Below are 288,358 nucleotides of genomic sequence, written 5' to 3' on the forward strand. Positions count from 1 at the left end.
AAAAAGGCAAAAATAGGAAAGTGCAGAAGAAAGAGAAAGATCTTACCACTAACTGGGCTTGGATTTAGATGCCTGATAGTCACCTAAAATACAGCTCACTTGTTCATTAGCTCATTCAATCAATATTTACTGGGTTCTTAGAAACAGTAGTCATAATAATAACAGTAGTAATAAAAATGATAATGATAACAGTCAACACTTATCAAAAACTTACTACTTGCCAGACACAGTATGATGCACTTTATGCACCTTATCTGTCACATTTACACCTTAGGGATAGGTATTATCCTTATCCCCATTTGACTGATGTGGATTTTGAGGCACAGAGAGATTAAGTGCCTTGCCCAAAGTCATGAGCAGTAAATAGCAGAGTCAGGATTTGTATCAAGCCATTTGTTCTTCTTAACCACTATGTATGTGCCATTCACTGTGCTAGCCTGTAAGAGATTTATAAGTAAATATAATCAGAGTCCCTGTCCTCGAGGAGTTCACAGTCTGTCAGGAGAAAGAAAGTGCAAATAATTGCAGTGCAGTGTGATAAATACTACAATAAAGATATATAGAGTGCAGTAATTATACCAAGGAGAGGATGATTAATTCTGCTTAGATGGGAGTGGAGAGTTGATGAAATTTCAAAGAGGAGACTTGTGAGCTAGGATTTAAGGAATAAGGTATTTTTAGGCAGGCAGAGTGATTGAAAGGTAGAGGGAGCAGCATGTGCAAACACCAAGGGGACTTCAGGGTGTGGTGAGGTAGTGGGTAGGGAGAGCCAGGAGGAGGACTACAAGAATATACCAGGCAAGTGGCAGAAGTATGTGGAATTTTAAACATTTTTAATGTGTTTGCTAACTTTCAGAGAGCATGTCTCTTTTAGCAACTTATTAAAAGACAAAATAACCTATTCATTAAATGGAATTTGCCATAAAATATAACAACTTAAAATTTTGTTTGTTTGTTTATTTATTTATTTATTTTAGAGAGACAGAGAGGAGGAGGGGTAAAGGGAGAGGGAGAGAATCTCAAGCAGACTCCCTATTGTGTGCAGAGCCCAACGTGGGGCTCGATCCCACAGCTCTGAGATTATGACCTGAGCTGAAACCAAGTCAGATGCTCAATTGACTGAGCCACCCAGGGATCCCTAAAATATAACAACTTAAAAAAAACTTAAAATTTAAAGGATCTACCCAACCATTATTTTCCCTCTGTGGATATCACTTTTAGGGCATTGTATACACAGATATTAAAAAAGCCCATAGTTTCCATTTTATATTGTATTAAAATATATTGTATTAAAATACCTTTTAGGTATTTTGACAAAGATATTTGGTTCACGTAGTTACTATCTGGCTACCAGAATGAAAATTCTAGTGTTCAGGGAGGAAAAAACAAGGTTAGCAACATATATTACAGAATGACATCTTATGGCTTCTATCTTTGAGATATATGAGAGAAAATCTCTACTTGGGAAGGGTGTCTAGCTTAAAAGGACTTCTCACTTGGCTCTTCTAAGTTTTATAGGCTATCATAAATAAATAAAAATTAAAAAAAAAAACTAAAATCTTGGGATACCTGGGTGGCGCAGTAGTTTAGCGCCTGCCTTTGGCCCAGGGCGTGATCCTGGAAACCCAGTATCGAATCCCACGTCGGGCTCCCGGTGCATGGAGCCTGCTTCTCCCTCTGCCTGTGTCTCTGCCTCTCTCTCTCTCTCTGTGACTATCATAAATAAATAAAAATTAAAAAAAAACACACACAAAAAAACAAAAAAACTAAGTTTTATAGGCCTTTTCATAAAGATTCCTGGGGTAGGGTCAGATGGGTAGAGTAGAGCCCTCCTTTAGGATTTTTCTCTTTTAGTCTTTAGACTCTCCTTTTCCCCACATAATTGACTTAACCCATGAATTAGATCATTGGCAGATACTAAGGGGTAGGTAGCATTGTTCTATTATGAGTCCATTAAGTAATCATATGATAGTAATGCAATTAACAAATCATGATAATCATATGATAAATAAAAATTCTATATAATAACAATGTTATGATCACAATAAAAAGGGGTTCTGTTCCTTCACAATAATTTTCTTATTTTGTGTAATCTTTGAAATACTATTTCAGTGCACTGTAATTTACTCAATCATTCTTGTATTTTGATATTTAGGTTATTTTCAATTTCAGTCTGTTATAGATAATGTTATAATAAACATCTTTGCACACATATTTTTCCCCATGTTATTTTCTTAAATTCCTAGGCGTGAGAGAAAAAAAACTTTTTTTTCCTAACTCTTCTTGTTAGGAAAGACCATTTGCTTTCCAAAAAGATTGTGACATTTATAGACACCAAAAAATATAAGTGACCGATTTAATCACATATTTCATCAGCAATGGGTATTATGATTTGATAACAATAAAAATTGCTAATAGAAGTAAATTAATATCTCATTTACTTTGACTTAAAATTCTTTGAGGAACCACAGGGTGATCATTTCATTGTTTCTTTTCCTTTATTTTTTTTTAAGATTATTTATTTATTTATTTATTCAAGAGAGACACACACAGAGAGAGAGAGAGAGAGAGAGAGAGAGAGAGAGAGGCAGAGACACAGGCAGAGGGAGAAGCAGGCTCCATGCAGGGAGCCTGACGCAGGACTCGATCCTGAGACTCTAGGATCACGCCCTGGGCTGAAGGCGGCGCTAAACTGCTGAACCACCCAAGGATCCCATTTCATCGTTTCTATCGCTGTGTGTAAAAGAAAATTTCTACTACAGCTTAAAGCAAGTCTACATAGTTGTAACTTGAAATAAGTCTTTAGAATTTATCAAGTTTCGTTAAGTACTTTAACAATTAAAAAAAATTCATGAATTTAAATGATGAGTTATGTTGTACTAAAGTCTTCTCTCATCCTTCTCAGAATTCACAGATAGATAGAGATATAAAGATTTGTAGCTTTAATCATGCTACCTATTGCTGGGTTCTGCCTTTTATACTTGAGTTCTCTTACATTTTTGTGCATTGAAATCTATTTTTTTATAGATTATGAAGGATCTGAATGTATTGATATACCATGTAGCTTCTAAAAATATCTAGCTATTTCAGAATTATTATTTCAAAATTTTCACTACTATAAATAGCTCAGTTACAAACACCTTTGTAAAAATTGTTATTCTTCCTTCTCCCATCTCTAGTTGATTATTTCTCTGGGAATGTTATCTCCAAAGTGGGATTACTGGGTCAAAAGATACATTTAGTATTATTGTTCTTGTTAACATAATGATGAGGTTATTTTTACATGATTAACGAAATTCTTATTTTAAAATTGGCACGTTAGTTGAAACCAGGATATTTTCCATTGAGCCAGATATGTCTATAATGAATATTTTAGTAAAAGAGATATAACAAAAAAATTCTAAAAATTATTTTTTTTAAAGATTTTATTTTATTATTTTAATTTTTTAAAGATTTTATTTATTTATTCATAGAGACACAGAGAGAGAGAGAAGCAGAGGCACAGGCAGAGGGAGAAGCAGGCTCCATTCAGGGAGCCTGACATGGGACTTGATCCAGGGTCCCCAGGATCAAACCCCAGGCTGCAGGCAGCGCTAAACCGCTGGGCCACCGGGCTGCCCTAAAAATTATTTTCAATTTCTCTTCTAGGAACAAGTTATATTTTATACTTACCAGTCATTGGAAAATTTGCATAGAATTAGAAGGGGATCAGAGGTCTTTAAATTCTACACCACTGTTGCCTAATGTGCAAAAAGTATAATAATAAAATATAATAATAATATTGTATACAGTATGATAATATAATAGGGTTGTTGTAGATACTAAAAGGAGATAATCTACGTAAATCATTTAGCTCACTGTCTGACACAGTAAATAGTAAATATTTGTCATTGTTAGAGTATAGCTGTTACAGTTAGCATATGCCAAATTGAAAGGTTATATTTATTGGCATTTATTATGCCACCTTGTGCTAGGATTTTGCATGCAAAAATGAAAAAAAAAAGTAGTTTCTGTTTTCATGGAGCTTATGTTCTAGAAAACAGATAAACAGATACTGTGTTAGATGGTGATTGTGCTACAGAGAATACAGCAAGGCCAGGGTCAAGTATGTTGCATGGGTGTTACTTCTTTCTATAGAGTACTCAAGGGGAATTCTAATAGGGTGACATCTGGGCAAAGACCCGAAGGGAGGGAGCCAAGAAAAAGAGTTCCAGACAGAAATGTACTTGGATATATGGTTAAAATTTTGAGGGCAGGGATCATTTCTTTCAGATTTTGATAGCACAGCAAAAACTATGCAGGAGGCCTGAAATATATTCCATTCTGTATTAGGTCCTGGGGTAGGTGTAATCATCAGTATGTGTGTTTATTTATTTTGATCCTCAGTATGCTTAGAGCTATAGTTTTTCTCTTAATTTTTTCACTTCAAAAAAAAAAATCAACACTTAATTTTTTTGTGCCATAACGCTTTCATATGATTCAACATAAGAAAGTATAGAAAAAGTGTGTTCAGTGAGGTCTTCTTCCTGTCTTTCCCATCCCCACCCACACGCTTCCTCTTGCTCCCAACAGGTAGAACTTTCGATTTTTCTTCATCTTTACAAATATATTTTTTCAATACAATAGATAAACCAATAAGTAGGTTTATTTTTTAAAAAATCTTATTTATTTATTCATGAGGCAGAGACACAGGCAGAGGGAGAAGCAGGCTCTGTGCAGGGAGCCTGATGTGGGATTCGATCCCGAGTCTCCAGGATCACGCCCTGGGCCAAGGGCAGGGGCTCAACCGCTGAGCCACCCAGGGATCCCCCAATAAGTAGTTTACTTAGAGCCCACAGAGAAAAAGCTCGAACAATCAGAGAAACTTTCCAGGAGCTAGTTTTTCTGTCGTTGTGGTTTTTTTGTTTTGTGTTTTCAGTCAAAGCCACTTGGCCCCAGGGCCCGTTTAGCTGGTCGGGAGACCGGAAGTTCCGCGGGGTGGGGCGGGCGGGGCGGGAAGGTGAACCGGAAGCTGGGGGAGTGAGCCGCCGCCGCGCGGACCGCTGAGGTAACTTGCCGCGGTGTCTAGCTTGCAGGTGGGCTCTCAGAGGCCGCTCTGATCTTTCCATCCAGCCGTCCGTTTAAGGGGTTGGCCTGTATTTCTGGCCGCCTGACCTTTCCTTCTTCTGCCCGGCCGTCCAGGGTTGACTTCCCCGGAAGCCTCCTGACTTGGCATCGGCGGTGTCTGGAATCTTCGACGCTCACGCCGACCGGGGAGAGGCCTTCACCCCTGGGCCTCGCTGTCTTTGCTTCTTGGGCTTCTCATGGCGTTTCCTGAAGCGGCGTCAAGGCTGCCGGTTAGTAATGTGAGTCTTGTCTGCTCCTTATAGAGACGCGCGGGAGCGTCCTATACGTATGCTTTAGGTTTTGCTTATTTTAAAAAAATATTTATTTATTCATGAGAGACGCAGAGAGAGAGGCAGAGACACAGGCAGAGGGAGAAGCAGTTCCCATTCAGGGAGCCCGACGTGGGACTCGATCCGGGGTCTCCCAAGGTCACGGCCTGGGTCAAAGGCTGCGCTAAACCGCTGGGCCCCCCAGGGATCCCCTGTTTATTTGGTTTTAAACCTCATGTTTGCGTTATGAATAAATAAGGTTGGTGAAAAAATTTCAGACAGGCTCACGGTTTGCAGCGTTTTCAACCGTTAGCAGTGAATCTCGACTTTCTTCGGTGGATGTCACTTTGCAGAAAGTTTGAAGCGTGGTGCCGAGTTCCGCCAGTACTAAGCAGTTGCCGAAGTGTGTAAACCTCCAAGGGAAATTTCTCCGGTGTCCTTTATCCGCAGAGTGATGTTGTTCTTTCTGAAGTGCCTTGCACAAGCAAACTGAAGTGGAATTGCCCTGGGAATAAAATGACTGGCTTGCCAGTCTCCCTGATGCTGAATTACAGATTTACATTATTCATGGCATTGTTTTATCTTCCAATTACCTTTGCTTTTGGAAGTAGTGACAACTCTCAAGGCGTTTATGGGAACGTTTACAATCAGTACACTCATTTAGAAAGTATATGTGGGGGGCGCCTGGGGGGCTCAGCGGTTGAGCATCTGCCTTCGGCTCAGGGTGTGACCCCGGGGTCCCGGGATTGAGTCCCACATCGGGCTCCCCGCAGGGACCTTGCTTTTCCCTCTGCCTGTGTCTCTGCCTCTCTCTCTGTATCTCTCATGAATAAATAAATAAAATCTCAAAAAAAAAAAAAAAAGAAAGAAAGGATACGTGAAGGTTCCATTAAGCATCTTCCACTTAGACTAATGAGATCCCTTTACTTTTGGTTATTTGCTGTTTTGCCTTAGTTGTGATAAATGCCAATGGCTCTTTGTTTTGAACCTCGAAGGAAAAACCCTTATGGGATATTACAACCTGAAAATCAGCAAACATTATTTGGGTGGGATTTATTCTACAGTCCTCCACAATTGTCTTTTCGAAAACCAGTTTTTGCGTTCATAACCCTCCCTGGTTTCAGGGTTGACTTGAAGTAGTTTTTCAATTCCTCTTTCTTTTTTTTTTTTTTTTTAATTATCTATCTACTTGAGAGAGAACGCGAGTGCAAGCGGGGGTGGGGGCAGGGACAGAGGGGGAGAGAGAGAATCTCAAGCTGACTGTTCACTCAGGCAGAGCCTTAAGGGGGCTTGATCCCTGAACCCTGAGATGATGACCGGAGATGAAATCCTGAGTCCCACGCTCAACTGAGTGCGCCACCCAGGCGCCCCAGTAGGTCTTGAATTCATAAGAATTATATTGAGTGTTTTAATTTTTTTTTCTAGAGCATATGTTTTTTTTTTTTTTAAGATTTTATTTATTCATGACAGACACAGAGAGAGAGAGGCAGAGACACAGGCAGAGGCAGAGGGAGAAGCAGGCAGAGGGAGAAGCCGGCTCCATGCAGGGAGCCTGATGTGGGACTCGATCCTGGGTCTCCAGGATCACACTAGGGGCTGAGGGCGGGGCTGCCCGAGTGTTTTAATTTTTATACTGCTTCGTACCATAGTATCCGGAAGAAACCTGGTTATCACTTTCTGTATAATAATGCCCACTGGGTGGCAGCATAGCGTTTTTAGTTTCTTTAGCTTTGACTATGGGTTTCATAACTACTGGGGCTCTAATAGTGTTTTTCTGATAGTAATAGACATCTTTAATATGTTGAAAGTTTATTACATGCCAGGCACAGGACTAAATGCTTTATGAACACTATCTTATTTAAAACTAAAAACAAAACAAAAGGGGATCCCTGGGTGGCGCAGGGGTTTGGCACATGCCTTTGGCCCAGGTTGCGATCTTGGAGACCGGGGATCGAATCCCACGTCGGGCTCCCGGTGCTTGGAGCCTGTGTCTGCCTCTCTGCCTCTGCCCCTCTCTCTCTCTCTCTCTCTCTCTCTCTCTCTCTCTCTCTCTGTATGCCTATCATAAAAAAACAAAAAAACAAAAACAAAAAACCCTAAAGAAAATCAGTCTTATACTTGGTGACCTAAGTGTTTTTTTTTTTTTTTAATACTGAAACCCATTTTATCTTTTTTTTTTTTTTAAGATTTTATTTATTCATGAGAGACACACACACACAGGCAGAGACACAGGCAGAGGGAGAAGCAGGCTCCATGCAGGGAGCCCGACATGGGACTCCATCCCCGGTCCCCAGGACCACACCCCGGGCCGAAGGTGGCGCCAAACCGCTGAGCCACCCAGGCTGCCCCTGACCTAAGTGTTTTCATTAGCATTTTTGGAACCCGTAGCATTCTTAAACATTCTAATTATAGCTCACATTAAGAAATACATTTTACATTCAGGTCAGTATAAGTGTGTATATACACCTGAAATACTAAGGCAGACGAAGCAACTACTTTAGTATGAGCAATTTATGCTTTTTTCTATTTTATTTTTTTCTAGTCTATTTTTTTAAGATTTTATTTTTTTTTATTTTTTAATTTTTTATTCATGAGACACATAGAGAGAAAGAGAGGCAGAGACACAGGCAGAGGGAGAAGCAGGCTCCATGCAGGGAGGCTCACGTGGGACTCGATCTCAGGACCTCAGGATCGCGCCCTGGGCTGAAGGCGGCGCTAAACCGCTGAGCCACCCAGGCTGCCCTTCTAGTCTATTTTTAAGTGATAAATGTCTTTGTTGAAGATAATATTCTTCTTTTTTTTTTTAATAAATTAATTTTTATTGGTGTTCAATTTACCAACATACAGAATAACACCCAGTGCTTGAAGATAATATTCTTCTATTAGTCCTGGTAACAGTTGAATGAACACATTTTTTTTATTGGGAATAAGAATTCTTAATTCTTTATAATCAATTCAAGCTTCCATCCATAAATCTCTCCACCTCTGTACCGTCTCCTGCTCTCGATTATTGAGAGGACTGAAGAACCTTACCTATTTGTCTGGTCCCCTCCAACCTATTACCCTAGGGCTCACCTCCTGTATCTTTATCTTCACCTTCTCAAAATGTCACATAGCCTTTGGTTTCTAACAAGTAAACATGCCCAGATCTTTCCCATCTTTAAATAAAAGGCACTTTTTCTGTCAAAAAAAAAAAAAAAAAAAAAAAGCCACTAGCAAAGGAAGACCATGAGAATGATTTCATGTGAGAATTGTTAGAATTTCCCCAAATACATTCCTTGGAACACATGTTCCCCAGAATATTAGTTTGCAGTTTGAGTTATCTAAAAAGAAAAATGTTCCATGGTTAAGATAAACTTGAGAAATTGGGGTGGGTTAAACTTAAACAGGTTCTAACTATGCTAATGGTGCTGTTAATCTCTAAAATGGGAAGTTAGTATACAGCATTTCCCAGATTTATTTGACAGTGGAACCTATTTTTAGAGCTCTGTTTTATGGACCTCGTGCCCTCTCGACTTTGGAAAATGATCATGTAGATAATTAAGGAAAAATATTTTTGTTGTATGTATTTTGGGTGAGAATTTTTACTGTAATTTATTCATGCAATTTTCATAATTTATTCTGTTTGCTAATATGGATGTTACAAAAGTTATGTCAGGAAGCTGTTCAGCTTTCTTAGTTTTCTTATGATCCATGGAAACTCTCTGTTAATAAGAAAAGCCTTTATGGAATTCTCTGGCACTGATTAATATAAACTACAACTTTTATTTTCAGTTTATTTTTTTTTATTTTTTTAATTTTTATTTATTTATGATAGGCACACAGTGAGAGAGAGAGAGGCAGAGGCAGAGACACAGGCAGAGGGAGAAGCAGGCCCCATGCACCGGGAGCCCGACGTGGGACTCGATCCCGGGCCTCCAGGATCGCTCCCTGGGCCAAAGGCAGACGCCAAACCGCTGCGCCACCCAGGGATCCCTTTATTTTCAGTTTAAATTCAATAAGCAATAAATTTCCAGCTATATTAGAATCCCTCTTTTAGGATATTTTGGAAATTTACTCTTGTTTTTTCATATTTGGTAAAATTTGGAGTTTAGTATAATTAAAGATTTTTAAGTGGTTAAGAAATATTTAAAGGATTTTCTTAGATTTTATTTATAAGGTGGCCAAAATTAGTGTTTATATATTTAATACAAAGATCTCTGTTATATTGCTTTAGATTAGTTGAATTTATAGTATTTTTAATAGCATATTTTATGTTTGGTTTCATATAATGACTTTATGGAGAGAATTTCCAATTCTTTCATTTCCTTCATATATTTCAGACTGTTCATTTTTAGAATTTAAGCATTACATTTCTAAAATTTATATATGGAATCCCTATTCTTTTTCTTAAAACAAGGAGCAATATGGCAAAGATTTTACTGCAAATAGAGAAAATTTTACTTTTAATAGTGTAAAACATTTTCTTTCAAGAAACTCAAAGTGTTTTAATAATTATACATGATTTATAGTAATTTAAGATATTATTTATCAGGTATTCCCAAAGTGCATTTCCCTCTAGGGCTTAATAAACCTACAAAATTGAATACTTAATGAAAAAAAACATTTATGGCAGCATTATAAATTGACATAATAAAGTGAAAAATTATGTGTAACAGACAGTAAGAATGGGGCAATAAATACAATAATCACGTGATACGGGCAACAAGTACAGTTCAGGAAAGGAGAAATGGTATAAACTGGATTCACAAGAAAAGTTTCACAGAGGAGATGAAATGTGATCTGATTTTTGATTTGCATTTAAACAGAAAAGATAGAGGAAGGCATCCTCTGTGAGAGAGCAGAGGTGTGAAAGTATTAATTAGTTCAAGCTCCTTAACATGGAACAGAAGACCTAAAACCTGTGTGTTTCTCAAGCCTCATCTCTTCTTCCAGCCTTACATGTTAAACTATAATCTTAATCCGTTTTTAGTTCCTCATTTAAAATGATGATGTGTCCATCTGTGCCTTTGCTTATGCTGTTTTTCCCCTCTAAAATACCCTTACCTCATTTTTTATTTTGCTAACTTCTTAACTTTTAAGATTTTTAAGCCTCAGTCCAGAGGTCACCCAGGAAGTCTCACACCTTTTCAATTGTTTGATTTTTTTCCCTTGCTAGATTAGAAGCCCTTTCTTTCTACTATCATAGTGTTTTCTAAGGATCTCTACCATTGCACATGACCATATTGTATTATAATTATATGCATATATCTGTATCTCCCTACTAGAGTTCTTCAGGACAAGGGCTCTGCATGTTTTGTTTGTTTATATTTTATTTATTTATTTATTCATTCATTCATGAGAGTTATAGAGAGAGGCAGAGACCTAGTAGAGGGAGAAGCAGGCTCCCTGTGGGGAGCCTGATTCAGAACTCGATCCCAGGACCCTGGGATAATGACCTGAGCCAAAGGCAGTTGCTCAACCGCTGAGCCTCCCAGGTGCCCCTATATTTTTGTTTTGTTTTGTTTTGTTTTAATAATTATATTTTGAATATAGAAGGGGTTCAATAAATGTTAAATGAATGAATCTTTTTCCTTTGTTTACATTAATATTTTCAGACTTCAAGATTCTCCTTAGGTTCTGATATTTTGAAATTCATTAAATAAGATCAGGTTTATGCCTAATTTTATAATGTCCTGTTCCTTTCTGGAACCTCAGTAGTCTTTGTATTTTGCCCCTTTCACTTTATTTTTCACTTTGCTTTCTAAGAAAGAAAGGAATGTTCTTCCCCCACCCAGCTAAGGCTAATCATTCATCATATTATTTCCCCTCTGCTCAACTCCTAGACATCACTCCTTCAATTATCCCCTCTGTTTTCTCATTTAATTCCTTGTCTTTACTGACTTCTTTCTGTAAAATGTAAAATGTTCCAATTTTTCTCCTTCCCCTACCTTTACTTGATTACTTATGACCTTAAACTGTGTAATATCTCACTTCCCACTTCATTTTGTGAAAATTGCTCAGTGACTTCTACTTTCTAAATCAGTTTGTGTAAGACCTACCCTCCTATCTTTCAGCCAGATTTGATTTTCCTTTGCTCAGGGTCTGTCTCAAAATTCTTTTTTGCGAACTATTTCTTGAATTCTTCAATAGCCTAAAATCTCTTCTTCATAGATTAATTAAATCTGATTTTTACTGCTAGAAGTGTTGCAGTACATCATGTACTCCAATTTGCTGTTGTACTTATAACTAGTTTAGTGTCTTTATTTTCTAGATTAAATAATTAAGGCTTGGGCACTATGTACTTTGAATTTTTTGAACACTTTACCCTTTTTTTATCTGTGTCTTATGTCATGCCTAGTATTATCATGTTTGGGCTTACACTTACTTGAATGAATGCTTTATCTATCTACCTTTCTAGACTTTGAAGGTAAAGATCATTAACTCAGATTTGTATCATTTGCAGTTTCTTAATCAGATGTGTTAAATTATATTAGTCTTGGTTCTTTATTGTTTCTATATTAAAGTCTACTTAAAATCCATCTGTGGACATTTTCCATTTTCCTTCATTACACAATTATTCTTCAATAGGTCTTTTCTAGAGTTGTGATATATTTCTTTTAAAATTTATCACAGTTACAGGAGATACTGATTGTACATCCTAACTTATTTGACTCATGGTTTCCAAATATTATCCTCCCCACCTTTTCCAAAGGGTAGGAGTTAGTAGTCAATTCATTGCAACATGCAGTGCAACACATATTGAGTGCCTGAGTTTTGTAAATCATTGTATTAGTCAATGTGAGGATACAGAAATGAGAGAGACTTGGCCACTAGTTGAGGAATTTATAATGGTTAACATAACCATTGCTAATACAAGATAGAATATGAGTGCAAATGTACTCACTTCTACTTGGCACTGTCCTATACATAAAAGACCCTTTGGTCCTTCACTTTTAGAGGGATACACTCTAGGAAGTGTAATATAATAAAGGGTTTTGATGGAGTTAGGTGGTTTCCCAATAAGTGTCTCAATCCATGATCAGATAATTAAATAGTGTTTATATATTTTTAGATCATGTTATGGCATTTTTTTTCTGAATCTTTTCCAATCCACACACACACCACTGTATGTATAATTAATGAATACAGTTTTTCACACATTCACTTTTTGTAACAAATGTCACCCATATTTTACATTTAAATATTAATAATTACTTATGAAGGAGATAGGCTTTTGAGACTGATTTAGCACTCAGTTCAAGTCATAAGAGTGTTCCTAAGAATAAAAGGCAATATGATGAAACCAATTTAAGTGCTATTTAAGGAAGAAAAGGAAACTTGGAAGTTCTGCCTCTTTAACAAAGAATTTTGGAGGAAAAATTCTTTCTGTTACTGAGAAATTAAATTGTTTCTTATATTTGTAAAGCTCTTGTTGATGATTTTGCTTATACTTTTTGAATGTTTTAGCTAATGTCAAAGCCTACCAATTGTTATTATGTGAAATGATAGTGTGAAATTGATGCTGTTATAGTATAACAATAAGGACGTGACTCATGTATTTTATGTACACATGCATTCAACTGTAGTGACAAATGGCTTCATGCTGTGTGATTAAATGCATATTAGCGTTTGCCCTAGGCATTTGATTATTACCATCTTTACTTCATTACATTACCACACTGTATGGCCATATAATTTATAAGATAATACACACATCACTTTGTTGCTGATAGGAATTATTCTGTTTTATGGATGGTGTCCTTTAATTTTGCCTTTCATGGATTATAAAATTGGTTAATATCTGCTGAAGTGAATCACTGGAGAAGCAAATAAAGATGTTGGCCTCAGGTCACAGTGTCATTTGTGATACTGGCAAAATCTTACAGGCTCATTTATCCCTGTACATGATTGATAACAGCATGGGTTAAATGGAGAAAGCTTTGCTTCTATTAAAGGATCATCATGAATGAAGACCTCCCACTTAAAAGTCAGGCATGATGAGAAGACAAGAGACTATCTACAGGTCAAATTAAATAACTTAAATAATTTAAGTAGAATGACAGTGTAATTTGTCCATTTTGTGTTATTACCCTGACCCCTATCAGGATTATAGGCTAACTTCCTTTTCCTCTGTAGAGTATTTAAGATGTAATTTTTAATAAATACTTTCAAAGATATAAAAGCCTTTAGAACTCCTAAATTGTGGTAAAATACAGATTTTTATTATGTAGTTTTGAAAACTCTTTTAAAAAATGGCAGTACTTGCAAAATATAAAATCAGTAATATGGTGAATGTGGAGGTAATGCTTCAAATATTTTATTCTATTGGTGCTATTTTTAAGACTTTTAAATAATGTAGTATAACTAATATATTTATAAGTATATTTATTATACATACTTAAGTATTATAAATAATAAACTTATAAATTACTATAAATAAATGAACTATTTGTAAGAGTTTGTTATTAACACTATGGAGCCAAATGTTAAAGATATAGTCAGCCTTTTTTACTGACTTCTTTCCTGTATGGAATCATTATTTGAATTTATTCAAGTTATGTTTCAAAATAGGGAAAACCATATGTATTTTTGGAGATTGCTGTAATAAAAGCAATATTGAAATATGAAAGTATTTTGATTTACAGAGTGAAAAGTAAATGAAGCCTCAAATTAAATATTTCCTGTCTCCTTTATAAATGACCAAAAAGGCATGTTTTTTCCATATTAGCATTATTGTTTCTTGTTCACTAGCAGTTGAATCTCTTTATGTCAGGACTTTAATAAATTGCCTAATTTTTAAAAAAGATTTTATCTATCTATTTATTCATGAGAGACACAGAGAGAGAGGCAGAGAGAGAAGCAGGCTCCTTTCAGGGAGCCCAATGTGGGACTCGATCCTGGAACTCTGGGATCATGCCCTGAGCTGAAGGCAGACGCTCAACCACTGAGCCACCCAGGCGTCCCTAAAATAAATCTTTAAAAAAAACAAAACTATTTTTGGACTCTGGCCCACAGTAAGAAATACATTTTATATTGTGTCCAGTATACATGCATATGTTTGTATTTACATAAAATTAATATGAAAGTTTAATGAAACTTGCTACATGTGAAGATTGCGGATAAAGTCTAATCTAGGGCCACCTGGGTGGCTCAGTTGGTTGAGTAGCTGAGTCTTGGTTTCAGCTCAGGTCATGATCTCAGGGGTCATGGGATTGAGCCTATGTCATCTGACTCCATGTTTAGCAGGGAGTCTGCTTGAGGATTCTCTCCCTCTGTCCTTCCCCTAACTCTCTCTCATGCACTTGATCTCTCTCTAAAATAAATAAATCTTAAAAGAAAGTCTAATCTATCCTATTCTTTTCTTTCATAATAAATGCTGCTTGCAACTAAACTGATTTCATATCTCTCCAAGAAATATCAACTGAAGTAATTCTATAACAACTTAAAACAAATTTTTTTCCTCCCTTATGGATATTTTTTATAGAAAGCAGGATGGAGAAAAATCACTCGTGCTTTGATCACTGAAAGATAACTGCAATTATCATTTTGATGTATTCCCTTTCAATATTTTTTTGATGAAATTTATATGGGTATGGTTGGTTTTAACCAAGATACTTATGTAATTTTGAATCCCCAATTTATTTTTTTTTTAAGTAGGCTTCATGCTGGGCATGGAGCCCAACATGGAGTTTGAACTCACAACCCTGAGATCAAGAACTGAGCTGAGATCAAGAGTCAGACTGACTGAATCACTTAAATCCTGATTTTTAAGAATTTAGTTTGTACTTTTATCAGTCATATGAGTACATAATGTAATTAGTTTAAAAATTTCAAGGTTTAGAAAAACAGTAATTAAAAAAAAAAAGAAAAACAGTAATTTACCCTGCAGTTTTCTCCTCCACAGCAACTACTTTAAGCTATTTCAGCTTATTCTTTAGCCATTTACTTCCACATATCTAAATAATATATTTCTTGTTGCTGATTCTTGATTTTCCAGTTTTAGGCATTATCTAGTGACTATCCATGATTGGAGGTGAGGATTTAACTTTGTTTCATCTTGTACCTCACCCTTTCCCCCGTCACATGCTATCCATCTTATGATAGTTATATCATAATCTTGACTATATCAGTGTTTAGAGTTATATGATTATTACTGCATAAATGCTATTCATAACTGAATCATTGTAGTATGCTATGATTATTTTTCCTTTCCTGTACAACATCCCCCCAACGATTGTCTTGTTTCTTCCATTGCTTACTTTTTTATGTGTTCATTATGAATTAACCTCAGTAAATGAGACTTTTCTCCTTTATGTACAACTCTTACTAGTGATTTAAAACAGTAATCTGTTCATTTCATCTTATTGAGGAGCTTTTTTCCAGAGCCTACTAAATTACCAATCTGGACTGGTTGCTGTACAAGCTCCCTTCCCCATCCCAGGGGTTTGTTTCCTTTCTCTCTCACTTAGAGACCCTTGTTTCCTGGATTTCATATCTTTCTCTTCCTTGAAGAAATCCTTAAGTAGCTTCCTGAGAAAGGATGCATGGAAGGTAAATTGTCTTGAGCACTGCATGCCTGAAAATATCTTTTACCTTCACACTTGGCATAGCAATAAAATTCCAGTTTGGTAATAACTTTCCCTTATGTTTGAAGACTTAGCTTCTTTATTCTACATTTTATTGTAAATATTGAAAGCTCTAATGTGTTATCATTTGTATGGATTTTTTTTTCCTTTTTGGAAGCTCTCAGGACCCCCTATTTTCTCCGGTGTTCTATTATTTCACCATGATATGTCTTGGTGTCGATACCTAATGAGCTCTTTGCAAACTCATATTTTTTAGTTCTGAGAAAATCAGTCTTGAAGATTTATCATGATTTATTCTCTAATTTCTCTATTTGCTTTTTTGGAACTTCTAGGGTATAATTATTGGACTTTCTGAATTAATCCTCTAATACTTTTTTCTTCAATTCTGTATTTTTGGGGGTTTTTGTTTTTTTTGTAAGATTTTTTCAATTTTGTCTTTATTTCCACTAAATTAAAAAAAACCTGTTTATTTCTGTGACTCTTTTATCATAGCATCTTTCTTTTTTCTTTTTCTTTTCTTTTTTAAAGATTTTATTTATTTATTCATGAGAGACAGAGAGAGAGAGAGAGAGGCAGAGACACAGGTAGAGGGAGAAGCAGGCTCATGTGGGGAGCCTGATGTGGGACTTGATCCCAGGACTCCAGGATCATGCCCTAGGCTGAAGGTAGGCGCTAAACTGCTGAGCCACCCAGGGATCCCTGCATCTTTCTTTTTTAATAAATGCAATCTGTGGTCTTATCTTTTAGTGAAAATATTAAAGATGTTTCTTTTGAAAGCGTTCCCTCTGTTTAATCTTTGCTTCTTCTAAATTGCATTTAAAAATTTTATTGTTTGTTTTGGTCTTTGTGTTTGAAATTAGACATTTACCCTCAAGTCTATTGTTCTTTAGCTCTCTGCTGTTGTTTAAGAATTAGGCACCAGCAAAGTGGATTGGAAGCTCTAAATGTATGGGTATAGTTTATGGACTATGGTCTTTATTTTAGGATAATCCGACTAAAATATTTTGTGAGTAAGCTCCCACTGTCATATTACTTATGTCTTTTCTCTTGGCCCAGATTCCCTTAAAAACACACTTCCAGTCTTGCTTGGAGAACTGGCTGGCTGTCAGTAGCTTTGGGAGCCCTGTTAGAGGAGGAATGCTGGTCAGGCAGGGTTGTCTCAACATTTGGTATGTACACTTTTCAGTATAGTAGGTCCCCCCAACCCCTGAGGTGTTATCTCTTATTGTAGACTCTCTGCTTTTATCACCTTTAGAACTTCTAATCTGTCCAGATGAGGAAAGTGTAGCCATCTGGTTAACCAGAAAGAGAAAGGAAATCTTGGGTCTAACTTCTTCTTTTATATATATATATATATATATATATATATATATTTATTTATTTATTTTATTTTATTTTATTTTATTTTATTATTTATTTATTTATTTATTTATTTATTTATTTATTTATTTATTTATTTATTTATTTATGATAGTCACAGAGAGAGAGAGAGAGAGAGAGGTAGAGACACAGGCAGAGGGAGAAGCAGTCTCCATGCACCGGGAGCCCGACGTGGGATTCGATCCCGGGTCTCCAGGATCACGCCCTGGGCCAAAGGCAGGCGCCAAACCACTGCGCCACCCAAGGATCCCCTAACAACTTCTTAAATAGACATTCAAGGAATTGTCCTGTTTTTGGCCTCACCTTTGCCTTCTCTTTGAGAGGTTCTGGTATCTCTAGACCTTTGCAGGGGTGAGGAGGAGGGTTCAGGGAAGTGGTGTGGCGAAGGGGTGTGAGTAATGTAAGTCAATTGCTTCCCAGTTTTTTGTTTACTCGCTTTGCTTTCTTAGGTCTTGTAAATACTACTACTCTGTCTCCTTCCCAAAAAACTATGGGTTTTGTTTTTGTCACATTTCTCATTTGCTTTGCCCAAGATTTCTGCCTTAAGTTGCTTGCTGTTGTTTTAGTGGGGCTAAACTATATACTTGTGTTCAACCCACTATTTTTTTAAATTTTTTTTATTGATTTATTTGAGAGAGAGCAAGAGCACGAGAGGGAGGAGGGACAAAGGGTAGTGAAGGGGAAGTAGACTCCCTGCTAAGGCTTGATCTCAGGACCCTGGGATCATGACCTGACCCGAAGATAGACACTTAACCAGTTGAGCTACCTAAGCACCCCTAATCCACTATCTTTAACTGGAAGACTCTAAATTCTGTTTTTGTTGTTGATTGTTAGCTTTTTATAAAACATTATAACGTAACATTTTGTTATAAACTACACAAACACAGTATTGAGAGGCAATATAATGTAGTTGTTAAGAATACAGGCTTGGGACTAGATTATTGGGTTCATATCTTGGTTCCATCCCTTATGTGTAACCTTGGGCAGATTACTTAATCTCTTTATGCCTCAGTTTTTTCATTTCTGAAAGGGAAATACTAATAGTAAATATCTCAGAGTTGTTTGGAGAACTAAATATATGTTAAGAATGTCTTGCGTATGGTAAGAGCTCAACACATATTAGCTATTTTCATTTTAAGTGGCTGCATATATTGTACCAGGTAGTGATACCGTAATTGACTATTTTCTTATTCCTGGACATTTAGGTTGTCTCTAATTATTTTTTCTTGTTTTACTACTACTTACCAGTAAATGTCTGTGAATGTGAAAATTTTTCTACATTTAAGATTTTTTTCTTTTGAGTAGATTCTCAGAAGTAAAATGAGTATACATCTGTATAGTTTATGATTCTTGAGACATTCTCAACTTTTTTCCGAAGGATTGTTTCCATTTATGTTTCTACCAGAACTGATTGAATGCCAGTTTCACTATCCCTTTACTAGTACTGGATGGTAATTTTTATTTTTATTTCTTTTACATTTTTTAAATTTTAACTCAATTTGCCAACATATAGTATTAGATAGTCATTTTAAAAGATTTCTTTATTTTTAGAGAGAGAGGGAGAGCATGCGTGTGAGAGGTGGGATGGGCAGAAGGAGAGGGAGAGAATCTCTCTCTTTTTTTTTTTTTTACAGGGGAAAGCACGAACGCAGTCCCCCACTACCACAAATTATGCAGTCGAGTTTCCCACATTTGGGGAAATCGCAGGGGTCAGCACATCCGGAGTGCAATGGATAAGCAGAGGGAGAGAATCTCAAGCAGACTCCCTGCTGAGTGTGGAGCCCACTGCAGGGCTTGATCTCACCACCCTGGGATCATGACCTGTACTGAAATCCAGAGTTGGATGCTTAATCAACTGAGCCACCCAGGCGCCCTTTGGTACTAATTAAAAAAAAAAAAAAAACTGTTCTAATATGATAGGTAAAAATGTTATTTTAATATAGTTGTGTTTTTTTTTTTTTTTTTTTTTAGACAACTAGAGTGGCACTTGCCTTTAATCCAAAGAAAAAAAGCAGTCAGTTTAATTTTGTATTTAACTCATTTAGAGATATGTGGTAAGCTATTATGGAAAGCTGTTTTTGTTGACTCCCATACATTCTTCCTTTTTCCTCCTAACAGTATCTGACGTTTCCCTAAATAGTCCTCACTTTCTCAGGCATAGTGATGTTTGTGAGATTAACCTGGATTGACTTTACCTTTAGCTCCAGAGGTTGAACTTGTTGAGCTGTGCTTGCATCAGTCCTGAGCTCAGTAATTGGTTCCTTTAAAAGACCTATGCAGGGATCCCTGGGTGGCGCAGCAGTTTGGTGCCTGCCTTTGGCCCTGGGCGCGATCCTGGAGACCCGGGATCGAATCCCACGTCGGGCTCTCTGCATGGAGCCTGCTTCTCCCTCTGTCTGTGTCTCTGCTTCTCTGTCTCTCTCTCTGTGACTATCATGAATAAATAAATAAAATTAAAAAAAAAAAAAGACCTATGCAGCCCCAAATAGGTAACCTTAGGACTTTTATCAGGATGAAGACTCTCTTTTCCTTGTGGGAAGAATGAACAAGGAAATACATAACTCTGCTAACTGCTTACAGCCATTTTGTCATTATAAAATGATAGCCTATTGAGAATGTAGCCAGTATCAGGGTAATATAGGCAAAAATTCAAAGAATAACAATCCAGGTGCTGGTTACATTGCTTGTCTGAAGGCACACTTAATTCTAGAGTATTAAATCAGACAAGCCAGTAAATTTCCTTTTCTTTTTAAACCCAGTTTGAGTTGTATTTTGTGTAACTGCAACTGTTATTCTAGTCATTGAATTAGCAGAAATGGTTGGAAGAGTGCTTCCTACTTTTTTCAGCTCATGTCATGGTACAGTTGGAAAATGATAACACAGTATTTGTACAGTGGAGAAGGGCATCTGGACAAAGTTAATCATGTCCAATTGCAACCAGTTCTGGGTGTTTTGGTTTTTTTTTCCCAGGCTGTCCATAGCCTTTTGTATAACTAAGAGGAATAATAATTATTCTCAAACCTAGTAACTTATTCATAGCACACTGTCCTACCACACCAGTTGGAAATCTCTGGGTTAGAACAGAATATTTAGGGGATCCCTGGGTGGCTCAGCGGTTTGGCGCCTGCCTATGGCCCAGGGGCGTGATCCTGGAGTCCCGAGATCAAGTCCAGTCCAGGATCGAGTCCAGTCTGGGATGGAGTCCCACGTCAGGCTCCCTGCATGGAGCCTGCTTCTCCCTCTGCCTATATCTCTGCCTCTCTCTCTCTCTCGCTTGGTGTCTCTCATGAATAAATCTTAAAAAACAAAAAAAAAAAAACAATATTTATAAACTTAAGACCCTGGGATTGATTCTCTTTTGCTTTGCTTTTTTTGCTGCTTCTACAACATTCCTGATTCTGATCATAAATTTTAAAAGTGTACTGAATGCAGAAACAGTTAAGTCTTCTTAATCATATTCCCTGGTACAGATTTTGGAAATATTTCAAATTTGGGGTATTTAGCATTAATTTTCTCTGATTTTTTTTTTAAGATTTTATTTATTTATTCATGAGAATATACAGAGAGGAGAGAGAAGCAGAGACACAGGCAGAAGGAGAAGCAGGCTCCACGCAGGGAACCCGATGTGGGACTTGATCCTGGGTCTCCAGGATCATGCTCTGGGCTGAAGGCAGCGCTAAACCTCTGAGCCACCCAGGCTGCCCGTTTTTCTCTGATTCTTAATAAAAGTTTAGAGTTATCACCAAGTTTCTCATTTCCATTTTTGAGGCCTGATTATAGCACTCATCAGTATTTGTATAGTACTTTAAATCAGCATTTGGTAAATTAAAACAAGGAAGCCAAAAAATCTTTTCCTAGGCAGGACCTAAACTTCCTATATATTTAGAAAATATTCAGTGACTGAGTAATAATGGCATGCCCAGTTTAATTTGCATCATGGGTTTTGATACTTTAGTAGACTTGTTAAAGCAGGATTGTTGGGCCCTATCTGCAGTTCTTCATTCAGTAGACCTGAAGCCCTGGAATTTGTATTTTTAAAAGTCCTTTAGGTGTTGCTCCAGGAACCACACTTTGAGAACCACCAATTTATTTCATTGCTCTGTTTAACACTGTTATTAAACAGATAATATAATTTTCTGCTTTTAACGTAGAGATATTATCCCCAAATTTGTAGATACTTGGCTAATGATTTTGAACTATGAGTATGTAAGATAAGTAATGCTATGGGGTGCCTAGGTGGCTCAGGTTGGTTAAGTGTCTGTCTCTTGATCTCAGCTCTGGTCATGATCTCAGGGTTGTGAGATTGAGCTCCATGTGGGGCTCTGCACTGGGTATAGAGCCTGCTTAGGATTCTCTCTCCCTCTCTCTCCGCCCTCCCCCTAACCCACTACCCTTCCCCTTGCATGTATGCATGTGCTCTCTCTCTCTCTCTTAAAAAAAAAAACAGTAATGTTATATAGCAAGAAACAAATACTGAGTCACTAAAAAATGTACTTAAAGTGTATTTTTTTTTAGATTTATTTTTTGAGAGAGAGAATGCATGAGCAAGAAAGGCAGAGGGAGATGGAAATTGAATCTCAAGCAGACTCAGTGCTTAGCATGGAGCCCCATGGGAGGCTTGATCTCATGACCCTGAGATCATGACCTGAGCTGAAACCAACAATTGGATGCTTAACTCAGAGCCCCTAATACACTCAGGCACCCCAAAGTATATTTCTGATAAATGAATAACATTTTGACATTGACTCCCCATATAAAATAGCAGCATCTGATGGAAATAATACAGTCTTCTCTAGTAATCAAAATCACAAATGAAAATGTAGCAAGCTTCTTAAAGAAATCAGTATCTTAACTCTCATTTGAGATATATTTGGATGTAAGTAATAGATAAGATCTATTTAATAATTTTTTTAAAATTTTTTTTTAATTTTTATTTATTTATGATAGTCAGAGAGAGAGAAAGAGAGAGAGGCACAGACATAGGCAGAGGGAGAAGCAGGCTCCATGCACCGGGAACCCGATGTGGGATTTGATCCCGGATCTCCAGGATCGCGCCCTGGGCCAAAGGCAGGCGCCAAACCGCTGCGCCACCCAGGGATCCCGATAAGATCTATTTAAAGAAGTATAGCCTTCTGGTAAAATAGTAATAATACTTAGAACATTTGTATTATTACATATAATATTTTTTAAAGTTTCAGTAGTGTAAAAATTAAAATCAGACATAGTTACAGATTTTTCCTATATTCCCTTCACATTTCTTAATTTAACTCACTGGGTTATTAATCCATTTAAAAAATGCTTCAGTCTTTCAACAGTGCTGATCTCATAAAATATGAGCCTATCGTTTTGGGTTAAACTTGAAATTTATTATCAGATTAGGAAACTGGGTCTCAGAAAAATTAGTCTTTTGCCCCAAGGTTTTATAGTTGTCAGAGCAGTCAAGTTTGTTTTGTATTTTTAAAAGATTTTATGTATTTATTTAAGAGGGAGAAAGGATACAGTTGGGGGGAGGGGCAGAGGGACAAGCAGACTCCCTGCTGAGTGGGGAACTGACTCAGTCAATCTCAGGAACTGGAAATCATGACCTGAGCTGAAGTCAGACACTTAACCTACTATGTCACCCCAGTCTCCCAGAGCAGTAAAGTTTTTACTTAAGTATAGGCCTGAACATGTCAGAGATGCAATTTAAGGATAAAGTGGAAAATTGAAATTGCTTTGTAATATGTAAGGAGTTACATAAAAATGTCTCTCCTAAGAGCACCTGACTGGCTCAGTGGTAGAGCGTCCAACTCTTGATTTGATCCTGGGTCATGAGTTCAAGCCTCATGTTGGACATGGAGTCTACTTAAAAAATAAAAACTCTTCTAATTGCCATTTAATTCACTGAGTTCTTACTTTGTGCTTAGCACTGTATTAAATCCTGCAGAATTGTAAATGAAAGAAGTGTAGAATAGTTCTTGCATTTAAAAAACATCCCATTTGAAGAAGTAGATTGAACATAAATAGAAAAACTGGGAAATTATATTAAGTCTTGTGTTGAATTTAAGAACACCAGAAATTTAGAGAATGGAGGGGTCTGTATGGGTTAGAGTGGTCAGGGAAGTATTCTTGGAGAAAAGGGGCCTTGAATTGGATGTAAAATGTGGATAGAATTTAGGTAAGGGAGGAGTTGAAAATTCTAGGTATAGAGGTGGGAATGAGCATGGATTAGATAGGAGACAATAAGGAAATTATAGTAGAGGGTATCTTGGTCCCTTGTTGGGACCTCTACTGTGTGCAGAAAATGATGAAAATTGAAAAGGAGGATGAAACTAGAAAGTGGAGAGCCATTAAAAGTCACGCAGATGTGTTTGGACTTGGTTTGTAGATAAGTGGAAGCCTCTTGAATTTGGAGATTGATGAGATTTAGGTGGTATTTTGAAAAATAATTTTGGAGAAATATGCAGATTAAATTAAATTGGGGAAGAAGATTAAATAAAAGGATAACAGGAAAAGATGATTATATTTCATATCTGAAGGAATAAAGGTCTGACTTGATTCATAGCAGTGAGAGTAGTGATGCTGAATGAATCTAAGGGGGATGCCTGGGTGGCATAGTGGTTGAGTGTCTGTCTTTGGCTCAGGGCATAATCCTGGAGTCCTGGTATTGAGTCCCACATTGGACTCCCTGTGGGGAGCCCACTTCTGCTTCTGCCTGTGTCACTGCCTCTCTCTCTCTGTGTGTCTCTCATGAATAAGTAAAATTTAAAACAATCTGGAAAGATTAATAAAGTGGAATCCCTGCTTTTAAAAAAAAAGGATGAATCTAAGGGCCAATTAAAAGGAAGAACAAACAGGTCTATTTAGATATTAGATTTAGGGGATAAGGAGGAGTAAAAGAGGGAGAGAGATGGAAGATTTTGTGAATGTTCATCTTGGAGATTTAAATAAAATATGTGGTACTACTGACAATTGGAATTTAAAAGATTTGAGGATGAAAAAGTGCAAATTTTGATTTGTTAAATTGGAGGTTAAAGAAATGTATTTTTGAGATGACTGAAGATGCATTAGGAATTGTTCACATGGTAGTCACTAGATAGAACTGTGTAGCTGGAAATAAATTTAGAGATAAAAGTAGATCCAGAAAGGTCAAGAGTTTGTTTGCCATCACATGACTACCTATTAAGAGATCTATTAATATCAACTGATTCTCAATCTGTTACTCTTTGAATGATTATATGCCTATAGCAAGAGTTACTAATAAATACCTTTGAGAACTAGGGAAATAAAGTAAATTAATTCAATATTCAATAAAGATTTATGTAATTTTGGATATTATTCTGTTATCAGGCTCTGTCCTAGGTGCTGAAGACATATCATGGTCAGTACAGATGAGATTGTATTCTCACAAAGCTTATTTTTTAAAGATTTTATTTATTTGAGAGAGAGAGAGACAACTAGCATGTGTGTGTGTGTGTGTACATGTATGTGTGCAAAGGGGGAAGGAGAAGAAGGAGGAAAGAGAAGGAGAGGGAGAGAATCTCGACTCTGCAGGGAGCATAGAGCTTGTGGCAGGCTCAATCCTGTAATTATGAGATCATGACCTGAACCAAAACCAAAAGTAGGATGCCTAACCGACTGAGCCACCTAGGCACCCCTCAGAGCTTTTTTTTTTTTTTTAAAGATTTTACTTATTCATGAGAGACACACACACAGAGAGAGAGAGAGAGAGAGAGGCAGAGACACAGGCAGAGGGAGAAGCAGGCTCCATGCAGGGAGCCTGACATGGGACTCGATTCCGGGTCTCCAGGATCAGGCCCTGGGCTGAAGGCAGCACTAAACCGCTGAGCCACCCGGGCTGCCCCAAAGCTTATTTTTTAAACAAGGAGATATAATGAAGTTAGATGGATAATTAACAGATAGTTTTGGTTAATGGTAAATGCAATGAAGAAAATAAAACAGAATGATATCCTGAAGAGTAATGAGGTGTGGTGCATATTGAAGAGGTAATATATTTTTTAAAGATAGATAGATTTGGGATCCCTGGGTGGCGCAGCGGTTTGGCGCCTGCCTTTGGCCCAGGGCGCGATCCTGGAGACCCGGGATCGAATCCCACGTCAGGCTCCCGGTGCATGGGGCCTGCTTCTCCCTCTGCCTGTGTCTCTGCCTCTCTCTCTCTCTCTCATTCTGTGTGACTATCATAAATAAATAAAAATTAAAAAAAAAAAAATAAAAAATAAAAAAAAAAAAAAGATAGATTTATTTATTTATTTATTTATTTATTTATTTATTTTTTAATATTATTTTATTTTTTTTTATTTTTTTTATTTTTTAAAGATTTTATTTAATTATTCATGATAGTCACACAGAGAGAGACAGAGTCACAGGCAGAGAGAGAAGCAGGCTCCATGCACCGGTAGCCTGATGTGGGATTCGATCCCGGGTCTCCAGGATCGCGCCCTGGGCCAAAGGCAGGCGCCAAACCGCTGCGCCACCCAGGGATCCCATATTATTTTATTTTTTAAAGAATTTGCGTATCCATTCATAGAGACACACACACTCACACAGAGGCAGAGACACAGGCAGAGGGAGCAGCAGGCTCCATGCAGGGAGCCCAACGTGGGACTCGATCCCAGATCTCCAGAATCATACCCCAGGCTGCAATCGGTGCTAAACCACTGCACCACCAGGGCTGCCCTATTTATTTATTTTAGAGAGAGTGTGCAAGTGGGGTGAGGGGCAGAGGGAGAGAGAGCATCTCAAGTAGACTCTGCACTGAGTGCAGAGCCGAACATGGGGCTCGATCTCACAACCCTGAGATCATGACCTGAGGTGAAACCAAGAGTTGGATACTTAGTGGACTAAGCCACCCAGGCGCCCTTGATGGAGGTAACATTTGACCTGAGACCTAAAAAACATGAAGGAAATTCTGTGCAAATGTTGAGATAGAGCCTTCCTTAAAGAAGGAAAAACAAGTACATAGGCATGGAATAAATTTGCTGTGTTTTGGACCGGTAGGAGATTTATTTAGTACCATTGTGTGCCAGACATAATGCTAGGCTCTGGGGGACAAGAATGAATAAAATAGCAGTAGTGGCTCTCAGAACTGAGTGACACATCATCTAGACTTGCACTGTGTGATACACATTTCTGTTGGTAAATTGATAAAGTTTGTAAACATATAGTTATCATCTTGTTTATGTTATTCTCCCCCCCAGCCAATATTTAAAGTCTAGCACAGATACTATCTTTTCTATAACATTCCTTTTAAGTCCTGTTGATAGAATCGTTTTCGTTTCTTTTTTTAAAAGATTTTACTTATTTATTATTTTTTTTTGTATATTTTCTTATTGGAGTTTGATTTGCCAGCATATAACACCCAGTGCTCATCCCGTCAAGATTTTATTTATTTATTCATGAGAGACAGAGAGAGAGAGAGGCAGAGACACAGGCAGGCTTCCCACAAGGAACCCGATGTGGGACTCGATCCCGGATCCCGGCATCACGCCCTGAGCTGAAGACAGACAGATTCTCAACTGCTAAGCCACCCAGGCATCCCAGAATCAATTGTTTTCTTATATGTATTTTCATAGGTATTTTGTATATGCTTCTATGTTTCTGTGTCTGTCTTTCCAACTAGGTTGTGAGCTTATATCCTCAGAAACTAGCATAGTGCTCTGGGGTATGCTAGGAACTGAACTATAAAGCGTTTTAATCACCTCTGTGCCATTCATCATTTTTTTTAGGAGTAACATTGTTCAATATGTTCTATGCACAGCAGAATTTATATAATTATAAAGGAGTTGGGTTTTGAAATCCTGTTTGAGACTTCTAAACATGCTGGATTAACTGCATATATTTGTTTTTTCACTGTCATTAAAATGCATAAAAAGAGTTATTGACTCGCAGAGACAGGAGAGATAATTCAGCAGTACCTGTCAGAAAGAAAATAGAGGAGTTAGTGACTGACTTAAAAGTTTGGAAGTTTGCTTAGTACTTGGGGAATACCAAATAACCTGAAAGGCAAGAATAAGGTTTGGGCATAAAAAGAAAGATTTGTTGAAAATCTATGTGTAGAATACTTGAACCTTCCCAGGTCTTCTTCCCCACAGAAGATGGGAAATTTAAAAATTTCTGAAAAACATTGAACCATTGCAGTTCCAGTCAGGAGTATACCAGCCACAATGGACAGAGATGAGTCATAGGCTTGCAAGTAAATACTAAGTAAAAATCTCCCCACTGAACTTGGAACCCTTACCTCCTATCTGTCACACTTCTATCAGAATCGATGTGCCAGATAGAATCCTCTATCCTCTTCTCTTCCACTCCAAGATAGGAGAATGGAGAGTTTTTCTCTGGAGAAAATGAAAGGCCTGAGAAAAAAGATGTCTACATATTGATGTTGGGGAGGCAGTCTCCTGATGAAAAGATTGTCTTGCCATTTCTTCACCTGTATGAAGGCTGTAGTCAGTAAGCCCTCCCCCAGAGCTTCCCACAGCTTTCTCACATATTATTCCATTTTGAAAAGTGACAGCTTTATGAAGATCTAGTTCACATACCAAACCATTCATTCATTCAAAATGTATAATTCAGTGGTTTTTAGTGTATTCTGAGTTGTGCAACCATCACCCCAGTCAATTTTAGAATATTTTCATCACCTGAAAAAGGAACCCCACATTTATTAGCATCACTCCCCTTTCCTCTCTAGTCTTCCTAACCCACAGCATTCAGCAACCACCAATCTATTTTCTGTTTCTATGGATTTGCCTGTTCTGGACATTTCATATAAACGAAATAATACAATATGTGACCTTTTGTGACTGCCTTCTTTCTCTTAGTATAATGTTTTCAAGGTTCATCCGTACTGTTACATGTGTATCAGTATTTCATTCTTTTTTATTGCTGACTGACCTACCATTTTATGGATAAACCACATTTTGTTTATCCATTCATCAGTTAATGGATATTTTGATTATTTCTACTTTTTGGCTATTATGAATAATGCTCCTATGAACTTTCATGTATCTCTTAAGTATCTAAGAGTGGAGTTGCTGGGTCATGTGGTAACTGTATGGTTAATCTTTTGAGGGACTTGCCAGATGTTTTCCAAAATGGCTGTACTATTTGTATTCCCACCAGGAGTTTATGAGAATTCCAGTTTTTTACATCCTTGCTAACACTTGTTAATTATCTGTCTTTTTTGATTATAGCATCATTCTATTTTTCCCTAATATTTTATCTTAACAAATTTCAAACTTTAGAAGAATTCAAATAATAGAGCAATCAACACCTTCTTACCCTTTACCTAGATTCACCAGTTACTAAAAATTTGCTGCAAAAGCTGTATCTTCATCTCTATATACTTCTTTTTCCTGAAGTAGTTGAAAGTAATTTTCAAGCTTCATGATACTTTTGAAATGCTTAGCATGTATTTCCTTAGAAACAAGAATAAGGACATTCTCTTTCATAGCTATCCAGGAAATCTAATATTGACCTACGAATGTTATCTACTACACTCAACATTCCAATTTCCCTAGTTGTCCCCCAGATGTCCTTTTATATAGGTATTCTGTTATTCACTCTAGGAACCAAAGTTCACACTTTATTTGGTAGTCTTTTTGTTGTCCTTTAATCTAGAGCAGTCTCTTTGTGTTTTTCTTTTCTGATACTGACTAAAGTAGTACTTTTATTTTTATTAAAAATATTTGCATTAATTTTTAAAATTGTTTTATTTGTTTTATTATTTTTTAAGTTGGCTCCACACCCACAATGAACTCACAACTCTGAGATCAAGACCTGAGTTGAAATCAAGGGTTGGATGCTTAGCTAACTGAACCATCCAGGTGCCCCAGAAATTTGCATTACTTTTAAATATGAGCAGATAGCCAGGGATGAGCAGATATTTGAGAATAGCATGAAAGAGTTGAAAACTAAATAGGGAAAAAAAAGGAACTTGTAGAAAAGAGACAATGCAGAATTAAAATGTTAAAATAAAAATTTTTGAATATATGGCTGCATAGGAAATCACCCCCAAACTTAATGTCTTAAAACAATGACTATTTTTCATAACTTTGCAGGTTGGATGGTATTTTTTTTTTTTTTCTGGTCTTGCTTAGGCCTACTCTTACACCTGCATTCAGTTCAGCTTGTAGATTGGTGGAGGGCTGTGCCTCTCCTTGTCCATGTAGTTTTGTTCTTCACGGCATGACAAGACAAGGCAAGGCAGGTTCAGAGCAGCATTTTAAGAGATCTCAAACTTCAGGGCCTATTGGTCAAAGTGAATCCTAAGGCATTCCCTTGTAGAGAAATAGATTCTGCCTCTGGAAGGGAGAAGTGATCATATCACATTTCAAATGGGCATAATGGGAAGAATTTTTGGCCATTACACAATTTAGCACAATTTACCTGGTTTATATTTTTCTCATAAGCAAAATATGCTCATTCCCTCCCAAGATCTCACTCCAAAACAGTATCAGGCTCAATATCTAGAATCACTTGACCTTTACTAGACATAAATGTGGTTGAGGCTCCTGGGCTGCAGCTTCTCAGGTATAGCTCCTCTTGATCCAGAGACCTGCCAACTAAATAAATCATTCACCTACCAATCCAATATTCAGTGATGAGACAGGGACAGGATAACCACACTAGACACTTTCATTTAAAAAGAGGAGAAAGAACATTTAGTAGTCATTAGTACATAGTAATTCTGTAATGCAGGTGGGTATGTGCTATCATGGGCATGGAATATTCCCTGAGAGGTCTCTGATATTGTGGGTTTATAATAAGAATGTATTGATGAAATTTGCTCTTCATTTTATTTCTGGCATAGAACTGTTAAAACCTTTGGAATTTTCTAAGATAAGAACAGTGAGAACATCTTTTGTTGGTATATAGTATTTTGTCTTCTGTTCTTGAAAATAGCTCTAGAGTTACAAAGGTGAAAGAAATGTCTTGTTATTCATAACAGGCCCTTTCACCCACATCTGAGTTTATGTTAATAAAATGACTTTTGGAAAGCTATTAAGGATGGGGGCTGCTTGCTAGGGGAACCAATCATGTGATGAGAGAGTTGGAACTTTCAGGTTCCCCCTTCCCACCAGACCTAGTTTAGGAAGGGAGAGGGACTAGAGATTGACTTGGTTGCTAATGGCCAATGATGTAATCAGTATGTCTATGTAATGAAACCTCCATAAAAATCCCTGAACTGCAGGGAATTGGAGAACTACTGGGTTAGTGAAGTAAGAATGCACCTCCAGGGGTGATTTCAGTTGGTTAAGCATCCAATTTGATTTTGGCTCAGTTTCTGATATCAGGGTTGTGAGATCGAGCCCCGTGTCGGGTTCCAGGCTGGGCATGGAGTCTGCTTAAGATTCTTTCTCTCCTGCCTCTTCCCCCACTCCCAAAAGAATGCATCTCTGAACCAAGAGGGTGGTGTATAGGAACAGAAGCTCTTGTGCTTAGAATCCTTCTAGATTTCTCCCTGTTATCTTTTCTTCTGGCTGTTCATTTGTAACTTTTAATATCCTTAGTAATGTACTGGTAATCTGGTAAGTAAAGTCTTTTCCTGAGTTTTGTGAGCTGCTTTAGCAAATTAATTGAACCTGAGGAGGGGAGGGTTGAGGAAACCTCCAATTTGTAGCCAGTTGGTTTGAAGTATAGGTGGCAACCTGGATGTGCAATTGACATTTGAGGTGGTGATGGGGGGCAAGTCTTGTAGCTCTCAACCCTTAACATCTGATCTGATGTTATCTCCACTTAGGTAGGGTCAGAATTGACTTAAATTGTAGTTCACCCAACTGGTGTCACAGAAATGGTGGATTTAGTCGCCATTTATTTGGTGACCAGAAGTATAAGTGAGGTATTGTGTGTAATGTAAAGGAAGACAGTAGAGCTGTTCTTTACAGTCTCCATTCTGTCCCTTGGGGGTGTTCATTCTAATCCATTATTTTCTTTTTGGCTTTACCTCCAGATTCTTGGCCCAGCTCTCTTTGAGAGGCTCTTTATTTTTCATAAGAAATCATGTCTGCAACTGAGTAGTTGTTTCAGTCTTGCCTCCTACAGGTAGAACTTTGGTGGCCCAGAAACCTCTTCATTTTGAATTGTTTCAGTCCTTTTAGTTTAAGCTGGCAGTGCTTCTACCAGTACTGTTAGAACAAACAGAAATGAACAAACAAACGAAAAAGCAGAAACAGACATAATATAAAGAACAAACTGGTGATTGCTAGAGGGAAGAATCATAGGGAGAATACACAAAATGAGTAAAGGGGAGTAGGAGGTACAGGCTTCCAGTTATGGAATGAATAATAAGTCCCTGCGATGAAAGGTATAGTATAGGGATTAGAATCAGTGGTGTAATATTGTATGGTGACAGATGGTAATAACTACACTTGTGGTGAGCATAGCATAACAAATAGAACTGTTGAATCACTATGTTGTATACTTGAAATGAATATAACAGTGTGTGTCAACTATACTTCAGTAAAAAATACTCCACAAAATTTTCTGGATTTCCTATAAATTTTTCTCTCCAAAGTCACATATAAAATTCTTTTCAATCCTGACCTCTCTCTACCTTGGGCATATCAGGCTGCTGTGAGATAATTCTCTCGAGATTCTTTTTTTTTTTTTTTTAAGATTTTATTTATTTATTCATGAGACCCAGAGAGAGAGAGAGGCAGAGACACAGGCAGAGGGAGAAGCAGGCTCCATGCAGGGAGCCCGATGTGGGACTCCATCCTGTGTCTCCAGGATCATACCCTGTGCTGAAGGTGGCGCTCAACTGCTGAGCCCCGGGGCTGCCTGAGATTCTTATATAGTAGTGTTGCCTTGTATTTTTCTGAGGCATTGAATGGTTTTATACCCATGCCCTTGGTTTGATATTTATTTTGAACTATTTCTTAGTGTGAGAATTTTGGTTGATTAGAGATACTAGAAATGTGAGTTAGCATTAATTTACTACCCTAGCACATCTTGGGTTCTTCATATTTTCCACATATTAGACTTAATGAACCAGAACAGTTTTTTTTTCTTTAATTCATCTCTCTTCTCATATCTTTCATATTCAACTAAAAAAAAAAAAAGGGCCACTTGACACTTCAGCATTCTGCCCAGAAATCTCCTCAGACTCATGTTTTTTCAGCAGAGAGTCTGCTTGAGATTCCCCTCTCCCTTTGCCCCTCCTCCTATGTGCATTCTCTCCCTCTCTCTAAAATACATAAATGAATAACATTTAAAAAAGAATTACAGTGAATCCAAAATGGATTTTAAAAAGCCATTTCTGGGATCCCTGGGTGGCACAGCGGTTTGGCGCCTGCCTTTGGCCCAGGGCGCGATCCTGGAGACCTAGGATCGAATCCCACGTCGGGCTCCCGGTGCATGGAGCCTGCTTCTCCCTCTGCCTGTGTCTCTGCCTCTCTCTCTCTCTCTGTGACTATCATAAATAAAAAAAAAAATCCATTTCTACAGATAGCACAGTAAAAAATAAGAAAAAAAAATCTTAACAGAATACAACTAAATCTCAAAGGACTTAAACTATGTGATTTTGAAGGAATCAGAAAATATGGGATTGAAAAATTACAGGCCAGTATAACTAATGAAAGTAGATCCTGATTCTAAAGAAAATAATAGCATAGTGAAATTGACAATAGACAAAATGATACAAGCAAGTTGGGTTTATCACAGAAATCTAAGGTTTAATATTAAAAATCAATTACTGTAATTCTCTACATTTTTGTAGATTCTGCTGATCAAATTAAGAAAGTTCTCTTTTGCTTATTGTTTTCTAAGAGTTTCTGTTTGTTTTAGAGAGAGAGAGTACGCACACAAGCAGAGAGGGCCAGAGGGAGGAGACAGAATCTTAAGTAGGCTCCATGGTCAGCACAGTGCTCAACTTTATTGCAGTATTCACTTTCTAGTGATGGTCTGGAATTGAACCCACAATATCTCCAAGGTATGTCTGCAATGCTGTTGGAAGATAATACAGAATATATTAGTCGCTTTTGGTCTAGGAAAGGATATTTTAAATAAGACATAAAAAAGCACTGGTAATGAAGCAAAAGACCAATAACATTCATTATTAAAATTACAAACTTCTATTCACCAAAAGACATCTGAAAGAGAATAAAAAGATAAATCACAAAGCAGGAAAAGATAACACATATAGCCAAAAAAGGAGTAATATCAGAGAATATATTTTAAATATAATAAAAAGAAAATAACAGATAAACCAATAGAAAAAATGTGCAAGATATTTAAACAGATATTTAATAAAAGAGGATATCCAAATAGACAATATGCACAGGAAATTATGCTCAGTCTCATAAGTAATCAAGACTATGAGAATTAAAATTCTCAAGACTTCACATCATACACCCCAGATTGGCAAAAATTTTAAAGTTTGACAATGCCAAGTATTATTGAAAAAATGAAGCGGGATCCCTGGGTGGCGCAGCGGTTTGGCGCCTGCCTTTGGCCCAGGGTGCGATCCTGGAGACCCGGGATCGAATCCCACATCGGGCTTCCGGTGCATGGAGCCTGCTTCTCCCTCTGCCTGTGTCTGTGCCTCTCTCTCTCTCTGTGACTATCATAAAAAAAATAAAAAAAATAAAAAAATAAAAAAATTTAAAAAAAAAGAAAAAATGAAGTTATGCGGACTTCCAGACACTGTCAGTGTGTAAGTTGGCAAAACCACTTTGGAGAACAGTTTGGTAGTATATTGAAGATGTAAACCCTTTATCAATATAACACCCCAAAGAAAAAAGAAAGAAAGAAAAAAACATCAACAGCTGAAAATAACAACAATTAAAACATAAAACAAGTACCTCAACAGGATTAAAGCCATATATGAAAAGCCCATAGGTAACATCACACTGAAGGGCGAAAAGCTGAAAGCTTTTCCTCCAAGATTAGGAAAGAGACAAAGTTCCACTCTCACCTTTTATTCAACATAGTACTGAAAGTCCTAACCAGACCAATTAGGTAAGAGAAAGAAATAAAAGAAAGAAATCCAGATGGGAAAGGAAGAAGTAAAACTGTCACTGTTTGCAGATGATGTATATACAGAAAACCCTAAAGGCCCCACCAAAAATGATTAGATTAAATTAATTCAGTAAAGCTTCAGGATAGAAAATCTATATAAAAAAATCTGTTGCATTTCTATATACTAATAACCAACTATTAGAGGAATTAAGAAAACAAAAAAAACTAATTTATATTTCATCAAAAAGAATAAAATACTTATGAATAAATTTAGTCAAGGAGGTGAAAGACCTGTACACTGAAAACTGTGACCTTGATTAAAGAAACTGAGGAAGACACAAATAAATGAAAAAATAATTCCATGCTCATGGATTGGAAGAATTATTATTAAAATGTCTGTGCTACCCAAAACAATCTACAGATTTAATGCAATCTCTTATCAAAATTTCAATAGCATTTTTCACAGAAGTAGAACAAACAATCCTAAAACTGTATGGAACCACAAAAGACCCCAAATAGTCAAGGGAAAGAAAAGAAAGAAAAACAAAACTAGAGGTATCATACTTCCGATTTCAAACTATATTACAAAGCTATAATAAAGCAGTATGGCATTGGCATAAAAAAGACATATAGATCAATAGAACATAATAGAGTTCACTCTTTTTGGTCAATCAATTTATGACAAAGGAGCCAAGAATATAAAATAGGAATTGTACTAAATGGTATTGGAAAATTGGACAGCCACATGCAAAAGAATAAAACTGGAGCGCTATCTTATACCACACACAAAAATTAACAAAATGGATTAAAGACTTGAACATAAGACCTGAAACCAAAAAACTCTTAAAAGAAAACAGGCAGTAAGCACCTTGATGTCAGTCTTGGTGAACAGTTTTTGTATTTAACACCAAAAGCAAAAATAAACAAATGGGACTACATCAGAATAAAAAGCACAGCGAAGAAAACCATCAACAAAATGAAAAGGCAACCTACCAAATGAGAGAAAATATTTATAGTCATATCCAATAAGAGGTTACTATCCAAAATACATATTTAAAAAATTGGGCAGCCCGGATGGCTCGGCAGTTTAGCACCTCCTTCAGCCCAGGGCCTGATCCTGGAGACCCGGGATGGAGTCTCACTTCGGGCTCCCTGCGTGGAGCCTGCTTCTCCCTCTGCCTGTGTCTCTTTGTGTGTGTCTCTCTCTGTGTGTCTCTCATGAATAAATAAATAAAATCTTAAAAAAAATTCATACAATTCACTAGCAAAAAACAGACAATCTAATTTTTTTTAATTTTTATTTATTTATTTATGATAGTCACACAGAGAGAGAGAGAGAGAAAGAGGCAGAGACATAGGCAGAGGGAGAAGCAGGTTCCATGCACCGGGAGCCCGACATGGGATTCGATCCCGGGTCTCCAGGATCACGCCCTGGGCCAAAGGCAGGCGCCAAACCGCTGCGCCACCCGGGATCCCCCAGACAATCTAATTTTTAAAAACAGGTAGAGGACTTGAATAGACAGTCTTCCAAAGAAGACAATACAGATAGCTAGCAGGTACATGAAAAGGTGTTCAACATCACTAATCACCAGAGAAATGCAAATTAAAATCACAGTGATATCACCTCACATGTGTTAGAATGGCCAACATCAAGAAGATAAGAAATAACAAGTGTTGATGAAGATGTAGAGAAAAGGGAACTTTTGGGCATTGTTGGTGGGAATGTAAACTTGTTGCAGCCACTATGGAAAAGAGTATGGAGGTTCCTCAAAAACTAAAAATAGAACTAACACATGATCCAATAATTTCACTTCTGAGTATTTATCCAAAGAAAATGAAAACACTAACTCAAAAAGATATATGCATCCCATATTCACTACGGCATTATATACAGTAGCTAAGACATGAAAACAAGTATCAAGCAATGGATGAACCGATAAAGAAAACAGTAAAAAAAGAAAACCTTGCCGTTTGCAACAACATGGATGGACCTTGAGGGCATTAAGCTAATTTGAAATCAATTAGACTGAGACAAATACCGTATGATCTCACTTGTATGTGGAATCTAAACAACAACAAGCAACAAAAAGCAAACTCAGATACAGGTGTGCATTCTCACCAACAGTGCACAAGGGTTCCTTTTTTCCACATCCTTGTCAACACCTATTGTTTCTTGTGTGACATGATATCTCTTGTTTTGTACCTACCACTTATTTTTTCCAGATGCTCCAAAAAAAGGTCAGTCATATAAAAGTAATTTTTCTAGATTTTTCAAACACAAATTTTAGTTATCACTCTCCCACATCCATCTATTCTGCTGCTCCATCCTGGCTGGGTTAGCCAGATGTATAACCATTCTTTAGTTTTCCACTGACATTTTCTTGTAGTAGAACCTCTGTTTCTTGGCTCCTATGCCTTCTCTTTTTTCCCCTTTTTTTTAAAGGATTTTATTTATTTGTTTAGAGAGAGAGCACAAGTGGGGGGGGGGCTGAGGGAGAGGGAGAGAATCTCAAGCAGACTCCATGCTGAGTGTCAAGCCTGATGCAGGGCTCAATCCCACAACCCTGAGATCATGACCTGAGTGGAAACCAAGAGTTTCCACTGAGCCACCCAGGTGCCCAGCAATTCTTTTTTTCTTTTTTTTCTGTATAGCATGATAGAATTTATGTGAATTAAATGTACACACACATAATACTATGTATGTTAAAAGGATAACTATAGATTCAGGAAGGCATATCAAATGTATCAGGGATGGCCTGTAAAGATTTGGACTGGAATCAAAAAACAAGCACAAAAAAGAATAAAACCATATTAAAAGGTGGAGACTTGCATGGACCAAAGATGTTTGTAAGCCATGAACGAAATACAATTAATTCAACATGAAATTAAAACAAAAAATTTTTTTTCTCTTCAGTTTCTCAGTGTAACCCACACGCTTCTTTCTTTTCAGTCAGAATTAAATGAAGCATTTTTGGATTCACTGGGCTTCTTGATTTGAAGCTTGGTGTTTTCTTTAGTTCTGAAAAATTCTCAGCTGTTACTTCTTCAGAAGATAGTTTATGTCTCTTTATTTCTCTCTTCTTCTTTCTGGAACTGATGTAGCCTCTCACTTTATATTCCATGTTTTAAAACATTACTTCTGTACTTTCTATTTTTATATTTCCTACTGCATCCTTGATGTACCTAATCTGTTTTGCAGTACACTAAATCTCTCTTTACCTATGTATGGTCTTTGCCAAACATTTTGAGTTATCAGTTGATTATGTACTCTTCCTATCTAGAAATTAAAAGAATATTTTAAAAATCTCCTTTGCAGATAGTTTCTACCTTTATTTAGTTTCTTTAAACATAGTAAGCATAGTTTAATTTTTTTGTGTGTGATAATGGCAAAATCTATACATGTATGTTTGTATCCATTATCTATTGTTTTCCTGCTTGTTCTCATAATGCAATATTGTGTTCCATGCCTGATTATGTGCTACTTATTGTTCTTCAAAGATAATTTGTGAATATTTCTTGAGTGCCTACAATAATACAGTTACATTTCTCCAGAAAGAATTTTTATTTCCTTCTGCCAGGTTCATATGGGCACTACCAGTCTAGAAACATTTGAAATCCTATTCATAAGTTGAAGTTTCTTTCACCATCCTATGAAACAACCTTTGTTAATAAACTCACCTGAAATTAAGTTGTTTACAATTTTCTGGGATGTGACATTTTTTTATTTTCTCTCTCCTTATCTCTCATTCCCTTTCTTTTAGGTTTCATCTGCTTTGCATGTAGGCAATTATATAGGAGGTGGGTTATTTTTGCTTCATCTTTTCTTGAGTTTAGCTTTTCTTAATTCTACTTAATATAGTAGGTATCTTATTGGACTTCCTACTTTGACAGGTGCTAGGTTTGCAGTTCCTATCTCTCAAACCAGAGGTCATCAATGCTGTTATTTAATTTTACTCAATTTGGCAAATGCCCACAAGATAAAAACAGTTTTCTATGTTTAGTTTATTTCTTGGTTCATAATCTTTTTATTTTTTTTAAGATTTTATTTTTTCATTCATGAGAGACAGAGAGAGAGAGGCAGAAACACAGGCAGAGGGAGAAGCAGGCTCCATGCAAAGAGCCTGGAGTGGGACTTGATCCTGGGATCACACAGTGAGCCAAAGGCAAATGTTCAACCGTTGAGCCACCCAGGTGTCCCATGATCTTTTTAGAATTTAGAATTTTGCTTGATAATTTTTTTATTATCTTGCTAGGTCTTTGATACTTTTAAGAAAGTTTATTTATTTATTTTTTGAAATTTTACTTTTTTATTCATGAGAAACAGAGAGAGAGGCAAAGACACAAGCAGAGGGAGAAGCAGGCTCCATGCAGGGAGCCTGACATGGGACTTGATCCCAGGTCTCCAGGATCATGCGCTGGAGTGCCCTGAAGGTGGCGCTAAACTGCTGAGCCACCCAGGCTGCCCAAGAAAGTTTAAAAATATTTTACTCAAATTTATTAATTGTTTGTAGTTGGAGAATTCATCCAAATAGCATAGTCCATCGTTTGCAGGAATGGAAATTTCCCTTTTAGAGTTTCTTGCATACATACCTGTGATGGTTAATTTATGGGTCAAGTTGGCTAGGCTATGAAAGGGTAAACTCATTAAAAAAAATACAGAAAATATATTGACCAAATGTATTTGCCCAAACACCTGTCTAGATATTGCTGTGAAGGTAATTTTTAGATGAGAGTAATATTTAAATCAATAGACTTTGAATAAAGCACATTACCCTTCAAAATGTGAGTGGTCCTCATCCAAACAGTTAAAAGCCTTAGAGGAAAAGACTCAAGTTCCCCAAGGAAAAAGGAATTCTGCTTCAGGACTGTGTTTGGTCAAGTGTCAGTATCAATTAATTCTTCACTGAGTCTCCAGCCTGCTAACTTGCCCTGAACATTTCAGGTTTGCCAGATTCCCAATCACATGAGCCAAGTCCTTAAAATAAATTTCTCTCTGGATATATACATCCAATTAGCTCTGTTTCTTTGGGTAATGCTTACTAATTAAACACCTGTCAAAATGACTAGAATAAAAAATAGTGGTAACACTGAATGTTGGTGGGGATTTGGAGAATCTGGATCACTCATACATTGCCAATGAGAATGGATAATGGTATTAACATTCTGGAAAATAGTTTGGCAGTTTCTTTCACAAGCTAAAGTGGACTCTATTCATTCATCTCAGCAGTTGTACTCTTGGACATTATCTCTAAGAAATGAAAGCTTACCTTATGTAGAAATGTTCATTCATAGTGTCTTTATTCATAAAAACAAACCTAAAACAACTCAGATGTCCTTCAATGAGTGCATGTTAAACAAACCATAATACATTGGACGTACCATGGACTATTACTCAGCAATAGAAAGGAATAAACTATTGGTGCTTAGATAAACCTTAAGGTGATTATTATGAATGAAAAAAAAGATTGGACTTTTTTATTAGGGGAGATTAGTGTATTAGTTAAGTGATCTCTATACCCAGTGTGGGGCTCAAACTCACAACCCTGAGATCATGAGTCACACGCCATACCAACTGAGCCAGCCAGGCACCCCTGAAAAAAATCCAGTCTTAATAGGTTATATATGATTCCATTTATATAACACTGTTGAAATAACAATTACAGAAATTGAGAACAAATTAGTGTAGTGGGTATGGAAACAAAGAAGCTGCTTTGTTGTTACGATTCTGTATTTTGTTGATGGTCAATTCTGTATTTTGATTACAGTGGTAGTTACATGAAGCTATACATGTAATAAACTTGCACAGAATTATGCACACACCCACACACATGAGTGAAAGTATAACTTGGTAGAATTATTATATAGTATAAACTCTGTGGATTATACAAATGTCAGATACACAGTTTTTGTATTGTACTATTATTCTGCAAGATATTAAAGTTGGGAGAGGGGATCCCTGGGTGGCTCAGTGGTTTAGCGCCTGCCTTCGGCCCAGGGCGTGATCATGAAGTCCCGGGATTGAGTCCCACATCAGGCTCCCTACATGGAGCCTGCTTCTCCCTCTCTCTCTGCCTCTCTCTCTCTCTGTCTCTCATGAGTAAATAAATAAAAATAAAGTCTTTAAAAAAAAAAAGTTGGGAGAGGCTGAGTGAATGGTATATAGGACTCCCTGCACATTTCTTTCCAACTATCTATGAATTGATAATTATTTTTATGAAAAGTTGAAAAGAGAAGTGCCTTGGTTTTTAACAAAGACAGTTACTCCTTTCTTCCTCTTTCAACTTTGTTGTGTTTAAAGATTGTCTTACTATTAGTATTCATACCATCCTTGCAGAATGCTTTATATCAAGGCAAAGTTAGGAAGCACAGTGTCTGGCAGCCTTGGTACGAAGCATTTACGAAAGGTCAACCTTGCCTGAAGCTTTTAGAACATGGTGTCTAGGGACATGCCAAAAATTTAGCCCTTGGAGGTACTAAGGTAACAGAAAAAGCTTCATTTACAGAGAAATTGGATGGATCATTGTTGCGAAGTGTTGTGTGTATCAAGATCCAGAATAGGAGTGATGACAAAAATTCAGTGTTAAACCTGGAGGATTATGGGATACAGGTTGTTATATTTTTGTGGTAATTCTGCTGTTACTGAAAAACCTAGATAAATGATTTTTTTCATTTAAAACCTTTTTATATTATAGGAAATAAATGTTAATATGGAGAATGATTTTAAGAGTGATTCATCGTCCTCTACTTTTGCTCTTCAAAGTTCTTCGGAGACCATGTTTTCTATTCAGCTATTGGATTTCAAAACAAGTTTACTGGAAGCATTAGAAGAGTTACGTATGAGAAGGGTAAGCTCACTTTTAAAATCCTTTTTTAAGTTAGGGAACTTGATCTTGTCCAGCCATTTGGTTTAAGGAAAAAAAAGATACAACAAAATAACTTCTTATTTTGAAAGTAGAAATATAGAAGTATAGTCCAGATAATGAAGTAAAAGAGAAAAGGACAGATTTAGTCATTATCACAGAAGGGAAAAGAAGAATTTATAAAGCAGAAAGTAAAATGGATTTTTAGATTGTTAAATACTCTGTAAGTCAAATAGTATTTACTGAGTGCCTCGGAGTGCATAGGTATTACTATAGCTGACACTCTGGCTTATTTAAAAAAGAGCTGCTCTTCAGGAGGTTATATTTTTGTTAAAGGCTATGAGATAAGTGTCTATGAATGATTAAGTAATGAAACAGGACAATACATTAAATGACAAAATAAATTTATGTAGTGAGTATTCTGATTCAAAGAATAAACTAAAAACAAAAACAAAGAATAAACTAATAACTCTTGAGGTATTTAGAAAGGAAATAGCCTGGGGCAGCCCAGGTGGCTCAGTGGCTTAGTGCCTGCCTTCAGCCTGGGACATGATCCTGGACTTCTGGGATTGAGTCCCACGTCAGGCTCCCTGCATGGAGCCTGCTTCTCCCTCTGCCTGTGTCTCTGCCTCTCTCTCCCTCTCTCTGTGTCTCTCATGAATAAATAAATAAAATCTTTAACAAAAAACACTGCAGAATTATAAACAGTTCTATTTAAAAAAAAAGGAAATAGCTCTATAAAATTGTTTTTTTAATTTATTTTTTAAGGTTTTATTTATTTATTTGAGAGAGACACAAAGAGTGAGAGAGAGAGAGAGAGATGGAGTGAGGTGATGGGTAGAGAGTGAAGCAGACTCCCGCTGAGCAGGGATCAAGCAGGGAGTGAGACTTGATCCTGGAACTCTGGGATCATGACCTGAGTCACGGGCAGACACCCAACCGACTGAGCCACCCAGACACACTAAATTTATTTTTTTTTAAGATTTCATTTATTTGAGAGAGAGAGAAGAGGGAAAGAGAGAGAGAGCAAGTGAGAGGAGGAGCAGAGAGGGACAAGCAGGGAACGTGATATGGAGCTCAATCCAATGACCCGGGCTGAAATCAAGAGTCAGATACTTGGGGCAGCCCAGGTGGCTCAGAGGTTTAGTACCGCCTTCAGCCTGGGGCATTGATCCTAGAGACCTGGGATCAAGTCCCATGTTGGGCTCCCTGCATGGAGCCTGCTACTCCCTCTGCCTGTGTCTCTGCCTCTCTCTCTGTGTGTCTCTCATGAATAAATAAAATCTTTAAAAAAAAAAAAAAAGGACCTGAGGTAGATGCTTAACTGAGCTACCCAGACACCCCCTGCTTTAAAAAAAAAAAAAAAAAGTCAGACACTTAACTGACTGAGCCACCCATGTGCCCCTATATAAAATTATAAAAGTTGTTTCAGCAGAACTCTATTGTTCAAAATCCCTTAAAAACATTTCATTTCTGAGATTGTGGGTCTAAATTTGAAGTGTATATTGTCAGTTCTTTGTAAGATAGATAGATTGGGGTTGGTATGATTATGCGGAGAAGAAAATAAACTATAAAACTCCTGCAATGATGGAGATGGGATCATTAGGATTTATATATAACTGTGAAGACAACAGAAGAGACAAGAAGGAAATCAGTAGAATTTGGTGATTTCCTGAAAATGAGCTGTGAGGAAAAAAGATCTGAAACCACATTTTTATTATGTGAATCTTGTTCTAGGATTTAAAAATATTGAAATTTGTTATAATAGGAACATTTAATTACTGCAGTGTTCATCCTATATAAAGGTATTTATTATCTGTATATTAAAAGCATATTTAATAAAGAAATCCTGCTAAAAAAGGATATGTTGGATAAGCATTAAAAAATAATTTTTGTAAGAATAGCTTAAGGTGGTATCTTTTCTAAGTTAAATCAAGTCTAGGTAACTATTTAGAATTTCATATTCTCTATGTTCTAAGCATTATATTTAATCTGTTTATATTTCCAACTTAAAAAATACATTTCCTTTGAAAATCTTTTGAAAGTTTCAGGGTAGCAAGAGGAAATGTGTTTTTAATAATTAAATGCAGATACATATATACTACTTTTAATAATAATCTTTACTGAAAGAAGACTTTATTCTTAAGGGGAAAAATTCTTCCCTTTTATTGGAAAAAGAGATGTATTGATTTTCACATTTACTGTGGTGGTAACACTGTATCCATATTGTGGGATTTTAATTTTTCCCCCATATTTTATTAGGAAAAATGAAAAAATACGCAGTTGTTGAAAAAATTTCACGGTAAACATGTATATACCCACTGTGGTGAGTAGAAAAAATGGCATCCCAGTGATCTCCAAATCTTAATTCTGCATCTTTGAATATGTTACCTTACATGGCAAAAGGGATTTTGCTGTGGTGTCTGGATGGCTCAGTTTAAAGAAACTCTTGGCTTTGGCCCAGGTCATGATCTCAGGGTTGTGGGATCGATTCCCACCTTAGGCTCTGTAGTGGGCATGGAGCCTGCTTGGTATTCTCTCCTTCTCCTTTGTCCTTCCCCCACTCACTCTCCCTCTCTTAAATAAATACATCTTTTTTTTAAAAAAGGGATTTTGCAGATGTGATAAAGTTATGAATTTTGAGAAGAGGAATTGTGCTGGATTATTCAGAGGGCCCAACGTATTTATGAGGGTTTAGAGTTAGAAGGAAGCAGGATAATATCAGAGAAAAAGATGTGATGACAGAAGTAGGGGGCATGGTGAGAGAGATTTGAAGATGTTGTGTTGCTGCCTTTGAAGATAGCAGAAGCAAGTCACAAGTCAAGGAATGCAGGTGGAAGCTGAAAGAGGCAAGGAATTTTTCTCTGGAGACTTCAGAGGGTATACAGCCCAGACAACATCTTGATTTTAGTTAAGAACATATCAGACTTCTGACCTCCCAAACTGTAATAGAATAAATTTGAGTTTTAAGCCAACAAATTGGTTATAATTTTTTACAGCAGCAATGGAAACTAATATACCCACCACCCAGATTCTATACTTGATCTCGTATATATCCATATAACATTGGTCCTATTTCTTTGATACATGTCCATGCTGGTTTGAAATTAGTATACTTCAGTATGCATATCATTAACTAAAGTTCAATATTTATGTATTTTTCTTTTAATAGAAAATGTCCATACAGTTGACCTTTGAACAACATGGGCTTGAACTGCCTAAGTACACTTATATGAGGATTTTTTGGGGTAAATATAGAATAATAGTGTAAACACATCTTCTCTTATGATTTTCTTAACATTTTCTTTTCTCTAGCTAATTTTATTGTAAAAATACTATATAAAATACATGTGACATACAATATATGTATTAATCAACTGTTTATGTTACTGGTAAGGCTTCTGGTCAACAGTAAGCTATTAGTGGTTAAGTTTTTGGAGAGTCAAAAGTTATATACAGATTTTTGACTGTGCTGGGAGTTGGTGCCCCTAACCTTCAGGTTGTTCAGAGGTCAACTATACAATGAAATGTATAGTTCCTAAGTGCACCATTTCATGAGTTTTAACAAATGCCTGTAACTGTCTCATCCAAATCCTTGTCAAGATATAGAACATTACTAACTCCCCCAGAAAGTTCCTTCATGTCCTTACTCACTTATTCCTCATCCTTAAGTATCCAGAGGTAACCATTGTTGCAGTTTTTTTCACTAGGGATTAGTGTATTGCTGTTCTGGAAATTCATATAAATAGAATCATTAAACTATATGTTCTTTGTATAAGTTTTCTTTTACTCAGCATGATATTTTTGAGATTAATTTGTTATTTTACATATCAGTAGTTTTTTTCCTTTTTATGATTGAATTCTAGTCTGTTACATAAATCTGTAACACAATTTGTCCATCCTAGTGATGGACGCCTTGCTGGTTTCCACTTGGTGGCTCTTATGAATAAAGCTGCATGAATATTTTTGTACAAAATGTTGGGCAGACATGTAGGACACGGCTAAGCAGGAAAAGATCTTATTTGGGAACTATTTAAGAGATACTGATTACCTCACATGCCCTTCCTGCTCTCCTGAGTCTTCATTGAAAATTTTTAATATTTCCCTTTGGTAGTCTGTGAAGAGATATTTTTACTTAGCATTTTTTTTTAAAAGAAAAAGGTAAAAAAAAATAAAAAGGAAAAAAGAAAAAAGAAAAAGGTTGAGATCCAATCAAAAGTAATAATTATATTTAATTTATAAAGTTAAAAATGTAGAACTAAAATACTGGACTACAATTACTGATATGCTGGGATGGAATTGATTCTTAGGTCCTTGTATTGTTCAGGAGGTAACATATTGACCAACTATAGACTTTGTTTAGTTATGTAGGCATATTAAAATTTTCAGAGTAATCAGTAAGTGAATAGAAATAGGTTTGTATCATTCCAAATAGTGGAGAGAAAATATGCAATCATAATAAAGTATCTTTGATTTGATGTTGCAAATAGCCATAAAGAAAGAGTAATTTTAGATTTTAGCTGTCTCTGAAGTTTTATCCTGATAAAAAATACTGATGCTGTCTTCTTTGTATTCCAGAAGTTGGCCCAGCTAATCTCCATTTTTCTAACAAGTTTTAACCCTGAAAGTTCTGTTCATGGTAAACTCAAGACTTTCTTTTCTCTTTTATTTGTCCCCTCCCCTTGCCTCACCAGAAAATGTCTTTGTTTTGCCATGGATTTGTAGGTTACCATTTTTGTTCTGTCAGAATTTTGAAGAGATTTTGTTGAATTCTTTTGTTGCAGTTGAGAAGTTTGATATTCATTTAATTGTCCCTCTGTAGGTAATCCATCATTTCTTTCTATTTGATCGCTGGAGTTTCTTTTTATCTTTAATGGTTTGTAGTTTTAATGAGTCTGTATGAGAATTTATTTACATTTCTTGAGACTAATTTTGGTTCCTGAATCTTAGGAAAATTTTCAGCTGTCATCTTTTTGAGTATTGCCTCTCTCTTATTTCTTCTATTATCGTCTATCTAGAATTCCCATTAGATAGCATATTAGACCATGTCATTTTATCTTTTATGATTCTTTTTTTTAAATATTTTATTTATTTATTCATGAGAGACACACACAGGGAGAGAGGCAGAGACACAGGCAGAGGGAGAAGCAGGCTCCATGCAAGGAGCCCGACGTGGGACTCGATCCTGGGTCTCCAGAATCATGCCCTGGGCTGAAGGCGGTGCTAAACCACTGAGCCACCCGGGCTGCCCATCTTTTATGATTCTTAACTCTTTTCTAAGAGTTTTTTTTTGCTTCTCTATTGCACTCTGGGTGTTTCGTTTTGTTGTTTCCTAATTGTCTCTTCAAATGTTTTTACTTGCTACCTAACTTGCTTAGAGCTTTAAATTTCAGTGATTAAATTTTTCATTTCTGTAGTTTCTTCAAAGAATCTGCTATGGTCTGAATGTGTCCCTCCAAAATTCAAATGTTGAAACCTGATATCCAGGGTGATGATATTAGGAGGTTGGGTCTTTGGGAGCTGATTAAGTCATGAGGGATAGAGCCCTCATAAATGGGATTAGCACCGTAACAGAACTTCCTAGCCCCATATGCAATGTGAGGTTATGAACTGGGGAGCATTTGTCACCAGAAATAGAATCTGACCATGTGGGCACCCTGATCTTAGACTTCCGGTCTCTAAAACTGAGAAATTAATTTCTGTTATTTGTAGGCTGCCTAGTGTGTGGTATTTTGTTATAGAAGACTGAACAGATTAAGACAGTATCTAAAAATTTAATGAAATATCAATCAAAACCCAGGAGGATGTTTTTCAGAATTTTGCAGGATGATTCTAAGGTTATATCTATAAGAAAAATGTATAGGGGCGCCCAACACAGTATTTGATCTCATGAGCCTGAGATCATGACCGAGTGAAAAATCAAGAGTTGGATGCTTAATTGACTGAGCTACCCAGGCTCTTTTTAGTATACTATAATTTATTTATTTTTATTTTTTAAAGATTTATTTATTTATTTATGATAGATGTAGAGAGAGATAGAGGGGCAGAGACACAGGAGGAGGGAGAAGCAGGCTCCATGCCAGGAGCCCGACGCGGGACTCCATCCTGGGACTCTAGGATCGCCCTGGGCCAAAGGCAGGTGCCAAACCGCTGAGCCACTCAGGGATCCCCAGTATACTATAATTTAAAACATCAGATACATTGGGAATTAAAGTGTTATTTTTTTTTTTTGTGAAAAATCTATTCAGATTATTTGAACAGTGCTTGTCTCATTCTTGCAAGTCACTTACAATATGGAGTTAGCATTATTTCTCTGCCATTACAACTATAATACTCTTGTTCAAGTTTGGATAAGCTTCCCACCGTTTATCCATTGCATTTTCAATGTTGTCAGATAACTTTGAGAACTCCTTCAGTGTGCTATTTTTGCTAGCATTACTAATTCTGGGACATCTTCATCCTTTTGATCACAATCATTTTACTTCTGTAATCACTTTTTGTTAAATTGACGTTTATCTTCTTTCTATTCTTCTGGCTGCATTTCCAGTCTCTCAAATGACAGCAGTGTAAATATTCTTATGGTCACCTTTTTTTTTTTTTTAAATAATCTGATTTTTATTCTAATATTTGGAAAACTGCTATATAATTTAGATGAATTTACAATGATGTATGAAATAATAATAACAAAGGCTTTCTAAAGAAGCACATTTATTTATTTTATTTTTAAATATTTTATTTTAAAATATTTTATTTATTTATTCATGATAGACATAGGGAGAAAGAGAGAGGCAGAGACTTAGGCAGAGGGAGAAGCAGGTTCCATGCCGGGAGCCCAACGCGGGACTCGATCCCGGGACTCCAGGATCGTGCCCTGCCTGGGCAAAAGGCAGGCGCTAAACCACTGAGCCACCCAGGGATCCCCTAGAGAAGCACATTTAAGCTTAAGAAAAATTCCACAGATTGTTGACATGTTTTCTACATTCAAATTTGAATATTTTTCACATGAAATACTTATAATTGATTATAAAATGAAATTTAGAAGCACAAAAATGGGAATCAGCTCAAGTATCAGGTAGTCTTTATTAATCAGACTCAAGTCAGGGCAGCCCAGGTGGCTCAGCGCTTTAGCACTGCTTCAGCCCAGGGCGTGGTCCTGGAGATCAAGTCCCACGTTGGGCTCCCTGTGTGGAGCCTGCTTCTCCCTCTGCCTGTGTCTCTGCCTGTCTTTCTCTGTGTCTCTCATGAATAAATAAATAAAATCTTAAAAAAAATAAGACGTCAAAATAAAAAATAGATATATTGAATTTTGTGTCTACTAAAATTAAAGGAGCATGAAAATATGTATTGCAAACTGGCCAGTTGACCAGAGGAATTTTCTAAAGAAACCTCTTCATGGTGAATTAAAAGATAAATAAAATGTTAATTTTTAAAAGGTTTACAACTGTCTTCTTTTGGAGAATAAATTACATTAATTTAAATTTTTATTGTATGAACTGGATTGACAAATCTAGCTTTATTTAAAAAAATTATTGGGCAGCCCTGGTGGCTTAGCGGTTTAGCGCTAAATTTGTGCAATTACTCATGATACTGTACCATAGTAACTGAAATTTGAACCATGTCGTTAGGTGACTGGTGGTGTTTATCCAAAGAAGGTAACTGAAATTCGTGTTTATTGAAATCGTGAGGACTGCTTGTATATTGTTAAATGAAAAACGCAAGTTTTTTAAAGAATTAAAGTATCACTTGCCATGAAGGAAATACAAATCAAAACCACAATGAGATACCACTTCACACCAGTGAGAATGGGGAAAATTAACAAGGCAGGAAACCACAAATCTTGTAGAGGATGCAGACAAAAGGGAACCCTCTTACACTGTTGGTGGGAATGTGAACTGGTGCAGCCACTCTGGAAAACTGTGTGGAGGTTCCTCAAAGAGTTAAAAATAGACCTGCCCTACGACTCAGCAATTGCACTGTTGGGGATTTACCCCAAAGATACAGATGCAATGAAATGCCGGGACACCTGCACCCCGATGTTTATAGCAGCAATGTCCACAATAGCCAAACTGTGGAAGGAGTCTTGGTGTCCATCGAAAGATGAATGGATAAAGAAGATGTGGTTTATGTATACAATGGAATATTCCTCAGCCATTAGAAATGACAAATACCCACCATTTGCTTCAACATGGATGGAACTGGAGGGTATTATGCTGAGTGAAATGAGTCAATAGGAGAAGGACAAACATTATATGTTTTCATTCATTTAGGGAATATAAATAATAGTGAAAGGGAATAGAGGGAAGGGAGCAGAAATGGGTAGGAAATATCAGAAAGGGAGACAGAACATAAAGACTCCTAACTCTGGGAAACGAACTAGGTGTGGTGGAAGGGGAGGAGGGTGGGGGTGGGGGTGAATGGGTGACGGGCACTGAGGGGGGCACTTGATGGGATGAGCACTGGGTGTTATTCTGTATGTTGGCAAATTGAACACCAATAAAAAATAAATTTATTATTAAAAAAAGAATTAAAGTAAATGTATAGTCAAAAAAAGCAGTTCTGGAAGGATATATATTACATCATTAGCTATGGTTATTTCAGAAGAGTAAAGTTCTTTGTAGTATTCTTGTACCTGTTCTGTAAATTTGAGGATGTTTTATAGTCAAATATTTAACATAAAGTATTTGGTATACCAAGAAATACTATATAAATCAACACCAATATAAAAACCAGACAATAGAAACAGTATATGATTTGGATATTGGATTTTAAACAGAAAGGGGGCACACCCCGGGTGGCTCAGTGGTTTAGCGCCGCCTTCAGCCCAGGGCCTGATCCTGGAGACCCAGGATCGAGTCCCACATCAGGCTCCCTGCATGGAGCCTGCTTCTCCCTCTGCCTGTGTCTCTGCCTCTCTCTCTCTCTCTCTCTCTCTCTCTGTGTATCTCATGAATGAATAAATAAAATCTTAAAAAAAAATAAACGGGGCATTTTAAATAGAAAATGATATTTAATATTATAATTAATACATTGAAGAAATTAGAAAATTGAGAAAATAGGGGAAGAGATGGAAAATTTTCTCTGAGACTTCAAATCTTAAAATAATCAAGTGGAAATTCTGGAAGTAAAATATACAGTACCCCCCCTCCCCATTAAGAACTCCCTAGATGTAACAGCTGCTTAAACACAGCAGAAGACAGAATTAGAGAACTAACAATAGAAAATATCCAAATGATAAAGTGCCACCTACAGATTAAAGGAAGTCTGCAAAATCCAAGTGTGATGAATACAAAGGAAATCACACTGAGATGCATCAGAGAAGGACTACTGAAAAACCAAATGGAAAGTCCTAAAAGCAGCTAGAGTGGAAAAGATCCATCAAAGGCACATACAATTGATGGTGGAGTTCTCAGTAATAATTATTCAGCCCCAAAGACAATGCAGTGACACTTTAAAGTACTAAAAGAATAACTACTGGTCTAGAATTCTATTCTCTTAAAATACCCTCAAAAATAAAGGTGTGAATCTTAATTAATTTTTAAATGAATTTTTTAAGAAAGAAAGAAAGAAAGAAAGAAAGAAAGAAAGAAAGAAAGAAAGAAAGAAAAAGAAAGAAAGAAAGGGGATCCTGGGTGGCTCAGCGGTTTGGCGCCTGCCTTTGGCCCAGGGCACGATCCTGGAGTCCCGGGATCAAGTCCCGCGTCGGGCTCCCGGCATGGAACCTGCTTCTCCCTCTGCCTGAGTCTCTGCCTCTCTCTCCCTCTCTATGTCTATTATGAATAAATACATCTTTAAAAAAACAAAACAAAACAAAAAAAACAAAAACAGAAAGAAAGAAATAAGGCAGGGCAGCCCGGTGGCTCAGCGGTTTAGCGCCTGCCTTCAGCCCAGGGTGATCCTGGAGACCCGAGATTAAGTCCCACGTCGGGCTCCCTGCATGGAGCCTGCTTCTCCTTCTGCCTGTGTCTCTGCCTCTCTCTCTCGCTCTCTCTCTCTGTCTATCATGAATAAATAAATAAATAAATCTTTAAAAAAATAATAAGATCTAAAAAAAAAAAAAAAGCCAGATCCAGGTATGTTTATATGACCTTCTGGAAGAGACAAAGCTATAGGGATGGAAAACAAATCAGTAATTGCCAGGTCTGATAGGCATTGACTATAAATGGAATGTGTAAGAAAATTTTTGGGAGTGATAGACCATTCTGTATGGTAAAGTAGTTGGAACATTACTCCACATGTTTGTCAAAGCCCATAAAACTACACCACAAACAGTGAACTATGAAGTATGTAAAAATTCAGTCGGGATTCAGAAGAATTCCAAAATGGAATACAGACTGTGAAAATATACGTAACTGTTTCACTAACATAATGACATCACTTCAGTGAAAGAAATGAGTAGGACGAGAAGTTGACTTAAGTAACTTTGGAAAACAGCATTTAACAAGATACTGTAAGGATAACACCAAAAAGGTGCATAAGCACTCTCTAGTTGGTGAATTTGTTTCTCGTGGGAATAAGGCTGAAACTATATGTATGCTAGGGTTGAACAAATAAGCAAAAATTGTGGATAATGAGAGCTAGGTAGAATGTTTTTCTCTGTTGAAGGAAGTTACAAATAAGCTAGACTGAGCTCTGTGGTCCTAGATTTGAGTTGGAGATACCACTATGAACTCATGATTTCATTATATGCATATAAACATATAAAAATACAGATGTGTGTATGTACATGAATTAGTATATTCTAGCTGCCGAAAAGGCCTAGAAATAGTGACACCACAGTATCAGCAACCATTTATAGTGCCCAGATCTTGGTTCTAAATATCTTATCTAAAAAGAAAAAAAAAATCTTATTTAATAAAAGAAACCAGGACTTCTTGGAGAAATCGCTTATTCCAGGGTTGGACATCTTATAGTCCTGGATAGTAAGGAGGAACAACATGTAAAAGGATACAGAAGCCAGCCTGAAAGAGCTCTTCATGGACAAAGCTGCAAAAATTTGAGCAACAAAATAAGTAACGACAGTATTGGATTATAACCCAAAGAATATTGGATCCATTATTTCCTACTGATAGAAATAAATGATTGGGGGAGACAGAACGAAGAAGAGAACTAGAAAATTACCCTTAGAACATTCGAGTAATAATTGCTGCAGGCAAGATCCACTGCTGATTGCTAACATTAGTGGAAGAAACTTATAGGTGAAACAGAATAGTTGTATAGCAGTTCCTCCTCAAATTATTTGGTAAGTTACTGTGTTTTGTTTTTTAAATTGAACTATAATTAACATACAGTGTTATATTAGTTTCAAGTATACAACATATTGATTCAACAGTCTTACACATTACCCATTGCTCACCATAATCAATGTAGTTCATGTTTGTCACCATACTATGTTTTTACAATATTATTGACTGTCTTCCTTATGCTGTAATTTTCAGGTGCATGATGACTTATTTTATAACTGGAAGTTTAATACTTCTTAATTCCTTTTATCTATTTTACCTATCCCTCCCCACTTTCCCTCTGGCAAACACCAGTTTGTTTTGTGTATTCAAGAGTCTGTTCTTTGTTCAAAGAATTTTTGTTTTTAGATTCCACAAGTAAATGAAATTGTATAGCATTTGTCTTTTTGTATCTGAATTATTTGACTTAGCATAATACCCATCCATGTTGTCCCAAATGGCAAGATCTCATTCTTTTGTATGGCTGAGTAATATCCCATTGTAAATACATATTACATCTTCATGATCCATGTATTAGTGGGCATTTGGGTTGCTTCTATATCTTGGCTGTTATGAATAATGATGCAATAAAAATAGTGGTGCATCATCTTTTTGAATTAATGTTTTAGTTTCCTTTAGGTAAATGTCCAGTAGTGGAATTACTAGATCTTACAGCATTACTATTTTTAATTTTTTGAGGAATCTCCTTACTGTTTACGATAGTGGCTTCACCACCACCACCATTTCCACCAGTGGTGCACAAGTGTTCTTTTTCTCCATATCCTCACCAAAATTTGTTATTTCTTGTCTTTTTGATTCTAGACATTCTGACAAGTGTAAAGTGATACCTCATTGTGGTTTGGGTTTGTATTTCTCTGATGATTAATGATGTTGCGCATCTTCTCATGTATTCATGTATCTGTTGGTCATCTCCCTGTTGTCTTTTTTTTAATTAATTAATTTATTTATGATAGTCACAGAGAGAGAGAGAGAGAGAGAGAGAGAGAGAGAGAGGCAGAGACACAGGCAGAGGGAGAAGCAGGCTTCATGCACCGGGAGCCCGACGTGGGATTCCATCCCGGCTCTCCAGGATCGCGCCCTGGGCCAAAGGCAGGCGCTAAACCGCTGCGCCACCCAGGGATCCCTCCCTGTTGTCTTTGAAAAGATGTCTGTTCAGGTCTTCTGTTCATTTTCAATTAAATTATTTTTTTTTGGTGTTGAGGTATATACTTACTTTTTTTTTTAATTGAAGCATAGTTGACACACAGTGTTGTGTTAGTTTCAGGGGTACAACATAGTGATTTGACAAGTTTACCTTATGCTGTGCTCATCACAAATGTATTATGCATTTGTCACCATGGAACATTGTATAAGTTCTTTATTTCAGATATTATCTCCTCGTCAGATATATCATTTGCAGATATCTTCTCTCATTCAGGAGGTTACCTTTAGTATTGTTGATTGTTTCCTTCACTATGCAAAAGCTTTTTTATTTTATTATAGTCCCAGTAATTTATTTTGTTTTATTCCTTTGCCTGAGGAGACATATCTAGAAAAATGTTGCTAAAGCCAAAATCGAAGGCCAATTACTGTTTGTATTTTCTTGTTTCAAGTCTCACGTTTAGATCTTTAATCCATTTGAGTTAATTTTTGTGTATGGTATTAGAAAGTGGTCCAGTTTCATTCTTTTGTATGTAGCTGTCCAATTTTCTCAACACCATTTGTAGAAGAGACTGTCTTTTCCCCATTGTACATTCTTTCCTCCTCTGTTGTAGATTAATTGACCATAAATATCCCTAGATTTATTTCTAGGCTCTCTGTTCTGTTGTATTGGACTGTGTATCTGTTTTTGTGCCAGTACCATACTATTTTGATTCCTACAGCTTTGTAGTATATCTTGAAACCTGGGATTGCAATACTACTGCCAGCTTTGTTCTTTCTCAAGATTGCTTTGGCTATTCATAGGTTTTTGTGGTTCCATAAAAATTTTAGTATTATTTTTTCTAGTTCTATGAAAAATGCTATTGGTATTTTGATAGGGATTGCATTGAATCTGTAGGTTCCTTTGAGTACTGTGGACATTTTATCAGTTTTAATTCTTCCAGTCCATGAGCACCTAGTATCTCTCCATTTATTTTTGTTGTATTCAGTTTTTTTCATTAACATTTTATAGTTTTCTTAGTATAGGCCTTTTACTTCCTTGGTTAAATTTATTTTTCACTGTTTATGATTTTTGGTGCAATTGTAAATGGGGTTGTTTTCTTAATTTCTCTTTCTGCTGCTTCATTATTAGTATACAGAAGTGCAATGGATTTCTGTAGATTTATTTTGTATCCTGTAGCCTTACTGAATTCATGTATCAGTTCTAGTAGTTTTTTTGGTGGAGTCTTTCAGGTTTTCTGTAAATGTATCATGTCATATACAAATAATGAGAGTTTTACTTCTTCTTTACCAATTTGGATGCCTTTTATTCCTTTTCATATCTAATTGCTATGGCTAGGACTTCCAGTACTATGTAGAATAAAAGTTGTGACAGTGGACATTTTTGTCTTGTTTCTGATCTTGGAGGAAAAGCTCTCAGTTTTTCACCATGGAGTATGATGTTAGCTGTGGGTTTTTCATATATGGCCTTTATTATGTTGAGGTACGTTCCTTCTAAACTCACTGTTGAGAATTTTATCATGAATGGATGTTGTACATTGTTGAATGCTTTGCATCTATTAAGATGATTGTATAGTTTTTATCCTTTCTCTTGTTAATGTGTTGTATTGCATTGATTGTTTTGTGAGTATTGAACCACCCTTGCATCTCTGGAATAAATTCTACTTGATCATGGTGAATGATTTTTTAAATGTGTTGTTGGATTTGATTTGTTATTATGTTGTTGAGGATTTTTTGTATCTATATTCATCAGAGATACTGGCTTCTAGTTTTCTTTTTTTGTAGTGTCTTTGTCTAGTTTTGGTATCAGGGTAATGCTGACTTTGTATCATGAATTTAGAAGTTTTCCCTCCTATTTTTTGGAATAGAGAAGAATTAAGTTTTTTTTAATTAATTAATTTTAGAGACACTAGAGAGAGCAGGAGTGGAAGGGGCAGTGGAAGAGGAAGAGAGAATCCCAAGCAGACTCTGTGTGGAGCATGGAGCACAACAGAGGGCTTGATCTCACAACCCTGAGATCATGACCTGAGCTGAAGTCAGATGCTTAACAGACTGAGCTATGCAGGTACCCCAGAGTTGTATTCTTTTTTTTTTTTTTTTAAGATTTTATTTATTTATTCATCATAGTCACAGAGAGAGAGAGAGAGAGAGAGAGGCAGAGACACAGGCAGAGGGAGAAGCAGGCTCCATGTAGGGAGCCCGACGCGGTATTTGATCCCGGGTCTCCAGGATCGCGCCCTGGGCTAAAGGCAGGCGCCAAACCACTGCGCCACCCAGGGATCCCCCAGAGTTGTATTCTTAATGATCAGTATTTTTTTCAGGATCATGAAATTGTAGAATTTTAGGGGTATAAGTGCTGAGATAGTTTGTAGTCCAGCCTAAAGCCCAGAGCTTTTAAGAGACTAGTACTCTGATGTCTCTAATCCTTGTCTAAAGCTCTTCCACTGGACTGACTAATGCGGTCAATATAAAATTTGGCCATAATATAAAGGGTTAGATAGTAAAGTTTTTTTAAAGAAGCAAAACACAATAGACAATAAAATAAAGTCAAAGAAACTTTAATTCCACTGAACTACAGATTTAATATACTTAACTATGCTGTAATAAACAAAGTTACTCATTTTTTTCTGTATGGACCTAAATTGGTGATGATATTTTAAAGACATTTGTTTAAAATTAATGATCTTTGAATAAACAATCTGAGTCAACAGATAAATTTATATTGAATCCATAATATATGTTTTTTAGAAGTTAGACAACATTTCCGGTGATTCCCTTATCAGATTATATAATAACTGATTAGTAGGGATGAACCAATGGCAGAGGGGTCACAAATTCAATTTCCTTCAGGATTCAGGTAAGTTGGCATGTGATATGAATAGGGTAGGAATTGTGTTGAACTGGAGAGCCTTTGTCTTCAGTTCAACTTACATTTGCCAGTCAGCTTCAAAAACTTGTTGCCATTTAGAACAGTGAGTTCTGTATTATCAGTCCTTCCAGTTACTGAAGAGAAAATAGAAATCCAGACTTTAATATAAAATCTATTAGATTCTAAAAATAGGAAGTGGGTTGAAAGTTTTTAAACAAACAATATTTCTCAGCCAAATCATCTATACAGTGAGGATAAAAGAGCTCTACCACAAAACTTTCACTCTTAAAATATGTATTCATTTGATAACCTTTGAAAAACCACTACTCAGTCTAACCCTAAGAGAATTTGAAAATCAGTCATCACCTAATACTATATAAATTAATTACTATATTCTTACATATATATATTATGTATGATAAAATTATGAAGAAAAGTAGTATGGGAGTTCAGAAAAAAGATGCATTAATTTATTAACTATGTGAAGAGAAGGGAATTTTAGAATTTTAAATTAGCAATATATAAAAGCCAGGAAATTTGAGTATTCTAAAATAGCAATGATTTGCTAAGGAAATTATGAAGGAAATATGTGGTAAATAACATTAAGCCTCATTTCAGTGCCCTATAAAATTAGTTATGCTATGAGTAGAATTATACCCCTTTATAATTATAATGATTTATAGAATATATGCCTCTATACCACACGGAAAACTGATAAAATGGGTGTTATCTGCAATGCTGAAAGGTAACATTATAACATATCTTTACTATTAGGATTTTAATTTAACTTCATGCTTTTATATTAAACATTACTATTTTTCTATTGGAACTTTTCATTTCTATCTTTCATTAGTTCTTCAAGCAGCTTTCATAAGTTATTAATATAAATCCTTACTGTCAATGAGAAAAATATATTAAATTTGGTAAGAAAATCCCATCTGTAACTTCAATAAAGTATCCAAGAATATAGAACCTTAGAAGTGTTCATTTTTTATTATCTGCCTTAGGACTACAAGGATTTAAGTGTTTTTATAAAAACAATAAAAGAAGAGTAATTTGATGGTTTATTTACTCTTTATAACCTTTAGAAAGTGTCATGCTTTTTTTAAAGTGCTTGCTTCAGGCTGTAGTTTTACAAGATGTGCTGTGTATTGGTCAGGCCTCTTCAATTCTTGACCCTGAACAGATTTAGGGACATAGTACATATAGCAGGCACATGTCCAAGCAGCCAAAACTGTAACTGGGTACTTTTATTCTCCTTTTCAAATTCAAATCCACCTCCTACGAAATTGCCCAATTTCTCGTGTTGTCTAATAAAATACTAATCATTCTTTCAGATAGTTTCTTAGTTTGATTAGGTACAAAGTATTCAAGATAAATATCAGTAATATACATGAAATAGCCTAAAAGTTTGTATTTTTAAAAACCTCTTTTCTAATTAGTATTTAAACTGTTTTCACATTTTTCAACTTAGTCTATTACGAAGATTTCTGAAATAGAAAAATATTCTAAGAAATTTTGTAGCAATTCTTTTTTTTTTTTTTTGTAGCAATTCTTAATTTGTTTTTCTATTCAAGAAATATTTCTAGGGATCCCTGGGTGGCGCAGCGGTTTGGCGCCTGCCTTTGGCCCAGGGCGCGATCCTGGAGGCCCGGGATCGAATCCCACGTCGGGCTCCCAGTGCATGGAGCCTGCTTCTCCCTCTGCCTATGTCTCTGCCTCTCTCTCTCTCTCTCTCTCTCTCTCTCTCTCTCTCTCTCTCTCTGTGTGTGACTATCATAAATAAAATATATATATATATATATATATATATATATATATATATATTTCTAGTTGTTATTTTGAAATGTACCAAATATTCAGAATGTACTCGTATACTTAAAATAGGTAATATAATTTTGAATGTCTTTCTATCTTTTGTGGGATATGAAGATTAAATTCTGAGTTTTTTTTTTTTTTAATTCTGAGGGTTTTGAAGGAAAGGAGTGTATCATAGCAATCCATACTGTCCAACAGCACCCACAGTCTCCTAAAGATAATGAAATGATGTGTTTAAGAGACTCTAGAGACAGATCATCTAGGTTCAAGTATTAGCTCTGCTGTTTAGTTGCTATGTGAGTTTAGGCAAGTTACTTATTCTCTTGCTAACTTAGTTTCCTCATCTGTATAATAGTGATAATAAAAGTACTTACCTCAAAAAATTACACCTAGGATTAAGTTAATCAATACAGGAAAAGTACTTAGAAGAGTTTCTAAATCACAGTAAGATCTCAGAACCCATTTAAAAGAGAAGTGTATAACCAGGCCCACATGAAGAAAGCAGTGTCTTGCACATTTTCAATCCAACTGCTTTGGGAAGATATGTGTGTAATATGTACCCCTCTTCCAAGCAAATGTGTATATTTTTATTATGTTTTTCAGTATGTTTTGACCATAGTTATGTATTTTGGAAGAGCTTATATTTTCTCCTCACTTTGTTAATTGCATAGCATACCCTGTTGGTATACATTCTCTTCCTTATTCCATATTAGAAGAACTCTGACTGTGCCTAGGATCCACTTCTCACCAATGTGATTCAGGTAGATCCTTACGGATCTTAACTACACATAAAGGTCCAGTGTATTCCCCTTGCCAATGACTGACTTAGGAGTGGGCATGTGGCCTGGTTATGGCCAATGAGAGATTACATGTGTTGGGAAGCTTCTGGAAAAAGTTTTGTTATTCTTTTATTAAGATATTATACTTTTTTTACCACAGTGTATTGCCCTTCCTGACCATAATGCCTGCAATTTAGGCAGCCAAGTGGTGAGAAGCCTAAAGAAAATAACTTAGATAATGGGAAAATGAAAAGATGGGCAGAACCATAGTCCTTGATGATACTGTTGAGCCACTGAAAATCAATGTTAGAAGTCATTGTCATGTGAGATAAATCCCATAAGCCATTGTGAGTTGGGGTTAGTTGCTGCTTGCTGCTGAAAGCATTTTAAGTGAGACAACTTTCATGAAAACCTATCTTTGAATACGTATTTGTGTATAAGTCAAAGAACATGTAAGAGAGGCATAAAGAAAATATTTCAGAACAAAAACATGTATTTTATCTGTTAACATTCACTTTTTGATCTCTTCAAAACATTTCATTGTGAAAATTGTCAAACATACAGCAAAACTGAAAGAATTTGACAGTGAACACTCATGCACCATTAACATATTCCTGTACTTGCTTTATCACATATCCGTCGATTTATCCCTCTTTCAGCTTCATTTTTGGTCATTTCAGAGTAAATTTCAGGCATTGATGTACTTCCTTCTGAGTACCTCAGACTACAAATCATTAAGTAGAGTTCAACATTTGTTTACAGCTTTTTATCTCTTAAATTAATATACAGTAAAAGGTACAAATCTTAGCTGTACATTTGATGAGAATCATAGATCCATAAGATATAAAGCCTTATCAAGATATAAAATGTTTCTGTCTATCCAGGCCAGTTCTACTCCTACTCCCTCCCCAAGAGGCAACCACTCTTTTGATTTTTTTCCCATTGTCAATTAGTTTTTTTCTAACATTTCATATAAATGGAATCATGCAGTATGTACTCTTTTAGGTAAGGTTTCTATCACTCAGCATACAGATCCATGTCTATCACTCAGCATACAGATCCATGTCTGTTAAGTGTATACCTATGTATTTCATTTTCTCTGGAGTGATTATAAATTATGTTGTGTATTAAATTTTGTTTTCTGCATTTTTATTGTTAGTATATAGAAACATGATTATTTTGAGTGTTGATCTTGTATCCTGAGACTTTGCTGAACTCAATTATTAGGTTTGGGAAATTTTTTATAGATTCCTTGGGGTTTTCTATGTAAACAATCATGTCCTGTACAAATAGAGACAATTTTCTTCTGATTTGTTTCCTTCCTTCTTTTTTTTCCCCCTTGTCTTTCTCTTTACTTTTCCTCTTTCCTTTTCTGTCTGTTCATCCATCCATCTATCCACTCAGGCTTTTATCTCCAAATATGGTATTTAAGTATAGTGTTTTTATGAATGTTCTTTATCAAATTGAGATATTTCTCTTTATTCCAAAATGGCTGAGAGTTTTTATCATGAAAGAGTGTTGGGTTTTGTCAGTTGCCTTTCTGTGTCAATTAGTATGGTCATGTGATTTTTCTTCTTTAGCATATTGATATGTTGAGATACATCAACTTATCGACATTGAATCACCCTTGTATATCTGGAATAAATTCTAGTTGGTCAAGATGTAGAACGTTTCATACGTTGTTGGATTCTATTAGCTAATATGTTGTTGAGGATTTTTACATCAAAACTTGTGAGGGGTATTGGTCTTAGTTTCCTTTTTTTGTACTGTCTGTCTAATTTTGGTGTCATAGTAAACAGGTCTTACGAGTTGGGATGTGTTCCTCCTTCTTTTACTTATCTGGAAGAGAGTGTAAAAGTTATGTTAATTCTTTATATGTTTGGTAGAATTTCCTAGAGATGAAACCATTTGGGCCTGGACATTTATTTTTGGGGAGCTTTTTAAACCAGTGGCCATAGGGCTATTTAGATTGTCTATATTATCTCCCGTGAGCTTTGGTAGTTTGTAGTTTTGAAGAATTGGTCCTTTTCTGTAAGTGGTCAAATTTATGAGCATAAACTTGTTTTTAGCATTCTCTTATTGACTTTTTAATGGCTGTGGTATCTTTGTACATGATTTCTTTTAGTTCTTAGAGCATATTTAAATTGTTTATGTAAAGTTTTTGTCTAGTAAGCCCATTGTCTGCACTTGCTCAGGGACAGTTCTTTTTAATTTTTTTTGCTTGTGGAAGGATCACACTTTGTTTCTTTGTATGCATTGTGTTTTCTGTTGGGAACTGGACATGGACATTTTGAATATGTGGCAACTCTGGAAATAATATTTTTCCTTTTTTGGGTTGCTGCTTGTTGTCATTGTTTAGTGACTTTTCCTAAATTTGTGAAGTCTGCTGTTTCTGTCATGTGTGGCCACTGAAGTCATTGTGTTCTTAACTTAATGATTAGCTTAGTACTTTGTTTGTCAGAGATTTCCTTAAATACCTGGAGCCAAAAGAAACTAAAACAACTCCCAGGCTTTGCAGATGGGCTCTTTTTATGCATGTTGGGGCATACCTTTAACACTACAGGGTCTTTTCAAGTCTACCTGTTAAATTTTTAAACAGAAGGTTCAGATTTCCCTAGTGATACCTTGTATTTATGGTATAGGCTGATTCAGGAGTGTTACATGATTTTAAACAAAATCAGAGGATTTTTCTAAATAACTGCTTCCTGCGTGGCTTTGGACCTTGTTCCTTGACTGTGAGTCTTCCCTTTGTGCTATCTCTGAGAGTCTTCGCAGCCCTCCCAGCCGATCTCCCTATTCTTTTTATTCAATACTAATTTGTCAGGTGGTGGCTGCAGGTGGAGGGAATAAGGGCATTCTCTGACTTTGTTAAATTTCGGTACTTACATGAAACTGTCTCAGGGTGAGGTCTTCACAAGAGTTCTAATCCCTCTTTTGTTTTTAATGCTATGCCTACTGTATTCCTGCTGTTTTTCTGCTTCTTCCCCAGTGGTAGAGCTGTTATTTTAATTTCCTAGCTTGCTTCCAGTGCAGTGGCTTTCCACAGGAGCTCTCCTGCTGTAATTTTTATTGCTCCTTCCCCTATTGATGAGGCCCTTATTCAATAACTTAGGGGAGGTAAGGAAGACCAGTCTGTCTTGGTAGAGTTTTCAGTGGTGACTCGTGGTCCCCTTTCCCAGCTGTAGAGGGTTTCCACTAGTGTTCTTAAATACAGTTTTTTGTTGCCCTTTCCCTTACAGAGTAAGATTCTTGAGCGTAAAGGAAATAGAGAAGATGGGTTGTGACTGCTCTTCTTTTCCCCAGCCAGTCACGCAGGGGAAAGCTCAGATTGCTGAATTCTTCCTATCCTTCCTTGTAAGCACCCGATGGGCATCTGGAGGAAAAACCTGGTAAAAAGTATAAAGCCTCCTTATTTCTGCTGCCCCTGGGAATTCATATTCTTATACTAGTCCACGTTCTGCGTTTAGCGATTAAGAACTTCCAGCTGAGTTCATCAGCACTCAGTGGTTTATGTACCAGGTAAGCAAATGCTGTGGTTCTCTTCTCCCTTCAGGAGAGAGTTATCCAGAGTTTGGATTACTTGAATGATCTGATCTCAGTTCTCTGATGGGTTTGTCTATTTAATTTGCAGTTTGTTCAGATTTTTTCTTGTTGTAAGCATGAGGGAATGCTTTTTTAATCTCTCTAGAAAGAGCCGAAATGGAAAGTTTCAAAATCTGTGCTCGCTTCGGCAGCACGTATAGTGGAAAGTTTTAAAATCCTGATTTTCCTAGCATTTTTCTTTTTGATTTAGGAAGCAGAAACTCAATATGAAGAGCAGATTGGTAAAATTATTATGGAGATCCAAGAACTTAGATGGCAAAAGGTGAGTTTTTAAAAAAGATTTATTTATGAGAGAGAGAGAGAGAGAAAGAGAGAGAGAGAGAGAGAGAGAGAACGCTCGAGAGCGCGCGAGTGCATGGGAAAGCACACTTGAGGGGTGGGGGAGGGGTAGAGGGAAGAGAAACTCAAGCGGACCTTGCTGAGCATGGAGCTGATGTGTGGCTTGTCTCACCACTCTGATATTATGACCTGAGCCAAAATCAAAGTCGGATGCTTTATGTACTGAGCCACTCAGGCACTTCAAAAGATGTGTATATTAATTTTTATTTCAGGTTAGACTTTTTAGCATCTATTTAAAGAAGTATTCTAACTTAATTGAAATTTGAATTTTTAAATTTCCTAAACATATTTGGGGATTGTATATTATTTTAAGCGAAGTACTAAGAGAATTCTGACTAAAACTGTTTTTAATAACATTTGAGCCTCCAGAACCTTGAGAATGAAAAATTTCTTTCAGGCTTTTTGATAATAGTGCTGCAGACTACTATGATGTATTTAATACTTTAGAAACACAATATGTGTTATAATGGAGTAAGAATATCTTTTAAGAAGTAAAACCTCTTTATTTTCCCAGGCTGTTATTATATACCATAACCAAATATTTTAAAAAAAACTCAGTAGCAGAGGGACATCTGGTTGGCTTTGTCAGTAAACCTGTGACTCTTGATCCTGGTGTCATGAGTTCAAGCCCCATGTTGGGTGTGGAGCCCACTTAAAACCCAAAAACAAAGACATAACCACCAGTATCATCGGATCTGAGTCTCTCTAGCCTTATTTATATGGAAGCATTTTTTGATAGTGCTTCACATACCTTTCCACCAAAGTATCTTAATAGCTAAAAATTGAGATCTTAATTATTACGACCCCCCCTTCACTATTTGGCAGTATTTAAACGGGAACTTGGAGGTAACATGTCAGAATTCACGTGACAGTGAATAGCTCAAACTAGAAATGATGGGAATTTTGAGACCAGACAGGCCCACAAGGTTGTGTAGAATATGGGAGTTAAGCTAGAGCAGGATTTTATGAGGCAGAGATCTCAAACCTCTCTGCACAAGGAAAAACCAGATAAATGCCAAGTACAAGCAGAGACTCCAAGCAAGTTAAAAATGTAAAGCCATATCTGTTTTTGGATAGAGAGTCAACAGTATAAAGTTATCCAAATCCTTAAGTTAATCAGTATGTTTAATATAATCCAGTCCCAAGATGGTGTTTGCTGTTCCTAGACTGATTATAAGGTTTATGTGGAAATAAACATATCAGAGTGGGAAATTTTTGAAAAAGAACAGGATGAAATAGCTACACTAGATTCTTAAATATATTATTATAAACCATAGTAATTAAGGTAGCTTAGTATAGCATACATGGATAGGTATTCCTTGAAACATAATAGAGTCTAGAAATAGATCCAAATCATAAGCTAAATTAATGAATGATAAAGGTGGGATTTTATTCTGATAAAATTCTAAAATTCTTTAACTTATTTGGAATTTTCATGTCCTTTTTGTGCTAAAGCAGTAAGTAGTTAAATGGAGTCAGTCTTAGAGCTCTCCTCATCTTTAGAACAATAAAAATTTGCCCATGTATTGAATAAAAGTAGAGTTACAGAGAAATTTAAGTTCTTTAAGGTTCCTCATTAAACCCCTGAGGCATAGCTGTCTAGGTAAATTGACTTTCCCAGGACTAAACAAACAGGTTACACCATCTTGATTTGAAGGGACACTATAGAAAGCAGAATATATATATATGTGTGTGTGTATATATATATATATATATATATATAGTATATGTAGAGTCAGAAAGCATTGAAGATAAAATAGTATTTGGGCTCAGTACCACAAAGAATTAGGGCCATGCTTATTTTATTTATTTTTCTTGAACAGATCTTTATCTTCACCCATTGGGTTTCTTGACTGGGAAACAACAGTATTCAAAGACTGGTATAAAATGTGTTTCATCCTTTCTCTATTATAGGCTTTTAGACTACTGGCTTTAGTTTTTAACTTCTGGTTTTAAAGATTTTATGTAAAGTTAGATAGAAGTTTGCTGCTAATATCAGTAAGACATTTTGTCCATGAAGAATGCACTTCATAGAGATCTTTATTTGGTTTGATTATACACAAAGGTAACAGTCAATATCTAAATTAGCTGTGATATGATTATAATAGAAAAATCCTCAGGGATCTAAAAAGAAAAAATCAGGGAAGAATTTAATTTTGCAGTTCTGTTTACATAGTAGATTCCTTTATCTTATGTTAATGGGTATCGTGTCATAAAGGAGAAAATAATATCTAACTTGAGGATCCAAGGATAACAACTGGAGGCTGAAACAGTGGAGGAATATCTCTGGGTTATTAGAGATATTCATTATCTGAGTAGCTCATTGACTCTGAGCAAGAGGTTATGTGATGATGGCAGGATATATGGTATAAAAATATTTACAAAGTTCCTTTTAATATTTAGAGAAATTTCTCTTTGCAAGTGTGAGGATAAAATGGGAAGTTGGGTGCATGATTAGCCCTCAGAACATTATCATTGATTTGCCCACTTGGTTTTTTTTTCCCTTCACTTTTTTAGCTAGTTCAGGAAAGGTTTTTCCCCAGTGCCTTTTCTGTTTATGATAAATATCTACAGGTATTTACCAAGAGGCTCACTCCTTCAGTGCTTGATGACTGGGGTGGGAGCATTAAGTTGTTTTATCTGTAAGGCCTCCAGTTTATTCTGCTTTTGTTCTAAAGCTTTTTGAACATCTGCCTTTGGAGATCTAGCGATGGGGCTATTTCCCATTCCAGTTTTTGTTGCATATTACATCTATTTCCAGACTTAAGGCGTTTCACAAAAAGTGAGGAGAAAGCTAGAGGTCACATGTACATCAGAATGTACTCCTCAAAGAATCTATCCTGGAGGACTTCAATAAATTCTTTCCTTGCTTGCAGGCGTGGATTAGAAGTCTAATTTATTTTCACAGAAAACTGGACAATAACCTCTGAAAGGTTTTGTCCAACATTTCTAGCTTTTCTAAACTTGTCTGGTTTCCTGGGCATTTTGTGATTTCCTAAGCATTTTTGGGATTTTCTCACTTTACTTTTTCCATTCAATTTTTTTTTCATTTGGGAATGTGAACCATTGGTACAGATCTAGGAACTGGCAGTATTATTTTTTTTTTAATTAGCTGTAGGAAATAAATATTTTTTAAGTTTAATTTCTTTTTTAGTAATCTCTGTGCTTAGCACAGGGCTCAAACTCAGATCCTTAAGACCAAGAATCACATGCTCTTCTGACTGAGCCAGCCAGGTGCCCCAAGAATTTTTTTAAAGTAATTGCTAACTTCAGAAAAAATAAAAAGCTGTGTTAGGTAGAATGTAATTATGGTATATTATATGGCTGAACATTGAATAAAAATTGCATAGTCATGATAGTATAAATGCTGAAGATTGATTTAAGTCACAATTTTTATGTAACTCAGATTGTTAGATGATGGTTGTACAAGAAAGCCAAACTCCCAACTATCATAATAGGAAGTCAGATAAAATTTTTAAGTTGGTAAATCAGCACATATTTAGAAACATGGAGTCAAATAACAGAAACATTCAAAGTGGTTCCCACTTTTAGATCTAATTTTTTTAATTGTGAGAATTATTCAATAAACATAGAAAAAAAAGTTTGAAGTCCTCTTGAATCTGAAGAACAGAACACACAACTTTTATCAAAAAAGGAGGGAGAGAAGAAAAAAAAGTCACATGTGGATTTTTAAAAAATGCCCCGTGGTCATTTTGATATTAAAAAATTACTTCAGTAAATCTAAAGAATTGTGTCTCAGGTGAACATTTGTGTTTAGATTATAAAATGGGTTTCTTTGGGAACTCTAAAAGACTATATAGGCTTCTTGTGTACTATTAATTTTAATAACTTTTGATGAAATATTTTCTTGAAAGCTTTGGGATCAACCATGTTTAGAGGTGTGTGTGTGTGTTTCCGTGTTTTAAAGGTTTATTTATTTGAGAGAGAGAGAGAGAGAGCAGGGTGGGGAGAGAGGTAAGGAGAGAGAGGGAGACAGAATCTCAAGCAGACTCACCACTGAGCATGGAGCCCCATGTGGGGCTCCATCCCATGACCCTGAGATCACGACCTGAGCCGAAATTAAGACTTGGATGCTTACTCTCAACTGAGCTACCCAGGCACCCTGAGCCATGTTTACAGCTTAAAAATTTTAAGGAAATGTGTTTTAATGTGAAGATGCAACTGAAAGCATAATTATTGTATGCTGATTCGTTGACAGGTAAAAAAAAAATCGTAGGATTGCTTTAAAGTTGCATTTAAGAGCATACAGTAATATATGCAATAAATGTTTAACTTTTATTTAAATTGTGAACCTAAGTAAAAGTTAAAATTGCTCAAATTTATAAGTTGCTCAAATTTATGTTTTAACTTTTCATAATTTTTAAAATAGGAAACTCTTCAGAATCAAAAGGAAACATTAGCAAAGCAACATAAAGAAGCTTTGGCAGTTTTTAAAAAGCAGGTAATTTTATAAGGATAGGTGAACACTACAGTTTCAAATATCTCACCCCCTGCCCCCATATGAATATTATGGCATATCACTTTGAAAATCAAAAGAGTATTAATGGAAGCAGGAGTTAGAGTTCTTTGAATCACAAGTGATATGTAGTAGGAGTTAAGGAGGGAAATTGGGAAAACTAGTTTTTTTTGAGATGTATTTTCATCTCTCCTAAATAAATTAGGTCAGTGATGTGTCTGTGCTCTTGTTCCTTCTCTCCCTTCTCCCCTCTCTGATGAGAGGATCTTAGGCTCTTACCTTTTCTGCTTTCCTCCTTTACCCAAGCCAGAACACTAGAACACTGATAAAAAACTGAGATACAAGGAGGGAGATGTGAAGAATGAGGAGATGCGATCATCATGCACTGAAGCCTCCATAAATATTAACTATCAGCAACTAAGAGCAGAGAAAAACATATATGTATGTTATTTAAAAAATGAACAGAACCTCATAAAGTTATTTTGAGTTGTATAGCTCTTCTTTCTAACTTCAGATTTCTCTTCAGCCCCTCGTTAGAAAATCTAAGTGTAAGAGATGTGCTCGTGAGAAATCCTGTCAACTTTTTTCTTTCTTTTTTTTGAAGATTTTATTTATTTAATCATGAGAGACACAGAGAGAGGCAGAGGCACAGGCAGAGGGAGAAGCAGGATCGGTACATGGAGCCTGACGTGGGACTCGATCCTGGGTCTCCAGGATCACACCCTGGGCCGAAGGTGGCCTAAACCTCTGAGCCACTCGGGCTGCCCAACTGTTTTCTTATAGTCATTCCAGCATCACCATTATTTCTTTCTTTTTCCTTCCCTCTTTTTTGTGTTCCCACGAGTGTGTGTGTTTAGAAAGTGAAATGCATAAAAAGAAATATACCTACATAAGATAAATTACTAGTTGGTTGAGGTCAATTGTAATGCACACTGTAGTATAGGGTTGTTGAAGCAAATGAACTTTTCTTCCTTTTAGTCTGAGATTGGCCTCACCAAAGTTATGGGAATTTTAATTGAAAACTTAGGAAGCAGAAGTCAAATATACCATATAGTATTTTCTAGGAGAGGGCAAGTTTACGTCTCTCTTATCACAAGGGACTTTATTTATTTATTTATTTATTTTTTTTATAAATTAATTTTTATTGGTGTTCAATTTACCAACATACAGAATAACACCCAGTGCTCATCCCGTCAAGTGTCCCCCTCCGTGCCCGTCACCCATTCACCCCCACCCCCCGCCCTCCTCCCCTTCCACCACCCCTAGTTCATTTCCCAGAGTTAGAAGTCTTTATGTTCTGTGTCCCTTTCTGATATCTCCCACACATTTCTTCTCCCTTCCCTTATATTCCCCTTCACTATTATTCATATTCTCACAAGGGACTTTAGGCAAAATAACAATGTCTGGGTATCTGAAGGGTAGTGGAGAAAGTGCTCTTGGGCTCTTTTTTTCTCCTTGTTTTTGTTTATTTCCTTTCCTCCCCTCGCCTGCCCACCCTTCTCCTCTTCTTGATTCTTGAATGTAAGTGAGGGATGTGGAAAATGAGATGGAGAAGTTCCAAAGAAAAATTTTTTGTCAGTTTTGCCTAGTATCCTGTGTTGCTTGAAATATTTATTTTTCTTTGGCATGTTGACCCTAGTTACTCTGTTTTAAAATATCACTATTTATTTATTAGACAGCTACATGCATCTTTTAAAAAATTTCAGAAAATACTGCCAATGCTAATACAAATGATACAGATTTCATAAAATAAATTTATTTTGTGTCTTCAAAGTAAAATTTTAAAAAAATTTAAAAAGTGTGCCTTCAGAAAATGTTACATGTTATTATTTAAGAGTAGATGGCAAACTATTGAAACGTTTAAGAAAACAAACTTGTGGAAGGAAAAATTAAATTTTCAAGGATGATGGCATCCCTAATCATGTGATTAAATTGTTCATTTTTTTGGTGACTGGCTTTTTGCCTCCTTTTATGTCTTTTATTTTCTCAGTGTAAAGGCAGCATGTTCATATTGTATTAAGTTCAAACAGTATAGATACGTAAAATCTTTTTATAATCTCATTGACCAGTGTAAATCACTGTTAACAATTTCCTTACCAGTATTTTAATTTTTAAAATTGCTTATCAGTTGCAAATGAAGATGTGTGCCTTGGAAGAAGAAAAGGTATTTATTAATTTTTTAATAATTTAAAGCATAGTTAAGTGCATTTAATGATCAGTTCACCACAATGAAAAGGAGTATTAGCAATAGGTAAATGGAGACTGTGAATTGCTTAAAACCTTAGATATTGTAAAGACCCAAGGAAATCATGTTACCTCTGTCATTTTATGGTTGATAATAGTGAATCATAGCAAGATTAAATGACTTGCTAAAGCCCTTATTCTGAAGTGGCAAAGTTGGGACTAGAACTTAGATCTCTTCAGCCTCCAAATTAATGCTCTTTCTGTTTTACTGCAGTGTTTCTAGTAATGTAATTACTAGATGTAATTACCTGTTTAAAAAAACATTAAAATGATTTGCATCTGGATGCAGACCAATGGGAAAAGAAGATACAACTCTGAACTAGAAATTCACCTGTAATTAAATATTTTCTCTGATTATTTAATAGTTAATACATGTTTTATTATATCAGTGATCATACTGTTTATAAAGGCCTTTAAAAAATTCTTCCATATCTTTATAAGACAAATATACTTGTAACTAATTAGAATATATTTATTCTAGCTCTATGAATTAAATAATTATATAGCGTCCATAAATTCTGTGGAATGTTCTTCTAATAAAATCATCATACACCGAGGCCTCCATAAATGTTATAAATATTTGTTTAATACTGATAAAGTGATTTGCTATAATCTTTTATTCCATGATATTTGTAATCTTATAAAGGCCTTATTGTAAGTTCATGGTATTTTGAAGTCATTAGAGATGTAAATTGTGGTGCAGATCCAAGTTTGAAGCTGTGAAGTGTTAGTTTTAAAGCAGAGGTTTTTTTTCTTGAACTTTTCTATTTTCCCCATTTACACTGGAAAGTACTGAAATATAGGTTTTTTTTTTTTTTAACCTAAAGGGAAAATATCAACTTGCTACAGAAATAAAAGAAAAAGAAATAGAAGGATTGAAGGAAACATTAAAAGCATTACAGGTAAAACGACTTAGTACTGCTTTAAAAATAATTTGATATTTTAACATTGTATTAGTAAAATGTCCAATAAATATGTGGGTTAGCAAAACAAAGCTGAGAAAAATTCATATAGTATACAATTTAGGAGTTCTTCCCTGAAAGCGTTGAGTTTCAAATTAGTAGGATTTTTCCTCATCTTTTATTTTAAAAAGAAATATTAAAATTAGCTTCATTATTTCTTACTGTAGTATAATTAAATATGTTATTTTTAACAGTTTATAGATGAAAAAGCCAAGTCAGGCGTATATATTATAACTGATTAACTGTGGTCTTTAAAAAAGTTAAAATAGCATTAAGCAAGTCATGATTATTTGCTAAGAACTGCAAATACAGAAATGACAAAATCATCACATTTGCCTGTAAGTTGTTCACAGTCTCATATAGAAAGAATACAGAGGTATACAACAAGGATTGTTTAATAAGTATATTTTTTGAAGGTCTGTAATATGCCAAGCACTGTTCTAAGCTCTGGAGATACAGCAATGAATAAAAAGGACGAAAGTCTTTACTTTTATGGAGCTTCCATTCAAGGGTAGAGGGGGAGAAGACAAGCAATAAAATGAGATACAAAGTAAAATAAAGATTGTTAGGGGAGAAAATACATCATTTTGAACTATCTATAGATAACATTGATTACAAAGGCCAAAATATATTTTTAATGGAAGGATCCTGATGGATCCTTAATTAGGTAACTCACATCATAGTGTCAATTTGTTTAAGCATATGATAAACTTTCTTTAGTTGATTAAGGTAGTAAGAAGGTTCCTTTTTCTTCAGATCCTTACCAATTTTGTTATCTCTGGTCTTTTTGGTCATTGCCATTCTAATAGGTGTAAGGAGATACCTCTTTGGGTTTGATTTGCATTTCCCTGATAATTAGTGATGTTGAGCATCTTTTCATATACCTGTTGGCCATTTGTATGTCTTCTTTCTAGAAAAGTCTATCCAGGTCTTCAGTCCAGTGTTTATATTGGTTTTGTTTTGTTGCTAGGAATGTATGAGCTTCTGATACATTTTGGATTTTTTTTTTATTTTGGATATTAACCCCAATCAGATACATGGTTTGCAAATGTTTCTCCCAATTCTATAGATTGCCTTTTCACTCTGTTGATTATTTTGTTTGCAGAAGATTTTTAGTTTTATGTAGTTCTAGTAGACTATTTTTAATTTCATTGCCTGTGCTTTTTGGTGTCATATCCAAAAAATCACTGCCTATACGTCAAGAAGCTTTTTCCCTGTGTTTTTTCTTCTGGTAGTTTTATGGTTTCAGGCCTTATGTTTTAAGTCTTTAACCCATTTTGAGTTGATTTTTGTATATAGTATGAGATTTTGTATAAGGTGTGAGATGAGAATCTAATTTGCCTTCTGCATGTGGATATCCAGTTTTTCTAACACCATTTACTGAAGATTATCTTTTCCCCATTGTATATTCTAGGTACCCTTGTTAAAGATCAGTTAGCTGTTGGGATACCTGGGTGGCTTAGTGGTCAAGTGTCTGCCTTCAGCTCAGGATGTGGTCACAGAGTCTCAGGATTAAGTCCCACATCAGGCTCCCCATGAGGAGCCGGCTTCTCCCTCTGCCTATGTCTCTGCCTCTCTCTGTGTGTGTCTCATGAATGAATAAATAAAATCTTAAAAAAAAAAAAAGTTCAGTTAGCTGTAGTTGCATGGATTTCTGGTCTCTTTATTCTGATCCATTAACCAGTATGTCTGTTTTTATACTAGTATCATACTGTTTTTGTCACTGTAATTTTGAAATATATTTTGAAATCAGGAAGCATGATACCTCTAGCTTTGTTCATCTTGCTCAAGTTTGCTTTGGCTATTATTTTCTGGTTTTAGGGGCTTTTGTGGTTCTGTATGAATTTTAGGATTTTTTTTTCTATTTCTGTAGAGATTAACATTCTGATTTTCATAGATTACATTGAAGTGGTGGATCACTTTCAGTAATATGGACATTTTCACAATAGTAATCCTTCCATCCATGAGCACAGGATATCTTTCCACTTACCTGTCTTTTTAAATTTCCTTCATCAATGTTTTATAATATTCAGTGTACAAATATTTTATCTCTTTGGTTAAATTTATTTCTAAATATATTTTTAGTTGTGAATGGGACTGTTTTCTTAATTTCCTTTTTGGATAGTTTGTATATAGACATAAGGCTGATTTTTATATGTTGGTTTTGTATCCTACAACTTTACTGTATTCATTTTTTAGTTCTAACACTGTTTTTGTTGAGTATTTAGGATTTTCTACATATCTGATCATGTCATCTCCAAACAGAAAATTGTACTTCTTGCTGATTTGGAAGCCTTTTATTTATTTTTTCTTGTCTAATTGCTCTGGCTAGGACTTTCAGCACTGTTTTGAAAAAAGTGGTAAGAATGAGTATCCATGCCTTCTACTGAAATGATGGTGATGTTTACTGTGGGCTTTTTATATATGGCCTTTATTGTGTTGAGGTAAGTTACCTTGTATACTCATTTTGTTGAGAGTTTTTATCATAGATGGGTGTTAAATTTTGTCAAATGCATTTCTACATCTATTGAGATGAACATGTGAATTTTTAAAATTCTGTATGTAGTCTATCAAATTGATTGGTTTGCATATGCCAGACCATCTTGCATCCCAGGGTTAAATCCCACTTGGTCATGGTGTATGAACCTTTAACATGCGTTGAATTTGGTTTGCTGGAATTTTATTGAAGATTTTTGCATCTGTGTTCATCAGGGATATTGGCCTGTAGTTTTCTTCTGTTGGCTTTTTCTGACTTTGTTATCAGAGTGATGCCAGCCTCATAAAATGACTTTGGGAGTGTTTCTTCTTCTTCTTCTGCATTTTGGAAGAATTTAAGAAGGACTGGGATATTTTAATTCTTCAAATGTTTAGTAGAATTTGTCCATGAAGCTATCCGGTCAGGGATTTTCTTTCTTGAGAGTTTTTAAATTATTGATTCAATTTCCTTATTTGTGATCAGTATGGTCAAGCTTTCTATTTCATCTTTCTTCAGTTTTGACAGATTGTGTGTTTCTAAGAATTTATCCATTTTTTCCAGGTTATCCAATATGTTGGTGTGTAGTTGTTTCTTTTTTATTTCTGAGGCATCCATTGTAATGTCTCCTTCCATTTCTGATTTTATTGATTTGAATTTGTTCTTTTTTTGTTAGTCTAGCTAAGGGTTAGAAGAGTTCATTTATCCTTGCAAACAATAACTTAGTTGTGTTGATTTTTTTCCTATTGTTTTCCTATTTATTAATTTCTGTTCTAACTTTTATTATTCCCTTTTGCTGACATTGGGGTTAGTTCTCTTTTTTCCTAGTTCTTTGAGATGTAAAATTAGATTGTTATTTGAAATATTTCTCTCTCTCTCTTTTTTAAATGTAGGCATTTATCATTATAAAAATACCCACTAGTACTGCTTTTGCCACATCCCATAAGTTTTGTTATGTTGTGTTATTGGTTTTATGTGTTTCGAGATGCTTTTTAAATTCTCCCTTTTTAAAAAATAAAAATAAATAAATTCTCCCTTTTTGGACACAATAATTGTCCAAGAATGTTGTTTAGTTTCCACATACTTGTGAATTTTCCTGTTTTCTTACTGTTCTTGATTCTTGTATCATGCCACTATAGATGGAAAGATACTTGGAATGATTTTGATCTTCTTTTTTTTTTTAAGATTTTATTTATTTATTCCTAGAGATGCAGAGAGAGAGAGAGAGAGGCAGAGACACAGGCAGAGGGAGAAGCAGGCTCCTTGCAGAGAGCCTGACGTGGGACTCGATCCCGGGACTCCAGGATCATGCCCTGGGCTGCAGGTGGTGCTAAACTGCTGCGCCACCGGGGCTGCCCTCATTTTGATCTTCTTAAGTTTGTAAAGACTCATTTTGTGACCTAATGTGATCTATCCTGGAGAATGTTTCACATGCACTTGAGAAGAATGTATTCTGCTGCTGTAGGGTGAGAACTTCTGTGTGTATGTCTGTTATGTCCATATGATCCATAGTGAGGTTTAAATCAGCTGTTGCTTGGTAGATTTTCTCTCTGGATGTTTTGTACATTATTGTAAGTGAGGTATTAAAGTTTCCTATAATTACTGTATTTCTGTCCATTTCTCCCTGTAGATCTGTTGATATTTGCTGTATATATTTATATATATTTTATATTTATTATCTCTGATGTTGGGTACATATATAGTTGTTATAGCTGCCTGTTGAACTGACTCCTTAACATCATATAATGATCTTTTTTTTGTCTCCAAAGACAGAATTTAACCTGAAGTTTATTTTATCTGCTATAAATATAGCCACCCCTGCTTTATTTTTGGTTACTATCTGGTGTATTTCATTTATCTCTGTACTTCAGCCTATTTGTGTCCTTAAATCTAAAGTGACTCTCTTGTAGATAGTACAGTAGTCCCCCTTTATCAATGTGGAGTATGTTTCAAGACCCCTAGTGGATGCCTGAAACCATGGATGGTATTGAACCCTAAATATACTGTTTTTTTCCCTATACATAAATACTTATAAATAAACTTATAAAATAAATTAAGCACAGTAAGAGTTTAATAATAACTAATAATAAAATCAAACAATTATAATAATATATTGTAATGAATGTTATGTGAATATGATCTCTTTTTCCCTTTTTTCTCTCTTTCTTTTTTTTTTTTTTTTTTTTTTTAAATTTTTTTTGTTTTATTTATTTATGATAGGCACACAGTGAGAGAGAGAGAGGCAGAGACACAGGCAGAGGGAGAAGCAGGCTCCATACACCGGGAGCCTGACGTGGGATTCGATCCCGGGTCTCCAGGATCGCGCCCTGGGCCAAAGGCAGGCGCTAAACCGCTGCGCCACCCAGGGATCCCTCTTTCTTAAAATATCTTGTAGTATCGTATACTAACCTCACCCTTTGGGGGACTTGGGGGGCTCAATCCATTAAGTGTCTGACTCTTGATTTCAGCTCAGTTCATGATCTGAGATTGATGGGATTGAGCCTTGTGTCAGGCTTCATGCTCAGCAGGGAGTCTGCTTGAAGATTCTCTCTCTCCCTCTTCCTCTCCCCCTTCCCCTACTCTTCTCTCTTTCAAATAAATAAATCTTAAAAAACAACTCACCCTTCTCTTCTTGTGATGCTGTATGATGATCAAATGCCTGTGTGATGAGATGAAATGTAGTGACTGATGTAGGCATCATGACATAGTATTAGGCTCCTATTAACCTTCTGATAATACATTAGAAGGAGAGTCATCTGATTCCTAATTGCATTTGACCATGGGTAATTGAAACCATGGAAAGGGAAACCACAGATAAATGGGAATAGCTATATATCATTAGATCTTTTTTTTTTTTATCCTGTCACTCTATTCCTTTTGGTTGAAAAGTTTAATATTTACATTTAAAACAATTATTGATAGGTGTGGAATTACTGTTGTCATTTTGTAAATTGTTTTCCATCTCTTTCACAATTGTTTTGTATATCTCTTTTCATGGTATTTTTGTAATGTAAATGTAATGTAAAAAACTTGATGTTTTTGTAATGATTTTCTTTGATTTTTTTCTCTTTATCTTTGTGTATGTATTATAGTTTTTTATCTTATGGTTATCTGAAGTCTCACATAAAATATCTTGTAGTTATAACTGTTTTAAGTTGATAACAACTTGAATTGCATACAACAGCACTACACTGTAATTGTCCCCTTAATTTTGTGTTCTTATAGCCAGGGTTTGCATCTTTTTATATTGTGTATTCACTAATAAATTTTTATTTTTAATTTTCATATAAGGGTTAAAAGTAATTTACTACTGATTCAGTCTTGAGTTACTCTGTATTTGTCTATATACTTACCTTTACACATGAGAATTATACTTTCATATGTTTTTACATTGCTGTTGAGCATGTTTCAATTTGAAGAATTTCCTTAAGTATTTTTTATAAGGAAGTCAAGTGGTAATTGATTCCCTTAGTTTTTGTTTGTCTGGGAAACACTATATCTCTCTCCTTCATTTTTTAAATGATACTTTTGCTTATGTATAGTATTCTTAGTTGGCACATTTTTCTTTTGTTACTTAGAATATATCATCCCACTCTCTTCTGGCCTTCAAGGTTTCTGCTGAGAAATCTACAGATAATCTTATTAGAGTTCTGTTATACATGACAAGTTGTTTTTCTCTTGCTACTATCAGAATTCTGTCTTTGTTCTTGACAACTTGATTATAAAGTGTTTCAGTGTATTCTTTTGGTTCATTCTCTTTGTAGTCCTCTGAGTCTCATTAATCTGGATGTTCACTTACCTCCCAAGATTTGGGAAGTTTTCAACCATTAGTTTTTTTTTTGTTTTTGTTTTTGTTTTTTCAACCATTAGTTTTTAAATAAGCTTCCTTCTGTCCCTTACTCTTTTCTCCATCTGGGACTCCCATAATGCTTGTATTGATTCCATTGATGTTGTTTTATAACTCTTGTAGGCTTTCTTCACTCTCTAACCTTCTTTTTTCTTCTCTTATTAAATAATTTCAGATGATCTGTTTTCAAGTTCACTGATTCTTCAATTCATTGTGGCCATAAAGCTCTCTCTTTTGCATTTTTTCATTTCATTCATTGCATTATTCAGCTCTACATTTTTTTGGTTCTTTGTAAAATGATTTCTATTTCTGTTTTGAATTTATTTTCATACAGATATTTTCCTGATTTTATTGAGTTTCCTATCTGTAGATTTTAAGTAAATTATTTTTTCCTACTAATGATTTATTACATGATCCTGTGATAAGATACTTTGTCTTCCTGAGCCTCATTTTCCTTTATGTAAAGTGAAGAAATTGAAATATGTCAATTTCCCAAACAAACAGAATTTCCCGAACAAGATCACTTCATGAACCACTAACATATCTACATTCCTTACTCTCAATGTCAGGAATAAGGAATTTGGGAGAGGTCTTCATTTACCCACCCAGAAGAGGCATAAATATGAGAGCATAGATAGAAGATGGTAAAAGCTGGATTGGGAGATTTTCAGCTTTATAGCTCTATTATGTCATGTTATTTCATTAAATTTTAAACTTACTGAATTTATAAATTAAGATAGTAATTACTTCCACAGAACTGAAGGCATACTTAATACAATAATGTATTGTTTGTACCATTGAAACACAATTTTATTAAGCCTTCACTAACCACAGTGACAAGGGAAATTAAATTCCTGTAGTGTGTACATTTATCCAGAAGGAATTGGTAGACATTTGGATACTTTTTAGTTTGGAGAATCATAAACTTACAGAGATATTAGAAGTACAATATAAAGAACTTACGTTTTCCTGAATGATTTAAGAGTAGTGTGCCATCTTATACCCTACTATCCCCAAAACTATAATTTATCTTTCCTACAATCAAGGACATTCTCTTATAAAACCATAACAACACCATCAAAATCAGTGAGTTAATGTTAACATATAATTAAAATCTAATTATCATACCCCAGTGAGGTTTTACTAGTTGTCCTAATAAGGTGTTGTAGAGCAAAAAGATCCAGCTTAGGATCTTGGGTTGCATTTGTTTGTCATATCTCTTTAATTTCTTTTATCTAGACTAGTTCGTCAGTCATTGTGTAATTTTTATGGCTTTGACACTCTTAAAGAATACAGATCAGTTATTTTGTAGATGTCCTTCAATGTCTGTTTATAATGACGTTTCCTCATGATTAGAATTAGCTGTATGGACTGCCTAGGTGGCTCAGTGGTTTAGCGCTGCCTTTGGCCCAGGGTGTGATCCTGGAGACCCAGGATTGAGTCCCACGTCAGGCTCCCTGCATGGAGCGTGCTTCTCCCTCTGCCTGTGTCTCTGCCTTTCTCTGTCTCTCTCATGAATGAATAAATAAAATCTTAAAAAAAAAAAAAGAATTAGTTGTATGTCTTTGGCAGTAATATTACAGAAGAAATTTCTTGTTCTTATAATTGAATCCTATCAGACAGTTCATGATTTCATTTTCACTATTGGTGATGTTCACTTTGATTAAGGTAGTATCTGATAACTTTCTCCATTGAAAAGGAACTCTTTTCCCCTTTGTAATCAGAGTATTTTGTAGGGAGATACTTTGAAATTATGTAAATATTGTTTCTAATAAAAATTTTATTATAGTTGTATATTTGTTTATATCAGTATAGATTCATTGTTTTTTTCAATGGATTAAAATCTATGACTGTAATTTATTTTGTTGCTCAACTCACCCTTGATTTGGTGAGTGGAAGTCCATAAAGCCAATTACTGAGTTCTTTGGATATGTCTTCATTCTTTCAGCATTTTCCTGCTTTTAGATAAAAGCAAAATATGCCAGGATCATTTTGTAATTTATCTGACCCTGCACTGGAATGAATCATTTCTCCATGTTGCCTTGGTTCCTTTTAATGGCAAATGGTATGTAGAAGCAAAGATCTGGGCACTGTTGTACTCATTACTATGGGTATGTCACTGCTCTCAGACTTTCTTGGTAGACTGAGATCTATGTATGTATTATATACACACAAATATAATTTATGTTTATGTATAATTTATAATGTTTATTTTCCTAACCTGTGTATATCAAAACTATAAATTCACATACCTCCAATTTTATTTTATTTTATTTATTATTTTAAAGATTATTTACCTCCAATTTTAATACAAAACCACAAGGTTAATTGTAGTTTATTTCCTTTCTGTACTTATACATTTTTTTTCTATTACAGTGAGAAATGTGACATTCTTTTTCCTTAATATTTTTACTTCTTTGATAAACTACCTTGTATACAACCAGTTTGGCATTTTGCCATGCCTTCTTCCTAATCTGGATGCCCTTTTTTTTTTCCTGCTTTGAGTCTGGCACTATGAGCTGGGTTGCCCTTTTACAGGAATTTTACTGGAATAAATTTTATTTTAATTCCAGTATAGTTAACATACAGTGTTATATTAATTAGTTTCAGGTGTACAATATGGTGATTCCAACAATTCCATACATCACTCAGTGCTGTTTATGACAGATACATTCCTTAACCACTATCACCTATTTTAACCTTCTCCCCATCCACCTCCCCTCTGGTAACCATCAGTTTATTCTCTATAGTTAAGAGTCTATTTCTTTGTTTGCCTTTCTCTTTTCTCTCTCCTTCTCTCTAAACTTTGCTTATTTGTTTCTTAAATTTTACATGTAAGTGAGATGATACGGTATTTGTCTTTCTCTGACTTATTCTGCTTAGCATTATACACTCTAGCTCCAACTATGTTGTTGCAAATGGGAATATTTCATTATTTTTTATAGCTGAATAATATTCCATTGTATATATTGTATACACACACACCACATCTTTATCCGTTCATCTATCGATGGACACTTGGGGTGCTTCCGTATCTTGGTTATTGTTAACATAGCTGTAAACATAGGGGTGCATTTATCCCTTTGAATTAGTGCATTTCGAGGGTAAATACCGAATAGTGCAATTACTAGATTGTACAGTAGTTCTCTCTTTAACTCTTGGGGAACCTCCATAATGTTTTCCACAGTGGCTGTACCAGTTTGCATTCCCACCAACACTACATGAATGTTCTCTTTTCTCCACATCCTTGCCAACACTTGTTATTTCTCAAATTTTAGCATTTGAACAGGTGTGAGGTGATATCTCATTTTAGTTTCGATGGGCATTTCCTTGATAATCAGTGGTGCTGAAGATCTTTTCATGCGTCTGTTGGCCATATAAATGTCCTCTTTGGAAAACCATCTGTTCATTTTTAATTGGATTGTTTTTGGGGTGTTGAGTTTTTTAAGTTCTTTATATATATTGGAAACTAACTCTATCGGATATGTCATTTGCAAATATCTTCTCCCATTCCAAAGGTTGTCTTTTAGTTTTGTTGATTGTTTCCTTTGCTGTGCAGAAGCTTCTTAAATTCGTGATGTAGTTCCAATAGTTTATTTTTGCTTTAATTTCCCTTGCCTTGAGAGACATATCTAGAAAAGTGTTGCTACAGCTAATGTCAGAGACATTATGGCCTGTGGTCTCTTCCAGGATTTTAATGGTTTCAGGTCTCACAGTTAGGTCTTTAATCCATTTTAAGTTTATTTTTGTGCATGGTATAAGGAAGTGGTCCAGTTTTCCAGTAGCATATTTTGAAGGGACTGTCAACAGTTGGATATTCTTTCCTGCTCTGTCAAAGATTAATTAACCATTTATTTCTGGGTTTTCTGAGTTTATTTCTGGGTTTTCTGTTCTATTCCATTGATCTATGTGTCTATTTTTGTGCCAGAACCACACTGTTTTCGTTACTACAGCTTTGTAATATAACTTGAAGTCCAGAATTGTGATGCCTCCAGGAATTTGCTTTTCTTTTTAAAAATTGCTTTGGCTATTCAGGGTCTTTTGTGGTTCCATACAAATTTTAGAATTGTTGGTTCTAGTTCTGTGAAAAATGCTGTTGGTATTTTGATAGGGATTGCAATTAAATGTGTGGATTCCACAGACATTTTTAATAATATTTGTTCTTCCAATCCATGAGAATGGTATGTCTTTATATTTCTTTGTGTCCTCTTCAGTTTCATTCATCAGTGTTTTATAGCTTTCAGAATATTGGTCTTTCACCTTTTTGGTTAGGTTTGTTCCTAGATATCTTTTTATTTTTTGTGCAATTATAGATGGGATTTGTTTTCTTTTTTTTAATATTTTATTTATTTATTCATGAGAGACAGAGACAGAGAGAGAGAGGCAGAGAGACACAGGCAGAGGGAGAAGCAGGCTCCATACAGGGAGCCCGACGTGGGACTCGATCCTGGGTCTCCAGGATCAGGCCCTGGGCTGAAGGCGGCGCTAAACCACTGAGCCGCTAGGGCTACCCGGATTTGTTTTCTTAATTTCTCTCTCTGCTGCTTCATTACTGGTGTATAGAAATATAACAGATTTTTCCACATCAATTTTGTATCCTGCAACTTCCCTGAATTCGTTTATCAGTTCTGGTAGTTTTTTGGTGGAATCTCTTTTGGGCTTTTTCTTTTCTTTAGTAATTTTTACAGCCAACATGGGGCTTTACCTTTTGACCCTGAGATCAAGAGTCACATGGTCTTCCAACTGAGCAAGCCAGGTGTCTCTCACGTTTTCTGTATATAGTATCCTGTCATCTGTAAATAATACCTTACTCAGCTTCTCACTCCTCACAGTAGTTGAGGAAACTACTTGGATCTTGAAGAAATCCTCACAGATTTCCCTCTCTCTCATTGGGATCCTCTTTTCCCCATTCAGGCCTGACACCCTGTTCTGGAATGCTGCCACCATGACCCCTTCATCCCTTCCCTGTGAACACTAACCTTGCCCTATTCCACCCCATGGACTTAGGACTGAATTGTTCAGGAAGGGGAAAAGGTTAAATATTTTTAAATATAATTTTGAAGGATTTTATTACCAAGTAACATAAAGCTTGCTAATGGAAAAATAGTGGGAAAATAAGGTTTGCTCTAAAGAAATGCATTTTATAGTAGCTTTTTATGAAACTATCCATAAAGTGAGGGATAACCATAATAGGAAAACATTTGTGCTTTATCTTTGAAACTGTCTTTTGTAGTTAATAAGTTTATTAGTGTTAGTATAGTTTTGTTCCTGTATTAGAAAGATGTCTGTATCTCATACTATAATCCACTTATATTTAATTTTAAAATGAAAAAAAGTCATATATAATAGCCTCTGTAAAAAGATTTTATGTCAGTCTAGTTATATTACGGTCAAATTCTACTTATGTTTCATAGGAATGCAACTATGTGGTAGGTTGTTGGGAAGTGCTCTAGAAATGTTGATAAGATATAGCTGTGAATCATAATTCAGAAAGAACTAAATGCAGAAGTGTTAATGTCTGAAAAACAATGAATTAAAATAATTCTGTAAATATGCTCTAGGTGTATGAGTTTTACCTTTAGCAAATGGTAGCTGTGTTAGTGAAGATTCTTCAGTGAAACAGAACCAGTAGGATATACATATAGAAAGAGATTTATTATGAGGAATTGGGTTACTACCCTTTATGGAAGCAGAGAAGTACCACAATCTACTTCACTGATTCTGATTCAAATGCTGATCTCTTCCAGAAACACCCTCACTGACACACTCAGAAATAATGTTTATTCTAGGCACCTTTTGTTCCAATAAAGTTGCCATGTAAAATTAACTATTACAGTAGTGAATAATGATTTCAGAATTAGAATGAAAGTGTTCTGAAGTTTGTTTTCCTCTTATTTTTCTAGATAATTTCTACCCTTTTACTTTTCTTTTGTCCTTATGCCTTAAAAAATACTCTGATCTCATCCCATCTCATGTCTTTCAGAAGGGATTTATGTGTGAAGCACTTTCAAATATATATCTTTAGCCCCAAATCCCACCTGGATTGACTTGAAATTTGATATATTCAAAGTCATGAACATGATTTTTTTTTTGTTTTAGAAAATGTCCCCCTCCTCAAAACGTTTTTTGTCTTTTCTTTCCTTATTAATTATAGCTCCCCCCTTTTTTTTTTCACTTGTTGCAGCTTTTTTTCCTCAGCATTTCCCTCAGAGTATATCCAGAATCTGACCATATCTCACTACATTCATTATTAAAACCTGAGTCCTCTTTCATTGTCCTTTTTCATCTGGATAGTGGTTTTACCTGCTTACACCTGTATACTCTGTTACTGTTAACATAACAGTGTGATTCTTCCAAAAATTAAGTCAGGCTATGTTACACTTGTGCTTGGAACTTTTGAATGTCTTCCTGTCTCAGTCAGTATATAAACCTGAATCTGTATTGTGCATTACAAGACTGACAATGATTTGCCCCTCTTGCCTCCTACTCTTCTCTCAGCTGTTGCTGTTCTTCCCCATGCTTGTTCCCTTCCAGTCACACTGGCCCTCTTGTTCTTCTGTGAGTTCACATTTAGTTTTATTGTAACAAAGCAACTTGTTCACTTTTAATGTTTAAAACTGAGCATCAATTGCTTCTCGGCCTTTTGGCTAAGATCAAGTGTGTAAAACTGAGCATCATCTTATTTTCCAGTGAAACAAAAGGAAAATTTAAAAATATATAGGAACAAAATTACAATAGAGAATGTCAGTTCCAAATAAAGTCCAAGTTCTGCTGATTCTTCCATTGAGTGGGAGGCTCAAGTCATTTGGAGAGAATTTTATTTAAAAAGTATCAACTTAAACCATAAGGATGTCCATTAAAAATCACAATTAAACATGCCAAAGGAGAAGCCATATTGTCAAAATGCCCACTTAACCTACTCAGACATCTCAATTTCAAATTTTTCTGATATTCTATAACCTCATTTAAAAATTTTCTTTCTTTCCTTTTTTTTTTTTTTGACAAGATAAAGTAGACAGATACATGTTGGTAAGTGCTAGCTTAGCTGTCCATATTCACATAGAGGTGCAATATAATCTCTGAGCCCAATATACAGAGAAAGGGGGAAGAAAGCTAGAATTCTGTGTACCACTACACCGGGGCCTAGCACCCTCCAGCTTCCAGCAGAGCTAAGGTAGCAGAAGGTTTTTCTTTTTTTCCAGAGGGCACGGGGGTGTTGATTCTGTAAAATTTTTGTTGAAACAGGAAGGGATAAAAATGAATTTGGAACAGAAAGGAGTAGAGCTTCTTTTCCCACTGTATTCTGCTCAAGGTATTTCCCCCCAAAATAAGTCAAGAACCATGGTATAAAGGGAGAGAAAAGAGATTTCAAAAAACAGGGTGAATAAGCACAAGAGGTGGGGGCGGAGAGATTGCAGCTTGCTCCCAGGGACTGTAAAAAATTCACAAAGGAAGGTTGGAATCTATCAGTATTTCATTAGTCATCCTCTCCTTCATCCTCTTCTTCCCCCTCATCATCACCATCATCTTCTTCACTCTTAATCCTCATCTCCTTTTCAATCTCTTCTAATCCTTTTTCATCACCTTATCTTCTTCTCCTTCCCCTTCTTCATCATCCATATTGGGAACCAAGTAGTGCTGTGATGGATTTGGCTAAATATCATCTTTGATGACCTCTCCTAACTCGTCTGCACCTGTATGAGGATGGTCTGTAAACCATCTTGAAGCTCTTCAGTGAAGAAGCTCTTCGGTTCCTCAGGCCATCTCTTCCTGCTGGCTTGCTTGCTTGCTTGCTTGCTTGCTTGCTTGCTTTATTTATTTATTTATTTATTTATTTATTTATTTATTTATTAAAAGATTTTATTTATTCATGAGAGACACAGAGGGGGGGGGCAGAGACACAGGCAGAGGGAGAAGCAGGCTCCATGCAGGGAGCCCGATGTGGGACTCGATCCCGGGTCTCCAGGATCAGGCCCTGAGCTGAAGGCGGCGCTAAACCGCTGAGCCACCCGGGCTGCCCTTCCTGCTGGCTTTATTGTGTGTTTGACTTGAACGTTTCATCAGATCCTTCCCAAGTTTCCATTTAATTTCAGTGGACTTTGAAGATGGATCAGATGAAATTCTTTAGAGAGAACTTTATTTTCGAAGTAAGGGTTTTCATCAAGATAAAAATCTGTTCTGTAACCTGATTTAGTATCTTCAAATTCTGTCACTTCAACTCTTGTCAGATAATGCAGCACCTCTTCATCTTCCTTCTCAAGCAGTAAAGATGCTTGTAGATTGTTGACAAATGTTGTTACCCCAAAATTTGGGATTTTGGCAATCAATTCCAACCTCTTCTGAAAAAAATGGTGGGTGGAGTTTGTTATATTTCTGTTCTACTTTAAAAATCTCCTCACTGGCTTGTTCATTATCTATTTCATTCTGTACTTCATCAGTATGTTCAATTGCTTCTTGCAGTTTTGTTTCTCCCTTTGGCAAGTGCTGAGAGGTTGAAGTCTTCTCTGCCTTGAGGGTAGGAGGCAGTCTCAGTTTCTTTGAGGCAGAGTGAGGACTGGCATTTGGGGGCCATGCTGTTAGGAGAGCTCACGAAATAAGGGCAGATGCATTTTTGCAAGAAGCTCCAATTTCTCTTTCTTGTTGTTCTTTGAACATGCCATATGTTCTCCTACCTTAGGGCCTTTGCGGTTGCTGAATTCTCTTCCTTGCTCCTATCAAGTCTTGACTCAAAAGATGCCATCTCAGGAAGGAAGGATTTTCTTGGGTATCTTACACATCCCCTTCCTTGATTTATTTTTCTTTAGTTCTTCTCAATATTTAATAGACTATATATTTTAACTTATTTATAGTGTTATTTTCTATAATCCCCAGATTTTAAGCTGGACAAGATTTTTTATTAAGATTTTATTTATTCATGACACACACACACACACACACACACAGAAAGAGAGAGAGAGAGAGAGAGACAGGCAGAGGGAGAAAGCAGTCTCCATGTGGGGAACCTGATGTGGCACTCGATCCCGGGACTCCAGGATCATGCCCTGAGCTGAGGGCAGACGCTTAACTGCTGAGCCACCCAGGTGTCCCAAAATTATCAGCTTACTTAAGGCAGTATGCTAGAGTGATTTCATAGGAAATGTGAAGTAATTATTTTTGCTTAAGATTTAGCAAATAAGAGATTTAGGAAAATGAGCACTTACACAGCTGGTTGGAGTTTAAGTTGATCAGCCACTCTAGAGGACTTCATAAGAATTGCTAAGAGTCTATGAAAGGGAACAGAAAATAGGAATTCTGCTTCTTGGAATTTATTCTCCTAAGATGAGTATACTTCCTGGTACAAGCATGTTTATTTCACAGTAGTGTTAGAAAACTGCAAACTGGGCAGCCCCAGGTGGCCCACAGCTGTTTAGCATTGCCTGTGGCCCGGGGTGTGATCCTGGAGACCCCGGATCGAGTCCCACGTCAGGCTCCCTGCATGGAGCCTGCTTCTCCCTCTGCCTGTGTGTCTCTGCCTCTCTCTCTCTCTCTCTCTCTCAGTGTCTGTCATGAATAAATAAATAAAATCTTAAAAAAAAAAAAAAAGAAAACTGCATACTGGGCAAATCTACAAAAATGAGTAATTTGGTAAACTATGGTATTAAGTTAAACAGTAGAATACTATGTAACCATTAAAAAGTTGCATTGTAGATTAATTTGTTATAGAAAGGTGTTCCTTCTATATTAAGTAAAAATGGGTTATAAAGTAGTACATATATTATTATCCCACTTCCTACTGGCTCTCTCTTAAAGTATAAATGCATAGAAAAATAGCTGGAAGTACCAGAGTATTAATGATTATTACTTCTGGGTTGTGAGATCATCTGTTTAAAATTTTTTTCCCTATGTTTTTCCATTTTATTAGATTATCTTCAATGAAGAGCTGATACTACGTAGGAAATTCTCCTGGGCTGTTCTTGCTATTTTGCTTGCTTTATTTTCCTTCATAGTAGTTGTCATTCTCTAACCTCTACTTTATACCTATATTTTATTGTCTGTCTACCACTACCCCTACTAGACCGCTTCTAAAAAAGGGCAGGGATCTGTTTTGTTCAGTGCTGTATCCCAGACTCGTAAGAAAGTGGCTGGTATATGGTAGGTACTCCATAAGTATGTGTTGAATAATTAATGAATGTATTGTTTTTATTATATGGAAGAAAGTTATGGTAAATAACGTCTTGAAAAAAATAGTGCATGGGAAATAAACACCACATTTTATAGCATACAATTTTAATATCAGGAGGAATTTGTAACAGATAAGTGCAGAATTATAATGAACTTTCTCCTTGTTTTTTCAAGGTTTCTAAATATTCTTTACAGAAGAAAGTAAGTGAAATGGTAAGAAAATTACAAAATATACACCCACTCCCCAGATTAGAATATAATGTGTGTGGTATCTTGTCAATATAAATGACTTTTATATATTAAAAAAATTGAAACTGGATATTATAATATCCCTTTTAAAAGACTGAGTTATAATTTCAAATATAGATTAAATGAATTTATTTCACAAATTTATTTCTGGATTACATAGTATTTACATATTATAAAATAAATTTAACCCAGTTCCCAGATTATTGATAGAGGTCTTATGTTAATGTCAAACAACAAGGAAATAAGAACAATAAATCTAATATTTTATTATCTTTTCTAGGTATTTATACAAACAAGTAGTTATTAATGATTGCCTGAAAAATTAAAGTAATATGAAGTTGCATTTGAATACGACACTTGGGATATGGTCTTTATTTTTTACCATTCAACAAGTGTTTGCTGTGCCTTCCTCTTCTATAGGATATTAAAATTAATATTTGCATTTTTACAGCATAGTGTTTTATGGAATATTTACTTGGATATTCTCTTTTCCTATCCTTATTTGATTCAGAAGGATTTTTTTCCCTGTAGTTTTTTGATTGAGCAAAATTCTCTCATATCCACTTAAATCTCCTTTTTTTTTTTTTTCTCCACTTAAATCTTCTGAGGGCTTTTTGGGTGGGCTTATGCTATCAGTCTTCCTTCTTTGGAGCATACTGTAAGACGAGTAAATTTTGGTGAGGTTTGTATATTATACATATGAGAAATAAGAAATGAGGGGTCACTTTTTATTAAATACAGGAAAATAAAGTAACTGTTTTGCTTCTTGAAATTGTTTTTGGTGTGTTAGAAAATAAAAGAGCCTTAGAAAGATTGCTAAGCTTGATTGAATAAAAGATGTGAAAATTCTGTCGCTGTTCAACTGGAAAGAATAAAGATAATATTGTCAGACTATTTTAAACTATGATTTTAATTAAGAAGCTGAAAAACTAGATTCTGGTTTAGCTTTAAGTACCATGACATTTGTACTGAAAGTCATCTTCAACGCTACAGCGGTTTTACACAAAATACAGTGAAATTGAATAATGTGCCCTCTGACCTGGGCGATAAGGCTACAAGTTAAAGATCAAAAGCAACATAAAATGTGTTTTATTTTATTCCACTTTAAAATTTCATCAGATACTTACAATATTAGAAAAAATGAAAACAAGTTTTTAGTCACTTCTGTATATTTTGTTAATATGAATGACAGCCTCTTATTCACTAAAATGATATTGGAGTTAGAGCAACAGTATTTTTCTGATAATTCAAAGCATTAAATAATTTTGCATTAAAATGATTTTATATATCAGTATGTACAATTAATATTTTATGCCCATTCTGGCAGAATATTAAATGTATTTTAGATAATTGATTTAAGAGTTAAAAATCTTTTTTTGTAAACATTCTTATTCTTTTTACATTATTCCTATATAATTCAGATGACCTTTATTCAAAGTACTGTATTCAGTACTTAAGTTAATCTTATTTTATTCAAATCATTTTTCTTTCATGTAACTTTATGGGCAAGACAGAAAATGGTCACTTTTGTCAAGGCAGAATTTTGGGAAGCAATTGATAAAGCTAAGTGTTTAAAAAGAAATAATTTTAAAAATAGTATTAAGAAAATTGTAAAGACATTCATGATCTCCTATAACTGAGCCCTTCATTACTAGTAAATTTCTGTCTCTTGGGAATTCAATAAGCTAGTTTTTGTGTAGAGGTGGTAATATGTCTCTAGATAAATTAATACAATTATGAATTGAAGGAATCACCTATCTCTAAAGTACCCTAACCTTCTGTTGAACAAATGATCATATTGATCATTGCCAATAGAAAGAATGCAACAAAATAATGATAAACTATAGAACATAAAATTGTTATTGTGATTTGATGATTGATGAAAATCTTTCCTGTTGTGTTCTCATCATTACTATATTAGGTGACTTTGTTTTGTATGAGTAGCTGATAGGACTTAACAAATGAAGTAAAAACATATCCAACCATCTCTTACATTTTGTTTTTTTATATATCACTTTCCTCTAAAGAAAAGACTTTTAAGAAAGATTCATTTTTCTTAATTAAATTAAAAAAAGGTTGAGTACTGAAGGTTTCATATGATTTAAAATCACCACCTTTTTTCCTTTCATAGAATGTTTTTAGAATGAAGACTTGTCTGGAAATAATCTTCATAATTGTAAATATTAGTTTTATCTGTACACAAAACGTGTTAGTATAACTAAGTTAGTTTTTAAGTATTATATGCCTTATCTTTGTGATTAAAAAAGGTAAAGTATCTTAAGATGCCATAGTTTGTTTAAAAAGTGAGAAATTATTTTGAGTTCATTTTGAGAAATTGAAAAGTAGGTTGCATAATAGATTTTGAAGAATGTATGAAGTTTCTTTTTGAGTTTTTATCTTTTTCTCTAAAATTTACTTTAATGAATTATTTTAACGGAAATTAGTTTTATTCTTAAAGGTTTTCAAATTGGTGTCTATAAGGAAATAAGAAAACGGGGAAATTAGCAGCTATTCCTTTTATTAGTCAATGTAGTTGTAAAAAGTTGTGTGTAAATACTATTTTAAAAAATTATTCCTAAAAAAATAAAAATAAAATTATTCCTATTTAAATGACTTGAAGCTTTAAAGTAATCTTTTAGACTACACACGTGCACACACCTGCACACTTCTCTTTTAATTATGCAGATACTGTCTTTATTTCCTTTAATCTTGTTTTTCGGTGATTAACCTTGTTAAATTTTAATTTGTATTAGGAAAGCAGTGAATCCTAACATTCACTCTCTACTCTGTGGACAGAGTCTTTGCATTTAGTAGTAAAATTGTGTAAAAGAAAATAGCTTGAACAAATTCAGAGGTAAAAAGAACAAAAACAGTATGTACCTATTTCTTAGTCATCATAATAAAATTATCTTTACTATGGTATAGTATGTAATATTAAAGTTTTAATAACACACTAAAGTTATTTATATTATTCTTTAAAATGTTCTTGGGTTTCTCAAGCAAGGGGTGTTACCATTCGGTTTTTGTTGTTGCTTCCCAAAGAATTTAAGCTATTTGCTGACATGCAATTAGTGGCAGACTTGACAACTGGCCACTTCATCTCATTATCAAAACCATATCAGAGCAGCCAAGTAGGTTCATATACGAACAGTCCCATATGGGCCTCTATAGGCTAATGAGTTATGGGTGTCCATGTAATTTAAAAGTTTTTATAAAAGTATAATGGCCATTGAATAGGTTAATGTATTTGAAAATCGGAATTATGTCATACAAATGAAATTGCATTTTAATTGACTTTAAACAAGAACATTGGAATAGAGTATATCACAAAGTATTCTAGTGTATATAGAGTTCTATGTATATAGAGAAAACCGACTAAATTACTTTAATCTTTGCTGTAGTTTTAGTTACAGAATTATTATTCTTTGCAGGCATTGACAGCCTATTATACTTACCTTTTTAACTGAAAGGTTAAAGAAGCCTATATTAATATGTAGTGGACAATATTCTCATAAAGACTATGAAAATTGATATGAACTGAATTTTTGAAAAATTCCTTGACCACTAGAAGTCAACCATAAGAAAACATCTGGAGACCACAAATATGTGGAGGTTAAATATCATGGTACTAAACAATGAGTAGGTCAACCAGGAAATAAAGAAATTATGAAAAACTATATGCCAACAAATTGTACAATCTAGGAGAAATGGATAAATTCCTAGAAACATATAACCTACCAAGAAACATATAACCTACCAAAACTAAAGCAGGAAGAAATAGAAAATTTGAACAGACTGATCACCAGCAGAAATTAAATAAGTAATAGAAAAACTCCCAACAAAGTTCAGCACCAGCTGGCTTCACAGATGAATTCTACCAAACATTTAAAGAAGAGTTAATACCTGTTTTCACACAGTATTCTAAAAAATAGAAAAAAGAAGGAAATTTTTAAAAAATATTTTTTATTGATTCATGAGACACACAGAGGCAGAGACGTAGGTGAGGGGGAAGCAGGCCCCCCTGGATCACGACCTGAGCCAAAGGCAGAGTTTCAACCTCTGAGCCACCTAGGCATCCCAGAAGGAAAACTTTAAAATTCATTCTGAGGCCAGCATTATCCTGATACCCAAACTGGATAAAGACCCCAGTAAAAAAGAGAACAACTGGTTAGTATCCCTGGTGAACATAGATGCAAATATCCTCAGTAAATTACTAGCAAACCAAATTCAACATTACATTAAAATCATTCACCATGATCAAGTGGGATTTATTCCAGGGATGCAAGGGCAGTTCAGTATTTCCAAATCAATCAGCATGATACATCATATCAATAAGAGAAAGATGAGGACCATAGGGTTTTTCAGTAGATGCAGAAAGAGCATTTGACAAAGTACAATATCCATTCATGATTTAAAAAAAAAAACCCTCTTAAAGTAGATTTAAAGGTAACAAACCTCAACATAATAAACATCATGAAAAACTCACAGCTAACATCATCCTCAATGAAGAAAAACTGGGAGCTTTTCCCCTAAAGTCCAGAACAAGACAAAGATGTCCACTCCACTCTTACCACATTTATTCAACATGGTACTGGAAGTTCTAGCCACAACAATTAGACCACAAAATAAAAGGCATCCAAAACAGTAAGGAAGAAGTAAAACTTTCACTATTTGCAGATGACATGATACTATGTAATGAAAACCAGAAACAATTAAAAACTACTAGAACTGATAAATGAATTCAGGAAAGTCGCAGGATACAAAATGTACAGAAATCTGTTGAATTTCTATGCATCAATTATGAAGCAGCAGAGAAATTAAGAAAACAAATCCCATTTATAATTGCACAAAAAATAATAAGATATCTAGGAACAAACCTAACCAAAAAGGTGAAAAACCTACATATACTCTGAAAACTATAAAACACTGATGAATGAAGTTAAGGCCACAAAGAAATAGACATACCATTCTGATGGATGAGAAGAACAAATATCATTAAAATGTCTGTGCTACCCAAAACAATCTACACATCTAATGCAATCCCTATCAGAATACCAACAGCATTTTTCACAGAACTAAAACCAGCAATTCTAAAATTTATATGGAACCACAAAAGACCCTGAATAGCCAAAGCAATTTTAAAAAAGAAAAGTAGGGCGCCCCGGTGGCGCGGTGGTTTAACACTGCCTGCATCCTGGGGTGTGATCCTAGAGACCCGGGATTGAGTCCCGCATCGGGCTTCCTGCGTGGAGCCTGCTTCTCTCTCTGCCTGTGTCTCTGCCTCTCTCTGTGTGTCTCTATGAATAAATAAACAAAATCTTTAAAAAGAAAAAAAAATTCCTGGAGGCATCACGACTCTGGACTTCAAGTTATATTACAAAGCTGTAGGAATGAAAATAGTGTGGTTCTGGCACAAAATAGACACATAGATCAATGGAATAAAATAGAAAACCCAGAAATAAAACCACAATTATACAGAGCAGGAAAGAATATCCAGCAGTTGACAGTCTCTTCAAAAAATGCTGTTGGAAAACTGGACCACTTTCTTACACCATGCACAAAAATAAACTTAAAATGATTAAAGACCTAACTGTGAGACCTGAAACCATTAAAATCCTGAAGAGACCACAGGCAGAAATGTCTCTGACATCAGTTATAGCAACATTTTTCTAGATAGGTCTTCCAAGGCAAGGGAAATCAAAGCAAAAATAAACTATTGGAACTACATCAAAATTTTTAAAAAGCAGGGCACCTGGGTGGCTCAGTGGTTCAGCATCTGCCTTCAGCTCAGGTCGTGATCCTGGGGTCCTGGGATTAAGTACCACATCAGGCTCCCCATGGGGATCCTGCATCTCCCTCAGCCTATGTCTCTGCCTCTCTCTCTCTGTCTCATGAATAAATAAATAAAATCTTTTAAAAAACTTTTTTAAAAAGCTTCTGCACAGCAAGGGAAACAACAAAACTAAAAGACAACCTTTGGAATGGAATGGCATATCCAGTAAAGGGTTAGTTTCTTTTTTTTTTTTTTTTTTATTTATGATAGGCACACAGTGAGAGAGAGAGAGAGGCAGAGACACAGGCAGAGGGAGAAGCAGGCTCCATGCACCGGGAGCCCGACGTGGGATTCGATCCCGGGTCTCCAGGATCGGGCCCTGGGCCAAAGGCAGGCACTAAACCGCTGCGCCACCCAGGGATCCCGGGTTAGTTTCTATGATATATAAAGAACTTAAAAAACTCACCCCCAAAACAATCCAATTAAAAATGAGCAGAAAACATGAACAAACCTCCAAAGAGGACATTTATATGGCCAACAGATGCATGATAAGATCCTCAGCACCACTGGTTATCAAGGAAATGCCCATCAAAACTACAATGAGCTATCACCTCATATCTGTTCAAATGGCTAAAAATCAAAAACTCAAGAAACAAGTGTTGGCAAGGATGTGGAGAAAAGAGAACACTCGTGCACTGTTGGTGGGAATGCAAACTGGTACAGCCATTGTGGAAAACAGTATGGTCCTCAAGAGTTAAAAAGAGAACTGTGCAATCTAGTAATTGCACTATTGGGTATTTACCCGCAAAATGCAAAAATACTAATCCAAAGGGATACATGTACCTCTATGTTTATAGCAGCATTATTTACAGTTAATAGCATTAATTACAATAGCCAAACTATGGAAGCAGCCTATGGATAAAGAAGATGTGATATATATGATATGTGTATATATATGTAGTATATATGTGTATACTATAAACATATATCAATCTATATCAAATATTCCACATACAATGGAATAATATTAAGCTATAAAAATGCAACCTTGCCATTTGCAATGACCTGGATGGAGCTAATAAAATAAGTCAGAGAAAGACAAATACCGTATCATCTCACTTCTATGTGGAATTCAAGAAACAAATAAAGTTCTGAAAAGAGACAAACCAAAAAACCGACTTTTAAGTATAGAGAACTGATGGTTTTCAGAGGGAAGGTAGGTAGGGGAATGAGTGAAATAGGTGATGAGGATTAAGGAATGTACTTGTGATGAGTATCAGTTGTATGGAATTTTTTTTTAAGATTTTATTTATTTATTCATGAGAGAGAGAGAGAGAGGCAGAGACAAAGGCCAAGGGAGAAGCAGGCTCCATGCAGGGAGCCCGACGTGGCACTCGATCCCAGGTCTCCAGGATCACGCCCTGGACTGAAGGCGGCGCTAAACCACTGAGCCACCCGGGCTGCCCTGTATGGAATTCTTGAATCACTATTTTGTACACCTAAAACTAATATTAGACTGTATGTTAGCTAACTGGAATTAAAATAAAAACTTAAAAAAATTCCTTGAGTTGAAATAATGCCTTTAGACTAATTTTAGTGAAATTCTGTTAGTTTTCTACACATCTGCTGAAAACAAATCTAATTCTCTAGGTTAGAGAATTAAGTGGTATTTTAGAGGAATGGAAGGAATATAGTTCATTATTTTTCATTGTTTAGTTATTGATAATAGTGACTACTTAGGTAGACATAAGGTATCCAGGGTAAGTACAGTTGTCAGCTTGTTTGTGGATATAACTGTTGCATGAGTAATTTGTATGACTAAGTAGTAAATTTGAAAAGCCCATAAAAGTGCATGGGAAACTTGTATTGATCCATCATGATCATTACCAATGATATTATCACTTTGCTTAAAATCATTAGAAAGTATCTTTGAAAAAATTACGACTATCATCAAATTTTCCAAGATGATATAGTTAGGTACAACTTAAATTGTAAAATGTATTCTTTATTATTAATATTAGGACTATTATTCCAAATAAAATTAATTAAAAATATTGAAAGCAGTTTTATCATTTAAGGAACACACTAACGTACTGTATTTATTCAGTGGCAGGCTCTGTTCTTTGTGTTTTATATATATTAATTCATTTTACCTCAGAGCAAACCTGCAAGGGATATACTTTTAGAATCTCTGTATTTTTAGAGATCCCTGGCTGGCTCAGCGGTTTATTTATATATATATATAAATATATATATGTGGCTCAGAGGTTTAGTGCCACCTTCAGCCCAGGGCATGATCCTGGAGACCCTGGATGAAGTCCCCCATGGGGCTCCCTGCATGGAGTTGGCTTCTCCCTCTGCCTGTGTCTCTGCCTCTCTCTCTCTCTCTCTCTGTCTCTCATTAATAAATAAAATATTTTTTAAAAATAAAATCTTTGTTTTAAAGTTAGGGTGGATAATTTTCCCAAGCACACAGCAACTAAATTAGAGGCAATATTTAAACACAGGCTCACTAGCTTTCAACTGGTTTGCTATACTGCCTGTACTTTGGTTTTTAAGCAGTAGAAAATGGCTGTTTAATTTATGCAAAAGGAAATTTAGTGGTGGCACTCATAATTAATCAGAGTGAAGAATGGGCTTGAGAATGAACAGGAACCAGGGTAATTCCAGACAAGACAGCAGGATGTAGGAACCCAGGACCGAAATCTCATCAGTCTGGATAGGATCACTGTTGAACTTATTTAGCTTTCTAGTCGTTTTGCTCAAGTTTCAAATTCCAAAAAGGTAGAAATCAGTTGGTTTATTTTGAGTAATATGCCCTTCACTTGACTAGGGGAGAATCCAGCCTATGAATTTCAATTCTACTAAATTGTAATGAGGAGGAAATACTTGAAGTATATATTTGAAATTGTGATAATATCGGAGAAGGGAAACAGGTACAGGCCAGGTAAATCTAACAGATTTGCACTAATGGAACTCCATGGGACAACACCAGTTCATTCAGGAAACAACTCCCAAGTGCTGGCCGGTGGGCTCCCACTGTCCTTCATTACTGCTTATCACAGGTGCTGCAGCATGTGGCCCAATGAATGCAAGTTGTGAAACCAGTCATTGATTCTACCAATGCCAAGTCAAGATCAAGACCTTTAAAAAATATTTATTCTATTAACATAATATTTCTTTTTAAAATTTAAAGTCCTATTTCTAATTACAACAAAGCAAGCTTCTTTAGCTGAAAGCAGTGAAGGCCCATATTAAAATGTACATTGGCTCCAATTTTTACCAATTCTGGTTCTCAGCTTAAGTAGACTTTCTACTATATTGTATTGCCCCCGTCTCTGATAAAGATTATCCTTATCCAATTTTTTAATGCAATGAGAAGGGGCCATACTCATTAAAATTAAATCATCCATATTACTTGAAAATTACTTGAGTTTTGACCCTGCACTCATAATTGTGCCCCCAAATTTAGAGAAAAAATTCCTTTCCTAAATTATCGAGTATTGCTTTAACATTCCAGTGATTTTACTTAGTGCTGGCATGGACTAATCAACTTTTCTATAAATGATGCTAGTTGGTTTTTGAAAAATTATAAAGGGCAGTATAAATTTAAATGACTATTTTGCTACCAGAAAAAAAGGGCTTTAATTTTACACAGGTTTAGAAATATCTCCTAACATTTCCTCCCTATGGTGCACTCAGCACTTTTTCGTGGCTTGTTTCATAACAGTTACTAAAAACCATTTTTATGTAAGTTTAAATATATGTGTGTATATAGGTATGATATATTTATAACATTTTAAATAACTTCAAAATAGGAACAAAAAGTCCAGTTACATCTTCTGGCTAAAGAAGATCATCAGAAGCAACTCAATGAAATTGAGAAATATTATGGCACAATAACAGGTCAATTTGGATCGGTAAAAGAGAACCATGAAAAGTTAGAACGAAATGGTAAGTGCTATCTTATTTAAACATATATTTAAAAAAAAAACATATATTTAATAGGGAGTGATAAAATGAGCTCATTTACAATGAATAAATTGAACTTCTGTCCTGATAATACTAAATGGCATTTTAGTAAATATTTAAATTCAATAATAATTATATACATTGCATTGAGGCTATTTTCTCTGTCCATTTTAGTGATACTTTCCTTAAAATGTTGAATATAATATTTTTATAAATGTTTTTCATGTTGCAGTACAGGAAGCAATACAGTTAAACAAAAGACTTTCGACTTTAAATAAAAACCAAGAATCTGAAATATGCAGTTTAAAGAAGGTATGATTAATATAGTTTTATAGTATTAGGTAAATTTATAGTCTAATTATTTTTATGAAATTTTTCTAGAAAAAGTGGGGTAGAAATTTTTGGTATAAAGAAAAGTAAAAAAAAAGCAAAGCAAAATGTTTTACATACAGATTCATAAACTGAGTTATGATTCCAATAAATGTGATGAATCAGTTCTAACTCAGTTTAACTCATTATTTTATGTCAATCTCATTAGCACCATTTATTCATTCATACTTCAGTACTTGAATGTATGTGTCAGGTACTGTGTGGCACTGAGGATACAGATCTGAAGAAAATAAAACATTTTCCTGCTTTTTTGAAGTTTATAGTCCAATGGAGGACTTAGACACAAAATATATAATCACACAGATCAAATAATTTAAAAATGTTATAAATGGTATGAAGAAAAGGTAAAGACTGATATAATAGGTGAATTTCTTATATTGGAGGTTAAGGGATAGGGGAGAGAAGAGAATAAGGTTTCAGGCAATAGATTTGTCCCCAAACTGGACCCAAAAAGCAGAAAGAAGGTGTTACTGGAACCCAGAAAGAGAGCATCACACAATAGGTAATACTCCAGCACAGAGAACAACATGTGCAAAAGCCTTGAGGCAGAAGAGTTTTGGTAATCACTTCTCAGACTTTTGGCTAAGATTAAGTATAGGAAAGAGTTTATTTATTTTTTAAAAGATTCTTTCATTCATTCATTCATGATAGACACACACAGAGAGAGAGAGAGAGAGGGGGGCAGAGATACAGGCAGAGGGAGAAGCAGGCTCCATGCAGGGAGCCTGATGCTAGACTCCATCCCGGGATTCCAGGATCGCACCCCGGGCCAAAGGCAGGCGCCAAACCGCTGAGCCACCCAGGGATCCCTAGGAAAGAGTGTAGTGTATATGTAAGGAACTGGAGACAGTCTGATATGGCTGGAGCATTGTGAGTGAAAGAGTACATTGACATTGAGATCTAAATTGGAGGAGGCCATAAACATTTTATTCCTCATGTCACAGTCATTAGTTGAGAAGTGGACAAATGGCCTTAGCTAGTGGTCATAAACAAGGAAGACTGTAACCCCGACTGTGGTTGTCCGTTATTTCTCTACATGAGAAACCAGACAGGAGGAACCTGACAATGAGGATGCCGGATTGGTGTGAAGTGAAGAAAGCTGTTCTTTGAGGACATTATGAGTTCCTGGATCCACCAAATCTACCATTCCTCTATCTCTAGACTTCTCAGTTATACAAGTCAGTAAATTCCCATTATTATTTGCAACTAAAAACATCTTCACTGATATAAGGTGAGAGTGGTATGAGAGGAAGGAGAAGTAGCAAGGCCTTGTTCTTTTCTCAGAGAATGACCTCTTGTTTCCTTTCCCTGCTCCCTTCAAACCCCCATCTGAAACAATTCCACTTTGGACCATCTGCCTATTCCTGAGAGAAGTAAGTATCTATCCTTACCGACACTCAATAAATGCTTTTAACTAACGTTTACTGAGTGCCACTTAAATATTTACTAGTAAATTATACTCTGTAGTTAATTTATCAAGGTGCAAAATACCTTCCATTTGTCCCTCCAGATTCAGATGTATGCATCCTCTTCTCCACGTAAGGCTTTCCTATATGGATTCCATCAGTGCCCCCATATCTTCTGGCTTCCTGTTGAATCGGGCCAGTGGGGAGCAGTCTGGACAGGAGAGAGGAGGAAAGAAATACTGAATCGGTATATTTTCCCCTCATCCCCTCCATTTGAGATCACTTCAGGGTGGCCTTATCTCAGCATATCACTAGCTTTCTCAAATTGACTTACTTTGTGTGATGCTCTCCTTTTGGGTTTCAGTACTTACCTTCTTATTATTTTGGGGGCTCCCCAAGGGGACATCTCTATTGCTGCTAGCCCCTGGAACTTGCACCATATTTTATGGTTCCTTTATATTGTGTCCACAGTTTTACAAATAAATCATCTTCAAAGTGTCCTAATTTATATGTACCATCTGTTTCTTGTTGGGATTCTGATTATGCACTTGGTTAGAGTGTTAATATTAGTGAGGCCAAGCTTCTCAATTCAGTTTTTGCATAAGCTGGTTGGTTCATTCAGTACATTCTTTTTTACAAGAATTATACCCCAAATCTCAACAAGTCATGTTTGCAATACGTATTTTAGAGACAATAAATAAATGAATATGGATGATATTGTTCAGATACATCATAAGTTCTGAGGAAAATTTAAATTTTGGGTCAGTATCTTCCTCTTGATTTTAAATGGAGTCTGCTTTTAAAATGGAAGGAAAAACACTCCAGGCATTTATAGCTGTAGGTATACATTGAATTTAACTATTTTTATTTATTTAAATTAATTTTTAGAGCATTTTTAGCTCCACAGCAAAATTGAGTGAAAAGTATAGAGCGTTCCCATATACTACCTGACCCACTGTTAATATCCTATACCAGAGTGGTGCATTTGTTATAATTGATGAACATACATTGAAACATCAGTATCATCCAAATTCCATTGTTTACACTAGGATTCACTCTTGGTTTTATACTTTATCTGGTTTGGGCAAATGTTTAGTGACATGTCTCCACCATTATAGAGTCCTACAGAATAGTTTTACTGCCCTAAAAATCGCCTGTGCTCTGCCCTTTCATTTGTCCTTTTCCTCAACCCTTGGCAATCCCTACCCTTTCTATCTCCACAATTTTGTCTTTTCCACAATGTTACAGGTTTGGAATCATATAGAATGTTTCCTTTTCAGATTGGCTTTTTTAGTAATATATGTTGTTTTGTCTAATGTCTTTTCATGGCTTGGTAGCTCGTGGAAACGGATCATTGGTTATATCCATTTTTTTCATTTCTGACATTAGTAATTTGTGTCCCCCCCCCCCCTTTTTTTTTCTTCTTAGCCTGGCTAGAGGCTTATTGATTTTATTGATTGTTTAAAGAATCAGCTTTTGGTTTCCTTGATTTTCTCTTTAATTTATTGTTTTCATTTTCATTAATTTCTGCTCTAATTTTTTATTATTTCTTCTGCTTTGAATTTACTTTGGTCTTCTTTTTCTAGTTTCATAAGTTTGAAGTTCAGATGTTTAATTTTAGATTTTCAAAAAACTTAAGTTGAAGTGTAGTTGACATATAACATAACATTAGTTTCAGGTGTACACACGGGGATTTGATAAGTCTATACATTATGCTGTGCATACCACAACTATAACTACTATCTATCACCATAAAATGCTACTATGGTACCAATGACTATATTCCCTATGCTGTATCTTTTATCCCTGTGACTTATTTGTTCCATAACTGGAAGCCTACTCCTATCCCCTACTCCCTTTCATCTGTTTTACCCATACCACTACCTTACCCTTCTGGTGACCATTAGTTTGTTCTCTGTATTTATGGGTCTGTTTTTGTTTTTTATTTGTTTTGTATTTTAGATTCCAGATGTAAGTGAAATCTTACGGTATTTGTCTTTCTCTGTCTGACTTATTTCTCTTAGCATGATACCCTTTAGGTCCATTGTGGTTTGCACATGGCAAGATCTTATCCTTTTTTATGGCTAATATTCCATTGTGTATACATACCACATCTTCTTTATCCATTCTCCTATCATTGTCACTTGGGTTGCTTCTATATTTTTGTGTTTTTTTCTTTTCTAATATCTTCATTCAATGCTATACGTTCTCTTGTAAGCATTGCTTTCATTGCATCCCACAGATTTTTGATGTTATATTTTCATTTTGCCCAAAATATTTTAAAATCTCTCCTGAGATTTGTTTTTTAACCCATGTGTTGTTTAGAAGTGTGCTGTTTAGTCTCTGAGTATTTTGTTTTTTTTTCAAGCTACTTTTATTGATTTCTAGTTTAATTTTATTGTGGTCTCAGAGCAGACAATGTATGATTTTTATTCCTTTAAATTTGTTAAAATTCTTTTAAACACATAAAATGTGGTTTCTGGTCCAGAACATGGTCTATCTTGGGAAATCCTCCATATGAGCTTGAGAAAAATTTGTAATCTGCTTTTGGGTGAAGTAGTTTATACATGTCAGTTATATCCATTTGATTGATGATGCTAAGTTCAACTCTGACCCTTCTGATTTTCTGCCTACTAGATCTGTCCATTTTTGATAAAGGAATAATAAAGTCTCCAAATAGATTCTTTATTTCTTTTTTGCAGTTATTAGTGTCTGCCTCCTGTATTTTGGTACTCTCTATTGTTAGGCACATAATACAGGTACTCTTTGTTATGTCATCTTGGGGTATTCACTCCTTTCTCATTATATATGTTCCTCTTTGTCTTTGATAACTTTCCTTGCTCTGAAATCTACTATGGTTGAAATTTATATAGCAATTCCTAATTTTGATAAGTGTTAGCATGGTATATCCTTCTCCATCCCTTTACTTTTAATCAATATGTGGTTTTATATTTATTTATTTTTAAATATTTTATTTATTTATTCATGAGAGATACACACACAGAGAGAAGCAGAGGGAGAAGCAGGCTCCATGCCAGGAATCTGATGTGGGACTTGATCCTGGAACTCCGGGATCAACACCCTGAGCCGAAGGCAGGCACTCAACCACTGAGCCACCCAGGCATCCCTGTATTTTTATATTTATTTTATTTTTTTCCCTGTATTTTTATATTTAAAGTGGATTTCTTATAGACAACATATGATTTAGTCTTGTTTTTGGATCCACTCTGATAATTGTTGCATTTTACACTACTGATGTTTGAAGTGATTATTGATACAATCGGATTAATATATGCCTGTGTGTGTGTGTGTGTGTGTGTGTGTGTGTGTGTGTGTGTGTTTTCCATTTGTTGTCCTTGGTTGTTCCTCTTTTTTGTCTTCCATTCTTTTTCTGCTATTTGTGGTTTTAACTGAGGGTTTTATGACTCCATTTTCTCCCTTTCTTAGTCTTTAAATCATACTTTAAACATTTTTTTTAGTGCAAGCCCTAGAGTTGACAGTATATCTGCAGTAAGCCAAGTCCACTTTCAAATAATATATCCCTTCAGGGGTAATGCATGTACCTTATAATGACTAAATAATCCTGATTCTTCCTTCCCATCACTGTGTCATTGCTGTCATTCATTTTACTAATACCTAAGCATACATAATCATATATATTGTTGCTATTATTTTTTTGAACAAATGGTTATTTTATCAATTTCAAATAAAGGAAATAAAATACTTAACTATCACTTATTCCTTCTCTGATGCTCTTCCTTTTATTTGGTATATCAGAGTTTCTGACCTATATCACTTTCTTTCTCTCTGAAAAACTTCTTTTAATATTTCTTGCAAGGCAGGCCTATTGGCAACAAATTCTTTCAATTTTTGTCTTAAAAAAAGTCTTTATTTCTCCTTCACTTTTTTTTTAAAGATTTTATTTATTTATTCATGAGAGACACACACAGAGAGAGAGGCAGAGACACAGGCAGAGAGAGGAGAAGCAGACTCCATGCAGGGAGCCCAATGTGGGACTCAAGCCCAGGACTCCAGGATCACTCCCCGAGCCAAAGGCAGACGCTCAACCACTGAGCCACCCAGGTGTCCCTCTCCTTCACTTTTGAAGGATAATTTCAGAGGATACAGAATTCTAGGTTAATAATTTTTTCTCTCAACCTATTAATATTTCACATCACTCTCATTGCTTGTATTTTTCTGAGAAGTCAGGTATAATTCTTATCTTTGCTCTTCTGTAGATGAAGTGTTCCCCCGCTCCTCTGGTTTCTTTCAGTATTTTTGTTTGTTTTACTTTTGATTTTCTGAAGTTTTAATATGATATGCCTAGGTAATACATTTTTTGGTCATTTATCCTTATTAGTGTTCTCTGTGCTTCCTGGGTCTGGGGTTTGGTATTTGACACTAATTTAGGAAAGATCTCAGTCGTTACTGCTTCAAATATTGCTTCTCTCCTTGCTCTCTTTTCCTTCTGATATTTCTATTATGCATATGTTACATTTTGTTTGGCTGTCCCACAGTTGGTGGATATTCTGTTCTGCTTTCCTTGCAGAAAGACCTTGGTGGTCTTTCTCTTTGTTTTCTGTTTTTGAATTTTTGCCATCATATCCTCAAGTTCACAAACACTCCTCAATCTTGTCCATACTACTGTTGAGCCCACCAAAGGCACTCTTCATTTCTTTTTTTTTTTAATTTTTATTTATTTATGATAGTCACACAGGGAGAGAGAGAGAGAGAGAGAGAGAGAGGCAGAGACACAGGCAGAGGGAGAAGCAGGCTCCATGCACCGGGATCCCGACGTGGGATTTGATCCTGGATCTCCAGGATCGCGCCCTGGGCCAAAGGCAGGCGCCAAACCGCTGAGCCACCCAGGGATCCCAGCACTCTTCATTTCTGTTGCAGTGTTTTTGATCTGTAGCATTTCTTTTTGATTCTTTCATAGAATTTCTCTCTCTTTCCTTACATTATCCATTTGTTTTCCTATGTTTTGTCTATTTTTTCCATTAAGGCATTTAGGATATTAGTTTTTTTAATTCCAGATTTGATAATTCTAATATTTTGCCATACTGAGACAGGTTCTTTTTTTTTGGACACAGGTTCTGATGCTTGTTCATTCTCTTCAAATTGTTTTTCTTGCCTTTTAGTATGCCCTGTAATTTTTTTGTTAAAAGGTGGACATGATATACACGTGAAAGTACTTGCATTGAATAGCCGTTAGTAATGTAATGGTAAGGTTGGGGGAGGGTGGCAGTGCAAAGTGTCCTATGATTAGGTCTCTGTCTTTTGGTAAGCCTGTGTCACTGGACTGTGAACTTCACAGTACTTCTTAGTTTTTTTCCCTCTGTTGGTTGTGCAACATGGTTGGAGGGGGCTGGATTTAAGTATTACCCTTTCCCCAGGTAGTTTAGGCTCAGGTCCAATCATTTTTCCTGAGTTCAAGCCCTCTTAAGAACAGAATTCCCTGGCATATTTCAAAAATGATTCCTTTTCCTCTCTCCTCCTGAAAGCAGGAGGGAATTTTTTTCTTCTGATATTCACGGTGAGAGGACTTGGAAGTGAAATTCACAAAAGTATGTGTGGCAGTGTTCCCCCTAGGACTGTGTCCTCTTGAAATTTTTTAGCTCTCTAAGTTTTCTACACTGAGCCTCTGGTAGTTGGTCAATTATAGTTCAGGTCTTTTCTACAGTGGCACTAGTTCCTGCAGAGGTTTCTGTTTGTGGGCTTCTACTCCGGTAATTTATAATTCTCTATATTCGCCAGTCTACCTCTCCAATTATTGAGGCAGCTATTTGCCTTATGACCTCATTTCTCTAACAGATCTAAGAAGAGTTGTTAATTTTCAGTTTGTTCAGCTTTTACTTGTCAGGACAAAGTTTAAGCTCCTTTATTGGCTAGACTGGAAATAAGTCCCCCTGTTTTTATATTTAGCTATAATTTTACTAAAATTTTAATTTTACTTTTAAAATTTAGTAATTTTAAAATTACTAATTTTACTAAGATTAAAATTTTATTAAGGCTCTAGAGTAACATTTAAGTATTGAACAGAAGTGTTTTTTTTGCATTATGAGATAAATAACATACTTTAATGCATAATTCAAGAAATCAGGAAATTTTACTACTTTCTGTTTTAGCGTATTTCAAGGAAAACAGGATTACTTAGAATAAAGATTGAAGTGGCTTCTAAATGTTAAGCCAGAGTCCAAAGTCCTTTAATATTTGCAATGTTAATCTATCTAATTCTTTGGTCTTATGACTGCCAATAAGTTGGTTTTATATTCTGAAGGATCAGAAAGGAAGAGCATAGGAGTAGCTCAGTATAAAACATACGAATGGGTGGTAATAGGCATATGTTCCTCACCCTTAAAAGTCTTAAGTCTGTTTAGTAAACTAGACCATTTTTATGTAGAAAACATTTATTTTCAGTCACAATCTAGAATATTAAGGATGGCTTTTTTAATATAAAGAGAGAAGCTGTAATTTAAAATTTGCCTGTAGTCTCAAATTGGAGGATTGTTAAAAGGACCATTCATTTTTTTATCAATGTAAACTTCAAATGCAAATATAAATAGCTAAATACTGGGGATCCCTGGGTGGTTCAGTGGTTTGGCACCTGCCTTCAGCCCAGGGCCTGATCCTGGAGTCCTGGGATCGAGTCCCACATAGGGCTTCCTGCATTGAGCTTGCTTTTCCCTCTGCCTGTGTCTCTGCCTCTCTCTCTATCTGTGTCTCTCATGAATAAATAAATAAATCTTTTAAAAAAATAAAAAAATAAAAAATAAATAAAATTAAGAATAAAAATTTAAAAAATAGCTAAATACTGACCGAATAATTTTGAATAAGCACGTATTTCAGTGATGTCTATTTGATTCATTTATTTTTTTAATATTTTTATCCATGAGTTAACTGATTAATCATATTTAGTGGTTATATTAAAATATTCATATGCTTTTTTCAGTTTTTGCATTATTATGAAAGGATTATACCTCATAAGTTTCTAAGTTATGTGGTTCTTTTCATTAAATACGGACAAATGTTTCATTATAATATTATATTTCTGATATATAGACTGACCTGTAGATGGAGACGAGGCTCATGTAAATCCATGGAGAGACACCATTAGCAGATTAGGGTAAAAGAATGTTTCCTTCTTTGCACAAGTAGTTTAGTGTTGCTCAGGAGCACACTTACCCTTTTCTCCCCCCAGGTCTTGGAGCCCTGCAAGGGCTAACTAAATGTACTGATATGTCATGCAGTAGTGGCCTGTGTCTCTAAAGAGCATTACAGTCAGTGACTGTGCTACCAAACTGTTTCTGGAAGAGAGAGTGTATGAAAGGGTAAAGCAAGAGAATTTTATTACCTTGAGAGTTCCAAGTGGCTAAAGGAGTGAAAATTTAAAAATATATTTTAATAGCCATTTTTAATATTTCAGACATCCTACGTATAAGTATTTTTTTCGTGTATTTTGTATTTTGTATGTAGTCTTAATTTTTAACTTTAAGAAAGTTTTTTCATTTTCTATTGTTTGTTTATTTATTTATTTATTTTTAAAGGTTTTATTTATTCATGAGAGACACACAGAGAGGGAAAGGCAGAGACACAGGCAGAGGGAGAATCTTTTTTTAGAAGCTAATCAAAAGTAGTAACATTGGTTCTATCACTCATTTAAAACTATTAATCATTCATTTTCCCAAAGATAATTTTTATTTTGTTTTATGATTTTGTTCAAAACAATTAAGCTAGTGGTTTGTGATAAGATGGATTTTGGGGGTGGAGTGGGGGGAGCAAAGTTAAACAGACCAAACTTAGTTGTTAGATTGGACTAGATATTAAAGTTCTGAATGCTGGGTTCACCATTATGGCAATCATGAAGAATTCCTGATACTATCTGTGAGCAGCATTCATAACCTCTGCTATTTGTCTGAGTAAACGTCAGGGCACTCAAGGAGATAGTGATATTTAACAGACTACCCTGTACCAGAAAAGGGGGGGTAAAGGAAAAAAGAGCACAGTATTTATGACTCTAGGAACTATAAGTTGTAATTTAATGAGATCAAAGCATGTGCTGTTTACTTGCTGCACTAACAGCTTTGAATAAAATGGTTAGAAAACAGACAATGTACTAAAAGTTCAGGATATTTAAAAGCTATATAAGGGCTATAAAATCAAAAGCATATTTTCAGTGGAAAATCATTTCATGGAGGTCTCTGATTTTAATTTATTATGTTCTTAAGATTAAGTAATTAATATAAAAGAGAAAGACATAAATGATTAGTTTTTACTTTTGTCAGCCACATGCTAAATTTTTGCTCTTACCCTCCTTTCCCACTTCTGTTGTTTCAAAACAGTTATTGTAATAGGAATCGATGCATTTTAGAGTATCTCCTAGAAAACTTAGCAGATTACAACAGCTCCAGGTTTTCAGTTGTTGAAAAGTGTAGAAAGCGATAGAAGTTTGTTGTACTTTGTAACCTTGACAGAAAAAATAACTTGTATTTATTTTTTAAAGATTTTATTTATTTATTTATGAGAGACACAGAGAGAGGGGCAGAGACATAGGCAGAGGGAGAAGCAGGCTCCCTGCGGGAAGCCTGATATGGTACTTGATCCCTGGACCCTGCCTGTGATCATGGCCTGAGCCAAAGGCAGAGGCTTGACCACTGAGCTACCCGGATGCCCTGATTTTTCATGCTTCAGAAAAAATAACTTTTAGAAAAATGAATCTTTTTTTTTTTTATGATAGAGAGAGAGAGAGAGAGAGAGAGAGAGAGAGAGAGAGAGGCAGAGACATAGGCAGAGGGAGAAGCAGGCTCCATGCACCGGGAGCCCGACGTGGGATTCGATCCCGGGTCTCCAGGATCGCGCCCTGGGCCAAAGGCAGGCGCCAAACTGCTGCGCCACCCAGGGATCCCCTGAATCATTTTTTAATTGAGAGAATTATAAGCCACTTTATATAAATATAAGCTTTAGCAACATATACTTCAGTTTGATTGTACTTTTATCAGTAGAACATTGTGTGTTAGGATTGAACCTAGAATTGATCACTAGCATAAAACCAGTATAAAAGGCATCTAACTTACTTTATAAGTTGTTTGAATGTTTATTTCTTGCAGGTATATCTTGCTTAGGAAAATGCAATATAAAAAAAATAAAAGTTCAAAATTGTTATTTTTAAAAAATTTCATGAGAAATTTAAATTCATGAGAGACACAGGCAGAGGGAGAAGCAGACTCCCTTTGGAAAGCCCGATGTAGGACTCGATCCCAGGATCCTGGGATCACAACTTGAGCCAGAGGTTCAGCCACTGAGCCACCCAGGTGCCCCTATGTTTTAAAACTACCATTTTAGTGCACACAAAAAGCAGCTTGAAAGCAAGTTTTTGGAAACACTTAAAGAAAGATGTACCTTATTTTAAGCCCAGTATTATTGGTGGCTTTTTTAAAAAGTAGGATCAATTGAGCACAAAAGATTTTTTTTAATACTCAGATGATATTTGACTAAATACTGAGTAACAATATAAAAATTAGCCAAACATCCTATAAATATGAACTGAGATTAAAACTTTGATGTTGGGCAGCCCGGGTGCCTCAGCGGTTTAGCGCCACCTTCGGCCCAGGGCCTGATCCTGGAGACCTGGGATCGAGTCCCACATCAGGCTCCCTGCATGGAGCCTGCTTCTCTCTCTACTTCTCTCTCTGTGTGTGTGTGTGTGTCTCTCATGAATAAATAAATGAAATCTTTAAAGAAAAAATACTCTTTAAGAAAAATAAAAAAATAAAACTTTGATGTCCTCTAACAGATATTTTTCCTTTGAATTAATCTCCTAAAATTTTAAGAAGTTAAAGTGCTAAAATTACTAGATTATTTTTATATCCTTCAGTATTCATAGTCAGTTTAACTACCATCACATGTTTTCACATGTTTATGCAGGGGGGAAATAATGTCAATACATTCTTTTGTTCAATAAGTTTGTTAAGTCAAAGACCCTCTAGTTCTAGAGTAATGTTTTATTATACTGTCTTATTTCTGTAATTGTTGTTTTCTAGCATATTCTTGGATCTTTACTTAAAATGAAGAATTAACCTATTTTAAATTCACAAATTTAGGGCTGTTTGTTACAACAGTCAAGGTTATTTTCTAGCCCCCCAAAGACATAACTTCTAGCCAAAAAATATAACTTTCTAGCCAAAAAAAAAAAAAAAACCCTTTCTTTTAAAGTTAACATAATGTTAGTGACTCACCATCTATTAAGCTTTATTTTTCCATTATTGTACTGGTCTGTTCACATTTAAACGAGGAGCATCTGTCTATAACATGGTGATCTGTGGGTCTGTAGTTTGACATTGAATGGAGTAAAACCAGCTGTTTTAATCAGTGATTAAACCCTCAGCACTATACTTAAACCTACCACTCTCTATCCAGTCTTGCTAATGGACTATGAACTATTGTTTCATTAATAATACTACTGTTCCTGGCTGACGTTGACTGCTCTCACCAAATTTTTAATGCCGTTTGTTTTATCCTGAATAAATCAACCTTTGATCTCATCAAATCTTATTTTAGGTAAAGATAAGTCACATTTTTTTCCATAATTGTGTTAATTACTTTTCTTCTTACAGTCTTTATAATGTTTAGTTCCTTTTTAGATTTCTTGAATGTATTAAGCTTCTGAGGGTTAAGTATAAAACATGGCCCCTGACTTTGAGGAGCTCTTGGTCTACAGAAAAATTCGTACTGTTTTTAGCTCTAAAAGAATGAATCTTAATTCTTTAAATAAACAAAAGATTATTTAATTATAAAATGTAGTCTACTTTAATAATAGAGAAAACAAACCTAGAATCCTTGGATAGACCTTAGTAGTAATAATAGGGAACAGTGAGTAGATGTTCAACAACTACTTGTTACATGGAGTATTACATGCCAGACACTTTGTTTTTTAAAAATTGTATTTCCAATTTGCAGATGAGGAACTTGAGGCAGAAGGAATTATCTGAAGTTACATAACAAGGAAAATAAAGCCAGAATTGGAACCTAGACAAATTTGGCTCTAGAACCTACAGTCTTAACCATGCTGATAGTAATAGCAGCATAAGCAATTTATCCACACAAGTTTCTTCCCTTTCTTATTCCCCATTAGAAAGGAGGTTATTAAACAGGGGAATTGTTAACTACTCATACTCCTGAAATACCAGCTCCTTATATGTCTTGACTCTAAAGATTTGTAGACTAGTATGTCCCTACCTTGAAGTCTTATCATTAAAACACTGCTTCCTTTGGGCTCTTTCATTCGGTCCTTCTCTTTCTTCAGCCAGAGCATCCTTTTCTATCATCTGTACCATTACACTCTCAAATCTGTTCTCTTTACCTCTAGTCCTTCAGTTCCCATTCCTTCACCCAGTCCTTTAGTTTCTTCCTGCCCCCACATAATTCCATGCAATATTTCTAATTTATTCTGTTTATCTTAATTCATCACTTTACCTTTTTCTTTAAAACTAAACCTTTCAACTATAATCCTCTCAAAGAGCTGCTTGACTCAGACCTATACAGATGTTGTTTTTCTTTTTTCCCTTTTGTTTTCTTCTTTTTAATATAAGTAGAATGATCCCTACCTTTCTTGGTTTACATATGTATAATAAATATAAAACAATAAATGCACGAAAAAGCACTTCAGAAAGTCAAACATGCCATAGAAATTTATAGGATTATTGTTACTTGCAAGTAATATTAGGTTAAGATTAGGATTAAGGCAGTTTTGTTAGATTCAGCTTTTCTGCACCATAGACTAAGTGCTTTATTTGTATAGCCTTTCAAGACAATTGAAACAGAGACTCATTTACTTTTAAATTCCTTTATCAGATAGGAAAGTCAGAAATTTCTTGTGACTCAACTGTTCTTTCTCCCTTCACGCTTGAACTATTTTTCTATTTCTACAGGATCTAGTTCTCTGTAAACTGTCTTCTTCAGGTCATCTCTAAATTTCATGGAATCATTAGGGATCATCTAATCTGGCTTTTGTCTGTCTTTGAGCTCCAGAAACCTCAGTTCAAGATGGTGGAAGTTCAGTATTTAATAAGGTAGAGTGGGATCCCTGGGTGGCTCAGCAGTTTAGTGCCGCCTTCAACCCAGGGTGTGATCCTGTAGACCCAGGATTAAGTCCCACGTTGGGGTCCCTGCATGGAGCCTGCTTCTCCCTCTGCCTGTGTCTCTGCCCTTCTCTCTCTCTGTGTGTCTCATGAATAAATAAATAAAATCTTTAAAAAAAAAAAAAAGTAGAACTGCTTTTACTTGAAGAGAGTTGGAGGAACACTAGAGCTATATATATCTAGGGGCTCTTTCTATTCTGTTAGCAGCTATGAATGGTCTTCATGGAACCTATAGTACTTCTCAGAGCACAATTTAAAAACCATTAACTGGATCTCCTTTTTTTTGTAAAGGGAACTAAAACCTAAAGAGTCAATGAGGGGCGCCTGGGTGGCTGAGTGAGTTAAGTGTCAAACTTGGTTTTGGCTCATTTCTGATCTCGCAATTGTGGGATCGAGCCCTGTTTTGGGCTCTGTGCTCAGTGTGGAATCTGTTTCAGATTCTTTCTCCTTCTTACCCCTCCCCCTCATGCACACGTGCTCACTCGCTCTCTCAAGTAAATAAAATCTTTTTAAAAAGTAGGTTAATTATTCAATTGTCAATCAGGTAGTAAAAAATGTTCTCCATTTATCTTCTATTATACTGTATACTATATGTAGTCAGTAATATTCTAAATAACCTGTATATTTTACAGTGTTGCTGAAATTTTTCTTGTAGTGGCATTGTGATAATTCCCCCATCATTCAGTCCACCTTTTATGATCAGTCTATTTTTCATGCCAGTGTTTGGTTCAGGAATGAGCCTGTGATCTGGTTCTGGCCAGTAGGAAGTGATTCAAAGAAAAGTTTTCTTACTCTTTTTTAAACACTTTTTTTTTTAAATTTTCTTATTTATTTATGATAGTCACACACAGAGAGAGAGAGAGGCAGAGACACAGGCAGAGGGAGAAGCAGGCTCCATGCACCGGGAGCCCGACGTGGGATTCGATCCCGGGTCCCCAGGATCGCGCCCTGGGCCAAAGGCAGGCGCCAAACCGCTGCGCCACCCAGGGATCCCGTTTTCTTACTCTTTAAAAGGAATTGCAGGAAGAGAGAAGTGCTATGAAGTGCCTAAATTGGCCTCTTGTTATAGTCTCAATAATGGAAGAAAGAGGTCAGTCCCAAGAATGGAAAGTGAAGAAATGAAAATATCCTAGTCTTTGAGAATACCTAGCCTTTAATAAATGTCCCAGTTATTGAGTGCCTGAATCAATCAACACAAGAAGCTCCCCAGCTTTTTGTTTTCTAATTTTTATTTTACTATTAATTTTTAAATTCTGTTATAGTTAACATACAGTGTTACATTATTTTTAGGTGTACAATATAGTGATTCAACAATTCTATACATAACTCAATGCTCATCATGATAAATGTACTCTTAAAACCCTTCACTTGTTTCACCCATCCCCCCACCCAACTCCCTTCTTGTAACCAGTTCTCTAATACTTGAGTTTGTTTCTTGGTTTCTTTCTTTTCTTTTTCTTTTCTTTTCTTTTCTTTTCTTTTCTTTTCTTTTCTTTTCTTTTCTTTTCTTTTCTTTTCTTCTTTTCTTTTCTTTTCTTTTCTTTCTTTTCTTTTCCTTTCTCTTCCTTCCTTCCTTTCTTTCCTTTCTCCCCTGCCGTCTCTTTTTTTGCCTTTGTTTCTTAAATTCCACCTGAGTAAAATCACAAGGTGTCTTTCTGTGACTCATTTTGCTTAGCATTATACTGTCTAGCTCCATCTATGTTATTCCAAATGGCAAGATTTCATTCTTTTTTTATGGCTGAATAATATCCCATTGTGTGTGTGCTTGTGTGTGTATTCCATTCATCTGTTAGTGGCCACTTGGGCTGCTTCCATATCTTGGCTATTGTAAATAATTCTGCATAAACATAGAGGTGCATTATCCCATTCTCTTTGAATTAGTGTTTTTTTATTTTGGGGGTAAATATACATCAGTGCAATTACTAAATTATAGAGTAGTTCTCTTTTTAACTTTTGAGGAACCTTCATACTGTCTTCAAAGTGGCTGCACCAGCTTCCATTCTTACCAATAGTGCACGAATGTTCCATTTTCTCTACATCCTTGCCAACATTTGGTTGTTTCTTGAGTTTTCTATTTTAGCCTTTCTAGCAGGTGTGAGGTAACAGCTCATTGTAATTTTGATTGGCATTTCCCTAATGCTGAGTGATATTGAGCATCTTTTCATATGTCTGTGGGCCATCTGTATGTCTTCTTTGGAGAAATATGTATTCATGTCTTCTGCTCATTTTTAAAATGGATTATTTGTTTTTAGGGTGTTGAGTTTTATAAGTTCTTTATATATTTTGGTTACTATCCTTTTATTGGATATGTCATTTGCAAATATCTTCTATTCTTTAGGTTGCCCTTTAGTTTTGTTGGTTGTTTCCTTTGCTGTGCAGAAGCTTTTTATTTTGATGTAGTTCCAATAGTTTATTTTTGCTTTTATTTCCTTTGCCTCAGGAAACATATCTAAAAAAATGTTGCTATAGCTGATGTCAGAGACATTACTGCCTGTGATCTCTTCCAGGATTTTAATGGTTTTGGCTTTCACATTTAGATCTTTAATACATTTTGAGCTTATTTTTGTGTGTGGTGTAAGAAAGTGGTCCAGTTTCTTTCTTTCTTTCTTTCTTTCTTTCTTTCTTTCTTTCTTTCTTTCTTTCTTTCTTTCTTTCTTTCTTTCTTTCTTTCTTTCTTTGTGGTCCACTTTCAAAGTTGTTTTGCATGTAGCTGTACACTTTTCCCAACACCATTTGTTGAAGAGACTGTTCTTTTCCTATTGTAAATTCTTATCTCCTTTGTCAAAGAGTAATTGACAATATAATTTTAGATTTATTTCTGGGTTTCCTATTCTGTTCCTTTGATCTGTGTCTGTTCTTATCCCAGTGCCATACTGTTTTGCTTACACAGAATATAACTTGAAATCTGAAATTGTGACACTTCTAATTTTGTTTTTCTTTTTCAAGATTGCTTTGGCTATTCAGAGTTTTTTGTGGTTCCATATAAATTTTAGAATTGTTGGTTCTTGTTCTGTGAAAAATGCTATCTATATTTTCATAGGGATTGCATTAAATCTGTAGATTGCTTTCGGTAGTATAGACAATTTAACAATATTTGTTCTTCCTATTCATGAGCATGAAATGTCTTTCCATTTCTTTGCATCCTCTTCACTTTCTTTCATCAGTGTTTTATAGTTTTCAGAATATAGGTCTTTTACTTCTTTGGTTAAGTTTATTCCGAGATATTTTATTGTTTTTGGTATAATCATAAATGGAATTGTTTTCTTAATTTCACTTTTTCTGCTTCATTATTAGTGTATACAAATGCAACAGATTTCTGTACATTGGTTTTGTATCCTGTGACTTTACTGGATACAAATTCATTTATCAGTTCTAGTGGTGTTTTGGTAATGTTTCAGGTTTTCTGTATATAGTACCGCGTCATCTGCAAATAGTGAAAGTTTTATTTCTTCCTTACCAATTTGGAAGCCTTTTATTTCTTTTCGTTGTCTAATTGCTGGAGTCTGCTAGTACTATGTTGAATAAAAGTGAAGAACTTTGGACTCCCTGTTATATGGAAGAACAAATATTATTATTATTTATATTGTTTTCTGATATTGTGACCAAAGGATCCTAACTGATACCCTTTGTGTTTTTAATTACAGAATATTATGTTTTGTACAAAATAATAGATGTTTAAAATATAAAATGTGTTCATTTTATAACATGTATGTGATAGTTCACTTTTTAAGGGTCTTTTGATAAAAATTCCTTTGGCTCCCTGATTATCCTTGTCCTTTCATTCCTCCAAAACTCTTCGTCTCTTTCAGTGAGCTCTTACATTCTGTGATTCATTCACTTCATGTAGATGACTTTATATTTCCAGCCTCACATTTCCCTTAATCTTAGTTCTATATTTTCAACTGCCTTGAACTGGTCGTCTCCTTTTATAACTTACTGTGATTTCAGGGTCACATGGATTGATTCTTCATTCTCCATATCCTTCTTCTGTCCCCCACACCTCCCCAAATTCATGGAACTCTCCTTTCAAAGGAAATCCTCTTGCTGACTGTGAAGATGAACCATTGCTGGGACATTGAAACTTCATTTGAGAGAATTCATCATGTGTAACCTTTTGTAATTTGAAAAGAACATGAATGAAGGACTTTTTAAATATAATAACAACCTGTGGCTCAGGCATAGTAATTTGTGCTTTTTTGCTTTCTTAATAGTCTCAGAACATTGTTCATCGCTTGTTTCTTGTCTTAAATACATTTTCATGTATTTCATCAGTGAAGCAGACCTTTCATTTCCTTTCCTTTGTCATGCTTTCTTTTTCAGATTTCATGGTTTTTCTTTTCATTTCTTTTAGCTTCACATAGACATTCTGGAATAATCTTTGTCTTTCATTCCCTTTGTCTAGTCAATTATTTATCCTCCTCTAGAATATCTCATATTTGCCATTTTTCATTTCTTTTTTTTTTTAAGATTTTATTTATTTATTCATGAGAGACACAGAGGGAGAGAGGAGCAGAGACACAGGCAGAGGGAGAAGCAGGCTCCATGCAAGGAGCCCGATGTGGGACTCGATCCCAGGTCTCCAGTATCACACCCTGGGCTGCAGGCGGCGCCAAACCGCTGTGCCACCGGGGCTGCCCCCATTTTTCATTTCTTTTTTTTTAAAAATTTTTTAAATTTTTATTTATGAGAGAGAGAGAGAGAGAGAGAGAGAGAGAGGCAGGCAGAGACACAGGCAGAGGGAGAAGCAGGCTCCATGCACCGGGAGCCCGATGTGGGATTTGATCCTGGGTCTCCAGGATCGCGCCCTGGGCCAAAGGCAGGCTCCAAACCACTGCGCCACCCAGGGATCCCCCATTTTTCATTTCTTAATGGTATAGACATTCATCATTTCATGCTTAGATTAATAAAGTAGCCCTTTAGCCAGTATTCTTTTATCTGGTTTTTATTTATTCCTTTTTTTTAAGATTTTATTTATTTGAGAGATAAGGTAGGCAAGAGAGAGAGCTCACGTACAAGCATGAGCAGGGGGAGATGAAATGGGGGAAGCAGACTCCCTACTGAGTGGGAAGCCTGATGTGAGGCTTGATTCCAGACTCTGCCACACGATCTGAACAGAAGGCAGACACTTGACTGAGTCACACAGGCACCCCTGGTTTTTATTCATTCTTGTTGCCAAACTAACTTTGCTAGGTAACTAGTTTAATGCATTGCTTCTGTGTGTCTGACATGCTAGATACTTAGTACATATATAGGGAATGGTAGATTGAGTAGTTCTCTTTTGCCTACCAAATCAAGTCCTAATTTTTCTCCAGCTTTATTAAGATATAGACATATAATATTGTGTAAGTTTGGGTGTATTAACACATTGATTTAGTCCCACACTTCTTTAATTGGCTTTTTAGAGCTTCCACGGCCTGGCCACATTCTACATTTTCTTTTTTTTTTTTTTTTATTTATTTAAAAGGTTTTATTTATTTATTCTTGAGAGAGAGAGAGGCAGAGACACAGGCAGAGGGAGAACCAGGCTCCATTCAGGGAGCCCGATGTGGGACTCAATCTCAGGACTCCAGGATCATGCCCTGGGCCGAAGGCAGCGCTAAACCGCTGAGCCACCCAGGCTTCCCACATTCTACATTTTCAACGTTGTTTCCTACTACTTCTGAAGCATCTTCTGTTCTATTTAATGCAAGATCCTTTTGCAATCGTCATAGTTTGTCATTATTCCTACCTTTTTGCCTTTGCTCTCCTCATTTCCTCCCCACAGTTAAAATCCCTTCTCTCAATTTACTTGTATTAAACAGGATTGAGTCAGGAAACAGAGGACACATTCGAATAGGTAAAAGAAAAGTTTGATGAAGAAGTTGCTTACAAGGTTGTGGGCAGAGTTCAGGGAAACCAGCAGGGACCCCGAAGCACCAAAGGGAGAGAAGCAGTTGGGGGATGATTATACCATGGGAACCTGCGGGGGAGCCAAGGAAGGAAGCAGCTTCCAGGAACCTGGAGAGAGCTGGAGGCACAGCTATAGAAAAAAGCAGAATTCAGAAGCTATGACTTATGGTAAAGGTGGAGAGCTTTTGTCATTTTGTGGCCATGTGGGGAGGAAACAGAGAAATATCTCACTCTGTCCTGCCGGCATACTGATTTGCTGGTTCCTTCCAAAGAGTGCCCCCAACCGGGAGCCAGAGTGCACAAAAAGCTGTTTGCCTTATCCTCAGATAGCAGCACAGGGGGACAGAGCAGTTGCAGAAAGGGTGGGGAGTGAGTGCATCAGGTCAGAGGCTAGCCAGTATGCTACTTACTCAGCAAGGCCTACTTGTTCAGACTCCTTTTGTTATTCAGTATGTGCTGGTTGTTCTCTTTGTCCTGCCTATTAGTCTATTAGTTTGCCTTCTTTTCTTTTCTTTTCTTTTCTTTTCTTTTCTTTTCTTTTCTTTTCTTTTCTTTTCTTTTCTTTTCTTTTCTTTTCTTTTCTTTTCTTTTCTTTTCTTTTCTTTTCTTTTCTTTTCTTTTCTTTCTTTTCTTTTCTTTCTTTTCTTTTTTCTTTTCTTTTCTTTTCTTTCTTTCTTTCTTTTCTTTTCTTTTTTGTTTTTAGTTTGCCTGCTTTTCTAAAAGTCAAATCCTGTCTCTTGACCCACACGTGGTTACCTTAGCAGTGTTCTCTGCAGTGCGCATATGGCAAAGGGACGGGTGAACAAACTCCTTTGTCTTGGATTTGGAACTAGGTATTGAGTTATAATTGGGTGTCTTTGTGGGCAGCTGAAGCTACATTATGTAGAACTCTAGAGGTATTGGCAGCCCTATTTTTTGCTGTTCCTCCTTCAGCTTCCTGCATGTTACACTCTTAATTTTCCCCCTACCTCAGTTGACTGTACTTCTCAGCCTTCTCTTTTAGCTTCTTCTGTAATCCGTGAGGTGGGAATTCTTTAGGACTCAGTCATTTGCCGTCTTCTTTCTTCTTTATCTAACTAATAACTAGAAGTGATTGCCCCTGTTTCCATAGCTGTATATGTATATGTATATCTTATACACTGAGAAATACATGTCTACTTTAGGAAAAAAGAAAATAACAATTTCCTGTAATGTCACCACCCTAATGAACTTTTTTCCTACAAAAGAGTTGTTTGTTGTTATTATTCAGTTCTTACATACAGTCTTTTAAAAACTAAAGTATATTAGGAAAGATTCTTAACTCTAAGATGATATTTGTCAACAAAGGAATTTGGGTGTTGGTCATCTCAGACTTGGAAAATGGTCAGAAACAGGGGAAGCTGTGCAGTATCCAAGACCACACCATAAAGCCAGCTTCCACTCCTGAGTATTATACATTGTAGGTTGTACTGTCACTGTTGACTATAGTGGATGCTGCTCCTGCTACAGTGGTACCATTGTTGTCCATGGAAAGGTGATAGCACTAGCATTGCCCCTAAAGCTTACCAACAGATGGATTTGCAGCAATTCCTGTTCTTTGTAATACTACTTCCTGATCCAGTATCCAGGATGGGTACATCTGATTAGCAGTCTGGCCTCATGCTATAGAAAGGTAGTATCTGGCATTTCTGGTTTCTCTGGTGGACTCTTATAATGTAGAATTCTTCCAAAAGTCAAAGGGAGTTCAGATACTGTGTAATTAAGAATGTGAAAATTGGATTCTTGAGTATTTAAGATAGTGTGTACAGAACAGGAGAATAATAAATTACACACCAACTCAGAAATTGGTATTTCAGAATTATGTGTTTGGATGATATCTGTTCAGCTCAGTGGACGTCTGACTTCACAAATGAAGACTTTTTTTTATATCCTCTTCAATTCTAATAACCTAATGATGCTAGAGTTATTTTCTGAATTATAAATCTTCTATTTTTCATATATCCTTCAATTATTAAATTAGAATCCTTCAATTATTAATTCCTCATTACCCATAGGATAGGATAAAGTTAAAGCTCTTTTTAGCTTGGCCTACAAATCCTTTTCAATATGAGTCCTGTCAAGTTTCTAGCCACAATCATGAATACTCTACTCCTCTCTCTCACTCGTAATGTGTTCACTCCAGCCATATCCTATTCTGTTTCCCTGAATAGTGCCATACTCTTCCATGTTTCTGTACATTTGTGCATGTAGAATCTTTTTGTCTGGGCTGTCTACTTTTTTGTCCTCTTTGCAGATTTATCTTTAAAGACTCAGTACAGGGCAGCCTTGGTGGTGCAGCGGTTTAGCGCCGCCTGCAGCCTGGGGTGTGTAATCCTGGAGACCGAGTCCTGCTTCCTGCATGGAGCCTGCTTCTTCCTCTGCCTGTGTCTCTGCCTCTCTCTCTCTCTCTCTCTGAATAAATAAATAAATAAATCTTAAAAAAAAAATAAATACTCCGTTCAGAAACCACTTTTCCTGGTGATGCTTTCTTGATGCCATTCTCTTTCTTTCTGTATGCTTCAAAACATTCCTGTAATATAGCACTCATTACATTAGATTATGATTATTTCTCACATAAATTTTTCTTATTAGATGCTAATGAACTTAGAAACCTATAATCTTTTATTATTTTTTATCTCAGAAGATTTTTGTTAAATGAGTGAAAACACCCTACTTCTGATTGGTTAGTTCATTTGGTTAGTGTGCTCTTTTTAAGAGAAAAAAAACATTGGAGAACCTGGGTGGCTCAGTGGTTGAGCGTCTGCCTTTGGCTCAGGTCATGATCCTGGGGTTCTGGGATCAAGTCTCACATCAGGCTTCCTGTAGGGAGCCTGCTTTTCCTTCTGCCTATGTCTCTGCCCCTCTCTATGTCTCTCATGAATAAATAAATAAAATCTTTTTTTTTTTAATCATACATTCTATCCTGGTAGCATTCCCACCTTGGCTAATTATTTCACAAGGGAACTGGGAGAAATAGACCTTGATGGACCATTAGTATTATCTTGATATGTGAAATACAGTAAATTATAATGATAGGTTTAAAATGGACTTTAAAACTGTCAGAAAAGTACCTTGGTTTGATGAAATGTTTATACTGAATTTAGTGTTTATATTTCTTATGTTAAGGAACTAAAAAAAGTTACCTCAGACTTGATAAAGTCCAAGGTCACATGTCAACATAAGATGGGAGAAGAAAACATCCATTTAACAGTTAAAGAACAAAAATTTCAAGAACTTCAAGAAAGACTCAACATGGTATTTAATTAAATGTCTTCATGTTTATATAGATGCTTTTGTAAAAAGAGAATTTCAGGATTATAATATAAAAATGTCCCTCTCTTGTAAAGTTAATATACTGTAATAGTAAAAAACAATATTGTGAATTATTTTTCACCTATTAGGTAATTTTTGCCATTTTCAGCAAGAATTTAAGACAATAAAATTTGTGTATAACCATTTTATTTCCACTTTAATATAATGTCAGATAATCTTAGGATACAGTGGTGTCTCCAGAATAGCTTTTGGAGATGAGAAATTTTGTAACTTTTTAATGTGAATATTTATAAATTTGCACATCAGCCTGTTATGGGTATCTCATACCACCTTTATTTTGCTAGAGCCACTGCTTTACCAGCAAACAGATGTTGGTACTCTGGGGTCATAAGGGGTCATGACTTTCCTAAATGTGTTGAGCACTGAATTAAATGTAGAATTTGCTGAATTTTATAACTTTAAAATTACTCAATTTTTAAAAGGAGTTGGAATTAAATAAGAAGATTAATGAAGAAATCACACATATTCAAGAAGAAAAACAGGCAAGCGGTCATAAGATATTTTGGGAACCAGGAAATATTTTTAAAACCAGGTATAATGTGGGAAATAAAGTAAGTTAAATAATAAATGGAATCATGTCTAGATCAATTCCTGGCACATAGTAAGTACTCAGTTGGGATTTCTTGAATGGATATATGTGTACCTTTTTTTTAAATATTTATTTATTTATTTATTTATTTATTTATTTATTTATTTATTTATTTATTTATGATAGTCACAGAGAGAGAGAGAGAGAGAGAGAGAGAGAGAGAGAGAGGCAGAGACACAGGCAGAGGGAGAAGCAGGCTCCATGCACTGGGAGCCCGACGTGGGATTCGATCCCGGGTCTCCAGGATCACGCCCTGGGCCAAAGGCAGGCGCCAAACCGCTGCGCCACCCAGGGATTCCCCCCTCCTTTTTTTTTTAACCAGCTCTCACATATGTTCCATTAAAAAATCTGAGAAATGGGGAGATGCTAGTCAAAGGGTACAAACCAGTTATAAGTAAGTTCTTAGGGTTTAATTTACAGCATGATGGTTTTAACACTATGTTATATATTTGAAAGTTGTTAAGAGAGTAGATCATTAAATGTTCTCACTACACACACAAAAATGGTAATTATGTGAAGTGATAGTGATGTTAATTAATCTTATGGTAATCATTTAGCACTATATATGTGTATCAAATCATCATGTTGAACAATTTAAGTTTGCAGAATGTTATTTGTCAATTATATCTTAATAAAGTTGGAAAAATATATATTAAAATATTTAACGAGTAAATAAGAATAAAAATAAATCAGTTTTTTCATTGATAGTTTAGACCATTGGTACCCTAACAATTAAATTAGAAGATGTAGTTTATTAAGATTGCAGGTATGTTTCTAAATTCATTCTTAAATGACATTTTCTAATGGATTCAGAAACACACCTAAGATGTATTTAGAAACACATCTTAAAATTCTTTCAACTGATATATCATATTTATACTTTTTTTAAAAGGATATTATCATTTCTTTCCAACGTATGCAGCAGTTACTTCAGCATCAAACTCAAGTTAACACTGAACTGGAAGCAGAATTGAAGGTGTTAAAAGAAAATAATCAGGTTGTATATAGAGATATAGATAGTATATTTCCATTTAATGAGCTTTACCTGTCTAGTTGCATTTATTTGCCAACTTTATCTGAGACCATTTTGAATTTCAGGGGTAAGATAATGGCCCTCTTCGTCAACTTGGTATCAATGTCTAAAATAATAAACATATATATTTTTTTTAACATTTAAGTCACTAGTTAAATGTTCAATTTTATCAAGTGACTTAATTTTGTAACAGATTGGATGGGATTTTTTTTTCTTTGTCTTAGAATTGTGGCTAAGACCAAAACTGAAAATAGAAGAGAGCAGTTAGTGAACTCCCAGAAATTGAAGGCAGATCCAAAAAAAAAAAAAAAAAAAAAAGATTCGAAAGGTGAGGAAGTTATGGTCACTGATGCCTTGGGAGTGAGAGTTCAATAAGAGAGGCTTTTCTGTTACATCCCTAATTGGGAAGGGAGTACATTTCCTCATAAGCTAAGTGAAGGAGTCTAGTGAAAATCATGTTAAAGACTGGGCTACAAAAAGGAGAAGGTGCCATCTCGTTTTGTAGATGGATGCTTGAGATGCTCTAGAAACTTGCAGGTCCATTCTCGTGTTGCCAGTGGAATAAAATGTGGTAAATTCAGTGGAAGAACTTGGCATATGTTTCTTGAAGTTTGGGATTATACCCAAAAACATACAGACTAATGCACAGTTTTGGTCCAGAAATTTCAAGGAGGAAAGTTTTTGGAGTGATATGTACCAATGGGCTTGTAGTGTATTATGCTTGTTACAATACTATATGGAACAAGAAGGGTGCAGAAGAGAGAACTTTGTGATTCCTTGGCTCCACATGAAGGAACATGAAGGTTAGTGGAATGACAGAAATTGCCTTGTGCGCCACTGGCCAAATGACAGGATGTTCAGTTCAAGGAAAGGAGCTGGGGACATGTTCCATTGGGGTGACCAGTGGAAGATATTTGTGCTCCTCTGAAGGGATTCTTGGTAATGATGGTGAAGCTGAACATGTTCTCAAGAAAATTACAGTTACCTCCCATGTAAAGACCACAAATTATGCTGAATTCATCATCATTGAATGGGACCAAACAACCTGAACAATGCAAGCTTTGTCTCCTCACCATTGATGTTCTGTGACTAATGATGTAAAGAGAGTTTTGCCCTCTTCATTTCTCTTGCCTGTCCCCAATATTGTAAAACATAGACCTGGAAAGAGGGAGAGGGAAGAATTATGCTGGAGTCAATTCTTCCTTCCTCTTTCTTTTTTTTTAATTTTCTAAAGATTTTATTTATTCATGAGAGACATAGAGAGAGGCAGAGAGAGAAGCAGGCTCCATGCAGGGAGCCCAATGTGGGACTCTATCCCAGGACTCGGACTCCAGGATCACACTGGGCCAAAGGCAGGCACTCAACCGCTAAGCCACCCAGGCATCCCACTTCCTTCCTCTTTTAACCTCTTCACCTCCTCCACTAAGACAAGTGAAAAAAATTTCTCTGAAAGTCCAGTTACAAGCAAGTATTCCCTCACCTTTTTTTACCTACCCTACAGATAGACGACTGGGGCTTTCTCTAATATTTTTGAATTTTCTCCAAAGAAACGTAGAATAGAATTTACCCAAATTCTTTATAAAGAGTAGCAGTTATCAGGATTGTTTTCTTACCCATTTAAAGGAGTTCAAACAGCTTTGTTAGGATGAACAAAATATTAGTGGTCAGCCAACCCAATTATTTCATTTCTTGGTAAACTAAAGATAAAGAAAGTGAAAGCAGTAGAGTTCAAGGCTTCTTAATTAGTGGCAAATCCCAAATTAAATTTTTGTCGTATTCTACTCCAGCATTATTTCTATAATATTACATTGTTAATGTACTCTTCCTAGATCAGTGAGACCTGCCACTTTTGTTAGATAACTTACTCAGAAACTATGACTTAAATTACCCTTCATGAGGTCTAAATGCAATGTTTATGTGTTGTTGAATTCTGTGGAGCGTACAGTAGTCAGAGACTTACAGTCATGTGTTTCTTTAAGGTAACAAGGACTGTAACTATGGTTCCAGGATCTTTTACCTCTGAGTGCCAATATCTTAGATAATCCAGATGCCTCTTTAACTAGTACTATTATTATTTGAGCTTGATGGAACATCGAGAAACTAGATTCCATATGGAAATTTTGTTGCAAAGTATTGGCAAGAACAGGATAGAATTGTCACCTTTTTACTTTGATAAGGACATTAAAAATAAGACCATCTGTCATCACTTTCATTTTATAAAAAAGAATATTTTAACACTACATATTAAGGATATAATCTCAGAATAGATACAGTCCTTTACAAGAAAAAGACATCTGATGGCTCTTATAGACTTTGTTTGCCATTAACTAGTGAAATTTTGTCATGGATCAGTACTTGTTTGCAGACAGTGTTGGAGAACCACTGATATATAGTATAAGAAAATGTTAACATTGAACTATTGCTGAGGATTATGTTGTATAGATATCTCAAGTGTTTTCTCGAGGAGCTTTCTAATTCCACCTATATTAAAAGGGATCATTACTCTTCATAATGGCCTTTCTTTTTTCCAGTGCTCTGCAGTCACACTGTCATCTGTCTCATTTTTTTAATAGTACAGTGTGGAGCATAGAGACCTGAATTCCCATGATAGAGAATATTTTCTGCTATGATTTTATTATAGTTTAGTCTAAATGTAAGTGTAGTTATGCTGCTGTAGTCATAGTGTTAACATGAATAATTTACTTAGTTTGCTCCTATAGTCACTAACCAGAATATATTACTTAGTTTTTGGTATATTAAAACATTAACAGATCATTTTACTTTGATTTTCTGCAATATCCATTTTTTTCAGAATGGTTTTTAGATTTGTTAATCCAGATGCAAATAATATCAAATAATTTTCTGATAGATACTGAATTCCATGAGAATAGTAATAGTTTCATTCATGTAGTGTAAGAGCTTAAAAGAGTATCTGGCATACAGTTAGAGCTTACCAGATTTTATTAAATTAATGAATGATTAACAATGAATAAATTTAGAATCTTTGTAAGTTCAGATAGTACAAGGTATGGGCTTCTGGTTAAACATGTTGAATTGAACCTACACATTAACTTCTATTTCCTTCTGAAACTGCAATAAAATGTTGTTAATAAATTCTCAAGGACAAATGAAATACTTAGCAAATGAAAGAACATAGAAACCCAAATCAAAGATGCAGAGATGCTTAGGAATTGGAAGCATCATGTGCCTCTAGAAGCTGAATGTGCAACTGAAGCCAAGAAGAGAAGGTCTATATAAGAAGCTAGAAGCTACTATACCTCCAAATTCTTTTCCCTATCCTGTACAAAAAGGCACTGCCTGTCTTCTACTTGGCAGAAGATTGGAGATTTATGTTGAAGAGTTTGAGGGACAACTGAAGTTGGAAAATCCAGTAATGTTCTAGAGGCAGCTTATACCAGGAAGAGCTAGTTGTTAGAGCTGTTGTCATTTTGCTAGCTGGTTGTGAAACTAGTGGTGGCTTGAAATTGCCTATGGTTGGAATGTTTAAAATTGGCAAATGCTACAAAAAATTGTTTACCAATATGTTACTGAGAGTATTATATTGAAAACAGGGTGGAATTTGCTTCAACGTGGATGGAACTGGAGGGTATTATGCTGAGTGAAGTAAGTCAATCGGAGAAGGACAATGTATGTTCTCATTCATTTGGGGAATATGAAGAATAGTGAAAGGGAATATAAGGGAAGGGAGAAGAAATGTGTGGGAAATATCAGAAAGGGAGACAGAACATAAAGACTTCTAACTCTGGGAAATGAACTAGGGGTGGTGGAGGGGGAGGAGGGCGGGGGGTGGGGGTGAATGGGTGACGGGCACTGAGGGGGACACTTGACGGGATGAGCACTGGGTGTTATTCTGTATGTTGGTAAATCGAACACCAATAAAAATTAATTTATTAAAAAAATAAAATAAAAAAAAGAAAACAGGGTGGAAAGTCTAAATACTGAAATCTGAGACCTTCCTGTTTTGTTTCCCCATTTAGAGGACATCTAGCCTTATCACTTCCAGGCAGGAGACTGAAGATTCCTTTGTAGGGAAACTAACTTGCTCAAGTTATTCCAGTTACACTCTCCCAGGGAAATTGCTCAGCCAGGTCAACCTACAGTGAAGTCCATTATTTGACATAACTTGTGACCAGCTTTTTAATACTTCATTCTTAATATGAACATACAGTTAAGGATCAGTGGGCACCTGAAGAATGTCTCTACCATGCAAATTAGACAAAACAGGGTAATGAAAAAAAAAGGGAAACTAAGAAAATATACTCAGTTAAGAGAAACATTTATTAATCCACAAAAACAGGAATTAGGAGTCTTTAGAGAAAGAAACACTCAGAATAAAAGAGAACCTTTAAATATTTTAGACATAAAATATACAGTAAAAGGTTTGGAGGGTAATATTGAGATAGTCTTCTAGAAAGTTGACTCAAAAGACAAGAAGATGGATAACAGAGGGGAAAGAACACTAGGAGTTCAATCCAAGAAGTTTAGTGAGTTTCAGAAAGAACAGAGAAAATGGAGAGATGACCAAAGAAATAATACTAGAAGGTAACCTAGAACTGAAGAATTAGAGTTTGTTTTGCTCAATACCAGTGCATATTATTATGGAGTTTCATACAAAAAGGGAAGATTCTAAAACTCTCTGTGGAAAAAAGAATTAGTTCACATACAAATGATTAGAATAAAAATGGCAACATAATAACTTCAGACTTCTCATTGGCAGTGCTGGAAGATGGAAGATAATGGAACCATGCCATCAGTGGTTGGAAAGAAACTGATTTTTTAAAAATATTTTGTTTATTTGAGAGAGAGAGAAGGGGGAGGAGGAGCAGAGGGGAAGGGAGATGGATAAGGATGCTCTGTGCAGAGTATAGAGCCCTACACAGGGTTCAGTCTCACAAGCCTGAGGTCCTGCCCTGAGCCAAAATCAAGATTTGCAAGTTCAACTGACCAAGCCACTCAAGCGCCCCTGAGAAATTGATTTCTAAAGCAGAATTGTACTGCATTCAGCCAAACAAATCATTATGTATTGGTAGAAAAAAAATATTTTTAGACATGCAGGGCCTCAAAAGTACCATCTGTGCCTCCTTTATCAAGAAGTAATGGAAGGTTTGCTCTACCAAGACAAGGGAATAAACCAGGAAAGAAGAAACAGTAGAATCTAGGAAACAAGAGACCAATCCCAGAAAGAGAAGGCAGTCCTCAGAGATCACCCGATCTGTGTAGCAGATTGAAAGAGCAAGGGGTCCAAATTGTAATGGAAGGATGGAAGGTCTCCAGAAAGTGGAAACAAAGAATATCTTTTAGATGAGAGTATGGGTCAGGACAGGAAATGGTTGACATATCTACTACAGTTTTAAGAACGTAATGCTCTTGGTCATTTATTATTACTAGGATAGATACTGTAGTGCATTCTCTCTTATCTCCTAAACTTTGATTTGTTTATCTTCCAAAATATGGTGTTATCAGTATAAATACATACTGTATTTGGTAGAATGTTAAAATAGTAAGCATCTATTAAATATATACATTGTAAATATTCAGAAACTACTCTATTGTTTACCTGTAAATTAAGAACTTATGACTTCTATAAAAATATTTACATTATCTTGAAGTAGAGGCAGTCAAAATAGGTATTCATTGAAGGCTATCAAAGTGCAATAATCTTCATTGTGTGGTAGAGGAGAATTTTAATGTTAGAACAAATGCTTTTTATTACACATTTCCATAATTTTGCATAATTGTGTCATTGTGTATTGATATTCTAGATATAATTGAGAAGTCTTTAAATAGAATACTGTGAAGCCTTTAAAATTAGATCTGTACTTGATGGTATGGAAAGTAAGCAAGAAATATTAACTTTTTTTAGAAAAACAGATTGTGGAAGAACACGATATATATGGTATGGTCTCCTGTGTATTTAAAAAGATGTATTTTATAAACTTGTATGCTTAGAGACAATTTCTCGAAGACTATGCAAGAAACTGCTAGAGTGGTTACCTCTGGTGGAGGAGACCTGGAGAGCTGATAGAGGGACACTTTTTCTTTCTTTCTCTATCCTTTGTGTGGCTTGAAATGTTAACCCTGAATGTAAATAGCTTTACTGATGATAAACAAATGGGCTTAAAAATTCCCGATGTATTAGGCATGTGGGTAGAGTTCTTAACTATTTCTCTTTTTACGGAAATTAACTTGGACTATCAGCAGACATTGAGAAACCTAATAAATATTGGTGATAATAATTTAATAGCTTTAAAACCCTTGCCTTAGAAAACAGTAGTATTTTTACTCTTTAAAGGTTTTTTGGGGGGAGAGGGTGGTGTAGTGGTGATTATATTATGTTAATTTATGAAGTAATAAGTTAATACGGTAAATACTGAAGCTCTACTAAAAAAGTGTTAATTTGAAATTAAAAATTAAAATTGTATTTAAGGGTTTTCTAAGCCAGTTAATTTCTAAAATAAACAGATATGGAAAATGTTCTGTGGTAGTTAAAATTTTGTAGTAGAGTTAGGCTGTATTATGCTACATTTCATATTTTTCAATGCTGTACTTTATATTACTTTTTCAGTACATTAAAACTTATGCAGTGAAACTGAATAATGGCAATGTTTTTATACCCTTTTATAGCCATTTCTTTTTCATAACCTCCCCCTATTTCCTGTTAACTAAACTATAAGCACCTTTCTGTTAATTTATGAAAATTATTGTTGAGATAGCATATTATCACTGATCTGTATGGCACTTTCAGCATGTTAGAAGCAAAGGTCCAAGCAACATAAAACACATCAAAATTCATTAATGTGGTATTGATTATTTTTTGGATAATTAATTTTATTGCAGACCCTTGAAAGAGATAATGAGCTGCAAAGGGAGAAGATAAAAGAAAATGAAGAAAAGTTCCTTAATCTTCAAAATGAGCATGAGAAAGCACTGGGAACTTGGAAAAAACATGTAGGTTTATTAAGTAATAAAATAGTAAAATATTTTAAGAAGTTATAGACATTTAAAATAACTATTAAATGCTAAGAAAATACTGCAAAAATAATATAAGAATAAAATCAGACACATATTCTTCTTGCACTTGTATTTCCAAGAAGTGAATGCTGTTGAAAAGCTAAATTTAATAAAATTGCCTGTAATGCTTTCATGCATGAAAAATCACACATATACATGTGTGGATATTTATATAACTATTGAACTATATATATGTATATATATAATTTGAATGACTTCCCATATGTGACAAAGAAGAATTAATTTACCTTTTCATAAAACAATTACATAGTATTTTAGTAAATGATTGAATAATTATATAGGTAGTGTTATTAGTTGACCTATTTAGCTTTCCTCAGCAGTTTTGTTGAAATGTATTAAAGTCATGTTTAGGACATGTGTACAGTAGTTGAGTTCTGTAGTGTTAACATTTTATCATAAACAGTTGATATGTTATAAACATAGCTATTTCCTTAAACCACATCCATTTATTTTACACTAAATTTTCATTTTAGTAAAGTAGATAATAAAAGTATGAAATGGCATAAATTAAAGTTGTTAAATATAAAGGTTTGCCTTAAAGATTGATGGACTCCAAAATTGATTATTCTATTTTAATATGTGTTTTCATTTCCTTTCAGTTTTTAAAGGAATTAACACAATAGAAAGTCACTATGAGTTTATGAAAACTATATTTTGGGAAAGAAAGATTGTATTTTGCACTATTATACTAAGTATACTATATTTTTCTAATATTAATGCAATATATTTTATACTAATATGTATCCAAATACCAGTTTGATAAACATTTTCTTGTAGGTGAGTTTGATATAAATTGTTATATAAGTAATTTTTGAGTTTTCACTTCATTTGTAGCTAATATGTTCCTTTAATTTATCTTTTGGAGAGATCAAATCTTCACTGATAAATTTAATAAGATTTATCCAAATATCAAGAAGTATTTTGTAGTTAGTTGTATCAATACTAAAAACGCTTACTCTCATAGTTTACCATTAAGCAGCATGCGTAGTAATATTTATTTTAGCTTCAGAAAATTCACATTGCATCTTAACTCTTCCTTCCCATTGCTAATGTTTAAAAACCATGGAAATGGTATTGTCAGGTTAGAGAAAAGTGTAAACTGTAAAGATAATATACCTAAATAAATTATCCGTGCCAAAAAAAGATTAATTGCGCTCAGAAAATTAAACATTCATTTTCCTTGAGACCATAACGATGCCCCTCTCACAAGGAGAAATCAGTTGAATTAAGAAAAATAAGCATTCAATTTTACTGGGGAGGCCTCAGTCTATAAATTTGTATGAAATTGGTCTTGTCTTAGGATTGTTTAGCTACTACAATCATTTCATTTCCATATGCTTTAGTACTAAATAGAACATAGTTAAATAAGAGAATGCTGTGTAGAACCATGTAAAAGTTTTCTTGAATGGGAGGTCAGATCTACTTTTTAGTTGTATTTCTGTCTCTATGCAGCTTTTTCACCACTCTTGAGTGAGGAACAAGAGTATTGCTATTGAGATTGGATCAAGATGGGTTTTTAAAAATTTTAAAGATTATTGGCAAAAATAAGATGGAAATCTTAAAAACTGCTGTTTTCCAAAAAAAATAAAACCAAAAAACAGTGAAAGAGATACTGTACAAATAAAACTTTGTAATTATTTTTAGACAGTGTAGTTAAAATTCATTGAAATATTATAAAGAACAGTGTTCTGTGTATTTTCATTTGGCTAGTTAAATAGCTAATGGGTATATATAGACAAAAAGACAATAAACGAGGATGTTCAGAAATTATTTAGGGGAAGGATAGTTCACAAAAGGAATTCAGTTCACACTATTTGTTGAGCATCTATGTGTTAGGCACTATTCTAGGTACTGGATTTTCAGAGATGCTTAAAATACAAAGATCGATAAGATCTCACACTCAAATGAACAGGTAATTATGAAATTGACCACAATACCATGGAGAGGTTTTAGCAGTATTAAAAAATTACTATGAAAGTACAAAATCATATCATTTAGCCAGGTTAGAGAAAGTTTTAGAGAAAAGGTGACACTAGGTTGGCCTTGAAAGATAAATAAGGTTTCACCACACAACATGTGCCCTTTTCCTGCACTTCTCTTTCCATCTTGTTAGCATTCCATTTAGTAAAGAATGAGAAGAATCATGGAGGCACGACAACTGCACTTTCAAGGGTGATAAGCGGTCTGATTTGAATAAAGCATACAGTATGGAATGTGACATTGGAAAATAAGTTGAACTTTGTTGCATAAGTAACAGAAAGCCTGTATGTCTTATTTGCAACAAGAAAATAAAACTTCAAGAAAGTAATGAGGATATAGCTTTGAGAGAATTGTTATGATTGAAAATAACAATTTTTCATTTTTAACAAGAGGTTGTTTAATGTGGTAGTTAAGACTACAACGCCTAGATTTAGCTTTGGGTTTGGATCCTGCCTATGTCCACCTAATCTTGGCAAATTACTTGAACATCTGTGAGTCACATTTCTCACCTATAAATTGGGGATTTTTAGGAGTATGAAATTATATTAAGTACTCAGCACTGTTCAATAAATAGTAGCTCTCAGTATTAGTAATTACTTTGGGATCATTTTTATTTTTTACCATTTCCAAAAGCTTATGTTAATAAAATATTTTCATATGAAACACATTTTTAAAAAGATTTATTTAGAGACAGAGCATGCAAATAGGGGGAGGGACAGAGGGAAAGGAAGAGAATCTCAGGCAGACTCCCTGCTGAGTGTGTGTGGAGCCTTATACAGGACTTAATCCCACAATGCTGAGATCATGATGTGAGCTGAAACCGAGTCAGATGCTTAACTGACTGAACCACCCTGGCGCCCTCATACAAAACACATTTACATAACTATTCATTTTGGTTAAATTTTATTTTTTTATTTTTTATTTTTTATTTTTTTTTTCATTTTGGTTAAATTTTATTATATTAGGTTGAAGAACTTAATGGAGAAATTAATGAGATTAAAAATGAGTTATCATCACTTAAAGAAACTCATAAGTTACAAGAACATTACAATGAATTATGTGATCAGAAGAAGTTTGAGGAAGACAAGAAGTTTCAGGTAAAATTCAAGTGTTTTGGGGTACAAAACTTAAATTAGGACCATCACTGATTTTGTCTCTGCTTATATTTTCAGTATCCCAACTTCTAAAAAATGAGCATAAGCATGTAATCTGATATATTTTCAGTTAATTTTTGTGTACAAGGATTGAGGGTCATTTTTTGGCATTGGATTTCCAGTTGTTCCAGCACACACGTTTTTTTGAAAAGACTTTTTCTCTCATTGTACCTTGGCATATTCTTTGAAAATTAGTTGATCTAATATATGTGTGGATGTATTTCTGACTTCTTTATTATGTTCTATTGATTATATGTTTATAATTAAGTCAACATACAACATTGTGTTTATTATTGAAGCCTTGTAAGAAGTCTTAAAATACGGTATTGTTAAGTCCTTGAATTTTTTTTTTCTTTTTCAAAATTGTTTTGGCTATTTTAAGTCCTTTGTATTTCCATATAATTTTTCGAATCAGTTTGTCAATTTATAAAAAACAAGTCTGTGGGGTTTTGGATTGTGTTGAATCTGTAGATTGATTTGAGAAGAACTGACATCTTAATGGTATTGACTCCTCTGATTCATGAACACAGTATATATATCTTTACATTTATTTAGGTATTCTTTAATATCTTTCTCAGACATGGTTTGTAGTTTTCATTGTGTAACATTCTTTAAAATGTTTTGTGAAATTTATCCCTGAATATTCCATGTTTTAGGATTCTATTATAAAGAGTATTTTAAAAATAAAATCTTTCTAATTGTTTCTAGCTAGTATATAGAAGTAAAATTTTATTTTTATAAATTGACCTTATATCCTATTACCTTTTACAATTTATTGTAATGGTAGTTTTTTTCTAACTTCTGGGTTTTCTGTGTACAGTATCGTCATCTATGAAGTTAAGGAAGTTTTCTCTCTTTCTTTCTGCTTTGTATGAATCTTTTTTTTTTCTTAACTTATTATAGTAGCTAGGACCCTCTAGTACAATGTCAAATAAAAGTTGTGACAGTAGACTGGCTTACCTTGTTCCTCCAATCTCAGATGGAGAAGTTTTAGTCTTTTACCATTTCATATCATGTTAGTAATAGGTTTTTGTATGTTTTCTATCAGATCGAGAAAGTTTCCTTCTGTTCCTAGTATTCTGAGTTTTTATCATGAGTGGGTATTAAATTTTGTGAAATGCTTTTTCTGTATTTATTGAGATAATATTTTTCCTTATTAATATGTTAATATTAACCAATTAATTGATTTACAAATCAATTACATAATTTGCTAATACTATGTTAAGGATTCACATTGATTAGGAATACTGATCTGTAGATTTTGTTTGGTTTTTCTTTGTATTCTTTCAGTTTGGCTTTCATATCAGAGTAATACTGACTTCTTAAGATGAGTTAGAATGTGTTCCCTCCTCCTGAAAGAATAATGTATAGGATTGGTATTATTTCTTTACTGAATATTAGACAGAATTTGCCAGTGAAGCTACCTGGGCTTTTTCTTTGTGGGAATATTTTTAATAACAAATTCAGTTTTTAATTATTTATAGGTCAGTTCAGACTCTCTATTCTTGTGGTGATGTGCAGAAGAAAACAGTTAACAGAGAGGCTTGTGAATGCTATCCTTAAAAAGGCCTGCTTGTAAAGTTGGCCCTTAAATGATACCTGGAAATTTTGGTTTGGAGAAGGTTCCCATTTCCTAACTGACAAGAGTGGTTCACTGTGCCTACACTGTTAGTCAAACAATGTGGTTTATTCTGAACATCTATTTTCTTACTGGGAATCTGGAGTTCTGGCACATGTTAGGCAGATGGTGCCTGCATGACCAGCACCCAAAAAAAACTTTGGGCACTGAGTCTCTAATGAGCTTATCTGGTGGATTAAAATTTGTATTTGTTGTCACAATTCACTGCTGCAGGAATTCAGCATGTCCTGTGTGATTCCACTGGGATAGGATTCTTGAAAGTTTGTACCTGGTTTGCTCCAGATTTCTATCCTGAATGCCTTTCCCCTGTGATGTTTTTTGTTTTATATTCTTTTGGTGTAATTAAGTCTTAGTCATTAGTACAACTGTATACCAAGTCCTCTGAGTCTTCTTAGCAAATCAGGGAACCTGGGGGTGATTTTGGAGACTTTACAGTAGTCATTTTTGGTAATTTTTCTTTCTCAAGGAACTAATCCTTTTCATCTGAATTGAATTTATTGGCAATGAGTTGCTCATGATATTCCTTTATTATTCCATTTCTCTCTAGAATCTTTATTGATGTCCCCTCTGTCATTTGTGTTGTCTTGCCTTTCCCCTTCCTCTAACTCCTCCTTGTCCTCCTTCCTCTCTCTCTCTCTCTCTCATCAATTTAACTAGATTTTCAATTTTACTGGTCTTTTCAGAGAACCAGGTTTTTACTTCATTGTTTTCCTTCTCATGTTTGTTTATTTACTATTTCATTGCTTTGGATGTTAACTTTATTATTTCCTTCATTATATTTTGGATTTGACCTGCTTTTCCTTTTTCTAACTGTTTAACATGGAAACTTAGATCATTGATTATTGGCCTTTCTTCTTTTCTAGTATAAGCATGTAAAGCTATAAAGTTTCCTCTAAGAATTGTTATAGCTTCATCCCACAAATTCTGATATGTAGTGTTTTCATTCTTATTCATATTTTAAAATTCCTTTTGTGAGGTCTTCCTTGATCCGTGGGTATGTGGATAAATCATGGTATAAGTATGACCTGTAATTGTTGTTTAATTTCCAAGTTATTTGAGAATTTTCCAAATATCTTTCTGTTAGTGATTTCAAATACAATTTAGTTGTGGTCAGAGAATATTTTCTGCAAGACTTTTTTTTTTTAAAAAAGATTTTATTTATTAATTCATGAGAGACACAGAAAGGCAGAGGGAAAAACAGGCTCCCCATGGGGAACCTGATGCGGAACTTGATCCCAGGACACCGGAATGAGCCAAAGGCAGATGCTCAACCACTGAGCCACCCAGGGTGCCTCTTCTATAAGACTTTTAGCCTTTTAATATAAATATATCATTTTAAGGGTAAAAAGACCTGTTTTTTAGCCAAGCATATTCTCTATCTTGGTGAATATTTCATGTGCCCTTGAAAAGAATGTATATTCTGTTAATGGTTGGTTGAATGTTTTATAAATGTCAGGTCAGGCTGGTTAATAATGTTGTTCAAGTCTTTTCCATCCTTAAACTGATTTTTTTTTTGTGTACTTGTTCAGTCAGTTAGTGGGAGAAGACTATTGAAATCTTTAGTTCGAAGTGTGAACTTTTCCTTTTTCAGTTCTGTTTTGGCTTCATGTGTTTTTAAGCTGTTATTAGGTGTATATACATTTATGATTGTTATGACTTCCTGATTAATTGATCCTTTTATCTTTATGAAATATCCATCTTTTTCCTAGTAATATTTCTTGTCTTGAAATCTATTTTGTATAAATACATCTACTCCATCTTTTATGATTAGTGTTTATATTATATATCCTTTTCATCCTGTGACTTTTTCTAATGGAAATATTCATAATTCCTTTTTTTATGTTGAATAATAACAAGAAGTCTTTCATTTTCTGAGAACCATTTCTTGTATTTTTTTATTGGAAAATATACAGAAAATTTACCACTTTAACTATTTTTATGTGTGCAGTTCAGTGGCATTAAGTTCATTCATAAATGGGCATGGTTGTGTACCAATAAAACTATATTTCCCAAAACAGTAGGCCAGATTTGGCCCACTGGCCATAGTTTGCCTAGTACTTTTCTAGAGTTTAATTGATTATAGTCTGCTTTCAAATAATGATATGCAAAATTTTCTGATTAGTTAAGAAGCTTACAATACTCTATTCTCATTTTCTCCTTCCTGGTCTGTGTTACTTTTATAATACACTTTTATATATGTCATCAACTCTACCATATATTGTTATTTATTTTATTTTAAATTTTTAATTATATGGTTAAGAAGATTAATTAGAGAAAATGTCTTTTACATTCACTCATCTTTACCATTTCTGGCACTCTGTGTAGATCCAGGTTTCTACCTGGTATCCTATTCCTTCAGCTTGAAGAACTTCTTTAATATTTGTATGTGTCTCTGTGTGTGTTGTGTGTTGTGTGGTCATTACTTCTTCAAAGATTTTTTTTCTGTCCTCTTCCTCTCTTTTTATGGGACTTCAACTACATATGCTAAACTGCTTGCTAGTGTCCCACAGGTTATCAAGTGCTGCACATTTTTTTTTTTTCTCTCTTTTCCCATTGGGATTTTCTATTATTCTGTGTTCTGAAGCCCAGTTATCTTTTGTTCTAATGTTTAATCTGCTTTTAAGCCTATGCAGTTTTTATTTCAGATACTTACATATTATCTCTAGAATTTCCATTTGATTCTTTTTGGGGGGGTATATTTTTATTATATTCGTGTTATTCTTGAACTCTTGAACATTTATAAGTTTTACATTTTTTTAAGTTTTACTTTTTTTTTTTTTTGCTAAATCCATCATCTATTTCTTTTGACATTTAAAATTACAATTCGGTTGCATTAATTACAATTAATTATAACTACAGTGTTGTGCAGTCTTCACCACTATTTCCAAGACTGTAATCATCTCAAACTGAAACTGTGTAACCATTAACCAGTGACTCACCACCACCCACCTTCCCTCCCCAGCTCCTGGTAACCTAATTTACTTCCTGACTTTATGAATTTGTCTATTCTGTATATTTTATGTAAGTGGAACTATGTAATATTTGTCCTTTTTGTCCAGCTTATTTCACTTAGCATGAGGTTTTCAGAGTTCACCCATATTACAACACATATTAGAACTTTATTCCCTTTTACAGCAGAATATTCACATTGTATGGATATATAACATATTTTGTTCATCCATTCATCTTTTATTTTTATTTTTTTTAAGATTTTATTTATTTATTCATAGAGACACACACATAGAGAGAGAGAGAGAGGAGAGAGAGAGAGGGGCAGAGGCACAGGCAGAGGGAGAAGCAGGCTCCATGCAGGGAGCCCGATGTGGGACTCGATCCTGGGTCCCCAGGATCACACCCTGGGCTGAAGGCGGCGCTAAACCGCTGCGCCACCGGGGCTGCCCTCCATTCATCTTTTAATAGCACTTGGGTTTTCACCTTTTGCCTATGTGAATAGTGCTGCTATGAACAATGGCATACAACCATCTCTTTGAATCTGTTTTCAATTTGGGGGCAGTATATACCTAGGAGTGGATTTGCTGAGTCTATATGGCAATTCTATATTAAGCCTTTTGAAGAACTGCCCCTTTTTTTTAACTTAAATAGTGGATGTCTAAGTCAGAAGAAATTTACATATATCCCAGTTCTGATTGTATGAATGAGGTGTGCCATAATTAATTTATCCACTCCTCTATTGTAGTACATCCCTATGCAAATATCTTTATGTACTTTTGTGATTATTTCCTTAGGATAAATTTCCAGAATTGGTTTTGCTGGGTCAAAGTGCTTGTTCACTTATAATTCTGACACATATTGTCAGATTGCCTTCCAGAAAGATAGTATATTTATAGTCCCACCAACCACATTTAAAATCACCTGTGGGATCCCTGGGTGGCGCAGCGGTTTGGCGCCTGCCTTTGGCCCAGGGCGCGATCCTGGAGACCCGGGATCGAATCCCACGTCGGGCTCCCAGTGCATGGAGCCTGCTTCTCCCTCTGCCTGTGTCTCTGCCTCTCTCTCTCTGTATGACTATCGTAAATAAATTTAAAAAAAAATAAAATCACCTGTATACCCAAACTCTCTTCATACTTAGTTTTAATTTGCATTTGTATATTAAACCTATTTTCATGTTTGTCAATTTTGTTTTTCTTGTGAGTTTACTAGTTTATATTTTACTAGTTTATATATATATGTAAATATATTTATATTTTCCCATTTACAATTAAACATGCTCAGGTTTCTTCCATTTTACAAAATCCACAAAAAGCCTTTTTGATCCTGTGTCCATCTCTAAATACAAATCTGTTCTCCTCCTGTAGAGTCAGGTTTGAACACATACTCTTTAAACGTGAAGAGTGGTCTAAACTCACACTCTTTACTTCCCTCCTTCTCATTCATCCTCATAGGACAGTGTGGCTTCACCCCTCCCACCCCATCCAATGGACACAATGTCCAGGGGACATTTTTCAGTCCCTTTGATACATTGATGCTATCTCCTTGAATACCCTTTCTTCTTTCCTCCTGTCATGTTTCACTCATCTGTTTTCTTCCCCACCTCTCAAGCTGCTTGTCAAAATGGAAATAATAGTTATCCTTACCATTAATAAAGCAACCATGAGTTATATGCTTTATATACATAATTGAATTTAATCTTCAGGTTTTCATGCTGTGGATGAGAAAATAGGCTCACAGTGTTTTAAGTATTGTAGGCAGCCTCTAAGACAGCCTCAAGTGATTCCTACCTCCATTTATTCATATTCTTTTGTAATCCCCCCCCACCCGAGTCTGAGTTGAATATAGTGGCTTGTTCCTAATTAATAGAACATAGGAGAAGTAATGTGATATCATTTCTCAGATTAGGTTTTAACAAGATTATGGTGTCTGTCTTGGGTGTGCACACTCGTTCTTTCTGTGCCTCTCTTTCTGAGCCCATGTAAGGTCCATCTTGCTAGAGATGCCACATTGTAAAGAGAGGCCCTAGGGGGAAGAAAGATCACATAGAAGAGAACTTAGGCACTCCACCCAACAGCCAGCACCAGCTGCCAGCCACTGAGTGAGCCTTCTTAGAAGCAGACTCTCCAGCTCCAGTTAAGGCTTCCAATGATGACAACTTGCCTAGAACCTCATGAGACCCTGAGTCCGAATCAAGCCAAGCCATTCCTTAATTCCTGATTCATTGAAACTATGGCATAGTAAATGCTATTTTAAACCACTGAGTTTGGAGTAATTTGTTACACAGGAATATGTTATTCTTCTAAGATTTCACACTTAATAAATACTGAAACCAGGATTTGAATTCGTTTTTTTTAAAGATTTTATTTATTCATGAGAGAGAGAGAGGCAGAGATGCAGGCGGAGGGAGAAGCAGGCTCCATGCAGGGAGCCCGATGTGGGACTCAATCCTGGGTCTCCAGGATCAGGTCCTGGGCGGAAGGCAGGTGCTAAACCGCTGAGCCACCCAGGCTGCCCTGAACTCGTATTTATCCAAGATTACAAAGCTTCTGGTAACTACCATTCTGTTTTTGTCAATCTCCTTTGTAGGTTCTTCCAAGTTTCTCTTCCTCCGCCTTTTTTGTGGATTTCACTGGCATTTTATACTTTACCTCTTTTTTTCCTCAAAATATCCTCTCATAAGTTAGTCTCATCAACATGTACGTCTTCAGTTGCCATCTACCAATGATTTTCAAATCTACATTTCCAGAGAAATTTTATCATAAGCTCCAGATTCATATATCCAAATGTCCATTAAACTTCTCCACCTTAATATCTAACTTTTCACACTCAACAAGTTCAAACAACCCTTACTTTCATCACACCTGCTACTATTCCTAGTTGAGTAAATAACATCCACCAGTCTTCTACGTACCTAATCTGAACTCTGAATCAATCTTGACTCTTCATATTCTATAGTTCATCAAACCCTATTGATTAGCTTATAAATAATTCCTGTAACTATTCAGTTCTTCATCTTTACTGATATCACCTGGACTATGACACTGTGGCACTTCTGATGTATCTGCTTCATGTTGTAGCACTTTGATTCAGGATTTTTCAGATTTTTAGGTGCAGCCTGTTAGTTCATAGAAATTAGTTTACTAATTTGTGACCAGCAGTCTTTAAAAAATGAAATAAGTAGCATAGAAAGCAGAACGCCATCTCATTGAGTAGATATTCGGTGTGCTAGGTTGTAGAACGTTCCTCATTGCAGGTTTTAATCAATGAAGTTTAGAAAAACAGTCTATTCTTGATGCTGTAGCCAGAATGGTTTTTCCAATCAGATCATATTTATTGCCTTGTCTAAAACCCTTGTGACTTTACATGATCTTCTTGGAACTCTTCAGCATGCCATACTTAGCCCTTAAAGACCTGGGTGTAGCTTACCTCTAGCTACATTCTCTCTCCATTCTCTCAGCTTCTAAGCTCTAGCTGAAATAAATTGAGTAGTTCCATGAAGACTATAATCTTGCTTGCTTTTAGCATCTGAATATGCCATGTTTTCCCTTGAGTGCCCCCTAATCCTCATCTGTATTATTTTTTTTCCTATCTTCCTCACTGGATTGTTAAGTTTTCTGAGGCCAGGGACTGCTTATTGTTCATCATTGTATCCCAAAGCCTAATGCAGTGTTTGTGCTGAATATATAGGGGGAGTAAAAGGATGTTGAATTGATTCACTAAAGATAGAAACATCAAAAAGATCTCAACTTTAAATATGATAAACTATACAAAATGAGGTTAAAGTGATCTTGTTACAAAGAGTAGTATATTAAATTTAGTAAGAAAGTCATTTGGATCTCAAAAATTGCTGAATGGTTGACTTGAAACATAATTTTATCAGCAAAATTTGTTCAGATGTCTTCTATTTAACAATGTTTTTACATTAAAGGTATTTTTTTCCCATTTTACATTAGAATCTTCCAGAAGTAAATACTAAAAACAGTGAAATGTCAATGGAAAAATCAGAAAACACCATCATACAGAAATATAATCCTGGGCAAGAAATAAAGAAAGATACTTTGAGTTTTTGTTTCGATACTAACTACAGAGAAAAGGAGAAGAAAGAAGGCTCCTTTATAGAATTCATTATAGAAGGTAACCAGCATACTGAGGCTTTAAAAATTTATTTATTCATGAGAGACATACACTGAGAGAGGCAGAGACACAGGCAGAGGGAGAAGCAGGCTCCTCACAGGGAGCCCGATGCGGAATTCAATCCCGGATCCCAGGATCATGACCTGAGCCAAAGGCAGGTGCCCACCCACTGAGCCACCCAGGTGTCCCATATTGAGATTTTCTAATTTTATATATGGAGGGTCCCCCTGCCTCTTTTCTTCCACAAATAAAGGATCTGTCAAAGTGCTGTGGTAGGCCATTTATGAAATTTAAGGGAATATCAATTATATAGTCTTTGCTTGGGGGATCCTGTATTGTATTTGAAGAAACACTTTTTCATTTGTATATGTCTTAAGACAGGCTTCTTCTGAGCTATTTTGGGGGAAAACTGTATTTGTCTTCCCTTATTATTTACTCCTTGGCTTTTTGCAGTTTTCTGCATTCACTGCTTTGTAGAGTGTGTTCTCTGGGCTACCAATAACCTTCTGATCTGATGATCAGACCTAGAGCACTTTCCTTAGTTCAAATGGCCTTTTTGTAACCGCTGAAATAATTTACTAATTTGTCCATCTTGAAAAAGAGTTGCTTCAAGACCATAAATTTACTATATGAAGGTATTCAAACCTAGACTGAACAACCACTTGGTGGAGATGTTGTAGAGAGAATGAAGACTAAAGCCCTTCAAGTCCTGAATTTTGTATTCTGGGTTATTTTAACATTATTGGAAAAACTTGAAATCTATGGTTAAAACCCAGAAGAATAAAATATAGGTCCTTAAGTATTCTATACTTTTGCACAAAGGTATCCCCACATTTTAAAATACTTACAAGGCAATGAATAAAAAATTGAGGATTGTCAGTCTTGAAAAAATAGCAATTCTGGATCCTAGGTAATGGTAAGAAGAAAACCACAGACCCAAAATGGAGTCACTCTGGTTGAGAACCCCATGCCAGCAAACCAAAGCTTAATACCTAACCAAGCTGTAGCTTCAACCCCCAGGAATGTAACCTTTAACCAGTCAACCTGGAATTTCCTGGTCAGCAATAACAAATCCATTGATAGACCTCTTCCTTCCCCTGTAGGAGGGTGACCGTGCCCAAAACTGTGAATTCTTTGCTAATAATTCCTTTTCCACTCATTCTCTACCTTTAAAAACCTTTCCTTTTCTGTAGCTCAATAGGGCTCTTTTCTATTTGCTCAATAGAATGCTGCCTGATTCAGTCAGTCATCTAACAGTCAATTAGAGCTTCAGATTTCCATGGTTAAATTTCTGACAGTAGTACTAGAAATTAGAGTCTAACTTGTTAGGATAAACTCATTTTTATCTGTACAGCTGGGTGTTTACATGGAATTGTACTGTGTGCTCAAAAGGCAGTGTAACAGACTAGAAAGCTAAAAACCATTTTTTTAATATCCTCAACTTCCCGCTTTTTAAATAAAAAATACTTTTGCTCTTTTGAAATAAAAATTTAACATGGGCAGCATGCTATATAATACACACACACACACACACACACACACACACACACACCAAGTGAACTCGATATTTAGGTAAAATTGGTATCATAAGGTTTGTGGAATGGCCAATGAAATATTTAAGGCTAAATATATTTTTCCAAAGTACGTAATACAGGTCTTATAAAAGCAGGTTTTAGTGTATAAGAATTTACTATGTTCTCATCATGACAGACTTACAGCTTTTTGAAAAAAGCTCCAAGAATGAATTTGATCCTGTGATACCTCAGGATGAAAATCAGAGTGAAATCTCCCAAAGCAAAACCCTCTGCACAGAAAAAGAACTAATTAGTCAAGGACAGACCTTGAATGACTTTAGAAAAGCAGTTACTTCAGAAATAAAAGACAAAGTGGGTTCAGAAAAAGACCACGGATGTACAGAATTTAAATCACCAAACAGTTCTTTTTTAGTGGCGATAGAATCAGAACAGACAGACCTAGAAAGAACTGAAGGCTTCGATCTTCATGCAGATGTCCAGCTGGAGGTTGAAAATAACAGAACATCATCTAACAGTATCTTAAGTGAGATGGCTCACCATACAAATCAAGAGAGAGATGTTTCTGAAGATCAATCATTCAAACGATTCACATTGCTTCCAGGGATTCAAGAAAATGCCACAGAGAAGGATATTACAAATAGTGACCAAATCAAAGTAGATCTGGATTCCTCTCTAAATGTAAAAAAGGATGCTGTTCAGGGTGAGAAATACAGTTTACAGGAGTCAAGTAATGTTATGTCAGATGACAAACAATGTAAAATAAACCAAATGCAACTGTTAAATAAAAAAAGTAAGCGCGGCCTATTGCCATTTAAGCAAACTTCAGTTTTTCAACAAATCTGTAATACTTCAGAGAAACCTGAATTAACTATTCCCCCCGATACAGCAGCAAACCACCTCATCTCATCTGCTTTCAGTGAGAATTTGAAAATACTTAAGAATTCAGACAAAAATGTTAGTATTATGCCTATGTTGGTGAAACCCAACTCAAGCCTTGGGGAAAGAACTACATGGAAAAATCTGAATGATATGCACACTAGTCAACTAAAGAATTGTTTGGGATATTTAGAAAACAGTGCGACCATTTCCCATCTTCAGGTTAACAATGAGAATATACATACTTCAGAAGCCAAAGACATGAAAACTGCTGTTCCTACGAAAACTTCCACAGAAATACAGTCTTCCAATAAAGAGAGTCAGATTGAGGAGAATCAGATAACTGAAGCCACAAAAAATGACCTCTTACTTTTTGTGAATGTCAATGAAAGACAGCATTCATTGTTAAATAATACAGAGAAAACAGAGTCATTAAGTGACATCGTTTCAGGAAAAATTTACAGTGAAGGACAGCTGGAAGAATCATGTTCATTTCACATAAAGCCATCTGGAGATTTAGTAAACAGAAGTGCAAGGTCACCCTTTGATCTTTCAACTTCAGATAAAAAAACTGAGAAAATTCCAGTATATGTGAATTTCTTAGACCCCAGTCCTTGGTCAAAAGTAAATCAAATTGAAAGTCAAACAGTGAGCACTTCAACTTCTAGCATTCCTTTGTTGCTGAAGGAGAGACCAATAGGCCCATCAGAAAACAAAAATACGGTTTCAGGGACACTTTGTGAAAATGATCATAATGGTATCAAGGATACTGGACCAGGTAAGAAAAAAGTATTTATGTTTTCTTTTGAAATTTAAATTTCTAATCCTTATTCCTGTTAAAGGGTCTCCAAACCGATTGTATTTAAAATGAAACCATTAGGGTTTTTTTCACCTAGACCTAAGATACTCCATATATGTATTTATGTAAAACTAGGAAAGGTTTTATTTAAACCTGAGTGGATTTCTTTTCACTTAAATCTGAGCAACTAATATCAACATGTACTAAGGAGAAAATGCATATTGGAAATTTAAAAATTTCACCAAGGAACTGAAAAAAGCAGAAGCGACCACAGGTCCATGTTATTAATTTTAAATTAGGAACAACTACTTAGTCTTGCAGTTTTCTGTAAGGCTTCTGCCAGTGGGCATATTTATTCCTTTTCATTCTATACTGAAAAAACTTCCCTCACTTTCCCCAATTTTCCTTTCTTAAGACTTAATTTTTCTACTTCTGGTTTCCGTTCACCAGCAATAGAATCCAGCTTTCTTCGTTTTACAAGCACTGCTGAGGGAACATTAATACATTTCATATCATTGGTATTTGTCACTCACTTCCAACAGAATCCCCCTAGTTGGGTACCAACGTTAAACATGCAGATGTTCAATATTCAGAGAACAGTGTATTCTAACTACCATATGAAATAACACTGTCCAAATTTTACTTTATAAAAATACTGTAGGATAAAAAATAGATGAGAGGTAAATGGATGAAATACATAGGACTTAATGATGGGTGTTGAAGCTGGGAGATGGTCCCCAAGTTCATACTCTTATTTTTGTGTATTTGAAGTTTTTCCCCCCAAATATTTTTTTTTTAAGATTTTATTTATTTATTCATGAGAGAGATAGAGAGAGGCAGACACAGGCAGAGGGAGAAGCAGGCCCCATGCAGGAAGCCCAACGTGGGACTTGATCCCCGGACCCAGGATCACGCCCTGAACCAAAGGCAGATGCTCAACCACTGAGCCACCCCCCAAAATATTTAAAAAACAGAAATAAACCATGTATCACATCTAAGTGCTGCACACATGTTAAACTGAACAATGAACAAGTTCAAGATTCTCATGAAAAAAGTTTACTTTGCTAATAGCAATCTCAAAGTTTACAAGCAAAGCTGTGAACAGGCTTCAGAGGTACCTGCTTCTTTAAAAAAATGGCAATTTACCAATTGAACTTTGAAAACTTGGGAATTAAAAGCAAAATATGTATATCATACGTAGTAGCATAAATGGAAAAGTAATGCAGGGAAAGATAGAAAACATCAAAATATCATAAAATCTCATTTTGCACACTGTAACTTTTCTTCTAATAAAATATATATATTAACTTCAGATCCCATTAATTTTGAATCTCTTGAATGCTGCAGTTAGGCAGATGCTGTTAGTTAAGGTGCTGGTATCACGTTTACCATTTTCCCACAGGGCCTTGTAAGTTAAATCTCAATGATATAAGGATGAAAGGGGGGAGATCTAAAATTCTGTAGAAATTCAACTTCAAAAATGTCCACTCATGAAAGATACAAGTATCTTTTAACCTTCAAAGCTCACGTATTTCTCTAAATAATTTTTATCTATTTATTAAATTTCAGTGAACTCTACTAGTCAGCTGTTTGTTGGTCTTCTGTGGCCAGTTTTTTTAAAAACATACTATAGATCGGACTTTTAGTTGATTCAGACTTTTTCCCATTTATCTGAACTGTTAAGATGCCCACTTAATGTGTTTACATCTATGGTAGTGCAATAACCAGGGGGAATGACAGTAATATTTTATGGGAGTTATTTTATTTTAGAAGATATTATACCATCTCACTCATTTTTAGTGTGAAATCAGATTTTAGAGTAGCAATAAAATTGTTACCTGAAATGAAATGCCTAACTTATATTAAGAGCAAAGTCAATGAAAACTATAAAATGTTCAAAGTAAAAACAAAATAGAAATTGTTACTTTTTAAATACAAAAGCATAGATAGGATCAGAGAAAAACAAGTTCAGTCACTAAAATGAGTGCCTGGAGAATAAAATTCAGTTGTTGCCATTTCCTCTTTGTCAACCAGATACTACTAGCATTAACAGAGTTGCTGACACTTTGAATAACTCGAGTATCCATCCAGATCCCAAGGGAGAGCCCAGTGAAGAGAGGAATGCAACTGCAAAGACTTTTTACGATTCTTCTTTTCCCACAGAACACGTAAGTCAATTAAAAATATTGCCGAGCAGACCTTAGTGAGCTAATTCTACAGATATGTGTAGAACTGTATGCATCTGGATGCTTTAAGACCTAACTGATCTCCAAAATAATATCAAGAGGGCAACATGGCACCATTTTTCACAATTAGGGTTGATGGAAAACAGCAGGAAAAAGTCACAGTGTATAAATCAAATAGATATAATCCAGCCTGTTTGGGAAGGACAGTGTGAGGTAGTGTATTATGTATGTACTTCTATTTTTTTAGTCACCTAAATTTGGGAGTAGTGGCATTTCAGCATTTAAAATTTTATCTTAATAAAAGATGCCTTAAAATAATACAATCAATTAAAGCTGTTCTTGATAGTTCTTAAGTAGTAATTATATCATTTTGGGAAGCTAATGCAAAGGAAAATTTATTTTAAATTATTTCCATTAGGACATAGTATGTGAAGGGATCAAATATCCTTACTATATGTAATATCAAGTATGGATATATATATACTCTAAGCAAAGTATTTGTAGAGATTATGGGAGTCCAAAAGTCCACTTGTCATATGAAATGCAACTAACTACAGCTGACCAGGCTTTTGGTGAAATTTATAAGTTATTTTTATCTCGGTAAAACTAGCACGAAAAAGGCAATATTGTTCAAAATCTTAAAAACAGGCAATCATAGGTGTTAACTGCTGAAAGGTATAATCTATAAAGGTTTGGAAAGATTACTTAAAATCTGTCACTGTGCAGTTGTTTTTCTTAAGTCATTGTATATTTTTAAAATTTTGAGGTACACGTTAAATAACTTTCTTGTTGGCACCTATAAAATAGAAATTATAGCAGGAACACAGCCTTTAGCAGGTAACAGCTTTTAACAATGTATTTTATTTTCCTTTTTAAATTAAGTTCATTTAAATTGTAAAATACTACCCCAGGCTGAAATAAAGAGAACTTGTAACCTGCCTGGGGGAAATTTTAGGCCAAAGACTAGATCTTTTTACTCAAGCAGAAAGAGGAGGTATAGAGGTAAGGAAGTGATTTTTAAAAAGAAGTGATAGGAAAGGAAGGAACAAAGATATGTAACAACATGTCTGGAACTAGAGTTATTGCTGTAGGCCACAAAACCTCAAGCCAAATAGGACAATTTTTGTTAAGTGTAAACTTTAAAAGACACTACACATCCTTGTTTTTCCAGCCAATCCCTGCTCCTGCCCCTCCCAAGTAGGTAGTTAAGGGGAAGAAACTAAAGCAGGTATGTGTAAATGTCTTTCTCTCCATCAAGATTTAAAAAAAAATCAAGGATTCTGGAAAATTAGGGAATTTGTACTTGGTATCAAATGCACCAAAATGTATCAAGCATTGTGAGAGCAAAACAGGACCATTAAATCCTACAGACCATCAGTTTACCTCAAAATTAGCAACCTAAGTTGAGATTTGATATAGTTCTCTAGATCTATTCTCCACATTTCATGGATGACTTACAGGGCCAAAATGAATGTGAGTTAAAGGACGTATGCTGGGCACTTACACACCAGACATCATCAGAAATACACACTTATGCATATATTTACCCATTACCAATTACTCTACGATAGCATCTTGCTTGCAACTAAATGGTGCCGGAAAGAGTGAGGCCACGAAACTTAAATGACTTGCCTATGGTCTCTGGTGCTGATCTTGTGTTTTCTGTTATTTCTTAAGAACATAGGCAGTCAACTGTGAACAAAGCATCGCCACAAGGATCAGCGGCTAAGATTTTAAGGGCTGACTATAGAATTCTCAGGAGCCAAATAAACCCATCCCAAAGGAGCAACCCTTAGGGAACTGAGGTTAAATGTAAACATTTAAGCTCATTTAAAAATTACTATATAATCTCACTTTGAAAATGTTTATACATATACCACCTTTTCCAGTCCAATTAGATTTTAATGTAAGGCAGTACTCGAAGATCTTCACAAAGATCTGACAACAAATGACATTCATCATAGCCTAATTTACAACAGTAAGCATTTCTCAGCAACTTAAATGTTCAACATATTACATTATGGAACATGGAATATAATGGAGCCATGTTCTTAGACTTAAGAACAGAGGAAAAATGCTAAAAATGTTTTTAACACAGACTAGAAAATGATATGAATATGATCCAGATCTTAAAAGTGTATATATACACAGAAGAGACCAGAATATTTACATCAAAATGTTTAATGGTAGGTGAGATTTTAGGTAATTTTACCCTGTTCATTATTTCTAAAATATACAACCTTTTATCAGAAGTTTTTTTTCCCAAGAAATTAACTCAAATTTATTTTTGTGCAGCCACTGACAATGGTTTGTGAAAAATTTTAAAGACCTAGGAAACAGCCCAGAGGGGAAAAACCAAGATATGAAAGTCTATAGACTGACCAGATATGCTAAAAATAGAAGAAAAAAAAAAGATTAGTAGCATACAATACCAAAACGTTGACCACTCTCTCTGGATAGATTACTAGTGATTTTGGTTTCTTTATACTTTTCTATTATCTGAAACTTCGAACAATTATTATCAGGAAAAAAATCTTAAAATGAGCAACTTAGGTATTTTTAACACAGTATTAGAAGTATGACGCAATGCAGTGCCTTGTAAACATGCCAGCTTCCAATACCTCACTGCTCTTTCCTGTTTGTTGAACAATGGTTCCCTGAAGCACGAGAGGAAACCTGTAGTACAAGGAAGTTTCTATAGGCAGTCTCCCTCCATTAGCATTTTTAGAGAAGATACAAAACATAGACATGTTTGGAAAGGGAAGAGGGGTACCAGCAGATAAAACAGATTTTGACCTGCAGCTGTTTTAAATCTCTTTTCCAATGTAAAGCTCAAGACCTTTTAGAAAATGTTCATGGTATCCCTAGGCTCTATTAGGGATCTCTAGGAGCTACTACATACACACAAGCCTCCAGATTCACATTTCATTTTTTCTTCTGCCAAATTAAGGTAGTTGTTGAAAATAAGTCAAGAAAAATGATGGTTTTATCACATATTCATAAATTTTCTTTTTCTTAATGGTGACTTTCGTTTCAGTGGTAAGCAAAACAGGTTTGGTCTTTCCTAGGTGAAAATAAAGCCTCTGGAATCAGCTCTGCTACAAAGCCATTCTCAGGCAACCAGGACTAAAGACGCTGCTGCCCTGGCTGCATCCTCTACTGAGGAGGATGACTGGCAGAGCCTGGTAACAAATCAAATTAATGAAATCGAAAAGTCCCTAAGCTTAGAAAATGACAACCAACCTAAGAAAAGAAAAGCAGAAGACATGTTGGAAGAAATGACAGATTAAAGGAATGTTGATGAATGCTTTCAGTGGTGAACTGATGTAACTGAAATATCAATAAGGTTTTGACTAGAACAAAAATGTTACACCAAAACTTTAGTTATACTCACTTTTCCAGTTTCTTTTGATGTGATGGAATTACTACTATTATGCTTTTACAAATGCTCACTTAAGATAGCTGAGATTGCCGTTAGCAGCCAATTCCCCTTAAATTTGCTTTGTTCCATATATCCTTTCATCAAAGCTCTTTCTGCATTTTCAACCCCTTTCCTTGCAGAACACAACTTTGTATTATATGAGTGACCCTTTGTAACATTACTTTGTATCCTCCGAAATTCGTGACTTTTTACATTTCTTTTAAACTTAAGACAATAAATGTCCAGACTGTAGTCAAATTTTAGTTTGTTTTACTATGATTTAGATTTCTTCCAAAAAGAACCAAATTTTATATATAGCATAAAAATTCATGTATCAGAAAGACTCAAAAGGCTGTTTTTCACTTTGTTCAAGTTTTGTTTCCAGGCATTTAGTGTGTCATACAGTTGCTGCCACTGCTGTTTTCCAAATGTCCGATGTGTACTATGACTAAAAATTGAAAAATTAAAAACAAAGTTATTAGTCAACTTCTTATCCTTCTGGCATTTTTTTTTATAATACTACACACTTGCATGAAAGACATAAGCTTCTAATTCTCTTACAATTCTAAATTATTAAAAAAAATATCTTTATCATATTGATCCTATTTCCTTCTGTTTTCCTGAACTACATAAACCAGACACAAAAGTCATTAGTATTCTAGCCAATGCTGAGCCATTAAATGAAATGTGCTGGAAAATAGGACTCTTTCATTAAATAAGCTAATCACATTCAGTCTGAACTTTAATAAAATTATGATAAATAGCAACTATTTAACTACAGTCAACTGATAAGAACACCACCTTGGTTCTCTAAACATTTAAGTGAAATAATCGGAACAAACTAAATTGTTCTACAAAATACTGCAAAAGTCTTAAGTGTCTTACCTGACAACTACTTTCCTCTGGGTCTGATCAATTTTGCAGTAGACCATTTTAGTTCTTACTGCTGAAAAAAGATGTTTTACATGATACATTATATGGAAAATTCCCAAGAAAAACAGCTAAGATATAAAACTAAGTAAACCGCAATAAAACTTTACAATTCTCAAACATGATTTTATAAATTGGCTTTTTGTATCTAATAACAAGCAGACCAACATGATGGAAGCAAGAGGAAGGTCACACATTTGTCCTATACTTGCTAGGCAAGTCTATTCTAAGTGTTCTCCCTTACAACTGCATGGGGGGGGGAATACTAAGTTCCTAATAAGATATTACTCCTTTATAGGACAGTTTGAGACTTAGACCATTAAAAAGAAACCATGTCAATAGTTCTGTACATTTTATTAATCTTGATTGTACAATTTCTCCAACTTTCAAACTTAAGCCCAGGAAAAAATGTAACAATTAAAATCATTTTATAATGCAATTGTTGGGAAAGGTCCTATTTCTAGCCAATGGAAAAAACTGATAATGATTAGTATTTACAGACTATGTGCCAGGCATTGGGCTTACGTGCTTTACCTGCATTAGTTCATTTAATCCTCACAATTACATTATTAACTCCTACCATTCTGGTTTCACAGAGGAAGACCTGGCCCTCAAAACCTCAAACCCAGGTCTGATACGAAAACCCAGGCTCTTAACCACTATGGTACACCATAAAGGCCTTTGTATTTCCATTGAGTTTTCATTCTACTACAAATATAATCTGCAAATCTAAACATACACATCTGCTGCAAGAGAACCTAGCTTTGTTAGGATATGACTCAGTTTCAAGATACAAAATCTTTTTTTGTTGAGAAGTAGGCTCCATGCCAAACGTGGGGCTGTAACTCATGACCCTGAGGATCAGGAGTTGAATGCTCTGACTGAGCCAGCCAGGTGCCCCAAGATACAAAATCTTATATTCCACAAGGTAAAAGAGAAATTCTAGGGAAAAAATGAAAATGTTCTAATTGCCTTACCATCAATAACAAATGCTTCAACATCATCAGCTCCAATCTGAAGTTCTTGCTGCATTGTGTCAAAAGAAATTTCTTTATTTTCCACTGCCATTCCCATGAAAGTAAGCAGTCTCATTTTTGCCATATTCTGTTCATGTAATAGACCTGAATAACACAACGGTAAAAGCCTGATGAACATCCATAGCAGTTAAAGATCTGCACAATTACAGCTCTTGTGTCAAAAGTCACTGAGCATTTACAGAGTAATTTTGACAAAGCTACTTATATTTGCAAACCATAAACTGATCCCATAACCAAGTTATGAAACATTACAATTATTTTTCTTTACTACTACAGGGCCACAGGTCATGGGTTCAAAGTTAAGAACGGGCTTATAAAGTGATTATTTTTTAAACTCTAAACATTCTGGATATTTTACATTTTTTACAGTTACACATTTTAGGAGATAAAATGTACAAAGTTCATTTCATAAGAACTTTTTTTGTAATTAAGTTTATTTATTACTATTTGCTTTCCATTTAAACACAAAACTCCTTATATACTTTTTGTGTATTACTAGTAGACACAAAGCCTTAAAATATTTTCATATACATTCAGTTATAAAAACATTCCATTTCCCTTCAGGTCACAGAAAACTGTACAAACAATATTTTGTCTTAAAATTTCTAGTGAAACATGCAGTTACGATTATTCAGATCACAATTGTTAGACCCAAAAGGAAACTTAATTTACTTAGTCCTGATTCTTTCATTTTAAAATCAAGAAAACTGAAGAGCAAAGAGATTAAATGTCTTTTATACAGAGATCCCTGGGTGGCTCAGTGGTTTAGCACCACCTTCAGCCCAGGGCCTAATCCTGGAGTCCCGGGATCGAGTTTCACATCGGGCTCCCTGCATGGAGCCTGCTTCTCCCTCTGCCTGTGTCTCTGCCTCTCTCTCTGTCTCATGAATAAATAAATAAAATCTTAAAAAATAAAATGGATGAAATCTTTATTTTTTATTTTTTTTTTAATTTTTTTTTTAATTTACTTATGATAGTCACAGAGAGAGAGAGAGAGAGAGGCAGAGACACAGGCAGAGGGAGAAGCAGGCTCCATGCACTGGGAGCCCGATGTGGGATTCGATCCCGGGTCTCCAGGATCGCGCCCCGGGCCAAAGACAGGCGCCAAACCGCTGCGCCACCCAGGGATCCCTGGATGAAATCTTTAAATAAATAAATAAAAATAAATGTCTTATATGTCAGAGTGGCAGTACTAGGCCTCAAAATGGCATTTACTTACAAGATAAATTACTAGTAATACAAATAAATATTTACAAGTCCTTAATATTAACATCCAAATTATTACCAGTTCTTAAGTGGAAAGTGAATTATAACACAGGTATCATATATACTTGATTTGATGCTAACTTACTAATTATATATAAACAGATTTCTAAAATTAATCTAAAATTACACGCTCCTTTTCTCTAATATTTCAAATTATGTAAACTGAGCAAATGATCAATCACGTACCCTCTAATAATTAAGAGCCTCAAGTTTCTATTGTTAAAAAAGTTCTAAGCACTCCATAAATAAACTTGAAATTTATAACATATATTAGCAGAAGACAAGGGAAGCCCATTAATACAGGACATAATCATCTGTTAATTAGCTGTAATTATGATGCAGGCCTTCTATTTGGCACAGATTCAACAAAAACATGATCATCATAACTCAAATGAATGAGGTATCCAAGTAAGTACTGCTAACCGGGTTTAATGGAAATCTACAAGCATCAAAAAATCAATTAGTGCACATTAACCCTAATTAACAAATGCAAATTAGATGCTGATTAACTTTCTGAAGCAAGAAGGTAGCAACTGTATAACACCAGATTACATGTAGACATGTTAGGGCAATTCAGTTGACACAGGATAATGCTTACTGTTGGCCCAAGTTGTCAGTGTTAATAAAACAAAGTGTTTTGATAAACTGATGCCACCTGTAGAATCTGGACATTTGAACCAGACTTTTAGTTGTAATAAATGTTACTAACACATGTAAAATAAAAAATACACATATTTAATAAGATGTTTTGCCCAAACCATGTTTTACAAATTTCTAATAAAACATAGCTTAATTGCATATATGTTCAAGAAACTAAAGGCAAAAAAGGGAATTGGACTTCTGGGTGGCACCATGAACTAGAAATAGGTTTTTTCTATCACAGAGAATAACTACTGAAGATTTTTCCTCAATATTTTCAAATACAAGAAAATTCCTTACATTCCAGTTCTCTGGGCATATACAATTATTTTAGTATGATAAACTGATAGTCATTCCTAAAGTTTCTGATACTGTTAAAAATACTTCTTTACTGCTACTCTTTGTGTAGTTACAAGCTTACCATAAATTTAAGAATTTATCAGAGAAATGAAGATTACTTCTAGAATGAATTATGTAGGACCATTATCTGTGTTACATGAGGAAACCTGTGGTTAGAACTCATTCTCAAAATCAAAACTATTACGCCAGTGAAGTATGAGTTAAAGACTTGTAGAAAGCTATGCTTTGTTTCATGAAACTAGAACATTACCTTCAAAGAGGAAGTCACAGTGTTCTGTGTCATATTTCAATTTTAAAGTTATAAAAAAAATCTAATTTTATGGAAACATTTATTCATTACTAATATGTCAAAACCTTAATGCAGTAATAAAAAAATGTGCATCATTGAACAATTTCTGCATTGTCACTGACCCCTGTCTTAAAATGCTGCAATATAGAAAACGTAATTTTAATGCATGCAATAGCTTATGAACCAGTGCTCCTTTGAAACAGTCAATTACACATCAATGGGGGAGTGTCAAAGTGTTAATTACTACTCCTTTTTCCTTGGTGCGTAAATAAAGAGGTTGCTGACATTAACATTCCATCACATAGCTTCATGCCACAAAACAAATTAACTGGGACAGAATGTGGTTTTCTGGGTCTAGTGCACCTGGCAAAGCATTCTACACAAATACACTTGCATCTACTTTATCTTGGTGTATTTCAAATGCCTTATTATGTTCAGAATAATTCAATCTTCCCCAATTCCAATGGCAGCACAAAATATACAGCTGACAGGAATTAATGACTGCCAAATTGAGGACTAATAGTATAATCAAAATAGATTATAAATGTATTCTTCATCTTTATCTCAAACCAGGAGGCTAACAATTCAATATTAACACAGAAAACATAACCAACCTCTAAGATATTTTCATCATTGCCTAGTAGAAAAACAAAGCACCTTAGTTTCATAGTTGACTTCACGCTCAAAAAACTGGTAGCTTTAGAACAATTTAAATCTGTTCAACTACAGATTTTCTAACTTTTCTCCTTGTAATTTTAGTATCTTAAAAACATGCTCCAGAAGGAAATTAAATACTGAATATATATGTGGAATTTGCTCAATGAGGGTAAGATTAAATTCAGTTTGGCAAACACTGAACTCTCATGCTCTACAAAGAAAATTCAAAGATTAAAATCATATAAAACTAAGACTTACTATGCTGTCTTCAACAAATCGTAGTAAAGAAAGTTTCTCCCATCATGTAACGCCATTTCTAATTCCATCTACAGCCTCACTTAGATCTGCTTAACAATACATATACTTCTAGAATTTGTTAATTTTGGGGAAGGGTTGTGCACCAAGCATAAAATATATTACAAAGAAAAAAAAAACTGTTTCAATTATGTAACTATCTTTTTTAAAAAGCACCAAAAATGTAAGGAATTTTACAGTTTTATTTTAAATAATAAAGTATCTTTTAGTCATCAAATTTTGTCAGCTATTAAAATGAGTACTTCTGAAAGTCACCATTATGATCAAAGTAATAGTGATCCTTAGAGTGCTCTTCTGCTCCACCCTCCATTCCACAATTTAAAAACATATGTATCAGGACACCTGGGTGGTTTAGTGGTTGAGCTTCTGCCTTGGCTCAGGGTGGGAGCCTAGGGTCCTGGGATCAAGTCCCCACATTGGGCTCCCCACAGGGAGCCTGCTTCTCCCTCTGCATATGTCTCTTGTGAATAAATAGATAAAATCTTAAAAAAAAACAACCCAAAACCCACATACATATCAATGGAACTGTTTTTATCTGTATCTGCTTCCTGCTAGAATTTCACCTCAAAGAAGCACGGTCTAGTAGAAGCTGGTAGGAGGGCTTGAAGTCCAACAAGCTCTTATAGAGAGGGGAAAAAGGCTCAAGTTTTCTAACTCCAAGTTTCATGCTCTTTCCACCACAAATGCTACCTCCTACACCCTCTTGGTTTCTCATTCCCAATTCATTATGAATAATCTTTTAAACGGCCTAACTCTTTTGTTGCTGTTCTAGCATACACCACTGGTTAGAGTAATCTACACAAAAGGCCAGTCTTATTTGCTGGATCTTACAGTACAAGAGAGTTCTAGAATAGCATGTTCCCATCTTTCTTTATACCCCAACAAAAAATAAACTCCCAAAACTTACCAAGTGAATCAATGAAGTCTTTATTATTCTGATAAAACTTGACATATGATGCCAGTTTAGCACTCACAAAAATGGTTAAAAGCTACAGATAGAAAATAAAGATACAATATTCAATAAAGAATCTAGATTTATACTCAAGACATTTTTAAGACATTAACTCTCAGCAGTAAAACTCTCTATGCTTCTTTTAGTGCAGAAATATAAATCTGTTTGATCAAATTACCATCTAAACCATTTGCTTTCATTAAGACTCATTCAGATGAAGAATCAGTAAATACTAAATGATCTACCCTGAAAGACAGTGGTAACAGCACAGTACAAGTGGAAACTAATACAAAATGTATTTTATACTTGTACTTGAAAAGTATGTTCATGTGTTTTTAAATATCAGTTTTATCTTCCTAACTAGGGTTAGCTGACACTACATATAAAAAGAAATTTGCTTATGATATAAGTTCATAACAGCCCAGCAAGTAGATAAAGGAAAGGGAGAAAGAACAGGTACATTCAATGATTGGGAAAAAAAGCTGGTCCTAAATTTCATTCTGTTACTGACATAAAAAGAATAAACAATTATCTTTCCAGATCTAACAGTCATGTTCATGAATACAAAGAAAGAGTTCTGCTTCAGTATTTTACATTTAGGAAAAGAGAACATTTTCCACATTTAGATAAAGTACTTACATCATGAATAAGCTCGCCTTCCAAAAATTTGACTGGTTTTAAAGTGAGAAGATGGTCAAAGAGAAATGCATTTGGATCTTTCAATGCTCGTACAATACACCTTAATTAAAAGACAAAAATACAAGCTTAGAGTCCTGAGATTCAGGAACTTTTCACCAACTTTTACAGATTGCAAAATATATTTAACTCAGTTAAATATCTAAGAGTTCAATATACACAGCATAAAAAAAGCTACAGGACTGAAATTAAAACAGGCCAATAAATCTATTTATCAGGTACATCTGTTTTAATAAAATAAAATAATAAAGTAGATTTAAAAAAGCTGGAGAGAAAGCACGACCAAAATAATCAGAGTGAATAAAACAGCAGCAGCATTTTCTCATATGCCAGACACTAGTTAAGTGCCTCACTCAATCCTTAAAACACTCTGATATACAGTATTATCACGTCCATTTTATCAATGATGATAACAGGCTCTGAAAGAACTTGCCCAATAAGTACTAATTAAGTGGTGGAGTATTTGAATGTAGGCAGTCTTACCTCAGAGTTAGAGATCTTTCTCACAAACTATGCTTTATAGCAACACCTATCATGTATAGCTCCCTGTGAAGCCATACCCAATAAAGAAGTCATCATTTCCATTTCAGATTTAAAAAACTGATTCCATTACTATTGCCACGAAGTTGGCCTAGATTGTCTGAAGCCATTATTCTCATTAGCAATGGGCTAACTTTCAGGATGCCACCAACTTTTCCTCATCCTCATAGCTTAACATTAAGGTAAAATCAACCTGATACTAGGTTCTACTTCTCAGGTTGGAGTTATCACACCCAAACCAGCAATACCCTAAGGAGAAAATACCATGTGGCTCTTCCATATCCAATCTATGGTTATTCCAATAACAAATCCTGAATTTTAGTATCTACACTGGAACCCCCCAGAGCCCATAATTTCAAACTGCTCTGGTCCCCTGGGAGATGCAAACAGGATTTCTACTGTAGCTCAGCCTCCACACTGCAGGCACCCCATCCAAACAGCAGGCTTATTAACATTACCTGTGGGCATCAACTCGAGCCTGGGAAGCGTTGTCCTCTGTGTAACTTCCTAGCAACTCTACCATGACTTTTGAGGCAGCATCACTAAAAAGAAATATTGCTTTAGGAATTTCAGGACATCATTACTGTCATTCATTCACTCAAAAATATTAACTAAGTGCTAAGCACTATGCTGATAATAAATACAATGGTGACCAAGAGACGGTCCCACTCTGAGAAAAATCATGGAACTTTCCTTCTAGGAGGAAAGCCCAACAACTAATGAAAAATAACAAGTAAGTGCCATGATGGTAACCAGAAATAAAAAAGCACTAACAGATGTGCAAAAAATAGATATATCAAGAATAAAGAATTCAAGTATATCATTTTCTAAAAGCCAACAAACCATGAAAAAGAGCAAGAAAATGATCAGAGAAAATCTATAGAAACAACCACAAAATAAATAACACACTGGTAATAAATACTTAACTATCAAAAATTACTTTGCATGTTAAATAGACTAACCACTCCAATCAAGACATAGGGCGACTGAGTGGATTAAAAAAACACAAGACTCATCTATCTACATGCTGCCTACAAGAGACTCATTTCAAACCAAGAGATGCCTTGTAACCTAAGAGTGAGGGGATAGAGACACATTTAACATACAAATGGATGTCAAAAGAAAGCCTAGGTAGCAATTCTTATATTGGACAAAACAGAGTTAAAAACAAAATCTGTTAGCAAGAGATTAGGACACTATATAACCGTAAACAGGACAATTCAACAAGAGAATTAACAATTGTAAATATTTATGCACCTAACATGGGAGTACCCAAATACATAAAACAGTTAATAACACATATAAAAGAAATAATAGTAATACAATAATAGTAGGGGGCTTCAACACCCCATTGACATCAATGGACAGATTATCCAAAAGAAAATCAGCAAGGAAAACACTGGCTTTGAATGACACACTGAACCACACAGATTTAACAGACATATTTAGAACATTCTATCCTGAAACAAAATACACATTCTTTTCAAGTGCCAAAAACATTCTCCATAATAGATCACAGAATAGGCCACAAAACAAGTCTCAACAAATTAAAAAACAAAACCAAAGTCATACCATGCATTTTTTCTGACCATAATGCTATGAAACTAGAAATCAACCGTAAGGGGGTAAAAAAAAAAAAAAAATCAACCATTAGAAAAAAATCTGGGAAGAGCACAAATATATGGAGGTTAAATAACATGTTCTTAAACCATGAATTTGTCAACCAAGAAATCAAAGAAATAAAAAACTACATGGAAACAAGAGAAAATGAAAACACAATGGTCCCAAATCTTTGGGATGCAGCAAAAGTGGTAATAAGAGGGAAGTTTATAGCAATACAGATTTATCAAGAAGTAAGAAAATCTCAAATAAACAACCCAACCTTACACCTAAAGGAACTAGAAAAAAAATAATATCCAAATCCAGCAAAAGGGAGGAAATAATATAAATAAGATCAGAAAGAAATGATACAGAAACTTAAACCAAACAAACACCCAGAACAGATCAATGAAACCAGGAGCTGGTTCTCTGAAAAGATGAACAAAATTGATAAACCTCTAGCAAGATACATCCAAAAAGGGGGGGGGGGACCCAAATAAAATCACTAAGAGGAAAAAAAAATACTACAGAAACAAACAATTTTAACAGAAATATTATGAAAATCTATATGCCAAGAAATTGAACAACTTGGAATAGGTAAATTCCCAGAAACAAATAACCCGCCAAAACTACAGCAGAAAATTTGAACAGACCAATTACCAGTAATGAAATTGAACTAGTAATTAAAAACTCCCAAAGAACCAAAGTTTAGGACCAGATGGCTTCACAGGCAAGTTCTAATGAACATTTAAAGAGTTAATACCTATTCTTCTCAAGGAATTAAAAAAAAATAGAAAAGGAAAACTTCCAAAATCACTCTATGAGGCCTGATACCCAAACCACATAAAGATATCACATAAAAAGAGAACTACAGGCCAACATCTCTCATGAATATAGATGCAAAAATCCTCAACAAAATATTAGCAAACAGAATCCAACAATACATTAAAAAAATCATACTCCACGATCAAATGGGATTTATTCCAGGGATGCAAGAGTGGTTCAATATTTGCAAATCAATAAGTATGATATATCACACCAATAAAAGAAAGGTAAGGACCACATAATCATTTCAATAGATGCGGAAAAAGCATTTGACAAAGTACGACATCTATTTGTGATAAAACCCTCTGCAAAGCAGATCTAGAGGGAAAATACTTCAACATGATCAAGGTCTTACATGGAAAACCCATAGCCAACAAAATACACAATGGTGAAAAACTGAGAGCCTCTCTCCTAAGGCCAGGAACAAGACAAGGCTGTCCACTCTCACCACTTTTATTCAAGAGTACTAAAGTCCTAGCCATAGCAAAAGGCATCCAAATTGGTAAGGAAAAAGTAAAACTCTCATTATTTGCAGATGACATAATACTATCTATACAGAAAACCTGAAAGACACTAGCAAAAAAACTACCAGAACTGATCAATGAACTCAGTAAAGCCAGAGGATACAAAATTAATGTACAGAAATCTGTATTCCTATACACTAATAATGATGTAACAGAAAGAAAAATTAGAAAACCTCATTTACAATTACACAAAATAACTAGGAATAAACTTACCCAAAGAGGTGAAAGACCTACACTCTGAGAACTATAGAACACTGATAAAAGAAATTCACGATGATGCAAAGAAATGGTAAAACATCACAGGCTCATAGGTTGGAAGAACAAATACTGTTAAAATGTCTATACTAGCCAAAGCAACCTACACATTTAATGCAATCCGTATCAAAACACTAACAGTTTTTTACAGAACTAGAACAAACAATTCTAAAATTTGTATGGAACCACAAAAAACTTCAGATAACCAAAGCAATCTTGAAAAAGAAAAAACTGAAGTGTAGTATCCAGATTTCAATTTTTTTTTTTAAGATTTTATTTATTTATTCATGAGACAGAGAGAGAGAGAGGCAGAGAGAGAAGCAGGCTCCATGCAGGGATCACGCCCCAGGCTGAATGAAGGCAGTGCTAAATCACAGAGCCACCCAGGCTGCCCAAGTTATATTTTTACGAAGAGATAGTAATTAAAATATAGGATACTAAAAAAATAAAATAGTACACAGTACTGGCATAAAAATAGACACATAGATCAACGGAACAGAACAGAAAACCCAGAATAAACCCACAATTATATGGTCGATTAATCTTCAACACAGGAGGAAAGAATATCCAACGGGGAAAAACAAATGGCGTTGGGAAAACCGGATAGCTACATGCAAAAGAAACTGGACCATACACAAATATAAATTCAAAATAGATTAAAGATCTAAATATGAGACCCGAAACCATAAAAATCTTAGAGGGAGACCACTGGCAGTAATTCCCCTGACGCTGACTGTAGCAACATTTTTTTAGATGTCTCCCAAGGAAAGGGAAACAAGCAAAAATGAATTATTAAACTACATCAAAATAAAACGCTTCTGCACAGCAAAGGAAACAATCAACAAAACTAAAAGACAACCTATGAAATATACAAGATATCTGCAAATGATATATTCAATAAAGAGTTAGTATCCAAAACACATATAAAGAACTGATAACAACTCAACACCCAAAAAACAATCCAATTAAAAAATGGGTGATGTCCAAAAAACACATGAAAAGATGCTCAACTCCCTCATTGTCAAGAGAAATGAAAATCAAGACTACAATGAGATGTTCCATCTGTCAGAATGGTTAAAATAAAAAACACGAGAAACAGTAAGTGTTAACAAGAATGTGAAGAAAAAGGAACCCCTGTGCACTGCTGATGGAAATGCAAACTAGTACAGCCACTGTGGAAAACAGTATGGAGGTTCCTCAAAAGGCTGAAAACAGAACTATCCAATGATCCAGCAATCACAGTATTGGGTATTTGCTCAAAGAATACAGAAACACCAATTCAAAGGGATACATGCACTCCTCTGTTTACAGCAGCATTATTTACAATAGCGAAGATATGGAAGCAGCCCAAGTGACCACTGACCGATGAATGGTTAAAGAAAATACATATACACACACAACAGAGTATTATTCAGCCATAAAAAAGAAAAAAAACTTGCCATTTGCAACAACATGGATAGAGCTAAATACTAAGCAAAATAAATCAGAGAAAGACAAATACCTTATAATTTCATTCATATGTGGAATTTAAGAAACAAAACAAATGAGCATAGGAGAAGAGACAAACCAAGAAACAAACTCTTAACTACAAAGAATAAACTGTTACCAGATGGGAGGTGGGTGGTGAGATGGGTGAAACAGGGCAGGGGGGTTAAAGAGTATACTTACAATGAAAAAATAAATAAAGTGATTTAAAAAAAAAAAAAACCCACAAGTGCCACGAAGGAAATAAATGGTGATGTAAAGGAGTAACACAAGCAGAGACAGGAAACTACACAGGGAAAGTCTCTCTTTGAAGGAATGACGTAAGATGAAACCTAAAGAAGGCAAAATAATTGATCATAAGTGTTGGTGGTGGAAGGCTGGGTAAAAGGAAAGACCAAGTACAGAGGCCTTAGATGGGGAAAAAAGTTTTGTGTCCTAGGAATTATCAGAACAACATGGGTGAAGTTGGGCCAACAGCATATATTTAAATAACTACTAAAAATACCCTTCCAATTATATTATTCTTAAGATTATACAAATGACTGATCTTAATTGCAGTGAAAAGCACAAAATGCATTAATGCATTCATTCAATTTGAAGTCTTAGAAAACGTTTAGCTTCACCTTTTATTTCTTCCTTTAAATCGATGAATCTTCGGACAGTTATAGAAAGCTTAGCTTTTTAGGAAAAATCTTTCTCCCCCGCTGAACACCCCCCCCCCCAATATCTGGATTCAACTTGGGTAAAATCAGTAGGAGCTATAGCACTTATTTTAAAAAATTAAACGGTATTTTACAACTTCCTACAAACTAAAGGTTTATTAAAATATACAAATGTAAGGGTGCCTGGGTGGTAGAGTCAGTTGAGCAACTGATTTGGTTTTAGCTCAGGTTGTGATTTTGGGGTTATGGAATTAAGCCCTGTAACAGGCTCCATGCTCAGCGCAGAGCCAGTCATGGAGTCAGCCTGGGATTCTCTCTCCCTCCTACCCCACCCCCCAAAACAAATCAATCAATCTTAAAAACAAAACAAAACAAAACAAAACCCAATGTAAACACAGACATGGCTAAGTGGTAATCAGCATCTTATATACAGTGATATAAGAATCAAAAGAATATTTTAATGAAAATCTGTTTTACTCAGTTAATTATCCTATGATTCTCTACAAGTACATGTGCACTTCATTTTCCAGTTTTAGCAGCCACAGTATACTTCAATCTAATATATCATCCAGCTAAAGAACTCTGAATCCACAAAAGTCAGATAAAAGAATCCGTTTAAAGTGCATGGTATCTGACATATAATAAGGGCTCAAAAAATGCTGTTTTTGAACAGCTTGATGATTTGAACTCATCAAGCACCAATGTAAGTAAAATAATCAAGCACCACAGATACAAGCATTCTTACTAAAAGGGCAAGGTGATGGGATGCCTGAGTGGCTCAGTGGTTGACCATCTGCCTTTGGCTCAGGGCATGATCCGGGGGTCCAGGACCAGAGTCCCACATTGGGCTCCTTGTGGGGAGCCTGCTTCTCCCTCTGCCTGTGCCTCTGCCTCTCTCTCTCTGTGTCTCTCATGAATAAAGAAATAAAATATTTTAAAAATAATAATAAAAAAAAATAAAAGGGCAAGGTGAATCTCAGAATTTTAATCCAGAGGCAGGAAAGAAAATTACATTTTATGTGTACTGAGCAAAAACCAAATCTTAAAATTTAAATCAGTTGTGTGACAGAAATTTAATATTTAAATAAAATAGCCATCCTCTTCTACTTCCTTAGGGTGGGTATTGTTTATTCATCCAGGTTGACAGATCAGGTTCCTAGCCTTCACTGTGGGTACAACCTCACAAACCTCTTCATAAAGGGTTATGGGGCAGCCTGGGTGGCTCAGCGGTTTAGCGCCACCTTCAGCCCAGGGCCTGATCCTGGAGACCCAGGATGGAGTCCCATGTCAGGCTCCCTGCATGGAGCCTGCTTCTCCCTCTGCCTATCTCTCTCTCTCTCATGAATAAATACATAAATAAACCTTAAAAAATAAAATAAAATAAAAATAAAGGGTGTTTGTTATGTGCCATGATAAAAGAAGGCTGGAGAAGAGAGGTACCTAACCTCAACATGAGAGTAGTGTTTTAGGCAGAGAAACGAAGTTAAATGTAAACAGTCTAGATCAGGGGTAGACAAACTTTCTGTGAAGGGTCAGACAGTAAATATTTTAGGCTTTGTAGGCCATACAGACTCTGATGCAACTACTCTAGTCTTGGCAAAACCCACCACAGACAATACATAAATAAGAATGGCTATGTTCCAACAAAATCCTATGGAGATGGACATTTGCATTTCATATACTGTTCACATGCCATGATATACTATTCTCCCTTTGATTTTCTTTCTTAACCATTTAAAATTGTAAAAGCCATTTTTAGCTTGTGGACCACACAAAAAGGTGCTAGCCCCTGGTTCAGATTGGGAAAGACCGGGGTGCTTTTGTAGCAGACACAGGTTTACTATCTCTCAGGTGTGATAAGCAAGAAGAAGGGTTTATGTATTGGGGGGAAATGGAGGGAAGAAATATCCATTAAACAAAGCAAAGTTTCTGTAGTTTGTCAACATACCATACAAAAATGGCATGATTATCACTACATTCACCAAGCCCATGCTACCTTAGTAGGTAGTAACCCATGTAAGAAAGGTCTTACATGCTATGGATTTTTTAGTATGTCCTAAAGAAAAATGTGCTGAAACTTGTATTTCACAAAATCATTATGATTGCAGACAGGGGAAAATAGAAGATTACACCTCAAGATGTCTCGCTAAGGAACAGAGACTAATTTAGAGAGAGAAAATGACAAATTCTTTACAGTCACATTGAGTTTGAGGCAGCTGTGTCTCAGTGGAAACACTCAGAAAAACGTTGAAAGACGCTGAATATAAAAATCCACACACAGAAGAGAAGCATGAGTTAAAGACATGGATGTCCACAGAGTAGATGACGAAGCCATAGGAACAGAGGTGATGACCCAGGCAGAGAAAGTGAGAAAAAGGGTCCTACCCAGGACACAATCTTGATTTAATAGAGGTATTTAATGGAGCAAAGAAAGAATAATTTACAAAGGTGTATGAGAATGAACTGCCGAAGAGACTGGAGAAAAGCAAGGAGAAGTGTCACCGAAGTCAAGAGAAGTTTCTATGAGTGGGTATCATGGTCACACGGCGCTGAGAGGTCAAGGAAAACAGAAATTATAGAGTGACCAGTGGACTGTATCTGTTCACGGAAATCAAAGAACCAACAACACTCAAATACTGGAAACTAATTTCCAAAACAGAAATCGGGGAAAAAGCCAGGGATCTTATACTTGAGAGATGTTTCAACATTTTTTAATCTAAAAGCCTTTGGGAAGGGCATGTACTCTAGTTCCATAAATTACCACTTCATGTGCTTTTTCACATCTCTGCTTCTTTAACATATTTTGGAAATATTCATCCAACAAATACAGAGTGCCTACCATACATTAGACACTAATGAATTAAAGCCCCTACCCTTAGGAAATTTACATTCTAGCAGGGACAGACACTAAAGATTAAAACATAATTAAGGGGGATCCCTGGGTGGCGCAGCGGTTTGGTGCCTGCCTTTGGCCCAGGGCGCGGTCCTGGAGACCCGGGATCGAATCCCACATCGGGCTCCCGGTGCATGGAGCCTGCTTCTCCCTCTGCCTTTGTCTCTGCCTCTCTCTCTCACTGTGTGCCTATCATAAATAAATAATAAAAAAAAAACACTTGTTAAAAAAAAAAAACATAATTAAGTCTGTTAGTAAGAAGTGCAAGGGGGAAATAATGAAATAGGGATGAGAGAAACAAAAAAACAATGCAAGGGTGTAGGAGAGAATATTGTCACATATACAGACAGCCAAAGACCTTCCTAATGAAATAACAAGGGAACAGATTTGAAGGATTAAAGACTCTAGAGCTAGCTTTGCCTTTTATTCCCAATGAAGCCAGTGGGTGGTTCTGAATAGAAGAGAAACAGAAGAGAAACATAATCTGATCTTCCATATTAAACAAAACTTTCTGGCAGCTGTACTAAAACAGGCTATAGCGGGGACAGGACCCCAAAAGGGACATTTAAGAGGCTACTTCAAAAATCTAAATAAGAAATAATGGTACCCTAGACCACAAGACAGCAATGGTAGTGGTAAGAAGTCAGACTGACTTCAGATTTGTCAGAGCTGACAGGATTTGATACTGGATTAAGATATGGAGGAATCATAAAGGAATCCCAGCTTTGAGTTTTGGGCAAATGGAAGCACAGAAATGGCATCTCCTGAGTTGGAGAAAGTAAAACAGATTAAGAAAGAAAAATCAATGGCTCACTTTTGCAGATGTTGAGATGTCTTTTGAGTATCTAAATGGAGATGTTAAAAAGGAATAGATACTTGGAATTCAGAGGAGAAATACACGACCTAAATGTGAAAATCACTAGCATATAAACAGTATTTAAAGGCACATGACTGAATGAGTGCACTTAGGTAGCAGTGGCTCTAAACCATGTGTCCTCCAGAGCATTTGCAAGTGCATGGGAGCTGTTGTAGCTGTTTTCGTAACTGGGAAGCACCACTGGCATTTTAGTAGGTGAGGACAGGGATGTGAAGTATCTCATACTAAACTTTAACAACTTAGCAATATAAAAAACTGTCCTGCATTTGGTACTCAGCCTCACCCAAACTCACAGCAAAAAACAAACAAACATGCATCAGGAATGAATAAAACTGAGCAGAGAAAGTCCCAGGAATAAGTCATCCTAATGTTGAGAGAAGAAGGAACCCACAAAGAAACTGTGAATGAAGAAAAGAATCGATGGGCATCTGACTGACTTGATTAAACATCTGACTCTTGGTTTTGGCTCAGGTCATGATCTCATGGGTCTTGAGATGGAGTCCCACATCAGGCTCCATGCTCAGTGGGGAGTCTGTTTGAAGACTGTCTTCTGCCCACCCCCTACTCTCACTCATGCATGCTCTCTCTCAATAAATAAATAAATCTATAAAAAAGAGAATAATCGAGAGGTGCCCCTTGTAGATAAATGTAGAATCACTATGTTGTACACCTGAAAATTAATATACTGTATGTCAACTACACTTCAATAAAAGAGGGGAAGAGAAGGAGGCCCCAAAAACCAACTGAAGAAAAGTGTTTCAAGAAGGAAAAAGGTGATCATCTGTGACAAATGCTGCAGGTATTTTCTAGTACGTTAATATTAGGACATGTCCAGTAAAGTATAGATGGCTACTGATGTTCTATTTCCATTTCTTTAAAAATTAGATTTGGAATTCCTTAGAACATTAGTCATTTCTCTTTTACATATAGCAGACAGAGAACCTACTAAACAGCAATTAGAGAAATCATCCAGTGAGTAGTCATCATCTCTGATAAACACTAGACATTCAGAGAGAAACCTAAAAACTCTTACTCTGTCAGAAAAAAAAGACTAACTTCTTAAAAGTTAGCTTGAAAAATGAAGAAGGGATTCCTGGGTGGCTCAGCGGTTTAGCACCTGCCTTCAGCCCAGGGCATGATCCTGGGGTCCTGGGAGAGAGTCTCGCATCGGGCTCCCTGCATGGGGCCTGCTTTTCCCTCTGCCTGCGTCTCTGCCTCTCTCTCTCTCTCTGTGTGTGTCTCTTATGAGTAAATAAATAAAATCTTAAAAAAAAAAAAAAAAGAAAAATGAAGATAGTGAGAACATCCAAATCTGAGTGCTATCTCAATAATGAAGCCACTGTGTTAAAAAGTATTATGAATATTATCTTGTTTTTCAGCAACCCTATGAGCTAAGTACTACTATTATTTCCACTGTGAAATTGGAAACTGAGTTATAGAGATGGTAAGTAATTTATTGTCATACAAGTAGGAAAGCCAAGACTTGAATCTCAGTGATCTGGCTCCACAGATTGCCCATTTGAAGTGTGAATGAAAATAAGGATTCTTTCTCTAACAGCTTTTAATGCTCTCTCCATTTGAAATGGCCTCTGTTATAAACTATTTATTCTTTTTTTTTTTAAGAGTTTATTTATTTATTCACAAGAGTGTGTATACAGAGAGAAAAAGAGGCAGAGACACAGGCATAGGGAGTGAGCAAGCTCCTCGCAGGGAACCTGATGTGGGACTCAATCCTGGTTTCCAGGGTCTCGCCCCGGGCTGAAGGCGGCGCTAAACCGCTGACCCACCTGGGCTGCCCTAAACTATTTATTCTTAAAACTTTACTGACTACTGGCTAGAATGCTGTCATTAGTCTGCTAACATGAACAGACAGTAACCACTGATCAGAATGTAACAGCTATTAATGCAAGATCCCCTGCTTCTCTTCTCTTAGGATAAAACATTCCAACTTTCACAAGAAAAATTTCTCCTTATATTGTTAAATTTAAGTAGTTGCAAAAAGTTTACATTACTTAACAGAAACATATTAACCTTGCTGACCCTAATACATTAAATACCCAGCATTAAAAGCCAGTATAAAAATTGTGCAGTAATAAAACTAAAGGGAAGACTATTTACTGTTTTTACAAGTATTTAATCACTACATGAAAAGAGAAATAGAAAAGCTAGGTCAAAAAGGGTAAGATTATCTAGTTCTGAAAACTAAGCTAAACCTATCACTTAGTAAGCATCCTAAAACTGGTTATATAGAATAAGTATTTGGGGCATGAAGTTTGCTAGGCTGAATTACAAGCCTTAGAAACCTAAAACCTTGTAGAAGCCCAACAGGTATTCAGTTAGTAGAGTCTACTGCAAAATTTAATTCTGGGAGCAATGTTAATATAACAGCCTTTGTGGAAACTATGATTGATAGATCCTAACCATCATTAAACAAAAGTGGTAGCACTACCCCATTCTAAGACATCAAAGCATCATTAAATAACTTAATCTTTTAAGTTACATAAAGCTTTTGGATTAAGAGTTGTACCATTTTTAGAATAAAAGCAAGTTTTGCTTTTGAAAAAGTTTAAGGATGGGGAAAACTATTTTAAACTTTGCAGTTATGTTTAACTTAGTAGGTGAAAGTTACAGAAATACATTTAGAGCAATTCTTTGGAGAACAAAATAGAGCAAAATCACTTACCCTACTTGTTTTTAAACAGCCTCAACTACCTGTATTGCCTGTTAAGTTTTAAGGTAGTATATTAATTCTGAATACCTTTTCTTACAATCCACAAGTGCCTCATAAAGGAGCCTTAAAAGGGTGTGTTTTTTTTCAGTGGTGAGGTTCCAATCAGAAATCCATTTTCGAACCTATAGGATTGACAAAAGGAGGAAATTTAGTGACACAGCTGAACATACATCATTTAAGAGGTAATATTTAGGACATACATATTTCCTATTTTAATTATAATATAAACCTACATTTATAAGCAGAATATTCCACATAATAACTCACCTGATCCAGCTCAGTTGGAATATACTGGATGGCCCCACAAGATGCTGCCACTTTAATGAGGCTGCAATATACTGTATATCTTACAGGAGTATTCTTATCCATCCCATGGAAAAGGTTGCTTAGCCTGATTAACAAAGAAACATCACAAAACTAGTAAGAGCCACAGCTGACAGTCAAGCCCCAGAATTCTTGCTTTCAACCATTAAATGACATCGATATAAAAAGAGCCTCTTGAAAAACTGAGCCTCTTTGAGTTCTTAACTTACAACTGCAGTCTCAAAGATGGGCGTTCACCTTCCCGAAATTTGACCAGTTTTTCACATAGGCTTTCGATCAGAGCTTCTTGCTTGTCCGGCTCCAGGATCAATAGGAGGGATACCACGCTGTTCATCACACTTTCAACATCTACACATGTATGGATAACACAATAGTGACGCTATCATATACCTAGTGTGCAATTAAGTATGTATTTCCAGTGTTTTAATATATCAAAGACCATTAAACATAAGATACTTTAAGAAGATACAAGCTGGCTACTATAGAAGAGTTCCAGAGGACCCTTTTCCTTCAATGGTGTGCATTATGCTAAAAATATATTATACATGAATTCAAATGAAACCAATTATGTTGTATAGCTAACATCCAGAAAGCACTGTTGTACATTGTATTAAAGAAAAGGAAAACCATTATCTAAGATTTGGTTTTCAACCTGTAAAACAGAGAAGTGATTTCAATTTTTACTGGCAAGATATTCAATTATTTGGAAGTTATTGGTTAGGCCTTAGGTTAGAATGCTTTCCCAACTGAAGAAAACTTTTACATATAAATAGAAAATTACTGAGAAATAAAGTTGTCAAATTCCTGGCTGGGTCACTGTTTTTTGAGTCTAAGATAGTAATTATATAACAGATTCAATCTCAACCTTACATGAGTCCCAATTTTCAAAATTTCCCATTTTATGTCAATAAACAGGGAACCAGCCAAATAATTCAGTATCTTTTAGATTACCTGAAATTATATCCCATTTGATATTAATGTAAACCTATGAAAAGGAAAGAGCTTTACTTTTCTTCAGTTCATTCTGAATTATCAGTACTGAATGTATACATATACAATGCTTAAAAAACATGACATAAAAAAGGTTTTCTCAAAATAGGTTTAATTCACAGATAGAACAGATGAGAGTAACCTCAAGCATGTGCAAAGCTAAATTAAAAACAAGGCTTAACAGTTCTAAAACAAATATAATTTACAAGAAAAATTTAAAAGTAGGTCCTTTATGGGGCACCTGGGTGGCTCAGTCACTTAAGCATCTGCCTTCCAGGTCATGATCCAGGTTCCTAGAAGAGAGACCCGCCCCTCCACTCGCACGTGCTCTCGTTCTCTCTCTCAAATAATCCCCCCCCCAAAAAAAATGTTATTTATTTGACAAAGAGAGTGAGCACACACAGGGGGAGCAGCAGAGGGAGAGGGAAAAGCAGGCTCCTTGAGGAGCAGGGAGCCTGATGTGGGACTTGATCCCAGGACCTTGGGATCATGGTCTAAGCCAAAGGCAGAAACTTAATCCACTGAGCCACTCAGGTGCTTGAATAAATAAAATCTTGGGGGGCCGGGGGCAGGGGGAGAAGTAGGTCCTTTATAAGTAGTAAGTTATTACACAAAAAATTAAAAACAAACCTTTATCATCTTCTTTCAGACATACGTCACAGGCCTCAATAATTTGAGCTAAATCTACATGAAGTCCACCTTCTGAGTTCTCTTCTGAAATTTCAGCTCCTTTAGATTTCAGATAAGCTCGAAGCTCAGCAGCCTATTGAATCAAATAAGATTGCTATACATCTATAAAATGGACAATGCCAAAATTCAAGATCTCAAACCATTGTTTTTTAAAAAATAAGAATACTTCACTTAACAACTGTAAATTATCATGCTGAAGTACCTCTCCTCCTGAGTCCCCATCACCACCCCACAGAAGCCACAGGTTTTCCTCTACAAGACCAAGTGACTACACAAACCCACTATGGCCCACATGGATCACCTTCAGAATTTCTCTCATATCACCTATATGCTGCTGAACTTCCAGTACATAGCAAAAGCTTCTAATATATCCCAAAGCGTTTCTGAGGGAGCTGTGTATGCTGGAAAATTAATCTGACCTAGCAAATTCAACTGGTTTTAAAGAAATGAAATATTTTTGCTCTCAAGTGTACATAACAGAGCTACTTAAAAAAGCTACATTTGCCACTACCTTGGCAAGAAGGTAATTATTTGTTAATAAAATGTTTGAGAATCTATCTGAGACAAGCATTTTGGGAGGACACAAAGATAAAAAAAAATGACTTTGAATGTTGTCTTGAATACAATACTTTTCAAATTGGATTTACTTGGTAATTAGTCTTTTAGAATACCTATCTAGATCAGAAAGCACCCTTGGACCTAAAAAAACATAACTACAGTAGCACAGGTATTGTGGTCTGAACATAGGTATTCAGACATTTTCTAGTCTAATGCATATATATATATTTAGTAAGGTGCTCTTTTGAGGGCTTGGTATTTATGGCAGCCAAACATGAATGTAGATGGTATTTAAGATAATAATATGAAAAACTTAAGCAGGGAGATGAAAGGATACCATTAGTAAATGCACAGGTATGACATTTTCTAAACCCACAAACACGTTTGGCTACCTACAAGAAGTACATTAAATCTGTAGCCCTGATGGCGCTATCCTTGCAGATAACTTCACCTATGAGTTGCATTACAAACAAGATTTCATGAAACAAGTGTCACCATGTCAGAACATAAAAACACCTCTGGGAACATGTTTTTCTATGCAGGAAACATAGTATGGTCCAAAAAAACATTTGTTCAGCTTCTGTTTTGTAGATAGAAAGCAAACTTTTTCTAAGAACCATTAAATCGGGGCAGCCCAGGTGGCTCAGTGGTTTAGCGCCGCCTTCAGCCCAGGGTGTGATCCTAGAGTCCCGGGATCGAGTCCCACATCGGGCTCCCTGCATGGAGCCTGCTTCTCCCTCTGCCTGTGTCTCTGCCTCTCTCTCTCTCTCTCATTCATAAATATAAATAAATAAATAAATAAATAAATAAATATAAAATCTTTTAAAAAAAACCCATTAAATCAACAGTTTGTTTGTATCTGTCAGCTTCACTGGCTACAAGTGGTTGTGGGAGTAGGACAAGTAAAGGAAAAGACAAAATTCTGAACTCCCATTTCCTACTCTAATCAAACACAGAATTTCACCAAAGTTAAACTTTGAAGCAGTCACATATCCACCTGAAAGGAATGGCTGGTGTCAAACTGATATATTACAAGAGGAGCATAACCTAACTAGATAGAAATGACACTAAAATAAGGCCAACGACAAGAACATCCTACATCTACAAGTTCTTTCTTTATGTTAAATCAAATACTTTTGAGGGGATCACTGGGTGGCTCAGCGGTTTGGCGCCTGCCTTTGGCCCAGGGAGTGATCCTGGGGTCCCGGGATCGGGTCCCACAACGGGCTCCCGGCATGGAGCCTGCTTCTCCCTCTGCCTGTGTCCCTGCCTCTCTCTCGGTCTATCATAAATAAATAAATAAATAAATAATAAATAATAAATAAATAAATAAATAAATAAATAAATAGATAGATAGATAGATAGATAGATAAATAAATATTTTTAAAAAATAAATCAAATACTTTTTTGAGGCAATCTCATAGCCAATTTGTTGATAACATGATTCCATTAATAACCATATATGCTTTTTCCCCTTGTCTTCCACATTTTCCTTTCCAATGAGCTCAACTCCTTTCCTAGCCTTATCTCCTCCCCTAAATCCCTCCCCCACCCTTTCATTTCCCCTTCTTCCTCTCCTCTTCAGGATGAGGATCTGCCCTTCTACCATGGGGGTAAAAAAAAAAAAATCAACATCTGTAATTCTAAGAGTTATCTTCGAATAGTAATAGTGTTTTCTTCTATGGAAACCAAATTTTTATGTTAGTCGGAGTTGCAAAAAAAAAAAAATACTAGGATGGTTCACCACGTGTGTATGCCTCAAAGCATGAGGATGAAACTGACGTTCTGTTTTTCAGGTTTCAGAACCCTCACTCTAGGGCCTTCGTTCGTTTAAAAGGGGGTCACCCCTGCCTGTGGGATCATATAATAAAACCATTTCGTCTTCAATACGGAATCATTTTTCCCTGAGACTGCTTACGTCGTCTGGAGATTCGCCACCTCCCGCTCCGGATGTGGCTACATTGGGGAGACGGAAGCAGACACCATCCCCAGTCCGTCAGAAAGTAGTGTCGCCAGGAGCGACACGGCCTGGAAGAGCGACGCCAACCAGGAAGCCGGCCGCGAAACCTCGGCGGGCCCGGCGCCCGAGCCCACGCTCCGAGAGCTAACGCGGCTCCAGGCCAGGCCTTAGCGCCTCGCCTCGCGGCCTCCTCCCTACTCTCGCGAGGGCGGCGTGAGCCGCGCCTCTCAGCCCCGGAGCGGGCTCGCGGGGTCCAGGCTCGGGCCCTCACAGCCTCGAGGCTCCCCTAACCGCCCCCCCCCGGAGGCACGCGCGGCCTGGGAGCCCACCTGATCTTCCTCGCTGATGTCGATGAAGGCCGGGACGCTCATGGCGAAGACCCGGGCGCGGCGGCCGCTCCGCTCGCAAAACCACGCCGACCGGAAAGAGAGCGGCAGCAGCGCGAGCGGGCGGGCGGGCCGGCGGGGGGGGGGGGGCAGCGCCTCACAACCGCTTCCGGGTTACCCTGCGCCCGTCTTGCGGGGCGTGGTCACCGAGATGGGCGGGACCAGGGGGCCAATCCCACCTCGCGCTGGGGGCGGGGCGCACGCGTGTGGGCGGGCCTCACGGGCCCCTTCGACGGCGCCGGGTCTTGGCTCCGCCTGTCGCTTCCATCGTTCGGAACCGTGTCCCCTGCCGTCCTTCGCTGAGCTCGCGTCTTGTGCTTCAGTTAGCTCAGCTCCCCGCGCAAATCTGTAGCTTGCGGGGTCAACAGTTGTGCTCAAAATAGTTGTTCCTTTGCAGCTACGCCCCCGCAGCCCCCGCCAGCCCGTCCAGGCCACGCTGCCTGGCGCCTCCGTTGCTGCCCCCGGCCACCGAGCCTTGGCTCCGGACGGTGCGAAAACAGCCTTCAGGGTGTACTTTTTTTTTTTTTTTTTTTTTTTTGCTGAGCTCGACGATTTTTTTAACGAGCTAAAATTGATCCTATTTTTCCGCGTTTACTGGGGGACTTGCTGTGCGCCGGGGATAACCGTAGTTTCCACTAGAAGCTCCGGATTGCAGTTTGCATTCCAGCGAGCGCACGGAACACCAACATCTCCAAGTAATGAGAAAGGCAGCCCTTGTTGGGCATCGACTTTGACAGCCTGGCCTCAGGATTAGAATTCCTAGGGATGGAATCCCCGCCCTGCACCCTTTGACGGGCGTGCGATGTAGGGCGATGGCTTAACATCCGTGTTTCAGCCTCCTCTTGGAAAAATAAGAATAATTAAGTACTTACCTAGGTGCTGTTGTGAGGTTTAAGTAATTTAGCAGATAAAGCACTTAAAAAATGTGAGCCCTGAGTGCAACTAGCTATTACTACAGAATTACTGCATGTTACCTTAACTAGCACTGCCAACAAGGTAAAAGCCTAAGAGGAAGGGGGGGGAGAAAAAAAAGAAGAAAACCAGAGAGTGTATAGGTTTGTGTGCATAAGATGATGGAAGAAAATTGCTCCATTCGGGCGTCTGGGTGGCTCAGTGGTTGGGCATCTGTTTGGCTCAGGGCGTGATCCCTGGGTCCTGGGATTGAGTCCTGCTTTGGGCCTCCCTGCAGGGAGCCTGCTTCTCCCTCTGCCTGTGTCTGTGCCTCTCTCTGTGGTATCTCTCATGAATGAGTAAATAAAATCTTAAGGAAAAAAAATTGCTCAATTCATATTGAGGAAAGTATGAATTAAAAAACCTGTGGGAAAATGTTTCATCCTAAGAACAGCCAGGAAGGGATGCAAGGTAGGGGCAAGCAGGCCTGTGGGCTGGATCTAAGTAAGAGAATAGCGAAAAAATGAAATAGCCATGGCCAGCCAGATCATGGTCTCCTAGGCCGAAACAAGAATTTTGGCTGTGTCGGCTAATGAATTGGGAAGTCTCTGACATGTTTTGAGCAGAAGAGTGAGGAGATCAAACTTAACTTTTTTTGGCAAAGGATCACCCTGGCAGGGGTATTGCAATTTGAGGTAATTTGGGCCCTAGTCAAAGTAGTGACACCAGCTCGGAAGTTATTACAGAAGGCAGAGTGAGAGAAGGTGGTGGAGTGGTGGTAGGAATCTGAATTCTGGATGTTTTAGTGGTAACGCTGGTAAGATTTAATGACAGATCTGATGCGGGGTGTGGAAGAAAGAGAAAGTCAAGGTGACTCCAAAGTTTTGTCCTGAATTCAAGCCAATGCCTTCTAATATTCTGGGACAAACTACTTAGGGTAATTACAAGCTTGCCTCTTACTTGAAAATGCAAGAAAACAAGGCCATGATACACACCTGGGAGGGTTATTTTTTAGGAAGCAAGGGAAAATTTGTTTTTAAAGATTTTATTTATTTATTCATGAAAGGCGGGGGGGGGGGCAGAGACACAGGCAGAGGGAAAAGGAGGCTCCATGCAGGGAGCCCGATGTGGGACTCTTATCCTGGGACTCCAGGATCATGCCCTGGGCTGAAGGCAGGTGCTAAACTGCTGAGTTACCCAGACGTCCAGGGAAAATTAAATTTTTTAAAATAATGGAAGAATCAATAAGATAAAGTACAACCCAATTTTAATGAAAATTTAAAACATGTTGATACCACTACACACTTGCCGTAATAACTAATTAAAAGAAAAAACTTGACAATATCAAGTGCTGTAAGAATGTAAAGCAACTAGAACTCTAATAAGTTGCTGATAGGGATCCAGATAGGGATCCAGAATGGACAAAGATGAAAAGAATAAAGAGCATAGAAACATTCCCATGTGCTCAGTTGGCTTTTGACCAAGATCCAAAGGCACTTTAGTCTTTTAAGCAAGTGGTACTGGAATAATTGCACTTGGCAACCACTACTTTATTTTCTGTCTCTGTGAATTTGTCTATTTTGGACATTTCATATAAATGGAATCATACAATATATGGTCTTCTATGTCTGGCTTCTTTGTTTTAGCAAAATGCTTTCAAAGTTGTATCTATTAGTCATTCATTCCTTCATAACATTTTATTTATCCATTCATCAGGGGATGCATACTTAGGTTGTTTCCATTTTTTAGCTATTATGAATAATGCTTCTATGAACATCCATGCACAAGAATCTGTGCAGACATAGGTTTATATCTGTCTTGGGCAAATACCTAGGAGTGGAATGCTGGGTTATATTGTAATTATGTTTAGCTTTTTGAGGAACTAGTTTCCAGAAAGGCAGCAGCTTTATATGTAATAGCCCAAAATGGTAAACAACCCAAAATTTCCTACAACAGCTGACTAGATTTTTTTTAAATATTGTATATCCCTGTGATAGAATACTACTCTACAATTTTAAAAGATGAGCTATTGATATATGCAACATGAATGAATCTCAAAATAATTTTGCTGCATGAAAGAAACCAGACATACTATATGATTCCATTTATATCAAATTCTAAATAATACAAACAAACCTAAAGTAGCAGCACTGTAGATGGTTACTGCCTAGGTGCACGGGACTAGGCAAGGAGAGGGAGAGATAGATTACCAAGGGGCAAAAAGGAAGCTTTGGGGGGGCGGGTATGGATATGTTCATTATCTCGATTGTGATGATTGTGTCGTGGTTGTAAGCGTATATGAGATTTATCAAGTACATTTGAAAGATCTAGTTTGTTGGTATCATGATTATGTGCCAATATAAAAAATGGCAGGTAAAGGTGGAAAAAAGGAGGGCTAGGAGGTATAGAAACATCTGGCTAAACCAAACTTTTTAAAAATTTTTTAAAATTTTATTTTAAAGATTTTATTTATTTGACAGAGCCTAAGAAGGAGGAGCAGGAGAGGGAGAAGCAGACTCCCCACTGAGCAGAGGCCAGATGCAGGGCTCGATCACAGGACCCTGAGATCACAACCTGAGCTGAAGGCAGCCACTTAACTGACTGAGCCACCCAGGCACTGTTGGCTACACCAAACTTAAAAGGATTCATTCTTGCATGGAATATCTTTGATGATGTAGAAACTGGACCTGATGGCAGGGAACTGTGTCATGTTTACACTACATTCCTTGCTCACACCTCAGTGCCCAGCACCCAGCAGGTAATCTATAGATATATGTTGGTCCAGAAAGAATAGTCCCTGACTTCCTTCTCCAAGACACCTTATTATATCCCAAGAATACCAAGAAGTTCTAAGAATACAAAAAAATACATGTACCATTTCATCAAACGTTTCAAAGTCTTATCCTTTTTACCACTTTTCTTCATTCTATGGTCCATGAAGTAAAAGAACATCCTTTCAAGGGAAGTTCTTGAGAGAGAGATGGTGGAAGGACATAGGCAAAATCATTTGAAACTTTAATCTTTCACTCATTCATTCATTCATACGTATTTACATCTATGATGTACTAGGTACTGTTTAGGTATGTGGGATACCAGAAAGAATAAAATCAAAGGATGCATCTTGAATGGGGATAGGAAGCTTGTATGCCTCAGTTTGAAATCCATTTTTCTAAACTTTCCTCCTAATTTTCAAAACAGTGAATTAGGTTCCATTTCTAATAGCTACTGGGTAAAAGAACCACTTTAAAGTAGGAGATAGGGATCAACCTCATGAGAAAAGATATATATTATATATTCCTATGGTTTATAGTCATTTAAAAATGGGGCACCTGGTTGGTTAAGCAGCTGACTCTTGATCTTAGGATCTTGAGTTCAAGCCCTGCTTTAGGCTCCACACCCAGCATGGAGCCTTACTTAAAAAAAAAAAAAAAAAAAAAAGAGAGAGAGAGATATCTCAAATCAGACTGATTTTTAAAGGAAGGAAAAATTTTGCAGCTTTATTTTTGCTAAATAAAATAAGTATTCTATGGACTTTGTTTTCTTTTTCACTTAAGTCTCCTTAACTTAGACAAGTGATATAAGAAATATTGTCTATTTTTCTATATATGACATGTTCCATATGTTCCAAATATTTAAGATAAATTTGGAGCCAGTTAAAGAAATTTGCAACCAGTTGAAATTGGAGCTGGCCGATTTCAACCTGATCTTAAGCCTGAAATAAAATACAGGTCATTAGTGTGTTAAAGGCAATAAAATAAGAGTTGTCATTTATACCACCACAGTAACAACCTGTTATCATATTCTTTAGAGTTTCTTAAAAATATACCTAGAAACTTTCAAAAACTGAATTGCCAAGGAGTTGAACAAGACTCCAATCTTCTGCAAGACAATAAATATTCTCTTAGCTAATGTTTTTACCTGAAAAATAAAAATATTTATAGTTCTTTATTATTTAATTTGTCTGCTTTTCCTCTAGTGCTATCTCTTTGTTCTTTCTGATTAAACATTCTAGAAAACATGGATTTAGTTATATTTTTAATTATTCTATTTGCTGTTGTGCCCAAGATTGTGAATCCGAGAAACCACCAAGGAGCCAACACCGATGCAAACACATGAGGGTTTATTTACAAGCTCGAGCTTGGGTCCAAGTATACCTGACACAGCAGAGCAGGGACTTGGACCCCGAAGTGGGTTACAGCTGGTTTTTTTATGGGCTGGTCTAGGGGATCTTCAGAAGGGGTGGAGGAATTTTTTCCATTCCAATATGGGGGAAAGGGTGGGGGAGTTTCTTAAGATCTGATACGGGATTCTCTGCTGAGGGCATTCTGAGCTTTATTGTCTTTCTGATATGGGATTCCCTGCCTAGGACATCTGCAGTTTTTCCTGTAAAGTTCAGCTCTTATTCCCAGGGACCTAAGATGGCTGTATTGTGCTAATGCTAAACTTGAGGTGGAATGGCCTTAATTTTTCTCAGCCTCCACATTTGCCAGGGCCATATTAATATATTCACCTGAAATTTTATTATTGGACCAAAACTGTAATTTTTCTCTAAGGAGAATGCTTTGCATACTGATATCTAAAATTTATCTTCAAGTCCACAGCAGGCATCTCAACACTGTAGAATTATTCATCTGATAAAGGAAAAGTATATTTTTAGGAAAGTATATTTTTATGTTAAAATAGTGCATGTATTTGACTAATTAATGTAGTATTACTACATTATAAAGGATGAGCTATTTGAAATGGGCATCATTTAAATTAATAATCATTATCCTTTTACTAAATTAATGTACACTGACCTCTAAGAAGGTGAGATGTGTTCTTGTATCTCTTCCCTTATCAAAGTGTTAGATACAAAGAAAATTCAATAGTTTTTATATTAGTGAATTATACCACAAAACTTAGCTAAACTGATTCGTAATAAACCTGATAATTGTTTCAAATTTTAATTGTGAATAAAAAAATAGATGATTAATGAAAAAAAAATAGATGATTATAACATTGTAGAAAGACGTAAAAAAGTTCAAAATAAATGTGGCAGAGACTACTACTTGTCAACCTGCTATCCATCTTCTTACTCCTTGGTAGCATAGAGGTGGCAATGTACCCTTCTATTCAACTAAGTTTATCAGCCTGATTATGGCTGGGGATAGCCAGTGAGCTGTAAATGGGGATTTTGAGAGTACCTTTTCAGAAAGCTCTAATAAAGGAGCAGACTTGGCCTGGAAGCTGATTCTTTTGCCCTTGCTCCTTTCTCCTCCTTGTGCCTAAAACATGAACTTGATGGTGGAAATTGCAGCAACCAAACTAAAACCAAGACTTGACCTTAATATTGGAAGCCATGATGGAGAGGAAAGATGGAAGGAGTCTGTGTCCCTGTTAACTTCAGAAAGATGTGGTGCTTACTCATGTCTGCCTACCTCTGGACTTGTTTTACTTAAGACAAAAAGAAACCTGCAACTTGTTTAGTCCATCATTATATTGGATTTCTCTTATATGCAGCTGAACCTAATCTTGACTGACACAGAGAGAAAAAAATCTAAAATCATAATTTTGTAAATAAAAAGTTTACATACATACAAGTTCACAAATTTTTGTAGTTTGTATGGTGAGAATCTTTGAATCTCTTTTAGTGCTGTTGTGGTGTAACACTGAATTTACAAAGCACTATCATCTTAGGATCTCAGAGATTTACAGCTAATAATTAAATTTTATGCTAGTGATGCAATATGATTATAGTGACTTTATAGGTGAAACAGCCTTTAAAGCCAGTTGATTGGTGACTCACTGGAACGCATTGCACCTGAGCTATAGATTGAGCAGTAAACCTAATACAGTGCCTTAAATCTCAAACACCTTGACCATTAGAAAATATTAATCTTCCCATTAGGGTTTGCAGTAAGACAAAATTCACAAGGTTAACTTCTTCACTTCACATGACATGACCAATTATTGAAAAATGCATAAATCTATTAAATCTAAGGAAGACGCACTCATCATTTATGTTTTTTAAAGACTTCAGAAAGGCATGTCTATACCAGAGGGGAAAATGCACTCACTAGTCAAGAGGCTTATCAGCTGCAAACAATGCAAATGCAAAATGAGCTTTATGAGCTGATAAGTTTTATGTTTTTTTTTAACTCATTATTTTGAGCTCATACATGAGCCACACTAACCACAACACTGTGAAGTATTACTACTTTTTTAAAAAATTGTATTTAAAGATGAAGCAACAGAGGCTTGGAAGTGTTAGGGAGCTTTGCCACCAGGAGACACAGAGCATCGGTCAGCATGGATTCTTCTCTGATTCTGTCTCACTTTAAAGCTATCTCTTCTTTTTTGTTGGTTGGTGATGATGTCATTTTTCAATAGAATGTAAGAAATCTTTTCCTGAAGCAGAATATATACTTTTTTTAAAAAAAGATTTATTTATTTATTCGTGAGAGACACAGACTGAGAGAGAGAGAGACAGAGACACAGGCAGAGAGAGAAGCAGGCTCCACGCAGGGAGCCCAACATGGGACTCGATCCTTGGTCTCCAGAATCACACCCTGGGCTGAAGGCGGCGCTAAACTGCTGAGCTACGCAGGCTGCCCCAGAATATATACTTTTAAGTAAACTTTTATATGTGTTCAGAAAGATGCACCAATCACAAGTGCAGACTTCAATGAATCATCACAGTAAACACACACATATAACCACCATCCAGATCAACAAAAGAGCATTCATTAGCCACCTGGTAAATGTAAATTAAAACCAAAATGAAATACCCTTGTACATCCACTAGAATGGCTATGATATAAAACGTAATAAATGTTGATGAGGATGTAGAGAATTGGGAGCCCTCATACACTGAGGAGGAGAATGTAAAGTGGTGGGGGTACTTTGGAAAACAGTCTGGCAGTTTCTTAAAAAAGATTAAACATGAAGTTATATGACCCACCAATTCTCCTCCTCGATATATATCCAGAGAATTAAAAACGTATGTCCATATAAAAACATGTCCACAAATGTTCATAGCAGCATTACTTATAACAGCCAAAAACATTCGTAAGAGCCAAATGATCATCAGCTGATGAATGGATAAACCAAATGTGAACTATTTATACAATGGAATTTTATTTGGCAGTAAAAAGGAGGACTCATACATGCTCCAACATGAGTAAACATGGAAAATCTTATGCTAAGTGAAAGAAGTCAGTAAACAGAAACAGCACATATTGTGTGAGTCCATGGGTAGGGGAGGGGGCAAGAATGGGGGGTGATAACTAAAAGGTGAGAGATTTCTTTGTGGGGTGATGAAAGTGTTCCCCAAATCACTGTGGTACTGACTGCACAACACCATGAATATATGAACTAAAATTCATTGAAATATAGACTTGAAATGAGTGCATTGTATTGTATGTGGATTATATCAACAGAATTGTGGGGTTTTTTTTTTAAAGATTTTTTTTTTATTTGAGAGAGAGAACAAGAGAGAGCACAAGCAGGAGGAGAGGAAGAGGGAGAGGGAAAAGCAGACTCCCTGCTGAGCAGGGAGCCCAATGCTGGACTTGATCTCAGGACCCCGGGATCATGACCTGAGCCAAAGGCAGATGCTCAGCCAACAGCCACCCGGGCACCCCAGAATTGTTTTTTTTTTTTAAAGGAAATAAAATAATGCCCAGGAGAGGCAGATGGGGGACAAAATAGCATTTTCATTACTAATAGAAGTAGGCCATATGGCTTTTGACTTGCTAACTAGATATATTGGGTAAACCTCAACTCCAGAATTAGGCAGATTTACCTACCTGGTCACAGGCAAGGCTGGATGAGGAGGCCTCAGACATAGTAAGACTCACTCCACGGAGGAGCTTTGAACTTATGCTCTCCATGGTCAACTTGTCCAAGAGGAAAAAAGAGGCAGTAACAGACTGGTTTCCCACTGTGCAGGCCTAGTGGAGAAAGACACCTCCAGTTTGCCAGCACGGGAGGTGCTGCACACCACGAGAGGCTGGCTCCTGAGTGGAAAATGCTGGATGTGAAATGAGCCTCATTGCTCTTCCCCCACACACTGATCAGAGAAATCACTCCCTGTCCATTGGGCAGAGGCACATTAAAAACAGGCAGAGGCCGAGACCAGAGGGACACGGTGTAGAGCTCTCTGCACTTGGAAGGAAACATCAGGCATAGGGAGGAACCATATCCTCCAATTCTGAACAACTTTTCTATCCTTCTTACTTACTTTTCTACTCAGATCCTCATAATTTCTTGTCTAGATTTTTGAAGGCATCTCCTATCTGTTCTCCCTATATCCACTTTCACTGTCTGGCCACTGATTCTCTGAGATCGTACTCAGGTTGTACAGGTATAGCTGAAAGATAGATTTTGTCCTATATAGCATTAGCATTTTTTGAAAAATAAATTGCTGTGGTGGACGCTGCTGGTAACTTAACCAATACATATTTTCTCTTTTTACTTCTACTAGCAGAACCCTCCTTTTGTTCAGGGTGGCATTACGGCCACCTTAAGAATTGTGTTTTCCAGCCTCTATTTGCTGCTGGGGGGCCACCTTAAGAATTGTGTTTTCCAGCCTCTATTTGCTGCTGGGGGTGGGGCTGTGACATGTTTCCACTGATAAGCTGAAAAAAAAGCTGCCATGTGGGGCTTTCTCAACAGTTCTTTAAATGGAGGCATATCTGACTGACAGGAGCCCTTATGCTTTTGCCTTTTTCCTTTCTTGCTATCTTGGTTGTAGGCATGTTGCTAAAGGTGGGCCAAGTACTTTGCAACCCCAGGGTAACAAGCTGAGGATGAACTCTACATGCTAGCAGGCCTGGGTAAGACAGCTAGAAGGAGCCTGGGATCTGGTTCATTATGGAACCACCTTTTCTGCCCTGGGGAAAATTACCTCTAATTTTCTAGTTTTGTGAGTGAAATTCACCCCTTATTTGTTTATGCCACTGTATGGCAGTTTGGTTTTATTACTTGGAACTTGGAACCAATCTGAACAAATATGGTACCAGAAGCAGAGTGCTTTCATTAAGAGAACCTAAAATATGGTAATGGCTTAGAGAAAGAAGGCTTTGACAATGGGGACAACAGATTTTGTAGGCGAGAAAAAGCATGAACCTTGTTATGTGATGTCAAAACATTCTCCATGGAATTCTCTCTCCATTTGTTTCTTGGGACATAAACCCTGGTGTTTTATCTTGTTGTTAGAGGAAAAGAGTAGATATAATTAATGTTGACACATGCTGGTTACTTCTTGCCACTTTCTGCAAAGAGCCAAAGGATAGGGGTGAATTCAGATTATGTGGATGGGCCCAGGTGTGTGTTCAATGTGCACATCACAGGAGAGGAGCCCCAAGCTTAGGGAACCCAACTATTTTATAAGGGATTGTGAACATGCTTGACCTTTGTTCTGGAGGGAAACACTATTGTTATCTTCCACAACTGTTTTCTACACAAACACCCTTGAAAAGATAGTTGGAAACTAAAGACCACAGGTGCTTCTGAATACAAGATATGTGCAGATGCATGAACCCCAACAAAAATTGTCTCACAACAATATATTGTGAAAGAAATTCTAGGCTTGTCTGGCAACAGCCTCTACCTGTTCAACCCCTAAGGCCACCCCAGGACCCTAAATTCACACCTATGAGATAGAAGTGTGCTATGAAGTTCTGTGAGGACCCCTGGAAAGGCATCCTTTCCAAAGCTCTTCTCGTAGGTTGCCACGGATGATAATGGACTAGGAGGATTTCTCCAGAAGGCAGAACCAGAAGCTATCAGATGTGCTAATCAAGATCCTATACCACCACCAAGGCAAGAAGTCTTCAATCCCCCTACCAGAACACTGTGTTTGAGGTTTGCTGATTGTCATGGTATTTCCCATTCTCCTCTTTCCTGAACTGAAGTTGTTACAGAAATTCCGATCTTTCTCTATTGCATATTCAGTGAATTGGAGGTAGTCACTATATCCTATATCTTTTAGTGTTAAGGTCACAGGGCCCCCAGGAGACACATCTGACACTGCACATCAACAGGGCTAAGATTCTGAACTGTATGTATGTAGTACTTGGATGGAATTTTTTTTTTAAAGAGGTTCTCCCTTTTGGACAGAGAGGTAGCATGTTACTTGCATGAGAGATATTTGCATTATGTTCCTTAGGAGAATTTTATTGTCATTGTTCATGTGTTGTTATTGGGTATAGAACAAGGACATACCGATATTAAACAGCTGAGAAGCATGTTGTAGTGGATTTTCTCATATTTCCCACTATGTATCACTTTTTGGACATCGTTGTTGTGATTTCCAGGCTTCTGATTGCTATCTCCCCTGAGGGGGAATTCAGGAAACAAATTCCCCAACTTTTGACCTTAGGCTCCATCAGTTAGATAGACCCACTTGAATCTAATGTTTGTGAACCCATATCTCAAAGAAGAAAACTCTATGCATAATCTGCTCAGCAAAGGGGGTGGCAGAGACCTTTGACTTTCAGGGGCTACAGTGCCATTGGCCTGTCCTCATATGTCCCCTAGGGCAGGAGCAGCTCTAATGGCTTTTGTAGGCCAGGAGGGCCATGTAGTTTGGGGTGTTGTTTTAAGAAACCTCAAGTCTATTTGTCCAGTTCACACAACATTTCTATGAGCTGCCCCAGATATACCTTTTCTTTCTTTTTACTTTATGAAACATAATATGCATGCAGAAAAGCATACATATTTGGCAACATATCAAGAGTGGGGTCGTGGGAGAGGTCCACCTCCAGGTACATACAATAAGGAAGTACAGGGTTTGTAGATGATTTTAAAACAATAACAAAGCTGATTCTGCTTTTTACTACTGCCATGTACAACTCCTTCTAAATAATGTCAAGGATAGAATAGTCCTCCCTGAAAAACTCTTTTGGTGGTGAAGTTTTAAGCAATAAGTGTTGCTATTATTGAATTAAATATGTATATATGTTAAATATACATATATTTACATATTATATATATCAACCTCTGGAATAATATATTAATTTATGTATAAATACATTGCTATATTATTCTGGTGCTACTATGTGTATTTTTAAACATTAAATAAATTTGTATATATATTATATATATGATAATTAGCACACTTTTATTTCTTATTTTTTAAGAAGCATTATATTCTAGGGGCACCTGGGTGGCTCAGTGGTTGAGTGTCTGCTTTTGGCACAGGTCGTGATTCCAGGGTCCTGGGATCGAGTCCTGCATGGGGATCCCTACAGGGAGCCTGCTTCTCCCTCTACCTATGTCTCTGCCTCTCTCTCTCTGGGTCTCTCATGAATGAATGAATGAATGAATGAATGAATCTATCTTTTAAAAAAGCAGCCTTATATTCTATAAGGAATTTAATTTGGAGGACATCTAGTTGTACAGTTGGACCCTGATATATGTGGGCTCAGCTACATGTGTACATTTCAAGAGTAACTCTTAAAGGTCTGAAATCTTTTTTTTTTTTTTTTTTGGTCTGAAATCTTTTGAGCAGCCTTTCCTCACAGATTGTGTTTCTGACTCCTGCAATCCTACATATTTCTGTGTTTAAGTAAGAGGTTCAAAATAAACAGCTGATAGTGTGGGGAACATAAAGACAGAGAAATAGAACTTAAATCATTTCAATTCTGTCAATCCATGACTACTTTAAGAAAGTTTTACTTTGTTCTTGAAAGTTGAACAGTGAAACCAAGGAGACTATAAGATACTTTCATAAATTTTTACTTTCCAAATTTTACCCCATATGTAATAGATTTTACTGACTTTGAATAATGTCTTTAATGCTGAAATTTCTTTTTTTAAACATTGTTAATTATTAATATAATTCTGATACCAATTTTGTGTGTATGTGTATATGTAAGCGTGGAGAGGGTAGTTTCCTTATACCAGCAAGCAATACCTAAACACCACCTACCTACCCATTGGATTCCACTGATTAAGAGCTCAGTCCTGTTAGACTACCCCCCACCCCCATCCTCCACCTCAGATGCCAATTCTAAGTTCAGGTTGTCACCTGGGCTTCTGACCAACCACCTATACATTGGAGTTTCCAGTGACTGCCTCCTCAGGTTCAATTAATTTGCTACAGTGGCTCACAGAACTCAGAGAAACATTTGACTTACCAGATCACTAGTTTAGTATAAAGAGATATATAACCCCGGAGCAGCCAGATGACAAGGTACAGAGAAAGGGCAAGGGCAAGGAGCTTCCACTCTCGGAGCACCTCATTCACCCAGCACCACCACAGGTTCAGCAACCTGGAAGCTCTCTGAACAACAGTCCTTTTGGGGATTTATGGAGGCTTCATTACAAAGGCATGATTGATTACACCACTGGCCATTGGTGATTGAACTCAATCTCTAGCCCCTCTCCTCTCCCAGGAAGTGGGGTGGGAGGGTGGCTGGAAGTTCAAAGCTTCTAATCATTTGGTTGGTTCTCCAAGCAACCATCCCCTAGCCAGTAGGTCACCTCATTAACATAACAAGAGACACCTTTATCCCTCTGATCACAGGAAATTCCAAGGGTTTTAGGAGCTCTATGCCAGAAAGGGGGGTTGAAGACCAAAACATCTATTTCTTATTATAAATCACAATATCACAATTATTTAAAACCTTACATATAATGTGCATGTGTGTAATCACTCATATATCCATACACATACACGCACAAACACACATGCATGTAAAATTTCACTTAAAAGGATTTCACCATCTATGTTTCTTTTAGAGCTATTATTACTTTAGTTTTATTTTGTGATTATTACTGAAATGTATTTTGTCATGGAGAGGAGGACGTTGTTTAAAAATAAATACACTAGGGCAGCCCCGGTGGTGCAGCGGTTTGGCGCCACCTGCAGCCTGGGGTGTGATTCTGGAGACCTGGGATCCAGTCCCATGTCGGGCTCCCTGCATGGAGCTTGCTTCTCCCTCTCCCTCTGCCTGTGTCTCTGCCTCTCTCTATGAATAAATAAATAAAATCCTTAAATAAATAAATAAATAAATAAATAAATAAATAAATAAATAAATAAATAAATAAATAAATACACTAGGGCTGTGCCTAGGTGGCTGAATCAGATGAGTGTCCAGCTCTTGATTTCCACTCAGGTCATGATCTCAGGGTTGTGGGGTTGAGCCCTGTGCCAGGCTCTGCACTCAGTGCTGGGAGTCTGCTGGAGATTGTCTCTCTCCCTCTGCCTCTGCCTTTACCCTCCCCTTCCTGAATCATGCTCTCTAAATAAATAAATAAGTAAATAAATTCTTATAAGAAATAAATAAATACCCCGGGGACACCCCTGCACATATCATAAATGTATAGCCCAATAAATCTTCACAAACTGAACATACCAGTATATTCAGAACCAGATAAAGAGATAATATTTTGAGAATCTCAAAACATCCTGTTGGGTTTCCTCCAATCACAACACTCCTTCCCAAGGGTAACCACTGTTCTGATCTCAGACAGCATGGATTAGTTTTGCCTGTTTTTGTGTTAAATATAAATGAATTACACAGTATGTACTCTTTGGCTTCTAGCTTCTTTTCCTCAACATTATGTTTGTAAGATTTATCCATATCACTGTGTGAATATTCTAGTATGTGTCTTTTGGGGAACATACCTACACATTTCAGTATATATCTTGGGAAGAAGTTCTTGGAAACACAAGGCATATATATATATATGTTTGCCAAACAATTTTCCAAAATGGCTTTACTTTGTTAAATATCGTTTTCAAAAAATATATTTTTCTCAGGGCACCTGGCTGGCTCAGTCGGTTAAGCATTCCACTCTGATCTCAGTTCAGGTCTTGATCTCAGAGTCACAGTTTCAAGCCCTGCCTGGGGCTTTAAAAAAATGTATTTTCTGCTTTAATCATCTAGAATCATTTTCTGATCCTTGCCACTAAGTACCTTACTGGCATAGTTGCCATTTAAACACTAGGGAATTTTACATTAAAATATGGATGATCCAGTTTATTTTCAAAAGTGAACAACAGTCTGACAGCACTGGGTTAAAAATTCTTACTTGTTAACAATTGACTGAAACTGCACAGTGGCTGTTCCTTTAGCCAAGGCTTGTGCTTCTGGGTTTGCCACAGGTCTTACTACTACTCCCTGTTGTTACATCTTGCCTGTGTGAGTCTTTGATCTCACATGATAAGCCCATGTAAGCACCTGTGTTTAGAGTTTTTGATGATACTATTTACCAAAAAAAAAAATAAAAAATAAAAATTGTAAAAGCAACTCTGATTGTCCTGTTTATAACTTTTGAATGTCTCCCATTGTAACATATGTAACGAGAATGTGTGATTTACATATGTGTAATAGCTGTCCTAAAACCTTATTGTATGTAGGAATCACCTAGAGAGCTTTGCAGATTCTTGGGCTTTCCAACCTCACCCATCATTCTTCTTGAGATTCTGAATTTTAAGAGCCCAAGGATCTGCATTTTAATAAGGAAGCTCTAGAAAAATATGAGACAGGTATTTTCCTTGGATCACAGTTTGAGAAATACTTGCCAATAAGATGAAATCCCAACTCCTTACCATAGCATATAAAGAGTCATATGCCTCACTGCCTACACACATTCTCACATATACACACACACGCACGCACGCACGCACGCACAGAGGCCAGGTTCAGACATATTGAACTATTTGTACTTTCCTGAATTCAGCAGCGTGCTGCATATCCTCAAGCCTTTGCTTATGCTTTTCCATTTACCTTGAATGTCTATTGTCCAATGTCCACTGATGAGCACACACGAACTTTCAAGACCCATCAAGCATCATCTCTTTTGGGAAACTGTATTCCCACTTTCCTCTCACCCTCTCTCTAGAGAAATAAAGCACTCTTTTCTTTGTCTGCCCTCTGTATCCCATGCAAACTTCCATATTTCATATCTACAACATTATATTATAGGTATAAGTTGGCCTATCTCTACCAGTCTGTGAGCCCCTGAAAAGCCATGACCTTATGTTATTAATCTTGATAGCAAAAGGCCTAGCACAGTGCTTGATACTCATTAGATGGTTTAAAACACTGAGCTACTCAAATAATAAAAATATTACTCTCCTGAAATTGAGCTAAATACCACAATTCATCTCTAACTACATACATTCTAGCTATAAAAATTCTTTTCAAACTCTGAAAGGGCAAAAGAAAAGGCTTACTAGGGAAAAATATATCAAATTTCTGCTGATCCAGAAGCTTCGTAAATGAGCAGGATTAATATTTCAAGGTACACTCTAGAATTTTCTTTTAAAGTCTCAAGAGATCTAGGTGAAATGCCCAGACTCTGGACTGTTCTCCTCTTTAAACTATTAACATCAGAATTAATCATCCTTCATTGCAGAAAAAGGGTGTTCTGAAGTTTGTTTCGGAGGTAAAACAACCCAGTTGCATTAGAATCTGAGGCAAAGATGTGGTTCTTTACGTTCGAGAGTTCTGTGTCTCTTCTACACAGTTATTAGTTCTCTGGCCTTATATCCTACCCCCATACACACTCTAAGATCAAGCTATAAAAAATGACTTGTAATTTCTCAGCTGCAAAGATTCTCCCCACCTCCTTCTGAACTCGGTGAACTTTCGAATGGCTGTCAAGGCTCTCTTTCTGTATCACCCACTGGATGGAGCCTAAGCCTTTTCCTGTCTGCGGCTTTCTTCTACACCTGCCAGGCGCCTGCCTCACTGGCTGCCCCTTATCTGTGTTCTCATCTCACCCAGCACCTACCACCATCACTGCACTTCCCACCCTGTGCACCCTAATGCCATAATTCCCTTCTCTTTCTCCTAGACCAGCGACGTGTTTCGTCCCTGTAGCTTCAGTGTCAGATCACTGGTCCCTTAATTAATTAATGCTTTCTGAATCTCCCTTGCACTTATTATGTGTCAGATTTTGTTCTGCGTGCTTGGCGTACCGAACAATGAAGAAAATCAGCCAAGGTCCCTGCCCAAGTCGAGCGGACTTTCTAGCAGAGGGAGACAGATTGGAAGATTTAAAACATAAGCAAATCACACAGTATGTTAGAAGGTAACAAGTTCTATGAGGATAAAAAGGAAAAAATAGAGCAGGGTAAAGGGGAGCGACAAGGTAGGGGCTGGTGGCTTGTAAAGAGTGGCCAATTTACCCAAGAGAAAGGAAGCCAGAAGCAAGTTTATAAAGGAGATTTCATCTGACACACATGTAGGGGACTGAATAGGAATTTCAGGTGGTAGCAAGAGGTTTAAACCCCAAAGGGCATTCCAGGCAGCAGAAGCCGCATGTCCAAAGGCATGCCGTCTTGAGTGCTAATGATGAGTATGTGTGTGGGGGGCAGTTCTGGGTGGCTGGAGGAGTGTGGAGTGCCCGGCCCAAGTAGTAGAAGATGAAGCTGGTGGGGAGCATGGGGCCAGGATGTGAAGGGACTTGCATGCCCCGCTAAGGAGTTTGCACTTTACCCTGTAGACAGCCGGGGTCCTGTTGATGATTTTATGCAGGGGAATGTCATGTTTATATTTATTTTTAAAAAGATAATTCTGGCAGATGTACTGGAGTGGTGAGAGTCTGGGCAAGTCACTTAACCTCCCTCTTCCTCTGTTTTACCATCTATCAAATGAGATGAGCCATATCTGCTCTACTTACCTCCTAGGATTTGGGTGAGAAATAGATAAGAGACATGGAAACACTTTGAAAAGTATATGGTATTGTAAAAAGGCAAGCTGGTGCTGTTGTTATTTCAGCTGTGCTGTGTTTAGAAATGCGGTTTTAGAGACGCCCAAAGAATCAAGGAGCAAAGCAGAGGGATGACCACACTTCTGTTTCCCTAAAAGAATAAAATCCAATAATGCTCTAATTTGTTGACTGCCTATTTCAGCACTCCGCTACAGAGAGCTAAGCAGGTCTACAGAATAGAAAGAAAACCAACCCAGGAGGCCGCATAGTCTACCTGGAGAGGCATAATACTTCTAGGAAATGAAAACAAGGACATGAAAATATGATCCAATCCAAAAGGAAAATGCTAGAAGGGGGCAGAGTTTGAATGAGTTGAGACTCCCTACAAGAAAAGACCCTCGTGAAATTTGTCTTAATGGAGATGATGATTTGCTAATAGCAGCAAATCTGTCATTCTGCTCCCTCTTAGGAAGCAGAATGGGTAGAAGAAACGGGGAAATATTTCACCAGGTAGAAGATTTTATTTCATATTCAGTAGCAACCTGCAATCTATTCTTCTAAAAGTAACACTAATAAATTGTATTTTAATGTTTTCAAAATTATGAGTTATTTGGTGACCAACACGAGAAAGCCTCATTACAGAAATATCTTGGGTGAGTCTACCAAGTGCTGTTCTCTTCTCATGTAATTGTTAGGCAAAAGCAGATCCTAGACATATTAAATGGTTTCTTTGTTTTCCTTCTTGCATGCAAGTTTGAGCGGCTTTCACTCATTTTGAGCAGTATCTCTCTATCTCCAACTAGCCCTCATTTTTCCAGAAACACATAGCATTTAAAATTCTTATGTCCCCTCCCAATAAAATTAAATTAAAAAATGAAATGTTTCTGTCCATCTGTACTTTCTTTTGTAGATTACAATGACAAGGTATGTATTGTTGTGAGACTGACAGAAACCTTAGTGTTTGAGAAAGACTGAGAAAGGATGATAAATAGTTTAATAAAGGAGAGATTAGCTTCTTCTTAGCCTCTGTAGAAATATTATTTCGTATATTAAACACTTCCCAAGGTGGTAAATTTTCCTTTTACCCAAGGTTTTTAGTTAAGAATTATATAAACTTTGAGATAATATTTTGATAAATCAAGCTTTTAACTGAAATGAAGTTCTCAGCCTGTGAGTCCTTAGTATGTACTCAATACGCACTTAACACATGGTCATCATCCCCTCAAACCAATGATCTGATTAAGGAGACAAGATTTTTTTTTTTAAGATTTTATTTATTTATTCATGAGAGACACACACAGAGAGAGAGAGAGAGAGGCAGAGACAAAGGCAGAGGGAGAAGCAGGCTCCATGCAGGAAGCCTGACATGGGACTCCATCCTGGGTCTCCAGGATCAGGCTCTGGGCTGAAGGCAGCGCTAAACCACTGAGCCACCCGGGTTCCCTGGGAGACAAGATTTATACATAAGTAACAGTTAGCAAAAATACAGTACAAAATGTGCAAAATTATGAGGCATAAACTAAAAGAGCCATGGGAGTGAATTAGCTTGGCTAGAAACAATTTTTCAGTTTCAATGCCATTGTGTCAATATGTGCAGCTGCTGGTGAATGTAAATATGATGAGTTCTCCTTGCTGAGGATGTGGTGTAATGAAAAGAGCATGGCTTTGGTGTCCAGCTGATCTGGGTCCTAATATAGGCTCTCATTCCTTTCGGTCTTGTGATGGTGGGCAAATTACTTAACCCATCTATGAAATGCAGCTATTAATAGTAGCAGTTAGGACTCTCATAAACAAATAACAGCAATTTCTAGAAGGAAGATCCTTCTATTTAGTTCTACTCCTTACCATCTACCCAAGAACGGATTTTTAGCCATTGTGGGGTATTTTCCTGAGAGCCCTCAGAAACAGAGAAAAGCAATCATCTTCCTACTGAAAGGTAGGATTCTATCCTTGGGTGATGAGAGGGTACAGTGGGGAATATGCTGAGGTAGGTAGGATGGGATGAATTATGAAAAAGCTTGACAGTCTGGCAGAGGGAAGAGGACTTGAGGACAAAGTAGGAGGAAGGCATTGTTAGGTCTTGAGCAGGGGAGAGAGTCCAGATAAAAGTGACAGGCCATGGGGCTGCTGAGGACAATAGAAATGGAGGGGTAAATCCAGATATGAGACATTTAAAAATCCACCTTTGCCATCTTTGAATTACATTACGTACCAAATGTAATTTGTGCATTGCAGCAAGTTGGGAAGTATACAAATATAAAGGAGAAAAGAATTACCAAAAGTCATTTCCTTTGAGATATTCAATGCTTATGTATTGCCATATTTCTTCCAAGTCCCTCCACATTCATTACCCTAATAGACCTTTGGCGGGGAATGTTGAAATTAAGATGATTTAAAACTTACAGGTCACCTCCTATGGGAAGCCTTCTTAGATTTCTATGCCAGATTCATCCTCGGTGCTTATAATCTTTTATACTTATGCAGAATTCTTCTTTACGGGAAGATTTCTCTCTCTCTTTTTTTAGATTTCTCTTTTATTTGTAAGGAAAACAACTTATAATGTTCCTTTTGAGTCACGCAAAGGTGAAAGCAGATCCTCCTTTGGGATAGAGCAGTTCAGGGTGAGTGGCTTAGTAACTTTGCAGAACAATGTAAAAAGGAGCATTTCTAGAGAGAGTATTATTTAAACAGGGCTTTTACTTGTTGGGGCCAAGGGAGATGTTGCGGTGCTTGACTTGGGTGGGGGCTGAGGACAGGCTGTGGAGGATATCTGTCTTGAAGTTTGAGAGCTGGCTGCTGCAACCCAACAGCAGGCTGAGGGCTGAGCAGAGAGACGGACTATAAATGACTTCCCGGAAAGGGGCGTCATTAACGGACCCTAGGTGTAGCAATGTTTCTTAAACACTAGACTATCTATTAGCAGTGCTTTGTGGAATTAAGGGAAGCAATGGTGGCTGCTAGAAGTGCTATGGATGGATGGGAAAACAGCAGTGTGAAAAGGTGGATAAGACACTTAAGTGGATAAGGTCTTTATTACACCAGGTTCTATTCTGGGACCTCTATAGACATGAACTCCTTTAACCCTTGCAACAATTTTATCATCCCCCACTTATGGATGATGACGCACAGAGAAATTTAATACCTCCCAACAATCTAGGAAATAGTGGAGTCAGGACTCAAGGCCAGGAAGTTTGGCAGCCAAGTCTCTGTTCTTAACTATTGAATTCTAATGTCGCTTGCATATTAGAAAGGGACTGTACCATCTCCAGTCACAGAGGATGCGGGTTCAGACAAGGTCCACTAGGAATTGAGGGAAAGAGGGCACATAAAAGCTGGAGAGCTTGAGGACTTCTATCAGAGCATTTGGCAGATAGATTCATTCATGTTCATTCTCTCCCATCCGCCAGGCTGATTCCTTCTCGGACAGGAGCGTGTTGTTTTTCCCCTGTATCCTCAGTGCCAAAGCATGGTGCCCTGCACACAGAAACCACTCAAAAATAGTCCCTCAAAAGAGCACATGGGACACATCAGTGATGACTCCAAGATGTTGAGTCTAATTTACGGAGAATTGTATAGCTCTTGGGAGACAGCTCTTTGTTTGGAAGATCTTTTTTTTTTAAAAAAAAATAAAATATTTTATTTATTTATTCATGAGAGACACACAGAGAGAGGCAGAAACGTAGGCAGAGGGGGAAGCAGGCTCTCCGCCAGGGAGCCTGATGTTGGACTCCATCCCAGGACCCCGGGATCATGCCCTGAGCCAAAGGCAGACGCTTAACCACTGAGCCACCCAGGTGCCCTAGTTGGAAGATCCTTACAGACTAATGACCATGCTATTATTTTTTAAAATGTGTATATTTCTCAGCCTTTCTCCCTAGAGAAGCCTGCCTTAGGAGATGGGCTGAATTTTGCTTGTAATTTTCTCTCCAGTGGCGAGGTACAATAGGGCAGAAACCAATCTGAGATTTACAGCCTTGAATATTATCAAGATATTTGAGAACAGGTAATAAGAGCAATCTATGAACTTGGTTGGATTTATAGCATGTTTAAACCTTGTGTCTAGCCTTGATATATAACAAAACACAGTGGGACATTCAAGAAAAATTCATGTAGGATGCAAGGTGCATAGAATAGCGAGCTAGTGCCCCAGTGCCTGAACTTGGAACTTATGTTCCCTACTAACAAGTCCATGGGGAGTTTTGGACTATTAAGAACTGTAGCTAAAGACATTTGACTGTGTTTAACTTAAAATATCCCCAAATAATCTGTGTCTAGTATTATTGCAATCGATTTTGTTAGGTTAAAGACAAGAGCAAAAGCAAGATTTTACCTCAAAACCAAAAGGCAATTCTGAAAATAACTCAAACCTACACAAAAGTGGAGGGAAGGGTATAATGAACTTTAATGCACCCATCATTCAGTTTGAATAGTTACTAATTTGTAGCCAATCTTGTTTCATCCATTGGTCCTCACTCTACCCCAGATTATTTCGAAGCAAATCCCATTGGTCATTTGCTTATAAATGTTTCAGTATATAGCTCTAAATGAGAAGAACTTCTTTTTTAAACTGATCACACCTAAAATATTAATCATAATTCTTTAACACCACCAAATATATAGTCAGAGTGCAAGCTTCCCTTAGTATTGTTTGATTTTTGTAGTTTGGCTTGAATAAAGGATGCACTAGAGTCTATAGCTTGTGATTGACAGACATGTCAATTTATTTACAAGCTTAATTTATACGCTCCCCCTCCATCTTTTTTTTTCTTTCCTTGAGATTTGGGGTTTATAGAGTACCTCGCATGCAGATTTTACAAATAGCACCTAATCTAGTATCATTTAACGTGTTTTTTTTTCTCTTGCCATTTCCTGTGGATTGGTTATTAGATCTAGAGTTTTGATTAGATTAATTTTGGCAGGGTGTTTTATAAATAGTGGTTTATGAGTGTGTTCTATCAGCAGGCATTTATACTGGGTTTTTTGTTGTTGATGTTGTTGTTATAACATTAACAACCATGGATCATCACTTACATAAATCCATTAATTCACTGGGGTTGCACAAGTCATTAATTCATTAGAGGTTACCTTGATTTTTCTAATTCTAGAATTCTTTCATGATTTATCAGCTGAAATAATCCTTTAAAGAGAAACTTTCTCTGTTCAACTATTTGATTACCCTCAGATATAGCCCATTTAAGAAAAGCAGGACAAAGGCTTGATTATCTCCTTTTATTTACCAGATTTTAAAATAGTAAGCAGATTCCCTAGCATTCTCTAAAGGATACTTTTTAAATACAGTTTAAACTCATGGATTTATATATATATTTGACGTATTTCAATCCATTGTGATTACTGGCCAGTGGGAGCTTTGGCAAATTGTCCCTTGACTCCTTTGAAGAGACTTCAGGAGTCTTTTCTAATTTGTATCTGAAATGTTTCAGGCTCAACTAGTAGATTTCCTCCCCTAGATCTGGCATTACCTTTTTATCTTAGGAGCTCTGAGTCATTTTGGAGCAAAATGGTATTTAGAAACCATAATCTGAAAACTATTTGGAATGGGACTTCTTTGAATTGAAAAAAAAAAAAGCAGAAAACTTTGTAGCTCCAAATATCAAAACCTTTGGATATTTAGAGAACCACCCATTTAAAGCGACTCACAAGATTCCTGGAGATTTTTTTCCCCTGAAAGAGTTACTACTTTGATAAAACACTGCAGTCTTTGAACATCTAAATTTAAAAAGAAAACATACTACCTAGAAGCAAATGATAACAATATCGTTAACTCACACTTGGGGTCTATGTAGGCTGAACATGTGTGCTTCCCCAAAGGTGTCCATGTCCTAATCCCCGGAACCTGTGCATGTTACCTTATATGACAAAAGAAACTTTGTTGTTGTGATTGAAGATCTTGAGATGGAGAGATTGTTTTGTATTATCCAGGCAGGCCCTAAATATAATCCCAAGTGTCCTTAAAGAGAGAGACAAAGGGAGATTTGACTACAGAAGTTAGATGGCAGTGATGGGGCCATAAGCAGCCACAAGAAGCTGGAAAAGGCAAGTTAATAGATTCTCCTCTGGAACCTCCAGGAAGAACTGGACCTGCTGACACTGATTTTAGCTCCGTAAGACTTATTTTGGATTTTTGTCTTCCCAATTTATAAGAGAAAAATATTTTCTGGGCTTTAAGCCACTCAATTTGTGTTAATTTGTTAGAGCAACAATAGGAAACACAGAGACTCGTCCTGAAATAAGAGATAGGAAGTAGGGCCATATCTCTTGGAGTGTAACAGAAAATCCGAAAATTTGCAAGCCTTGGGAGGCTCCTAGGATCTGGGGAAAGGCTTGTGTTTAGATGAAAGTGAAAGGACTAATGAACAAGGCAATGTTCCATGCCTGTTTCAGAAGCTCAAACCTAGTCTCAAGCAGCTCTGGAGAGAGGTGTTTGTTTGGAGGCTCCAGGGCAGGAGGTCCGATTGCAGGTAGCCTCAGCCAGGTTCAAGGAACTCCCAGGAGCAATTAGGTGCTAATGTGGTGGGATTTGGCAAACCCATGGCATTACTTGGGGCTGACAGCAGGATGGGAGGCAGGGATGGCAAAGGCTTTCAGACTCTCTGTTCTTGGTAATAACAATGACTGTTAACAAGTAATAAAAGAGCTTTTCATCACCCATCAGCAGAGGAATAATTCAAAACATATTTTTGTGAGGGAAGAAGAGGTAATAGGATTGTGCAGTAGTAGGAACTAAGGAGCTGAAACTATGGCTTTTTTAATAGGGGTGTAGAGGCTGCTGCTGCATGTGTGGTTTATATGAGAAAGTGGGAATCACCCCTGCTGACCAAACGCTTCGTAAACTCTTCCCTCTGACTTATGGTTTCTGGGACAGACACAGTGCATACTAGTGGCATTTTGCTTCATGCTTCAAAAGTTTAAATAAATAATCCTTCACTTCAATTCAGCAGCTATCAGGGAAAATGATATTGTTTTTACTCATCCTGGCGAGGGGAGGCACTTCTGAAGTGCCCACGCTTTCAAGCAGAAACAGAGCATTTCTGCCAATGAAGCGTGTAGCGAGTTCTCGAGTCACCAGCCTAACTTTTTATCACCAAGGCAAGATGAATGCCCCAATCTAAACTTTGGCTGCCCGCTATTTTTCCTATATATGGTCAGTGGTTTCCATAGAATCAAGTATGAGAAAGGCTTTTGATGATGATGTTTTCTTCTCTTGGCTAACTGAAAGTTTTTGATATTTAGGTGAAAAAGTCAGAACATTTTGTTGGATGAGTTGTGAAATTCATGAAAGTGCAGCAGATTCACGCGGGTGTTGAGGAGTCTCAAGGGGCCACGGCAAGGTTACCATAGTTAGGAAGAAGGGAAATGGATGTCCTTTTAAAATTCCACAAAGTCCCTTTCATAAAAGTGTATCAATCCCCATTAAAAAACACAACTTGACGTGTTTGACTTGATGACTTTGACTTCTTTGGCAAAATAACCATGAGAGTTTACCATGAACCCAACATCAAAGAACCAATAAATTTAATGAGTAGTTTCCAACACTACAGACTCACTAGCTAGTACATTTCATTGCTACTTTGTCCACGTTTAAAACAAAAACAAAAACCCCCAAAGAATCTCATTTCTAATTGACACACCTCTTGAGATTTAATCCAGAGACTGTGCTCAGAACTATTTGATGAATAGGTAAAAGAGTGACGTAAAGGCTTTGGCCACAAAAGTGCCTCATGGTGCCCAGAATATTGTCATTAAAGACAAACTGCTTTCAGCTAAAAACAGTTTTTTTTCTAGATTCCTTCTCTGCAAATGCAAAGGATGCAATGCTGAGTCACACATGGTCATATTACTTTTCTCTGGGAAAACAGGAAGCAAGTTAGGAAGCCTTGGGAAATGTGGTAAAGTGAGGCTGCTAGATGGGGAAAGGTGTGGAAAGGGGCAATGAGTCTGACTGAAAGGATAGGCTTCATCCTTTCACAGTATTTCAGAAGATTGCCCCAAATCTTTCCATTATCTTGGCGGTTGCAAACTCCGATGTCAGTAGGGCATCTTAAATTACAAGGTAACACTGGTGAGTGGCGAAGACCATGGCAAATTGGATTAACAGGTCTGTACAAAGAAGCCAACATTTTCTTAGCTGCAGGCCATTGTCACTCATGTACTGTCAGATGCAAATACGAGCTTAGTCCTGCTGGAGCTTCTGATTTTTTTTAAAAAGCCGGAAATCCATATTTTTATATGTACTCTTCTGATTTTGGAATATAAACAGCTAATTCCAGTACTCTTAAAACATTGTGCAGACTAAACAAAATGTGTCTGTATGCTGCAACAGGCCACCATTGGGCCATCACATTACATCTTTTGCATTAGCTTAGAACAAATTTTGCATTTGCGAGAATATGCAAGTTATTTATGAGAAAAGGCCAGGATTCTCTTGTATCTCCTATACAGGATGTCCCAGTTGAGAATGAAGAAGGAAAATAATCACTTAAAAGGGAATTTTAAGTGGTTTTTTTTTAAAGATCTTTTGGCCTTTAATCTTGCAGACTACTCATTTCCAAAGTTACTGGGGTCAGCATGTTTGTCCCCCACTCCTCTAGTGAAGCTGTCTCAACAATTGCAATAGAGTTGATAATTTCATCACATTCTTCAGGAGGATCCCCTAGCCCCCTAAATGAGTTTTAAAAATTTGCATATATTACGGTTCACCCTATGTGCTGTGGAGTTCTATGGGTTTTTGTAGGTGTCATCAGTTATTCACCACTACTGTATCATACAGACTTGTTCACTGACCTAAAAAGATAATGCCTTGTGCTTCACCATTCAGATGACTTTGTAGTTTAGTCACTGTGAGCCAGACATAAGAGATAGTATGGGGCTCAATCTAAAATGATACTATTTAAAATAATAGCATTTTCTTTTCAAAACATTTGTAGGAAGGGATTGGCCAAATAGGAATGTATTGACAGGATTTAGTTGCCTAAGTTAATATTTGAAGCAGAAAGTGATTTAATGTAGGGTTATAGGTTGGACACCCAGAATTACTCCCAGAACAACCACCAGAGAGCTGACCCACCAGGAGTACTGTTACCTCTGCCCCAACTGGGAAGGTGGGAATCACCTTCCTTCTTGTTGCCTTCAAGAACACAGGGCTCTAGCCGCATGCTAGAGATCAGGAAGTCACTGCACAGAAATTGTCCTTGATCTTCACATATTTAAAGGCTGTCCCCTGCTAACTTGTTGCAGTAAATCTCAAGATCTTCACAACTGTGATCACCAACAGCTTCAACCAAGGATGTGGAAGGATGGCCTCCTCCTCACTTCTACATTCCAACTTCCACACTGTACATCTAATGGACATAACCTGGTTCACATCCAGAAACTCTTGCATAATGGATTGAATGGTGGCTCCCCCAAAGATATGTCCATCCAGAACCTGAGGATGTGACATTATTTGGAAAAGGAGTTTTTGCAGAAATAATTATGTTACGATTCTTGAGATGAGATTATCCTGGGTTATCTGGATGAGCCCCAAATCCAAAGACAAATGTCCTTATAAGAGATGGAGAGGAGAAGACAGGGAGAGAAGAGAAAGCCATGTGAAGGTGAAGGCAGAGACGTGGGTGAGTGGTGCAGCTACAAACCAAGCAATGCCTGGAGCCATCAGAAGCTAGAAGCAGAGGTCTGCCCTAAGCCTCAAGGGACCACAGCCCTGCCAACACCTTGATTTTGGGCTTCTGGCCTCCAGAACTGTGAGAAATACATTTCCATTGTTTTAAGCCATCTAATTTGTGGGGATTTGTTATGGCAGCCCAAGGAAATAATACACCTAGCTTCAAGTGACTCTAAGAAGTGTCCTCCTCCCCACATTTCCAGCTTCTGCCATATAAGAACACTACTAGAAGGAGGGTAGATGGATGCTGAGTGTTAATCTACCATGTTTACCACTTGGAGATAGAAATGACATGGATCACAAGAGAACAAAAATTTCTCTTGAGCGTGTCTGTTTGGTGACAGCTAAGTTCAAACCAGTTTATTTACATTTAAAAGTCTACGGATCCAACCTCCACAAATATGCCCTTAAATGAATCCTCAACAACTAAACACATGTAAAGTACAATGCTATCAGCATTTTTTTTAAGAACAGTGTTGCCTACGTAAAGACTTTTGGGTCAAGTGTAAATCGGTCAGATTTATCTTAATTTATGAAGCATCAGAAGGTATCTTATTTTGGGGATCCCTGGGTGGCTCAGTGGTTTCACACCTGCAAAACCTTTTGCACCTTTGGCCCAGGGCCTGATCCTGGAGTCCCAGGATCGAGTCCCGTGTTGGGCTCCCTGCATGGAGCGTGCTTCTCCCTCTGCCTGTGTCTCTGCCTCTCTCTCTCTCTCTCTCTGTGTCTCTTGTGGATAAATAAATAAAATCTTTTAAAAAAATTTAAAAAAGAAGGTATCTTACTTTTGTTTAAAAAAAAAAACAAACCATCTTGGGTATTCTTTATTTCTACTGCTAGATGTCTTCTGATGGCAGAAGACAATATGCCTCCTGAAGTTAAATATGAGGGATAGAATGTCATACTGTGGAATATACATTCTATTTAAGACACACAAGAATATGTCATGTTTCTAGCATCATCTAAGGTTGGCGAAATGGGATTTGTAGTCTTACAAAATAAAAAGAATCATTTTCTCAGGTTGCTCCAGTTAAGTTGAATCTAAGTAAGCCAATCTGTAACAGATTATTATCTTATATAGCAATTGCTAGTGTTGAGGTATGAACTCTACCATCCGTTTGTAGGGACACTGAGCTGTCCCTGTCAGATTCTGTGCAGGTGGACATTCTCTATCTGAAACTAAGTGGGATTCTAAAACTGGGAGAGGAAGCAGAGTCTAGAATCTGGTCAGAATCCAAAGCTCAAAAAGCCCAAAGAGAATGTGGTGTGTTTTCAAACAGAAGGGAGAGTAAGGGTGAAGTAAGGGTGTGAAGCCAGGGATCTGAGACTGTAGAGAAATAATACAGTGATGAGAGAATCTGGGAAAAGGTCCTCATGGGTCCAGGAGACATCTGCTATTTGTACCTTCTTTTTAGGAAGAGCTAGGGTGTGGTGCCTGGTGGGAAAGGCAATTTAAATGGTCAGAGTAGAAGGCACCCCCCACCCCGGGACAATGAATCTCTTGGTGTAATGATAAGCTTTTTTTTTTTAATTTTTATTTATTTATGATAGTCACAGAGAGAGAGAGAGGCAGAGACACAGGCAGAGGGAGAAGCAGGCTCCATGCACCGGAAGCCCGATGTGGGACTCGATCCCGAGTCTCCAGGATCGTGCCCTGGGCCAAAGGCAGGCGCCAAACCGCTGCGCCACCTAGGGATCCCCAATGATAAGCTTTTGATAAACATAGAAACTCATTGAAGTGAGTGATCCACATTTCCTCCGTCATAAGGATCGTAAACACACAATAATAAGCAATTTAGCATTAAAGATTTAAAGTTCAGCCTCTAACTATTCAGAAATTCAGAAGACTTATATGTTTAATAATATCACAGAGGAGATAGTAGCTATGTGATGTAATGCCTGCATGGATGGATGGATGGATGGATGGATGAGAAACTTATATCTCCCAAAACCTTTCCTCCCACTTACCATTCTACTATTACCTTGGCCAAAGTATCGCCACAAGCAGCCTCTGTTAATATGCAAATACACCACACGGAGTTATAATAACAAAGGCCTTTTCTGGGGACCTGTGCAGTTTTCAAAGCATCATCTTAGAAATATTCCATATCATTTTCCTAACATTTATGAGGAGAGATCAGAGAGAAAATAGGAGCTTTGGATGGAGAGATATGGGAGGACTAATCTGGGAACAGAGAGCATGGTCGGAGGTGACAGCTTGAGTGGAGAGATGTATCAGAGGGTTGCAGGTGCCACAAGGACACTGAGGGCCAACAGGGGCCTGAGAAGCCCAGGAGAGAGGGCACTGGTGGGGAGAGCGTACTCTAGATGACTTCTCTGCTTGAGGGTCTTGCACCCTGAAACTCAGAGGGAGGTGTTTGTTCACACTCTTTTTGCTGCTCTGCTAGGACTTTGATCTACTTTCTCTGTGCCCTAGCAGTACCACGGCTATATATTGATCTCTACAGGCAAAAATCTGGAACAATATTTTTATTGCAGTAGAATATGGTGGGGACTACTGAATTATAGCTACGACCCTAGTGCTTGGTAACTTCATGCAAGAACTTTCCTTTACCAATTTATGACTGAAATTTAAAAGACATTTTGTGTGTAATACCTCAGTACTTTAGAGCCACTGTCATACCCACTTAAGTATTAATTGTTGGCAAACATTTTTGTGGCCTTCTCTTGGAATAAAGGGTTAAATAAAAACTATATTTTTAATATAGTATGAGCCTAAATAAAGGATAAAACGAATTAAGTGGAGAAAAGACAAAAAAAGAAGCTGTCTGTATAAAACAAACAAACCAACCTTAATAACCACAAGTAGCAATTTTCAGTTTGGTGGGGGTTTTGTGGTGCTTTGGTTTTGATGAGTTACAAAGTAAACCTGACTTTGAATACTTGATCAAATGGAGTGAGTGAACTTATATATTGATTTGATAGCCCTCATAGTCTTGTTAGAGCGAGGCTGAAAAGGTTGGGTCACATTCTTTCCATGACATTTTAATGAGCAGTTTAGGGAGTGTGGCTGGTGTGGTGATAGTAAGTGGGGACAAGTGGCAGAGATTAACTCACTATTCATCTTGCCTCCTGCAGAATTTAATACCCCACTGTGGCTGTCAACACAATGATAGAAAATATAAATTAGGTTAGGCTTTATGACATCTTGTATACAATAGCATCACCAGCTAATTAGAATATTTTGTTAGGGTTTTCAGTTGTTAATAATATTTCCTTCCCTAATTTTTCTATAAGGATCATATATTTATAGTAGTGTGATATTTTTGTTGAAATATAATGCGCACACCATAAAACTCATTCTTTAAAAATGTTCAGCTGAGTGGGTTTTTTTTTTTCCCAAAAAGTTTGTGAAGCCATCACCAGTACCCATTACTAGTCATTCCCCCAAGTGTATTTATATTTAATTGGTTTATAATGAAAAAGAGAGATAGTTTAGGAATACATCATCCATGAGAATCAGGGGTTTAAGACATACTTTTAAGATGATGTGAGGGCACCACTTCCTCTAATAAGTTAGCTTGTGCCAGGCCCTTGATTTTCAGATTCTTACCAATTTAATTTTTTTTAACTGCATGCAAATCTCAGCTGTTGTCAGAACAGAGAAACACAATTTGGTCAGTGGACAATTAAAAGTGTGAGATAATGAGTGGTTTACAAAAAGTTCTACATATTATTTTATATCATTCCCTTTCAAAAAAAAATCTTCCCCGGATTTTATTTACTTTCCTAGCTACTACCGCAAAAACTTTAATAACCTACTTACAAATTTGTGGGCAGGAGTTTGGAAATTGTAGGTCAATGATCTAAAACAATATCTGGCACAAAGCTACGAAACACACACGGACTACCATTACTGTTAGCCTTAAAAAAAATAAAACTACCGATTATTTTACTAGCAAAACTGGGTTTATTTGGGAGTAGCACAGAATTGTAGTCCTGTAGAAGCACGCTACAGCAAAGTCATAGGTAAGAGTGCAGAATGAAGGAGAGGACCACATTTCTATATAGGAAAGAGGGAGAGGCTGTTATAAAATAAAAAGTCCAGTGGAGTAAACCGGGAGGTCAAAGAAGAATGGCGTTTCATTGGTTGAGTTGTAACTGTCTCTCAATGGCTGGGCTGTTGCTGGGGGAGGAGGAGAGACTTTCTTCCAGGGTAACATCTCTCTTCCAGTGGGATCTGCAACTGATGAGGAGTGGGAGGGGGTAAGAGCTCCCCCATCAGCCTCCCATTCTTTTTTTTTCAGCTTCCCTTTTATTAATTTTCATACTAGCAATAATAGTTTGTGTCATCGTGTAATATCTAATTCATAGACATCAAAAGCTTTTATCATAATGTATAGACTTATCAAATCACTGTGTTGTACCCCTGAAACTATTATCACATAGTATGTCAACTAAACTTCAATTAAAAAAAACTTTGCAAATCATTCACCGTCTATTTTTCAGGAGAACTGAGTAAAGTCCTAACTGAAAAATACCTTATAATACATTGACAGTGTACGCTATTGGCAAGAGCTACAATTTTTTGTCTTGTAGTTGACGATGGATACCAATATCTGCATGCTTTACAAAGTAATGGCTATAGAATACAACACAGTAGTGGGTAAGGTAAAAACTAGTAACTGGTGGAGCACCTGGCTGGCTCACTTGGTACAGCATGTGACTCTTGATCTTGGTTGGGGTTGTGAGTTTGAGCCCCATGCTAGGTGTGGAGGTTTTTTTTTTTTTTTTTTTTTTTTAATAAAATGTTTTTAAAAAAATAGTAACTGAGTTATTATCACCAAAATGAGTAATAAAGTTTTAGAATACTGACTTCATACATCAGAATATAACGTGAACAAGGAGTTGTAGCTTTCATTTCTTTTTTTCTTTTTAATTTTTTTTATGATAGTCACACAGAGAGAGAGAGAGGCAAAGACATAGGCAGAGGGAGAAGCAGGCTCCATACACTGGGAGTCCGACGTGGGATTCAATCCCGGGTCTTCAGGATGGCGCCTGGGCCAAAGGCAGGCACCAAACCGCTGCACCACCCAGGGATCCCTATAGTTTTCATTTCAAATGCATCCTTTAAGCATGCATGGGGTTTAAAAAAAAAAAAAGGCTCATTTGTTTGAGTTTGCACTCACTACAGTAGCCAGTAGTTAAATATTGATCTCTACCATTTCTAGAACTATTCATGGATTTGAGGGTAGAGCAGTTTTTAAAGATGGTCACAAATTCTTTGACACTTCCCCTTCAAGAGTTAACGTTCCTTTCCTTTGAAAGTAGGCAGGCTTATGACTGCTTCGACAAAAAGAGCACAGAGAAGTGATATGTGTGACTCTCCAAACTGGGTTATAAAAGGCCATGCAGACTCTATCTTGTTCACTGGGACACTGGCTCTCTTAAGGACTCTGACCCCTTAAGCTGCCATGCTGGAGAAGCCTCCTGAAGTCATTCTGATTGACAATCCCAGCTGAGCCTAGCTTTACAGCCATCCCTATCAGTCACCAGTCCTGGAAGTGAAGCTTCTTGGATCCTACAGACGAGACCATCTATTGGATGAATACCCCCAAGTGATTTCTGAACACCACATGGAATAGTCAAGCCTTTCTCAAACACCTGACCCGCAAAATTACAAGATACAACAAGAACTATTGTTTTAAGCCACTAAGTGTCAGGATTGCTTGTTAGGCAGCAATAAATAATCGGAACTGAGGGTCATCCGTCTGCATCATCTGTTCTACTGTTGATCCCCTGTTCTGGTTACACTTGCTAAGCTGATATTCCCTTCCTTCCTCACAGCTCTAAATGTTCTCCAAAAAAGAAACCTTCCCAGGGAGAGACTACCATTTCAGTTCCAGGCTGCTCGTCCCTTCCTTGTCCTTTGCCACTTCCTCTATCATTTTGTTTGTTTGCTTTGCTCTTTTGCTGAAAGCCTTTGAACTTACGTCAGACCTTAGTTGTTTTGGTCTCTGAATAGTTCAAATGATCTGACCTAAGACTTATCATACACAAATACATTTGGAAAATTCACAAAAAGTAATTTCTTGAAAGATTTAAAAATCCTTTCCACTTATATTTATCCAATATGACTATTCTTGAAGTCTTTTCTTTCACTAAATTGGATATTCATGTACAAAGTGAAGTGAAAAATTGAAGTCATCAACCCTGCTCTATAATTTTTAAAAATATAGAAAACAGAAACAAAGAGAAAAACTGAGATGCCAGTTTTGCACCTTTCTAAATCAGTGTATCTCTTACTCTAAAGAGAAGAAAAATCCATGAAATCCAGTCCACAACAATAGATTCAAAGGTAGTCGAATAACTTTTTAAGCCTGGGGTGAGTTTTGACTTATATCTTGGCTGAAAGTTTAAGAATCATCCATCTCTAGCTACAGATACAGTATGAATGATATAGGAATGAGTTAGTATTGGAGAAAGAAGTCTCCTGGATTAGTGACTAAAGCTTCAGGCTATCTCAGGAGCATATATGATGAATCCACATTTCCTCCTATCCTTCCCTGAGAATACAACTATACTTTGAGTAAATTTGGTATATCTTGTCAGAGGCAGATCTTGGTTTCTTCTTTTCTTCTAACAGTACAGCTGTGTGTTTCTGGTTGATGGTTGATGAATGAAAGAAAAATTTATGTAAGTACAGGAGCTACCCAATTGAATGTGTGTGTGTGTGGGAGAGAGGTCAAGGTTACTGCAAGAATAGAGAGAGGGGAAGAGACAGAGATAGCATGAGAATGAATAAAATAATTTTCTCTTGACCCAAGACAAAGATACGTTCAACATCACACTTGTTGCTAATCAGCTAATGTTAGGTTCACTTGTATTCTTCTGCTTGAGAATATAAGTGGCTATATATGCGGCTTTCAAATTTTTAAACATTTTCTATCAGGATTTTGAGTCATTTCATAGACACTTCAGCGACCCCCCCCCCAAAAAAAAAACCTGCACTGGAACCCCTAGGATATGGCATTAAAATTGGAAGTGACCTTTGATATCATCTAGTCTTTGCTACTCAAAGTGTGGATCAAGGGCCAGTAGCATTGGCATCATCTGGGGGGCTTGTTAGAGATGCCCCACTTCAGACCTACTGAGTCAGAACTACCTTTTTTTAAAAAAAAAGTAATTAATTTTTTAAAATTCCAGTATAATTAACATATTAGTTACATATTTCATAATATAATAGTTATGTTAGTTTCAGCTATACAATATAGTGATTCAACAATTCAATACATCACCTCAGTGCTCATCACAATGAGAATACTCAATTCCCTTCACCTGTTTCGCCCATCCTCATACCCTCCTCCCCTCTGGTGACCACCAGTTTACATAACTATCCTTTTAACAAGATACCCAAATGGTTTGTGTGTACACTAAAACACAAGAGATGTGGATCTAGTCTACATCCACCCCACATAAGGAACCAAATGGAGTGAATGCTGGCATATTCTAAGATGAGGAAATTATCATTATAATGACAGGTAAAGAGAATTCAAACTTCTGTTTTTAAGCAGGAAAACAACAAAATTTTGGGCAAAAATCACCTATCAAACAAAACCAACAAAAAGGTGAGAAATCAAAGAAGATGAATGCAATATATGACTTTAGTGGGAAGAATTAAAAGCATCAGGATAACACCGAACCAAATTAAACAAAACCAAACAACACAGCTCTGTATAGGACAGATTGGAACCATTAGTCCAAGGGAGCAGGGTGACCTAGGGATTACTCTATGCATTTAGTAAACAGGAGACACTTCTCCAATGATTTTCAAATAAACCTGGCCTTGTGGATTTGTTTCTGGAAATTTCTAACCTGTAATAGACCAGCAAGTCCACAAGAGAAGGCTTTAGTAGTACTGAAGTGTTTGTTTGTTTGTTTGTTTGAGGACAATTTTGTTTGAAGCAAGTAAGCCTGCCATGTTTTAGGACTGTCGTAGCAGGTGTTTTTCTTAATCTTTTTTTTTTTTTTTTTAAGGAGAACTGCTGAGTTCAGAGGAAATGAGCACTCTTTTATTTAAATTTCCTGAGATTAGAGGAAGAACATATTGCCAAACAATGCCTCTTCACTTCAAAACCTCTCCCCATAAATTATTTGAGGATATCTTATTAAAAGTCTGTAAAATTTCCTATTAAGAATGGTTGATTGCAGTCCAGACCATCATAGCTTTGGTGCTTTCTCTGAAATACCACAGCTGTCGGGAAGAAATATATTTTGAGACAAAAGGTTTTGTTTCTCCAGCAATAAATTACTTTAGTGATATCTCAAGATAGATAAAACTTTCACTTATGTTTGAGTGAAGGAAGATTCTACTGATAACTTGTTAAAAATCTATAAAAAGAATACGAGAATGTAGATGTAGATAGCAAATTAAAATCAGACTTCCTTTAAGTTTAGCAAAGCAATTACTTGTAAAGCCGGTGAAGATTATTATTATGGATAATGAAGTGATTTACTGGGAAACGTGGAAATGACATTCAATATGTCCACATCTCCGCACAACCTCAAGTTGGTATTTTCAACTTTAACCTTGGAGCCATTAAGAAAAAAAAAAAGGCAACTTACCTCTAGTAGTATTTTACGTAAATTGCTAACCCAAAGCCCTACTTACAGTGATGTGGATCCTGAATAAGGTAAGAAATGTCGTGTTTGAGACACTAAATTCAACACCCAGAACGATATTACGCTGTATGTTAGCTAACTGGAATTTAACTAAAAATTTCATTTAAAAAAAATAAATATCTTTTTTTTTTTTAGTGCTGATATAATAATCCATTGATTTCATGGTAGGTGATATCTTAAAAATATAGTTGCCCTTCCTAACCCTAATAGGGTAACCCTCTCACTCTTCTTTATCCCTAAACAAGGAGGATCTTTCTTATTGTAGTCATAAGAAAATGTGTTTTATCAGATACAGTCATTTGAAAATGGCAAATATCTTTATCCCCTTGAAGTAATGATGTATACCAAGCAAGCTGCTAAAGACTTCCAATTTTATTTATTTCTTATGAAACTTTTCAGGGAACGTTGGGTTCATAAAATATTTTGTAGGCCAGAAGAATTTTTTTTTTTTGGCCTTTGTTTTCAGTTTTGGGGTAAAGCCATGAGAAAAATTTGTTATGTCTTCACCATTTCCAGAGTGATGTTAATTAAGAAAGATCCAGTCCATTTTTCATCAAGTCCCTGAAAGCAAATTCTAATGACGTCTGGCAAATGCAGATCTTTGATATTTAAGTGATGGGTATTAACAGTGGATAGAGATTGAGGGGTTTGAGACTTCAGATAGCTCAGTAATAATATAACTCACCAGCTTTGATGATAACAGCAAAGTGGCACAAAATGCTACTAAACATTGATAAAACAATAATATTTTTAAATGTGTGATAAAATAATCTTATCTGTCCATTCGCTCTTAGTTTGGGGATGACGAATAAATTGTGTCAACAATTTTGAATGGAAAATTAAAAACTAAGAGAAGCATTATAATGTTTTAAAATAAAAGAAATATACATCACAGAAATACATTCTAGCCTTTAGTAGGGCAAGTAAAGTAGAAGAGTGATAACAACTCTCTGTATACTAGGGTGCACTTTGTGAGCAGGTTTATGTCTGAACAACTCTATTTTGCCTCGAATAAAGGATCTGTACACAGTAAGTGCATGCTGCCTCCTGCAGCCTGCAGTTGTTAAAAGAACATTAATCATTTAAACAAGGTCACAAGCAACAAAGGCCAATGAGGGTTCAAAGTTTACAGGTCCAGGCATTTATCAGCTAGAAATGGGCTACATTTCAATATTTCATAAAATATCCTTTTATGAAAAAGCTATCAGTCATCGCATAGCCTGGCAAAATTCTGATTATCCCAGTGAGCAAAATGAATGATGACACTGAATCAAGAACCCCTTTATGGGTTTATATTTTTGTAGGACCACCATGGCTGGAACATACGTTTTCAATTTCTATAAGGATGTGATTATTATGTGGGAATGTCTTCCTCCCTCTGGCTGAAGCAGAAGATATATCAAGATTGTCTCTGCTTCTGATAGGTAGATTAGGATCAATTGGTTAAGGAAATCACAGAGCTGGTATCACTAAATACCATGCAAATCCTAGTTTTCCACCGACTTTTGTTATAACTTAAATTATTTTTATGGGAGAGATATAAAACCGAATGCTTTTGTTTATATTTAGTTTTGTGTAATTGCATCAACTCTGTCATCCATCATTTGATGCCATCTTAAAAATTAGTCTATGTGTATTGCACTTCTGATCTAAGTTTTAGATTGGGTATTTTCCCCAGTTGTTGGTGGCTTTTCCCATTCATTTGAAATCGTAACGTTCAGGTACCTCATACCTTTCAGTACTCCACTTCCCAATGTGTGCAACCTTGCATTAATCAGAGAACAGCCCTTTTTATCTGAGTTTATTTTTTAACACCTTTGTTGAGCTCTAATTCCCATATCTTTCAATTTGCGCATTTACAGTGGCCAATTCAATGGTTTTCGTATATTCACAGAGTTGTGTAACCAGTACTAGAATCCATGTTAGAAAAGATTGTACCACTCCAGAGGGAAACTGTACCCAGTAGTGGTCAATCCCCATCTTCTCCCCCAAACAACCCCCAGCCTTAGGCAACCGCTATTCTACTTTCTGTCTCTATACATTTATCTACCCAGGATGTTTCATATAAATGGAATCGTACGATATATAGTCTTTTTGTGATGGGCTCCTTTCACTTACCATAATGCTTTCCAGGGCCATCCATGTTGTAGTGTGCATCAGTACTTCATTCCTTCCCGTGGGTAAATACTATGCCATTGTGTAGACATACTACATTTTGTCTATTCATTCATCAAATTCCATTCAGATGGAGATTTGGACTGTTTGTTCCCTACTTGAGCTATGATGAATAAGGCTACAATGAACATTCATGCACAAGGTTTTGCATGGACATATGTTTTAATTTCTCATAGGCATATATATCCCCAGGAGCAGAATTTCTGGGCCATATTGTAACTCTATATTTAACATTTTGAGGAACTGCCAAACTGTTTTCCAAAATGGCTGCACCACTTTACATTCCCACAAGCCACATTTGAGGGTTTCGATTTCTCCATATACTTTCTAAAACTTGTTATTAGAGTTTTTAAAAAAGATTTATTTATTTATTTATTCACGAGAGACACACACACAGAGAGGCAGAGACCCAGGCAGAGGGAGAAGCAGGCTCTCTGCAGGGATCCCAATGCAGGACTCGATCCCAGGACCCCAGGATCACGACCTGAGCCGAAGGCAGACTCTCAACCGCTGAGCCATCAAGGTGCCCCTACTACAGAATTGTTGTTGTTGTTTTTGTTGTTGTTTTTATCAGAGCCTGTCTGCATTTACTTGTACTGTTGTTACAGTGCCAGAATTAGATATTAAAAAAGTATTCAGCTAGAAAAATAAGTACTTAGGAGAAAAAATACTGAATTATTTAATTAGACTACAAAATGTATTTAACAGTATTATAACACTAAAATGTATGCAGCACTTCTAACTTTTCAAGAATTTTCCCATTTTTCAGTGTATTATAAAGAATTAAAACCCCACTTTGGAGCTATATAACTACACTTCATCCTCATGAGCCCATTGGAACTCAGAAGTTTTCTGTGGTGACTCCACCCCAAGATTGCTAGAACTCATACAGCAATTTGGCAGTGTGGCAGGATAAAAAAATCAATGCCCAGAAGTCAGTGGCATTTCTATACACTAACAATGAGACTGAAGAAAGGGAAATCCCATTTACAATTGCAACCAGAAGCATAAGATACCTAGGAATAAACCTAACCAAAGAGGTAAAGGATCTATACCCTAAAAACTACAGAACACTTCTGAAAGAAATTGAGGAAGACGCAAAGAGATGGAAAAATATTCCATGCTCATGGATTGGAAGAATTAATATTCTGAAAATGTCAATGCTATCCAGGGCAATTTACACATTTAATGCAATCCCTATCAAAATACCATGGACTTTCTTCAGAGAGTTGGAACAAATTATCTTAAGATTTGTGTGGAATCAGAAGAGACCCCGAGTAGCCAGGGGAATATTAAAAAAGAAAACCATAGCTGGGGGCATCACAATGCCAGATTTCAGGTTGTACTACAAAGCTGTGGTCATCAAGACAGTGTGGTACTAGCACAAAAACAGACACATAGATCAATGGAACAGAATAGAGAACCCAGAAATGGATTTTATGGTCAACTAATATTCGACAAAGGAGGTCAACTAATATTTGACAAAGGAAGAAAGACTATCCACTGGAAAAAAGATAGTCTCTTCAATAAATGGTGCTGGGAAAATTGGGCATCCACATGCAGAAGAATGAAACTGGACCATTCTCTTACACCATACACAGAGATAAACTCAAAATGGATGAAAGATCTAAATGTGAGACAAGATTCCATTAAAATCCTAGAGGAGAACACAGGCAACACCCTTTTTGAACTTGGCCACAGTAACTTCTTGCAAGATACATCCATGAAGGCAAGGGAAACAAAAGGAAAAATGAACTATTGGGACTTCATCAAGATAAGAAGCTTCTGCACAGCAAAAGAAACAGTCAACAAAACTAAAAGACAACCTCCAGAATGGGAGAAGATATTTGCAAATGACGTATCAGATAAAGGACTAATATCCAAGATCTATAAAGAACTTATTAAACTCAACAGCAAAGAAACAAACAATCCAATCATGAAATGGGCAAAAGACATGAACAGAAATCTCACAGAGGAAGACATAGACATGCCCAACAAGCACATGAGAAAATGCTCCGCATCACTGGCCATCAGGGAAATACAAATCAAAACCACAATGAGATACCACCTCACACCAGTGAGAATGGGGAAAATTAACAAGGCAGGAAACCACAAATGTTGGAGAGGATGTGGAGAAAGGGGAACACTTTTGCACTGTTGGTGGGAATGGGAACTGGTGCAGCCACTCTGGAAAACTGTGTGGAGGTTCCTCAAAGAGTTAAAAATAGACCTGCCCTATGACCCAGCAATTGCACTGTTAGGGATTTACCCCAAAGATACAGATGCAGTGAAATGCCGGGACACCTGCACCCCAATGTTTATAGCAGCAATGTCCACAATAGCCAAACTGTGGAAGGAGCCTCAGTGTCCATCGAAAGATGAATGGATAAAGAAGCTGTGGTCTATGTATACAATGGAATATTCCTCAGCCATTAGAAACAATGAATACCCACCATTTGCTTCAACATGGATGGAACTGGAGGGTGTTATGCTGAGTGAAATAAGTCAATCGGAGAAGGACAATCATTATATGGTCTCATTTATTTGGGGAATATAAAAAATAGTGAAAGGAAATAAAGGGGAAAGGAGAGAAAATGAGTGGGAAATATCAGAGAGGGAGACAGAACATGAGAGACTCCTAACTCTGGGAAATGAACAAGGGGTGGTGGAAAGGGAGGTGGGCGGGGGGGTGGGGGTCACTGGGTAATGGGCACTGAGGGGGGCACTTGATGGGATGAGCACAGGGTGTTATGCTATATGTTGGCAAATTGAGCTCCGATTAAAAAATATGTAAAAAAATTTTTTAAAAATAAAAAATAAATAAAAAGAAGGGGAGCTGGGCAGGGGTTAGGGTAACTGGGTGATGGGTACTGGGGGGGCACTTGATGGGATGAGCATTGGGGGTTATACTATGTATTGGCAAATTTAACTTAAATTAAAAAATGTAAAAAAAAGTTTTCTGTGGTGATCATAGTTAAGAGGCTACAGGATGGAGGAAACAATAATTGGTAAGTGGAAACATTACACAGGAACTTATATAAGATTTCATCAGACTAAGTCAATACTGTGGCAACATGCATCAAAAATATAAATTAAATTGTTTTTAAAATTAGCTGTAAAAGATGCCTAGATCCTAAGAAAGCAAAATCTCATTGGCTGCACAATATTCCTTCATACAAATAGACCATAATTCATTTAAACATTTCCTAATTTTTGAGCATGTAGGCGGTTTTCAAACTTCACTACGATAAATAATGTTGCAATAGACAATATAGCAATTTCCCCCGTGCCAAATAAAGAGCTGATAGACTGAATTTCCTATTGCTGGCTTTGGCTTCGTGGAGATCTAGTCTGAGATTATCTTGAGATTGTGTAAAGTTGATGCAAAGCAGACCGAGCTTCACTTAGCAAGGGGCTCATCCAAAAGACCCCTGCGAGCCCACTAAACAGGGGGCATTCCAAGACCTCAATTTATCTGTCTTAAAAGGTTAAGCTATCATGTTGACCCTGCCAAGATTCAAACCTGTGCACCCAAGTCGGCTACATATTTTCAGGCTGCTGTCGGTCCTAAGTAGCCATTCCCTTCAGCTATACCAGTGTGATTTCTTTATCCTCACAGCTAGAAGGCAAGGACTCTGTGATCCACCAGAATTTTCTTCTCCCATTTGAGACTATGCAATGTAGATCTTTTATTTATTTTTTTTTAATTTTTTTAAGGTTTTATTTAATTATTCATGAGAGACACAGAAAGAGAGGCAGAGACACAGGCAGAGGGAGGAGAAGCAGGCTCCATGCAAGGAGAGGCGGGATCCGATCCTCAGAATCGGGGATCAGGCCATGAGCCAAAGGCAGAAGCCCAACCGCTGAGCCACCCAGGCATCCCTGCAATGTAGATCTTTTACTTCCACAGACACAGATTTCACTACAGTGGAAAGACTTTGAAAAGCACATATGATACTGCAGGAAAAAGTATGTTACACTTCAACATGGAAATCACATGCAAGAAGGAAATGCATACTAAGGAAAGCTTGAGTCAAGTTCTCATCCTGTCTCTCACTAGCTGAATGACCTTAGATGAGTTACTAAACTTCTCTCAGTGTGTTTCTTTTAAACAAAATCAGTTTGCTAAGATAATCATTATAGACTTTTCCGCTTCCAAAGTTCTAAGCTCTCCAAAACAAAAATATTACCGGACTAACAAGTGTATAGAATTTTCAGGAGTGGAGTTTGTGTATGTGCGCCAGTTCTAATTTGCATGTTTGTTATGGATGCTGCATTGTATTATTTGTTTGACTCTTCACAGTTTAAAAAGTAGTTATATACATTTTGTTATTTGAATTTTCCATAATTCATCCCTCCCCCCCCACAATTTTTACTATCCTCATCTTACATATTAGGCACTTGAGGCTTGGAGATAACTTAGGACTTGGTCGAAGTCAGACATCTATTCAGAGGCAGAGCCTAGGCCCTGGTCTTCTGTATCTAAAACCCATACTCTTTCCCTGCCATCAACAATTTTTTAGTTCAGGCACATTGAGAAACTATTATAGATGGATTTTAAGACCGATTCTTATGTGCATGGGAGAGAAGGGAAACAATGGACGCAGGACACCTGGGTGGCTCAGTGGTTGAGAGTCTGCCTTTGGCTCAGGTCGTGATCCTGGGGTCCTGGGATCGAGTCCCTCATCAGGCTTCCTGCATGGAGCCTGCTTCTCCCTCTGCCTATGTCTCTGCTTCTCTCTGTGTGTCCTTCATGAATAAATAAGTAAATAAATAAATAAATAATCTTTTAAAAACAAAACAAAATAATGGACGTGTATAGAATATTCCATTGGAGATAACCTCTCTTAATTCAGTCGCTCTGGTTACCACTTCTCACTCTGTCCTATCATGGCCAAGTTCTTAAAAACCTGCTTTCTCATTTTCCATTCACTCCTTGAGCACCACAGTCTGACTTCTGTTCCCACGACTTCTCATGGAGGCAATCTCTAGACCCCAGCTGGAATGGCTCCCTGCTCACAGCGGTTCCCTGCTTCTCTAACTCTGTCCCAACACACGAGAATAGGCCCTCACCAGCCATTCTGTGCTAGGTCCTGGTCCCCCATGGCCCTGGCTGATTATGTAAGAGGAGACACCTGCCCTGAGCTGGGTCAATCTCCCAGAAGCTTGAATGGAAATCCAGAGATGGGGAGTGACTGGAGCTGAGCTGATGAGTGGCTTCACCCTCAAGAGTCCAACCAGTGCTCTAGGGCAAGTTTCTGCAGCTGCCTTGATTCCTGCGTGGGTGTTCAACTCTTGCTCTGACTTTTCACATTACCACTTTTCTTGCCTAAATTACTTTCTCAGGCATGCTACCCAGAGACCTCAAGTAACACATCCATCAGCAAGCCCGTTTAAATCCAGTGGACACTGTTGTCAATTCCCATTTTTGAAATCCTTGCCTTCAGTTGGCTTTCACGATACCCACCGCCCCCCCAAACCATTCTCTTCTCATTTTTTGGATCATGCCTTCTTAATGTCCTCAGGGGTTCCTCTCCAACTATCTTGTCCCCAAGGCTCCATCCTCACACTCTGCTCCTCTGCTTATTCTAACTTTTCAGCTGGATGATTTGTCTGCTTCCCTGGGCTGTGACTACCTGCTCGGAGCCACACTCTAACTGTACTAAAACACTTTTCTTCAATCTGCCAGTCTTTCTCTCCAGTCTCCCAGCCTTGTTCCTGCCCTGCAAGAGCTGTCACCCACTCCCCAGTCCATTTCTCCTAGAGTTCTTCAGCCTTTTGGATTCACTGTGGACTTTGTGTCCACAGACAGGAAGATCCACTGGGATCCTCCAGTGTTTTTGTTCTTACACATACCAACTCCATTTTGAAAAATTATGCATCCCCTTGCACAATTTATGTTGACCATCAAAAAGTGTTATCATGAGGTGCCTGGGGGGCACATCGGTTAAGGGCTTGGCTCAGGTCACGATCTCAGAGTCATGGGACTGACCCTTATGTCAGGCTCTGCACTCAGTGCAGTCTGTTAAGACCCATTCTCTCTCTGCCCCTCCATCCTGCTCTCTCTCTTTCAATAAATAAATAAATAAATAAATAAATAAATAAATAAATAAATATTTTTAAAAAAGTGTTATCATAAGTTTAGAAAGTTGCAAATGTAGTAATGACTGGTCCATTGTAAACGTTGACATTTTAAAATAAAACTGGACTTTAAATACTTTAAGTACTTTAGTGATTTGATGCCCTTCCTTTCCTTTTTAAAGAATACATGAATCCACTCTTTTAATAGTCAGAAACTTTATATCATTTTTCTTTCCTCTTGAATTTATATCTTCATTCTACTTCCACCATACAATTTCACCCCCATGCAAATTATTTTAATCTCGAAAGACTTTGATTGATGACTCATATTTCTCTGCCACATAAATATGTAAATAAATTGAAATTTAAAAAAAATGTTCTCTGGTCATCAGCCTCCAAGAGAGAAATTATTTTCTTCTTGGTTGGGTTTTTATTAAAATTATACAGTACATGGCAATACCCACCTGAGCAAAAGATTATAAAATATATTACAAATTTAGGTAAATAATTATTGACTCCAAAAAGCAAATGATTATTGAGACAGATAGGCCTTTAAAAATTGATTTATGTATATATCATGTAATAGTACTTATTAGAATGAGATATTTTGCATCAATTCTATTCCAATCTATCTTTTATATGTAAGCATTGAGAAACATCTCATAAATAGGAAAGAAATTTTATTAGGGCAACATCATTTGATTCCTTGAACTCCTTTCAAAATGTCATTAAAAATAACATATTATTCTGGCATACAAATTATTTTAAATTTTCTGTTGGCTGTCAACTACATTATGTTCATTTAATGTTGTAAAAATATTTGTGGTTCAGCTATTAGAATAATTTGTTCTCTAAATTGCTGGTACATAAACCCAAAGTTTTTATCAAAACTTACTAAATGAGGGGATCCCTGGGTGGCGCAGCGGTTTGGCGCCTGCCTTTGGCCCAGGGCGCGATCCTGGAGACCCGGGATCGAATCCCATGTCGGGCTCCCTGTGCATGGAGCCTGCTTCTCCCTCTGCCTATGTCTCTGCCTCTCTCTCTCTCTCCCTGTGTGACTATCATAAAAAAAAAACAAACAAAAAACTTACTAAATGACTACTGATTATATGTTACTCTTTCATTTTGATGTATCTTATTTTAACCCAGTATATTAATCAAGATTTGGGAGTATTAATTTTTTTATTAATACTTTGTTCATTTTTTTGGCTAAAATTATTTTGTATTGGAAAATATCTAATATACAACTTAATTGGCATACATGGTCCTCACTCTTAAGATAGATGCATTTGGTCTTTCTATGTGGCAAGGAATCAACTCTTTTATGGTCTATTTGGCTTCTGCTTATGTGAGTGTGTGTTTTATTTAATGACATCATAACTGACCCGGCTGTTCGGTTAATGTTCACATTTCTCTGACTTTACGGCTTCTTGTGTCTTGCTGGCATTTCTGAAGGGCAATTATTGTCTGGAAATTGAATATCAGAATGAATTCATTTAATCTACAAACTATTTTAAAAGCTATTTTCTTCATAAATTTTTATTATATGGTTTATCTGATTCAGTTGAGCCTGGTTAAAGAATTAGACACAACAGTAGAATTGTTTTGATCATATGTTGGTGTGATTAAATTGTATTGATTACATGACAGGTAGCCTCAAGTAATCAGAATGGTTATAATGAACACATACTGAACAAATGCTTTGCTGAATAAATGAATAATGAATGGGAAAGTCCCAAACAGATGTCTCAAAAGTTGCTTGAAAAGTTTTCAGTAAATCTCTCCTGTTTTTAATTCTCTGCAAAAGAAAATTAATGCCAGCATCTTACGTTTATTAAGTCTTTACCAGGTGTCAGGCACTGTTCTAAGTGTTTTGTGTATATTAATTAATTTAATTATCACATTGCCGTGAGGTTCTTATAAAGATTTAAGATCTATAAAGTTATATATATTTTTAAGATTTTATTTATTTGAGAGAAAGAGAGTGGGAGTGGGGGAGGAGCAGTGGGGAAGGGAATGAGAAGGGGAAAGAATCTCAAGTGGACTCCAAGCTGAGTGAGGACCCTGACTTGGGGCTCAATCTCACAACCCTGAGATCATGAACTGAACTGAAACCAAGTATTGGAGGCTCAACCGACTAAGCCATGCAGGCACTCCCTTAAGGTGTATAAAGATAATAAAGGTGTATATAGAAATCTGTATCTGATACTAAGTTAAAAGCTTTAGTTGAGGGACGCCTGGGTGGCTTAGCAGTTGAGTGGCTGCTTTCGGCTCAGAGCGCGATCCTGGGTCGGGGATCAAGTCCCACACTGAGCTCCTTGTGAGGAGCCTCCTTCTCCCTCTGTCTGTGTCTCTGCCTCTCTGTGTCTCTCATGAATAAATAAATAAAATCTAAAAAAAATGATTTAGTTGACATCTTTCTAAATGTAATTTAACTGGAAAATAACTCTATTCTCCAATCTTTCAAGAGTAGAAGTTAGATATTTCTACAGTTGCTACACAGGCCTTTGATTTTAAATAACCAGTTCGATCGAATTCTTAGTGGAGGGGCCCAGAACCTGTGTTGATAAAGCAAACTCTGCTTGATTTTTTTGGCCCTTTGAAATATTTGCTTTTTTCCTAACATAAGTAGAACCCAACCCAGCACATTTAAACTGTTCAATTAAATCTACCTTGTCTAAAATAGTCATTTTACATATCTAATGCTCTGATTCTGCTCACAGTGGCCATGAATGCCATCACCCTCAACCTGCATTGGAGGAAATTTTCACATGTACAAGTCATGGAAACTCTGGAAATTGGCTGTTGACTCTTGGCAGTTTACATTTGTTGTTATTCATCATTAAGAGCTTGGTTATCTCACATCCTGTACTGATAGAGATCTCTACCCACAGAATATTTATCAAGACCATGCTATTGGTTATCACTAACTTCTAGGACATCTCCCAAGGGCATATTACAGAGAATTTTAGTTTTCTTCTGAGCTTTTTTGGTTCTACTGGTATTGCCAAAAGGGCGTTCTTGCATCCATTCAAGTTTGTAGGGTGAGAGAATGTTCTTGAGCACACAGCCACATTGTCATTCTGTTACCTATAAATTAGGGTGACCACGTGTGTTGGTTTACCCCAGACACTGAATTGTGCCTGTTTTCCCAACTCCCATCCAGCCTTTGTACCAGTATTTGTGTTTCATTTTTTAATGGGATATTCTTTATTAATAGTGGAATGAGAAGCTAGGATGGTTTTGACAGACCTCCACTCTAAACATCTGGATTCTGTCGTGATCTCTATTGCACACGAAATGGTTATGTAACAGATGGAATTCTTACTTTAACACATGGTTCTATATGGAGACTAGCCCTCCTCTCTTAGCTGGACCCTTTCAAGGTGCAAAGCAATTGACACTTTCCTTTGAAGGACAGTGTGCAGAGTACTTGTTGATAAAAACCAAAGTGCCCTCAGATAGGATCAGTCATAACAGCTAATTCCTTCTATCTCCAGAGATGGTGGGAGACACAGTCAATGATGTTGTTTTTGCTGGTCTCTGGGTACACCTGCCAGACCATTGGTGGGCCAACCCAGAAAGAAATGGGCAAATTATGGACTAGGTGTACAAGCAATGTGTGCAGGAAATACAGGCTGAGCAGTCTTACTAAAAAGTGAATAGAGAATAGCCTGGACACTCTTAGTACAGAGGTCTTATTATTTATTGCATGATGAAAATAGCATTTATTTCATTGTTTAGTAATGCTTTTTAAAAATGTTACAAAAAACCTCTCAGCAGCTGTCTTAGACTGGATTTTTGAGGAATAGACTCTGAAATGGAGGTTTGCCTCCAGGGGGTTTATTGGGAACAACACCTGTGAGGGAGCAAGGGAAGCAGGATTGGGCAGTAGGAAAATTGATTTGTGATGCAGGTGCAGCAGAAGCCTCAGCCGATCTCATGGGAGTTCTGGAACTGAGTGATCTATCAAGGTTACAAGTGGGCCAGGTCTTTATATTTTATCACCACCTTCCATCCCCTTGCCATTCACTGACTTTATAGGGTGGAAGCTGCCTTCTTTCCCCATGCCCCTCCACTCTCAGAGAAAGAACATGACATTGAATATGGCAGCACATTTGAGCTAAGGGCAATTCTGGATATTGAATTAACTGTGAGCTATCAACTGCTAGCATTCCCAGCAGCTGGGAGAAGCTTGTCACAGTCCTGCAAGGGGAATCTGGACAGCACACCACAGTGTTCACTACAGCAGCAATGAAAAGAGAAGGGGGGAAGGAGGGAAGGAAGGAGGGAGGAAAAAAAAAGGGAGGGAGGAAGGACAGATGGGAGGTTTGTTTTATAAAAATTAAATACTGAGTTTCTACGTTTCAAGAAAGTTGATGAACTTGCACATAACATGAGTGTACATTTACCATCTGTTATAGGATCCATAGTGATATTATTGATTAATGAAAATTAGAAGACATAAATGTTCTTAAGATGTATTAGGTTAGTAGTTATTTCAAGAAGACCACACATGCAGCTTCAGAAGTTCATTTGTTAAAGCATGAAATCTCCTTTTTATAAATTAATTTGGCTATTTTATATCTTTTTTACAGATTTATTTATTTATTTTAGAGAGAGAGAGAGAGAGAGTGTGTGTGTGTGTGTGTGTGTGTGTGCACTAGCAGGGGGAGGGGCAGAAGGAGAGGAAGAGGATGGCAAGCAGACGCCCCACTGAGCACAGAGCCTGAGGTAGGGCTCTATCTCAGGACCCTGAGATCATGACCTGAGCCCAAATCAGGAGTTGGTCACTTGATTAACTGAACCATCCAAGCATCCCTAATTTGGCTATTTTAATTTGAGTTATCTTAACCTGGGTTCCCCAGAAAGTAGCGCCTAAAATAAATCTTTATATTCAAATATTTTATTGGTAAATGAGATTAGGGTAGATGGTAGATTGGTAGATTGGTAAATGAGATGAGGGACAGGAAGAGCAAAGCAGGGAAGGAGGCAGGGCAGAGTCCACATAAAGAAGTGCTATCAAAGTTGGCCACTACTCCATGTGACTTACTGTTCAATCCATGAGACTACCTGAAAAGCCATATTAAACACATTTCAAGACAGTCCTTCAGATGAAGAAAAGGATAGCATTTAATGATTGGCCCCATTTGTTACAAGTTCCTTCCAGGGACCATTCCCATCCTTTTACCTTGTACACATATGCCAAATATACTGCAAGGTGTCATACGATGAAGCTCTGGAGCACAAAGTAAGAAATCCAAACTGAAGGTGCAGAGCTGAGATGAAAGACTTTGAGGATGCATTAGTGCGGCAACTGAGTGGAATTGGGGAGCTGAGATAATTGGAAGTGGTACACAACCGATATCAAATATATTTGTGTGTGTGTGCATTTACAAGAAATAAAAAGCTATTAAGTGTATTGGCTCCATTAGCAGAAGAAGTTTGCAAATAGAGAAGGATTTTTTGTGTGTGTGTGAGAGAGAAGGATTTTTTTAAAAGATTTTATTTATTTATTTATTTATTTATTTATTTATTTATTTGAGAAAGAGAGAGAGTGAGTGAACGAGAGAGAACACGAGATGTGGCAAAGGGAGAGGCAGAGGGAGAAGGAGTCTCCCCGCTGAGCAGGGAGCCCATGCTAGATTCCAGGACCCTGGGATCCATGACCTGAGCCAAGGGCAGACGCTTAGCTGACCTCCCCAAGAAATTTCTGAATAGTTAAATGATGCCCGATTTGTAGGCGTTATATCAGATATTTCAAATAGACACTGAAATTAATTGCAATAGTGATTCCACTTTTTAATCCAATTCATGAAATAAGAGTTAATAAGCTATTCGAAAGTTTGTTTGGTCAAGGGCAAAATATCTGCCATTTCTTCCATTATTATGAATGCTATCATAAATTTAATTAAGTTCATCAGAGAAGATAAAATAATTTATGTTTCTGGTAATAATATAAATTTGAATTTTGATGGAGCATAGTGTTGAGGTAGAAATAATGCTTGTGTTAAATGAAGAAATTTAATTTGGAGTAGAAAAGTATTTGAAATTGATGATAGTGTGCACATGACTCACAGTCTTATCTGTGATGTTGCTGTTGGCCAACAGGTTGTTACGAAACCAAATCAAATTGGCTTTCTTGATTTGTAAATGATGAAAAAGTTGGAGAGATTACTGATTGAAAGACTTGCTGTGAAGCTACATAAATGGAACAGTGTAGATTTGGTGTAAGGATGAATAGATAGAAGAATGGAATAGAATATGTAGCCCAGAAATGGACCGACATGTATATTGTCAGATTTTTAACAAAGGTGTCAAGTAATCCAACAGGGAAAGAGTTTTCTTTCCCCCAATAAGTGGAAGTGTTCCAAATGGAGATTCATATGGAAATAAATAAACCTTGTCCCCTACCTCACAGCCTTGCACAAAATTTAATCATAATCATAATGAAAATGGCTCATATGCTGAAATATCAAAGCTAAACAAACTTCTACAAGAAAACATATAAGAAACTCTTTGTGATTTCAGGAAAGCAAAGATTTCTTAGATAGGACACAAAAAATACAAACCGTGGATAAAAAAAATAGCAAGTTGAATTTCATTAAAATTTAAAGCTGCTTCTCTGCTAATGTACCATTACAGTAAAGGAAAAAATAAACCAAAGACAAGGGGGCAATATTCATAATACATAAACCTGATAAGGGACTTGTACATACGATGAATACTTGCACCTCAGTAATGCAACAAAAACCCAACTAAAAAATGGGCAGAAGATTTGAATAGAAACTTCACTAAAAAAAAAAAAAAAAAAAGAAAAAGAAACTTCACTAAAGCAAATATATGAATGGCAATGGCTAAGAAGCACATGAAAAAAATACTTAACATCTTTAGTCATCAGGGAAAAGCAAATTAAAACCACAGTGAGATTGCACTACATGCCTATTAAGATGGCAAAAATTAGAAAGAATCACAGTACCAAGTATGAGTGAATGTGGAGTTATTGGAACTCTTGGTCGCTGCTGGTAGGAGTGTAAAATGGTACCGCTACTTTGGAAGATGGTTTGGCAGTTGCTTTTATATGGAAACATTCACTTTTCATATAATCCAGGAATTCTCTTAGGTATTATCCAAGAGAAATTAAATCATATGTCCACACAAAGACTCGGCCATGAATATTCATAGCAGCTTTTTTCATAATCTTTTAAAACTGGGAAGCAAGTGAACAGATAAAGTAATTGTGACATAGCTGTATAATAGAATATTGCTCAGCAATCAAAAAGAAGAAACTACTGAAATGAACACCTACAGAAAAAAATTTCAAAACGGGGCACCTGGGGCACCACTGAACATCTGCCTTTGGCTCACGTCGTGATCCTGGGGTCCTGGGATCAAGTCCCGCATCCGGCTCCTTGTGAGGAGACTGCTTCTTCCTCTGCCTGTGTCTCGGCTTCTCTCTGTGTGTCTCTCATGAATAAAGAAATAAAATCTTAAAAAAAAAACATGTTGGATGAAAAAAAAACAGATCCAAAAGACTGTATACAGTATAGTGTATAATTTCATATAATGAAGATCTCGAACAGGCAAAACTTATTTCCTATAAGAGAAAGCAGACCACTGGTTCCTCGGAAGCAAGGAGGGTGGAATGGTGAGACTGTCTACAGGAACTACTTTTGGTGTGATATACATACTCTATAGCTTGATTGTGTTGGTGGTGATAATTCCCCATCCTCAACCCCATTCCCATTTCCACATACTCGTTTCTCAACCTTCCTTCTAGGCCCCAGCTACCTCCTCTATGAAATTTAATTTCTCAAACCAGATCTTTGCCCTCTGAGCACTTTAATTCTCTGGGTGATTTGTCACACATGTTATCAATAGTTTTTAAGTGCATGTTTTATCCCCTCTTTTTTCCTCTAAAAAGTGCTTTAAGGCCAGAGAGGTGGTATCTTATTCATCTTTGTATCACCCATAGTTCCTAGCAGTGTCCAGCACATAGTATGCAATCAGTAAACATCTGTGAAGGAAAGAACAAACAACACAATGAATGAATGAATGAATGAATGAATGAATGAAACCTCTGTTGCACATGTGTTGATCATAATAATATCAATTGGCATAGTATCCGTTGGCGTGGTGTAGTGAAACAGGTTTTTAAGTCCTTTTTTTCATTACATTTGTGATCATTGATAAAATTTACAAGTCCATTTTAGGGTAAGGTCTGTGCACATAAAGTGGTTAAAAATCTTTCTTTCTTACATCAGAATTTCTTGTGGTTCATTGGAATGTGTTTGACATCCTGCTACAAAAAGAAAAGGGAAGTTCTGAAGTGTGGAAGTCCTGATTTCAAAGGTCTTGATCCATGGTTTTGCTTTCCACCCGGACAGCACGTTCCAATAGAGAAGTCCAGCCAGCAGCCGGGATACTGACGTGTGATGCCCATTGTTTGCAGATTATGCCCCCTATGTTCTTCCGTGAGGAAGAGCCAAGATTTTATCTGATTATAATTCAGGCTGAGCTAGGGCACCCCAGATATCATGGTTCAGAATTTTTTGGTATGTTCTCCATGATGCCTAACATGTTGCCTCACACACAGTACATGAGCATGACTCAGAAAATAATATTCACTGAATTAACAAATGAGTGAACAATCTAATTATCACATGAAGCAGGAAGGGCTGCCCTTTTGTCCTGAATTGTGCAACTGTGGACCTTCCAGGGACGTGGGAGTGCTGTATTGCTCAGCCTCCCAGCTTCTAACTTTAGACACTATTTAGAGGTAGCATTTAGCTCCAAAGACACAGATCTCCCCAGAAGGACTACACTTTCCATCACCTTTGCTCCCGTGCCTAAGACTCCTAGCTGAATTAAGACAATGAATCAGCCAGTATTTATTATGCTTTCATACATAAACTATGTGAGCACAACACTATTAAGGCTGACAAAATTTACAAGTGAAATACAGGACACTGTTCTCACTTTTCAAGAACTTTACATTTTGTTGGGATGCAATATTAAAAAATAGCCACAGAATGAAAAATAATGCAAAACCATAACAAAATATCAAGTTGTGTGGGTTGGAAAATAAGGAGGTGCTGAGTTCAGAGAAGAAATTGATCGAACTACAGAAACTTGTGCCATAGAGGTGGCTAGTGTCGGCAAATGCTGTGCAGGTTGTTTCTGAGATGTTGTAGCCCAAATTCCTTATGTGATGCCAGCAGTGCTTCTAAGCCAACAATGTTTTTGTTTTGTTTTGTTTTGTTTTTTCAGTGTTGTTATCTGTCTGGTCCACAGGGTGGGAAAGTGTAGAGTCCCTAGAAGCAGGATGGACCAGATAGAGTATGGATGTAGGACTGCAGGAGGTGTGGGCTAGAGAGAGAGAAAGGAGGTAGGAGCGAGATAAAGGGTGAAAACACACATATATCAGGGATAGAGAGGGGCATAAATCAAGAAGCTGACTTACAAGGTCATCACTCAAGATGCTCTGACAGGACAGGAAGATAGGTGTGAACCAGTTCAGGTGATCCTGGACTGTGGACACTGCAGCTGTGTTGGAAGCCAAGGGCGTCAAGGATAGAAAAGGGAAAGCAGGGATTAGAATGCAAAGAAGTTAGATCAGAGGTTGAGAAAGTTTATTTAAAAAATCACCAGTTAAAGATTAGTTAGTCTAAGAAGTACAGAAATAGGATTTTGTAGTGAAAGGGACCATAAGGGAAGGGGGGGGAACTGAGTGGCAAAAAACTAGAAAAGAAGACAAACCATGAGAAACTCCTAACTCTGGGAAAGAAACAAAGGGTTGTGGAAAGGGAGGAGGGTTGGGAGATGGAGTAACTAGGTGACAGGCACTAAGGAGGGCACTTGATGGGATGAGCATTGGGTGTTATACTATAGGTTGGCAAATTGAATTTAAATAAAATTTTTAAAAAATAGGATTTTGATCTACTCTCTGTCTTGGGGAGCTCCAACCTGAGTGCAAAATTTTCAGCCTTGCCAGTGCTGTCATTTATGCCAAACTGTGCAGGAGAGACTTGGGAATGGAAAATAAAACTTACTTAGATTTTGTTTGTTCCATGTGACTGCTCAGTTCCCATATACCAGTCTCACCAGTATTTTTCAATTTCTTGTACATGTAGAGCATATTTGCACCTCAGAAATTTTGCATATGCTATTCCCTCTCCAGAGAACTCCTTTGCCTTGAGTCTTCAAATGTCATCTCCTCAACATCTAACATTGGTTCCTATCAATTTCCAGCTTGGCTGAGTGTCTATGGAAGACCTCACTGGGGTTGGATTCAATTTGCGTTGGGCCACCCTATTTGAGGAGACTGGTCCATGTCTCAGCACCACTGAGCAGCTTGGTGGCATAGCACGGGGCAGACTTGATGATTTGGAGGAGCCAGGAAACACTGGTCACTATCAAGAAGGACCAATCAAACTCAGCTTTATCTGAGTTAGAATGACTTTAAAAATAGAAAACAGAAACAGCTTCAGAATATTTTAATGCCTCTTGATGTATTGAGAATGTAGAATCAATAAAAGCATGGGCATCCCTAACCCACATGAAAACTGGCAGGTTTGGAAGTACAGAGTAATCAAAGTGAAATATTTGCAACGAGTTTTTAAAGCAGTGAAAACACTAAAAATATAAACCAGGGATAGGAATATGAAAGCATCCTGCTACTGCTTTACTAATTTGTGCCATGTCTTACACCTGCTGTGAAAACGGCTGAGAGTTGAGTTCATGATTCCAAGAGGTATTGGTAGATCACATGGGCACCCAACACTAGAAACCAGGACAGTGACCTAGAATTAATTAATTAATTAATTAATTAATTAATTTTTAAGGTTTTGTTAATTTATTCATGAGAGACACACAGAGAGAGGCAGAGACACAGGCAGAGGGAAGCAGGCTCCACGCAGGGAGCCCGATGTGGGACTCGATCCCGAGTCTCCGGGATCAAGCCCTGGGCTGAAGTCGGCGCTAAACCGCTGAACCACCTGAGCTGCCCTAGAATTTAGAACAAAGGGAAAACTTTTTTAAAAGGCCCTAAATAAATGAGCAGACATCCCTCAGTGGATTTTCACTGACTGCAGAAGGCATTCAACTCTACATTTTTTATTACTTCTGTGGGTCTTGTGATTTTCTAAAGTAATGTGTCTAAGATTTCTGAATCTCAGACTAGAACAAAAATGATCTAACAATGGGATAGACTACTATAAGTAGGACTTAAAAAAAATCCTTATGGGGGGTGCCTGGCTGGTTCAGTGGAAGGAGTATGAGACTCTTGATCTGGGGGTCATTAGTTCGAGCCCCAAGTTGGGTGTAGAAATTACTGGTAAAAATAAACTTAAAATATAAATAAAATAAATTTTAAAATCTTAAAAAAATCCTTATGATTTCATTATCTGAAATCAACTAATCCATCCTTCAAAAGACTAAGACTTTGGGCAGTCGCACCCATATCAAAAGATGAGCCAGTTTCTTCCATCCCATTTACATGTCTCAAACCCCTGGGACTATCTAAAATATTTATTGGGAACCCCAATTTTTCCCAGCAAACAATTTCCAAGAGCATACATCTTAGTTAGTAACCATACTTTACCTGGACTTTTAAAAGTGGATAAGAAATGGGTGAAGTGGCGTGGGAGCTACAGGCCTCCAGTTATGGAGCGACAGTCATGGGAATAAAAGGCGCAGCATAAGGAATATAGTCAATGATATTTTGGAATAGTAATGTAATGGGACAGATGGTAGCTACACTTGTGGTGAGCATAGCCCAGTGTGTAAACTTGTCGAATCACTAAATTATATACCTGAAACTAATGTGCCATTGTGTGTCAACTATACTCAAATAAAAAATAAATAAACTGGATATAAGAAAGAGGAAGATGTGGAAAAGCATATATTTCCATGGAATCTAAAGACTAGACAGGACTTTACTGTTGCTCTGGCCCAATCCCATCATTGTTCATATGGAGAAGCTGAGTCCACTGAGGTCAAAGATTTTCCCAAAGTTATTTAACATCAGGGGCTCTTTATTCCCATTTTTTTAGTATCTTCGGAAGGATTGTTAGGATGGTTTAATTCTTTCATTCAATAAGTGATGATGGAAGGCCTATTTGTGTACCTACCTTTATGCCAGCTGTTGGGAGTATCTACTGGGTGACATAGATATCATCCCAGTTTGCATGGAGCTTAGAATCCATTATGGAAGACATAACTACATAAGCAATTATGATGAAGATGGGTAGGTTCATGATAAGGTGACTGCAGGATAATTCATTCATCCAAAAATTATGAAATGCCTACTGTGCACCCAGCACTGTTCCTGTATCAGCGATAGACAGCAGGAAACAGACAAAAACTTGCCCTCAGAGCACTTGTGTTGTACCAGGGGAGCCATCTAATAAACACAGTAACATAAAAGTTAGTTAATACTAAGTTAGGAGGCAATAGCTATGAGGAAGAGGAAAAATGGAGCTGGCAGGGGGTGGTTGGGGAAAGTGGAGGTCTGGGGGAAGGCCTCATTGAGAAGGGGCATTTGAGTGAGGCACTGGAGGATGGGGAGAAAGCCCCACAGACAGGGGAGGGAAGACTGTTCCTAAGGCAGGGGTTGCCTGGCAGGTTTGCAGACCTCCCCCAAGGACAGCGTGGTGAGGGGATGTGAGTGAGTGATGGGGAGGCTCCTTTGGGCCGCACGTCAGGGCCCCAAGCCAGGGTGGAGGGTGTGTGCGCTGCTGTGTTCAGAGCCCGTGAAGTTCAAGGGCAGGCCTGGCTCTCCTTTCTAAGCTTGCTCAGATCTCCAGCCAGCTTACCCACATAGGAAGTCGCCCTGCCCTTGTGGAGAACAAACATTTACAAAAGGCCCTGAGTTTTGGTCCCGTTTCATTTAGAGAAGTCAACTATTCCAAAGGCAAGCGCCACAACTTGAGAAAGAACTAGACATGGCCTTTCCCTCAGCAACAAGGAAATGCTGCCAGCCGCTCCCCATGGGCCCATAATTATATAGCTAAGGGTACAAATGAGGTTGATCTTTTTTTGCTTCCCCTCTCTTCTTTCCTTTCATAGAAAACAAGAGTCACCGTGTTTTCCTTAATTTTACCTTCACTCATCCTGCTAGAGTTTGGCAAATCTTGTTCCATGAGAGCCCCATGGGGAATGTTTTCTTTACCAAAGTTCACGATTCTCCTATTCAAATCACTAATTTCCATGGTTTCACTTCAGTGCTTTTGTGCTCCTCAGGCCTTTCAGGAATGAGCTCAATTATCAACCCTGAGTGAATCTGAAACCTGATTCAGTCTTCTTATGATCTGATTAAAGCAATGGGGTTTTATAAATGTCACTACAGAAATAGTCAGACCTCCACTGCTAGAGGCTGGCCAGGCAATAATTTCCTCCTGTGAACTTGTGGCTTATTATCTTTCGAATATTTGAAGCAGATCAGTGGTCCGGTGGTCATTGTGTGTCTTAGGGGGTTAAGATTTTACCATGAAAAACATTCTTTATAATACTTGGCATGCACATTCCAAAAAAAAAAAAAAAATCCTATCAAGAGACTGGCAGTTTTTAAATTAATTATTTGAGCTTGAACAATTCAAAAGCATCATCAAATTAAAACAAGGTAATTTGGCACAGAGGTTATTGCCCATCATGTCTTCTAATTACTTTTCTGTATTTTGAAAAAACAAAAACAAAACATTAAATGCTGAGATAATGAACTTTGGGGGCGGCGTTCCGCAGCAATTGCCTTGGTGATGGAAAAACAGCGCTGACTTCCAAACAGACCCATCTGATCTTTCCCAGAAAGATCTGTTTGTAGAAAGTGGCAAGAATAAGACTCAAGTCTCCTTAGAATGCCTTTATAGCACACTAGCTGTAAACTGCACACATGGTTATGGAGCAAGGAAAATAAAAAGAAAAATATAAGGGCACTCTCATAAAGTAAGATGGCTGGGTCAATTTTGATAGTCATGGCCAAATTCTCCTCCATAGAATGCACCCTTATATCTTACCTGTAGTGTATAAGAGGCCTGTTCCCCCAAAGTCTTACAGTATTGAGCTTTTGGGTTTCTGCCAGCTAATAATAGGTAAGAAATGATGTCTCAGTGTGGTTTTAATTTACAGCCCTCATATTATGAAATAAGTTGAGCATCTTATCATATATTTAAGAGTCATTTGTATATCTTTTTCTATAAAAAAATGCATGGTTATGTTTTATGCCCTTTTTCCTATCAGATTTTAGTTTTTCTTCTCAATTTTAAGAGTCCTTTATACAATAGGGAAATTGGCCCTATTGTATTTTAAGAGTTTCAAATAGCCTCACCATTTGTCTTTTGTTATTGTTGTTTGCTTATGTTTTTGTTTCTCTACAAAAAGTTTTAATGCACTCATATTTATTAGTTTTTTCCTTTTCATTGCTCCTAGGATTTGAGTCATAGTTAGAAAGGCTTTCCCCATGGAATTTATCTAAATTTCCTTTTAGTAATTCTCTGGCTTTATTTTTTATATTTAGATCCTGGATCCATTCAGGATTTATTCTGGTAATGCTGTAAGTTCTTAAATAAATTTTATTTTGGCATTTGACTTTACTTCATAGTATTTTTAAGATGAATCAATTGAATGTTTCCATATTTTATCATTAACATCTTTTCTGATTTTAAAACTAGTATAATAGGTTAATGAAAAGCAAAGAAATGTACAGAGAAGCAGGGGGGATATTTCAAAGAGTTTACATAAGTGCATATTTCCACTTTTTAAATTTATATTGTATATTATTGTAATAATATTGCCTATGCAATTTTGTAGCCTCCTCTTTTCCTTTTTTTGTGTGTGTGTGTTTTATTGGAGTTCAATTTGCCAACATATAGCATAACACCCAGTGCTCATCCTGCCAAGTGCCCCCCTCAGTGCCCATCTCCCAGTCACCCCAACCCCCCACACACCTCCCTTTCCACTACCTTTTGTTCGTTTCCCAGAGTTAGGTGTTCTTCCTCTTTTCCACTTAATGTTCTAGTACAAACACTTTTCCATGGGATTAAAGGCAATTCATAAATGTGGATTTTAGTGCCTCCCCAAATAATCCATAATTTCAATATATTGCATTTACTTACTCATTTTCCCTTAGTGATTGAGTTTTTTGATCAAACTTTCATTTCTTAACCATCCCCAATTCATAACTAGCTCTGTGATTACTGTATCTACACAGTTCAATTTGGAAGATGGATTCCAGAAAAGGAATGTGTAGTGAAAACCTAAGCTCTTTTTTTTAGGATCCTGAAACATAATGCCTAATTGCTTTCTAGAAAGGTTATGGCGATTAATACTGCCACCAGCTATATGTGACACTACACTACATTTTAATACCGCATTTTTGAGAAATATCTTTTTCTGCCAACAAACTTATTTTTTGAATCAAAAAGAAAGTAAAATTTTTAGTACGGAACAGATAAAAATGTCATCCAGAATATCTTTGCATTGACCTGTAAATTTAGTTTTTCCCTCTTTTCATGTTGTATAAGTTAAGATAGTCATAGTTATCCAATCAAAAAACTACTAAAATTTGAGATGTATAATTGCACCCAATTAATAATAAAAAATCTTATATTAATTCTTCTAGCAAACATTCATTAAGTACCAGGCCCTATCTGGGCCACATGAAGTACACGTGTAAACAAAACAGACACCCCTATGCATATTTAGGTTACCTGACCAAGCCCTGAAGGCATCTGAGTTTGTAGCATCCACTTAATATATGCTATCTTGCATGTATTCTTTTTTTTTTTTAATTTTTATTTTTATTTATGATAGTCACAGAGAGAGAGAGGCAGAGACACAGGCAGAGGGAGAAGCAGGGCTCTATGCACCGGGAGCCCGATGTGGGATTCGATCCCGGGTCTCCAGGATCGCGCCCTGGGCCAAAGGCAGGCGCCAAACCACTGCGCCACCCAGGGATCCCTCTTGCATGTATTCTTTTGCAAATTTTGTCCATTCTTTTATCAAATACAAATATATATGTATTGATTGCTTACTTTGTGCTAGATACAATTCTGGGATCTCAGGATAAACCAGTAAACAAAACAAAGACCCTCCCTCCCGTCTTCTATAGGAGACCATGCCATACACACTAACTATAGGAAGTAAGTAAATTATATGTTAGAAGGTGAGAAGTGCTATGGGAAAACAGAGTAAGGAGAAGTTAGAAATGGCAGTGCACCGTGTAGGTGGGGCCTTCAATTTCCTCCAAGATTTTTTCCTATTAAATTTCCTAAAATATTTTTGAATTTTTTTGTAACTTTTATTTTGAGCTAATTTTATTTTATTATTTTTTTTAATTTTTTATTTATTTATGATAGGCACACAGTGAGAGAGAGAGAGAGGCAGAGAGACACAGGCAGAGGGAGAAGCAGGCTCCATGCACCGGGAGCCCGACGTGGGATTCGATCCCGCATCTCCAGGATCGCGCCCTGGGCCAAAGGCAGGCGCTAAACCGCAGCACCACCCAGGGATCCCTTGAGCTAATTTTAAACTTATAAAAACAAGTGGCAAGAATAGGGCAGAGGGTTCCTGGATACCCTCACCTACTTCCCCAAGTGTTAACATCTTACATAACCATAACACAGTTATCAAGCATTGATAGAGTTTGAATATCACCACTTTCACCGCTAATGTTATTTTTCTGTTCCCAGACCTTATGCAGCTTCCCCAATTGCATCTACTTGCTAATTCTCCTATCTCCTTTAGTCTCTAATAGTTTCATAGGCTTTTCATGTCTCTCATAACCTTGATAATTTTGAAGAGTACTCCTCATTTTTTAGAATGTCCCTCAATTTGCATTTCTGATGTTTTCTCACAATTGAGCTAAGGTTATAAATTTTTGGCAAGAACACCACAGACATGATGTTGTGTCCTTCTCGAAACAAGGGGTTTATGATTTTAATATATTTTATCATTGTGATTTTAACTTCAGTCACTTGGTTAAGTCGATGTATGCAAGGTTTATCCACTATAAAGTTACTGTCTTTCCCTTTGTAGTTAATAAATATCTTGGGGTGATACTTTGAGACTTTGCAAAATTTTCGTCCATTGATTTTTTTATTTTAAGTAAGTTTCATGCAGGGCTTGAACTCACAACCCTGAGATCAAGATCTGAGCTGAGAGCAAGAGTTGGATGCTTAACTGACTGAGCCACTTGGGTGTCCCTGTCCACTGATTTTTTTTTTTTTTTTAGCATCCATCCGTAGAGCTTGTCTGCAACAAGAATTACTGTAATATGTACCTAATGATGATTTTTCTACTTCCATCTTTCCTTTTACATCTGTTCATTGAAATTCTACTGTAAGAAAGAGCTATCTCTTCTTAGCCATTTATTTATTTATTTATTTATTTATTTATTTATTCAATTACATATTTGTATCAGTCTGGTCTCCTGAATATTCCTATTATTCTATGGACAAAATCCAATGGTCTCAATATTTATTTTGTTGCTCAAATTGTCCCAACTTGTCCATTAGGAACTTCTGTTGGTAGACTTTTGTTTTTTTTGACATGCCCCCATCTTATTTAGAGTACTTCCCTCCTTTCTGGCTCCACAAATATAAGATGAGCCTCCTTTCCAGGCTCATTTTATATCCCTGCCCTTGTCCCTACTCTACTATTCCTCCTTTTATTGGAGAATGATTCTTTAGAAACCAAGATCTGGGCATTAGTTATGCTCATTGCAACTGGGACTATTGTTTCCAGGCCCTCTCAACAGACAGAGCTAGGAAATTACATATCTATAAACCATGTGTATATACCCACTAGTACTATCTACATCCACACTGTGTTTCTGTGTATATCTTTCTATGTGTATATATCTGTGTGTATGTATGTCTTACATGTATATATATATACACTTACACTTACATGTATTCACGTATGTATATGTGTACGTATATGTATGTATATAATAATATGAATTGATATCAATAACTTGGACTCTAATACACAGGGTTCATTTTAACTTTTCCCTTTTCCTTATCTGTAACTTCTTTCTCCAACACTGAGAAACTTGGCTGTGATTTTATACAACCTATTCACGTATTTTTAATGTTCTGGTAAACATTTAAGGAGATCCACATTTCCAATAGAAGACAGCATTTTGGATGGTTCTTTTTGTCTTTAGCCTGACAATACCTAGTCAAGATAACTGTTTTCCATAGTTACTTAAGTCAATTCTTTTCATCCCCCTTTTTAGTGCAGTTCTGTTATTCATTAATGAACACTAATGAAAATTAATGAACACTAATGTTAGTGTCTGTAAGTTCCCTCGATACCTTGGTTGGTTTTTTGTTTATTTTTTAGGGCATAGGAAAAGTATACTGAAATATTACTGTGTTTTAATAAGAAGGGGTATATGAAAATACAGACTCAGAGATTTTATTAACCTTTTAAAACTCAGCTCTTGGGACACCTGGATGGCTCAGTGGTTGGGCATTTGCTTTTGGCTCCGGGCGTGATCCTAAGGTCCTGGGATCGAGTCGAACATCAGGCCCCCCACAAGGAGCCTGCTTCTTCCTCTGCCTGTGTCTTTGTCTCTCTCTCTGTGTCTCTCATGAATAAATAAATAAAACCTTTTAAAAAAAATAAAAATAAAAACTCAGTTCTTGGTACAGTGTTGGCAATTCAATCACTATTTATTGAAAAAGATCTTATTTATATGTACATGAAAAATTGTGATAAACTAAAAGTATAGTTATAATAGTAATTGAAACTAAAATGATGGCATTGGAAAAAACATGGCTGGGGAAAAGAATTTAGAAAAAAATATTAACAGAGTCAAACAAAATCAGAGGGAAAAATAGCCTCAGGTTCTCACTTTGACTTTTTTGACTAAATTCTATACCTTTTCAATCAGTACGTATGAGTTTCACAGAAATTTGAGAAATACCAAATTTGTCAAAGATCTCTCAAAAACTGTCTTATGCTCGTATCAGAATTTAAGTTACCTAGAAAGCAGAATCACCTATAATGTTATTTTTGTATCTGTATCTATCTATCTGTACTTATTTATTTCTGTAGAATCTGAAGTGTTTTCTATCCATTCCTGTGTCTCATAAGGAATTTAAAGAACTTTCAAACAAAAGAAGACATTTAATTATTTCACATTATAAGTTCGCATGTTTCCTCTAGGTAAATGCCATAATAGGTCAAAACTAAAGAAATTTCCAAATAATTTAAATTTCATTGTTCAAAATGGGGGTGGGGATGGGGGACTTAGGGAAGATTTCACCTCCTTCTGTTGTTAGTTGTTGTACGATCCCTTCCATTGTCTTTTTTTTGTTTCCTGGGTCATGTTCCAAAAAAAAAAAAAAAAAAAAGTAAATACAAGGTTCTTTATAAAATCTGTACACAAATTTTCTTTTTCGAAGTAAGGAGATGAGTGACAAGATACATTACAGCAATAACAACCTAGACAATGGAAAGAGTTTTCTGAACAGTCTGAGTAAGATCCCCAGCAGCTGGATTTCTCCCGCATGTGTTCAGGCTGGCTGTTAAGCATCAAGTGGCCTCGGTGTTGCAGATTTTCCCACACACGCTTTTTTTTTTTTTTTTTTTTTCTACCAAACTATAGCGTTCACCAAAACAGTACCTTTCCCTGAGTTCCTCACTGACATGTCTCCTTGGCCCTCCTCCTTTTTCCTGCCAAATTGTGCTTTCAGGAAAGAATCTGCATCAGGTTACTGCAACTTCCATGAATTAAAGTCCACAGGACTGGGAAAATGAGAAGGAAACCAGCACCTGGGGTCATATTCCAGGCCCTGTGCGAGGGGACCTGCATATATTCCTTTAAAAAATATTTTAAGCCTATGTCTAAAATGAGAAATGGTGGGGATTTGACCACCATGTTCAAAAACTCTTAGTGAGAAATTTGAAAAAAAAAATGATTTTAACAGATGGAGTCTCTTGTTCTGTGAAAGGTTATGTTACCCTCCTCACCCCACTGGGAGGGCTGGGAGCAGCATCTCCTTGAACTTGTCTTCCCCCTTCCCTGGCTACTCTAGCTCCTCATCTACTAGATTCTGAATAGTATCAGCTGAAGAGTGAGCTGCTTTTCCTGCTGGTCAGAACGGATTCTATTCTCTGACTGAGCTCGTTTCACAAATATTTATGGAGCTCCTGCTTCATAAGTCTCATTTCCTCTAAAGGACGATTGGGAGAGGATGTACAGGATATAAAGCATCACCCCTATCTTCAAGAAGCTCACAGTCCCTGGATAAACACACACACGAAGTGTAATTAGAGAATATGTGTGGGTCTAGGAGGGGCATCTCTACGCTTTCTAATCTCTGTCGGGCTCTAGGAGCCTCAAGAATCCTGTGTGGAGTGTTCTGATATCCCTTTAACCTGCTGTAAACACAGCCACTTTCTCTGGCTCTCAAACAATAATAAACATGGTAGGCGAGCGATAAATAACTCTACGAGGGCTGTTCTGTTTCCAGCTGGAAGGAGCCTCCTTATCCCTGTTAGTGCTAGGCTGGATTTAGGGGTTTAGACTTGGTGTCAGGGTACCTTTTCTCTCTCAGGATACATGATTTTTTCCTAGCTCTTATCTTGATTCATGCAGCAGTGTCTCTTGATTTGTACTCTTGCCCCAGCACAGGGTGAGTTGTGAGGGAGTGTTGGCATCTTGTCTTCCCAGCAGAGTTGAGATGAGCACCTCATCCCAAGAACATCCCCATCTCTCTGGATGTGTTTTCCCTGCAGGTGATGAATACAGAACAAGAGAAGGGGGCCATCAGGTTGGCCACGTCCACCGTGAACTTGCGCTCTCCTCCCGACTCTCTGGATCCCTGGGTGTGGGACAAGATTTGGTTCTATGTTCATTTTCTCAGGACTTGCCCAGGACCTGATGAGAAAAGTGACTTCTAACTCTACTCTTGGACTCTCCCTGGCCAGTTTCTTTTTTTTTTTTTTTTAATTTTTTATTTATTTATTTATGATAGTCACAGAGAGAAAGAGAGAGAGGCAGAGACACAGGCAGAGGGAGAAGCAGGCTCCATGCACCGGGAGCCCGATGTGGGATTCGATCCCGGGTCTCCAGGATCGCGCCCTGAGCCAAAGGCAGGCACCAAACCGCTGCGCCACCCAGGGATCCCTCCCTGGCCAGTTTCATTGATGCCAGCTGTTGCAACAGCTGAGAGACTTGGGTGTGCCATGTTTTCTGATGGGCTGTACGCTCCTGGCTGGTGTGGCTGAGGGCCTGGTCACCCTGTATGGGGTAACCACAGAGTGGACAAAATTTGTCTGCTCAAGTACCCACACCATCTCTTCACCCTGATAAGACCATGTGGTATCAGTAGTTGCAGAGAGACGTCTGGTGAGGAAGACAATGCCTCTTGCTGCCAGCTTTCCTTTGCATATGTCTCAAAATCTAGAAAAAGCTGAAGACGAGAATTTTCCCAGGAAAGGGAACGAGACCATAAACACTAAACTACTCTGGTTTTACAGAGAAATAAAACAGTTATGAGTTCTTTGACATACTTCCTCACCCCAAATCTAATGCTTTGGAACTCCATGGATGAAATCTAAGAGATAGTAACCAGGAAGACAAAGCCAATATTTCTATTTACTTTGTTGAATGTCCTGCAGAACTTGGGTAAAGACCTCACAGTTTCATCTAGAGTTCCTAAATAATAGCTGGGGGAAATGTCCATAATCCTTTGGACTCTGGGAGAAAAGAAAGCAAGTTGTGGAGTCATATTTATGATATGTCTATATGATTGCATGTGGAAAAGTACTGACATTGTATTTCTTAGGTATTTACGAGTCATGGGAGGATATTTCCAGAACAATTGCTGCTGGTTACCTCAGGATGAGGGTAGCAGAGTGCGGAATAGAGAGGGGGGAGACAGCAAGACTATGAATCCTGTTCCTTTATACACTTCAGATCTGTTCCAATTGTTATGATAAGCATTTCCTTGTATGTTTATAATTAAGAAATAAAGCATTTTGTTTTAAAAAATAGCTAGAAGCTTTGCTTCTGTGCCTGAGACTGAGAGGAGGATTAAATCAGAGTCTTGCTAATCAGGTGGGAGCACGTTAGGCCGCGTGGAGTCCCTCCAGCCCCCCAGGAGGTTGCCCAAGGAGGAGGCTGAGGCTGGCTGTCTGCATCTCGGCATCTCGCATCTCGCCTGAGGGAGCCTGCACTTCCTCAGTCCCAACCTCTAGGACGTGTCAGGGCGGTGATCCATCAAAAATCGGGCTAGACTTGCGACTGGAGGGAGAATCTCGAAACCCAATGAACTGATAACCAGGGAGCACTGCGGTGGGGCTCAGAATCTCACACGGTTTTTAGTTACAGCCAGCACTGAGCAGCCACTCGGGGGCCAGAGGGCATGCCAGTGCTTTGCAAACATCTTGTTTAATCTCCCACATGCCTACGAGTTGGTACTGTTATTACCCATCTTACAGATGAGAAACAGAAGTTCAGGAAGCTGAATGACTTCTCCCAAGTTCACCCAGTTTTCAGCACAACAGTGAAAAGACAATTACAGTTGTACAGTTGTAGTATATGCATGTGTGTGTGTGTGTACAGTCCTATATTCACACACTTAGAGCATATGCGGTCCAGCCCCCTAATCTTTCCAGCACTTTCTCACACCTGGGTAACCTGTAAGCTACAGTCTTCTAAAGAGCGATAAATATACAGATTCATTTCAAGTGTCCACAGGGCCTGGTATGTCAGAGACACTCGCTAAACAGTAGTTTAGGTGTATTTATTTGTTGGACGCGACCCTATCAGGACTCAGACTCCAGAGAGGTTGGAGAAGAAGCTCCCCAGGATGAAGCAGTTCCATGCAGGCCTGGCACTTGGGAGAGCCTCAGTAACACAACTTTACATGGAGAAAGTGTTCTAATTCTTCAGCTCACTCTTTCCTCATATCTTTCTCCTCTTCCTCTTCCTTTCCCTATAAAAACATCTGAGTTTGTGTTCTGGGATAAGAGAAAAATGCAGGTTCTACCCAATTTAGTTCTTCCTCTACTGATCTGATTAGAATAAACAAGAGCCTCCTAGGACTTGTAAAAAAAAAAATCCTTACTCAGATCTTGAATGAATTATTGCTGAGAGGTTTTAATTGGCTGTGGTTGGCTTCTGACCTCTTGTACGGATTGATTTATGAGGTGAATTTGCAATCCACTGTTGGAAAAATTGATAGCATGGTAGCAGATAGAAGTTACTGTTTGAATAAGGCTTGGAAAATATTCATGCCATCCCAGCCCCCACCGCAAACACCCAAATTCATGTCCATAGGCAACCTTCCCTAGGAGCACTGATGGGCCCTACGCTTGCCCTATGTGTTTGTTCTTAGAGTCAGATGAAGGTTGCCATTTTGTAGTCTGCAGAGGGAAAAATACTAAAATGTGTAGAATAATCTGTTCTATTTTTTCCTGCAATTGTTCCTAAGCCTTCTGCAAGACTTTACCTCTGAGGGTTTTTCTTTTAACAGAAAAGTGATTGGCTTTTTTTTTTTTTTTTTGCCACCATTTTAATATTTTGTGTGGTTCTACAGAAGACACAATGACTTCTGCCTGTGAACCACAGTCCTAGGCATTTGGATGAGCCCTTTTTGGACAAGAGCAGCAGGTTCTCTCCCTCTGCTTAAGGAAGGAAGTCAGATTTGGAGGGAATGTGTGGGGCAAAAGTGAGCACATGCAAAGTGGTACCGGTTGGCTCCACTTCAACCTATGTATCTGGCTCTAGATACCTTTAGAAAAATGGGATGCCTGTGCTCAGGCCTGTGATCTCTCTCTCTATTTCACATTATTTCTAGGATGTAGAACATAGTTCACATCCAATGAGCCACTCTTAGGAAATGGTTTAGAAATAACCCAATCATTTCCTTGCATGAATTCTCATAGCCTGAGTTATCAGTTACACTGATTTACACTGATTACCAGCCACCAGCTATCTAGTTCCTGTCTTCTTCCTCTGAAGAGCTTCTAAGCCTTCCATGGCACTTTGCTAGGTACAGAGCCAGTACCTAAAAATTTTGCATTACCTTTGTTCATTTATTCATTCATTCAAGTCTTTCTTGAGTGCCTGCCATGAGTAGCCTCTGAGTAGGCACTTAGTGTACCGTGGTGAAAAAAACAGTGTGGACCTTACCACACACCCTCAGTGTAAGAAGGCAAACAAGTACAACACACAAATATATCATTACAAATTATCATGTGTGTGAAAAAGGGAAAAGGACAGGATGCTGCAGGGAAGCATAATAGGGGATGCTTACCTTATGTGAGGTAGCCAAGAAAGGACTCCATTGAAGAGATGACATTTAAGCTGAAACCTGTGAAAAGAAACAAGCCATGAGAATGGGGAAAAACATTCCAGGCAGAATGGACAGCATGTGCAAAGTCCCTGCACACCAGTAGTGCTAGGCCAGTACAGTCTACTAGCTAAAAAAGGCCCGCGTGGGGGTAACACAACGAGCAACACCGAGAGAGGGTGGATGGATGATCAGAAGACCAGAGCCATGTAGGGCTTTCCAGCCTAAGTTAAGAAGTCTGGATTTTGTTCCATGCTGTGGGAAGACATGCTTCACACGGAACCTCAGAAGGACACTGCACTGAAGCTCCAGTTAAGGAAGCCTGAGGTCATGTCTTTACAGAAAGTTCTGAGTATCTCTTTTAGTATTTTTTCAACGCCCACTATGTATCCTGTTGGTATATACTACATAACGAGGATAGCATCCCCTGTGTTCACTGAATGTATTAGAGCAGTATCTCATGTTATCAAATATTCTTCTACAGCATGATTTTTAACGACTTCCTAACATTGCCAATGTGGATGTACCACAAAGGATCTCACCTAGCTCCTATTAAACACTTGAGTCTAATAATTTAGTAACAATATTAATAACTTGGTAATAAATAACTTAAATAACAATGTATAGAACTTACTTGCACATTAATTTTTGCACACATATGCCTGATTATCTCCTTTGGGAAAATTCCCAGATATGAAATTAGTGGGCCAAAAGAATAGGCTTATTTTTATGATGGGATCAAAAGCGCCATGGTGTCAGCCTTAAAGCTATCAGGTTACCTGCCTTGGGTGAAGTTTCAGAGTAGCCATTACAGTGGGAATACTGTTTTCAAATGGTGTGTTTGGAGCTATAGGGGAAATGGGAGTTACTCCTATCCGCTTGGGTTGGAATCTTGCCTCTCATAAGCTTTGGGTACTGTAGGTTAAGTACACAAACCTTAACCTGAAAGACTCTCAGTTTGTACTTCCATAACATAAAGGAGATAATGTCTCAAAGAATTGATGCAAAGATTAAGAGCAATTATGTATGGAAAACACTTAACAGAATATAAGATTTTCCTTGACTTATAACGGCATTACGTCCCAATCAGCCCAACCTAAGTCAAAAATATGGTAAGCTGAAAATGCATTTAATGCACCTAACCTATGGAACATCATAGTTTAGCCTAGCTCACCTTAAAGGTGCTCAGAACACTTACATTAGCCTACTGCTGGGCAAAATCATCTTGCACAAAGCCTATTCTATAATGAAGTATTGAATATCATCTAATTTATTATTTACTATACTGAAAGTGCAAAACAGAATGGTGGTGTGGGTACAGAACGGTTGTGAGCATATCAGTTGTTGACTCTCATGACTGCATGGCTGACTGGGAGCTATGGCTCACTGCCCTGCTCAGCATCACAAGACAGGAACACTTTGCTAGCCTGAGAAAAGATCTAAATTCAGAATTTCAAGTGCAGTTTCTTTCTTTTTTAAGTAGGCTCCATGCCCAAAGTGGGGCTCAAACCCATGACCCTGAGATCCCTGAGATCAAGAGTCGTGTACTCTATGAACTGAGCCAACCAGGCACCACTCAAAGTCCAGTTTCTCCTGAATCCATATGGCCTTGCCACCATCATAAAATTGAGAAATCATAAATCCAATGATCATAGTCAGGGATCGTCTGTACCTACCCAGAGTAAGCATTGATTGGGTTTCTCCCCTCCCCCACTCTCTCAGGCACACACACAGACACATACATATATTTTGGGTCTGCATCTTATACTTGTGAATCGTGACACTCTCTTGAGCGAATGAAAAAAGGAAAATTCTTGTCTCTGTTATCACATCTTTGAGGCACTGAATAAAGTGTTTACCTACTTTCTCCTGGCAACTAAGAGTATAATCTTCACATTCTAAGGTGAAACCTCTCCCACATGGATATTTTTTTTCTAAAGAGAAGACAAGTCATCTTTGGCTAACATTGGGCTTAGAGACTAAATGTTTTGACTTAAATGTTTCATTATTTGTTCATGTTATGAGACAGAAATATGGCATGGGAATAAGAGCCCCTAAAGATTGGGGTTGTAAGCCTGACTCTTGCCACTCACAGTTGGCTTGGGCTTGGGCAGGTTGCTGTGCTCTCAGCCTCATTTTTCCCCACTGCAAAATAATACAATACCACTTCTCAGTGCTGTTGTGAGGATTAAAGAGATTAACATAAGCAAGGGCACTTAACCTCTGCTGTGTCAATAAATCAATAAATATTTTTGAATCCAAATCTCTTATCCACCTCCTGAGCAATGAATAGTAAGGATATAAACACAAAAAACTTCCTACATCCAGGAGAGAAGACATCTACTCTAAGATCCAGTTCAGTCTTTTATTTCTACAATGATCAACTGCCTCTCCTCTTTTATGTGTGGTCTTAAAAAAATTACAGTGACTCTGATTTACAAAACGGATAACAAAACTCAAGCGACGAGGACATTGATGAATCTCCTGATACACTGCAGAGGTGTTTGAATGATTAAAATGACCTGCAATCTTCCTCCTTTGTCAACCTATGGAAACTCTGAAATGGCCAAGAGGTCCAGACAGCCAGTAGCCTGAAGAACTGAAGAGTGGAAGGGATGTCTGGGTTTATGATGGTCCTCAGAGAGTGTCAACAAGCAGAGAACCACTGTTTCTGTAAAGTTTGCTCTGAAAAAAGTATATTCATTTCCACCAGGAGTGACGGCCGTGTTGTTATCATGCCAGAAACAACTTGGACATAGTTTTTATTTGAGGTGGGAGTGGGGAGCAGTAAGGGTAGGAGAAGAACCCAGATAATCAGAGAAAGCTTGGGAAGATCAAGACTTTGAAAGTCATAGCTTAAACTAGTTTTGAGGGTCTAATTAGTTTTTTCATTCTTGTTACTTCTGGAAAGCTATTTCTCCCACCCCCATACAAATAGGAACAAATAGGGGCTTAGTGGTTGAGCATCTTCCTTTGGCTCAGGGCGTGATCCCAGGGTCTTGGGATCGAGTCCTGAATCAGGCTTCCTGCAGGGATCTTCCTCTGCCTATGTCCCTGCCTCTTTTTCTGTGTCTCTTATGAATAAATGGATCAAATCTAAAAAAAAAAAATAGACACATGTCCCCAGATTCCAAGTTTGTAAGATATTGGCTAGAGCATGGGCTTTGAAACCTATTTTTGAGGCCGATCTCTACCTGCAGTCCAGATTTCTTCTCCCCTGTATGTTAAACAGACATCTTGAAAATCTCTGTCTCAGATAGAAACAACTCCATTCTCACTGGAGCCAAAGTTACTGAGGTCCCTCTTGTCTCCTGGCATTTATTTGTTTTGCTTTGTTTTTCTCTCACCCCTATCCAATCTGCCAGGAAACCCTATTGGCTGTGCCTTCAAAATATATTTAAGCCAATCTGACCCCTTTAAACTATTCTCCTTGCCACCATTTATCTATCCTTTTTGCCAACCTTCACCTCTTATCTGATTACCACAATATGCTCTTTATTATTCTCCTTTGTTTTATCCTGGTCCCTTCAGTCTATTTCCAACACAACAGGAAGACAAAGCAGGTCAGGTGTTGTACAAATCCAATGGCGTCCACATCCTCCAGCTACAGCTCATCTCCCTAGAAAGAGTCCTTACTAGGAGTTCTGAGACAGAGGTGCTCAGCCTCTGGCTCTCCTCATTCATCCCATTTCTGCCACGCGGGGCTCCTGGCTGTTCCTCCAACACCATGGCAGGCACACACCTGCCTCAAAGCCTTTGTTCTTGCCCTTCCCTCTGCCAGGAAGATCCTCTCCCCAGATACACACTTGGGTGGTGTCACTTTTTTCCTACCTTTGCTTTGTTGTTACCTTCTTAGTGACACCTTCCCTAACCACCATTTCTAAAATTGTAGTCTCCCTGTCCCAACCTATCCCTCTCTCCCATTTTATTTCTTTCTCCTTTTGCTTACTGCTGTCCAAAACATTTATATTTTACTTACTTATCTGGTTTATCATCTGTCTCCCCACTTGACTGTAAGTTCCATGAGAGCAGGGATTTTTGTCCATTTTCTTTGCTGCGGTATTGCTAGGTCCTGGGACAGAGTCTGACGTATGCAGGTCCTCCGGCAATATTTATTGAATTGAATTAAACACAGAGCTGACCTAGTGCTGGGCTCTCCTACTTTTTTTTATTTTTATTTTATTTTATTTTTTTTTTGTGAATAGGCCCAGTCAATGCCATTTATTATACATGTTGAACAGTCTCTGAGACCCAAGGGCTCCCATATAAAGTTTTTTTTTTCTTTTCTTTTTTTGCATCAAATAGGTTCTTCCAAGAGCCTACTCACAAGGAAGAAAAAAAGAGTAATCCTCAATAAAATGAAACAAACAGGAAAGGCTGAACAGTCTACATGTGAAAAACAAAGGTTAAAAAACTCACCAGACAAAAACCACACCAAACACTCATCCCATTTAATTTCCTGTTACATGCACTGAGGGAGCCAAGAACATCAGGCCCCAAGGCAACAATGCTCTGAGGATCTAGCTCAGGCTCCCTCTATGTGACAAATTCATGCACACACGCCCGCACATACCACTGACCCAGGCAGAAATACACATGCATGCACAGGCAGTAGAGAACCACAGGAGGTTTGGGGAAAAAAGAGGGCTGGTCAAAAATTTGCTATCAACTGGACACTGGGGACCCAGAGAACCCTTCTGCTGTAGGCTAAGCAAGAGTCAAAATTAAAACAAATGGAAAACACAGGATAAATGTCAGCTGCTCAAAGAGATTGGACAGATGAAGAGGGAAAGATGCAGGGGGAGGTTTGGGAAAGCAGCCTCAGAAGAGGTTTTTCTTTATTGGGAACTCAGGCAGAGGCCTTGTGACTCCAGTGATATGCTGAGGCTGAAGGAATATGCCACAGCATTACCTCTGCATCCTGTGTTCTCTCCCAAAGTAGAGGGAAACACCAACACCCACCCTCTAGTCCACCCCCATTACAGCTCTTAAGGACTTTCCCAAGTACCCTCCCCCAAAATGACCCCCCCCACACACACACAGTTAACAAAAGGCCAAGCATAGAAAGTCTAGGTAACTCTTCTTGGTGGAACCAAAGCCAGAGAAGCCCATCACAGCTGCCATCTCATCATCCTCTTCAAATGTCAAGTCCTCCTCAGCCCTCTTTTTCTTCTCCTGTTTCTCTTTCTTGTAGGCTTTGGCCTTTTCCTCCTCTTCTCTGAGCTCTTTCATCCTTTCCTCAAAATCATAATCCTTCTGTTTCTCTTCCATCTTCTTGTTGACTTCAAAATGTTTCTTCACCTGATCCAAGGTGGAACGTTCCACACGCATAGACATGCCCAGATTTCGCTGATGTTTCTTTCCATTAATGTGATCCAGGAAGTTGATGGAGTCCTTCACCACACAATCACAGACATTGCAGTAATACCCTCCCATCTCAGATTGTGGCGCGGTCTTGGTAATGACAATTGTCTTCCCAAGCTTGGATTCCAGGTCCACTTTATAGTCTCTATGCTGGAGAAGCTCCCGTTTGACTGGCTGTACTGGTTTTCCATCCTTCTTTTCTCTCTCTTACTTGAGCCTCTTCTCGGCGAGCTTCTCATAGTCATCTTTGTCCCACTTTCAGCGAAAGTCCAAGTTTTTTGTCCCGCTGCCCGACGCCATCTTCACTGCCCCCCCCCTTTTAAAGATTTTATTTATTCATTCATGAGACAACAGAGAAAGAAAGAGACAGAGACACAGGCAGAGGGAGAAGCAGGCTCCATGCAGGGAGCCCGACATGGGACATGATCCCGGGTCTCCAGGATCAGGTCCTGGGCTGCAGGCGGCGCTAAACCACTGAGCCACCCAGGCTGCCCTGGGCTCTCCTACTTTATGTGGTGTGAGAATGAGCAAAGTGCTTAACCTTTTTGAGTGTGTGAAATACATGGGACTGTGCTAGGTTTACAGTGGATTTCGATAAATGTTTATTCTCTTGATCTTCTAATTCAAGTAATGGCAGAAAGCCTTTTGAGATGCTGGAAAAGGATAGCCAAGCACAAGGAAATTATTGCTCTGTCTTTATATTTCTTTGCTTTCATCTTCTTCCTCTATCAAATCCTCAGGTCCTTAGTGAGATTTTCCCTAATCATGCCATCTGGTGTTTTCTCCATTCTGCTTCTTGGTTATCCACATGTTGGCTATAACATCCATTTGGACACATACTTAACTTTCCTTTAGCACTCTTTGCAGTCGCTATTATTCACCGCCTGCTTCCTATCATGTATCTCCAAGAAGACAGCAAGTCCTTCTAGCCAAGGACTGTTTCATGTACTTCCTTTATGTTCCCTGCCTTGGCAATGCTTGCTGACCTGAAGATCTTATGATGAATCCATGAGGAGTGGGTTATTGAGAGAAATATGATGTTCTGGAGACACCTGCAGTGTGGTACCTATGAGTCTGACTTTGGGGACTGGCACAGGTGTGGCTGGCCCTGCCAGTGTATGGGTAGCCCCTCTGGTATAACCCCCATTACATCTGTCTCCTCCTCTGGAGGGCTACAGTGAGGGATGGCCAAGAAAAATGGATGAACGGTTCTTTAGGAAGAACTGTCTGGCACAGAGCAAGTGCTCAGTGAATAGTAACTGTGATTTTTCTTGACCCTAAGCTGTGAAGTTTATATCAAACAGAACAAGAGAACATATTGGAATATGTTCCCTGGTGAACTTGTCTGAGGCTTCTCAGACTGTGAATCTGTCCCAGTACATCATTTTAGATAACTTTATGTTAAACTGAATTGTAGGGTTTTCAACTTCTTGAAACTGTGGAATTAATGCTATTAAACATTTAGGATGGGGAACCTGGTTGGCTCAGCCGTTGAGCATCTGCCTTCAGTTCAGGGTGTGATCCCTGCATCCTGGGATCGAGTCCCACATGGGGCTCTCCACAGGGAGCCTGCTTCTCCCTCTGCCTGTGTCTCTGCCTCTCTCTCTGTATCTCTCATGAATGAATAAATAAAATCTTTAAAAAATTTAAACATTCAGGATGGAAGGTTCTCGGGAGAGCCTGTGAGATTGGATGGAAGGGATAAAGCAAAAGCTTTTGATTATTTCCTGATTGTGACTTTCCCCCTGGCTTTCTTTTGTTTCTTTCCTTTCGCCCTTCCCCTCAAGTTTTGAAGGCTTGTCACAAAAATGTACAAAAGATAAGGAAACCATTGATATACTTAGGTTATGTGCATATAGATATTTATGTTCTTTTGAGCCTTCAACATTTAAAAATTGAGTTTACTTTTCTCAGTAAAACATCATTGGTTGATTCTTCACTCCCTCTATTTTTAGCCTGTACATTTTATAGTTGCAACATGGGGCAAAACCTCCTATTAAGATTTTGACTATTCACCCGGCCTTTCATTTTTTTTAAGGATATTATTTCTTTATTCATGAGAGACACAAAGAGGCAGAGACACAGGCAGAGGGAGAAGCAGGCTCCATGCAGGGAGCCCAATGTGGGACTCGATCCCAGGACCCTGGGATCACACGCTGGGCCAAAGGCAGTACTAAACTACTGAGCCACCCAGGCTGCCCTCTTTCAGCCTTTCAGATGTGGGTTCTTAGATGTTGAATTACAATTGCGATATCTGTATATTAACTATTGACTAGTGAGTTCAAAGACCATCTCTCACTGTTAATGTTTTTTTCTTTATTTCATTAATTCCAAACATTGGGTTCTTGATATGTGTCAGTTATGGAGATAGAAAGATGAATAAGATATGAGGCCTCCCCTAAGAAGCTTCATCTACTGGATCATAATGATCTATTATGATAGATTAGTTAGATAGCCAATGATGCATCTGAATACTAGCCTCATTAAAAAATACTGAGGAAGTTTTCACCTGTTAAAAGGAGTGTGTGTGTGTATTTACAACCTCCAAACAATTTTTTTGTGCTTTAACAAACTGTTTTTAAAAAGTCCTCAAGTCCAGTTTATAGTTGGGGAAGAATAAATAATAATAAAATTTCTTATTTTTTCCATAGTCTTATTTATTTACTTTAAAGATTTTATTTATTTATTTGACAGAGAAATAGAGAGCACAAGCAGGGGGAGCAGCAGGCAGAGGGAGAGGGAAAAGCAGGATCCCCTCCATAGTTGTAAAATGTAAAAGTCATCTTATATCTTCTAAGAGTTCTTTTATAAAACTAATCCTTTTGTTCTCAGGAAATTTTTGTAGAATAGATAAATAAGCCCATAGGAAAATTTAAAGACTCTTAAGTCTGTCTCATAATTGAAAACATCTTATCCAGCTACATTGTTTACTACTTTATGAACTTTAATAATGTTTATTTAATTCTGGGGGAGGCTGTTGCTTTTCTGGGTGATACATGTTCTTTGCAATGAATGACAATGAAAATTAGTTATTTTTTAAACTTTAATTCTCTTATTTATGTTTCACCTGTTGCTGCATTATACAGAGCAAGGTTCCTTACCTTCAGCATTATTGACATTTTGGGCTAGAGAATTCTTTGTTGTGGGGACTGTCCTGCGCATTGCAGGATATTTAGCAGCATTTCTGGCCTCTACCCACCAGATGCCCATAGCCCTCCAGTTCCCAAAGTTATGACAACCAAAAATGATTCCATACATTGCTAAATGTGCCCTGAGAAGCAATGACTGGTCTGGAATTTCCAAAACATTGAGTCATAATAACAGTGATAAGGGCATCCCTAATTTGCTTCTGATTTTACAGGGAATAATGCTTCTGGTGTTCTTTCATTAAGTCTATCAGTTTAGCATAAGTAGTCTTCATGAGATCAAGGAAGTAGACTTTTACTCTTATCTTAAAATAAATAAAATGTAAATTTGCAATGAGTGCTGATTGATGATAATGTAGGATAAATTCTTCATAGTCAAAAAGAATTAATACAATTCAGTGGACCCCTTGGAGTAGGGAGTGTGTGTGTGTGTGTGTGTGTGTAAAAAGTTGGGTGGGGAGTGTTGTGTAACTCGTGATTCTGGACACTTGACTCATAGAAGCAGAGAAGAGTCTGTGCTAAGAGAACACAGCCAAGGCTTTTGCACAGTGAAGGGAATCCAAATGTGGGGATTATTGTTGTAGCTGAGAAATAGCCCCTAGGTATTCAGAGTAGATGAGTTCTTTAGCCACTCTTTTCAAATGATAATTTATAGCTCAGTTTTGTTTTTCTGAACTCATTTTATTGGGCCTCTGCTTTCAACATTTCAAATATAATAATGACTTTGAGAGTCACTGTTATTAGCTTCCAAAGGCCTCAAGAAGTCTGCTTCTGTGGCTCAAGTGATGATGGCCGCAGACTTGGCAAAAAGCTGGGGGGTCATGTTCAAACCTCCAAAACCAGACTGGGGTAGGGGCCACAGACAGACGGCACAGGTGAGGGGAAGCATAAATCCCACTCCTAAGCTGTTCAGACTCCACTTGGCCTGAGCAGGCCTCCCTCCGTGGGGGGTTCAGAGGCCCCCTGGGCTGGCGGATTTATGTCAGCAAGAGCAGCGCAGTAGAAAGAGATTGCAAATGCTTTCAAAGGGTGCATGAGGGGGTTGCTCCTGGGTCTGAGTGGTCTGGGACACAGAGCTGAGTCTGTGAGGACCTGGGCTGGTGCCAGCGAAGGGAGTAGGGTGGCCTGAGGAATGGAAGGTCACTGGCCAGTTGGGGGTTGTGATAATTATATCCTTGTTTCCTTGAAGGTACCAGCGTCCTTGATTTTCCAGCTTCAAAGAGAGCTGCCTCTGAAGTAGGGGGACGTTCACACCTGCTTTGCCACAGTGATTTCTGCCTTCCTGGCTGCAGACTCAACAAGACAACAATACGTCTGTGGACATTTTCAAGGCCATATTTATAAACCAGGCATGGGAAGCTTCTCTTCCACCCTTGCTTCCTAAGTGAAAATGGAAAAGTTAGTGTGCCCCATGAGAATTCAACAATGAACCTAATGTAATGGTTTTACCTTAAATTCAGATACTTTGTAGGTCAGGCACACTAAATCATCATCACACACACACACACACACACACACACACACACACCCTTATCCCCTCTCCTTCCAATTCTTACACCATCCCAAAGGGGCTATAATAGAACTGGAAATCTAGTAATTACTAAAAGCAGCGGTATACAATACACCTGGAACGTTGTTTATCCTTTCTCCTATCCCATTCGTCTCCAGAGAAGCTGTGCCGACAATAGTTAAGAAGAATAAGCATAATCCTGCCTTTCATATTTTCCTTCAGGCACTTAGATTCCCACGAGACCTTTAGAAAGGAAAGAGGTTTTTAAGTGGGACCCTGTTTGTCTACTGGGCCCATGGCTATGATCTAAAAATGAGATGACCTCTGACTAAATGCATCTTTGCTGCTCCTCACCCCATCTTTCCACTGATCATCTGAACCCTCCCATCATTAAATGTGTAAATTTAAAACCGTGTTTTGGTTAATGAATTCCATTTACTAAAGATGAGATGACTGGCTTCTGGCACATGAAACCTTCCCAAGAATTAGACTGTTAGACTGGATATCACACATAATTTCTTGGATCCTACGCTCCAATCCTTCTTTTGCTGCTACCAGCTCCGCAGACCAAATCTTCCTTCCCTAGGGCAAAAGCATGTCCTGGTCAAAGCCTTTCTAAGAAATTAGAAAGAGGGGAATATTGTCTCTTTTTCTAGCAAGTTCTTGTTCTGGCCTTGACAGTGAAAGTGGTTCCACATACAAAATATTCCCTCTTTTTTACTTTTGCTCTGAGATTGCACAAGTTATACACTGTTACGTGGATGAATTCCCAAGTTAGTGACATACAAAAACTAGAATCTTCCCTCATTGAAACATATAGTCTCTCCCCAGCATCCTCTTGCTCTCTTCCTCCCTCCCTCCCTTCTTCTCTCCCTCCTATCTCCTCTTTCTCTATCTCAATTGCTCTAAGAGTTTCCAAAGTCATGGTTAATGACCACTATGACTCCATCCTCCAAAGTCAGCTCCTACCTGTCACCTGGGACCCTGGGATCCTGAGCTCTTGCTTGTGATTTAATAACGAGACCCAGTAGAGCAGCCCAGGTGCTGTATCTCATACCCTTACTGATTGCCAAGGGAACATTTAATCTGTTGACTTTATTCAGTTATGCTAGTCTGGCAAACGTACCTGGAGCTGTAAATTATTCAGATGTTTAATTTATTTGGTGTAGAAGGAGCTCTCTTATACCTTAGTTATCTAATAGCAGAAGATGAAAAACCACTTTGTTTGCAAATCATAAAAACTTTAACAGATTGTGCCTTAAAGAGTAAAACAGACTTCCTTGACCTTAAAGGTGTAACGGGGTCTAAACGAGCACTGTTAACACATTATCCCCTAAGATAAAAATTATGACATAAATCTGTTTATGTTAGAAGTGAAATGTGAAACAAAGGCCTTCCATTGGCTAATAACAGACAGCTAGTCTGAAGCGAATACAAATCTAGACTATAAATGAGGGGTCAGGGGTGGCAAAGAAGGGGCCTTTGCCAGAGTGCCCTTCTTTCCCAGTACAATATACTTCCCAACGACCCAGGGAGGGAGGGATGTGATAGGACCTAAACCCAATTAGTATACAAAATGACTACCTAATAGTGAAACATGTCATTGTTTTTTTTATTCTTTGGCCTCACACTCAGGACAATATTATTAAAACAGAAATTCAGTACATATTTCATTAAAATAGAAACAACAAAAATAAATGATCTTACGGAACAAGTCTGTCACACATCAGAGGGTAGGAGCCCCTACCCTCCAACTGTTTCGTTCGTGCTCCTGATGAAGAAGGGTTGATCCGAAGCAAAAAGAAGCATAATCTCTAGTTAACACAAAAATATAAACAACAGGAGTACAAAAATTCTTTGTAAAAGTTTTCTTTTACAATTGCCTTGCTCTAAGGTCCTTCTGGAATCAGGTGACATCTTTGGGTTTTTATTTATCATCACCCAAATACATTAAAATTTTTTGTTTAGCAGTGGGAGACCACAGGCTTTTAGCTAAGAACGTTGGTTCTGCAGTCCAGCTGCCTAGGTTTAAATTCTTGACTTTTCCTAGCTGGGTGGTGTTGGAGAAGTTATTTACCTTTTTTGTACCTCAGTTTCCTCATTTGTGAAGTAGGGATATTATCTTCTTCCTGGAGTTTTTGTGTGGTGAAGTCCATACCGTGACACATCAGTGCTCAATAAATGTTAAATTATTGCTGCTAATCATTTCCTACATACTTTGGACTCATTTCTTTATAATAAAGAATGTTATGAAGTAGTCATTATTTCCATGTTACTAAAGAGGAAATTTACTCCTAGATCCAGCGTGGAAACAAGCAGAGTCCCAGTTCGAACTCAGGTCAGTAAGTCTCTGTGGCAGGTCTGGATCCCCAGAAAGGGCTCTAAGAGATCTTGGGGCAGGAAATTTAGGGAGGAGCTCAGAGGCGACACCTGTGGGTCCACAGGAGAAGCTTCACTCATCTGCCTATGCTCTGGGAGCTCGGGCTCCCTCAGAGGTGGACCCCACTGGGGCAGGGGGTTGGCCATTAACCAGCCTCTCCATGGAATCTGCAGTCCTTAGATGTAGGCTGCCCTGGAAGTGGGGTGGCTTTGGGCAAAGCTGCTGTCTCCTGAAGAACTGCCAGCTGCCAAGGCAGCTGGGAGCATGAGGGCTTCAGTCTCGAGGGGGGATCTGGGTAGTGTACCACAGGGAGTCCACACCTCCCTGCAGTTTAGGAAGCTGTTCGAGGTCCTCTCATGGACCATGGCAGTTGTGATCACTTCTTCTTGTGCCCAGAATGTCTCAGATCCCTTTCGTGTTGGGGAGTCAAGGAAGCACATGGACAGACTGTCTCTGTGAACTACAGAAGGTGCTTGGGGACTTGAAACGGGCACAGCAGCTGCTAACCAGCACCACAACCAAGTAAATCACTGATAGGCCCTGGCTGCCATGGTTTACATAACTGGCTTTAAGGCAGATCACTTAAAGATGCTTAAGCAGCCCAAAATTTAAAAACTCAATCCCTCTAGCCAGCACTTTTTATGGTGTTTATGTCCTAATCCCTAGGCTAGAACCACAGAATTTTAAAATCAGGAGGGGCCTGAGAGATCCACCTCCATAATTTGGGTTGGGGAGGAGGGGAGTGAGTTTGTCAAGGTCATACAGTAAGTTAATAGTTACACACAATGGGATTGGGACCATAAGCATGAAAACTGATATCTCAAGTAGAGTCTAGCTGTTTGCCAACTGCAAAGAAATTGTAAAAACAAATTCTTGGCTGAAAACTTGAAAGGATAGGTTTGGAATGTTATCTTAATGCACATTACAATCTTGAAGTTTCTTGCCATATCCTAGATAAAGGACTGTGTTTATATTTTATTCATTTCCATGCAAAATGGCTTCTAAAACTAAATGCCAAGAATTCTCACTGACATTGTTTGGTTCACATTTCTTTGATTATATTTTGCTTCTTTTCTGGCAACACAATATTTTATGATTAAAAGATTCCTCTCCTCCTAGCCCTATAGTTTTTCCTCCATATAATTGAAACAATTCCGCAAATACTGTATGGCGTTGGAAATGTTTAAAGAACCTATTTCAGATCTGAGAGTAAAGTCTTATCTTTAAAATTACTTTCACAGAATGTATCAGACACACAGAGCTGTCAGATTTAAACTGTACCACCAATTTTATGTTAACTTATTATCTAAAGTGCAATTCTCTGGCACATGGATATATTCAGAACCATGAAGAGTAGTACTTAGGCCCCCCCGCCAGAAAAAGGCTTTTAATTTTTCATTATCTTCTCTCTATACTACCTGGCTAGAGTTAGACATTTAAAAATCCCATATGATTGTTCAGCTCTTCAGAGATGTTAACCCTTAACTTCCCATGAGAAAACCTTCTGGACAATATCTGAAGAATAGTGGCAGTTTCATATTAGAGTTCAGAGTGGAGATTTAGAATCCATACTGCATTCGGTCAAAGCCCAGCTTCACCAACTGTATGACTTTGGGCAAATTATTGAACCTCTGTAAAATGGGAATAGTATCAGTACTTGGCCCTTGTGGTTGTCATAAGGATTAAGTGAGATAATACACGTGAAATGCTTAGAATAGTGTCTCTACACAATAGTGCTGAATGGATGCCATATTACTAGAATTTGATTTTTAAACTACAGAGGATTGAACTTTTACAAAGACAGTGAAAGATGAGAGTTTAAAATTACAGATGAGGGGCACCTGGGTGGCTCAGTGGATGAACATCTGCCTTTAGCTCGGGTCATGATCCCTTGGTCTTGGGATCAAGTCCCACGTTGGGCTCCCCCCGGGGAGTTTTCTTCTCCCTCTGCCTATGTCTCTGCCTCTCTTTCTATGTCTCTCATGAATACATGGATAAAATCTTTAAAAAATATCTATATTATGCTTCTTCCATTTTCTCTATCCTCTCCTTCCAAAACTCCAATTAAATATGTATGAAAACTTTCCATTTTAACTTCCGTATCTTTAACCTTCTCCTTCATACTTTCCATTTCCCTTTTTCCCATGCCACATTCTGGATATTTTCTGGAGATAGTTCCCCATTCCCCAATCACCTCTTTAGATATTTAACGTGTTCATTAGATGTTTACTTCTAACCATATTATTTTCACTTCTAGGGGTTCTTCTACTATTCTTTTTTCAAATCTACCTGGTCATCCCTGAGGGGCTTTAGTTGCCTGCTTGTCTTTAATATTTCACCTGTTATTTCTTTACATTCTTCATATGTACTGATTCTGCATTAGAAAGTCACCAAAATGCAATGGTGGAGAGTGCAGGCCCTAGATCCAAACTGTAGCATTACTACTTAAGAAAAGTTCACCTGGGACAATTTAATCTCTGTACCTCAGCTTTTTCATTATAAAATGGGAATGATAATAATACTTACTTCCTAGAATTGTTATGAGAATTAAATAAGTTAAAATTTGAAAAAAAGGGGAACCCTGGGTGGCTCAATGGATTAGTGCCTGCCTTCGGCCCAGGGTGTGATCCTGGAGTCCCAGGATCAAGTCCCAGGTCAGGTTCCCTGCATGGAGCCTGTTTCTCCCTCTGCCTGTGTCTCTGTCTCTGTCTCTCTCTCTCTGTATCTCTCATGAATAAATGAATAAAATCTTTAAAAAAAACAGTTTTTAAAAAATTAAAAAAAATTTTTGAAAAAAAATCCTTGCCATGACACCTAGCACTTAATCCTAGCACTTAATCATTGCTACAGTTTTGTTAAGTTAAAAATATATATTCTATACCTGAGAATTCCAATATTCAAAATTCTTGGGTTCTAAGCTGGATATTTGTTTTTCTGCTGCTGGCCCTCCCCCACTCCCCCCAATGGCCTCCCTCCTTCTGTGCTTGGTCATCTTGGATTTGAACTTAAATGTGAATCTGAATGGCCTTCCTACCCTGAGGATTTGTATCTGCTTCTGGCTGGTGGCAGAGGGAAAATAGCAACCTGAGATCTTCTACCCCCTGTGGAGGGTCCTAGTCTTGTGCAGAAGTCTCAGATTCTTGGCTTCCTTACCTTCTGAGGCTTTAGAGCTCCTTACAGTGCTACAGCTGGCCCTCAGGATAACCCAATTCTTTTTTTTTTTTCCTAATGCTCTAGACTCCCAGTTCTAGTTTCAACTCACTTTTTTTTTTTTAAGATTTTATTTATTTACTCACTAGAGAGAGAGAGAGAGGCAGAGACACAGGCAGAGGGAGAAGCAGGCTCCATGCAGGGAGCCCAACGGGGGACTCATGGGACTCATCCCTGGTCTCCAGGATCACGCCCTGGGCTGAAGGTGGCGCTAAACCGCTGAGCCACCCAGGCTACCCTCAACTCACTTTTTGAGAGAAGAGCTTGTCCTTAGACAATTTCCTTACTACTGATGAGTCCAGCAACACATTTTAAAAAATGATTTTGCTCTTTTGTAATTGTAAGGCCTTCAGAGTATCTGGTTTTCCACATTGCCTGAAGCTCTTGCTTAGCATCCATCAGAATTAGCTCTTGCTTAGCATCCATCAGAATTAGCCACCTTATGCTGCAGCAACAAACAACCCCCGGACATCTGTGGCTTAGAAAAACAAAGGTTTATTTCCCATTTAGTCTACATGGTCATCTCAGGTCAGCAGAGCCTCTGCTTTGTGTCATACTTACACAGGGATTCGGGCTGATGGGGTTTTGACCATTTGAACATCATCAGAACCTGTGACAGAGGAGAGAAAACATGGTCAGGCACACTGGGGCTGTTCAGGACTTCCATCTAGAAGTTTCACAGGTCATTTCCACTCACATGTAATTGACCAAAGCAAGTCATAGGGCCACACATAACTCCAAGGAAGTGCTTGGGAAGGGGAACAGGAAGTATCAGTGGACATCACTAATGATTACTACATGCTTCTTTTCACCTGAAATTATATTCTTTTTTAAAAATATTTTTATTTTATTTGTTTGAGAGAGAGAGAGAGGAAGAGAGCATGCATGCATGTGCACGTGCAGAGTGTGTGAGAACACAAGGCAGGAGGGGCAGAAGGAGAGGGAGAAGCAGGCTCCCTGCTAAGCAGGCTCCATCTGAGGGTCCTGGGATCATGATCTGAGCCGAAGACAGACGCTTAACTAACTGAGCCACCAGGTGCCGCATAAAATTATAAATATTCTTATGTTCTTATATAGACTTGGAAAGTATGTTTAAGAACTTTATTATGAAAATTTTAAACATATAAAAAATGTAAACAACAGCATATAATATAGACCCATAACTACAATTTTGAATGTTTATATAATACTCCAGATGGGAGGATTCAAACACATTTTATCATGAAATATCTCAAACATACTAAATATAAAATGTTGAGTGGTTTTTTTTACTATAAAAGTAATATACGCTTATCATTTAAACATTTTAAATATAAAAAAATTAAGAAGAATGAGCAGAATTTTAATAGATGTGCATTCCAAGTGGAAGAGAAAGTACCAGCAAAGAGTGTAACATATAAGAGTATTTGCAGAAAAGCAGTAGGTTTAGTTAAATGATAACCCATTCCGTTAAATGGAGGGCTCAGAATGTCAGGCTGGAGCTTCATTCAGAAGGGAATCGAGAGCTACTGAAAAAATTTCAGTAGAAAAACAGCATAAGTTCAATCCAGCCTTTATTGGATACCTACTAGCTATCAGGTACCGTTAGGCACTGGGATATAAAAATGAACAAAATAGGGCAGCCCGGGTGGCTCAGCAGTTTAGCGCCCTCTTGGCCCAGGGTGTGATCCCGAGGTCCTGGGATGGAGTCCCATGTGGGGCTCCCTGCGTGGAGCCTGCTTCTCCCTCTGCCTATGTCTCTGCCTCTCTCTGTGTGTCTCTCATGAATAAATAAAGAAAATCTACAAAAAAAATGAACAAAATGCAGTCCTCCCCATCTAGTAATATGATTGGAAACATAATCAGGAAGATTGAGCTAGACTAGACCATCATAGGAGTGACCAGACACCTATGTGAAGAAACCAACTTTGAAGCTACTGTCATGGTTCAGGTAAGAGCTCAGGAGGGCTAGAATGAGGGCACTGGTGGTGGGGATGGAAAAGAAGGAGTGGATTGAGAGATTTTATGGAGACTGCACCTGGAGAATATTCTAATTACCCAGACAGGAGAAGTAAGGTAAAAGAAAGATGGGGGGGAGGGAGAAAGAAAGAAAGACCCAGAGGTCATTTGAATCATTTGAAGATTATAAACACAAAGGACATGGAGAAAGACATCATTAATAGAACTAGAAACACAAAGGGTGCCTTGATGGCCTAGTTGGTTAAGGCTCTGACTCTTGATTTTGGCCCTGGTCATGATTTCAGGGTCGTGAGATGGAGCCCCATGTTGGGCTCCAAGCTGCCTGCTTGGGATTTTCCCTCTCCCTCTGCACCCCACCCCCTCACTTGTGTTCTGTGTAAACACCAGGAATGGGGCTTGGTTCGGGGGAAAAGATGATGACTTTGGTTGTACACATATTGAATTTGAGATTCCGTGAGTTTATCCTAATGGAGGTAGCCAGCAGGAAGTTGGATTTATGAAAACGGAATCCATGGGGGGGGGGTGTGTGTGGAGTAAACAGCAGTCATGGTTTATATCATTTGCAGAAGATGAAATTGCTAAGGAAGAGTGCTGCAAAGCACCCCTCCCAACACATGCTTTTTAAATTGCTGGATAATCATGTGAAAAATCATATGATTATATCCTTAAAAGAGAGTGAAGCCTAAAACTATTCCTCCATCCAAAAGTCCCATCCTGTCACAATGAATGAAATTCCATCCTTACAGATCCATTCTCTTGTGTCTTGGGAACATTTTAGTCTTCAGTGTCCCCAGTTACAATGCAGATATCCCTCAAATAATCTTTGGGCCTAGGGATGCCTGGGTGGCTCAGTGGTTGAATGTCTGCCTTTGGCTGCCCGGAGTCCCTACATCAGGCTCCCTGCATGGAGCCTGCTTCTCCCTCTGCCTGTGTCTCTGCCTCTCTCTGTGTCTTTTATGAATAAATAAATAAAATCTTAAAAAATAACAATAATCCTTGAACCTTGATGGGAAAATACCTTAGCTAGTGTGGGTTTATCAGGAACTTTCCCAGCTAGCTGACAGTAGGCATTGGGTTGAAGTGGTATGGAGGTTAGTCCTGCAGGGCAGCAGGAAGAGGCAGCAGGACTCTGAGTACAAAGTGATCTGGTAACAGAACCACCTTCCAGAGTCCGCTGAGGCCCAGCTGCCAGACACGTGCTGGTGGACACACACACACACACACACACATGCACATGTGTTGACCAAATGTATATAGTAGGAATGTGGTATAAAGTTCAGCATGGACAAGTCAGCCCTGCAATTTGATTTGACAGTTACAATGTTTATATGTCAGGTTGCTTGACTAAAATACTACATTGGCTCCCTTTCCCTTCATTCAAGCAGGCTTCCAGGCTTTGCATTCTTTGCCTGGAAAATTTGGTTAGAGCTAAAAATTGGATGCAGCCTCTCGGGGTAAAAGTTTTGCACCTTGGGACTCAGTGCCACCGAACACTTAAAAAAATGGTTAGGATGGGAGTTCACACAAATTTTATGTGAACTTTACCACAATTTTTTAAAACTTCATTGAACTAAATACACAATGATTGTGTTCTGAGTAGTTCTGATGTATGTATGTTATAATAAGAAATAAGCATGACGTTTATGATTTTATTTTATTTTTTATTTATTTTTTACGTTTATGATTTTTAAAAAAGTTTTGCGCCTTGAGGGACCATGAAGGGTGGTCTGGAGAGGGAGGGCCCAGGGACTGCGCCTTTGAGAACTGATGAGTCTAGGAGAAGAGGTCCCCTTCAGGAAGGAGTGCAGAATCATCTAGATGGGAATCTTTTCCCCGCTTCCTGGTGGTGCCAACTTAGGCAGCATCTAGTGGGGAGCAGCTGCAAGAGCTCCTAGGGAGGCCCCATCCCAGCCTCGCCAGTGAGTCCCTCCCGGGTCCCAGGTGAGGAACAGAGTGCTGCTCAGCCTGGAACAGAGGGCAAGGATTTAACTTCTTTTGTACATCACCATTCATCAGCTCCTAGAGCCAGGCTTGGCACATGGTAGGTGTTCAACAAACAGTTGTTGAACAAAGGAATAATGATGAGAAGGCAGGGCCTTGGTGTTGCAGAAGACCTCTGGACTTCGCACAAGTCCATGGATTGAAAAGAGGGACGTGGATAGTTACCTTTCTCACAAGCCTGGCAGGATAGGGACTTTGGAGTCAGAATGAGGTGGATCTAAGGAAAATAATAGTGACGTATAATACATCTGGTAGGCAACTTTTAAAAAACTGACTATTGCTCTGCATCCTCTACCATATGTTATGTGACATATTATGTTTGCAAATAAATTATGCTTGTAATTACATAAGGGTAGATGTTTATTAAAGAATTTTCAACATTAGCACAAGCAGTGTCACAGCTATAATCCTCAGAGTGGAGGTACGAAAGCTTTCCCCACTTGGGACCTCTAGAGAACCAGACACCCTGCCCATGGGCAGCCTTGGGTAGGAGTCAAGTTTAGGATAAACCAGTAGGGCCCTCCACCTGTCTCATCCAGGCCTTGAGGCTGGAGAGAAGTCAGGTATGCAGCGGAAAGTGTTGGAAGGTGAATACAGGGACCTGGGCTCCACTCCTAGCTCTGTCACCACATGGCCTCAGGTTAGTCCTTAAGCCTCTCTTGCCAAACAAGTGTCAGGTTTGATGGTCCTGAAGACACGGCTGGAGTAGTCTGCACACACTTAATGTAACCATCCCAATGTCTATGGACTGTGTCATCTGACTGGTCTGGTATCTATGATACGGTGGTTAAATATTTTCAGTGTTGGGACACCTGGGTGGCTCAGCAGTTGAGCCTCTTTGGCTCAGGGTGTGAACGCGGGAATCTGGGATCGAGTCCCATGCCAGGCTACCCACGAGGAGCCTGCTTCTCCCTCTGCCTATGTCTCTGCCTCTCTCTCTCTCTCTCTCATGAATAAATAAAATCTTTAAAAAAATATATATTTTCAATGTCATCCTCACAGTCAGATCCCTTCCATGTGAAGGAGAAGTCTCTTGAAGGTCTGTGGAAGACAGGTAATTTGGCTTTCCAGAAGCAGAAGAGTCACAGGCGCTCATCCAAAGCATCAACTTATCTGATTATAAATATTACTCCTGATGACTCCAGGAGCAGTTGTCATGAGCCATATAAAACAGACTGCTTATCCTGGCTCTGTGCTCCAATTTTCCATTTCCCACCATCCTCTAAACCTTTTCTCCTTCTACTGTAAAGTAATATGTTCCTTGGCTTCAAAACATCAGTGGGACACCTTCCCACTGATGTGGAAAATAACAGAAGGCTTGAACCCAGAGCACCTGAGGTTCTCCCATGGTGCCTCACTCTTCCTTTTAGGAAGAAAACAAAACACAAAGAGAAGTTGCTAAGGTAAGACATTGCCTGGCGGCCAGAGAGCGGTCTATGTTCTCTCATTGCTCTATGCCTTGGCCTCTACTTGGAAAATCCTCTCGATACCCTTTCTCTGCATGAGCTTCTAACCATCCCTCAATGCCCGAACCTATAATTACTTTAATTCCATAACATTTGTTTATCCCTTCCTCCACTGTACTAAAACTTACATTTTGTGATAGAAGTATTATTAGGAAGGCTACTTCCCAACTAGAACTCTTTAATGGCAGAAATTGGGTTTTGTTCTCTATGTCCCATTGCCCACCACAACGCCTGGCGTGGAGAAGTCAGATGGACAAGAAATGTCACTCATGTCCTAACTAACACTAAACCCACTGCCTCTCCACCCCCCCCCCCCCATAGCTAAGTGTCACCCTTGATCTGGACAAATCAGATTTACAGAATTCTGAACTTAAGAGTCCTAAGGGCTAGGAGTCAGAGAGTATGGCCACTGGAACCTCCAAAATCCAACCCTGAGACAAGAACTTTGGTGCAGGAAGTTTATTTGAGAGGTCATTCAAGGAAGTACAAGTGTGGGTGGGGAAAGTGAGGCAGAACGGGAGAAAAGCCAATAAAAGGTATATTGAAGAGCAGGTTATCGCCATGGGAAACTGTGATTTAATCCCTTGAGACACCCTGAGAAAACATGCGGGAAACACCTCAGACTCGTCCCACTAGAGAACCAGAAGGTTGGGGCATTTACGTGTTGGCTCCCGACATCCACTGTTTGGGGGTGCACATTCCTGCAGTACAACAACAACAGCAACAAAAACTCTTTGAGAAGCAGAGATATGGATACTTGAGGCGAGAGTTGCCAGTCCATGGAGAACGTCTACCACTACTGCAGGGTAGTAGTAGGTAGATCAAGAGGTGCATGCTTTTCCAACGGAGTCAGCAGGCTCCTCTACACTCACATTTTTATCTTGGAAAATATCTCCAAAAATAACTCCAAGATGGGCCAGAGAATGTGGGCCGGACGTTAGCGACACCTGCTACAATCCCCCAAAGCCAGAGCAAGTGATGGAGCACTGGGAACCTGGAGCCTTACAGAGGGGGCCGATCTGCAGAGGGGAGAATGTGGTAGGGAAGCAGGAGAAGCAGAGGGCCTGGCCGTCACCCCTCTCGATCGATCAGCAACCTGAAGAGACCCACCTGGCACAGTCCCCATAGAGATGTGATGCAGGCTCTGCACACCAGCCATCGCTCTTCCAGTCTCTCTTCCATAATTTTTTCTAGCTCCTGTTCATGCATCTGTTGGTCAATCCTGAGCTTCACTGACTTGTCACAAAGACCTACTAAATCAACACTCCCACCGATATCCCTATTTACCTGCTGAACTGGACTCTCTGCTTCTTTATCCAATGCCTTGGAGGATCTACAGCCTCTGGAAAACCTGTATTCTAGGGATCCCTGGGTGGTGCAGCGGTTTGGCGCCTGCCTTTGGCCCGGGGTGCGATCCTGGAGACCCGGGATCGAATCCCACGTCCGGCTCCCGGTGTATGGAGCCTGCTTCTCCCTCTGCCTGTGTCTCTGCCTCTCTCTCTCTCTCTCTCTGTGTGACTATCATAAATAATAAATAATAAAAAAAACCTGTATTCTAACATCTAACACAACACTCTCTCTTTATATCTTTGCAGTAGGTCCAGTGTTATGACCTATACATTTTGGTCAGCCAGTCTGGGTCAAATTTGTTTGCCAGACCACAAAAGTGAAGGCCGAAAGGGAGGTTAGGGCAGAAAAAAACAATATACATCACAGGATACGTTTAACTTTGATAGTGAAGTAAAGAGCTCAGCTTAGTGGCTGGAAGCAGCCACAGTAGTATACATAAATGCTCACTGGCCGAGGAGAGTCAACGTAGTTTCTCTGCTCTAGATCTCATGGGCTGAGAGCTCTGCTGACACTCAGAAACTGAGGAGAGACTATATACACTCATCACATTTTTTAAAAAAGTTTTATTTACTTAAGTAGAACCCAATGTGGGCTCAATCTCATGACCCCGAGATCAAGAGGTGCATGCTTTTCCAACTGAGTCAGCAGGCTCCTCTACACTCACATTTTTATCTTGGAAAATATCTCAAAGAAAAACAGTGCTGTAATGATTTGATATCGAGAGGGGTAATACTAAATATTAGAAGTATTCCTTGATGTTTAATTCTAAGGAGTTCCACTCTATCAACAGTAAATCCCTTTTACTTAAATTAGTCTGAGAGGCTTTTGGTTACTTTGCCATTAGACAATCCTGAGCCAAGATCATGCCACCTGTATTAGGGTTTTCCATAGAAACAGAACCAATAGGAGAAAGAGGGAGAGAGAGAGAGAGATACGGAGACAGAGACAGAGATTTTAAGGAATTAGTTTACATGATCCCAGAGAATATCAAGTCCAAAATCTGCAGGGGTAGTCCATTGGTGGGAGACCCAGGAAAGAGGTGTAGTTTGAATCCAAAGGCTTCTGGTAAAATTCTCTCTCTCCCTCAGGGGAAGTCAGTCTTCTTTCTATAAGGTCTTCAACTGATTGGATGAGGCCCACCCATATTACGGAGGGTAATCTACTTTACTCAAAGTCGACTGAATAAAAAATCTAAGCAAGGTGTATTGACTTTGGGTAAATCTCAACTAACTCTCAACTAAAAATAAATCCTTTGTAGAAATTTCTGGAGTAATGTTTGACCTAATATCGGGATATAATTAGCCACATTGAGACAGAAAATTAACCATCACACTCCCATCTCTGATCCTTAACAGTAGCTGCCTTGAGGACCATATTGCAAATGATTCTGAAGCCACTTCAGACTCCACAGGAAAGAACACCCACATGAACTGGTAATGTCTGCTGTGAGTGCGGACGGGAGGAGAGGCCGCCTGTGTCACATATTCACTGTTCCTGCAACAGAAGTTTAGTTCATGTTTACTGAATGAATGAACAAATGACAAATCCTGTCCATTTTGTCACTAAACGTAGGACTTGTCTCGATTCAAGCTGTCTTCAAATTGCATTGTTTGGTATTAACCAGGCAGGCCAAGCAAATTCTCACATACGCCTGCAAACAGGGGCAGGAGCACTTTATCAGCAACATCCCCAAACTGGAAATAACCCTGATGGCCATCAGCAATACATGGAAGAGTTCAGTAAATAAGAAATATTGTGTCATAATGATTATGCCACGATAAATATGAACTATAGCTCCGTACAACATGGATGACTCTTACAGACATAATGGGGCAAAAGAAGCCAGGTACAAAAAAACAGGGCATGAATTCCATTTATATAAAGTTCTAAGATACAAAACTAAACTATTCTATATAGATGCACACTGAGGTGTTGAAGAATTATATGAAAAAGCAAAGAAGTGATTCCCATAAATGCCACAATAGTGGTTATCTCTAGGAGCATGAAAGGGGTTTATGGGGGAAAGATAGCGATATTACATATGCCCTGACTTGGGTGTTAACATTATTTTTGTTGTTGTTGGGTGTTAACTTTAAAACAACATGTCAAATGGCTCCCGCCCCCCATCTCTGTGTTAAACTTTACAATCAAAAACTTAAAAAAAAAAAAAAAAGTTCCCAAGGTCTCCTTATGCCAATTCCTGGAAATAGAGAAAAAATTCACTGGACATCACAAACCCCTCACCCAGTCCTCATTTAGCCTCTAGCCAAAGAGACCAGTCACTGACTCTCCAGCCTTCTTCCTCACTAGCATCTACCCTGTACCTTTCTCTATTTTGTCTCTTCCTCCAGAACAAATGTCTCCATTTTAGTGCAGTGAGTAGATTTACAATATTACAAACTTAACAGTTGAAGGTCCTAAAATTCATCCTCAGCAAAACTTGCAAAGCAGCTGCAAAAAAGATGAATGCCACTCATGGGATCAAAAGCCTAGAAGGATTTCGTGGAAAGGTTGGGTAGCATGTGCATGCAAGGTCTATTCTGAGTAGAAGGCCCCGTCAGAGGATAGGGTGTCCGTCTGTCTCACCACGGGCTGCAAGTTCCAGGGAGAACCGAGTTTTGAAGGCTGCCCTTTCTGGTACAGAAATCCTGCTGCTCTCATGATTTCGCCTTCCAGGATCCCACGCTTAAAATTCGGAATGCAGCTTCCAGAGGGTTAAAGAAAAGGCAGAGTGATTTTAAGGGCAGGTGCTGGAGGTTTACTTTTGCCTCTTTTTCATAGCTTTTAGTACTTAGAAATTTGTGCTTAAATATGCTTCTTCTCTCTGGAAAACAGACTCACCCCTGTCCCACCTCTGCCTGGGGAATAACAAATTTCGTATGGAAACCTGAAAACCCAGAGAGGACCATGCAATGCTTCAGACACCTCGTGTCGGACTGGCTGTCGTCACAGCCCCTGGTTTGGGTCAGGCTGTTTAAGAGTCTTTGGAACAAGTCTTTATCTAGGGGGGTCATTTTATAGATCCATTAAATCTACATTTTCTCTTGGGCTTCTTTCCCCAGCTCCCCTCAACCCGGCTCTAGTCACACACTCTAAAAACCCCCTTAAGCCCCAGAAATAAATCTCTATAAACTGCCAAGTGTTCAATCAGGCTTTTACTGTATCTCTTTGCAATTAGAATAAATTTACTGCTCGGAGAGATGAGGGGAAATATGCAAGGTACTCCTTGGATAAATATACTGCAGCGAGAAAAGTAGAGGCTCTGTAAAAATTATCTCTGTGAATTCAACAAGAATCAAGGTCACTGGAGCTGCTACATACCAGGGAATGTTAATTAATGGGCCTGCAGCTGGTGGTACCACTTGGCTGCTCGGCTCCAGCTGCTCGCTCCATATTTCTCTCGTTTGTAGGACCATTCTTGGATCAAATCCCATCTCTTTTTTTCCTCCAAGTACAAAAAGTACATAAGTCTATCCTGGAAGGATGCCAGCCTTTCAGAGAACTAAGGAAAGTGTTGTTTCTTAGCTATTTTTATCTCCTTTTTAAAAGAAAGGACACTCTATCACCTCGGGAGCTGGATTACTTGTAATCGGTGTTCAAGCTGTGGTCTGAGGTCACCGTTCTGGCACCGTCCGCAGGGAGGTGTCCTGAAGACGGAGAGCAGAGAGGGGCACTCAGGCCTGGCCCTCCAAGTAAAGTGGGAGACACCTGAAGAGATGTCTCCCTTCACAGGCTCCTTCACCACGAGGATCGCATGTTAGGCCCAGTCCCAAGACAAGGGGAAGATGCCACCAGAATGCACTCGACATCTCGGAGATGGAGAAAGACGGAGAAGAAAACCGGAGAGAAGGAGAAAAGACAAAAAGTCTGATGAAAGAGGCAGAAATTATTTCCAGGGTCAGGGTAGTCTGTTCCATTTAAGCCTGCTGGGGGGATCCCTGGGTGGCTCAGTGGTTTAGTGCCTGCCTTCCGCCCAGGGTGTGATCCTGGAGACCCGGGATCAAGTCCTACATTGGGCTCCTTGCATGAAGCCTGCTGTTCCCTCTGCCTGTGTCTCTGCTTTTCTCTCTCTCTCTCTCTCTCTCTCTCATGAATAAATAAATAAATATCTAAAAAAAAATAATAAAAAAATTAATAAACCTGCTGGGAAGCATGAAATGAGACCAGGCATGTAAATCACTTAGCACACTTAGCGGCGATATGGACGCCATTGTTAAGTATAATAAAATTTCAGCAGCAAAGTGGAACAGAAGTGTTCAACACAGGCCCTGGCTGTAAGGCCTGCAGGCAGCGCATGGGTCTGGTTGAGCGTGGACTGCAGAACCAGAAAGATCTGGGTTCAAGTACCTGCTTGAACCACTTGAGTAGCTACGTGTCTGTCCCCGGGCTGCGGCATTAGGCTTTCAGACCTCAACTTTTCCATCTGTAAAATGGGGTTGATAACAGCATCTGCCCCAAGGCTACCACATGGATTGGCCAAGATGGGGCAGGTCAGTAAGCCCTTTAACAAAGGGTTTGTTTAACAAACAAAGCCCTTAAACAAAGCCCTTTAACAAAGCCCTTTAACAAACAAAGCCCAACACAAAAGTGCTTGGGTACCTGGTTCATCTCAACTAATATTCATTGTTATAACTGGAGCTCTTATCACTGCCTCCATAGCAAGGGGAGAATCAGGCAAAGTGGTTCAGGATAAGGGTAGGCCTCTCTGGGCAGGTGAAGATGGCTTATAATTCTCTAGGGCCGCCTGGGTGGCTCAGGGGTTGAGCGCCTGCCTTTGGCCCAGGGTGTGTTCCTGGGGTCCTGGGATCAAGTCCCATGTCGGGCTCCCTGAATGGAGCTTCTGCTTCTCCCTCTGCCTATGTCTCTGCCTCTCTCTCTCTATGTCCCTCGTGAATAAATAAATAACATTAAAAAAAAAAAAAGGATCGTTCTCTAAGGCAATGGAAAGGGTCCCACTGCATCTCTTGTAACCAGCCTTGTTTTTCTTCTCATTTGGAAACTTTCTTTCCTTCAGTGTTACACAGCGGAGGGACTGGGCGTTCTTCCACACAATGACAGACATGCAAATCTGGCCCAGAAATAACAGGGAAAAGGCCTGACACTGCTTCTTTCAAGAATTCTCCAGGTAGTCATTAGCCATCAGCTCCAGGCTCAGGGCTCTGGGGACGGCTGCCCCCACTCCCGGCTAAGACGGGCAGGTCGCCATCCATTTGGGCCGGTTCCTCTGCAAGTGGGGAGGGGGGAACCCAGCTTTACGGAGCCCCCCCCCCTTTTTTTAAGGAAGGAAGAATGTTCTTAAAAATCGGGAAATGTTTTCCATTACTACTTTACACTGTAAAATGATATTTAGGCCTTTTAAAAGACTTGGGAAATTTTCTGAAATTAAGGAATATGGATTTAAAGAAGCCTTGGGGGATTAGATTTTTCTCCTCTTTGAAGCATTTGAAACAACTTTAATCTGCTTTTAGACTTCTATCCAATTTGGTATGGCATTCTAGTAGAGTATTGTTGCCTTCCTTGTGGAACTGATACTTTTGTGCGTCTTGTAAAAGGCACGAGGAGAAATATTTGGGGCGGAGAAAAAAATAAAGCTTGAGTTTAAAGAACAGGACTATTCAAGGTAAAAGGACGATTTCTAGACATTTTTAAATTTGTGTTTTGAGCAGAAGAAAAATCAAACAAAAGCCTAGTTTTATGTGCAACTACAATGGTCTGGCTGACTATCTACCTTCCTGGCGGTTGGTCCTCCTAGGATATATATGGTGCTTTACGATATGCAAAAAACTTAAATCCTCTCATGTAATAGTACTGCTCCGGGAGGCAGGCATTATAATCCTTATTTTACCGACTAGAAAGCCGGGGCTCAGGGAGTTAAAATGTTTGCTCAAAGAAAATGTGATATGTCAAGAACTTGAACTTAGGACTCAGGACTTTTAACCCAACACCTTTTCCACAACATCCCATTACTTCTAATCTCTCACGTGGCCTCGGCAGCCCCAGTCAACTTTCCATGCCTCAGTTTCCTGATCTGTGAGACAAAAATCATACCACTAGAGGCTAGATTTTCCAGGACAAGTCTGTCTATCATGTGACCAAGACTTCTGGGAACAGTGTACAAAGAGTCTGAATGAAACAGTCTCTGCATTATCCCGGGGGATGGGAAACCTGGAGAAGCAGCAAACAGGAAAAAGAGGCACACACTTGTCAGTCTGGGGCCTTCATTCCCTGAAGCAATAAAAGAGGAATTAAGTATATTATCAAAGTAAATGAGAGCTCAACAGCCATGCAAGTCTAGAAGAACACATAGTTTTTAAATATCTAGGAAAATACTATATTCTCCTTTTTATTTATTTACTTATAACAAGTATATCTATTCATTGCTAGAATAATCAACAGAGGGGCACCTGGCTGGCTCAGTAGTTGAGTGTCTGCCTTTGGCCCGGGGTCCTGGGATTGAGTCCTGCATCAGGATCCCTACTGGGAGCCTGCTTCTCCCTCTGCCTATGTCTCTGACTCTCTGTCTCTCACAAATAATAAAAAGTCTTTAAAAAAAAAAGAATAATCAACAGATAAGTGCACAATTAGAAAGTGCATTCCTTCCTTCATCTGCTCTTTACCCACCTCACTTGCTAGACTCCCCACTGTTAAAGTCTGTTTATCTCCTAAAAGTATTTTCATTCAAATACTATGTGCATGGGTGTATTCAGATACACTTTATACAGAGTCACACATGTATTTTTAAGTGGGGTCCTACAACACGTATTGTTCTATAACTTGCCTTTTAAAAATTTTACAGTGTATCATAGATACCTGCTCATACAGACCTCTCATTTCCACCCCCTTCTAGCTTTATTGAGTTCTAGTTGACAAAAATTGTATATATTTGAGGTGTTCAACATGTTGTTTTCGATCAATGTGTGCATTATGCAATGATTTCCACAATCGAGCTAATTAACATATCGATCACTTTTTCTAGGTGGGGAGATGATCAACTCTCTCAGCAAATTTCAAGACTGCAATACAGTACTATTAACTATGGTCACCATGTTGTCCATTACATCTCCAGAACTTACTCATCCTGCCATAACTAAACCATTGTACCCTTTGACCAACATCTCCCCGTTTCCTCCAACCCCCAGCCTCTGACGACCACCATTCTAATCTCTGCTTTTATGCATTCAACATTTTTAGACACCTCTTGTTCCTTTTTTTTTAAAAAAAAGTTTTATTTATTTATATTAGAGGGAGAAAATGAGAGGGGGGAGGGGCAGAGGGAGAGAGGGAGAGAAATAGACTCACCGCTCAGCACAGAGTCTGATCCCACCACCCTGATATCATGACCTGAGCAAAAATCAAGAGTCAGACCTCAATGGACTGAGCCACTCGGTGCCCACCAAGACCTTACATTCTTTTTAAAGCATGAAGAGAGTTCCATTGTATGGATATGCCATAGTTTATTTAACTACCTCCCTACAAATGAAGATACAGGTTACTTCTGGAGGGTTTTTCTTAACTATTACAAATAATGTTCAGGAGCACCTAGATGGCTCAGTTGATTGAGCATCTCCCTTCGGCTCAGGTCACGATCCTAGGATCCTGGGATCCTGCTCCTCATCAAGCTCCCTGCTTGGTGGAGAGTCTTCTTCTCCCTCTCCATCTGCCCCTCCCTTCCCGCCCATGCTCTCTCTCTTGCTTGCTTTCTCTCTCAAGTAAATAAATAAAATCTTAAATAAATAAGATCTTAAAAACAAAAACACACAGAAAAACAAATAATGCTTCAGTGGATAATAAAAATAGTTCATTAATATGAAAGAAAACAATGTAGGGATAAATAGGCTAGAACAAACTTGGGATAAGTAGATATAACAACACCCTTACCAGTGAGCCCCAGGTGGGGCACCTGAGACAAACAGACCCTTCTCAGTTTAGCTCCTTGTTATTTCAGATCACTAGCTGGTGCCAAAGAAAGAACCCAGCGGGGGTAGGGGGTGGGTGAGGGGAACAAGTTAAAGAAAGAAAAAATTGCACAGCAGTAGTTTTGAGAAGTTGTTTAATTTGAACTACATGTACATCTTAAAGAGAACTAAGTAGCAAGTATGTAGAAACCCCACAGAGTAACCATAGCATGTGTAAGGAGGATTGTCTATAAGGCTCAGATTGATGGCATTTTAAGAAAGAAAACAATGGTGACAGTGAGAAAATGTTTGAGCATTTAGTCTCCATGTCAGTCCCTGTAGGACAAGGGCTGTGTCTTATTCGTTTGTAGCTTCAATACTTGGCTTAATTCCTGACAAGTAAAAGGTGTTCATAAGCACTCAAAGAAAAGCAAGGAAGACTACTCTCTAGAGGACCAAGTCTTTTGGACATGAGCCAGCAGAATCGACCTGAATGTAGATAAATCTTGATTTGTGACTTTAAAAATTATTTTAAAATGTTAAAACATTTAGCTTAAGTTGAGAAGCAATAAGTTTTTTTTAAAAAAGTGTCCCTAAAAGCCTCTGTTATTTAATTTAATGTCTCTACGTACTCTTTGGGTCTCATTCACTGCCTGCTCAAAAATATGTAATGAGTTAAACTGTAACTAACTGGTCATTGAATTTTTAAAGATTATTTTTTTAAGATCGACATCATTTTTCTTGAACCTATCACCGGAATTGTTTTGTGTCTAGTTGCCGGTTGTGTCAGTGGGCTAGTTTCTGCCTCTTGGCCTCAAGATTCACGTTCCTAAATGAAGTAAAAAGAATCAAGTGACAGGGGGCATGTCTCCCATCTTGTTAACAGAGAATTCAGGGAAAATGTTTAAGACACCATCATCTGTGTGATGGTCCTGTTAACTGGCTAACTATGGTTCAATCAACCAAAGGCTCAGATAACTGGGTCTGTGTGTGTGCATTTCTTAAGATACTGTGATGAAGAAAAGGATAAGTGAAAGATAAGCAGACTGATATGAAGGGATTCACTTTTTTAAAAAGAGAAGATCCGGTTTGGGTCACCCTCACCTTCTACAACAGGGTCAGCAAATTACCAAAGGGAACAGTGCCAACCCTGTTCACCATCAGCTGAATTCTCCAGAAAGGTAATCCATACTTATCATGATGACCTCAATGCAGTAGGGGAAGAAAGGCTGAATTGAACTCGGTAGCATCCCTTGTATTATATTTCAATGCTCCATATAGTCATTCATTCAACAAACATGAGCAGAAAGAGTAGATAACCAGGAAGGCCATTCTCTAGTCATTCTGAATCAGCAGGATTGTTCTATTGAGCCTTTTAATCACTTCGGTCCTCAAACCAACCTTGAATTCTCCCTCCATCTGGGCAGAAGCTCTAGTTCATAGTAAGACACACTTCAGAGTACTCTGAATAGGCTGTGGATAGAATCATAGAATCATCTGCTGGGAAGTGGCCCACCAGCCTTGTAAAAGAGGAGGAGTGATCTATGTAAAAGAACATTTTTAGAATCATCTTTTAGCCGTGTGGCTCTGAGGGTTGCAAACTAGACTGACAGCTGTGATCTTGGGTTCTGGCCTTTATTACTAGGTTGCTGTCTGACTTTGGGCTTCGTCTTCTTGATCATAAAATAAAAGAGTTCAATTAAGTGATGGAGATTAGTAGGATCTACTAGCACATGGAACAGGAATGCTGATAAAACCACATCAAGGTAAGTTTTTAAAATCTTAAAAACTGGGCAGCCTGGGTGGCTCAGCGGTTTAGCGCAGTGTTCGGTCCAGGGCATGATCCTGGAGACCTGGGATCAAGTCCCACGTCGGGCTCCTTGCATGGAGCCTGCTTCTCCCTCTGCTTGTGTCTCTGTCTCTGTCTCTCTCTCTCTGGGTCTCTCATGAATAAATAAATAAAATCTTTTAAAAAAATCTTAAAGACTTAACTATCCTTTATAGATATGGGGAAAAAAAACCAAAACCCTGGAAATGCTTTTTTTTTTTTTTTAAGAAAAGAATCACAAATTGACTGAATTTGGGATTCCAAATGATGCCCTGACGGAAGCCATCATTTGCCTGATAATCACCAATCTAGAGAAGTGAAGAAAGCCTCATCTCCAGGGCTCTTAGCCTTTGTAACCAGTCACTGTGAGGCAGAGAATGTCTTGTGTTATCCTTCAGTACCTGTAGGTATCTAGAGTTGCTCTAGAGAACAAAATCTTAAAGATGAGTTTTCTATATTGGTTCAGGAGATTTTGGAATTGGTTCTCTAATTTGGTTAGATTTAAAGACACTAATGGCTCTATTTTCCATAGCACTGATGGTCCATAGTGTGTAGTGACAATAGAGATACACAAAATATGAGCATCAGATGCTCATAAGCAAATATTTACAAAAGGAGGCTAGGTTCTGGGTGACCACATAAAAATGATTCTTCGAAGGAAATCCATTGCTGGCTCTTATAGGAAAGAGTTGTCCCCACCTAGCCCCCTTTCTTGTTACTACAACAACTTACTGCTGACCTGGATAATGTGGCTTTGGAAAGGGCTACTTCCACTTTGCTGGTTGCTGAAAGCCCCTGGGGTTGGGAGCAGCGGCCTAGAGGCAGCACATGTTGTGTCACTTGGCTAGGAGACATATCGTGAGGCAACATGAAGTGGTGTCTGTTTGGATCATTTATTTATTTATTTTCCCTGCCTCCTTATCCCAGTTTTAAGAGTGTAATAATAACAATCATGACATAGTGATCACTCACATGGCCCTTTGCATGTGCCAGGCACATAGCTCTCGGGCTGTAGACAGATTCCTATATTTAATTTTTACAACACAACGAGGTATTATTACTAATCCAATTTTACAGATAGGGAAATGGAGGCAAATCCAAATAGTTAATGAGCAAGGAGCCAGGACTGGAACCCAGGAAGTCTGGTTCCAGAGTCTATGCTCTCAGTGCACTTAGATGACCCATAGGTCTGTGTGCATCCCAACCATACCACTCAGTGGTGATATGATCTTGGACTGGACCTTAAAACTCTTTGAGCCTCTGTCTCTGAATCTTAACGTGGGAATAAGAACATTTCCTGCTTGATGGAATTACTATGAGCCGGAAGTGAGTTGATGAAAGGAGAGGGCTCAGTCCAGGACCTACACATCCTAAGGGCTCAGTAAATGGCCTTCACATTCACTAAGACACCAAAGTACTACAGGCACAGTCAACTCATCCCAGCTCAGTGATGGAGGAAAAGGATGCTTGATAGTGGGTAAGCTGGTGATTACAACACTGTAGGAGAGAGAGCTCTGGACCCAGGAGCACCATGAGGAGAGCAGGGACACTCAGGAAAAATGTTTGTTTTATCAAAACAGGTTAGAAAAATATTGCTTTGGGAAAAATATTTAGTGTTCTTCATCCTAGAGAAGTGAGTCAAGACTATGACTAGGAGGCTACTGAAATTACTCTGCTGCTCCATAGACAGGCTGGTTGTCTCCCTTCCCTCCTGCCCTGACACCATTCATCCGGCTCGGCTAATCATCTCTGATGGGCCACAGGGAGACCCTCCCCTATGGATCCCGTGGATCCCAGTTAATGACCTACCTGATGAAGTATCTTGATTTCAGAAGGTGATGCGGATAAAGTGAAGCAACAAGGCCAAGGGTCTCCAGATGCCCACATAGGTCAGCCTTGGTTTGAATAATGGGAGGTCACAGGTCAGCAGTCCAGGTTGGAAAGAGTTGGCTCAACTAACCAATGTAAAAGAGACCCTGCAGTAAGAGAACAAAGAAAAATTGTATCAAAAATAAAAATTGAATATATCCATACAATGAAATATTATTTAACCACAAAAGCAATAAAGCACTGGTGGATGCTACTCCATGGATGAACCTTGAAAGCATTATTAGAGGTGAAAGAAGCCAGTCACAAAGGACTGTTATATCATGTTGTATGATTCCATGTGCAGACACACTTCATGTATGTGGAATCAAATAATTTGTGGAAAGTAGATTAGCTATCACAGGGGAGGGAAAAGGGCCTGATGGGTATGAGGTTTCTTTTGGCTGATGAAAATGTTTGGAATTGTATAATGGTGATGGTTGCACAATACTGTGAATAAAGTAAAAACACCACTGAATTGTACACTTAAAACTGTAAAAATTATGATGTTTTTATGTTGAGTGAGTTTTATCTCCAATAAAAAATTAAGCAATAAATTCTAACATTCTAAAACAAACATATCCAAAAGGTATGAATTTTAGAACTCGTAGTCTTTGTATTTTTTCCTGCATATTCTAAATTTTACATAATAAGGATGAATTCCTCTTAAAAAATGTTTTATTTTGAAATAATTCCAGATTCACGGAAAGTTGCAAAGATAGCACAGGATGGTCTTGGATACTCTTACTCATTTCTCTCTGTAGTTACATCTTATTTAACTATAGTACAATAAGAAAGCCAGGAAATTGATACTGGTACTGTGGGGGGGGCACACGTACATGTGGTATTTTATCACATGTGTAGATTTGTGCAACCACCAGTGCAATACGGATGCAGAACCATTCCATGACCACAAAGATCTCCCTCATGCTACCCTTTAGAGTCACACTCCTCCCTTTCCTTCCCACCAACTGCTCATCTCTATAATTTCATCTCTATAATTTCAAGAATATGGTATCAATGGAATCACACGGTATGTGGCCTTTTGAGATTTGCCTCTTTCACTCCGCACAATGTCCTGGAGGTCCTTCCTGGTTGTTGCATCTATATCAATAGTTTGCTTTTTTGATGTTGTTGAGTACAATTCCATGGTGCAACGTGCCTCAGTTTAACTAGTTATTGGTGTGACATTTGGTGTTTTGCAGATTTGGGCTATTGCAAACAAAGCTGCTATGAATACTCCTGTTCAGGTTCTTTCACTTCTCTGCAATAATGGCCCAAGAATAAATTGCTGAGTTGCATGGCAAGTCTATGTTTAGTTTTTTAAGAAACTGCCAAACTATTCTCCAGAGTCACTGTACCATTTTACGTTCCTACTAGTCATGTATGAGAGATCTGGTTTCTCCGATTCCCTGTCAGCATTCACACTAGTTTTTTTACATTAGCTGCCTTACTAGGTGTGTAGTGGTATCTCATCATGGTCAAATGCATTTCTTTAATGGCCAGTAATGTTGAACATCTTTTCATGTGCCTATTTGCCATCTGTATATCCTCTTCAACAACATGTCTCATATAGGTTGCCTGTTTTCTAATTAGGTTGTTTGTTTTTACTGTTGAAATTTGAGCATTTTTTATGTGTTCTAAATACAAATCCTTTGTCAGATGTGTGGTTTGCAAGTAATATTTCCTCCCAGTCTACAGCTTGTCTTTTCATCCTCTTTACACAGTCTTTCACACAGCAACAGCTTTTAGTTCTTCTGAAGGGTAATTTATACTCTTTTTTTTTTTTAATGGATGTGCTTTTGGTGTCAGGTCTAAAGATTCTCTTCGTCAAGCCCTAGATCTTGCAGATATTCTCCATCAAGGTTTGTAGGTAAGAATCACTTTTTGAAAGAACATTTTTTTTCTAAGTCTAAAATAAAGACATGCCTATTGTAGACCATTTGGAATATAAAGAAAAGCTCAATGGGGAAAGTTAAAAATCACTAATAAAACCAACATCCAGAAATATGTTTGGTATTAGATGCCAGGACTTGCAACTTAATAAAAATGTCACCTCCTTTATAATGGGAAAACAGAACCCTCCAACAGTAAACTGCACTATTGAGTACCAACCCAAGTGCTGAGGAGAGGTGCTTCTCGTAATGCCAAGATCAGCTGGGGGAGTTGCCATTCGGAAAAGGCTAAGAACTACTGACCCAAACAGTGAAACTCATGTTTATGAACCACAGCTGTTAGTCACAGACTGTAATTGCCCTGCCAGATAAAGAAGCTATTTAAGAGAGCAGGTTGCAATAGCTGAAAAGAAACAGAAAATAGTCTTTTGGAAATCACAGGATTGTAACTAAGGGAATATCAGGTTTGAAGGTGGAACGAATTCACTGGCCTGGGACAGGCTGATCTTATGTGAAGATGATCCAGCCCTGGTTAATGTTCTGTTCCACTGGAGGGAAATTGGTTGAGGTTCTCTTTTACAAATCCTGGCATGTGGGGGCTTTTAATAGCTAGAATCCTTCCAGCCTACCCACTTCTGGGCACCTGGAACTTTGCTTTTCATCTCGCCCCTCTCACTTGCCTGACATGTTGGTCACACGGTGACAGTGGTGATCAGAGCAGTGGAGTCCAACAGTACTCACCCCTACCCTCACCCCACCACCTCTACACAGTAGATGTAAGCTGGTCTTAAAGCATTAGATAGACTTCAGAGGCTTTGCTCCCTACCCTTCACTGCCAACCTTCTGAGAAACTGTTATTTTATGAAGGAGCATTTTGTGGGGTGCCTGGGTGGCTCAGTGGGTTAAGCCTCTGACTCTTGGTTTCCTCTTGGGTCATGATCTTAGTGTCATAAAATCAAGTCCTGCCTGGGGCTCCTGCTCAATGGGGAGTCTGCTTCTCCTCTCTCTCCCCCTGCCCTTCCCCTAGGTGAGCACTCTCCCTGTACCTTTCTCAAATAAATAAATAAATAAATCTGAAAGAAAGAAAGAAAGAAAGAAAGAAAGAAAGAAAGAAAGAAAGAAGGGAAGGAAGAAAGAAAGAAAAGGCGCTTAGTGAAACTTGCTGTTTAAATTGTTTAGTGGCATTAGGAAATAATCCTGAATTGGATTTGGTAAGTCTAGATTTTCAAGCATTCGTTTGTACTCATCGAGTCTGCTTGAGTTTCTCTCTCCCTCTCCCTTTGCCCCTCTTCTCACTCTCTCTCTCTCTAAAATAAATAAGTAAATCTTTTAAAAGATTTAGATTAAGGGATGCCTGGGTGGCTCAGTGGTTGAGCATCTGCCTTTGGCTCAGGGTGTGATCCCAAAGTGCCGGGCTCGAGTCCCGCATGGGGCTCCCTGCATGGAGCCTGCTTCTCCTCCCTCTGCCTATGTCTCTGCCTCCCTCTGTGTGTGTCTCTCTCGTGAGTAAATAAATAAAATCTTTAAAAAATTTTAGATTAAGAGCTAATTATGTGGTGAAAATTGCAACCTAAATGTCCATTAACTTAAATTATGATAGATCCAGACAAAAGCCCAGCATTTACTGTCATGGAAAGGTGCCTACACATATTGAGTTTTTAAAAGCCAGTTATAAATTAACAAGTAGATTTTTAAAAAGGCATTAGGAAAGAAATATAACAAGATATTATCAGTGGTAATCTCTGGATGATTAGTTATGGAGAATTTTATTTTATTTTCTAATTTTCTCATAAGCTTTCCAAACCTAATTGCACTGAGCTTATATTGCATTAATAATCAGGAAAAAAGAAAACTGATTCTCATCAGTGGTCATAGGGTTGCATGTTAAACAGAACTGTATATATAATTCACAATTGTATTTACTAGTTTTATGAGTTGTAAAAACTCATATTTTGAAATATTCAAAAGGGACAAGAAGTGTAAAGTGAAAAGTAAGAATTCTCTTGTGAATCCCATGTAATTACTGTCAACAAAAAACACATATCTCGAAAGCACAAATTAAATAGTGAGAGCAGATCTGAACTGCAGAAGCTAACGTGAAGAGGTGCAGAGGGAGGAGACAGCCTTGAAGACAAGTGAACGAGATTTACCAGCCTACTGCCAGCCACCTCTCAGCCCACTCCCAGAACATTCACTTATAATCACATTGCCCTTCTAATAAGGGAAATCACCCTCTTTACACTCTGAGCACGTGGGTTCCAACAGACATTGACATCTAGTCAGGCATGCAAATTAGCATGGGCCCTAAAACCCAAATGAATCAAGTCAAATTCAAATTACAGAGCACACTTGGGCGGTAAGTCACAGAAGCAGCAGGCACTGCTACGGAGTGTGAAAGGAAGGCTCTTCCTCTCTCCTGTTCCCGGTCACCCCCAATTGGTTTATTTAATAGTTCACTCCCCATCCTCCATGCTTTGGCTTTAATGTCACTTTCTCAAAGAAGAGAAAAATTGGCTTGGCAAGATTGGCATAGCCTCTTACTTTATTCTCTATCATCATCCCTGATCATATCCTTGGGAGCACTTATTACTATTTTGTAATTTTTAATTTAATTTAATTTAATTTAATTTAATTTAAATTTTATGTACTTATACCTGAGCTCTACCTTCCCTCTCTCCCCAGATTGTAAACTTCCTAAGGGCTGGGACCGTGTGTGTGTGTGTGTGTGTGTGTGTGTGTGTGTGTAAATGCTGGGTTTGTTTAGCCAGCTTTTAGTCCATCATGGGCATTTATTAAATACAGTGTAAATAAAATGGAATATTTTACAAGTCCATTTTGAGAAGACATTCTAATTTCCTTAATGTTTTAGATAAGACTGACCCTTGAATGGTAAGTTTGTTTATTTCTTCATTTACTCTTTCACTCATTCAATCAGCAAACTTTTATTAAGAGCCTACTATTTGCAAGATTCTGTGTTAGGTGCTGGGGATAGAGGTGTCTAGCAAGGAAGTCAAATAAAAATAGGTAAATACGATCTAGGCAGACATGAGCTATGATATAGGTGATACAGGGTTTTAGGGGAGCATGCAGTTGGCTATTTCCTGAACTTTGAGAACTGTGGCTGATTCCCCTCCCCCCCCCCCCTGTCACCCTGTGACATCCGTTAAAACCCCACAACTTCATATCCAAAATGTTGACTTGGGTCATCTGTGTATCTGTCACTTTGTATAGAAAAGATCATCATCAACTTTTTAAACAGAAAATTGTGTTAAGGAAGTGACACCATAGCAAACAAATGAGAAACCAGAGAGTTTGAAAAGCTGTCTCTGCAAAGTAGGGTTTTATAAAGTGCACACTCTCTGTTCTTCCTTGCCTCCATCCTTTCTCTGTCCTTCCTTCCTACTATTCTCTCTCACACACAACTCAGACACAAGACATGGAGAAACAAATGTTTTCTGACTCGATGACTTCAGCGGATTAGCGCTCCTTTGAAAGTGATATTGTTACAGCCATAACGTGTTTATGTGTAACACAGACATCTTTATGTATAATGCAGACGTGTCTGTGTGGGGAACATTAACATCCTGGCCTTGTCATTTAGTGAGGTAGGAAGTTCAGCCTAGGACTACAGATCCCCAAAGCGTTAGAGAATCTTGATACAGGAGAAGGAGGGAGCTGGAGAGAAGAGGGGAGATTTCTTTTAGGATTATTTCTCCTTTTTGCCTAACTCTCATGGGCTTAACTCCTACTCTCTGAGAAACAATCCTCTTCCAACACAGCTGGGATGGTTGTCAGGCAGAGGTATCCTTGCTGAGGATAGCAGCCATCCAAGAAAGGGTCAAGCAATTAGAAGATGCTGGTAAATCACAGAGACACCACAATGAGAGTTCCACTTTATAATAACCTGATGGCAAAACATTTATTTTAGACCCTGACACACCATCCCAAAAGAAACAAATTGGAGGGAGTGTTTTCTCAAACATTTTGATATATCCTAGAAATGAATTTTATTTTCACATTTTAAAGGGTCTTTACTCCTCATAAATTGTGAAAGTAATCCAGGCTCACTGTAACAAAATCAAACAATACAGAATTACATAAATAAAAAGTTAGTCTAGCCTCTCCTCTATCCCACTCCCCAGAGCAGCCGTACCCGATAGAAATATCTTGCGATCTATGTATGTAAAGTTTTCTAGTAGTCACATTAAAAAAAGTAAAAAAGGAACAGGTGAAATTAATTTTAATTTTATATTTTATTGAATATAACGTATCACAAATATTTTTACTTCAACCTATAATCAACATTATCAAGTTATTATTAAAATAGAAAATTATTATTGAGATACCACTTTGTGGTACTAAGTCTACTAAATCTGATGTGTATTCTATGCTTACAATACCTCTCATTTCGGACGCTATATTTTCATCGAAAATACTTGCTCTCTATTTCAATCTCATAAAACATACAGTTGAAGGACCAGTTTTAAATTAAATGTGCAGTAATTAAAATTAATTAAAAATTTAAAATCCAGTTCCTCAGTCACACCAGCCACACTGTGAGTACTCAGTAGTTACATGCAGCTACCATATTGAACCGTGCAGCCCTGAAGCGAACTACTATGATTTTTGGTGTGGAATCTTCTCAATCTTTTCTCTATGCATATGCATATATAATTAAATATAACATATATTACACATATCTGGATTTCATTTCAGAATAAACATAATCATGTTATATACATTTTACTCGACAATTTCACTTTTCACTTAAAGTTATATTTTGGATATTTTTATTATAGATTACTAGGAAAATGTATCAAAGTATTACATATTTTTTATTCTTTATTATGGGTGAATAGTAGATTTATTTAACCACTCCCCTACTAGTGGACGCCTACGTTGTTTTTGATGTTTTGCAGTTATAAACATCCACGTTTGCATACTTATGCTAGTATTTCCACAGGATACATCCCAAAAATTGACACTTAAGAAGCCAAAGGGTATGTCAATTTAAACATTTGAAAGCTAATGCCCTCCCAAATAGTTGTGACAAATTTTATCCTACACTCTTGGCTGGCATTCCTCTCCAGCATTTGTAGATGCTCCGAATGCCAGAATCCTAATATCTGAGAAAGAAAAGATCTTAGAGCTCATCTTTTCCAGTCCCTTTATTTCATGGACCAGGAAAACCAAATCTAAGTGGTGGGAAAAGGCCATGCAACATTGTGGCCAAGCTGGGACTTGAGCAGCTTTTTTTTTTTTAATTTTATTTTTAAGCAGTTTTTAGGTTTTTGCCTCCTGTCCCACCATGCACTGCGGGGCTGGGCAGAGTCTTTGGAAGCATCCTGGGGAAGGGCATCCCTCCTTGGACTCGGCCTGCTGCCCCTCCCTCCCGCACTTTGTCATTATCAGCTGGCGCTGGCTTAGATCAGCAGGCCTTTCAATGGAGCATCACACTGCGCCTCAGTGAACAATGAACAAGAGCCAAGGGAGACTTCCCTTGACATTTGTATCCAAAATTAAATTCAATCCACTCAAATGCTTGCCACAATTTCAAAGTGTGCCTTGCCTGCCTTTCTTCTGCTAAACACAGCCAAATCATGGACCCAGGTAGAAGGGGGGGGGCGGTGGGGAAACTAGGTGTTTTGTTTCATGCAGAAATAAACTCCACCACTCAGCAATTCCTGGTGGGTCAGCTCAGAAACATTCCACGTTTAATAGGAGTCACTTTGGAAGGACAGAGGCAGAAGGACATGAAGATCCTTTTGGGGAAGGTTGGCTCCCTTTAGCTACGAGGCCCATGAGATAGTAGAGGCAACTCACATGCCAGTGAGATGGGCTCCCGAGGACCGTACACCTCTCTTCCACTCCCTGGAACTTTCCAGAACCCATGAATCCAAGAGCCATCTCATGGAATCCTTGTGAGCAAGCTCCATGCTCAAATGCTCGTTGGTGGCAAAATGGGGCCTGGAAACCAAATCTCCCAACTCTATCTCCAGAACCATTCCCTCTTCCCCATCAGTCACTCCCTGGCCCCATCCCATGTTCCGCAGAGTCACAAAGGGCCTGGTTCTCTCTTCTCTACCTGCTGCCTACACTCCCAGCCCCCTTCATTACAGGCATTAAAAATTAAAAACCACTTTCTTATGCTATTCATTTATTTATTTTTCTAAAAATCAATTCAGACATTTTTAATTTTACTTATTTTTTCTTCCCCTGTTGTCTTACACTCCCTCTTTCTGCCCCTTCATGATGCCTTCTTCATATCCTGGCAAGAAAAGCCAGAGTCAGGTAGAAGAAGTCTCCCGTTTTTTGGTTACATGTTGCCAAATCATTTATGCTTCTATACCCGGTGCCTTCTTTGGCTCTTGTTTTTTTGTTGTTGTTGTTGCTATTGTCGTTGTTGTTGTTTTCCTGGTGTTTCTTTATTATGCGAAGAAAGGAAAGAATACCACAGTAGGAAAAGATAGGGTACAAGAGAGCCCAAAAGCAAAATAAGTGTTTATTTCATGCTGTAATGAGCATATCATCATAAGGTTTCTGACTTTGTCATCCTTGACACATCTTTACCCCCATATGCAATTCACTGACAAGCCTGGTGATTTTACTTCTGCAGGATTGTCAAATCCACCCACTTTGCTCCATTTTGACCATCTTCACCCTGATTCAATCATCTCCCAACTAGCTCTTGCCCACTTGTACCCCTCTTGCCTGTACAGTATGTATTCCACACTGTACACAGAATGCCCCTAAAGGACTTTTAAACCTCATTCTAAATGCTGTAGGGAATAATAATAGCAGCCATCATCACTGTTGTTAAAATTTGAGCACTTTCTGTGTGCCAGGCATGATTTTTCATTTTTTTAGATTTTATTTATTTATTCATGAGAGATACACATGCACACAGAAAGAGAGGCAGAGACACAGGTAGAGGGAGAAGCAGGCTCCCTGCAAGGAGCCTGATGCAGGACTTGATCCCAGGACCCCAGGATCACGCTTTGAGCCAAAGGAAGACACTCAACCACTGAGCCACGAGGCACCCTGATTGTTCATGCTTTAATACCAAAAGTCATTTATGCATCACAATCTTGGAGGTAGATATTATTAACTTTTAAAGATAAAGAAATTGAAGCATAGGGATGTATGTAATTTGCCCAAGAAGACACAGCAATTACGGGGCAGAACCAACTTAGGAACCCAAATCTAGAAGAATTATTAAGAAATATTCAGTGGGGGGGGGGATGTACAGCAATGCCAGGTCATGCTCAGTGTAAGTTGTTGCATAGACCCTGCAGGATGCAAAATGAGTTGCATCTCACTGACTAACTGGGAGTAGCTGCCTAGACTGCTGGGTTGAGAAAGACCATGGGCCTAGTGGGAAACTGAGGGATTAAAACTGTGTCCTGGGGTGGTACTTTGGTGGCTCGGTGCTTTAAGCATTGGACTCTTGATCTCAGGTCTTGATCTCAGGATTGTGAGTTCGACTCCTACATTGAGCTCCATGCTGCATATGGAGTCTACTTTTAAAAATTAATAAAAAATAAAATAAAATAAAATAAAATAAAATAAAATAAGTAAAGCTGTCTGTCCTGGGACAGATCCTGGCTGGACTGGGGAGTGCATTTTTTTCCCTAATGCTGGTGTAAAGATGATCACAAATTTAGTGGTCTGAAACAATAAACAAATTTATTTTCTTAAGAGAATCAGAAGTCCCAAGTGGATCTTATTAGGCTAAAACTAAAGTACTGGCAGGGCTGCATTCCTTTCTGGGAGCTCTAGGGGAGGATCCACTCCTCGCCTTTGCCAGCCTCCAGAGGCTGCCCTCCTTCCTTGGCTTGTGGCCCGGACCCAGGAGTTGCATTGCTCACTCTGCTTCAGCCCTTACATCTCCTTCTCTGACTCCAGCCCTCCTGCCTCCCTCTTTCACTCTTAAATGGACTCTCCTGATTACATCAGGCCCACCCGGATGATCCAGGATGATCTTGCCATCGCAAGATCCTTAACTTACACAAATCTGCAAAGGCTCTTTTGCCATATGAGGTAATCTGTTTGCAGGTTCCAGGGATTAGGATGTGGGCATTTCAGGGATGCCATTATCCTGCCTCCCCCAGGGACCTGAGTCTTACTTGCTTTTCTCTTTCATGTCTGCCACACAATAGGTATGCAAATCTTTGATAAGTGAATAAATGAAAGAATTGATTAAAAAAAAAACCCTCCAGAATAATAGAGTATCTGTCCCAACCGTGTAAGGAAATGCTGCCATTTTTAACACAGAAATCTGGGGGGAAATCATTTTTCTAATCTTAAATTCCTGCAGTGTGGGCAATGCCAAAACTAAAGCTGGTGCCAGAGATTAATATTAAGCAGTGCTGAACGAATTTTTGGTTTGCCAGTTGTCTTAATCCATCTGGGCTTCTATCATTACTTACCATAGACTGGGTGGCTTATAAAAAAAAGAAACTTCTCACAATTCTGGAGGTTGGAAGTGGAAGATCAGGGTGCCAAATTCTGGCATGGTCAGATTGCAAATAGCCAAATTCTCACCGTGTCCTCATAAGGAGGTAGCTCTCTGTGTCTTCCTAGAAGGGCACTAATCCCATCTGTGAGACCTCTGCCCTCATGACCTGATTACCTCCCAAAGGCCCTGCCTCCTCATACCATGACCCTGGAGATCAAGGTTTCAACATATGAATTTGGAGGAGGGCCACACAAACATTCAGTCCATAACATCAGTTGTTTTCTTGACACCACCATCTTCTAACTACAACAGAGGACAGAGATCTGATAAGAACAGAACTATGGAGCATCCTCGGTCTTCTACAGAAGATGATGGGAAGGAGGGGTGAGTTGCTAGCTCAGCAGCAGTCTCCGTCCTTCGTCGGGAGAACGGCTTTCCTCTCCCAGCTGTAGTAGTTGTGCTTGGAGCAACTCCACTGAGCCCTAGATGAAGTCTGGTCTTTTAGGAGCTCCCACTCCACTCAGTATTTAGCTCAAGATACTTAGCAGGATTTACAAGGTCCCACTGGTTCGGACCCTTGCTTACTCTCCAGCTTTGCCTTCATTCCCCACAACCCAATCACACCAGCCTCCAAAGCCAACTCCTTCTGTCTCTGAGCCTTTGTACATGCTATTTCCCCAATTTTGGAATATTCCTGTTACCTTCTTTTGCCCAAATTATTCCTACTTATCCTTGGGCTTAGCCTAAAATCATATCCTGAAAGACATTTTCTTGAACCTGGAAATCTAAATCAATGGTCTTTTCTCACTCAGGTCATAAAAAAGTGACACAGAGTCAGGAACTCAGGGCTTGGACTGACACTGCTTGACGTTATATTCTGAGCCCACCACTCATTAGCGGTGTGGCCTTGAGCAAGACATGTAGACCTTCATACCTTTATTTCTTCATCTTTAAAATGGAGCTAATATTAAATGTATGTAAAGAGTTTGGAAGAGTGTGTGTACTATTAGTATAAGCTAGCATTCTCTTTCCTAGCATTTATCCAAGTTGTAATTAGAAAATTATTTTTGCTATTATTGTTTAAGATTTTTCTACATGCTGTAGGTTGTATGGCGGTAATACAGGGTCTCTCCTGTTCTCCACTGTACTTGCAATGCCTCGCACATTGCCTGCCAGGTCACAGGCTTGCAATAGACATTTCTTGAATGAATGGATGAACATATTACTTTTTCCTGGGCTGGGTCCCCTAAAGACGTGTCACCTTGTCAGAAAGCAATCCATATTATTAAAGAACATAGTCTGAAAATTTCTGATGGTCAGATTCAAGGCTGATTAACAGCCTAAAGTTAGATGTGACATTCGCCATCTCTCCCTTTCTGGGGCCTGTTCTCACACAGGGCCTTGTGATGCTCATTGCCAGGCAGATTTATGAAACATCTCAACAGACGCTTACATTCCATATGTTACAATTTACACATTCCTTCTGGGGTCAAGGTGGGGAATGGCATGCGTGCTAATAGCTGCATTTCTCACATGAACTTTCACATA

The 288,358-nt window shown here is 37.5% G+C and overlaps 2 protein-coding genes and 3 pseudogenes across 3 annotated transcripts; 1 reads left to right on the top strand and 4 right to left on the bottom strand.

Moving 5' to 3' along the window:
- Window positions 1-18,954: 18,954 nt before the first annotated feature.
- Window positions 18,955-19,100, bottom strand: LOC129494452 (U1 spliceosomal RNA; annotated as a pseudogene).
- A 21,886-nt stretch (window positions 19,101-40,986) lies between these two features.
- Window positions 40,987-149,718, top strand: CCDC73 (coiled-coil domain containing 73). The gene is made up of 17 exons (XM_055301111.1): window positions 40,987-41,124; window positions 62,779-62,850; window positions 67,318-67,389; window positions 69,533-69,568; window positions 70,476-70,550; window positions 87,266-87,304; window positions 96,932-97,067; window positions 97,318-97,397; window positions 120,052-120,180; window positions 120,681-120,740; window positions 121,740-121,844; window positions 128,739-128,849; window positions 131,879-132,010; window positions 140,612-140,792; window positions 142,503-143,981; window positions 146,037-146,170; window positions 149,257-149,718. Exons 1-17 carry the CDS (start codon window positions 40,987-40,989, stop codon window positions 149,476-149,478), a joined length of 3,201 nt encoding a protein of 1,066 aa, XP_055157086.1. The 3' UTR covers window positions 149,479-149,718.
- On the bottom strand, window positions 84,408-85,502 carry LOC129494277 (protein SET-like; annotated as a pseudogene).
- Window positions 149,719-149,862: 144 nt separating the features above from the next.
- EIF3M (eukaryotic translation initiation factor 3 subunit M) lies at window positions 149,863-174,127 on the bottom strand. 2 transcript variants are annotated; one of them, XM_055301113.1, is made up of 11 exons: window positions 173,993-174,127; window positions 171,086-171,218; window positions 169,675-169,813; window positions 169,409-169,532; window positions 169,169-169,263; window positions 157,749-157,832; window positions 156,694-156,793; window positions 156,010-156,091; window positions 151,517-151,660; window positions 150,495-150,555; window positions 149,863-150,057 (listed from the first exon to the last, which is right to left on the bottom strand). In XM_055301113.1, exons 1-11 carry the CDS (start codon window positions 174,032-174,034, stop codon window positions 149,937-149,939), a joined length of 1,125 nt encoding a protein of 374 aa, XP_055157088.1. In that variant the 5' UTR covers window positions 174,035-174,127; the 3' UTR covers window positions 149,863-149,936. The 2 variants fall into 2 exon arrangements, with proteins under 2 accessions (XP_055157088.1, XP_055157089.1); XM_055301114.1 differs by lacking the exon at window positions 171,086-171,218.
- A 73,398-nt stretch (window positions 174,128-247,525) lies between these two features.
- LOC129494168 (zinc finger matrin-type protein 2-like) lies at window positions 247,526-248,146 on the bottom strand (annotated as a pseudogene).
- Window positions 248,147-288,358: the final 40,212 nt, after the last annotated feature.

This window comes from Nyctereutes procyonoides, unplaced genomic scaffold (genome assembly GCF_905146905.1).
Source record: "Nyctereutes procyonoides isolate TBG_1078 unplaced genomic scaffold, NYPRO_anot_genome, whole genome shotgun sequence".
In the NCBI taxonomy this organism is placed as follows: domain Eukaryota; kingdom Metazoa; phylum Chordata; class Mammalia; order Carnivora; family Canidae; genus Nyctereutes; species Nyctereutes procyonoides.

What these genes read in the sequence shown, in the direction of transcription:
- EIF3M (XM_055301113.1), bottom strand. Translation starts at nt 174,034, where the DNA reads ATGAGCGTCCCGGCCTTCATCGACATCAGCGAGGAAGATCAG. An exon ending in ACATCAGCGAGGAAGATCAG is followed by an intron (nt 171,219 to 173,992) that starts GTGGGCTCCCAG and finishes TTGATTCAATAG; the next exon opens with GCTGCTGAGCTTCGAGCTTA. An exon ending in TTCCAACTGAGCTGGATCAG is followed by an intron (nt 169,264 to 169,408) that starts GTGAGTTATTAT and finishes TCAATCCTATAG; the next exon opens with GTTCGAAAATGGATTTCTGA.
- CCDC73 (XM_055301111.1), top strand. Translation starts at nt 40,987, where the DNA reads ATGGAGAATGATTTTAAGAGTGATTCATCGTCCTCTACTTTTGCTCTT. An exon ending in AAGAACTTAGATGGCAAAAG is followed by an intron (nt 62,851 to 67,317) that starts GTGAGTTTTTAA and finishes TTTTTAAAATAG; the next exon opens with GAAACTCTTCAGAATCAAAA. An exon ending in TGTTAAAAGAAAATAATCAG is followed by an intron (nt 121,845 to 128,738) that starts GTTGTATATAGA and finishes ATTTTATTGCAG; the next exon opens with ACCCTTGAAAGAGATAATGA.